The 239938-nt window shown below is 47.9% G+C and overlaps 6 protein-coding genes, 1 long non-coding RNA gene and 1 other non-coding gene across 10 annotated transcripts; 4 read left to right on the plus strand and 4 right to left on the minus strand.

Annotated features, from left to right (window-relative positions):
• The first annotated feature begins 204 nt into the window (after positions 1–204).
• CX3CR1 (C-X3-C motif chemokine receptor 1) lies at positions 205–12752 on the plus strand. Of its 2 annotated transcripts, none has more exons than XM_029048696.2 (2): positions 205–323; positions 11290–12752. In XM_029048696.2, the coding sequence occupies exon 2, from the start codon at positions 11297–11299 to the stop codon at positions 12362–12364; it is 1068 nt and encodes a 355-aa protein (XP_028904529.1). In that variant the 5' UTR covers positions 205–323; positions 11290–11296; the 3' UTR covers positions 12365–12752. The 2 variants fall into 2 exon arrangements, with proteins under 2 accessions (XP_028904529.1, XP_001518678.3); XM_001518628.5 differs by lacking the exon at positions 205–323 and adding an exon at positions 6748–6783.
• Positions 12753–43745: 30993 nt separating this feature from the next.
• CCR4 (C-C motif chemokine receptor 4) lies at positions 43746–50962 on the plus strand. Its single transcript, XM_029048673.2, has 2 exons — positions 43746–44384; positions 48959–50962. Exon 2 carries the CDS (start codon positions 48996–48998, stop codon positions 50079–50081), a length of 1086 nt encoding a protein of 361 aa, XP_028904506.1. The 5' UTR covers positions 43746–44384; positions 48959–48995; the 3' UTR covers positions 50082–50962.
• Positions 50963–69065: 18103 nt separating this feature from the next.
• GLB1 (galactosidase beta 1) lies at positions 69066–151263 on the minus strand. 2 transcript variants are annotated; one of them, XM_029049526.2, is made up of 16 exons: positions 151169–151263; positions 136128–136297; positions 130982–131132; positions 126989–127049; positions 125755–125849; positions 120448–120628; positions 116227–116285; positions 112967–113088; positions 112831–112871; positions 111548–111660; positions 102139–102213; positions 100542–100631; positions 94758–94868; positions 92253–92384; positions 87468–87707; positions 69066–70627 (listed from the first exon to the last, which is right to left on the minus strand). In XM_029049526.2, exons 1-16 carry the CDS (start codon positions 151238–151240, stop codon positions 70361–70363), a joined length of 1980 nt encoding a protein of 659 aa, XP_028905359.1. In that variant the 5' UTR covers positions 151241–151263; the 3' UTR covers positions 69066–70360. The 2 variants fall into 2 exon arrangements, with proteins under 2 accessions (XP_028905359.1, XP_028905360.1); XM_029049527.2 differs by lacking the exon at positions 87468–87707.
• On the plus strand, positions 88739–94526 carry LOC114806161. Its single transcript, XR_003754238.1, has 2 exons — positions 88739–89028; positions 94277–94526. It is a non-coding gene; the product is annotated as an uncharacterized LOC114806161 (long non-coding RNA).
• On the minus strand, positions 144533–151257 carry TMPPE (transmembrane protein with metallophosphoesterase domain). Its single transcript, XM_029049528.1, has 2 exons — positions 151169–151257; positions 144533–147357 (listed from the first exon to the last, which is right to left on the minus strand). The coding sequence occupies exon 2, from the start codon at positions 147245–147247 to the stop codon at positions 145907–145909; it is 1341 nt and encodes a 446-aa protein (XP_028905361.1). The 5' UTR covers positions 147248–147357; positions 151169–151257; the 3' UTR covers positions 144533–145906.
• A 6597-nt stretch (positions 151264–157860) lies between the features above and the next one.
• Positions 157861–176322, plus strand: LOC100092428 (cartilage associated protein). Its single transcript, XM_029049335.1, has 7 exons — positions 157861–158337; positions 161299–161448; positions 162018–162189; positions 164688–164816; positions 166485–166630; positions 169012–169095; positions 175496–176322. Exons 1-7 carry the CDS (start codon positions 157864–157866, stop codon positions 175547–175549), a joined length of 1209 nt encoding a protein of 402 aa, XP_028905168.1. The 5' UTR covers positions 157861–157863; the 3' UTR covers positions 175550–176322.
• An 8869-nt stretch (positions 176323–185191) lies between these two features.
• SUSD5 (sushi domain containing 5) lies at positions 185192–217824 on the minus strand. The gene is made up of 5 exons (XM_029049444.2): positions 217707–217824; positions 207507–207684; positions 201466–201584; positions 193969–194157; positions 185192–187732 (listed from the first exon to the last, which is right to left on the minus strand). The coding sequence occupies exons 1-5, from the start codon at positions 217813–217815 to the stop codon at positions 186492–186494; spliced, it is 1836 nt and encodes a 611-aa protein (XP_028905277.1). The 5' UTR covers positions 217816–217824; the 3' UTR covers positions 185192–186491.
• Positions 217825–234128: 16304 nt separating this feature from the next.
• LOC114806228 lies at positions 234129–234266 on the minus strand. The gene has a single exon (XR_003754264.1). It is a non-coding gene; the product is annotated as a small nucleolar RNA SNORA7 (small nucleolar RNA).
• Between the last annotated feature and the right edge of the window lie 5672 nt (positions 234267–239938).

Here is a 239938-nt window from a genome sequence, read left to right on the forward strand (position 1 = left end):
CAATCTGATTAGTTTGTATCCACCCCAGCAGTAAGTAAGCACGTAGTGAGCATTCAACAAATACCATAAATAATAATAATAGTAATAATAATATCACCAATAGATTCATTTAAACACTACCAGTTTACACACACCGGTGACAACACAAGCCACTCCCACTTGTAGGCTTGGTAGTTACTGCTATCGTAAGTGTGCATAGGAAGTGAGTGCTTTCTCCGGAGGCATCGCTGGCTAACTACAAGATCATGACAGCACCGAGCCTTCAGGAGGAAGGAGAAGTGATCAGCTCTGGGTAGGAGCTCTGACACAAGGAGTCCTGCAAAGTAAGAATAAATCTCTCTCCTTTAAATCGTTTGTGACGGGGGAGGAGAGGGCTAGGAGTCCAGGGAAAGAGGCGAGTTACGGTTTAAAGTCATTCATCGGGATAATGATAACTGTGGTGTCTGTTGAGCGCTTGCTATGTGCCAGACACTGCACTGAGCGCTGGGGTGGATACAAGCAAATCAGATCCCGGCTCTGCCCCTTGTCAGCTGTGTGACTTTGGGCAAGTCACTTCACTTCTCTGTGCCTCAGTTACCTCATCTGTAAAATGGGGATTAACTGTGAGCCTCACGTGGGGCAACCCGATGACCCTGTATCTACCCCAGCGCTTAGAACGGTGCTCTGCACATAGTAAGCGCTTAACAAATGCCAACATTATTATTATCGGACACAGTCCCTTTCTCACGAGGGGCTCACGGTCTCTTCAAGAGACAGAGGGAAAGCTTCATTTAGATTTCCCGAGGATAAAACTTTGATAGACGTGAGAGCTGGCAGGTGGACCGCAGTTCTGGGACTCAGAAGGACCTGGGTTTTAATCCCAGCTCTGCTACTCATCTGCTGTGGGACTTTGGGCGTCTCACTTCACTTTTCTGTACCTCAGTTCTAAGACTAGGACTGTGAGCCCATGTGGGACATGGACTGGGTCCAGACCGATCAGCTTGCACCTACCCCGGCGCTTAGTACCATGCTTGGCACATAGTAAGCTCTTAACGAATACCAAATTATTATTCATCAGGATAATGGGCTCTGGGGGAGACAGAGTAGGGGGAAAGCTCCATTTAGAATTTCTGAGGATAAAATGTCAATAATAATAATAATGTTGGTATCTGTTAAGTGCTTACTATGTGCAGAGCACTGTTCTAAGCCCTGTTCTAAGGGAATCGGGTTGTCCCAAGTGGGGCTCACAGTCTTAATCCCCATTTTACAGGTGAGGTAACTGAGGCACAGAGAAGTGAAGTGACTTGCTCACAGTCACACAGCTGACGAGTGGCAGAGCCGGGATTCAAACCCATGACCTCTGACTCCAAAGTCCGTGGTCTTTCCACTGAGCCACGCTGCTTCTCTATGGCAGCGAAGGGTCCGTCTGCTGCCCCCCAGGGTTCTGGGGGGAGTTTGCCATCCTCACACCTCTGTGGCTAGTGATTCCATCTCTGGGTCCAGGTGGACCAGTAAGCTGAGATGGCTGGACTGTTCTGGAAATGAACCAGCGTCTGCCAGACCCCCTCACCACCCCTTTATTCTCAAGGATCCACTTAATAGAGCGGGGGCCTTGCCCTTTCTGAGAAACCTCACCCCTGCAGGCTCCAGGAGGTTCTCGACCTGTCTCCCCTCATTCCCCGGAGAGAAGTGGTTCCACTCATTCATTCATTCAGTCGTATTGACTGAGCGCTTACTGGGTGCAAAGCACTGGACTAAGCACTCGGGAAAGTCCAATATAGCAACAAGCAGATTCATTTCGGTTCCAGTCGGGTGTCACTTCCGCCAGCCTCTCTGGAAATGTGTTGCTAGGCTCCGGGCAGAGACGCAAACTCCTTGCCGTCGGCTACGAGCTAGACTGTAAGTTTTCTGAGGGCAGGGATCGTGTCTACCGTCCCCACTGCGCTGCACTCTGCTGTACAGTGTTCTGCGCGTCATCAGTGCTTAATAATACCATCGATTGATTGATTGAGCAATTTGGCTTTTCCCCAGCTCCAGCTATTGCTCTTGAGCTTCCCGCTGGAGTACCACCCCCTGGCCAATATTGAGCGCTTACTGTGTACCGAGCACTTTACTAAGCGCTTGGGAGGGAACAATACAGGATAGTTCGTAGATATGTTGTCCCAGACTCCGGCAAGAAGTCGCCTGTGCTGTGGCAGTCCCCTCTCAATCAATCAATTGTATTTACTGAGCGTTTTGTGCGGAGAACTGTAGTAAGTGGTTGGGAGAGGTCGATACAGTTGGTATCGTCTTCAGGGGATGGAGCATCTTTGGTCTAGAAGAAATCGAGCGAAGGGGAGGCTGGACTTGTAAGCTCCTTGTGAGCAGGGGATGTGTCTGCTTATTGTCCTCTCCCAAGCTCTTAGTACAGTGCTCTGCCCACAGTAAGTGCTCAATAAAGACAATTGAATAAATATGATTGAATGAATACTGCAGGCTCAGAGATGCCTGCGTGGTACTGAGGCTTTGAGTGACTCTGATGTGGCCAGTCAAGAGACGGTGCTGAGAACAGAGCCGTCCAGCCCAGAGAAAATGGACAACTCTAACGAACACTATGTTTATCTAGGAGGGTGATGGAAACTGGAGCCTGTCCAGGTTGACAACGCTAGACTGTAAGGGCATTATAGGCAGGGAATATGTCTCTTATATTGTTCTTTCGTACTCTCCCAAGTGCTTAGTACAGTGCTGTGCACACAGTAAGTGCTCAGTAAAGATGATTGAATAACCGATTAGCTGAGTGGGGTAAGGGAGAGGTAGGAGGCTGGGTGGATCGGGGAGCTTGAATTGGAGGGATTTAATAATAATAATAATAATGTCGGTATTTGTTAAGCGCTTACTGTGTGCAGAACTCTGTTCTAAGCACTCGGGGAGATACAGGGTAATCAGGTTGTCCCACGTGAAGCTCACAGTCTTAATCCCCATTTTTCAGATGAGGGAACTGAGACACAGAGAAGTGAAGTGACTTGCCCAGAGTCACACAGCTGACAAGTGGCAGAGCCGGGATTCGAACCCATGACCTCTGACTCCCAAGCCCGGGCTCTTTCCACCGAGCCTCGCTCCTTCCCACAGATATTCCCGTGGAAATGAATTCCCATGATATTCTATGGTCCAGGCACTCAGAGAAGATTTGGGGATCCCCAGAGGTAGGGTCCTGTCATCTCCCCCTAGTCCTTTCCTCCTCTGGAATTTTCATGGATTGGGGAATGTTTTCCAGAACTTCTCACCCTGCTCCTCACCATTTGTCCGTCTCATTGTTTCCAGGAGGGTAGAATCAGACAGGAAGGGTAGGTGTTGGAGGGAGACAAGGGAACAGAGATTCAGCACCCAGTGATTGTGAGGAAGCTGTGATTACCCCCAGCGCCCCATCGGGGTTGATTCCGGGAAGGGAGTAGGACGGGAAACAAAGAAAGAGGAAGGACAGTGAGGAAGAGTTGCTCTCGGCCTCGAAGGAAGGCACAGTTGTGCTGAGAGGGGACTACTGAGGATGTGAGAGATCATTTAAGCTCTAAGTACAGTGCTTTGCACACAGTAAGTGTTCAATAAGTGTGATTGAATGAATGAAAGATCATTTCAGAGAGATTTTGCAGTTCAGTGACAGATCAGAGCCCAGGCGTCCCGTCTCCCAGGACCGCACTGCTTCCAGCCCATCCGGTCCCTTCCCTCTGCTTGAACACGGAAAGTTTTGGATTCCCATTTCTCTCTGTTCCTTTCCTGCCCCTTCTCCCATCCATTCATTCAATCGTATTTATTGAGCCCTTACTGTGTGCAGAGCACTGGACTAAGCGCTTGGAAAGTACAATTCAACAATAAAGAGAGACGATCCCTGCCCACCCCGGCCTTACTCCCATCTTCCCACAACTCTCCTCATCACCATTTCGTCATCCCCAGGGGGACACGGGAACAAACGCTCACTTTGCTTGGCAAAAGCTCTGAGGGGTCAATCAATCCATCAGTCAATCAGTGGTATTTATAGAGTGCTTACTGGGTGCAGAGCACTGTGTTAAGTGCTTGGGAGAGCACAATAGAATAAGTTGACATGATCCTTTCCCTCAAGCTTCTCCCCAAATCTCTATGGGCAGAATCTCTGTGCCTGGGAAGTGGCATTAGATTACGGTGAGCACCAAAGGCTAAGAAGCCAGAGCAATTCACTCTGGGTTTCTCTGGGAGAGCAGCTGATTTCATTTCATTTTTAATTTGAGAAGCAGTATGGCTCAGTGGAAAGAGCCCGGGCTTGGGAGTCAGAGGTCATGGGTTCGAATCCCCGATCTGCCGCTTGTCAGCTGTGTGACTTTGGGCAAGTCACTTCACTTCTGTCCCTCAGTTACCTCATCTTGTAAAATGGGGATTAAGAGTGTGAGCCCCATGTGGGACAATTTGATCACCTTGTTTCCCTCTCAAGCACTTAGAACAGTGCTTTGCACATAGGAAGCGTTTAAATGCCATTATTATTTGTCAATCAATGATATTTATTGAGTGCTTACTGTGTTCAGAGCCCTAAGTAGGCGCTTGGGAGAGTCCAATACAACAGAGTTGGTAGACATGTTCCCTGCCCACAATAAGCTTACAGTCAAGAGGGGAAGACAGACATTAATATAAATAAGTTAATTAAGGGCACGTACATAAGGGCTGAAGGGGGAATAAAAGGAGCAAATCCAAGTGAAAAGGAAATGCAGAAGGAAGGGAGAGAAGAAATGAGGAGTTGGGGAAGACCTCATAGAGGAGATGTGCTTTCAATAAGGCTTTGAAGTGGGGAGAGCGTCCACCTGTCACATATGAAGAGGAGGGCGTTCCAGGCCAGCGGTGGGACGTGGGCGAGAGGTCGGCGGCGAGATAGAGAAATTTGAGGTGCGGTGAGTAGGTTGCCATCAGCGGAGCGAAACGTGCGGGTTGGGTTGTAGTAGGAGAGTAGCCGGGTGACAGCTTCAGAGCTGATGTGAGGAGTTTCTGTTTGATGCGAAGGTGGATGGGCAACCGCTGGAGGTTAGTGACGAGGGGGGAAACGCTGACTGAACGGTTTTTGTAGAAAAGGGCAGCAGATTGAAGTGGGGAGAGATAGAGGGCGGGGAGGTCAGCAATGAGGCTGATGCAGTAATCAAGACAGGAAAGGTTAAGTGCTTGGATTAATGTGGTATTTATTCAGTTCATTCAATCGTATTTAATAAGTGCTTATTGTGTACAGAGCACTGTTCTAAGCCCTTGGGAGAGTACAATATAACAATATAACAGACACATTTCCTGCCTACGGTGAGCTTACAGTCTAGACAGGGAGACAGACATTAATACAGATAAATAAATTATAGATGTATATATAGGCTGGGGTGGGGATAAATAAAGAGAGCAAGTCAGGGTGAAGTAGAAGGGAGCAGGAGAAGAGGAAAGGAGGGCTTAGTCAAGGAAGGCTTCTCGGAGGAAAATTGGGACTGGTGGCCCACGAATGATGCCCCATGAACGTCCTTCATCCCCCTCCCTCCCAGAGAAGCAGCACGGCTCAGTGGAAAGACCCCGGGCTTGGGAGTCAGAGGTCGTGGGTTCTAATCCCAGCTCTGCCACTTGTCTGCTGTGTGACCTTGGGCAAGTCACAACTTCTCTGGGCCTCAGTTACCTCCTCTGTAAAAATGGGGATTAAAAACAAAAAATGTGAGCCCCACATGGGACAATCTGATTCCCCTGTGTCTACCCCAGCTCTTAGAACAGTGCTCTGCACATAGTAAGCGCTTTACAAATACCATAATTATTATTGTTATTACCCCAGTGAAGCATTTGCTCCTAGAATTGAGAGGCATCTGTTTCTAGCTGAACCAGATCTGGGGCTGCAGTTCTGGGCCCCAGCCTTCTCTCGGGTCGTAGGGCTCATCGGCCAATCCATCAGGCATAGTTATTGAGCTCCTAAGGTGCCCAGAGTTTGGGAAAGGACAACAGAATGATAGAAAGGGCATATTCCCTGCCCAAAATGAGGGGGCTCATCAGTCAAACCCAACTGCACTTTCTGCCTCTGTAGTCCACCGAGGCAGTCGAGGTTACCCATCAGGCTTTGCTTGGCCCTGTGCCCAAGTCACTCAAATTAGCCCAAGCCCAGGTGATCTGGGTCAAGAAGAAATCAGAACAAAAGGAAACAGGGTAGGGGAATTAGAAATGTAATCTATTTTCCTTCTCCTTTCTATTTCCTTTAGATTTTCATGGGGTCTGGACTTGAGGGGAGGAGCACTATGTCAATCAATCCATCCATCAATAGTATTTAACACCTACTGGGTGAGGAGCACTGTACTAAGCATTTGGGACAGTAATTAGTAAACATGTTTTCAGCTCAACCTATTTTCTATAAATGGTTGATTTTCCTGTATTCTGTGGGTGGATGGGTGGGGTTCGGTCAATGCTGTGAGCCCTATGTGGGACAGAGACAGTGCCTGACCTAATTATCTTCTATCTCTGTGCAGGGCTTGACAGATAGTAAGTGCTTAACAAGTATTATTAGTTATGGTTCTAAAATTCTCACTGGGGCCCCAGCCCATAACCGTCGGCGCCTAATGAGAAGCACCGTGGCCTAGGGGAAAGAACAAGGCCTGGAGTCAGAGGACATGAGTTCTAATCCCAGCTCTGACACATTTCTGCTGTGTAACCTTGGGCAAGTCGCTTAACTTCTCTGTGCCATCTGAAAAATGGGGTTTAAATCTTACTCCCTCCTACTTAGACTGGAAGTCCCACGCGAGACATTGACTGTGTCCAACCTGTAACTACCCCAGAGCTTAGAAGAGTGTTCGGCCCAGAGTAAGTGCTTAACAAGTACCATTATTATCATTAATAGTAGTAATTTATTTGTATTAATGTCTGCCTCCCCCTCTAAACTATCAGCTCCCTGTAGGCGGGGAATGTGCCTGTTATACTGTTATATTGTACTCTCCCAAGCACTTAGTACAATGCTCTGCACACAGTAAGCACTCAATGAATACTATTGACTGACTAGTAGCAGCACTATTAATGAGGAAACATTCAGTCTTCTGGCACCCTCTGGAACTCACCCTGTTAGGAACCGGTGGCCCAGGAGGTATGGTGTGATGGTAAACCTACCAAATATCGACGCAGAGGATGTCCGCAGCAGTTAGGCATCAGCCAAGGAGTCAGCAGCTGGATTGTGGGTTTCCGTGGCTTCCTCTTATTACAGGTCCCAAGATTTATGTGGGTACTGATTTGACACTTGTAGCTTATCAGTTCCGTGCACAGGAACCTCAGTTGCCCCAGATTTCCAAGGGAGGCGGAGGACAAAGACTACCCGAGCATAAGAAAGGGTAAAAATGGTCACGTCAAATGACAGTGCCGGCCGCTGGAAAGACCACTGACGTGGACTCCTGGCTTCCTGCTGCCTCGGGTCTCCCAGGGCAGAGCATTCTAGATTGGCATCTCCCTCTTGCCTGGCATTTTAGGAAACACCAGAGTAGGAGGGTTGGAAGGGAGGGTGAGGCAACTCTTAAAGTCCCAGGTGAAGCAGCATGCCACGTAGGTATCTCCCAAGTGCTTAGTATAGTGCTCCGCCCACAGTAAGCACTCAATAAATACAATTGATTGATTGATTGATTGATTGAATAGAGAACAGCCCTGGGAATCAGAAGGACCTAGGTTCTAAACCCAGCTCCTCCACTTGTCTGCTGTGTGACCTTAGGCAACTCACTTCATTTCTTTTAAATGGCATTTTCAAGACTGTGAGCCCCAGGTGGGAGGTGGGCTGTGTTCAACCTGGTTAGCTTGCATCTACCCCGACTTTTAGTACAGTGCCTGGCACGTAGTAAGCACTTAACAAATACCATAAAAAAAGAGGCGCCCCTAGGTCCTAGCCTAGAGCTAGAGCACGAGAAGCTGCCTAGCCATCCAGTGGGTCTGCTTCCAGCCCCAAACATGGAGACCTAGGCTAGAGATGCCCCAGAGTGGTCAAGGACCTGGGGCAGATAGGCTCTGTGGAAGAAAACTTCACAGACTCTGCACTGTGTTTAAGCAGGTCCGTCAGACAAGTTTATTTCTACTAGCACTTCTTCTAGCACCAGTAGGGAGTGATGGTTGAAGCGTGGCTCAGTGGAAAGAGCTCGGGCTTGGGAGACAGAGGTCAGGGGTTCGAATCCCGGCTCTGCCACTTGTCAGCTGTGTGACTGTGGGCAGGTCACTTCACTTCTCTGTGCCTCAGTTACCTCATCTGTAAATTGGGGATTAACCGTGAGCTTCACGTGGGACAACCTGATTACCCTGTATCTACCCCAGTGCTTAGAACAGTGCTCTGCACATAGTAAGCGCTTAACAAATACCAACATTATTATTATTATTATTATTAGCTTCTACTAGTCAAGGCCAGCTAAACTTGAACAATAATAATAATAAGATGGCATTTGTTAAATGCTTACTATGCGCCAAGCACTGTTCTAAGCTCTGAGGTAATCAGGTGGTCCCACGTGGAGCTCACGGCCTTAATCCCCAATTTACGGCTGAGGTAACTGAAGCACAGAGAAGTGAAGTGAGTTGCCCAGAGTTACACAGCTGACAAGTGGCAGAGGCGGGATTAGAACCCATGACCCCTGACTCCCAAGCCCGCTGCTTCTGTCTTGAAGCAATACAGAGTTTCTCTACATACAGTCGGTACAGCTTCCCATGCAATTGAAGATCACACTATATTGTATATGCCTTAAGATAAACAGCAGTAAATTCTTCTTGGGGAATAATTATGCTCTGCCTGGTTGTCTCTATTCTAGGGATCTGGTGGGCAAACACAACTGATAAACAGGTCAGGAATCCTGTTCTCAAAATGTTGACAAACAAAATTTTCTGATAAGACGGACAAAATTAAACCAAGGAGAGAGGAGGATGCCCGCTTCGAGTTAATGGTGCTTGGCCAGACAAAATGGAGTCCAAGCCTGCAGGCCCATCATTTTCCATCTGTTGGTATTCTACCATTCCTAGGGACACTAGTCACAGGCATTACTCCTGTTCACTTAAACAAGGAGGTCAGGAGACAGTCCAGCGGGCCTGGAAACAAAACAGCTCGGAGGGAACGGTTGGATGAGAAGGGGCTAATACAGGGCCCAGATCACTGTGCTTCCACAGCTGCTGCAGGTTGGCCAGTCCCGAGGAACAGGGAGCCTATGGAATGGAACTACTTCCTGGCACAAAAGCTCAATTCCTGACACTGCCCATCTGGACTGAACCCGGAAGGCATTTTTCTTGGGACCAGTTCCTGGCCAAGACTCCTCATGCCTCTCACTCTGCATTGGCCCCCAGAGAATAAGGTCCGGGGTAACTGTCCTGATTCGCCCTCCCTAAGACCCAGCCCCACCTGGGTCAGATAAGACCCGGAAGTTGTATCCAGTTCTGAGACACGACCTCCTCTTTCTCTGAGATGTCTTAGACTCTCCAGCCCCCCGGCTTAGCCCACTGAGCCCCGAGACCCATCCCCTCAGGCTTGGCTAGGATACAATCACTCCCTCACTCTCCACGTTGGATGGGGCTCAGCATTCCCCACATTCAAATCTCTCCTAAAAATCCCACCTCCTATGGCAAGCCTTCCCCGATTAATAATAATAATGTTGGTATTTGTTAAGCTCTTACTGTGTGCAGAGCACTGTTCTAAGCACTGGGGTAGATACAGTGCCCATTATTATTACATTATTATTATTATTATTATTACAGGGTAATCAGATTGTCCCACATGAGGCTCACAGTCTTCATCCCCATTTTGCAGTTGAGGGAACTGAGGCACAGAGAAGTGAAGTGACTTGCCCACAGTCACACAGCTAAGTGGCAGATCCGGGATTCGAACCCATGACCTCTTACTCCCAAGCCCGGGCTCTTTCCACTGAGCCACGCTGAGCTATATCATCCCTTAGTTCATCCTGGTACTTGCAAACAACCTCTATAGCACTCTTCAATCAATCAATCAATCAGTCGTATTTTTTGAGCACCTACTCCGTGAAGAGCACTGTACTAATGCAACAGAGTTGGTAGACATGTTCCCTACCCACAGTGAGCTTACATTCTAGAGGAGAATATAGACATTAATATAAATAAATAATTACAAATAGATACATAAGTGCCGTGGGGCTGAGGGAGGGTTGAATAAAGGATGCAAAGCCCAGTGCAAGAGTGAAACGGAAAGGAACGGGAGAAGAGGAAATGAGGGCTTAGTCAGGGAAAGCCTTTGGAGGAGATGGGCCTTCAAGAAGGCTTGGAAGGCGGGGAGAGTGAAGAGGGAGGGTGTTTCAGGCGAGAGGCAGGATGTGGGAAAGGGGTTAGCTTTGAGATAAATGAGATTGGGGTACAGAGAGTAGGTAGGTGCTAGAGGAGTGAAGCGTGCAGGCTGGGTTAGAGTAGGAGAGCAGCCAAGTGAGGTAGGCGGGCCCGAGGCAATCGACTCCTTTAAAGTCTGTGGTGAGGACTTTCTGCTTGATGTGAAAGTGGATGGGCTAATGCTGGAGGTTCTTGAGGAGTGGAGAAACACGGCCTGAACGGTTCTGTAGGAAAATGATCCCAACAGCAGTGTGTAGTCTGGACTGGAGTGGGGAGAGACAGGAGGCAGGGAGGTCAGCAAGGAGACTGATGCAGTAATGAAGGTGGGATATGCGCTTGTATTAAATGTGATAGGAGTTTGGATGTGTGACTTTGGGCAAGTCATTTCACTTCTTGGTGCCTCAGTTACCTCATCTGTAAAATGGAGATTAAGATTGTGAGCCTCACGTGGGACGACCTGATTACCCTACATCTACCCCAGCGCTTAGAACAGTGCTCGGCACACAGTAAGTGCTTAGCAAATACTAACGTTATTATTATTATTATGGAGAGGAAAGGGCAGATTTTAGGCGCTGCGAAGGGCGTTGTGAAGCAACGTGGCTTAGCAGAAAGAGCCCGGGCTTGGGAGTCAGAGGTCATGGGTTCTAAACCCGCCTCTGCTGCTTGTCAGCTCTGTGACTTCGAGGCAGAAGTCACTTCACTTCTCTGAGCCTCAGTTACCTCATCTGTAAAATGGGGATTTTGACTGTGAGCCCCAAGTGGGACAACCCGACGACTTTGTATCTACCCCAGCACTTAGAAGAGCACATAGTAAGTGTTTCACAAATACCATCATTATTAGTACTGATATTATTACTACTATTACTATTATTATCACTATTACTACCGATATTATTACTACTATTCCTACGACTACTTCCACTCCTTCTATTACCACAACGACTGTGACTATTATTATGACTCCGACCCCTCTGACAGAAAATGCTCTTGTTTTCCTCTCCCTCTCCCAAGCTTCATCATGACCGAGAAAACCCTGGAAATGACCACCAGTTATGAATACGATGACCTGGCCGAGATGTGCGAACTGGGAGACATCTTGGACTTCGGGAGAGTCTTCCTGCCGGTCCTCTACGCCCTGGTCTTTGCCTTCGGGCTGGTGGGAAACCTCCTGGTGGTCTTCGCCGTGACCAACGGAGGCAAGAAGAAGAGCATCACGGACGTTTACCTCTTGAACCTGGCTTTCTCCGACCTGCTGTTGGTGATCTCCCTCCCCTTTTGGATCCACTACGTGGTCGGGGAGCAGGTCCTGGGCAACATCTTGTGCAAAAGCGCCTCGGCCCTCTTCTTCATCGGTTTCTTTGGGGGCATGTTCTTCGTCACCGTCATAAGCATCGACCGCTTTCTGGCCATCGTGCAGGCCGCCGGCTCCATCCACAGCAGAACCGTCCAGCACGGCGTCAGCACCAGCTTCAGCGTCTGGACGGTGGCCATCTTGGCAGCGGTCCCCCAGTTCATGTACACCGAGCAGGTGGGGGACGAGTGCGTGGGCAACTACCCCGAGGTCCTCCAGCACATGTGGCCGGTGCTTCGCAACCTGGAGGCCAATCTCTTCGGTTTCCTCTTCCCATTCCTCATCATGAGCTACTGCTACCTGAGGATCCTCAAGACCTTACTCTTCTGTAACAACCGCAAGAAGGTGAGGGCGGCGAAACTGATCTTGATGGTAGTGGCTGTGTTTTTCCTCTTCTGGACCCCTTACAACATCCTGGTCTTCCTGGAAACCCTCAACCACTTCAAATTCTTTCCCAGCTGCACCCTGAAGAGACATCTGAGGTTCGGCCTGAGCGTGACAGAGACGATAGCCTTGATTCACTGCTGCCTCAACCCCTTCATCTACGCGTTCGCCGGCAAGAAATTCAGGAGGTACCTCTACGTCCTCTATGTGAAATGCCGGGCGGTCTTCTGCGGCCTGGACCCCAGACTCAGGATCCCCAAGGAGGAGGTTTCCTTGAGCAAACGGGAGAGTGTGATAAGCAGCAATTTCACCAGCTTCTCCTTTGATCACGAACCCTCCGGCCTTCTCTGAGGGGTTTCCCAGACTCCCCTGCCTGGAGTCGGGCCCGCCTCCTTGGGAGTTTTGCGGACGGAAGGGGTTGAATTGACTGATCTTCGCACCTTGCAAAGTAGAGTGGAATATTTACGGCCTGGCTTTGACCCTCCAGAGGTAGCCCCATCTCCCGGGCTGGATATTTCCAGGTGGACGGGGATTGAACTGAGCCCACAGTGACTTCTGGGGTTGCTTTTCTGCCTCAAGCGAGGACGTTTTTGAAACCAGGTGGTTTGCTCGTGAAATGGTCTGAGAGGTCTCCTGAGAGCCAGTATGGACAGGAGTAGGAACTACTGATGAGAAGCAGCATGACATAATGGAAAGACCACAGGCCTGGGAGTCAGAGGACCCGGATTCTCAACCCATCTCCTCCACTTTTGGTCTGCGGGATGACTCTGGACAAGTCACTTCACTTCTCTGTGCCTCAGTTCCCTTGTCTGTAAAATGGGGATTAAGACTGCAAGCCTTATGTGGGACAAGGTCTGAGTCCAACCCAATTATGGTGTATCTACCCAGTGCTTGGCACGGTGTTTGGCACATTCAATCATATTTACCGAGTGCTTACTGTGTGCAGAGCACTGTACTAAGTGCTTGGGAGAGTACTATATTACAATAAACAGACACATTCCCTGCCTATGACGAACTTAAAGTCTAGAGGGAATATAATAGTAATAATAAGTGTTTACCAAACACCACAGTTATTATTGTTATTATTATCACTGTTACAGGAAAAAATAGCCCTGAAGTATTCAGAAAATAATCCTCTTCCAATATTCTCATTCATTCAGTCATTCAGTCATTCATATTTATTGAGCACTTACTGTGTGCAGAGCACTCTACTAAGTGCTTGGGAGAGTACAGTATAACAATGAACAGACACATTCCCTGCCCACAGTGAGCTTATAGTCTAGAGGAGGAGATAGGCATTAATATAAATAAATTACAGATACATACTTAATTGCTGGCAGCTGCTGACTTCTGAAGCTCATTCCCTTCTTCTTCCATCTCTCACCTCCAATAATTCCACCAACAATGGTCGTGTTGGTTTCTGACCCTTTGCCCTGCCCCAAAACTAACCAAAAAAAAGTTTCATTCCTGATACCCCCACAAACAGTTCCAGTCAGTTGTATTTACTGAGTGCTTTCTATGCGCAGAGCACTGTACTAAGCATTTGGGAGAGTACGATACAACAATATAACATAGGCATTCCCTGACGACGAGTTTACCCATCACCCCTCAAACTTGAGTGGGCCCACACTGTGTCCGACCTGATTAACTTGCATCTACCCCTGTGCTTAGAACAGCGCTTGGCACATAGTAAGTGCTTGACACACACCATAATGAGTATCATAATTATTATTCAGCATCGTCACCGTTATCATCATCTTCATCATTATATGACTACCTTGTATCTACCCCAGTGTTTAGAACAGTGCTTGACACATAGAAGTGATATTATTTTTTATTATTATTGTGAAATTTGTTAAATTTGTTGAGAAGCAGTATAGCCTAGTGGAGAGCACAGGCCTGGGCGTCAGAGGATCTGGCTTCTAATCCCGGCTTCATCATTTGCCTGTTGTGTAAACTTGGGCAAATCACCTCACTTCTCTGTGCCTTAGTTAACTTTTCTGTAAAATGTGGATTAAGATTGTGGGCCCCATGAGGGACAGGGACCCTGTCCAACTTGATTATCTTGAACCTACTGCAGTACTTAGAACAGTGCCTGGCATATAGTAAGTGCTTAACAAATGCTATTGGAAAAAAACGTGCTTTCCATGGTTCAGCATTGTTCTAAACCCTGGGATAAATGCAGGATAATCAGATCATCATCAGCATCCACATTTTTGAGGGTCTCCTGGGTGCAGGCCACTGGAATGGGGACTTGGGAGCATCTAATAAAGTCAAAAAGACATGATCCTTGCTCTTGAGGAGTTTACGTCTAATGGGCAAAACAGGTAGGCACATAGTATACATACCATGGGGAAAAGAGGGGACAGTGCGAATACAACCGGTAACAGTAAAAGTTGAAGAGCAGTGTGCCTAGTGGATAGGCCTAGGAGTGAGGAGGACCTGAGTTCTAATCCCGCCTCTCCCACTTGTCTGCTTCGCGACCTTGGGCAAGACACTTCATTTTGAAGCAGCATGGCGCAGTGGGTGGAGCACGGGCCTGGGAGTCGGAAGATCATATGTTCTAATTCCACCTCTGCCACTTGTCTGCCTGGTGGCCTGGGGCAAATCACTTCATTTTTCTGGGCCTCAATTCCTTCATCTGTAAAATGGGGATTAAGACTATGAGCCCCATGTGGGACAGGGACTGTGTCCAACCTGATTTGCTTGTATCCACCCCAGTGCTTAGAACAGTGCTTGGCACTGTTCACAAATACCATAAAATGTAAGCAAAAAGTGATTAAATGAAGGAGTAAATAAACTGATTTCTTGCTAAACTGCTAAGTGGGTGGGTGGGACAAATGAGGCTAGTCAGGGAGGGCTTCCTGGAGAAGTGAGATTTTAAGGGAAATCCTAAACAGCAGTGTCGCTTAGAGGAAAGAACACGGGCTTGGGAGTCAAAGGACATGGGTTCCAATCCCAGCTCTGACACTTGTCAGCTGTGTGACCTGGAGTAAATCACTTAACTTCTCTGTGACTCAGTTACCTCATCTGGAAAATGGGGATTAAGAATGTGAGCCCCACATGGGACAAGCACATTACCTTGTATCTACCTCACCACCTAGAACAGTGCTTGGCACATAGTAAGCGCTTAGCAAATACCATAATTATAATTATTATTATTATTATTAAGGAAAGCTTGAAAGAAGGAGAGGGGTGTGGTTTAACAGATTTGAGGGAGGAAGAATGTACTCTTCCAAGAGAGATAAGAGATCTGACCTCTTTTTGAATTGCTCAAATCCCATAATCCTAGAACTTCAATAAAGAACACTTGGTCCAGGGCACTTTGAGTTATTTTTCTGTAAACTCCTTGAGGGCAGCAATCATGCCTACTTTCTTATACTTTGCTGAGACCTCACAGTGAGCACTCAGTTAATACCACTGGTTTGATATCCCCTTCCCTCCTACATACACACAAACATACTATTTAGCGCTAGTGGCAAAACTGAGAAGAACGTTTGTGATTCTACCACCCAGTGAATGTGAATCCTCCCTCAAATCTGTTAAACCACATCCCTCCCTTGCTTTCAAGGAGGAATGGTGCAGGGGAAAAAAAATGCACAATATGTCAGAAGTGGGGAAGTCAGCCAGTCAGTCAACTGTATTTATTGAGTGTTTCCAGTGTGTAGAGCACTGTACTAAAACCGCTTGAGAGAGTACAATATATATATATAATTATATGATTTACAATTATATAATTATATAATTATATGATTTATAATTATATAATTATATAATGCACACAGTCCCTTCCCACAACAAGCTTACAGTCTAGAGGAGGAGACAGACATTAATATAAATTTTAAGGACCCAGTCATTTTAGGCTCTGGCCCAGCCCTTTCCAACTCCCTTTGCTTCGATATCAGTCAGTCAATCATATTTACTGAGCACCTACTATGAGCAAAGCACTTGGGAGAGTACACTATAATAATATAACAGACATGGTCCCTGCCCACAGTGACCTTACAGTCTAGAGGGGGAGACAGATATTAGTATAAATAAATAATTTACAGATGTAGACATAAATACTGTGAAGCAAGGACAGAAGATGAATAAAGGGAGAAAGTCAGGGTGATGCCAAAGGGAGTGGGAGAAGAGGAAAGGAGGGCTTAGTCAGAGAAGGCCTCTGGGTGGAAATGTGCCTTTTATAGTAATAATAATAATAATGGTATTTGTTAAGTGCTTACTTTGTGCCAGGCACTGTTCTAAGCACTGGAGTGGATACAAGCAAATCGGGTTGAACACAGTCCCTGTCCCACGTGGGGCTCAGAGTTTCAACCCCCATTTTACAGATGAGGGATCTGAGGCACCGAGAAGTGAAGGTGACTTGCCCAAGGTCACACAGTAGACAAGTGGTAGAGCCGGGATTAGGACCCATAACCTTCTGCCTCCCAGGCTTGTGCTCTATCCCTGGTGTACTCACCATGCTGTTTTTCTAAGGCTTTGAAGGGGGGAGAGTCGTCGTCTGTCTGGTATGAAGAGGGAGGGCCTTTCAGGACAGAATAGGACATCGGTGAGAGGTCGGCAGTGAGATAGATGAGATCAAAATTTAGTAAGAAGGTGGGCATTAGAGGAGTAAAGTGTGAGGGCTGAGTTAGAGTAGGAGTGTAGCAAGGTGAGGTAGGAGAGGGCAAGGTGATTGAGCGCTTTAACGCCAACAGTGAGGAGATTCTGTTGGATGGGCAACCACTGGAGGTTCTTGAGGAGTGGGGAACATGACCTGATCATTTGTGTAGACAAATGATGTGGGGAGCAGAGTAAAGTATGGACTGGAGTGTAGAGAGACAGAAGGAAGGAGGTCAGCAAGGAAGCTGATACAGTAATCAAGGAGGGATGAGTGACTGTACTAATGAGATAGCAGTTTGGATGGAGAGGAAAGGGCAGATTTTAAAGACGATGTGAAGGTCGAATGGATAGGATTTAGTGATGGATTGACTATGTGAGTTGAATGAGAGAGACAGTCAAGGATAACGCCAGGATGATGGGCTTGTGAGACAGGAAGGATGGTGGTGCCGTCTACAGCGGTGGGAAAGTCAGGAGGGAGGACAGGGCTTGAGTGGGAAGATAAGTTCTGTTTTAGGCATGTTAAGTTTGAGGTGACAGGAAGCCATCCAAGAAGAGATGTTTTGAAATTAAGAAGAAATGAGAGACTGCAGGGCGGGAGGGAAATCAGGGCTAGAGTTTTAAATTTGGGTATCATCTGCTTAGAGGTGGTAGTTGAAGCCTTGGGAGCAAATGAGCTCTCCAAGGGAGTGGATGTAGATGGAAAATAGAAGGGGGCTCACATGTGAACCTTGAGGGACCCCCACAGTTAGGGGGTGGGAAGCAGAGAAGAAGCCTGCAAAAGAGACTGAGAATGAGTGGCCAGAGAGATAGGAGAACCAGGAGAGGACCTTGTCAGTGAAGCCGAGGTCGGATAACGTTTCCAGGAGAATGAGGTAGTCGACGGTGTCGAATGCAGCTGAGAAGCCGCGGAGGATTAGGATGAAATAGAGGCCATTGAATTTGACAAGAAAGAGATCATTGGTGACCTTAGAGAGGGCGGTTTCTGTGGAGTGAAGGAGATGGAAGCCAGACTGGAGGGGGTCAAAGAGAGAATTGGAGGAGAGGAACTTGAGACAGAGGGTGTAAACAACTCACTCAGAGAGTTTGGAGAGGAAAGGGAGGAGGGAGATGGGGTGATAACTGGAGGGTAGTAGGGACAACAAGTATTAAGGGAACTGAAGCACAGAGAAGTTTAGTGACTTGCCCACAGTCACATAGGAGACAAGTGGCAGAACTTGGATTAGAATCCAGGGTCTCTGACTCCCAACCCACTAGAGTACGTCGCTTCCTAGCATCTGCTTCCCAAGCACCTGATATTTGACCTTTTGATGTGCTATGGATAAATAGCCTACTGTTAGCATTAATTTCCACCTTATGCAACATATTAGCAATGTAGGGCGGGCGAAGGGAGATAAAAGAAATGAGAAAGAAATTTCTGGAGGGGCGGGGAGAAGTCGCTAACAGAGTTAACACTTTGTGTTGTTTACTATTTTACTGAAGGATTTTTCACAGTCTATTGGTCTCTGGGATGTTATCAGCGCTGGGGCTTCTATTCTCAAGCAGTTCCCATTTGTCGATCGGCTAATTGTACTAGTTCATTTTTAAATGAAATCTTTAAATACAGGTCATTCATTTTCTGCCTCAGGCTGATTCATAGGACTGCAGAACAAAACCCCAGAACACAGTTTTCCAGTTCCCTTTTCATTATCTCTGTCACTGTTGATTAATACACAGCATCTGATACAACTAGAGCACCTCTGTACTTTCCTTGGTGTGTCTGTGTGTTTGCAGTGCGTGTGTGTGTATCTTTTTTTAACGGTATTTGTTAAACCCTTACTATGTGCTAGGTACTGTACTAAGTGCGGGGAAGCAGCGTGGCTTAGTGGAAAGACCATAGGTTTAGGAGTCAGAAGATGTGGGTTCTAATCCCGGCTCTGCCACTTGTCTGCTGTGTGACCTTGGGCAAGGTGGTTAACTTCCCTATGCCTCAGTTACCTCATCTGTAAAATGGGAATTAAAAAACTGTGAGCCTCATGTGGGATAACCTGACTACCTTCTATCTACCCCAGTGCTTAGAAGAGTGCTCGGCACATAATAAGTGCTTAACAAATACCATAATAATAATAGATTCAAGATAGGATTGACACAGTCCCTGTCCCACACAGGGGTGCACGGTCTTAATTTCCATTTTACAGATTAGGAAACCGAGGCCCAGAGAAGTTATGTGACTTGTCCAAGTTCACACAGCAGACAAGTGATGAAGCCAGGATTAAAGCACAGGTCCTATGACTCCCAAACTCGTGCACTTTCCATTCATTCATTCATTCATTCATTCAATCATATTTATTGTCCACTTAATATGTGCAGAACACAGTACTACGCATTTGGGAAAGTACAATACAACAATAAACTAGCATTCCCTGCCTACAAAAAGCTGAGAGTATAAAGGAGGGGAGGCAGACATCCATACAGATAAATAAAATTACAGGGGCTGGAAAGGAGAAAGAGCAAAAATAGCAAGTCTGAGAGACACAGAAGGGAGTGGGAGGTGAGGAAAAGTGGGGCTTAGTCTGGGAAGGTCTCTTGGAGGAGATGTGGCTTCAATAAGCCTTTGAAAGGGAGGAGAGTAATTGTCTGTCAGATATGAGATGGGAGGGTGTTCCAGGCCAGAAACAGGACGTGGGTGAGGGGTAAGCAGTAAGACAGGTGAGATCAAGGCCCAGTGAGAAGGTTAGTGCTAGAGGAGCAAAGTGTTGGGGTTGGCTTGTAGAAAGAGAGAAGCAAGGTGGGGTAGGAGGGGGCAAGGTGATGGACTGCTTGAAAGTCAATGGTGAGAAGCTTTTGCTTGATGCAGAGGTGGATGGGCAACCACTGGAGGTTTTTGAGGAGCAGGGTGACATGTTCTGAATGTTTCTGTAGAAAAATTATCCGGGCAAAAGATTGAAGTATGGACTGGAGTCGGGAGAGACAGGAGGCTGGAAGGTCAGCAAGGAGGCTGATGCAGTAATCCTGGTGAGATAGGATGAGTGATAGTATTAACGTGGTGTGGTAGTTTGGATGGAGAGGAAAGGGAGGATTTTAGTGATGTTGTGAAGGTGGGACCAACAGGATTTAGTGACGGATTGATTATGTGGGTTGAATGAGAGAGAGGAGTCAAAGATAACGCCAAGGTTACAGGCTTGTGACACAGGAAGGATGGTGTTGCCATCCTCAGTGATAGGAAAGTCAGGAAGGGGACTGGGTTTGGGTGGAAAGATAACGAGTTCTGTTTTGGACATGTTAAGCTTGAGCTGATGGGAGGATATCCAAGTGGAGATGACATGAGGTCAGGAGGAGAAGTGAGATCAGGGAGCGGAAGAGAGATCAGGGCTGGATAGGTAGATTTGGGTATCATTCACACAGGGGTGGTAGTCGAAGCCATGGGAGCGAATGACTTCTCCAAAGGAGTGGGTGTAGATGGAAAATAGAAGGGGACCAAGAACTGAACCTTGAGGGACTCCCAAAGTTAGGGGGTGGGAGGCAGAGGAGGAGGCCACGAAGGAGACTGAGAATGAATGTCAAGAGAGATGAGGAGAATCAGGAGAGGACAGTCGGTGAAGCCAATATTGGATAACGTTTCCAGGAGAAGGGGTGATCTATAGTGTCAAAGGCAGCTGAGAGGTCAAGAAGGATTAAAATGGAATAGAGACCATTGAATTTGGCAAGGAGATCATTTGGTGACCTTTGAGAGGGCTGTTTCTGTGCAGTGAAGGGGATGGAAGCTAGACTGAAAGGGGTCAAGGAGAGAATTGGAGGAGAGGAATTTGAGGCAGTTGGTGTACACAACTCAGCCACGCTGCTCTTTTGAATTAGTAGGTCCCTTTTTCATCTTTCCAAAGCACTTTTCAAGGGTTACTGGGCTTTCACAGCTCTCTGAGAGGTAGGGAGAGGCAGACATCATTTCCTCTATTTTTAGATGGAGAAACAGAGGCAAGGAGCATTTCAAGTGATTAGCCTAAGATTTCTCAGCCAGTCAGAGGCAGAGCTGGGACTAGTCTCCCCCGACCACGCTTTCCCTCCCAGTTCACCCTCCTTGAGCCTCGGCCTGTTACCTATTTCTCTCGACCAGTAAATCAATAGTATTTATTTAATCAAGCAGTCAATCAGTGGTATTTATTGAGCGCTTACTATGTGCAGAGCACTGTACTAAGAGTTTGGAAGAGTAAAATATAACAATATAGCGGACACATTCCCTGCCTACGGTGAGCATTGCTATACTGTTACTACTTATTATTGTTACTGCTTTTACAGTCTAGAGGGAGAATGTCTCTTGAATGCCTCTTACCTTCTCTATTTCACTGCCCTGCCTGCCTGCATCGACTCACTCTCCCACCATTCCCCCCCCCCTCGGCCCCCAGACTCCCTGCCTTTGCCCTTAGGGAAAGAAGAGCACCCTACTAATAATAATAATTGTGGTACTTGTTAAGCGCTTACTATGTGTCAAGGACCATTTTAAGAGCTGGAGTAGATGCAAGCTATTCAAGGTCCCTGTCCCACATGGGGTTCACAGTCTTCATCCCCATTTTACAGATGAGCTAACTGAGGCCCAGAGAAGTTATGTGACTTGACCAAGGTCACACAGCAGAAATGTGGTGGAGCCGTGATTAGAACCCAGGTCTTTCTGACTTCCAGGCCCCTGTTAATCTCTGCCACCTCATGTAGGACTCTTCCTCTTTCACACACCCATTCCTGAGGAGAGGGAGAAGTGATCTGACCCAGGATCCGCTCACCGAGGCGGGCAAATTAAGCAGATCGCTCCTCGACTGAGGCAACTGACTACAGGGCAATTGGTCAGGAGTCCTGCTGGGGGGCTCCTGAGATCCCCCTCCCCTCCCCACCATGAGAGTACCGATCACCAGCTCTGCACTCGGGGGTGAGAGAGAAGGAAAGCCAGGCTGGACATTTGCTTCTGGAAGTCCCAAATACCAAAAGCTATTTTCATTCGCCCCGCCTGATCTCTTTGCTGTGGTGAGGCGAGGAGGAAGCTCCGAAACCTGGCAGCTACTTCTTGTTTCGGCTTGTGTAATTGTTTCCCCTTCCCCAAACTTCAAATCCTGTTTTTAACTCTCACTCTGCAGCCTTTAGAATTCCATTCACTGGCTCCTCGGTCCCTAAGAGAATCTACAGCCTTTGTAACAGTGGTATGTTTTAGACCCTTACTATGTGCCAAGCAGTGGGATAGACACAACACAATCAGATCAGATACAATCCCTGTCCCAGGTGGGGCTCACGGTCTAAAGAGGAGGAAGAATAGGTATTCGGTCCTATTTAGCAGAAGAGGTAACTGAGGCACAAAGAAGTTACCTGACTTACTTGCCTAGGAGAAGCATCTTGGCCTACTGGGAAGAATATAGGCCTGGGAGTCAGAAGGACCTGGGTTCTAATTCCGGCTCTGCCACTTCTCTGCCGTGTGATTTTGGGCAAGTCATTCTGCTTCCTCTGTGCTTTAGTTACCCCATCTGTAAAATGGAGATAAACACTGTGAGCCCCATGTGGGACAGGAACTGTGTCCAACCCGATTAGCTTCTATCTACCCCATTTCTTAATACAGTGCTCAGCATCTAGTAAGCGCTTAGCAGATATCATCATTATTGTTCAAGGTAATAGAGTTCGGTAGAGAAGCAGCATGGTGTAATAGATAGAGCAACGCCCTGGGGGTCAGAAGGTCCTGTCTCCTCTATGAGTCTGCTGTGCGTGACCTTGGATAAGTCACCTAACTTCTCTGGGCCTCAGTGACCTCACCCGTAAAATGGGGATTGAGACTGTGAGCCCCACTTGGGACAGGAACTGTGCCCAACCTAATTTGCCTGTTTCCATTCCAGCGCTTAGTACAGTGCCTGGCACATACTAAGAGCTTAACAAATACCGTAATTCTTCTCATTATTATTGTTATTAGACACATTCCTTGTTCACGAGTTTACCATCTCGAGTGGGAAATAAAATATCTTTATATATCAGACTTCCCTCTAGACAGAAGGGTAGTTACTTCACTTCACTTCTTCTTTCTATTTGTAGCGAGGAATCCTGCCCCGTGGGCACGGCAAGGAACGAACGAGCACAGGAAAGTGCAGACTCCGACCCCTAGGTCTGATTCTGACTGCTTGAGGGAGGACGTCACCTGTCTTAACCTCAGTCTCTTCATCTGTAAAATGGAGCTAGTACGACTAAAACTATCCTTCCAGACCGGAAGGTGACCCACCTTTCTTTTGAGGATCTCAAGAAACCATATGCCCCTTCAAAGGTACCCAATCTCTTTCCCCTCTATTGCAGTGTACCCTCCCGAACGTTTAGTACAGTGCACTGCACACACTAAGCGCTCAGTAAATAAGTAATAATTATGGTATTCGTTAAGCACTTCCCATGTGCCAGGCACTGTACTAAGTGCTAGGGTGGATATAAACAAATCGGGCTGAACACAGTCCCTGACCCACATGGGGCTCACAGTCTCGATCCCCATTACACAGATGAGGTTCCTGAGGCACAGAGAAGTAAGGTGACTTGCTCAAGGTCACACAGCAGACAAGTGGCAACTCGGGATTAGAACCCGTGACCTTCTGACTCACAGTCGCAATCCTATGATTAATGGATTGACCACCTAAATAAAGACCCAAACCTCTTCCTCTAATGAACCATCATGGATGGTGAATTTATGCAGTTCATCCAAATGCATCCAAGCTCAGATTCTTGAGGGGCTCCATCATATACAGTTCCCCCCTGGCAGATTGCGCTTTCTCCAACTCCAGGATTAATCAGTTGTTCAAATTTTTCCCTGAATAGTATTTATTGAGCGATTACTATGTGCAGAGCACTGTACTAAGCGCTTAGATTGTACAATTCAGCAACAGATAGAGACAATCTCTGCCCAATGACGGGCTTACAGTCTAAACCTTAGTCTCGTGGCAGAGTGGAAAGAGCAAGTGCCTGGGAGTCAGAGGACGTGGGTTCTAATCCCGGCTCCGCCACTTGTCTGCTGTGTGATCAACTTCTCTGTGCCTCAGTTACCTCATCTGTAAAATGGGGATTAAGACTGTGAGCCTCAGGAGGGATAACCTGATTACCTTGTACTTACCCTAGTGCTTAGAACAGTGCTTGGCACACAGTAAGCGCTTAACAAATACCATAATCATTGTTATGAAGCTTGTCAGAGGCTTCTGAAAAATCCAAATACTGCATTTACTCAGATAATTTCCACTATCCCATGGAGAAGCAGTATCGCCTAGTGGACAAAGCACCCTGGGAGTCAGAGGACCTGGATTCTAATTCCAGCTCTGCCACCTGCTTGCTGTGTGACCTTGGGCAAGTCACTCACCTTCTAGGTAGCTCAGCTCCTCATCTGCAAATGGAATCCAATCTCAGCTCTCCCTACTACTTAGTCTGTGATGAAGTCTTAGTCCCATTTGGGAGCCAGTTATCTTGCATCTATCCCAGTGCTTCGTACAGCAAGCACATAGCACTTAAAAATACTACAATTGTGATTGTCACTGTTACCACACAATTACCCCTCCCAGATTTTGGAGGAATAAATAAAAGATCATTTTTTGTAACATAGTGAAAGCAGCACTCTGAGGAGGAGGAAAGGGAGGAGGAGGGTGAGAAGGTGACAGTGCAGCAAGGAGGGGAAGTGCCTTCAGGCTTGTATCCACCCCAGCGCTGAGTATAGTGCCTGGCATATAGTAAGCGCTTAACAAATAGCACAATTATTATGATTATTATTGAGAGGAGAAGACGAGAGAAGAGTTCAAAATGGGACAATCCAGTAGGGAAGTGGAATTAATTTTCTGAATGCCTAAAGTAATCCCCTAGAGAAAAGGGGTTTAGGTCTAATTCCCACCTATATACTCTTTCTCAGTGCTCAGTGCAGTATTTTGCACCCAATAAGTGCTTAAATAAATGCTATTGCCATTACTGCACGTGGCCCTTGGAAGAATTCATTCAATTGAATTTATTGAGCGCTTACTGTGTGCAGAGCACTGCAATAGAAGTACAAGTTGTAGCTTCAAGACCCTTCTTACCTTCCTCTTTGTTCTTCCCTCCTTTCGTCCTTTTCTCTTCTCCTTTTTCTCCTCTTCCCTATAATATGACTGGCATAACTGTCCCACCCATGTTTTAATATAACAAAAAGCCTACAACCAAGCGAGACCTTTATGTCAGTTAATATGGCATGTTCTGTCCACGGGTTCCCCTCCATCTACTCACACACTTATTGACTCCTCCAGAGAACTCCAAAAGGTAAGTGAAGTGAAATTTTCCCTGACAAACCGTGTCGCCTCTCCTGAACAGGTGTGTCAGAGGGTTTACTGATCCAAAACATAATTGTCCTCCCACTAATTGACCCCATTCATTCATTCATTCATTCATTCATTCAATAGTATTTATTGAGCGCTTACTATGTGCAGAGCACTGTACTAAGTGCTTGGAATGTACACATAGGTAACAGACAGAGACAGTCCCTGCCCTTTGACGGGCTCATGGCCTAATCGGGGGAGACGGACGGACAAGAACAATGGCAATCGATAGAATCGAGGGGAAGAACATCTCATTAAAACAATAGCAAATAAATAGAATCAAGGTGATGTACATCTCATTAACAAAATAAATAGTGTAATGAAGATATATACAGTCGAACGGATGAGTACAGTGCTGAGGGGATGGGATGGGAGAGGGGGAGGAGCAGAGGGAAAGGGGGGAGAAGAGAGTTTAGCTGCAGAGAGGTGGGTGGGGGGTAGAGGGAGCAGAGGGAAAAGGGGAGCTCAGTGTGGGAAGGCCTCTTGGAGGAGGTGAGCTTTAAGTAGGGTTTTGAAGAGGGGAAGAGAATGAGGTTTGGCAGAGGTGAGGAGGGAGGGCGTTCCAGGACCGCAGGAGGACGTGGTCTGGGGATCGACTGCAGGATAGGCAAGAACGGGGGACTGTGAGGAGGTGGGCGGCAGAGGAGCGGAGCGTGCGGGGTGGGCAGTAGAAAGAGAGAAGGGAGGAGAAGTAGGAAGGGGCAAGGTGATGGAGAGCCTCGAAGCCTAGAGTGAGGAGTTTTTGTTTCGTGTGGAGGTTGATAGGCAACCACTGGAGGTTTTTAAGAAGGGGAGTGACATTCCCAGAGCGTTTCTGCAGGAAGATGAGCCGGGCAGCGGAATGAAGAATAGACTGGAGTGGGGATAGAGAGGAGGAAGGGAGATCAGAGAGCGGGCTGACACAGTAATGTAGCAGGGATATTACGGGAGCCCGTAGCAGTAAGATAGCCGTTTGGGTGGAGAGAAAAGGGCGGATCTTGGCGATATTATAAAGGTGCGACCGGCAGGCTTCGGTGACGGATTGTGGGGTGAACGAGAGAGCCGAGTCAAAGATGACACCGAGGTCGCGGGCCTGAGAAATGGGAAGGATGGTCATACCGTCCACGGTGATAGGGAAGTCAGGGAGAGGACCGGGCTTGGGAGGGAAGATGAGGAGCTCAGTCTTGGTCATGTTGAGTTTTAGGTGGCGGGCAGACATCCAGGTAGAGACGTCCCGGAGGCAGGAGGAGATACGAGCCTGAAGGGAGGGGGAGAGGACAGGGGCAGAGATATAGATCTGTGTTTCATCTGCATAGAGATGCTAGTTGAAGCCGTGAGAGCAGATGAGTTCACCGAGGGAGTGAGTGTAAATGGAGAACAGAAAAGGGCTGAGAACTGACCCTTGAGGAACTCCAACAGTTAGAGGATGGGAGGGGGAGGAGGAGCCCGAGAAGGAGACGGAGAATGACCGGCCAGAGAGATAAGAGGAGAACCGGGAGAGGACGGAGTCCATGAAGCCGAGGTGACATAAGTTGTGGAGGAGAAAGGGATGGTCGACAGTGTCAAAGGCAGCTGAGAGGTCAAGGAGGATTAGTATAGAGTAGGAGCCATTGGATTTGGCAAGAAGGAGGTCACGGGTGACCTTAGAGAGGGCAGTCTCGGTAGAGTGGAGGGGATGGAAGCCAGGTTGGAGGGGGTCCAGGAGAGAATGGGAGTTAAAGAAATCCAAGCAGCGAGTGTAGACGACTCCTTCTAGGATCTTGGAAAGGAAGGGTAGAAGGGAGATAGGGCGATATCTGGAAGGGGAAGTGGGGTCGAGAGAGGGTTTTTTTAGGATGAGGGAGACGTGGGCACGTTTGAAGGCAGAGGGGAAGAAGCCATTGGAGAGTGAGTGATTAAAGATAGAAGTTATGGAGGGGAGGAGGGCAGGGGCGATGATTTTTATAGGGTGAGCGGGAATGGGGTCCGAGGCACAGGTGGAGGAGGTGGCACTTGTGAGGAGGGAGGAGATCTCCTCTGAGGATACTGCAGGGAAGGATGGGAGAGGGTTGGGGGCGGGGAGGCAGAGCTGACCAGGTGCACTCTCCAAAATCGGGAAGAGCCACACTGTCTTGTTTAACTTTTCAAAGGAAAACCATTCTGAACTTTTTATCTTTCAAGGGAATTGGGTCTAGGGGCCTCTAAACTTCTTTTCCGGACTGATTATCCTGTATTTACCCCAGTGCTTAGTTTTTTGTTTTGTTTTCTTTTTTTACGGTATTTGTTAAACTCTTACTATGTGCCAGGCACTGTCCTAAGTTAATCAAGCTAATCGAATTGGACACAATCCATGTCCCACATTGGGCTCACAGTCTTAATCCCCATTTTACCAGTGAGGTAACTGAGACCCAGAGAAATCACCCAGCAGACAAGTGCTAAAGTCAAGATTAGAACCCAGATCCTTCTGATTCCCAGGCCTGTGCTCTATCCAGTAGGCCATACAGAACTTGGCACAGAGTAAGTGTTTAACAACTATTATTATTATCCCAACTTTGCCTCTTGTCTACTCCGTGACCTTGAGCAAGTCACTTCACTTCTCTGTACCTCAGTTTCCCTATCTGTAAAATGGGGATTAAGACTTTAAGCCCCATGTGGGACAGGGACTGTGTTCAACCTAATTGCCTTGTTTCTACTGCAGCCCTTAATACAGGGCCTGGCACATAGTAAAACCATTCACCATTCAGTAGTATTTATTGAGCGCTTACTATGTGCAGAGCACTGTCCTAAGCTCTTGGAATGTACAGTTCGGCAACAGATAGAGACAGTCCCTGCCCAATGAAGGGCTCACAGTCTAATTGGGGGAGACAGATGGGCAAAAACAAGACAACACAATCACGATAGAGAGAATCAAGGGGATGTACACCTCATTAACACAAAAAAATAGGGTAATAAAAATATATACAAATGAGCACAGTGCTGAGGGGAGGGGAAGGGAGAGGGGGAGGAGCAGAGGGAAAGGGGGGAAAGGGGACTTAGCTGAGGGGAGGTGAAGGGGTGAAGGGGGAGGGAGCAGAGGGCGGAGTGGGGAGCAGAGAGGAAGCAGAGGGAACAGAGGGAAAAGGGGTAGCTCAGTTTGGGAAGGCCTCTTGGAGGAGGTGAGCTCTCAACACATACCACGGTTATTATTATTATCATTATTATCACTATTAAAATTCTTGTTATTATCATTTGTTCTCTAGCCCCCTGGAGAACAGTCATCTGCCCCTGAGAAATCTATCAAGTTTTTCTGAACTTCAGGCATTTTGCAATGTGAGAAATGCACTGGTCAACCACAAGCACTGTGCTAAACAAAATGTCCGAAGAGCAAGAGCCAGAACTGACGAGATTGCTTGGTTCAGCCATTCTAGTAAGATTTGCCTTATGCAGCAGTTTACGCAGGTTCTCCTTTTTCACTTCCCTGACTCTTCCCAGAATGGAAAATCTATTTCCCTTCCTTCCTGTTTGCACCAATGTTTGTAATGTCTTTTCGGGGGCATCTGCTTTCAGCTAGGGATTTCCTTCTAAGATACCCCCAAATCCTAGGTATTTTAACTTTCCTTACGGTTAGAGATCGGACCTGTCAACATTATTATGCTATACTTTTCCAAGTACTTAGTTCAGTACTCTGTACACAGTAAATGTTCAATAAATACCAGTGATTTCTTGATTCTTACAAAGGGAAATTTTCATATTAAGCTAAAAGCCTAATAGGAATCATTGACGATTGATCGATTAGTCTGAATGCAACCTGCGTGCTGTCTAGAAATGTCCAAGTGCACAGAAATACCTTTACCCTGATCCCAATCCCCGTTAAACAGGTGGGTGGTTTAGTGGAAAGAGCATAGCCCAGGGCAACAGGAGAACTGGGTTCTAGTCCTGGTTCTGGATGTAGCTTGCTGTGTGACCTTGGACAAGTATCTGAGCCTCTCTGTGCCTCAGTTATTTCATCTTTCTAGATTGGGGATAATGAGGTCTGCCTCTCCTTTCTTTCCAAAGAGGTTGTAAGGACAAATTGTGATCATCACTATGGAAAGTCCTTTGGGGGAAAAAAAAGATCTAGATAAAATCTAAGGATTTTTTAATATTATTATTATTAAGTCATTGGGTTAGGGTTGGGTAAGGGTTAGGATAAGACACTGGGAGGAGTTTCCAATTGTGCCAATCCCCCTAATGTCCAGATTTGAAGCATCATATTGATTGAGCACTTAGTGTTTGCAGAGCACTGTACTGAGAGCTTGGCAGAGCTCAATATAACAGAGTTGGTAGACACCTTCCCTGCCCACAACAAGCTTAAGGTCTAGATGGGGAGACAGACAATAATCAGTTTGGCCTAGTGGAAAGAACACTGGCCTTTGAGTCAGAGGACCTGGATTCTAATCCTGACTCTGCCAATTGCTTGCTGTGTGACTTTGGACAAGTCACATAACTTCTCTGGGCGTCAGTTCTCCTATTCTCCTTCCTACTTAGACTGTGAGCCCCATGTGGGGCAGATACTGTGATCAACCCAATTAACTTGTGTCTACCCCAGCGACTAGAACTGTGTTTGACACATAGTAAGCGCTTAACAAATACCATAAACAAAAATACAGATGTAGACATGAATACTATAGTGCTGAAGGAGGGGTGAATAAAGGGTGCAAATCTGAGTGTGAAAGGGTGAAACAGAAGGAATTGAGAGAATAGGAAATGAGGGCCTAGTTGCGGCAGGCCCCTTGGAGGAGATGCACCTTCACTAAGGCTTTGAAGTGGGGAGAGCGAATGTCTCTCAGGTATGAAGGGGGAGGACGTCTCAGACCAGAGGCAGGACGTGGGCGAGAGGTTGACTGAGAGATAGACAAGACTGAGGTGTGTAAAAAGGTCCAGTCATATCTCTGGTCTTTCATCTTTTTAAGTGAGAAGAAGCGAGGCCTAAGAAGTCAGAGGATCTGGGCCATCTGCCTGATGTGTGACAAAGCTCACTTAATTTGTCTGTGACATTGTCTTCCTCGGTAAAATGGGGGGCGGAGGGCTAAATTTCTGTTCTCTCTCCCCCTTAGACTGGAGCCCCATGTGGGCAAGGGATTATGTCCAAAGGCACATCTCCTCCAAGAGGCCTTCCCTGACTTAAGCGCTCTCTTCCTTTTCTTCAATTCCCTTCTGGGTCACTCCTCTAACACTAATTTTCTCACTTCACCTCAGTCTCTTCTAGCTCACTGCTAGCTCTTGCCCACGTCCTGCCTCTGGCCTGCAACGCCCTCGCTCCTCAAAACCGACAGACAATAACTCTCCCCCACTTCAAAGCCTTATTGAAAGCACATTTCTCCAAGAAGCTTTCCATTCATTCATTCGTTCATTCAGTTGTATTTATTGAGCACTTATGGTGCACAGAGCACTGTACTAAGTGCTTGGGAGAGTGTAGTACCACAATAAATAGACACATCCCCTGCCCACGGCAAGTTTAAGTCCTCCTTTCCTCTTCTCCCACTCCTTCTGCACCACCCTGACTTGATTTCATTGTTCATCCCCTCTCCCTGCCCCACAGAATTTATGAATTTATAATATCGCCAAGATCCGCCCTTTCCTCTCCATCCAAATGGCTATCTTACTGGTACAGGCCCTCATAATATCCCGGCTGGTTTACTGTGTCAGCCTTCTCTCTGATCTCCCTTCCTCCCGTCTCTCCCCGTTCCAGTCTATTCTTCACTCTGCTGCCCGGCTCATCTTCCTGCAGAAAGGCTCTGGGCATGTCACTCCCCTCCATAAAATCCTCCAGTGGTTGCCCGTCAACCTTTGCACAAAACAAAAACTTCTCACTCTGGGCTTCGAGGCTCTCCATCCCCTTTCCCCCTCCTACCTCTCCTCCTTTCTCTCTTTCTACCGCCCACCTCCTAGGCTCCGCTCCTCTGCCGCCCACCTCCTCACCGTCCCCCGTTCTCGCCTATGCCACCGTCGACCCCTGGCCCACGTCCTCCCGCTGTCCCGGAATGCCCTCCCTCCTCACCTCCGCCAAACTCCCTCTCTTCCCCTCTTCAAAGCACTACTGACAGCTCATCTCCTCCAGCAGGCCTTCCCAGACTGAGCTTCCCCTTTTCCCTCTGCTCCCTCTGCTGTCTCTCTGCCCCCTCTTCACCTCCCCTCAGCTAAGCCCCCTTTCCCCCTTTCCCTCTGCTCCTCCCTCTCTCCTTTCCCCTACCCTCATCACTGTGCTCATCTGCTCATCTGTATATATTTTTATTTCCCTATTTATTTTGTTAATGAGGTGTACATCCCTTTGATTCTATTTATTGCTATTGTTTTTGTCTGTCTCCCCCGATTAGACTGTAAGCCCATCAATGGGCAGGGATTGTCTCTATCTGTTGCCGAATTGTGCATTCCAAGCGCTTAGTACAGTGTTCTGCACATAGTAAGCGCTCAATAAATACTACTGAATGAATGAACATATTTTTAATTTATGTATTTATTTATATTTTAATTAATATTTACTATATATTAATATCTGTCTCCCCTTTTATACCGTAAGCTCGTTGTGGGCAGTGAACCTATCTGTCATACGGTTGTGTTATAATAGCTCAAGCATTTATTACAGTGCTCTGAACACAGTAAGCCCTCAATAAATACCATTGATGACGTCGATGATGATGATGATGATGAGCCGGGGATTAAAAGAGAGGGAAGAGCCCAGGATAATGTGCAGTTATGAGCTTGAGGCATGGAGAGGTTGATGGTGTCGTCAACTCTGTTGGGAAAGTTAGATGGAAGAAAGGATAAGGGAGGGAAGAGTTCAGTTCTAGGTAGATTGAGTTTGAAGTGTCAGTGTGACCTCCACATAGAGATACCCTGGAGGGAGGAGGCAAGGTGAGATTTTGGAGAAGGAGAGAGGTTAATGAGGTTGGTTTTGGAGTTGGTTGCGGTTGAAGCTGTGAGAGTGAGAAGATAGGGGAAGTGCGAACCTGGAGGGACACCCTAAATTGGGGGATGGGAGGTAGTGAAAGAGATTGAGAAGGATCACCTGGCCAGAAGCAGCTTGGCTTAGTGGATAAAGCACAGGCATGGCTGGGAGTCAGAAGGACCTCGGTTCGAATCCCGGCCCAGCCGCATGTCTGCTGTGTGACCTTAGGCAAGTCACTTCACTTCTCTGGGTCTCAGTTCCCTCATCTGTAAAATGGGGATAAGAGTGTGGGCCCCACATGGGACAGGGACTGCGTCCAATCTGATCTGATTAACTTGTAATTGATTGATCGGATTAACTTGTATCCACCCCAGTGCTTGTCCCACATGGGGCTCCCGTTCTTAATCCTCATTTTACAGATGAGGGAACTGAGGCCAAGAGCTGCTAAGTGACTTGCACAACATCACACAGCAGACCAGGGTTAAGCAGCGTGACTCAGTGGAAAGAGCACGGGCTTGGGAGTCAGAGGTCGTGTGTTCTCATCCCAGCTCTGTCACTTATCAGCTGTGTGACTTTGGGCAAGTCACTTAACTTCTCTGGGCCTCAGTTACCTCATCTGGAAAATGGGGATGAAGACTGTGAGCCCCACGTGAGACAACCTAATTACCTTGTATCTACCCAGCGCTTAGAACAGTTCCTGGTACATAGTAAGTGCTTAACAAATACCCAAATTATTATTAAATTAACTAGAACCCAAGTTCTCTGATTCCCTGGCCTGTGCTCTATCCACTAGGCCACACCACTTCTCATTTATTGAGCAGTGTTTATTTATCTGTGTATTTATTGAGCACTTACCATGTGCAGAGCACTTTTTTAATGTGTCCGGGAGAGCACAATAAAGCGGGCACGATTGTGGTGCAGAAGAGCTGAGAAAGAGCAAAGGGGAAAGGGAATATCTTCCATCAGCTTTGGGGAGGGTCAGAACCATGAGGTTTCATCGGGTGCGAGGCTTAGGGGTGAGATTCAGCGACCTCGCCTGTAGGACATGGGCTGAGCGGCATGTTTTTTATTTCAGTTCTCACCCACCCTGTCCTCCACCCAGAGTGGTGCCCGGCAAAGTCCTGAGTGTGAATACGCCTCACCAACACCTCCCCCACACGTGGGATCGAAATACGAAGAGGAACCTGCCACTTATTTGGGCCTACTGGCAATGTGGCAAGCAGCAGCCCCTGTCTAGTCAATCGCCGTTATGCAAGAGACTCGGGGATCAGGAAATCCAGATAGACAATTGCAAAACAGCCCCGACCCACAGGGGTAAGAATTGCATGTGCTCCCTGAAGCAAAAGTGGCTCTGCCTAGGAGCTGCTGGGCCCCTCAGGCCACTGGATCCCGCCTGCGCTCTGCATCTTCCCAGGAGAAAGGAAGAGAAGATGGCAATGACTTTCACCCCTCTTTCTGTCCCCCTCGAATCTTAGCCTCTCGGGACTCAAAATCTCAGAATCCGTGAGAGGATAACTCAAGACGAAGGCTTAGCGTCTCTGGCTCCCTCGTGGAAGCTCCTCGGTTTCCTTTAGGCAGTGAGCTCGCTGTGGGCAGAGAATGTGTCTGTTTATTGTTATAGTGTACTCGCCCAAGCACTTAGTACAGTGTTTTGCACACAGTAACCACTCGATAAATACGATCGAATGAATTGGGTGGATGGATGGATGGATGGTTGGATGGATGCTTACATGCATGGACAAATGGATGGACAGATGGACGGACCGGTGACCGAGTGGATGGATGAATGTATTGGCAAATGGAAAGGTGATCGGATGGATGGACAGGTGGAGTGGACGGGTGGGTGGTGGATGAATGGATATATGGACAGATGAGCAGGTGGATGGATGGATGGATGGATGGTTGGATGGATGGACAGGTGGCCGGGTGGACAGATGGATGGTGGACAGATGGACAGGTGGATGGATGGATAGATGAAATCCATCTTTTTTCTTAATACTGAAAGAAGAAGCCACTGTTGGACAATGTCACCCAAGGGTGCACGTGTGGTTGAAAAGGTCAGTGCAGCACCCCAGTCTGTGCTAGACTGTGAACACACAACAGCTGTCCCTTGTTGTGCTGTCATGTCCGATGACTGTTTTGCCTGGCACTGTTTTTAGTTTTGCCTCTTTGTCTCTCAGTGCTTATAAGCGTCCGTCCTAAAAGAAGAGCCCCCGTCTCAGTTTCAGCATGATGTAGCATGTAGCTGATGCAGCACTGTCTGAGTCTTTATTTTTCCTTGTCCTTAAAATGCTTCCTCTGCCCTCACTGTTTGCAGCCTCACAATTTTAGCTCACCAGACAGCTGTTTTTTGAGTATCCTGTCACTGACAATTCTCCTCACTTAGCTCACCCAACCACCTGTCCATCTATCCAACCACCCATCAGCCCGTACGTCCATCTGTCCATCCACCCATCTGTCCATCCACCCATCTGTCCATCCACCCATCTGTCCATCCATCTGTCCATCCGTCCACCCATCTGTCCATCCATCCATCCATCCATCCATCCATCCATCCATCCATCCATCCATCCATCCATGGATTCACTCCCATGGCTTCAACTACCACCTTTATGTGGATGATACCCAAATCTACATCTCCAGCCCTGATCTCTCTTCCTCTCTCCAGTCTCACATCTTCTCATATTTGGCTGTCCTCCCATCACCTCAAACTTAACACGTCCAGAACAAAGCTCCTTATCTTCCCATCCAAACCCAGGCCCCTCCCTGACTTTCCCATCACTGAAGATGGCACCACCGTCCTTCCTGTCTACCAAACCCAAAACCTTGACTTTATCCTTGCCTCCTCTCTCTCATTCAACCCACGTAATCAATCCATTACTAAGTCCTGTCGGTCCCACCTTCACAACATCGCTAAAATCCTCCCTTTCCTCTCCATCCAAACTACCACCATGTTAATACAACCACTTATCCTATCTCACCAGGATTACTGCATCAGACTCCTTGCTGACCTTCCAGCCTCCTGTCTCTCCCGACTCCAGTCCATACTTTAATCTGTTACACGGATTATTCTTCTACAAAACGTTCAGGACACGTCACCCTGCTCCTCAAAAACCTCCAGTGGTTGCCCATCCACCTCAGCATCAAACAAAAACTCCTCACCACTGGCTTTATAGCCCCAACTTGCTGCTCTCCTTCTACAACCCAGTTTGCACACTTCACTCCTCTAATGCTAACCTTTCCCCTGTGTCGCCACAGATCCCTTACCCACATTCTGTCTCTGGCCTGGAATGCCCTCCCTTCTCATATCTGACAGAGAATTACTCTTCCCCCCTTTTCAAAGCCTTATTGAAGGCACATCTCCTCCAAGAGGCCTTCCCAGATTAAGCTCCACTTTTCCTCATTACCCACTCCCTTCTGCGTCGCCCTGACTTGCTATATTTGCTCTTCCCCCTTCCCAGCCCCACAGGACTTATGTTCATATCTGCAATTTTATTTGTATGGATATCTGTCTCCCCTCCGCTAGACACTAAGCTCATTTTGGGCAGGAAATGTGACTGTTTAGTGCTGCACTGTACTCTCCCAAGAGCTTAGTACAGTGCTCTGCACACAGTAAGCGCTCAACAAATACAATTGAATGAATGAATGAATTTATTGAGTGCTTACTATGGGCAGAGGACTGGACTAAGCACTTGGGAGAGTATACTAAACGGAGTTAAACAGACACATTCCCCGCTCACAACCAATTTACAGTCTAGAGGATTGTAATGTTCAGGGTATTCACTTGTGTATAGCTCTCCTCAGTGCTCATCTTGATATGTAGATTAAATTGAACATCAGTGGTATTTATTCAGATTCCACTGCTTGAAAGTATTTTTATGTCTCCCAAGGGTTTGGTTCAATGATTAGGAGCATACAGTAAAGATGAAAGACACAGACTTGTCCTCAAGGATTTTACATTGCAAAGAGGAGAGGTTCACCTTACTTTAGTCCTAAATCGGGCCCAAAAGACAGAAGGTGAGTCTCTCTTTGTTTTTATTTTTTGTTGATGTTGTTTTTGTTTTTTAATGGTGTTTGTAAAGCACTATGTGCCAGACACACAACCGAGTCCCTTCAGCCTCTGATTTCAAGCAAGTCAGAGACAGGGGAATGAAACCCTGAAGGAAGTTAGATTGTGACTAACCACTAGGTGACACTGTCTCTATTCCTTGAGCTTGGTGGACCCGTTTAGAACCAGGAGAACCGATTTTTCTCCGCCATCCTTTAAAAGCGATCCAGGCCAAACCATCTGCCAAACTGAAATTTAAGGAAGCCTATCCCTATTGGGATGGGAGAGAAACACATGCATGCACACCCACATGCGTGAATTCAAATAAATTCACGGACTAGCACGCCTGTATCGTTCTCTCTCTTTCCATCTCCCCCTCTGAGGAAGGACCTTCTAGTGGAGGGAAACGTTGCTGTCAAACGGCCTCCCTCAGGATCAACCACATTTCCAGGCAGATTGGGACTGGAGATGAGAGCCAGGATTGAAGGAAGGGAGAGAGCCGGTGAAAGAGCCAAGAGAAACACTGCAGATTAAAAAAAAAAATGGTATTCGTTAAGCGCTTACCATGGGCAAAGCACTGTTCTAAGCGCTGGGGGATATAAGGTGATCAGGTTGTCCCGTGTGGGGCTCACAGTTTTAATCCCCACTTTACAGACGAGGTAACTGAGGCACAGAGAAGTTAAGTGATTTGCCCAAAGTCACACAGCTGGCAAGCGGCGGAGCCGGGATTCGAACCCATGAACACTGACTCCCAAGCCCGGGCTCTTTCCACTGTACCAGGCTACTTCTCTGTAATAATATAATGTAATAAAAATAATAACTGTGGTATATGTTAAGCGCCTACCATGTGCCGGGCGCTGTACTAAGCACCGGGGTAGATACGAGCAAATCGGGTAGGACACAGTCCCTGTCCCACATGGGGCTCCCAGTCTTAATCCCCATTTTACGGACTGGGGTAACTGAAGCCCAGAGAAGTGAAGTAATTTGCCGAAGGTCTCACAGCAAACGAGTGGTGGAGTCAGAATTAGAACTTCGGTCCATCTGACGTCCAGGCCAGCGCTCTATCCCCTAGGCCGTGCTTCTTCTCCACTTTGTTTCTGTCAGCTGAACTCTTCACGACCGCCATGCCGAGAGACGCATCCACCTGCAATCCGGACCCAGTTCAGTGTTTCACTCCTTCGGGAACCTGAGAAGGCTGCATTCTGCATCCTATCTCTGAGTCTGCATCGTCATCCTAACGCCGAGATTCTCCTTCAGGAAGGGGCCTTTCTGAAACAGTTTTTCATCCAGCTCCACGCCGGCCAATTTTCCAAGCCACTTAGGGCCCGAGCGGAGACTGGGCTCAATCAATCAACGGTATTTATTGAGCACTTACTATGGGCAGGGCACGGTACTAAGCACCTGGGGGAGTACAATACAACAGAATTAGCAGACACACAACTACAGATTATTTTTGAAGTTCACCTCAGGAAAATGAAACCCCCACACCACCCCTTTCCTCTCTCCATCTAAAGGACTAAAATCATCCAAAGAACATTATAGAACATTAGAGAAGCGGCGTGGCTTAGTGGCAAGAGCGCAGGCTTGGGAGTCAGAGGTTGTGGGTTCTAATCCCGGCTCTGCCACTTGTCTGCTGTGTGACCTTGGGCAAGGCGCTTAACTTCTCTGGGCCTCAGTTACCTCATCTGTAAAATGGGATTAAGACTGTGAGCCTCAAGTGGGACAACCTGATGACCCTGTATCTACCCCAGCGCTTAGAACAGTGCTCTGCACATAGTAAGCGCTTAACAAATACCAACATTATTATTCTGTACTGCCCTGGTTGTATTGTCCTCTGGCTGCGGGCAGCATTCCATTTGGTGTCACATAGGAAGTCCACTTGGACTCCTGGATCTAGAGCAGTGTGGCCTAGTGGAAAGAGCATACAGCTGGGAAGTCAGAGGAACTGTGTTCTAATCCCGGCTCCGCCACTTGTCTGCTGTGTGACCTTGGATAAGTCATGACTTCTCTGTGCCTCAGTTCCTTCGTCGGCAAAATGGGGATTCAATCCCTGTGCTCCCTCCTACTTAGATTGTGAGCTCCCTGTGGGACCTGATGATTTTGCACTTATCCCAGTGCTCAGTATAGTGCTTGGCACATAATAAATGCTTCCCAATTAGCACAATTATCATGATTATTATTGTTATTATTATTTCAACACTTCTCCAGTGAGGACATCTGACCTCATAATATTATTATTATTAGCAGAGTGGCCTAATGGAAAGTGCCCGGACCTGGGATTTGAGAAGTCCTGGGTTCTAATCGCCGCTCCGCCACTTGCCTGATGAGTGACCTTGCGGCAGTCACTTCACTGCTCTTGGCCTGAATTTCCTCTTCTGTAAAATCAGGGGGTTAAACGCCTGTTTTCCCTCCCCTTGAGACTGTGAAGCTCCTGTGGGACAGGGCCTGTGTCTGACCTGGCTGCCTTGAATCTTCCCCAGAGCTTAGAACAGTGCTTGGCACAGTCAGTCAATCCTGTATATTGAGTGCTTACTGTGGGCAGAGCACTGTACTAAGCGCTTGGGGAACTACAATACAACAATAAACAGACACAGTCTCTGCCCAAAATGAGCTTACAGTCAAGAGACTGGCACAAAATAAGTGCTTGATAACTACTATGAAAAAAAATGTATCTATGTCCCTATTACCTGGGGAGAATTCCTCTGTTTCCCCAGCCAGGCCCTGGGTCCACTAAGCCTCCCATGGACAGGACTTGTCCTTTCTTCGCCACTTCGCCACCTCCAGCTCCTCTTCCCTCCAATCCTGCCACAAACCTGACTTCCAGCTGCTTCCGGGCGAAAGGGATGGGAGGAGAAAAGGGCTCAGCAGTGAGGAGAAACAGTATGGCCTAGTGGAAAGAGCGCATGCCTTGGAAGTCAGAGGACCTGTGTTCGAATCCTGATCAGTCACACGCCTACTGTGTGATCTCGGATAAGTCGCTCAACTCCTCTGGGCTTCAGTTTCCTCAACTGTAAAACGAGGGAAATGTCCCTCTCCCCCTCTAGACCGTAAGCTCGTCGTGGGCGGGAAATGTGTCCGTCCTATTACTACATCACATTGTCCCAAGCACTTAATACAGTGCTCTGCACATGGTAAGCGCTCAGTAGATACGACTGACTGTTCTTCATACTTAGACCGTGAGGCTCAGGGAGGGAAGGGGACCATGCCCGTCCTGATCATCTCGTATCTAACCCAACGATTAGTAGAAAGTAAGCGCATAACAAACGCCGCGGCTATCGTTATCATTATTATTATTAGGACAGCCAGCAGCCTAGGGACCGTCTAAGCCCTACCTGTTGTTTTGAAAGGGCTGAAAGCCGATATTCCCCACACGGTTTGCAAAGTTCGCATCTTCCTGCGATCGCAGCAGATAGCTACCACACCTCCTCTCGCAGAGCGAGAGCTTTGGGCTGGCTGCCCTTCTTTTGGGTTTGGCATTTCGCAAATTCAACCAGCCTTATTGGCTTCCTTCAAGGTACACAGCCCTGTTCTAAGTCTTCGGCTCATCCCTCTAATCTGCAAGTTCGTTGTGGGCAGAGAATGTGTCTGGTACGGTGTGATACTGTACTCTCCCACACGCTCTGCACGTAGTGAGCGCTCAATAAATATGATTGACTGACTGACTGAAGTGTTAAAGCATCAGTCAATACGAGAGCTGTGCACATCCATGTCTGTCTTCCCCTCTAGGCTGTAAGCTCCATGTGGGCAGGGAATCAGTGTACTGGTGCATTGTACTCTCCCAAGCGCTTAATACAGTGCTTTGCACACAGGAGGAGCTTAATAAATATGATTAAATGAATAAATAGAATTGAATGAATGAGTCAATGAATCCAAGGAGGAATTGAGGGCAGGACATGTCAGGACCGGTGCAGGGATTGGATTATCTGGTAGGGGAATGGGGAGACCGGAAGCTCATTATGGGCAAGGAACTGGCTAATTCTCTTGGATTGGACTCTCCCAAGCAATAAGTATAGTGCTCTGCACATATTAAACGCTTAATAAATACAACTGATCGACTGATTTATCAGGGAAGGCTTCTTTTGTTGTGGAGCAGGTACCATCTCTACTGTTCTAGTGGGTGTGATTCTAAGTGATGAGTAATTTGTGCAGGACAGTGTTTGAGCAAGTCTTGTACTCATCATGAAACCCTTTCTCTGCTGTGCTATTTGACGTATGTTTCAGTTGATTTTTAATTCTGAAAGGCTATGGAAAGATAATCAGTGGTCATACTAATTCCCTAAATCTGAACGGCAAGGACATTTTTTATGGCACTTGTTAAGTGCTTACTATGTATCAAGGTCTGTACTGAGCACTGGGGTAGATGCCAGTTAATCAGGTTGGCCCAGGTGGGTCTCACAGACTCAATCTCCATTTTACAGATGAGGTAACTGAGGCACAGAGAAGCGAAGTGACTTGCCCAAGGTCCTACAGCAGACAGGTGGCAGAGCCAGGATTTGATCCCAGGTCCTCTGACTCCCAGGCCTGTGCTCTACCCATTAGGCCAGGCTACTTTGAGGTAAACATTTAAGCATTTCCACAGAAATTCCAGCCTGCAACACAATTCACATCTATTCATGAGGAAATCCAACCATTCTCCAGGTGAGGAGAGAGAGTGGGGGAGTAGGACGATGGAGGAGAAAAATGAAAAGAAACATCGGATCTGTTGGAATGCTTGAAATAATAATAATAATTCAATCAATCAATCATATTTACTGAGACTTTACTGCATGCAGAGCACTAACGCTGTACTAAGCATTTGGGAGAGTACAATAAAACAGAACTGGTAGACACGTTCCCTGAGTTTACAGTTTGGTATATCTTAAGCGCTCTCTATATGCCAAGTACTGTACTAAGCACTGAGGTAGATAGAAGATCATCACTTTGGACCCATGGTCCAAGTGGGAGGGAGAATCTTGAATCTTCATTTTGCAGATGAAGAAACTGAGGCACAGAGAAGTGAAGGGACTTTCCCAAGGTCCCGCTTCAGGATTCCCACTGAGTCTTCACCCCCCCTGGAATGTCCTGGGTGGTTCTCCAGTCCAAAACTTCACCACTGGCATTGACCAGCTGGCCCTCCCCTACTTAATGTGTCTGCTGACTCAGTGGTATTGTACTCTCCCAAGCGCTTAATTTGTGCCCATAGTAAGTGCTCAATAAATACCACTGTTTGATCGATTCCTCTGCACCAAAGAGAGGGTGGTGAGGGCTTTTGGGTGGAAGCGGGAAGGGAGCTTCTAACAATAACGGGACCGAACAGGGCTGGAAGAATTGTTCAATTGTCATTATAGGGGTCAGCTCTGACAAATGTTCATCTCCAAGACCATGACAATCTTTGCAGTAGATGCGCCCTTAGGAGAGAAAAAATCACAGATGTCAGCCTACAGGCAAATTCTTCTGCTGTTTTGTTGAGGTCAAGGATCAGCCTGGACACATCTGGAATTTATTCCTCGAGACTGTAAGCTCATTATGGTCAGGGGATGTGGCCGTTGATTTTACAGCATCGTACTCTCCCAAGTGCTTAGAACAGGGCTCTGCGCATAGTAAGTGCTCAATAAATATCATGGTTTGATTGATTGATTGATTGATTGATATTAATGTTTGTCTCTTCCTCTAGACAGTAAGTTCCTTGTGGGCCGGGAACACGTCTACCCACTCTCCCAAGTCAGTCAGCGTTCATTCTTTTACGGTACTTATTAAGCATTTACTATGTGCGAGGCACTCTACTAAGCACTGGGATAGATACGAGGTAATCTCCATGTCCCACGTGGGGCTCAAAGTCATAATCCCCATTTTACAGATGAGGTCACTAAGGCACAGAGAAATGAAGTGACTCACCCAAGGTCACACAGCAGACACGTGGTGGGACCGGGGTTATTAGCCAAGCCCTTCTGACTCCCAGGCCCGGGGCCTATCCATTATGCCACACTGTTTCTCAATAAATACCACTGACTGATGGCCAAAGCCTTCCAGTTGGTGCAAGGAAACTGATATAATCATTATTATTACTACTATTATCATTATTTCTATTGTATTTATCAAGTACTTACGATGAGTCAAGCACCACTCTATGGACTGATAGATCCATTTCACTGATGGGAAACGGAGAGAACTTGAAAGCCAGCCAGCAGTTGGAAGCTCTAGCCTGGCAGACCAAGTGAGTTCATTAAAATGGGGTGGGTGTCAGCTGTGGAATTTGCTAAGCGCTTACTGTGTGCCAGGTACTGTTCTAAGCGTTGAAAGAGCATGGGCTTGGGAGTCAGAGGTCATGGGTTCGAATCCCTACTCTGCCACTTGTCAGCTGTGTGACTGTGGGCAAGTCACTTCACTTCTCTGGGCCTCAGTTACCTCATCTGTAAAATGGAATGAAGACTGTGAGCCTCACATGGGACAACCTGATTACCCTGTATCTACCCCAGTGCTCAGAACAGTGTTCTGCACATAGTAAGCGCTTAACAAATACCAATATTATTATTATTACAGTATAATCTGGTTGGACACAGTCCCAGTCCCACATAGAGCTTACAGTCATTTTACAGATGAGGGCACTAAAGCCCAGAGAGGTGAAGTGATTTCCCATGGTCACACAGCAGACAAATGGTGGAGTTGGGATTAGAACCCAGGTTCGTGCGTTATCCACTAGGCCATGCTACGTCTTAATGGAAATGGACTGAAGTTCCCATAAAGGAGGATATGGCTAAGGTAAGGATAAATTTTTAACTCTAGCGATCTGCAAAGCGCTGGAACTGCTTGCCAAGGGTACAATCAATCGATCTGTAGGATCACCTGAGCGCTTACTTGCAGACTCTTTACTAAGCGCTTGAGAGAGTACAATGCATCAGAGTTGGCAGGCGTGTTCAGGATCGTTTCTCTTTAGTCGATTTGTACTCTTCCAAAGGTTGAGTACGGTGCACAGCATGCAGTAAGTGTTCAGTAAGTATCACTGATTGACTGAAGAGCCTTAAAGAGTTGGCAAGCAACCGTGGAGGGTTTAGGTTTGGACCTGCCTTTCCGGTTCGGGAGGCACAGGGGAAGCAGCGTGGCCTAACAGACAACGCACAGGCCCGGGAATCAGAGAGCCTGGGTTCTTATCCCCGCTCTGCCCCTTGTTTGTCATGTGACCTTGGTCAAGTCACCTCACTTCTCTGGGCCTCGGTTACCTCATCTGTAAACAGGAACTAAGTCTGTGATCCCTATAGGGGAAGGGACTGTGTCCAACCAGATTATCTGGTACCTACCCCAATACTTAGTAAAGTGCCTGACACCCAGTAAGCATTGAACAACCACCATTTGAAAAAAGCGTCGTGCGGAAAAAGAAGAGAAGAACATCAAAATGCCAAGCCTAACTAAGCTTGGAGATACTGAGTTCCTCTCCCTCTTGTTTAACCCCTATTTCCATCAGAACTATCTTACGAATACTAACGTTATTATTATTACTATTACGTGACTTCCGACTCTGTTGTGTTGTACTCTCCCAAGTGCTTAGTACAGAGCTCTGCACACGGTAAGTGCTCAATAAATATGATAGATTGATTGATCTCAAAGTAAAGGACACTGTTAGCCCCCTGGACTCAGTAACTCCACCCTCCAACTCCAATATGGTGTAGTGGCTACAACACGGACCTGGGAGTCAGTAGGATATGGGTTCAAATCCCCGCTCTGCCACTTGTCTGCTCTGTGTACTTGGGCAAGACACTTCACTTCCCTGGGCCTCATCTGTAAAATGGGGAGTCATGAAAGGGATGTATTGGCAATGTGTGAGTGTGTGTGTACATAGGTGCTTACAGCCCATTATCCTACAGACTTGAAACTCACTGTTGGGGAACGGGTCTCTCGACTCTGTCTTACTGTACTTTCCCAAGCCCTTAGCACAGTGCTCTGCATGTAGTAAGCATGCTCAATAAATACCTGTTGATTGATTTGCCCCACAGGCATCACACAGCTAACTGCAAAACTCTTCCATCCCTCCAACTTTCACAACTAGGCCGGAGTGTCAGGAGCGGGAGGTAATCAGGAAAAGCAGTGACTTTGAAAGCCCCATTCAGCTGAAAAATCTCTGAGAGCTTTCCAAGTAGTTCCATCTTCCATCATACTTCCACCGGGGCTCTGGCTGGGAGCCTCACTGGGGGCAGAGGACAGTGATCTGGGAAAAAGTTCAGGATCTCCCTTCCCCAGGTGTAAAAAATCTAAGAATGATGTCAGTGGAAAACACCGAAGTGCCAATCGACAGCTCTCTTTCCCCTAAATGACAACAAATTTAAATCAACCAGACTCGATTAAACGCCCCCAAGCCTTACCCGGTGCTCCTATCCCAGAAGGAATGAATTGAGTTGCCGCTTAGAAATAAGGGTTCAGCAGATACTTTTTAAGATCACTCATCAGATGATACGCTAACAGACCTCACAGGAAGCAGTCTATCAGTGTTCTTCAGCACAACAGCCTCGAGGACGCGGAACACCCGGCTTTAGAAACCTGAATAAACTTTTCTTCCTGAGCGGCCTTGAAGGAGAAAAGGTAAGTTAAAAAATGATGATTTTTTTTTAATCACGCTTACGGAACCTTTACACAATATATGCATTCAAATACACACAACCACGTTCTCTGCCTTCTCACGTCAGAACAGATACCTCTAGGGCACCCTCACTGTCCTTATGCACAGGCACTTGCAGAAAATACGCTACTCAGAACACGCAGTGAACACAAACACTCTCTTTACATGCATGGATGGCAGAGAGTACATACACAGACACCTAAAGGTTCACGGTGTGAGCTTTTTTCTATAGCTTCTTCCTCTGAAAATCGAAAACCTCTAAACCTCGCCGGTCCCGCTTACCTATGAAGACATAAACCCCAAAGGTGAAGATATACTTACGAATTTCCCCCCCGTCTGCTAGGAATAGTTAACCTCGCTTTTGCCTAATTTTAAAAGCATAAAATGAATAATTTCCTTTGAAGAATTTGATTTTCTGACAGATTTAAATGAACTGGATGGAGGAACTCCACTGCTAACTTGTAAATGTACTCTCAGGATTCAGAGGTACTTTCTTAGAGCCTCTTGGGTTGTTTCCGTGACAGTTGAACGCAACAGATTTTGACAGAATACCCTGATTCCTATTAATAGGTGCTATAACAATTCATAGTTAGCCACAAGTTGTCATTTAACAAAGCTCATGGAAAACATACTTTCCGCTATAAACCAAAGTGTGTTCTCATATGTGACCACCCATCTGTCCGTAGTTACTTACGAGAGATTCTGGAGAGAGGAGATTGTCAGCTAAATGAGGGTAGGGACCGTGTTTTTTATGTCTACTGTAAGTTCTCCCAGGTGCATAGTAGGTGCTTGACCCGATGCTGATGATCCTGTGATGATGATAACTAGAATAAACTCCCCAGATATCTTTCAGTAAATTAAAACTCCCAGGAATTGCTGGAGGAACAAGTGTGTTTATCAGCAGGGCCTGGTAGGTCGGGATAAAAAATCCTGCAAAATGCAGAGAAGCAGCATGGTCTAGTGAATAGAGCATGGGCCTGGGAGTTAGAAGGACCTGGACTCTAATCCCGGCTCTGATGTGTGACCCTGAGCAAGTCACCTCAGTCTTTTATGCCTCAGTTACCTCGTCTGTAAAACAGAGATTAAGACTGTGAGCCCTATATGGTTCACCTTGTATCTACCCCGGTGCTTAGAACATTGCTTGGCACAGCGTAGGTGCTTAACAAATACCAAAGTTATATTTGTGGGCCTGACAGGCCAGGAAAATATCCTGCAAAATGCAGAGCACCAAGCTAATCACCTTTTTCAAGGGCCTGATTCAGTGGCCCTGATTTAGGTCTTCACACGAGCTATAGGGTTGGTTTTTGCTGAATGCTCTTTCGCTTGGCTTCTCTGGGGTAATAGGATTATCTGGCTTTCACTGAGATCAATGAAACTGGGAAAATGGGCAAGGTAGAGGGGGTCTTGACCAAATACCAAAGTAGAAATTGTATTCAATTTGCAAAATTAGGGTCAGGTTCTCCAAAGGAGGCCACAGAGCTGTGAGCGCTGGCCAAATAAGCAAGCGGTAATAATAATACTAATCATGGTATTTGTTAAACTCTTACTATGTGAAAGGCAGTGGGGTGGATACAAGCAAATCAGGTTGCACACAGTCCCTGTCCTACACGAGGCTCACAGTCTCCATCCCCATTTTACAGATGAGGTAACCGAGGCCCATAGAAGTCAAGTGACTTGCCAAGGTCACACAGCGGACGAGTGGTTGAGCTGGGATTAGAACCCGTGCCCTTCTAACCCCCAGGCCTGTATTCTATCCACTATGCCGCAGCATGCACTGGCCTGATAGCGTAGCCTAGCCCTCTGATCGGTTTCACTTCGGTCTGGACCAGAAGGAGCTAGATGGATGTGTCAGAGTCCCAGAAAGCTAGGCTACAAGGGGCAGGCCTAGGGCCGAGCCACAGATGCATAGACTCCTACCCTCTGGAATGCCTGCTCTCACAGATTGAGGAAGACAGAGTTGAATCCTAAGGTGACTCCTAAATCGGTCAGTCAATCGTATCTATTGAGCACTTACCGCAGGCAGTGGACCGTATTAAGCTCTTCGGAGAGTTTTTGAGAAGCATGGCGGCTAGGTGGATAGAGCACGGGCCCGGGAGTCAGGCCTGGGTTCTAACCCCGGCTCCGCCACTTGTTTGCTTTGTTACCTTGGGCAAATCACTTCACGCCTCCAAGCCTCAGTTACCTAATCTGGAAATTGGGGATTAAGACTGGGAGACCTTTGTGGGACAGGGACTGTGTCCAACCCAATTCCCTCATAATAACTCCAGCACTTAGTACACAGAGTAAGTGCTAAACAAATACCACAGTCATTATTATTATTATTACTAGTTGGAAGACTCCTCTAGAGATCATCTGGTCCAAACCCCTGCCCACCCCCGTTTCTCCCCCACCTTTTTCCATCTGTTAGAGCAGCGCGGCCCCTGACACTGCTGACTGAGAGTAGGGCAGAAAAAGTCCGCGTTCCCAGGGGCCGACTGGACTCCGTCAGATCCCCCAAAGGTCAGAACCAACATGGCCTAGTGGAACGAGCACAGGACTGGAAATCAAGAAACCTGGTTTAATCCCAGCTCGGCTATTTGCCCACTGTGAGACCTAGAGCGAGTCAATAATAATAATAATAACGTTGGTATTTGTTAAGCGCTTACCATGTGCAGAGCACTGTTCTAAGCGCTGGGGGAGATACAGGGTGATCGGGTTGTCCCACGTGAGGCTCACAGTTAATCCCCATTTTACAGATGAGGTAACTGAGGCACAGAGAAGTGAAACGACTTGCCCACAGTCACACAGCTGACAAGTGGCAGAGCCGGGATTCGAACCCATGACCTCTGACTTCCAAGCCCGGGCTCTTGCCACTGAGCCACGCTGCTTCTCTAAAACTTTAGCCAATTTACTTCTCTACAGTTCTTGGAGTGTTTCCTCTCATGTGTGTCAGAAGATCTCCATATCAAAAGGCGTCAGTGTTTAAAAAAACTTTTAAAAAGACCTTATGATGATGGTACACTGTTTATTAAGAGCTGACAATGGGCTAATCGCTGGGGTAGATGCAAAATAATCAGGTTGGACTCAATTCCTGTCCCATAGAGTACACGGTCTGTAACAGAAGACATGCTTCTCTATAAAGAGGCAATGTGGCCTAGTGGATAGTGCACAGACCTGGAAGTCAGAAGGAACCAGGTTCTATTAGCAGCTCTGCCACTTGTCTGCTGTGTGACCTTGGGCATGGCACTCTATTCTCTGGGCCTCAGTTCCCTCATCTGTAAAATGGGATTTAAGACTGCGAGCCCCATGTGGGACAGGGATTATGTTCAACCTGATTAATTTGTGTCTACCCCAGTACTTTAGCACAGTGCCTGGCATAGAGTAAGTGCTTAACAAATATCATTAATGACAACAATATAAGAGGGAGGGAGAACAAATAGTTTATCATCTTGTCCTATAGATCCTCACTGTCAGCTGCACTTGGTGACGATTTATGGTGATGGCTCTCAGTCAGTCAATCATATTTACCGAGCACTTACTGTGTGCAAGGCGCTGTACTAAGCACTTGGGAGAGTAGGATACAACAATATAACAGACACATTCCCTGCCCACAACGAGTTTACAGCGTGACTCACGGTTTTGCTCCCTCTTCAGACATACGAAGCCTGTCCCTCGGGAAACCAACTTAGCACGGAGGCATTGAGAGGTGTGAGGATATGACAGTCTGATGACCCTTTGGTGATGAATAACTTGTACCGACCCCAACGCTTAGAACGGTGTTTGACACCTAGTAAGCGCTTAGCAAATACCATACTTGCTTGGAGATCAGCGTGGCCCTGTGGAAAGAGTGAGGACCTGGGAGTCAGGAGACCCGGGTTTTCATCCTAGCTCCGCTACTTCCCTGCTGTGCGACCTCAACTTCTCTGAGCTTCAGGCCCCACATCTGAAAAACCGGGATTTAATTCCCTTTATTTCCCTCCATCTTGGAGGGAAGCTCCAGGCCCACAAGGGGTGGAGACTGTTTCCAATCAATCAATCAAATCAATCAATCGGTATTTATTGAGAGCTTACTGTATGCAGATCACTGAACTAAGAGCTTGAGAGAGTACAATGGAGCGGAGTTGGTAGACACGTTCTCTGCTCACAACAAGCTTACGGTCTAGAGGGGGACTTAAGGTCCGCTATAAGCAGACCGCTTACCTTGAAAGAGCGTGGCGTAGGGGTCATGGGTTCTAATCTCGGAACCGCCACACATCTGCTGTGTGATCTTGGGTGAGTCACTTAACTTCTCAGGGCCTCGGTTCCCTCATCTGTAAAAAGGGGGATTAAGACCGAGAGCCCTACGTGGGACGGGCATCGTGTCTGACCTGATTAACTTGTATCTACTCCAGTGCTTAGAACAGTGCTTGGCACATAGTAAGTGCTCAACCGGTACCATAATTATTATTATTACCCTAGCACTTAGTTCAGAGCCCAACAGATAAAACGAATATCTGGTCGGATTTTTACGCCCAAATGTCTCCCCCCGACCCCCGGTCTCCCCTCCCCGCCGCTGCAGGTGGGTCCACCGAGGCCAGCCCGGGAGCACCCTCGAGATGAGCACCGTTGACCCTATCCTCTCCACGACGGAAGAGGAACCCTACAGCAGCAGTGACTATTCCTATGACAACGCCCCCAGGCCCTGCAGCAAAGGGGGGGTCAAAGCTTTTGGGGGGCTGTTCCTGCCCCCCATCTACTCCCTGGTGTTCCTGCTGGGCCTGCTGGGCAACTCCACCGTCGTCCTGGTCCTGTTCAAGTACAAACGGCTGCGCTCCATGACCGACGTGTACCTCCTGAACCTCGCCATCTCCGACCTGCTCTTCGTCTTCTCCCTCCCGTTCTGGGCTTACTACGCCGCCGACCAATGGATCTTCGGGCTGGGTTTGTGCAAGATCATCTCCTGGATTTATCTGGTTGGGTTTTACAGTGGCATCCTGTTCATCATGCTGATGAGCATTGACCGGTACCTGGCCATCGTCCACGCTGTGTTTTCTCTGAAAGCCAGGACCTTCTCCTATGGGGTCATCGCTAGCTCGGTCATCTGGTTGGTGGCCATCTTAGCCTCCTTCCCCACGCTCCTCTTCAGCGAGTCCTTCTGGGAGGAAGGCCAGATCTCCTGTAAGTCTAAGTTTCCCAACAACTCCACCACCTGGAAGGTTCTCAGCTCCCTGGAGATCAATGTCTTGGGCCTCCTGATCCCCCTGGGGGTTATGCTTTTTTGCTACTCCCTGATCATCAAGACCCTCCAGCACTGTAAAAATGACAAAAAGAACAAGGCGGTGAGGATGATCTTTGTCGTCATGATCGTCTTCCTCGTTTTCTGGATCCCTTACAATGTAGTGCTTTTTCTCGAGGCCCTGGTGGAACTGGAGCTCCTTAAAGACTGCACGTTCGAGAAACACCTCGACTATGCCCTGCAGGCCACAGAGACGCTGGCGTTCGTTCACTGCTGCCTCAATCCGGTCATCTATTTCTTCCTGGGCGAAAAGTTTAGGAAATACATAAAGCAGCTCTTCAAAACCTGCAAGATCCCCTTGGCTCTCTGCAAATACTGTGGCCTACTCCAAGCGTACTACCCGGAGACACCCAGTTCATCCCACACCCAGTCTACTATGGATCACGAAATCAACAACGCCTTGTAGTCCCTTGACTTCCACGAAAGCCAGTGGGGAGACAACATGTTAAGGAATCCATCTCCCCCCATCTGCCCCTTCACCCAAAACCCGCTTCTCGCCTCGCCACAGCACCGTGCGGGGATGAAAACGTCCCTTCTGACCCCCGTCCACCTCAGCTACGAAAACATCACTCACGGCCCATCTCGCCCTCACCCCAAGGGACAAATTGACAGCCGCTCTGCCGACCGATTTATACACCGGAGATGTTCTTGAGCATAAGGAAAGCTTAGCTGGGGTCTTCCTCTCCATTAGAATGAGGGCCTAACTCTCCAGCTGACTTCTCTTTCCTGCAGGATATCTCTGGAAATCTCAGCACATTCACCGGGCGACAGAGGAGGTATCTTTCCCCACGTTTTTCCCCTTTCTTTTCCCCCACCAGACCTGACTCTGGCACCGTGGGCAGTGCTCGGAGCTGGTGGTTTCGGGGCAAAGGGGGCGGGGTCGCTGACCCGCTATGTCCCTTCCCAAAGGGTGGTCCACTGAGGATTCTGGGCAAATTGGACAAGAAATACCAGAAGACCGATGTGAACTCCGAAAAGCTTGTTTAATGAGGACCGGACAGATTTCCTCTAGATTGTAAGCTCGTTATGGGCAGGGAACTTGTTTGCTAATTCCGTTGTACTCTTCCAAGTGCCACGTTCAGTGCTCAGCATATAGTAAGCGCTCAATAAATACCATTGATTCATTTCCCCGAAGAGGATAAATCGCTCGCTGTCAAGTGGCATTAAACCTTCTGTACTAAGGATGTTGCTCACACCAGATGCCTTGAACACGATATTAATGATAATAATGATGGTATTTGTTAATCACTTACTAAGTGCTGAAATAATATATGTACATACATACACAAGGGCTCTGGGGAAGGGAGGGGGGTAGAGCAGAGGGAGGGAGTCGGGGCGATGGGGAGGTCGGTAAGCACTTACTATGTGCCAAGCACTGTTCTAAGCGCTGGGGTAGATACAAGATAATCAGGTTGTTCCACATGGGGCTCACAGTCTTAATCCCCATTTTACAGATGAGGGAACTGAGGCACAGAGAAGTTAAGTGGCTTGCCCAAGGTCACACAGCAGAAAAGGGGCGGAGCCGGGATTAGAACCCACGACCAACTCCCAAGCCCATGCTCTTTCCATTAAACCATGCTGCTTCTCAAATTAATCTTTGGGGAGCATGTCACCCTGCGATTTTTTCTTTCGTCACAGTATTTACCCAATCGACCGATCAAGAGACCGGATTAATCAAACCACAGAGGATCAGGAATCTGCTCTAGGTAGGGGACACAGACATTAAAATGAATTACTGCCGGGAAAATGGATTCAGAAGAGAAGCAGTGTGGGCTAGTAGAAGGAACAGAGGATTAGGAGTCAGGGCATCTGGGTTCCAATGCCGGCTCTATTCCTTGCCTGCTGAGTAGCCTTGACTAAGTCCCTTAACTGCTCTGGACCTCAGTTTCCTCATCTGTAAAAATGGGGATAAGACACCCCCTTAAACTGTGAGCCCCGGGTGGGCCAGAAACTGTCTGATCTGACTGCATTGTATCTACCCCGTTGTTTAGCACCACGTTTGGCCTACAGTAAGTGCTTAAATTATTGCCATTATTTCCGGCCGATCAACACCTGACAGAAGGGCTGTGGAGAGAGCAGATTTCCGGGAGCTTTGGAGGGTGACAGGAGAGACTCAGGTGGGATTTCAGGAAGAGGTTGACCACCTCCAGCCTGGGAACCTCTCCCTCCATGACTCCCTCCACCCCACCTTTCCCTATCCTTTGATAAGGCCTTCCGGGAAGACCCATCAACCAAACCCAAACCTGAGACACGAACTAAGTCTTGGACTGCTTTCAAACCGAGGTGCGGCTGTGCTCAACTCTGGAGACTCCATGTCAAGCACAGGCACCGCCTCTGTAGCGGATCTAGGCTTTGTAAGAAAACTCATCCTTTCCCAAAAGGACTCTCGTTTTGTCGTGAGAACTTTATATCATCTGTTCCTTTAAAAACTAAATAAACTCATCTTTAACTCTACAGAGACTTTTTTTATACGCTTTCTCGGGGTTAGAGCAAGAGGCGCAATATCAACGCCATTTCTTGGACGGCAGCTCTTCCGAGGGCTTGTAGGAGCACTGAAGGGAGCAAGCTGTATTTCCATTTTGAAAGAGGGTGAAGCTACGTTGTGGGGGTAGGGGGTGGGGGCAATTGGGAGGCTTAAAGCCTCTGGGAAAGTTTTCCCAATGAGCAGGAACCTGGATGGGATTAACCTCGAGAGAAAGTTGAAGGAGATTTCTAGGAAGAGCAAAGGCTTGTGGAAAGAAAGGACCACGTGGAGACAGGCTACACCTTGCCTAAGGCACAAAAGAAACCAGAAAGAGTTCTTTAAACTTATCAGGAACAATAGAGAGGGGAAAGGGAACGGGTTGAACCTAAATAGGGGAAAGTAATGTTGGTATTTGTTTTGTTAAGCGCCTACTATGTGCAGAGCACTGTTCTAAGCGCTGGGAGAGATACAGGGTAATCAGGTCGTCCCACGTGAGGCTCACAGTTAATCCCCATTTTACAGGTGAGGTAACTGAGGCACAGAGAAGTTAAGTGACTTGCCCACAGCCACACAGCTGACAAGTGGCAGAGCCGGGAGTCGAACCCATGACCTCTGACTCCGAAGCCCAGGCTCTTTCCACTGAGCCACGCTACCAAAAAGTTATCTTGTTGGAAAACGGGTATGATTAATCATTTCTTAGTGACTCTTTCTTAGGTTGCTGGGTATGAATGGGTAGGAAAGTGTGCTTTTTCAGCCTTATTTTTGGATTCTACATGAAGATGTGAGTAGAGCATTAATGAGGCCTTAGGAGTTCAACTTGAAAAGCTCCCATCATGCTCAACGCTGGAAATAAAGCATGTTTCAGAGCCTTGGGGAGGAGGAATTAGAGAGAGTTCAGAGAAGAGAGAGTTATAAGAAGCAGCGTGGCTTAGTGGAAAGAGCATGGGCTTGGGAGTCAGAGGTCGTGGGTTTGTATCCTAGCTCTACCACTTGTCCTCTGTGTTGACTTTGGGCAAATCACTTAACTTCTCTGTACCTCGGTTACCTCATCTGTAAAATGAGGACTAAGGCTGTGAGCCCCATGAGGGACAACCTGATAGCCTTGCATCTACCCCAGTGCTTAGAATGGTGCTTGGCACATAGGACGTGCTTAACAAATACCATCATTATTATTATATGAAGAAGCATGTGGGCAATCAAAATCCTAGAGAGTAAGACCTATTAACGGTAATAATTATGGCATTTATTAAGCACTTACGATATGTCAAGCACTGTTCTAAGCGCTGGGGTAGATACATGATAATCAGGTCGGACAGAGTCCCTGTCCCACATGAGGCTCACGGTATAAGCAGGAGGAACAGGTATTGAATCCCCATTTTACAGATGAGGAAACTGAAGCACGCAGAAGTGAAGTGACTTGCCTGAAGTCAAACAGCCAGCAAGTGGCAGAGCCAGAATTAGAACCCAGGTCCTCTGACTCCCAGGCCCATGTTTTTTGCGCTAGGTCACGCTTCTTCCCCCGAAAGGAAGGAAAGAATCACTGGAATCATTCAGCAGGAGTAGAGAAGGCTGAAAAATTATTTTAAAATAGTCTGTGATGAAGTTTGCCAAGGAGAAGCAAATCAAATGGTTGCCGGTATATTATATAGTATACGTTTCCTATCCTGTGGTTTTCGGTGTGGGTAGAAAGTCACTCCGCTGCCAAAATTATCCTTAGAATTCCAATTGTCATTTCTAATATATCCCCCTTCATCCCCATCTGATAGGGGAAGAGAATCCGGGCCCCCCACAATCCTGGAACATGTTTGATGTCATGACTCTAGACCGTAAACTCCAGGTGGGCAGAGACGGTGTCTACCAACTCTGTTGCACTGTACTCTCCCAAATGCTTAGCACAGTACTCTGCCCACAGTAAGTGCTCAATAAATACCACTGCTTGACTGGAGACTCTTCAAGCACTGACATGCCATCAAGCGTGAAAGATGGAGGGGCTTAGAACCCCTGAGCACAACTGAGGAATGTGGCCATCTAGGTTTAGAACTACAATTCCCAAAAATATTTGGAGGGGATTCAATCTGACCACTGGAGACCATTTTGAATGACATCTCCCAGAAACCAGAATCAATCAATGCTACTGATTGTTTACTCTGTGCAGACCACTGGACTAAGCTCTTGGGAGACTACAATATAACTGACTGCTGTGTGACCTTGGGGAAGTCACGTTTCTTCTCTGTGCCTCAGTTCCCTCATCTGTAAAATGGGGATTAAGCCTGGAAACCCCATGTGGGGCAGAGGCTGTCCAACCTGATTAGCTTGTTTCGACCCCAGCGCTTAGTACTGTGCCTGGAACATAATAAGCTCTTAATCAATACCATTAAATATAGGAAAAAATGTAGAACACAATTTGTAGACGTGTTTCCCTGAGACGTGGGCCTGGGGATACTCTAGTGCTGGGCTTGTTTCGTCCTTTTCACTTTCCGTCCTACGTCCCCCACAAGTGAGATAGCAGAGAGGGGGGCTTCTCTGCCCTCTGACCTTGCTGAGATTTTTACTCTTTAAAAACAGTTGAGGAGCTGCCAGTATTCCCCCTCGTGAAGACTGATAATGAGGGGGTTAGCAGTGGGACTGCCAAACCCAGGATCATACACACTGGGCGAAGCTTTTTTTAATGGTATTTATTAAGCACTTTCTACGTATCCACTGGGGTAGATACAAGATAATCAGGTTGGACACAGTCCAGGTCCCATATGGGGGTCATAGTATTAACCTCCATTCTACAGATCATATAACTGTGGCACAGAGAATTTAATCAATCATTCAACCGTATTTATTGAGCGCTGGCTGTGTGCAGAGCACTGTACTTACAGTACAACAAGAAACACATTCTCTGCCCACAACGAGCTTACCGTCATGACTTGCCCAAGGTCCTACGGTAGCCAAGTGGAGGAACCAGTCAGTCAGTCGTATTGATCGAGCACTTACTGTGTGCGGAGCACTGTACCAAGCGCTTGGCAGAGTACAATACAGCAATAAACAGACACATTCCCTGCCCACAGCGAGCTCACAATCTAGAGGGAGAGCTCACGGTCAACGGTTTATAATAATAATAATGACAGTATTCGTTAAGCGCTTACTATGTGGCAAGCGCTGTTCTAAGCACTGTCCCCTTTTCCGAGGAGCAGGCCTCAGTAGCAGGGACTCAAGTCTGCTTCTCTACCTGTGTCAGCCCCTTAACCATCAATGAATGCAGTTCTGCAAGACGAGTTCTAAGAACTGACACCGCAGAGAGCTGTGTATAGGAAAGGCTCCATGGAAACAGACAGCAAAGAGCCACAGAGCACTTTTGAGACCTGTGCAGGGAATGTGTGTGTTTATTGTTATGTTATACTCTCCCAAGTGCTTAGTTCCGTGCTCTGCACACACTAAGCGCTCCATAAATACGATTGACTGACTGAATGAGACATTTCAGGGCTGGGAAACTGTCTTCAGAAGCAGCGTGGTCTAGTGGTTAGTGCACGGTCCCGGGAGTCAGGAGGACCTGGGTTCTAATCCCGGCTCTGCCACTTGTCTGCTGTGTGACCTTGGGAAAGTCACTTCACTTCTCTGGGCCTCAGGAACTCATCTGAAAAATGGGGATTAAGACTGTGAGCTCTATGTAGGACATAGACTATGTCCAACCTGATTAATTTGTATCTACCCCAGTGCCTAGCACAAAGTAAGTGCTTAAGAAATACCATAAAATAAACCACCTCCCTCCCAACTTCTCTGGAGGCATCTGCACATAATTTTAATGATGGAGGTTACCAGGTGCTCACTTTGTGCCAAGCTCTGTGCCAAATGCAGAGGTGGATTCAGAAACAACCAGACTGGACACAGTCCACGTCCCATCAGAGGCTCCCAGTTTAAAAGGAGAGAGGACAGATATTTTACCCCCATTTTATAAATGAGGAATCAGAGGCCCAGAGAGGTTAAAGTGACTTCCTCCTCATCTAATTTTCACCATTTCACTCTGGAAGAAGTCTATGTGTGAGACACCCTGAGATTAGCTTTATGACATTTATTTATTCACTTTATGACATGCAAATCCCACCCACTGAAAGCTTGCAGGCAAGTCTGCTGCTCTCTGAACTTTCCAGGCAAGTTCCTTGGAAGTTGACTGTGGGTGTCAGAACTCTCACTGTTGCCCAGATGGGGGAAATACGAGTCTGGGCTGGAGAAAGTCCCTAATTCAACCCTACAAGCTCAACTTTCATTCCCCCCACTTCAGACAAGAAGCCCCCACTCCCACCCTGATGCAACCCTAGCTTCTAATTGTACCGATCGATCGATCCTATTTACCGAATGCTTACTGGGTGTGGAGCACTGCACTAAGCAGTTGGGAGAGTACAGTATAACAGAGTTGGCAGACATGGGCCCGGCCCACAACAAAAATACCCGCAACAAATTACCAGATGAAGATTTTAGCAACCCCTTTCAAATCCACCCGTCACCTCTGTCAGAACAATGTAATCGACCAAGTGGCTCAGGGTGCCATGTGAGAGGCAGCGTATCCATCTGAGTGAGGTGGGGGGTGAATCTCAGTTAATCAATCATATTTACTGAACACTCACTGTGTGCAGAACACTGTACTAAGTGCTTAAGAGAGCACAGTACAATAATAAACAGATACATTTCCTGCCCACAAGGAGCTTACAAACTAGACACACGGCTTTCATCTCACAGGTGAATTTAATCTTTAACTGAACACTTTTTTTTTTAAAAGTACTTGTTAAGTGCTTACTATGTGCCAGCCACTGTACTGAGCCCTGGATTCGATGCAAGATTTTTTTTTTTTAATGGTAGCTGTGAAGCACTTACTATGTGCCAGGTACTGTACTAATCCCTGGGGTAGATTCATGACTTTTTTTTTTTAAATGGTATTTGTTAAGTGCTTACTATGTGCAGTCTACTAAGTGCTGGGATAGATACAAGAGAATTGGGTTGGACACCGTCCCTGTCCCACATAGGGCTCAAAGTCTTAACCCCCATTTTGCAGCTGAGGTAACTGAGGCACAGAGAAGTGAAGTGACTTGCCCAAGGTCACACAGCAAACAGGTGGCAGAGTGGCATTAGAACCCAGGTCCTCTGAGTCCTAGGCCCCTGCTCTTCCCACTAGGCTACACTGCTTCTTTAGCCTTGCAGAGAGAAGCCTGAGGAAATTACCTGGCACACTGGAAACCATCAATTTTTTGAAATGCTCCTTTAGGACAAGTGTTCTTAAATTGCATTTTAATGGACCGTAACAGGATTTCCCCCAGGTGTGGGCTGTGGGGCAGTGAGACTAAAAAACGGAATGTTCCGTCAGCTCCTTGAAGCAATTGGACAGGAATCTCCAAAAGAGTACTCCAAAGTTTAAAAAAAAAACAGGAGAAGAAAGCTTTTGCCCGCTAAATATAATGCTAACGATGGACTCAGAGGGTAGGAGAAAGGGGAAAATACAGAGACACAAAGAAATGGTCTCTGGGCCGATGAAAATTAAAAGGAGGGAGAGGGACAAAGTTCAATATGAGATTAGGAAGCATCCCTGAAAGGTCATTTGGTTCAGCCCTCTGCCTCCAGACAGGATTGTGCTAAATTGGTGTCTCTCTTGTTCTGAAAGAGCTCCAGGGATGGAGATGCGACCATCTAGTACAGTTTTAAGACCCTGTGACACAAAGGGAGTTCTTCCTTGTAGCCAGCTGAAATCTTTCCTGTTTTTGAAGAATCCCATTTCTTTATTGAACACTCAGTGGGCACGGGGAACAGTGGTTCAACATCTTCCTCAGAATAACCTCTTCATAGACTCAAAGACAATAATTAAATTTTCCCTCCGCCTTCTCTTCCTCAGCTAAACAAACCCAATTCCTTTAGTCTTTTCTCACAGGACGCATTTTCTGCCCCTTGGTAAGTCTGCCTCCCGGGGCAGAGAACGTGTCTATTTTTATATCGTACTCTCTCAAGCCCTTAGTATAGTGCTCTGCACACAGTAAGCGTTCAATAAATGTGATCGAATGAATGAATACCTCCCTTCACTCTCTTTAAACTGCTGTGCTCCGAATGAGAACGAGCATTCAAGCCAGGGCTAGACGGATGCAGGATACAGCACAAGCATTTCTTTCCCAAATCTTCTCTAAACCTTAAGCTTGTCGTAGGCAGCGAATGTTTTTACCAATTCTGCTGTACTGCACTCTGTCCCAAGTGCCTAGTACAGTGCTCTGCACATAGAAAATGCTCAGTAAATACCACTGATTGGTTGTCTGGCACCTGCTGCTTCACAATATGATTTTGGCCTTCCCAAAAACCACACCAGACTGATGACTCATATTCAATTTAAGGTCTATCCTGACCTCCAGGTCTGTTTTTAGTGATTGGTCTTTCTCTGTTTTTAAGTGACTGGTCTTTTTTAGAATTTGCATCTGATCGGGCCTGGAATCAAGATAAAATCCATTTTAATTCTCAAAGGCAGAAAGGAAGAAAACAGGCGAGTCTTCATGGAAGGGTGAAACAGCGCTGGGTAAAATAGATTTATTTTCTAAGAAAAATTCAAGTGGATTGGAACTACGAGGAGCAGCGTGGCCTGGAAGAAAGAACACGGGCCTGGGAGTCGGAGGTCCCAGGTTCAAATTCCGTTTCCCCCATTCATCAGCTGTGTGACCCCTGGCAAGTCCATTAACTTCTCTGGGCCTCATTTAACCTCATCTGTAAAATTATGACTGTTAGCCCTATGGAGGACAGGGACTATGGCCTACCCGATTACCTTGTATCTACCTCAGCGCTTGATACAGTGCCTGGCACATTGTAAGCGCTAAACAAATACCATTAAAACAAACAAACAAAAAAACACCAACTTTGGTTTGAAATTGCCCCAATAGGGCTTATGTGTGGGAACTTCCCAGGGCATGAACTTGATGGCAGTGAGTCAGTGATCCAATCAACAGCTTTCACTGACTATCACTTGAGAAAGGAAACAAGATTAGATTTCAGTATTGGGTATTCATTCACACCAGATTCTTAGGGGAAGGAAGGCCACCAATCATTAGCTTTGTTAGGATCCAGGATGTGACGAAGATAGATGAAGTTGGCAGTCAAAATTCCCCAGGGCAACCTTGCCATTACCAGATGGGCTCAATATCAAGATACCCTCTAGATTGTAAGGTTTCTGTGGACAGGGAATATGACTATCAGTTCTGTTGCTACAGTGCTCTATGATCAATTAATCACATTTATGCATTATGCAAGCCCTTGCGCTTGGTAGACACATTTTCTGCCCACAGTGAGCTCACAGTGTAGAGCAGAAGACAGACATTAATACAAATAAATTACAGATAAGTACATAAGTGCTTTATGGGGCTTGGGTTGGGGATGAATAAAGGGAGGAAATCAGGACAACACAGAAGGGAGTGGGAGAAGAGGAAAGGAGGGTTTAGTCAGGGAAGGCCCCTCGGAGGAGATGGGCCTTCATTAAGGCTTTGAAGGTGGGGAGAGGAATTGTCAGTCGGATACGAAGAGGGAGGGCGTTCCAGGCCGGAGGCAGGACATGGGCGAGAGGTCGGCGGTGAGATCGACAAGATGGAGGTACAGTGAGTATGTTGGCATTAGAGGAGTGAAGTTGGAGTTGTAATAGGAGAGCGGTGAGGTAGGAGGGGGCAAGGTGATTGAGTGATTTAATGCCAATGGTGAGGAGTTTCTGTTTGATGAGGACATGGATGAGCCACCGCTGGAGGTCCTAATATTTTCTACGTTTGGCGTTTCCCCCTCAGAGAGGTCATGGGCCTCCAACTGACTGAGAAGAGGAGCAGCACGGCACAGGGGATAGAGCACAGGCCTGGGACTCAGAAGGCCTGCCGCTTGTCTGCTCTGCGGCCTTGGGCGACTCACTCCACTTCTCCGTGCCTCAGTTACCTCATCTGTAAAATGGGGATTGAGACTGTGACTGTGACAGGGATTGTGTCCAATCTGATTTACTTGCATCCCCTCTTGCACTTAGTACAGTAGCTGGCAAATAGCGAGCACTTAATAAATACCACAGTTATTACTATGATTATTATTATTACAAATAAGAGGTTTCTGTTTTTTCCATTTCTGTTGTTCAATGGTGTTTCACACTGCTCTGCAACTTATCTATTTCCCCCCTCATCGCCAAGTATTCCAAATCACCATTTTGCGTTTTCATCTTCCAGCATCAGCGACAAAGGCTCTGTAGAGTTTTAAGCTCCTCTATTGGTGCAGTCGAAAGATCTCTGGTCTGGCTGGGAATGAGGAGTTCTGGAGAAAAGTTTTGGTTGGGGCTGCTGGTGCTATGTCATCACTGAAGCAGACTCCGGACTGGAAAACTGCCTAAGGTGAGAAGCAGTGTGGCCTAGTGGATAAAGCACATACCTGGGAGTCAGAGGACCTGGGTTCTAATTCCGGGCTCCACCTCTTGCCTGCTGTGTGACTGGTCGCTTATCTTCTCTGGGCAAGTCGCTTATCTTCTCTGTGCCTCAGTTTTCTCAACAGCAAACGTTCATGGAAGCAGCGTGGCTCAGTGGAAAGAGCCCGGGCTTGGGAGTCAGAGGTCGTGGGTTCTAATCTCGGCTCCGCCACTTGTCAGCTGTGTGATTTTGGGCAAGCCACTTAACTTCTCTGAGACTCAGTTACCTCATCTGTAAAATGGGGATTAAGACTGTGAGCCCCACATGGGGCAACCTGATTACCTTGTTTCTCTTCCAGCATTTAGAACAGTGCTTGGCACATAGTAAGCACTTAACAAATACCATCATTATTATTATTGTTATTCTCCCTCATAATTAGACTGTGAGCCTCATGTGGAACAGGGACTGTTTCCAGCCTGATCAGTCAATCAATCAATCGTATTTATTGATCACTTACTGTGTACAGAGGACTGTACTAAGCGTTCGGGAGAGTACAATATAGCAGAATTGGTAATCATTTTCCCTGCCCTCAGTGAGCTTACAGACAAGACGGGGGAGCCAACTCTATCCAATTTGTATCTACCACGGCACTTAATGCGGTTCTTGACACACAGTAAGTGCTTAACAAATGCCATTAAATAAAAGAACCCAGAGGTGGGTGGGACCAGAAGAAATCAATCACATCAATTGATGATTTTTACTGAGCACCTACTCTGTTGAGAGCACTCTACTAAGCACTTAGGAGAGTACAGTACCACAGTTTGTAGACAAAGTCCGTGCCCACGAGGAGCTTACAGCCTAGAATGGGAGAAAACTTGCAGAAATGTCCACTGGAATGCTGTATTGAACTCTCCCAAGCACTCAGTACAGTACTTGGCAGACAGTAAGCGCTCAATAAATACCCTGCTGTGGGACTGGGGCGAACATCTAGCGCTTGAGGGATACAGATCCAAATGCCTAAGTGATATAGAAGGGAGAGGAAGCAGAGGAAATGAGGTGTCAGTCAGGGAAGGCCTCTTGCAGGAGATGTAGTATGAATAAGGCTTTGAAAGTGAGGAAATTGAAGGTCAGTTGTATAGAAAGGGGGAGGGAGTTCCAGGCCAGAGGGAGGATGTGGGCAAGAGGATGGTGATGAGATAGACAAGATCGAGATAGAGTAAGTAGATTGGTGTTGGAGTGGTGAAGTGTGAGGGCTGGGAGGTAGTAGGTAATCAGCGAAGTAAAGTAGGAGGGGGTAAGTTGATTGAGTGCCTTAAAGCCGACGGTAAAGAGTTTCTGTTTGATGCAGAGGTAGATGGGCAACCACTGAGGCTCTTCGGGAGAAGGAAGTCATGGACTGAATGGTTTTTCAGAAAAATCATCCAGACAGTGAATGAAAGATGGATCTTAGGACTGGAGAACATTTATTTCTACCTACCTCCAGCAGAGAAGAATAGAAAGACAGATAAGGTTCTCTCGCAATTCTAGAGTAATATGATATGGTATGGTACTTGTCAAGCACTTACTATGTGCCAACCACTGTTGTAAGCGCTGCGGGAGATACAAGCTAATCAGGTTGTCCCACGTGGGGTTCACAGTCTTAATCCCCATTTTACAGGTAGGCTAACTGAGGCACAGAGAAGTTAAGTGGCTTGCCCAAGGACACACAGCAGACGAGTGGCGGAGCCGGGATTAGAATCCATGTGCTCTGACTCCCAAGCCCATGCTCTTGCCACTGAAAAGCCGTAACCAGCCTTCCGAGGGTGATGTAAGAGAAAGACAAGATACGGGAAGGCAGTCAACTAGAGTGAGAAGACCATATTTAAAATGGACTATTTAAAGCACAATGGTAGAATAGCAAATGTGCTATATTTACCTTTAAAGGGGAAGGTGTTGGAATAATGATATTTAAAAGTTTTCTAGAGGAGTCCACCGATTGAGACGAAGCTGAATATGTTAGCAATAGAAGTTGATGGAAAAAGGGTGTATGGAATTTGTTCCCCTAGGAAGCTGCACTGGCTGAAAAAAGGGTTTGGAGAAAAAACCCTGGGGAGAAAGGAGTCTAAAATGGGTCACTAGAGATTTTAAGAGATATCCCATTTGGATTGGATATCATTAACCATGAGGATGGGCATCCAGAAGACCAAATTCTGCCTTATGATTCCTCCAAGTCTCACCTTGCCACCATTGGAGGGCAAACAGCCGGCTGCGTGGACCACTGGTCTGAAACAGAAATGGGATTTCTTATGTTCCTAAGCCAACATGGTCCTGGAATATAATGACAGGAGAATGCCCTGCTCAACTTGCTTCTCTCCCTTCCCCACCAGCCCACTCACTGGTTTCACAGCTGGAAATCCACAATTGCCTTAAACCATCCTGGCTCCTCCTCTTCCGTCTTCATGACTCTCCTGTCGCCCTCATGAAAGAGAAGATGGGATCGGACCATTAATTGGGCTCATTTTGGTCTCAGTTTCTATCATGAAATTCCCGAGATTTAAGCGCACGGCTGGGCCTCCCCTTAAGCGCTTAATACAGTGCTCTGCACCCAGTAAGCGCTCAATACATCAGAGTGAATGAATGAATGAATTGGTCAACCAAAGCTGGACCAGGAAACCAAGACCCCTGGGAACCTTTCTGTCAGTCTCCGGCCAAGGAAGAGAAACATCCAAGCACTTTTAGAAACACACCTGATCTAAGTTTGAATCGTGTTGGTTGGAGGGGCCCACTGCCCCAAGGAAAGCTGGGAGATTTACTCATTCATTCAGTAGTATTTACTGAGCACTTACTATGCACAAAGCACTGTATTAAGCACCTGGAATGTACAATTGGGCAACAAAAGTGGAAAGTGGATACCCATCATAGGAGCAGCCATGCATCACAGACTGTCCTGGAATGACAGACACTCAAGTGGGGCCAAAACTCTACCAATCCTGGGTTCGATTCCCTCTCCCTGGCTCCCATTGGGTGGGAGGGAGAAACTCCGGCATAGGGAGGAGGGGGCGGAGGCTACGAGATCCTTAACAAATGTCACAGAGGTCGCAGAAGTCCCTGAGAGAGCTGATAGTCTGGTGTGGGAACAGATCAAGACTCCTGATTAAGAGCCTCTTGTGCAAATCATGAAATTACCAGTTGGCTCAGGTTAAAAATCCCCGGGGAGTGTGTAGCGTGAGGAAGTGTGGCGTGAAGCAGTCAGAGATTCTGGTTCAATTTTAGGCCAGAGACAAGGGTGTGCGGAGGAGGGACGATGGAGAGGTAGGAAGGGAGGGCCAAACTGGAAAGATCCACCAGGCCACGCTGAGCTGTTAAACGTTACACAATGGGCAAAATGTTACTTGGGGCTCCAAGTTTGAATCTACACTCAACAACCTAAGGGTCAGAGTCAGACAGACAAAACCAGCATGTCAGGTACTCAACCACCACCTGATTAATGGGCAGCATCTTGGGCTATTTCCTCTCACCCAGCTGAGAGCTCAGAGTCTTTTATTTATGGTATTTAAGTACTTACCGTGTGCCAAGCACTGTACTGAGCGCTGGGGAAGATACGAGGTTGGACGCGGTCCATGTCCCACGTGGGGCTCATGCTCTTAATCCCCATTTTAAAGGTGAGGTAACTGAGGGACAGGAAAGCCAAGCGACTTGCACAAGGATACACAACAGACAAGTGGCAAGGCCCATTAGAAACCAGGTCCTTCTGAATCCCAGGCCCGTGCTCTAGCCACTAAGCCACGTTGCATCTCAAGAGTCCAGGGAGAGTAAGGCAGGGGGATGTGAGCCAGAACTTCCTTTACATACCCTAGGGTGTAGTCTCCTCATCTGAATAAAAGACAACCCCAAAGCCCGTCTGCCTCATCTGCACGAGCCCATCTTAGTATTCTCCAAGCCACCAGGCTTAAAAGGAGATCATCTATTTCCCTTTACTCGGGTTGAAGATGTAACTGACAACATGGCGCTCACCGTGAGGAAACTGGAGTATCCACGGACTTGATTAGTTTATCTCACTACTCTCCTACTACAACTCAGCCCACAAACTTCGTTCCTCTAACGCCGACCCACTCCTTGTACCTCGATCTCATCTATCTCGCTGCCAGCCTCTGGCCGGGAACGCCCTCCCTCTTCATATCCGACAGACAATCGCTCTCCCAACCTTCGAAGCCCTACTGCAGGTACATCTCCTCCGAGAGGTCTTCCCTGACGAGGCCCTCATCTCCTCTTCTCCCGCTCCCTTCTGCATCCCCCTTGCGCTTGAATTTCCTCCCTTTTTTCACGCCTCCCTCAGCCCCACAGCCCTTAGGTACGTATCCATAATTTATTCATATTAATGTCTGTCTTCTCCTCTAAACCGTAAGCTCGTCGTGAGCAGGGAATATGTATATCAACCCTGTTGTACTGTACTGTATTTTGAAAAGCAGCATGGCGTAGTGGATAGAGCACAGGCCTGGGAGTCAGAAGGTCATGGATTCTAATGTTGGCTCTGCCACTTGTCTGCTGCGTGACCTTGGGCAAGTCACTTTACTTCTCTGTGCCTTGGTTCCCTCATCTGTAAAATGGGGATTAAAACTGTGACCCCTGTGTGGAACAAAGACTGTGCCCAATTTGACTATCAAGTATCTACCCCAGAGCTTAGAACAGTGCCTGGCACATAGTAAGTGCTTAGCAAATACCATAATTATTATTATTTCTATTATTATTATTACTCTCCCAAGCGACTAGTACTCAGAGGGCTCAGTAAACCCTCAATAAATACGATTGATTGATTGATACCTCTCCCATCAGACCCCAGAACACTGGCTAGATATTAGGCACTGGCACCCGCCCTGTCTAAACAGTTTCCCTGCAATTATCAGAGTGACACTCTAAGAGAAATATGAATCAATCAATTCTATTTATTGAGCGTTTACTGTGTGCAGAGCACTGTACTAAGCACTTGAGAGAGTACAATACACTGGAGTTGGTAGACACATTTCCCGCCCACAAAAGCTTACAGTTTAGAGGAGAAAGATATTAACATAAATAAATTAGAGATATGTAAATAAGAGCTGTGGGGCTGAGGCAGGGGTGAAATGAAGGGTGTAATTCCAAATGCAAGAGTGATGCAGAAGAGAGTGGGAGAAGACGAAATGAGGGCTGAATCAGGGAAGGCCTCTTGGAGGAGATGGGCTTTTAGTAAGGCTAAAAGCAATAGATGAAGGCAGGGGGACGGTGAGATCACGGGACAGTACAGACAGCCAGAGCTTGGCTTCCAAATTAGAATTTTTGAAATGAAAGCTTCGGGTAGCTTCCCCATCTTTCCCTGCAATCTGCGTACCCATCACCTAGGGAGAAAATGATCTGAACCCAAAGCTTGATGGGAGCAGACTGAAAAGGCGACTTTCAGAATAATTCCGAGGGAGACCCATCACCAAGAAGATGCTGGTAACAACAGGAGATGCAAACTTAGAAGCAGGGGAAACGTAACTGGCTTTGGTGCCTAAGCCTTGCCCCATCTCTTCTACCCTGGATTCCTTGCTCCGATTTCCCCCCACTCCCCTCAACTAATAATCAAGCAGCCACTAAGGAGGGAGGCAGAAAGCAACGATGGATTTGAGACAGGTTTGGATCCATCCTGGATAAGAGATGCGTGATGGAAAATTAGAGTTGTTGCTTGCTCTGGCTTCAGAGGATACCTGACAGGGGAAGGTTACATTGCCAGAGATCTCTGAGAGAAGGAGACCGAGAGAGGACGAGTCCTTCGGGCACTCAGGGAGGAATCCCACCCTGCTTAGGATGAATACCTCATCGCCAATGGTATTTATTGAGCATTTCCTGTGTGCAGAGTACTGTACTAAGCACTTGGGAGAGAACAACAATTGTATATCAGGGCTTACCGCATGCAGAGCACTGTTTTATTTCATTTTTATGGTATTTAAGAGCTTACTATGTTCCAGGCACTGTACTAAGCACTGGGAAGATTCCAGCAAATCAGGTTGGACACAGCCCTTGTCCCACATGGGGCTCACGGTCTTTATTCCCATTTTACAGATGAGGGAACTGAGGCCCAGAGAAGTAAAGTGGCTTGCCCAAGGCCACACAGCAGGCAAGTGGCAGAACTGGGACTAGAATCCAGGTCCTTCTGGCTCCCAGGCCATGCTCTATCCACTAGGTCACACTGCTTCTCTATGGCTGAGAGTTTAAGAGATTACAATATAACGGATTGGGAAGACGAGCTCCCCGCCCACAGTGAGTTTACAATCTAGAGGGGAATAGAGAGATGTAAACTACCTTTGCCCACCTTAAGAGAATCAACAGAAAATACAGAAAAGGTGCTCAGTAGATCTGCCACAGTCTGGTGGGGATGGGGACAGGAGAGGGAAATATATCTATATGTGTATTTATATCTGTCATTTATTTATGTATATTAATGTCTGTCTCCATTTCTAGACCGAAAGCTCAGTGTGGACAGGGAACATGTCTATCGTTATACCATACTCTCCCAAGTGCTTAGCACAGTCCTTTGCACACAGTAAGTGCCCAATAAATACGATGGAATGAATGAAAGGAAGTAGAGAGTGGGCAGAGGATTTAAGGACCATCCTTGTTCAATCTCCCTCGTTCAATGAGTCCAACTGACTTTGAACTCCTTGGAGATGTTAGGGGATAAGCTAAATAGAGACTGCTCTATCTTAACAATAGTAATCATGGAATTTGTGAAGCCCTTACTATGTGTCAAGCACTGTAATAATTACAGTATTAAGCGCTTACTATGTGTCAAGCACTGTTCTAAGTGCTAGGGTAAGTAAAAGACAATCAGGTAGGACACAGTCCCCATCCCACATGAGCTCGCATTTTGCAGATGAGGGAACTGAGGCACAGAGAAGTGAAGTGACTTGTCCAAGGTCACATGGCAGAAAAGTGGTAGAGCCGGGATTAGAGCCCAGTCCCATGCTCTTTCCACTTGGCCACGCTGCTTCTGTGGATCTTTTAGAGTCAACTTGCCAATTCAGTGAATAGGGCAATTATGAAAACTGATAATGAAACATGGTTCTTCAGAATTCAACTTGTCAGAAAGACACCCACCACACACAAACACACATACACAACTTTCCCCCAAGGAAATGTTCCATTTCTTCAGTTCACTGACTCCTAGTCGCACTTGACTATTTATATTATTCATTTGGTAAGTTCAACAGAATCACCATTTCTCTGTCTCTCTTTCTCTCTCTCCCACACACACACACAAAACCCAAGCTAAAGCCACAACGTACAACCCTTCATCATTAGGGAATTTGAGTATGAAGGCAAAAAAAACCCCCAAAAGCAAGCTTATTGAGCTAAATTCTTCCAGGGCCAAAGTTATTCCCTGGTCCTTATTATTCATAATAATGTTAATGTTGGTATTTGTTAAGTGCTTACTATGTGCAAGGCACTGTTCTAAGCGCTGGGGGAGATATAGGGTAATCAGGTTGTCTCACGTGAGGCTCACAGTTAATCCCCATTTTACAGATGAGGTAACTGAGGCACAGAGAAGTTAAGTGACTTGCCCACAGTCACACAGCTGACAAGTGGCAGAGCCGGGACTTGAACCCATGACCTCTGATTCCCAAGTCTGGGCTCTTTGCACTGAGCCACGCTGCTTCTATGGGTCTTTTAAAGTCAACTTGCAAATTCAGTGAATAGGGCAAGCTAATTATTAGCTTAACTATTAGCATTAACTCTTTCAGATCATGGGAATGAGGTGCAAAACACAGAGTTTTAGGGGCCCAAAGGAACCTCTGTTTAGCTTAGAGAGCCAAGGCAAGGAGAAAGAAAATGAAAGCTTCAAGGCCCAGGGGATTCTAGGATTTGCATCTTAGTGGTCAAGACTCTGCATGGTTGGGGATAAGCACCCAGTGTTCCTGCTCGTAACCTTATACAGATTCCTCACACTGATTTCAAAACGACTAGACAGAACTAATTTAGATCACTAAATAGCATAACTAATTTGGGGAACTAATTCCAAACGACGTGGACAGAACCCATTTGGTAGCAGCAAGGCTTTGTCAGCACCCTAAAGGCAATTAGTGATTCTTTGGGGTGAGTTAAGATTTCAGTGTAATGATGTAAGTCTAAGGAAGCTTTGCAGTTAAGCCCACATTTCCTGGCTTGCCAGGTTTTTGCTTTTTAAATCGCACTTGTCGAGTGCTCACTACGTGCCAAGTATTACGTGCAAGAATTAAGTGCTACGGTAGATACGTAATTATCAGCGGGGACACAGTTCCGGTCCCACGTGGGGTTCGCAGTCTAACTAGGAGGGAGTGGGATTTAATCCCCATTTACAGATGAGAAAGCTGCCACAGAGAAGTTACGTGACACATCAGACAAGTGGCAGAGAACTCAGGTCCACTGCCTCCCAGGCCCATGCTCTTTCCACTAGGCCACGCTGCTTCAGAGTGTTGTTTCTTTCTAAACTAACCCTTCCCCTACTTACCAGGCCATAGAAATGATACATTCGAGGCAAGTTTGCACTGAGAGTAGAAAGAAATGCCACATAACTAAGGTCTGTATTTTCAACATTTATTAAAAATAACTGATTTTTTCCCCACCCACATGATTTCTCTTTAAACCCAGGACTCAGTGGGGAAAGTCGATCTAAGGGACTGAAGACTTACATAATTCTGCCACTATTTTTTCCCCTTCTCCTCCAAAAACTTGCCTCTTCAGTAGAGGATGCCATTGTTCCCACTTCCTGAAGATCAAAACAAAATGGCGACACTTTTGCGTTTTCTAGCTTGCACTTTGGGGCCTTCAGACAGTCAGCTTTGAAACTGCGGAGATTATTGGGGCAGCATTAATTTAGGCTGGAGTGTTAATGTTTGCCCAGCGGTGACTATGCTACTGTGACCTAATGCCCCTGAACTCCAGCAGACAGAGTCTTCAAGGGTGCTTCCAGGAAATTCACTGAATTCACTATTCAATTTTTTCCATGGACTCTAGCGCAGACATGGTAAATACAGTTTTCCTTCCATCACTTTCCAAAAGGGTTCCTTTGAATCCAAAGGATAACAAAGGAGCCGACCAACCTCCTCCCCTCAAGAGTAGATATGCCATCAAAAGTTGAAATTCCGCTTCGGGCTTAAATGTTGACTGGGATTCTTAAAGTGTGTCCAGAACTGCAGGCCACGTGGCAGAATTTTAGAAAGATTCCACTGGATAATTAGCTCCTAAACTTGGGGATGCTGAAGGGAGAAAGCAACCTTGCTATAAACTTAGTAGGTAAGTTAACCTATATTTTCACAGGGTCACTTGGAGTGTCCTTGATGATACTTTGCAATTTGAGCTGGGCAAGAAGAAACACAGGCTCTCTCCACTACTCATAGGCTACCAAACATTAAAGTTTCGAAGAGAGATACCAGTTTTAAGAAAGAAGGGTCTGGGTTTCGTATCCAAGAAAAAACATTCGACCCCCGATGGTGAACACGTGGTCCAATTTCACCAAAAGGGAACAGAAGACAAAATGGCTTTTTATTTTCATTAATTCCTCCCTAGAGTTTAAAATCAAAACACACCTCAGCTCAAAGCCTCTGGGTGTGTGCTTCATTGATTTTTATCATTACCACCAACCACTTATTGAGCGCCCACAGAGGGAGAGGTAACCATTTAGAAGTTTATGGAGTTCAGGGGTAGTTCCTGTGCTCAAGGAACACATATTGCCCAACGTAGATTTATAAAGAGACAGAACCAGGAGAATTTGAGGATCTGATTTTCTCTAGACTCCAGATCATAAATTGGGAGGGAAACGAACGACCCCTGAAGTTTAAAAAAAAAAAAAGCAGACGCTTCAGTTGGATGCAGCCATTATAAATGGTCCTGCCACGATCCTCTACTAAACATCCTCTCCTGATGACGACTCTCATAGGCGAGGGTTGCGTTGAGAAGTGGCGTGTCCACAAATTCCACGGCGCACTTCTCTGAGGCAGCACACGGAGCCCGCTCCAATTCCAGCACCGTGATGTTGTTTGGCGCCGACGTCACCAGGATGTTTCTCGGGACGAATAACGTCTCCTGGGGACCTCGGACCGGCCAGTAGCGGCCGAGATTGAAGCCGTTGATCCAAACCTGGCCCTGCAAAACACGAAGTGCGCAGCTCAAGAACGGTAAACACCTCTGAGGGGGAGATAGTTTTGCGGCGATAAAAACTCAGGCTTGATCATTGTCTCGATCTTCCTCCCGAACACCCCACTGCACATCCTTTGGGTGCCCAGAGCCCAGCCTGCCTGAAGAGGAAAATACCACATGAAGGAGAGAGTCCCAGCCGAGTGCACAGGTTAAGAACTCAGCCGCGTGCTGTAATCTTGATCGGAGGCATCCTGCTGCAAAAACAGCCCACCCATTCAGTTTCTCTCTTGGATGTGATAAGATGAACTTGGAAAGCTCCCCATTTGCTGAGAAACAACTTTCACAGCCCTCTCTGCCCTCCTGGCCATCCCGCCCCTTGTTTGCCTCAACTTCAGAGAGAGAGGGAGACGGGGGAGAAAAGGGAATCCAGACACTAGGACCTTCTGGAAAGAGCTTAAGACTGGGAGGGAGGAGACCTAATAATAATGGCACTCATTAAACGTTTACTTTGTGCCAAGCACTATTCTAAGCTCTTGGGTGGCTACAAGTTAATCAGGTTGGTCACAGTCCCTGTCCCACAGTTATTATTATTAGGGGCTCAAAGTCCTAACCTCCATTTTACAGATGAGGTAACGGAGGCATAGAGAAGTGAAGTGACTTGCCCAAGGTCACACAGCAGACATGTGGCTGAGCCTGGATTAGAACCCAGGCCCTTCTGACTCCCAGGCCCGTGCTCTATCCACTAGGCCACGTTTAATCTCGGTTCTGCCACCTGCCCGCCGTGTGATCTTGGACAAGTCACTTCCCCTCTCTGCCTCAGTTGCCCATCTGCAAAATGGGGACTAAATACCTGTTCTCTTCTCTCCCTTCAAGTTCAAGCCTCATGTGGAATAGGGACAGTTTCTGATCTGACTACTGCAGCAACTCCAGCACTGAGCACAATCCTTGGCACAGAGCGAGCACTTAAATTCCCCAATTTTTTTATGGTTTTTGTTATGTGCTTACTATGTTTCCAACACTGCTCTAAGCACTGGGGTAGATACAAGTGAATTAGGTTGGACACAGTGCCTGTCCCGCATGGGGCTCACAGTCCAAGTAGGAGGGAGGACAGGAGAACTGAGGCACAGAGAAGCTAAATGATTTGCTCAAGGTCACCCAGCAAGCATTTGGCAGAGACGGGATTAGAATCCAGGTCCTTCTGACTCCCAGGCTCGTGCTCTTTCCACTAGGCCACACTGCTATTTATTTTAGGGACACTGAGCCAGAATTTCTAACTTAGTGAGTTTTGCTTTTCACCCTTTCTCCTTAGCACATGAAGGCCCTCCTCAATTTAGTACCACAGAGGGGAAACCATCTATTCCCACGGCAACCCATCCCCCAAGATGAGAACCAACCAGTGGCACTTCTACAGTGCTTACTCTGTGCAGAGCACTGTACTAAGCGCTTGGGAGAGGACAGTAGAAGAGAATGGGCGGACAGATTCCCTGCCCACAATGACCTGAGGAAAATAGGGATGGGATACCGAAGAAGTCTCGAGAGCCTGCTTGGTCCAGTGAGGGCCTGAGTTCTTACAGAGTTCTGTGAACAGTAAGCGCTCAGGAAATAGGATGGATTGAAATGGCAGAGCCAGGTTTAGAACTCAGGTCTCCTGACTACAGCCCCATGCCCTTTTCACTAGACCACGCTGCTTCTCAACACTTTGGGAAAAGCAGTAAGTCTTGCAAACTCTCGGAGGCCTGTCTAGTGCATTATTTTTTTTTTTAACTATGCTATTTTTCAAGCGCTTACTATGTGCCAAGCACTGTTCTAAGCACCGGATAGGTACAACGTAATCAGGGAAAGCCGAGAAGCAGTGTGTTCTAATCCTGGCTACGCCTGCCGTGTGACCTTGGGCAAGTCCCTTCACTTCTCTGGGCCTCAGTTCTCTCATTTGTAAAATGGGGATTAAGACCGTGAGCCCCACGTGGGACATGGACTGTGTCCTACCTGAGTACTCTGTAACTACTCCAGTGCTTACAACAGTGCTTGGCACATAGTGAGCACTTAAACACCATAAAACAAAACAAACAGGACAGAGAAAACCAGATAAATCAAAGGGAAATGATCTCATCAGGCTGATTTGGTGGCTGAAATTTTTGCCAGCAATGATTCTGGCTTTTCCTAACCAAAGAATTGAACGGTTTATGGACAGTGGGAATGAAACTTTAAAGAGAAAACAACCTAAATTAATGCAAATCCCTTCCTAATAGTATAAGAATGAGTAACTCGCATTTATATGATAATCATTCGTGAGAAGGCGTTGGGTGTAGTCATTTAGAAAATGGAGGGCAATTTCACAGTTTGACACTGTGCACAGCTCAGTTTTGTACAGCAGGGCATGTTAGCTTTATCCAGGGTGAAAAGGCTCTCACCAAGTCACTCCCTCTCTAAAAACCTATCCCTGGTTTGTGCAGATTTGGGAGACTGCAATGCTATAAAAGCAGATGAACACTGGAATTTCTTCCTCAAATAAAATGATGGGTGTTGGGCTTAAGCCTCTGCTGCACAATGAACATTAGTTTATGAAATAATTGCAAAAAAAAGTCATCTGATTCTAGTTTGACACAATAGCCACAAGTTAATTTCTCTTTTCTCAACCTCAAGGAGCAGATAAGATTATTGTCCTTTAGCATATTTCTTGAGCATCCGCTGAGGATAGTACATTCAAGCAAACTATTTGCCGTGGAGATAGTATTCTGATGTTTTCTGGTGCCTGTAATAAAAATAATAATAATAATTGTGGTATTTGTTAAGCAGTTACTATGAGTCAGGCACTGTACTAAGGTAGATACGAGATCATTCATTCATTCAATAGTATTTATTGAGCGCTTACTATGTGCAGAGCACTGTACTAAGCACTTGGAATTAGGTTTGACATAGTCCTTGTCCCACATAAGGCTCACGGTCTCAATCTCCATTTTACAGATGAGGTAACTGAGGCACACAGAAGTCAAGTGACTTGCCCAAGGTCATGAAGCAGAAAGTGGCAGAGCTAAGATTAGAACCCAGGTCCTTCTGACTCCCAGGCCTACGCTCTAGCCACCAGGCCTTGCTGTTTCTCAGCTTTCCCTGCAGTAATACACTAGACGGGCCTCAGAGTTTGCAAGATGTATTGCTCTTCCAAAGTACTGAGAAGCAACACTGGTGAAAAAGTGAGTGGCTTTGATGAGTGAAACACCTCCATGAATAATAATGTTGGTATTTGTTAAGCGCTTACTATGTGCAGAGCACTGTTCTAAGCGCTGGGGTAGATACAGGGTAATCGGGTCGTCCCACGTGAGGCTCACAGTCTTCATCCCCATTTTACAGATGCGGTAACTGAGACAGAGAAGTTAAGTGACTTGCCCACAGTCACACAGCTGACAAGCGGCGGAGCCAGGATTCGAACCCATGAGCTCTGACTCCCAAGCCCGGGCTCATTCCACTGAGCCACGCTGCTTCTTTTAATAGCGTGTACATTTCTCCCCACTCCCCAAAAACCTCCAGTGATTGCCCATCCACCTCAGTATCAGAAAGAATCTCCTTACCATCAGCTTTAAAGCGCTCAATGAGCTGCCCCCTCCTACTTCACCTCACTTCTCTCCCACTACAACCCACTACACACTTTGCTCTGCTCACGCCAATCTTCTTGTTCCACCTCGATCTCTCCTCTTTCACCATCAACCCCCCTCACAACCTCACTCTTCTTTGGAGCTCCTTCCCCCTTCTAGACCACCACTTCCCCCCAACCTCTTAAAAGCCCTACTAGAATCATATTTCCTCCAAGAAGCCTTGGGGTTTGAGAATGAGAGAGAGGTAAACAAGAGACTCGGATTAGAACTGGTGTTGCCAGTGAAGTCCTACTAAGGTCAGAACTGAACCATGATCGGTTGAAGGAAATGTTCCTGATAGAAGCTATATTGAGAGGCGTTTGACCATTAAAAGGATAATTGATTAGACAGCACTCATAGCAGATAAATAAAGCTTGTAGTAAATGGCTGCACAGTGGTTTAGCTCATATCCTTTTCTACACCCACAGATGTGTTTCATAAAGTTGAAGAGGGGGTAGGTGGATGAGACAACGGTTACTTTTTCCCAATGTCTATGCTATATTGTTCTTCAGGCACTCTCCAGTTAGACCATGAGTCCCATGCAGGACGGGACTGTGTCTGATAATTAACTCGTACCTACCCCAACGCTTAGAACGTATTTGACACCTATTAAATGCTGAACAAATGCCATAAAAAATGCACGCAGATCTATGGGAGAGGTGGGAATTCAGTGAAATTTCTCCTCCTTCAGTGGTTACCCATTGGCATGGAGATCTGGACCAAAAAACAGTATCTTCGATTAGACTGTAAGCCCATCAATGGGCAGGGACTGTCTCTATCTGTTGCTGAATTGTACATTCCAAGCGCTTAGAACAGTGCTCTGCACATAGTAAGCGCTCAATAAATACTATTGAATGAATCAAGGCTGAATTTCTTACTGTGCCCTTCCCCTCATTTTCTGTAATAGGATGAGGGAGTCACCAAAATCTTGATGGAATACCCCCAAGGCATCACAGAATCAGAAATGATTGTATATATATATATATAGTATTTATATATAGTATATGATTGTATATACAAATAATTGTATATATATATAGTATAGTATATATATATATATATAGTATATAGTATAGTATACATATAATAGTATTTGAGCACTTACTAAGTGCAGAGCACTGTACTAAGTGCTTGGAATGTACAAATTGGTAACAGATAGAGACAGTCCCTGTCCTTTGACGGGCTTACGGTCTACTCGGGGGAGACGGTCAGACAAGAACAATAGCAATAAATAGAACTGAGGGGATGAACATCTCATTAAAACAATAGCAAATAAATAGAATCAAGGCGATGTACATTTATTTTGTTAATGAAATAGGGTAATGAAAATATATATATATATATATTTTATATAAATATATATCTGTTTAGCGCTTACAGTGTGTCAAGCATTGTTCTTGGTTGGACACAGTCCCGGTCCCACATGGGGCTCAGAGTCAATCCCCATTTTACAGCTGAGGGAACTAGGGCACAGGGAAGTCAAGTGACTTGTCCGAGGTCACCCAGCAGACAAGGAGTGGAGCTGAGAACAGATCCTCTGACTCCCAGGCCCATGCTCTTTGCACCAGACCACTCTGCTGAAAAAGACGATTCAACCCCACTCCTCTGGGCTGCTCGTGTTTAATCACGGAGTCAAATTAGCACTCGCCCACTCACCCGAGACAAGGGACGATTAGCCACAAGGAGTGAAAAATTCGGTAGTCGGTAAAAGCTGCTGAATTTTTCAGGTCCAAAGGCATTATCAACCTGCTACAGTGAGAGGGTGCTTGTATCAAGCAAACGCACAGGAAAAAGTCTGCGTTTGTCTGCGTGTCTCTGGGGAAGTGGGGGGGTGGCGGCTGGGTTTCGGCTGCAAAGACGGTAGTTAGCTGGGATATCGAAAGGGGGAAGGTGATATCTTTAAGGGAGGGCTGCAAGTTTGTCAACTAGCAGGCTTGCAGATTCTGCGGCTTCACCGCAAAGATCATCCTCAAGAAGCAGTGGCCTAGTGGAAAGATCGGGCCTGGGAGCCAGAGGACCTGGGTTCTAAACCTGGCTCTGCCTCTCGCCTGCTGTGAGACCCTGGGAAAATCACTTCACTTCTCAGTTTCCTCAACTGCAAAAAGGGGATTCAATACCTGTTCCCCTACATATTTACGCTGTGAGCCCCATGTGGGACAGGGACTGCATCCTTCCTGATAAACCTGAATCTACCCCAGCACTTATTACAGTGTCTGACACATAGTAAGCGCCTAACGAATGCTATTTAAAAAAGAAATACTCTAAATTGCACCCAATTCCAGCACTCTCCTGCCTCTTTGCAGAAGGACCTGGGTTCTAAATCCAGCTCTGCCATTTGTCTGGTGTGTGACCTTGGGTAAGTCACTTTTCTTCTCTGTGCCTCGGTTACCTCACCTGTAAAATGGGAATTAAGACTGTGAGTCTCACATGGGACATGAACTGAATCCAACCTGATTAGCTTCTATCTGCCTCAGAGCTTCGTACGATGTTTTGGACTTAGTAAGCGCTTAGGAAATATCATATTTTTAAAAAATAATATCAAAGTCCATGAACACCAAGCTATGTGGAGGCTGTATCTGTGAATATATTTGGCCTCGCATTCCATAGGAGTCACAGACAAGGAAAATGGAGGATTTAGGCGCAGGGGGAAGGATGGAGAAGAGAGGGGGAGGGAGGAGGAAGCATATAAAGGCCCAGTCACACTCTCCCGCCATGAGGCCAAATTTTGGGTGCTATTCCACTCGTGCAGAGATGCATGATTAGGGGTGAGGAATACAGGTTAGCCCTCTCTCTGCCACTGCTGACAGGTTTGGGAGTATGGTAGTCACTACTAGGCAAGGCATTGCGGAAAGTTTTACATTAATCAAAGTCACAAAGGAAGGAACTCACAGGCAGACACAAAAGTAGGTAATAGAGTGACGGCCCCTAATCTTTTGAGGGTGTCCATTGATGACACAGCAGTAACATCCTTCTGGCCTTTGCATTAATAATTGTTTGTACGATACTTGTAAAGCGCTTACTATGTGCCAGCCACTGTACTACGCGCTGGCATAGATTCAAGCTAATCGGGTAGCACAGTCCCTGTCCCGCATGGGGCTGACAGTCTTAATCCCCATGAGGTAACGGAGGCATAGAGAAGTGAAGTGGCTTGCCCACGGTCACACAGCAGACAAGTGGCGGAGCCGGGATTAGAACCCAGGCCCTTCTGATTTCCAGGCCCTTGCCCTATCCACTGGGCCTTGCTGCTTCTCAATTGTGGTACCATAATAATTGTGGTATTTGCTATGTGCTTATTATGTGACAAGAACCATTCTAAGCACTGGAGTAGACGGAAGATAATCAGGTCGGAAACACCCAACCATGACTCCCTGTGGCTTGACCTTGAAGGAGATAGTCAGAGAATGTGTCTGTTACACTGTATTCTCCCAAGCGCTTAGAACAGTCCTCAGCACAGAGTAAGCGCTCAATATATACCGCTGATGGATTGATATTCATTCTCAAAGGGAAATCCCCTTTACCGTTCATCATTCCTTTTAAGAAGCCCATAACTCCCTGTACCAAGAACGTGTAAATATCTTGTTTTAGCCTTTGAATTGGAAACAGAATTAACTCAAATTCTAATCTGTCTCTCAAAAGATGCCAATAATGATAACAAGGAGAGCATTTGTTAACTGTTTCCTATGCATCAAGCACTGTTCTGAGTGCTAGAGGAGACACAAGTTAATCAGCCCCTCATTCATTCATCCCCATTTTACAGATGAGGTCACTGAGGCACCGAGAAGTCAAGTGACTTGCCCAAAGGTAACTGTTCAGCATTAACTATGTGCCGGAGTAGATGCAAGCTAATCAGGTTGGAGACACAGTCCATGTCCCACCTGCGGCTCACCGTCTTAATCCCCATTTTACAGACGCGATAACTGAAGCACAGAGAAGTGAAGTGATTCGCCCAGGGCCACATGGCAGACAATTGGCAGAGGCGGAATTAGAACCCTGATCCTCCGACTCCCAGGCCCACGCTCTTTCCACCGGGCCACCCTGCTTCTTGAAAGTACTGGGCTTACCCGCGATCAGCAGCTTCCGAGTGAAGGGATGACCCTGCTCCGCTGAGATGAAAGCAACTATGGCCGCTCAAAGAAGTCAGAGGGCATCTCAAATCCTAGACTCCCCAACTCCAAGGGACCCTGGAAGAAGGGCTGAAGTGAAGCTCCTCCAATTAGTTCTCCACAAATCCAAATATTCCCCACCAGGGTTCACAGATCTCTTTTTTTAATATTTGTTAATAATAATAATAATGTTGGTATTTGTTAAGTGCTTACTATGTGCAGAGCACTGTTCTAAGCACTGGGGTAGATACAGGGTCATCAGGTTGTCCCATGTGAGCCTCACAATCTTAATGCCCATTTTCCAGATGAGGTAACTGAGGCACCGAGAAGTGAAGTGACCTGTCTAAGGTCATACAGCAAGTGGAGAGCAGTGTACTAAGTGCTTGAGAGAGTACAACAGAACTAGCAAACACGTTCCCTGCCCATAACAAGCTTATTCATTCATTCAATACTACTTTTTGAGCACTTACTGTGTACAGAGCACTGTACTAAGCGCTTGAGAGAGTACAATACAACAGAACTAGCAGACATGTTCCCTGCCCATAACGAGCTTACATTCATTCACTCATCTAATCGCATATATTGAGCGCTTAATGTGTGCAGAGCACTGTACTAAGCGCTTAGGAGAGCACAATACAGCAATAAACGGTCAGATTCTCCGCCCACCACAGACCCCTGGCTTAGAGACGGGGAGGCAGACACCGTTACAAGCAAATAAAATGACAGATACGGATATAAGTGCCGTGAAGGGGGGAAGAGCAAAGGGAGCAGGTAGGAGACTAACCTTAATATGAAAAAAATAAGTAATTTATACTGCGTCATTTAAAGGTATGTACATAAATGCCTTGGGACTGGGGCTGGAGGTCGAAGCAGCAACAGTGTCAGAAATGGCAGGAACAGGTAACAAGAAGATGTCTCGCTCGGGGTCCTGAGGCAGGCTTCCGATTCGGTGGCTGCTACAGCTCTCTGCTGAGGTTGGCTTGTGGGAAGTGACAGGCTTAGTCATGAGGTGTGGGGTTTATCACAGTTGGGGAGAGAGCTCAAGTTAAACCAGGAGGTCAAAGGCTTTATCTTTATTTTTAAAAAAAAGTTTTGTATTTGTGTTCAAATTTGTGTTGGTAACGAGAAATGATCCACTGAAAACCAACTTGACCTACTTTTGAGTCATTAAAAGGCAGAAGTAGATTGAGCTGTTGAGAATCTGCAGAGCCTAGGGGACAGAGCAAGGGCCTGGGAGTCAGAGGACCCGGGTTCTAATTCTGGCTCCGACACGTCTGCTGTGGGGCCTTGGGCAAGCCACTTCGTTTCTCTGTGCCTCAGTTCTCTCATCTGCAAAATGGGGATTCAATACCTGTTCTCCCCCCTACTCAGACTGTGAGCCCAATGTGAGACGTGAATATCTTGAATCTACCACAGCACTTAGTACAGTGCTTGGCATATAAGTGCTCTTTTGAAAAACCACAATTATTATTATGGCAAATTTAGAGATAAATGAGATCTTGCTACTGACTATTTTAAAGCTTCAAAATGCAAAGCCTTTTACTACTCTTTATGACTCTTTCTAATGAGAACAATAATTCCCATTCAGTCCAAAATCCCCAAATCCCTAGTACATTGGGAATATTTTGTAGGGAGGAAAAATTATTCTTCAAAAGAAGTGTATCAATTCTTATTTACTGTTATTATACCATATTATACCATGTTAAAACAGTGCATTGGGAAATAACCCTACGCTTTAGCTTTCCTCTCTGACCAGCAGCGGAGGGGGTGAAGGAGGGGTTTGGGGTGACCAAGTGGTCACCTGCATTAATTGTCCCAAAAATGGAACAGAAGCAGCAGCACGGTCTAATGGATAGGGGCTGGAAGTCAGAAGGACCTGGGTTCTAATCCCAGGTCCACCACTTGTCTGCTGTGTGACCTTAGGCAAGACACTTACCTTCTCTGGGCCTCAGTTACCTTAACTGTAAAATGGGGATTAAGATTGTGAGCCCCATGTGGGACAGGGACTGTGTCCCACCCGATCAACCTGTATCTACCCTAGAGCTTAGTACAGACTGTGAGCCCCTGGTTGGGCAGGGATTGTCTCTATTTGTTGCCAAATTGTACTTTCCAAGAGCTTAGTACAGTTTTCTACACACAGTAAGAGTTCAGTAAGTACGCTGAATGAATGGCACATAGTAAGTGCCTAACAAATACTATAAATAAATTTAAAAAAAAGACAGGAGCTACACTGAGTGATTTAGAAGTTCAGGAATTTAAAGTAAGCAAGAGCAGCTGGAAGCGGGTGTAAACTAGGCTGGCCGGCACCATAGTTATTTTTTCGAAAACTGCCTGAAGCGGGCTTCAGAAATCCAAGATCGTGTGTGAAGCTGACACAGGTCAGCTGAGTCCTGAGTTCCCCCTTGATGCGGAAACATTGTTTCCTCAGTTCTACGATTTCTTAAACGTCAAAGCGGAAAAAAAAATGAACGAGTTAAAAAGAAACTATTTGTCTTTTTTTGCAAGCCACAAAGAGAAATCATAAAGCATTTGCAATTGAAAAATGATCATAATCCACCCACTCTACCCTTGTCTTCTTTCCAACCTAAAAAGCGGAAGATAGTTACCTATTTTGGGTTTGGGGAACAAAGAAGCAGCACGGCCTAGTGGAAAGAGACGGGCCTGGGAGTCAGAGGACCTTGGCTCTAATCCCGGCTCCGCCTCGTACCTCACACCTCCGCCTCATACTTCACACCTTGGGCAAGTCACTTAATTTCTTCATGCCTCAGTTCCCTTCTCTACATAAGGGAGACTCAATACTTGTTCTCCCTCCTACTTAGACTGTGAACTTCACGTGGACCTGATGCTCTTGTATCTACTCCAGCACTCAGTACAGTGCTTGGCACATGGTAAGTGCTTAACATATCCTACAAGTTTTATTAATAGAAATACTTTTCTGTATTTGACTTTGTCACGTTCCTTAGACGCTGTTTTTATTTCGTGGCTTGTGAAGTTGTCCTTAATGCCTTTTTCACGTTTCACTGCTCCTTATGTGTCTGTCTACATTCTTCCCCAATTTACGATGTTCACAGATTCCAAGTCCTTTCAGGGACAGGATCCATGTCTAATTCCCACCTGGATATTCCTTCCCAGTGTTCCACACAGAGTGCTTAATAAATATTATTATTACTACGGTATGGACAGTAAGAGAAGACATTGAAAAATAGCATGAACCTGGGAGTCAGAGGATCTGGTTTCTAATCCCAGCTCTGCCACTTGTCTGCTGTGTGCCCTGGGACAAGTCACTTCTCTGTGCCTCAATTTCCTTCTCTGCAAATTGGGTATTAAAGCCAACTCCCTCCTACTTAGAATGTGAGCCCCTTGTGTACAACCTGTCGGTCAGTCACTCGTATTTACTGAGCACTGATTGTGCGCAGAGCACCGTACTAAGTGCTTGGGAGAGTACAATATAACAATAAACAGACATTTCCTGCCCACAGTGAGCTTACGGTCTAGAGGAGGAGACAGACATTAATACGGATAAATTACGGATATGTACATGAGTGCTGTGGGGCTGGGAAGGGGGGATGAATAAAGGGAGGAAATCAGGGTGACGCAGAAGGGAGTGGGAGAAGAGGAAAAGAAGGCTTAGTCGGGGAAGGCCTCTTGGAGGAGGTGTGCCTTCGAGAAGACTTTGAAGGGGAGGAGAATAATTGTCTGTCGGGCATAAGGAGGGAGGGTGTTCAGGCCAGAGGCAGGATGTGGGTGAGAGGTATTCGGTGAGATAGATGAGATTGAGGTACAGTGATAAAGTTGGCATTAGAGGAGCGAAGTGTGCAGGCTGGGTTGAGGTAGGAGAGTAGCAAGGTGAGGTAAGAGGGGGCGAGGTGATTGAGTGCTTTAAAGCCAATGGTGAGGAGTTTCTGTTTGATGAGGAGGTGGATGGGCAACCGCTGGAGGTCCTTGAGGAGTGGGGAGACATGTCCCGAATGTTTTTGTAGAAAAATGATCCGGGCAACGGCGTGAAGTGTGGACTGGAGTGGGGAGAGACAGAAGGCGGGGAGGTCAGCAAGGAGGCTGATACGGTAATCAGGGCAGGATAGGGTAAGTGATTGGATTAACGTGGTAATAATATTAATGTTGGTATTTGTTAAGCGCTTCCTATGTGCAGAGCACCGTTCTAAGCGCTGGGGTAGATACAGGGTCATCAGGTTGTCCCACATGAGGCTCACAGTCTTAATCCTCATTTTACAGACGAGGTAACTGAGGGACAGAGAAGTGAAGTGACTCGCCCACAGTCACACAGCTGACAAGGGGCAGACTCGGAATTCGAACCCATGACCTCTGACTCCCAAGCCCGGGCTCTTTCCACTGAGCCACGCTGTGGTAGCAGTTTGGGACGGAGAGGAAAGGGCAGATTTTAACAACGTCGTGAAGGTCGAACAGACCCGCAACCCAAAAATGTGGGTTAAATGAGAGTTTCCTGATTATAATAATAATAATAATGTTGGTATTTGTTAAGTGCTTACTATGTGCAGAGCACTGTTCTAAGCGCTGGGGTAGACACAGGGGAATCAGGTTGTCCCACGTGGGGCTCACAGTCTTAATCCCCATTTTACAGATGAGGGAACTGAGGCCCAGGGAAGTGAAGTGACTTGCCCAAAGTCACACAGCTGACAAGTGGCCGAGCCGGGATTCGAACCCATGACCTCTGACTCCAAAGCCCGTGCTCTTTCCACTGAGCCATGCTGCTTCTCCTATTATTTTCCAATTATCTTATGGCCACCACAGCACTTAGATTCAATGGTATTTATTGAGTGCTATGTGCAGAGCACTGTACTAAGCACTTGGGAGAGTACAATACAACAGGCAGAAACATTCCCTGCCCTTAAGAGACGTATAGTCTAAAAAAAAATAAAAATAAATTGTGGTATTTGCTAAGCGCTTACTATGTGCAAAGCACTGTTCTAAGCGCTGGGGGATACAAGGTGATCAGGTTATCCCATGTGGGGCTCACAGTTTTTTTAATCCCCATTTGACAGAGGAGGTAACTGAGGCGCAGAGAAGCCAAATGACTTGCCCAAGGTCACACAGCTGACTAGCGGCGGAGCCGGGATTAGAACCCGTGACCTCGGACTCCCAAGCCCGCGCTCTTTCCTCTGAGCCACGCTGCTTCTCTAATTCTGCACACAGTAAGTGCTCAATAAATACGACTGAATGAATCACTAGCTCCTGTAAGCAATGACATCCTGGTTCAATCAGGCCAGTATTCTTTCTCTGCAAATAGAAGCGGAATGCTTGGGGGCAACCATGTGATAGCCGCCTCCTTTACTTCCACGCTCACAGTTATGAATGCACCATCATGGTCTAGTGGATAGAACACAGGCCTGGGAGTCAGAAGGACCTGGGTTCTACTCTTGGCCCCTCTGTGAGTCTGCTGTGTGACCTTGGACAAGTCACTTCACTTCTCTGGGCTTCAGTTCCCTCACCTGTAAAATGGGGATAAAGACAGGGAGCCCCATGTGGGACAGGGACTATGTCAACCCAATGTACTCGTATTCTCCCCATCGCTTACTATAGTGCCTGGCCCATAGTAAGAGCCTATCAAATAGCTTAATTATTATTATTAACTTTCTCAATTAACCACCATGAATATCTTATCCATGAGTTCATGCAAACCTGATATACATCCCAAGATATCCTCTGCCTGAACTATTTCCCAGGCTAACGAACACCAGATGTTTACCATCTCCTAAGTGAAGAAATGAGAAGCAACGTAGTCTAGTGGAGAGAGCACAGGGTTCCAAACCCAGCTCCACAACTTGTCTGCTGTGTGACCTTGGGGCAAGGCACTTCACTCCTCTGGGCCTCAGTTACCTCATCTGTAAAATGGGGATTAAGACTGTGAGCCCCAAGTGGGATATGAACTGTGTCCAACCCCAGCGCCTGTACAGTGTAAGCACATAGTGAGGGCTTAAATATCTTAAAAATGAAGTGCTTCCTTTGGTTGGTTTTGAATCAGCCAGCTTTGAGTTTCCCCTCATAGTCTCACGGGATTTGGTTAGCAATTCTGTGATTGCCTTGTCCCCATGCTTTCCAATCCTGTCTGCTCTCTGACCTCATCTTTCCGGATGCAAGCATCCTAATATTTTTAGCTTTTGTCCCCCAGTCGTATTGTCTGTCCTTCCCTGCATTTTCTCCAGCTCGCAATTTTCCACACAGCACCCGTCTTCTACCTACTTCACATCCGGGTATCTATTCCAGGATGCCTCTCCTCCTCAAGAGAAGCAGCATGGCTTAGTGGAAAGAGGACGGGCTTGGGAGACAGAGGTTGTGGGTTCTAATCCCGTCTCCACCACTTGTCAGCTGTGTCACTTTGGGGAAGTCACTTAACTTCTCTGTGCCTCAGTTACTTCATCTGTAAAATGGGGATCATGACTGTGAGTCCCACGTGGGACAACCTGATAACTTTGTATCTATCCCAGCGCTTAGAACAGTGCTTGGCACATAGTAAGCGCTTAACAAATACCATTAAAAAAAAAGTCCCTCTTCTCCCCTTTGCCCAGCTTCCATTCACAGATAAAAGACAGAAAGCCTCTGCATCCATCCATTCAATCATATTTACTGAGCACGTACTGTGCAAAAAGCACTGTACTAAGTATAAAACAACAACAGACAGACACATTCCCTGCCCACATCGAGCTCACAGTCTAGAGGGGAAGACAGACATTAATATACATAAATACGACTGAAAGACTGAAAGGAGATGAAAAATGACACATGGCCCTTTGCAATCCTGATATGAGGAGAACAGGAATGATCCTTTGGATGGGTAGAAGAGACTTCCTGATTTCCAACCAGGATGACCGAATGTTCTTCCAGACACTAGAACTCCAGGTAGGGTTTCAAAACAGCCTAAAGTCGGGGTGTCTGATCACCACATGATTAATATCACTTCCCAAAGCAGGCCACACGCGGGACACCACAGCTATACCTTGCTGACCTAATCCTTCGACGGGGAAATCATCTCTGCGCCCCCCCCCCCCGCCACCAGCCCAACTCTGAGTTTAAAAATGAGACAGACTCCTGAGGTCTTCTCCAACTAAGTCCTCATTTTCTCTACTCCCTCTCCCTTCCGCACTGCCCTTGCACTTCGATTTGTGCCCTTTATCTCCCCTACCCTCAGCACTTACGTACATATTCATAATTTAATTATTTATATTAATGTCTGTCTCCCCCTCTAAGCTGTAAACTTCTTGAGGGCAGGGAATACGTCTACCAACTCTGCTATATGATACTGTAGAAGCAGCATGGCGTAATGGATAGAGCAGGGGCCTGGGAGTCAGAAGGTCATGGGTTCTAATCCTGGCTCTATTGCTTGCCTGCTGCGTGACCTTGGTCAAGCCACTTCACTTCCCTATGCCTCAGTTATCACACCTGTAAAAACAAGATAGCTCATGGAGCAGGAACTGTAAGCAACCCAATTTGCTTGTAACCTCCCCAACACTTAATATAGTGCCCGGCATGTAGTAAGTGCTTAAATACCATAATTATTATTATTTTACTCCCCTAAGAACTTAGTTCAGTGTTCTGCTCCCAGTAAGTGTTTGATAAATACCATTGATTGATTAAGCCTGCAGTCTTCTATGGATGCGGGGAAAATTGGGGTCTTGGATCCTTTTTTTTTTTTTTTTTTTTTACTTGTCAAGAATTTATTATGTGCCAAGCACTGTACTAAGTGCTAGGGTAGATACAAGTTAACCAGGTTGGACACAGTCCCTGAACCTCATGGGCTCAGCCCCACTGTACAGATAAGGGAACTGAGGCTCAGAGAGTTTCCCAAGGTGACCCAGCAGACAAATGGCGGAGTTGGGATTAGAACCCAGGTCCTTCTAACTCCCTGGCCTGTGCTTTATCCACTAGGTCACTTTGCTTCTCTGCTACTCCACGCTTCTCTGCTGTTCCTTGGGGTGAGCCGTTGCTGGAATTTCCAGCCTCTGGAGAGTCAGTGAACTCCTTCCGCTCTCTTTGCTGATTCTGGGACCGTCGTTGATATTTTTGGGTTTTGGCTGATATAGCAGAATAACTGCTAAACCTGAACAGATGTTCAGACGATCTATGTGCTATCTGCCTAATGAGATCAACGTGATACTCTGTAAATGATCTCATGAGCTCAATTCCTGTGGAAGAGCAGGAGAGCGGTAAGTCTTAGAGCAGGGAGCCTTCAAATGAAGTTTAAAGGGTGAAAATTCTGCTTTTCAGGTAGATTCTGCCCAATCAAAAAAAAAAAATGCAAATACATAAACGTTTAGGCTACTAAAAAGAGAGAAATCAACTGTGACTGGTATATAGGGGAAAGAGATATAGCCACTTTCTTGAGTAGCGTAAACATAGAAGACAAACTATGTATGTTTGAGGGTAAACTAGCATCTTGGCAGAGAACAGGGCTCAGTTTTCTGAAGGAAGCACCTTTTCCCTCCCTTGTTATTTTCCTTAGTAATCCCTCTCCCATTCCATTACCCTGCAGTCAGGAATGATGGCAGATGTGGGTAGGTCCAGACAGAGCAGAAACCCACAGAAACAAGGAATTTGCCATTATCTACAAGTAGAGCTGGCTGCTATTTAGATGTCTGCTTCCCCGCAGACTCTGTAGGAAAATCCCCACCCGAAAAGATTCTTCATCCAGCACACTTCAGGCCTCGAGAAGCAGCATGGCCTTGTGGGAAGAGCACGGTCCTGGGAGTCAGAGGATCTGGGTTCCAATTCCAGTTCTACCACTTGCCTGCTGTGTCAACTTAGGGAAGACAGTTCCCTTCTCTGGGCCTCAGTGCTCTCAAATGTAAAATGGGGATTCAATACCCATTCTCCCTCCTACTTAGACTGTGAGCTTGACATGTGCAGACCAGGCCTGGATGATGCAGGGCATAAGAAAGCCCTGATTGGTCAGGTCATGGGACTGTTGAGGTTGAGAATAAGCCCCAACAAAACAGTCATCATAAAACTTCTCGCCATAACAACTCACAATCCCCTCACTTCAGGGAGCTTCCCATTCCTTACATATTCAGAGCATCCCATACGCTGAGGCAGAAAAAGAAGCTTCGGTCCATCTACCCTCTTTCCAAGAGCCACACGTACCTTGGTCCAACCCGGAAACTTGAGGTAGGTGTCCTGAGGTAAGTCTGGGATTCCGCTGGGAATGGACAACTGCCCAACGTAGAAAGTGGGGACCCCCAGGTCGGCCGACCGGCTCCTGGCCGTCTTCACTCCCGCACCACCGTGGGCGAGGTCCCCCTGTACGGCCTCGTCGATGCCAAGAGGGAAGACCATCCAGTCTGTGAGGACGTCCTGGCCGAGGGTTAGGTTGGACACCAGACCCTAAGGAGGAGAAGGAGCAGAACAGTCTGGTGAACAAGGGAGAAGACCAGCCCCGGGGCCCCATTCTGGGGATGTCACCTCACTTGTAAGGGACGAACACTTGGGTGGGGAAGATCCTCTCCCCACACTGGCCAGGAAAGTCAGGGATTTCCATCTTTGCAGCTTAACAGCTCTCAGCCCAAGGAAACTTCAGGGTTCATTCAAAGGAGCTACCAAGAGAGAAAGTGCAGTGAGAAGCAGTGTGGCCTTGTAGAAAGAGCACAGGCCTGGGAGTCTGAGCAGCTAGTTTTAATTTTGGCTCGGACACTTGCCTGCTATGTGATCTGCTCTGTGCTTCAGCTACCTCATCGGTAAGGCCATAAGCTAGCCATGGTCACAGAACGTGTCTACCAACTCTGTTATATTGTATTCTCCCAAGGGCTTAGGAAAGTGCTATGCAAGCAGTAAGCGCTCAATAAATTTGATTAATTAAAATGGGGATTAAATTTTACTTCCTCCAACTTAGACTGTGACCAACACAATTAACTTGCATCCACCCCAGTACTTAGTAGAGTGCGTGGCACAGAGGAAATGCTTAACAAAGTACCAATATCATCCATCATCATGGGGAAAGGAACTCCCCAGGACAAAAGATGGAGGAGTCCTGCTCCAATGCATTCGTCACCACTGTCACAGAAACTGTAAGATCCATCCTCTAGACTGTAACCTCACTGTGGTCCAGTAACATGTCTGTTATATTGTACTCTTCCAAGAGCTTACTACAATGCTCTGCACAAGCACTCAAATACAATAGAATGAGAGGTAATACTAATAACAACAATTGTGATATTTGTTAAACGCTTACTATGTGCCAGACACTGTGCTAAGTGCTGGGTAGATATAAGCTAATCAGGTGGGATACAGTCCCTGTCCCATATGGGGCTCGCAGTCTTAATCCTGATTTTACAGATGAGGTAACTTAGGCACAGAGAAGTGACTTGCCCAAGGACACCCAGCAGACAAATGGCGGAGCCCGGACTAGAACCCGGAACCTTCTGACACCCAGGCCCGAGATCTATCTGCTAGGCCACGCTGCTTCTCGTTGGCACGATCAACCCGCTGCCGTTACCGCCAAGTAAAGGCTCAGGCCAACGTTATGTTTCAGGTGCAGAGTAAGAAATGGCTTCTGCAACCACAAAGGACCAGTTTCCTCCCACAATTAGAGTCAACCTGAAAACCAAGTAGGCATCTTGCACTCACTTCTCGACTTCCCCGCCAACACCTGAACAAATAAGGAGACAGCTGCCTCACTCTCCAACCCAAAGCAGGCCAAGGTGTAACGGTGAGTCTGCGAACAGCGGGAGGAGAGGGTAGACCACAGGCAGGGCACCCTTCTGCCTTCTGTTCCAATGCCAGGGCCGGGACTGGAAACTAGAAATGGGCCTGAAAGATCGTTTGCTTTGCTGAGCAAAGCAGCGGGGATGGGGAAGGAAATGAAAGTGCCCCAAACGGCAGATAGTGGGGCTGGGAACTTTAGAGTGACTGAACTAAGGGCCTGCAGTTGAGCTAATTATGGTACTTGTTAAGCACTTACTAGGTGCCAAGAACAGTTCTATGTGCTGGGGTAGACAAGTTGATCAGGTTGGACAGACTCAAACTAGGATGGCCCATCTAAATTCTGACTCCTGGGCGTCCAACTCAAATTATGCTAGCTTGTAGAAATTCCCAGAGACACCGCAGTGTCTAGGGGATAAAGGTGTAATTTTAAGAAGGGATTAAGTACCAGGGGCGATGGGTAGATCGGGATGCAGGGCATTTTATCGTTGGGGTAGAATAGGGAGAGGTGTAAGTTTATTTGTAAAAAGAAGCTTGAAGAAAAAGGATTACCTAATCAAGCAATGATATTTACTGAGCACCTATTCTGTGCCCAGCACTGTACTAGGCACTAGAGAGAGTTCAACAGAGTTCATAGGCACAATCTCTGCCCTCAAGGGGTTTATTTGACAAATATACCAAAGACACTGAAATAGTGGTTGGGGCTGCCCAGAAGCTTAGATCACTCCTAGACTGTCAGCTCAATTGTAGGCAGGGACTGTCTCTACCAACTCTCTTGTATTGTACTCTCCCAAATGCTTAGTACAGTGCTCTGCACACAGGAAGCGCTCAATAAATACCAAGGATCTACTGATTGATTGAGGCCACTGCTGGCTCTTTTCTGCACGATGATGGTCAAAGGGTCTCCGGGCAGCCCTATCGCTGATCTTAGAGGAGCAGCTTGGCCTTTGGGAAAGAATACGGGCGTGGGAATTCGGGGACCTGCATTCTAATCCGGACTCCAGCACTTGTCTGCTGGGTGACCTTAGGCGAGTCGCTTCACTTCTCCGGGCCTCAGTTTCATCATCTGCAAAATGGGGATTCAGTTCCCGTTCTCCCTCCCACTTAGATTGTGAGCCCCATGAAGAACCTGATTATCCTGCATTGACTCCAGTGCTTAGTACTGTGCTTGGCACACAGTAAGCGCTTAAATGCCTCAATCGTTACCGACCAATGTCACTAACCAGAATGGCAAACCATCCTGGTTTCTGGGCCTCGGTTACAACAACGGGAGCCAGTGGGCTTGGTTAAGGTTCGACTTCTCTCCTTTCATTTTTTTACAGTATTTTTAGATTATTTTTTATAGTATTTGTTAAGCGCTTACTATGTGCCAGAGACTGTTCTAATACTGGTTTGCACAAGCTAAATTGGACATAGTCCATGTCCCTCATGGGGCTCACAGTCTATCCCCATTTTACAGATGAGGGAATTGAGGCACAGAGAAGTTCATTCATTCATGAACTTTAGAACATTGGAACATCGGCAACAGATAGAGACAATCCCTACCAAACAATGGGCTCACATTCTAGAAGGGGGAGGCAGACAACAAAACAAAACAGAAAGACAGGCATCATTAGCATCAAAAGAGATAAACAGAATTAAAGATATATATATCATTAATAAAATAAATAGAATAATAAATATGTACATACATACAAAAGTGCTATGGGGCAGGGAAGGAGGGTAGACTTGCCCAAAGTCACACAGCAGAGAAGAGGCAGAGTCGGGATTAGGACCCACATCCTTCTGATTCCCAGGCCCAGGCTCTAGCCACTAGGCCATGCTGCTTCTCAGTGTTATCAGGCATCATTCCTCCTCCGGAAAGACTCATCGTCACCACCATTGCTGCTGAGTATGCAGCCCTGTACTAGTTGCTTTAATCCCACAACTGCATTTCAGAGAGCCCAACATATTCCCAGACTACTAAAGGTTTCCCCAGGAAAGCCAAACCAATTTTTACATGCCACTGGTTAGGTTGGAAGAAATCTACTGGAAAAATCTGTTGGGGTCTTTTTTTTTGGTTTTTAATTCATTCAAAATTGCATCCTACCAACCTACTGACCCAAGACTTCAGGGCAGAGGACCTGATCAATGGTAATTACTGAGCACAGAGCTCCGTACTAGGCTCTTGGGAGACTACAAAACAACAGATTTGGCAGATATGACCTGTGACCCCAAGAAGCTTACCCTTTAGAGGACAAATCTGTGGAATGGCCTTATAAATTACTAAAACTAAGATCTGAATTTTAAATGGCCTCAGAACCAGGAGTGGTGTGTGTCTACTGTATACCTGTTATACACTAGCAAGAAACTGGAGTCCATGAAAAGAAAAAAAAAATCACTGAATCTCACCTCTACCATTTCCTGTTTCCATCTAAGCCAGAATACAGCTCCAAAGTACTGCTTGCTTTACTAGCCAGAAATCAGGGAGTGTACAAAGTAAAGAATCTCTCCAATCAAAGACATTTTGTTTTCACATTAACTAGAAACTGTAGAATTTATCCTCTGGGTTGCCTCCATTTCCCCCCTCCTATCTTAAATAACACACACTGAACTTCTCACTAGCTGTAATTAAGTTGTAGCTCACACAACATTTAAAGTATCAGAATTGTACCGATACATGGTTCCCCCTAACCTGGAACTCCCTCCCTCTCCACAGACACAAGCCCACTGCTCTCCCCACCTTCAAAGCATTATTAAGGTCACACCTCCTCCAAAAGGCCCTCCCCGATTAAGCCCTCGGTTCCTTGGTTTCCTCTCCCTTCTGTATCTTCGATGCATTTGGATCTCTGCCCTCTGGCCATTGGGTACGTGGTCCACCTTCAACCCCACAGCACTTATATACATATCTATAAATTATACATCATAATTTCTAGATAATCCCACTCTAGACTGTACGCTCATTGTCAGCAGAGGACATCTCCCGTCTCTTGCACTCTCCCAAATAAATACCACTGATGGGAACGATGAAGATGGTGGCTGACAGTCTCCTCAACAAAAGCTGCAATTGGGAGGCAAAACGCAAGTTTATTTGCTGCATTTGCGGATTCAGAGAGACCCAGTCCCTAGTGGGAGACACTGGACAGTGCTTTGCACACAGTAAGCACTCAATAAATATGATTGAATGAATAAACCTCAGAACTCAGATGATCTTAAAGTTTCCAGGACTTAGAGGTCAGTACTTCAGTTTACCTTAAAGTCATTGTTATATCTCCCAAAGTTCACTCGCCCCATGTTTTCTACCAGAAGGTCCAAATTAGCGCCAGCTTTCCCAGTTACATTTATAGTAATCGACTTGTCTCTCTCAAGGATTCCTTGCAAGACCTGTAAATGCAGGGACAAACAAGAAATGACTCATTACCAAAAAAAATTTAAATTAAATAAAAAGAAGCTCCAAAGGGAAAAATCATCTGATTAAAGATTGCTGACACGAAAGAGGCCTGGGTTTTCCCTGTCTTTGTGTTTGACCCTGCTTCTGGGGAAAGACGGTATGACCTGGTAGGAACATTCAAGTAGATGGGTAAATTTAGCTGGGCCTCTACATCGATAATATGGAATCCTCAGGTCACACCTGTTAACTTCAGAGAAAAACAAATAGAACAGGGTTGGGGGGGGTGAGAAACGCCCAAAGTATCAGAAAGGCCAGCACATGGGAAAGAAAATGAAGAGAGGCCAAAAACTGAGAAGGGTGTGAACTATCCAATTCAAAGTTGTCAAGAAATCAGGCCTCTGGATTCCTCACAGATTCTCTGCAGGTTTCGGTGAGGTGCTTCAGTAATTCAAAGAAGTGAAAAATATGTTTCCTCAAAAAGTGTGGCACAATTGAAACTCAAACCCCATGACTCATTCTGTTCCCCAAAACAATAACATTTCCTCACAGCGCGGAACAAATTTTCAATGCAAAATTTTAAAGAATTTCCTTTACGCTGAAAATACGCTGTGCTGCATTCTAACCCAAAGATCGGGCTTTCAAACTGAAATATTTTTGAATGCCGATTTCCAAAGAAATGGTTCTAGTGAGACATACGCCAAGGGAATTCTCATCCTCCTGTCAGTGTCACTCCATTCAGTCACCAAGACCAACATCCAGAGCTACACTGTTAAAGGTCTCAGGAGCCCAGAACTGCTAGGAGTCTCCTTACTAAATAATACCAAATCATAATGCTTGTGGTTTGTACCATTACAAAACTCCTATTCAAATGAAACCACGTGGTGTAGTGGATACAGAACAGGCCCGGGAGTCAGAAGCACCTGGGTTCTAATCCCAGTTCTGCCACATGTCTGGTGTGTGACCTTGAGCAAGTCACTTCACTTCTCTGAGCCTCCGTTCCCTCATCTATAAAATGGGGAATAAGAACGGGAGTCCAACGTGGGGGCATGGATTGTGTCCAATTGATCTTGTATCTATCCCAGCGCTTAGTACAGTGCCTGCCGTGTGCTTAACATACAGCATTTGGGAGGAAAAAAAAGAAAAAAGTGTAAAGTCATAAAGAGACTTGGGACCAAAAATCAGGATGGGATTTTATTCTTTACATTGGCAACTGGACTTTATTTCAGAGAAATCTATGCCTAGAAGTTTAGACCATGCAGTAGCATACACTCTTTAGTTTTTCCCAGACAATCAGAGGTTCCAGTCAAAGCAATTGGAAGTATTTCAGTATTTCAATGGCGGGGTGGGGTGGGGGGAGGAGTGGAGGCACAGAGAGAGAAAGGTCATAGTTGATAATGCTGACAAAACGCTTAAAAAGTGCTTTGGAACTCTTGTCCTTTTTAAAATTCCCCAAAGGTCAACTTTCTCATGAGAGAAACAGATCCTCTGATCAGCAGTGGGTAAAACTGAAGAACTTACTTGTCACTGAAGTTGCAGACTTTGATGGAAACATATTAAATGGAGTCACTGCTGCAATGTCATAAATAAAATCCCTCCAGCCCTTCCCTCTACACTGTAAACCGTTATGGGCAGGGAACGTGTTTGTTAATTCTCTTGTGCTCTCCCAAGCACTTAGTACAACGTTCTGCAAATAGTTAGCGATCAATAAATACCACTGATCGACTGATTCTAGCTCCTTGAATAAGGACTACCAAGTATTGTCCTAAAGGTACCGGATAATACCACTGATAGATAGATTGATTAAAAAGAACGCTTTAAGATTAGCTGGAGACTACTTACCAAGAAAAGAATATTGCTAAATTTGCAATCCTTTTCATTTACATAGGAAAGAAGTGAATCACTTAAGAAAGTTCAAAGCAACCCTTCTCTGAACTAAAGAAAATCTTGCTACTCTTTACTGGGAAAGAAAATGGAAACGCCAAAAGTCTCAAATTGATGTATCAGATTAGTAAATTCTTTTAAAAGAAAGAAAATAATTATTTCGAGTGTCCTGCACTATTTTAAATGAGTTTTCTAGCTACTCCACTTCAAACCCCAACTTAAACCACTACTATAATAAATGAAAATTATTCACATGTTCCAGCTAAAATTTCTTAAAAAAAAATCTACCGGCATGATGTTTTTTCACACTTACAACCACCAGGAAGGTCAGGCCATAGGTCTTACAAGCCACTGATGTTTAACTTTCCACAACTCAATACCACTGATTTGCGTAGCCCAAGAGAGAAAGAAAAAACACTCTTCTCCTAATGTCAACACAAGAGGTGTAAAAATCTTTACAGGTCAAGGATCTAGCTCTTTCTTACCCCTTCCACAGTCACGTAAGCTCGGTCATGGACTCCATTGAAGGGGGAAGAAAGCGGCACCTGTTCACAGTTTCTAGGCAATGTGGTTCGATATAGTACAAATCCAAAATACTAGAGGAAGAGAAGGAGGAAAATCTCAGTTAGAACACAAACTGCAAAAGTATCAGATCTGCTGGGGTAGAAAACGATGATTGCTTAAAAACTCAGTAAGAGGTGCCATGCTTATTAATGGTCAACTTTTTTTTGTTTGAAAGTGAATTATGAAGTGAGGGTAATTATGAAATGTACTAACTAGCGCTTAGTACAGTAACTGGCACATAGTAAGCACATAAAAACAATTATAAATAAAATTCATTCATTCAATAGTATTTATTGAGCACTTACTATGCAGAGCGCTGTACTAAGCGCTTGGAATGTACAATTCGGCAACAGTTGGAGACAATCCCTGCCCAATAACGAGCTCACAGTCTAAACAGGGGAGACAGACAGCAAAGCAAAACAGAACAAAACCAAACAAGACAACATCATCACGATAAATAGAATCATGGAGAAAAACACCTCATTAACAAAATAAATAGGGGAATGAATAATATATACAAATAAGCACAGTGCTGAGAGGAGGGGAAGGGGGAAGAGCAGAGGGCGGGAAGGGGAGGGAGGGGAGGAGGAGCAGAGGGAAAGGGGGTTCTCAGTCTAGGAAGGCCTCTTGGAGGAGGTGAGCTCTCCGTAGGGCTTTGAAGAGGGGAAGAGAGTGAGTTTGGTGGAGGTGAGGAGGGAGGGCATTCCAGGACAACGGCAGGCCTGGGCCAAGGGTCGACGGCAGGACAGGCGCGAACGGGGTACCGTGAGGAGGTGAGTGGCAGAGGAGCAGAGTGTTCCGGGAGGGCAGTAGAAAGAGAGAAGGGAGGTGAGATAGGAGGGGGCAAAGTGATGGAGAGCTTTGAAGCCAAGAGTGAGTCGGTGACCTCCCTATAGACCGTGAGCTTGCTGTGGGCAGGAACGTGTCTGTCTGTTGTTATACTCTCCCAAGTGCTTAGTACAGTGGTTGATAGGCAACCACTGGAGATCTTGAGGAGGGGAGTGACATGCCCAGAGCGTTTCTGTAGGAAGATGATCCGGGCAGCGGAATGAAGAACAGACTGGAGCGGGGAGAGACAGGAGGAAGGGAGGTCAGAGAGGAGGCTGACACAATGATCCAGTCAGGATATTATGAGAGCTTGTACCAGCACAGTAGCAGTTTGGATGGAGAGGGAAGGGTGGATCTTGGCGATATTGTGAATGTGAGACCCGCAGGCGTTGGTGACGGACTGGATGTGTGGAGTGAATGAAAGAGTAGAGTCAAGGATGACACCAAGGTTGCGGGCCTGTGAAATGGGAAGGATGGTAGTGCCGCCCACAGTGACGGGGAAGTCAGGGAGAGGACAGGGTTTGGGAGGGAAGATAAGGAGCTCAGTTTTAGATCTGAGCTCAGTTTTAGACATGAGCTCAGTTTTAGAAACAAGGATACTTCATAACTCTGCTGACAGTATTGGTATTGTTGTTCCTAATGAAACCAGCAGAAAACCAGGAACCAGAGTGGAAATAGACACTAGACAAATTTAACAGAAACCTTGAAATGGGGCTCGGTTACATAAACTTCTTGATCTACTAAAATGCACACTCCTTAAGGACAGGGATTGTGTTTATTTGCTCTATTGTACTCTCCCAAGTGCTAACTACACGGTACTCTGCAATCAATCCGTGGCATTTGAGCTCTTACTCTGTGCACAACACTGTTTTAAGCACTTTGGGAGAGTGCAGTACAAAAGAGTTGGTAGGCAACATCCCTGCCCTCAAGAAACTAGCAATCTAGTGGGATGGGGAGTAAATGCTCAATAATAATAATATTTGTTAAGCACTTCTATGCCAAGCACAGCGGGAGATACGCGACAATCAGATCAGAAACATTTCCTGTCCCACATGGGGCTAACGGTCCAAGTGTGAGGGAGGACAGGTATCGTCAATCAATAAATATGATTGATACCTTCTAGGTGGGAGCCCTGGGCCCACTGTGGACTGTTCTGAGCCCAATCCAGGGGTCCAAAGGACCAGGAGCTGGCCAAACCCAAAAACATCTTAAAAAGATTCACCCATTCAATGCAGTTCCAGCTAACATTAGCTCAGTGCCCAACAGGGGATCGGTCCACATTCTACATGCACATACACCCCCTCCCCCCCCACCAGAGTCTCTCTTTCTTTGGGAAAATTCTTTCCAACAGGAACACCTGCATTGGGTAGAGTGAGCCTTAATGTATGGAAAATATAGTAGCTCTGAGCCATCCCCCCCTCTAGTCTGCTCTAAACCCTCCTGAGAAGTTTAAGGATTGCCACAGTGGAACTAAAGAGAGCCGGAAGATGCTTTTAAAAAAAAAAACACAAAAAAAGAAAGGAAACCTCCCAAGACTGAACACCACCACCCCCTCCCATGTGGCCCCAAACCTCTCCTCCTCACACACCTTTCCTGTTGCTATTTTCTTTCTTTTACTTGGTGCTAGCAGTGTCCATGTAAAAACACCTAACCAAATTTTTTTTTTTCAAGAATGGGATTAGAGATAGATGAGTCCTTGTCTCATTGTGGGCTAGAAACATGTCTTGGTATGTTATACCCTCCCAAGCCAACAGCTCAGTACTCTGCACACAGTAAGTGCTCAAGAAATACAACTGACTGCCTGACCGCCTAGAAGGGGAAGCCCCTTAACTGCTTGTGGTGAAGCGAAAAGGAACCGACTGCTTAAAGTACAAGTGTTTGAACCCTGTCAAGAACCATTTACACTAGCTGGGGATCTGCACTGTAGTAAAACTCCATGCCTCAGATTTCGGGATTCAGGGCCCATCTCCATCTGGAAAGAGGAAGGCGCTATTTCCACCATGCTTTCTGCTTTTCTGGAACCGGAATTCTGCTTTCCCAGAATGGGATTACATGGTATCTATCGTGTCACCTCTATTAAAAGGACTTTCAAAACTGAAGGATCAGGATGCCTTAAATCAATGCCTCCTCCTCCTATACTCCCTCCAAATCTGGGTGGGCTCGGGCAGTCCCAGGTGCCCCATGTTTACGAATGGTTCGAGTTGGGGGAGGGTCTCCTGCCTGGTGGCTGAAGCCCTCCTGCTGCTCATGGACTGTGAGCTCACTTGTGCTCAGTGACCTTCTTGGCACGTTTAGTCCCTGTCGGTGACCTCCCTATAGACCGTGAGCTTGCTGTGGGCAGGAACGTGTCTGTCTGTTGTTATACTCTCCCAAGTGCTTAGTACAGTAAGTGCTTAATCAATATGATTGAATTAAAGGGGGCTCCTTCATGATCCCTCCCGCCAGGAGGGTAAGTGGTCCCAATTGCCCTCAAATATTGCATTTGGGGGACTCTGCTCAAGAGGGCCAGAAGACGCTCACGAGAGGGGGACCAGATCATCATTTTAGAAACCCACGAGATCCTTCTCCGTCCCCAGTGTGTCCTTCTCCCATGTAGGACAGGGACTGGAATCCTATCGGATTATCTTGTATCCACCCTAGCATTCAGTACAGTGCGTGGTATAGAGTAAGCGCTTAATACCACAATTACTAATATTACGATTGACCACTTACCGCTATGAAGTAATATGGCCTAGTGAAAAAAGCACAGGATAGGGAGACAGAGGGGCTGGATTCTTCTAATCTCAGCTCTGCCACTTGTCTGTCGTGTGACCTTAGGCAAGTCATTTCACTTCTAAGCTCATGGTGGGCAGGGAATGTGTGTTATATTGTACTCTCCCAAGTGCTTAGTACAGTGTTCTGTACACAGTAAGCATTAAATAAATACAATTGATTGACCCCCTGTACCTTAGTTCCCTCATCTACAAAATGGAAATTCATTCATTCATTCAATAGTATTTATTGAGCGTTTACTATGTGCAGAGCACTGTACTAAGCACTTGGAATGTATAATTCGGCAACAGATAGAGACAATCCCTGCCCAATGACGGGCTCATATTCAATACCTGATCCCTGCTTCTACTTGGACTGTGAGCTCCATATGGAACCTGATTATCTTATGTCTACCCCCAGCACTTAGGGCAGTGCTTAGCACATAGTACGTGCTTAGTGAATACCACAGTTATTATTTCAGTACCTAGCATTTCCAGGCTTCCTATGGAGGAATCTACCATGGGATGGAATTTTGGTAAGGAAGAGATCCATATCAACCAGGCCTGCAACAATGACTCGGAAAGATCAGCGGAAAGACACTGAAAAATTCTGGAGGAGCAGAATCCAGATAAAAGGGCTTTCCTTGGAACCCGGCTAAACATCCCCTGGGGCTCAGAATTAGCTAAAGCCAAGGAATTCTTTCTAAATCCCCTGAGACTGCCACTCTCCACTGGGTAGTCCTTCGGACAGAATTAAGTAAGATGGCGACAGGGTTCGTGGATTCCCCCAGGCTCCAGATGCTGGAGAGTCTAGACTGTTAACTCATTATGGTGTGGAAGAATAATTTCCAGTGGCTTATTTCCCCTCAAGATCCAGGCCCGTTTTGTTCGCCAAGTGATAAAATACTGCTGATATGCAAGGCCAGGGGTCCTAACTTGCTAAGAGGGGTAGCTTCATCGTGTCTTCAGGTGATATACTACTCTTCCTGAAGATAGGAGGAGGGTACAAAGGGAAGAGGATATGTGATGTGCTTGTCTTGAGTAGCAGGGCTCAGCAGTACTTGGGTTTCTTGTTATGAGGCATTCAAGCAGGCCCAGTGGTAGTTAAGCAGGCCTAGAGCTGAAACAACTCAGGGCGGGGAAGCAGAGAGAGAGACAGAGACAGAGAGACAGAGAGAGAGACAGAGAGAGAAAGAGAGACGAGGCTAATGCAAGGCTTTCATCATTGTGCTCCCATAATGGGCAAGAAACGTGTCTGCTAATTCTGCCATACGGCACTCTCCCAAATGCTTAGTACGGTGCTCTGCACCTAGAAAGCACTCAAAAAACCCTATTGATTGATTGGAGATCATTCCCCTCATCTCATGTCCTTAAGAATAACGACAATAATAAGAATTGTGGTGCTTTTTAAGCACTGACTCTGTGCCAGGCACTGTTCTAAGCGCTAGAGTATATACAAGATAATTAGGTTGGACACGGTCCCTGTCCCCCATAGGGCTCACAGTCTTAATCCCCATTTCACAGACGAGGGAACTGAGGCCCAGAGAAGCCAAGTAACTTGCCCAAGTCACACAGCAGACAAGTGGCAGAACAGGGATTAGAACCCAGGTCCTTCTGACACCTAGGCCTTTGCACTGTCTCCTAGGCCACCCGCATGCTGGACCAAATTTGCTCCCGAATTTGGGCAAAAGGAAACGTGCGTGACAGAGACAAGATTCTATTTCCTGCTGAATTCCAGCTAGGGTTCAGCATTTCACACTTTAGTATTTAATCACTTGCTTTCAATTTGAATAAGTAAATCCTTCTGGAAGGGAAAGCCCCATGCAATTTGCACAAGCTCAAAGACCTCTTCCAGATCTATGCCCTGCACACCCTGCAGCCTACAGGGTGAGTTTGGAGTTGAAATGAGCATTTTCCATAAAGTCTCCCGTGTGAGACTTAAAAATTAAAAAGATGAAAACAGAAAAATGAATCAGGAAGTATTTTTTCTGAAACAACAACAACAAAAAAACCCATCTAAAGGCTGTAATTAAATGTTACGTGGCTAACCCAACAGGTTCCCACTTTAAATTTCCAAGTTTAGTAAACATTCAACAAGCCAAAAATCAAAATGTTCCAAAGGCCTACCTGTTTCACTTGGACAAATGTCAAGGGATACTTGCTTTTCACTGGCCCAGGAGGACAAAGAACTTCAAGAAGCTCCACCACTGTGTTTAACTGAAAAGAAACCAAGAGATTTCTATTTAGTGCCTACAAAAGAAACTCTTAAATATCTCACCTGATGGAGAAGAAACACACAGAGGTTTCTCTTTTGCAGGGGTCTGGACATATTAGTAGTAAGCATACATCAAAAACAAAAAAAAACCCTCAACCACAAAACTGTACGATTCATGAAAATGCTTATGTGGCTACCGGTTTAACTCCCATCTCTGCTCTCATAAAATAAACAACAATAATCTTGCAAGAATCTGCCAATTTAGCAGGGAAGGCTTAGCCTTAAATAGTCCCAGGACCGTGAAGGAATGAATTTTTAATGGTGCTTTCATTTTAGAGGAGCGGCAGAAAGAGCACGTGCCTGAAGTCACAGGACGAGGGTTCTAATCCTGCCTCCGTCTTGCCTGCGGGGTGTCCTTGGACAAGTCACTTAACTTCTCTGTAACTCAGTTTCCTTATCCTTAAAATGGGGATTCTACCCCTATTTTCCCACTTAGACTGTGAACCACATATGTGACAGGGACCGTGACTAACTTGATTACTACATATCTACCCCAGAGCTTAGACGAGTGCTTGATATATAGTAAGCACTAAATGCCACAATTATTATTAGTAGTATTTCCTTCACCAAAATTATTATTCATCTTGGGTGAGAGGGCAAGTCCCGTCTCCTCTGATTCAGGCTCCCATGTACCGTTCACAGTTATTTTGCTAACTTAGGAGTTTTAAGAAAGTTATTTCAGTTCAGAATTACAGTTCCCCAAAATACAAGGAACATGGCTATCTTCTCCTTTATGCAATATAAAACTACTGATTCCGCAGGAAAATTGTGTCAGCACACGGCCTCTAGCATTCAATAACACAGAGGTAGCCCCGGACTCACGCCACAAAGAAAAAAGCAATCTGTTCAAAAATCGGGGGTTTTTTGGTGGGGGGGAGGGAGGTGAAGAGGGTTAAATCAATGATTCAGATCAGTTTCAGAAGCCACAGACCTTCTAGAATAACATCCATGTCCTGATACGTGCTTCGACATGGAAAATACTGCACATGTTCAAGGCATTCAGAACTCGGTGGCAGCCAGGGCTAGAAAGGTTATGCAATTATAGCATAATTGGTCTTTTGGCGAAGAAAAAAAGAAAAAGTTCGCCAAGGTACTAATTTAAGATTTTGTGATTCTTGTCTAGGTTTCCAATTAGAAGCATTTTTTTTCTATTATCACCTGATTTCTTGTGGGTGATATGGGTGGGAGTTTGGTAGCTGCTTCAGGTTTTTTTCCCCCTACAATGTGTCATATGCCAAAACACAAAAGTACCAATGGAAAAAAGAGTTCCCTTTGTTGGTTTTAGGACTTTAGCTTCTTAAAATTTCCTAAATGCCATCCCCCACAGAAGTGTCAATTTATCAGAAATAGCCTCATCGGTCAACTCTCATACCCTTCAATTTTTTTTTACCTTCTTGAGTGCTAAGTACCCCCCCACACACAAACACGCACACACTCACTGACACTCACCTTCCGCAGGACAACTTTTCCATATGCAAATTTAGGTGTGGTTGGTGGGATGGGATCATCTGGTATGTGCTCATACTGTAAGAGAGAGAAAAAACATATAGTAAACACCCAAACCAAACTGCACAGAAGAAAAAAATACCATTTAACATCAAAGAAGCAACTGGCCTAGCGGATAAAAAGCAAGGGCCTGGGAGTCTGCAGAACCTAGGTTCTAATCCCGGCTCCACCACTTGCCTGCTGTGTGACCTTGGGCAAGTCACTTCACCTCTCCAAGCCTCCGTTACCTCATCTGTAAACTGTGAGCACCATGTGGAACATGGACTGTGTCCAACCTGTTAGCTTCTATCTACTCCAGCGCTTAGTATATTGCCTGGTACATAGTAATGGCTTAACTACCATTTAAAAAAAAAAATGATGACAGGCAAGGGAATTCCCAGCCTGAGGACAAGATATAGGTAAGGGGTCAGTGGCAGGATGGCTGAGATCGAGGTACGTTGGTGTTAGAAGAGTGGAGTGTGCAGGTTGTCGCAGTAAATCAATGAAGTTAAGCAGGAGGGAGAGAGCTGACTGTCTTAAGCAATGGTAAGGTGCTTCTGTCTGATGCGGAGGTGGATGGGCAACCACTGGAGGTTCGTGAGGAGTGGGGAAACATGGACTGAATGATTTTTCAGAAAAATGATCTGGACAGCAGAGTGAAGTATGGACTGGCGAGGGGAGAGACAGGATGCAAGGACATTAACGAGAAAGCCTCTACAGAAATCAAGGTGGGGAATGAGTGTTTGGATCAATGTGGAGGCAGTGTGGATGGAGAGGAAAGATGGATTGTGACAACAGAACAGACAGGATCTCATGACAGAATCAATGTCTAAGTTGAGGAAAGATGTGACTTGAGGATAATGCCAAGATTTTTTCCTTCTTGTTTTTTTGTTTAATGGTACTTATTGAGTACTTACTATAAGCCAAACACTGCTCTGAGCACTAGGATAGATACACGATAATCAGGATGGACACGGTCCCTGTCCCATATGGAGCTCACAGTCTAAGTAAGATTAAGGGCTTGTGAAACATGGAGGATGGTGGTGCTGGCTACAGAGACAGGAAAGCCATGAGAAAGACAGGGTTTGGGTGGGAAGATTAGGTGCTCTGTTTTGGAAATTTCAGGTGTTGGTGGGATATTCAAGTAGAGAGGTCCTGATGGCAGGAGGAAATATGAGACTGCAGAGGTCAGAGGTCGGGGCTGGAGCGGTCCATTTGGGAATCATCTGCGAGGAGACTGTAGTGGAAGCTGTGGGTGAGAATGGGTTCTCCGAGGGAGTGGGTGTAGAAAAAGAATAGAAGGGGGCCCAGAGCTGAGCCTTGTGGGACCCCCATTTTTAGAGGGTGAGAGGTAGAAGGGGGACCCTGCAAAAGGGACTGAGGAGTGGTCGGTCAGAGAGCTAGGAAGAGAAACAGGAGGATGGAAGTGGTGGAAAAAAAGGCCACATGAGGTTTTCAGAAGGAGGTGGTCCACAGTGTCAAAGACAGCAGAAAGGTAGAGGATTAGGATACAGTAGTAGCTCCTGAGCCACTGCAAAGCAGCAGAGGGGTCCAAAATGTTGAGTCTGGAGTTTTAAGAAGTAAGCACTTATGCCTCCCCCGCCTAGACTGTAAGCCCGCTGTGGGCAGGGATTGTCTCTCTTTATTGCTCTACTGTACTTTCCAAGCATTTAGCACAGCACCCTGCTCATAGTAAGCGCTCAATAAATACGATTGAATGAACAAAAGAATGCATTTTTTAAAAAAAACTGTAAAATGGGAATTAAATACCTTTTCTTCCTCGTACTTAGACTCTGAGCCCCATGCAGGACAGGGACTGGGTCCAACCTAATTAACCAGTAACTATCCCAGTGCTTAGAACAGTGGATTACATGCAGTAAGCACTTAAATACCATTAAAAAAAAAACTGTGGCTAAAAACTCCAGCACCCCACAGGAAAAATTAGTAGGGAGAAGTGGGAAAGGGAGAGCAAAGAAAGAAGGGTAGAAAGGGAGAGAAGAAAAGGGGTAATAAGAGGAGGCAGGAACAATCAACTCCCCTAACAATCAGCAAACTTGAGAGGGCAAGCTTTTGGGGGCCACAGTGGTTCACCCTGCTCCTTTGACTGGTCTTCCGCAGGAAGAGCAGGCAAATGATCACCAAATGATAATATAATAGTTACTGTGGTATTCATTAAGCACGTACTATGGGAGAAGCACTGTACTAAGCGCTAGCGTGAATACAAGCAAATCGGGTTGGACACAGTCCCTGTCCCACGTGGGGCTCACGTCTCAATCCCCATTTTACAGATGAGGTATCTGAGGCACAGAGAAGTTGAAGTGGTTTGCCCAAGGCCACAGGGCAGACAAGCGGCTGAGCCGGGATTAGTACCCGTGACCTTCTGACTCCCGGGCCCGTGCTCCATTCACTACGCCATGATGCTTCTCGTCAAAACCACGCAATAAGGTGGTCATATCCCAGCCCCTCAAATTTAATGGCGGCTTCAAAACTCGGGTATACGAACAACTGCCGAGGGGCTCGAAGCTATGTTTTAGAACATGGTTTCCCAATACACAGTCTTGCTACCAAAGTGACCCCTTGAGGAGCCAGCACTTTGAAGGATAACAGCAACGTGGCCCAGTGGCTAGAGCACGTGCCTGGAAGACAGAAGGACCCGCGTTCTAGTACCAGCTCCGCCACTTGGCTGCTGGGCGACCTTGGGCAAGTTGCTTCAATTCAATGGGCCTCAGTTCCCTCCTCTGTAAAATGAGGATTACGACCGAGTTCCACGGTGGACAGGGACTGTGTCCAACCTGATCTTTTATCTACCCCAGCAACTAGTACAGTGCCTGGCATACAGTAAATGTTTACACACATAACATATATATCAGACAATCAGCTGTTTGGAGAGTGGGGGGAGGAAATACCTTCCTGGTTCCCCTCCCGTCTCCTTGGCACCCACCGAAAAGGACAGTTGTCCCATTATGGGAAGGAGGGAAAATAATCTCACGGCTTTTGCTGTTTGTGCAGACAGCCTAAGGCTGGGACTTTTGAAAATTTCAAAAGTCCAACAAGACTGGCATTTTAAAATTTCTACCTTCTATTATAGAAAACAAGAATAGAAATCCTCAAAAATTGGGTTGCAGCAACTTGTATTAAAAAAACCATACCAAAAAAAAAAAAAGAACAAACAAAAAACCCAAGACCCACAGTTGTGAATTTACTAATGTTTCACCCATTCTAAACCATTCTGTTCGGTGACAACGTCAACTTGAAAGGAAACTATCAATTGCCTAATGAAATCAGTTTCAGCCAGCCACCTCAAGGTATATACATTCCTAGACAAAGAAAAAAAATAAAAGAAAAAAAGTGTTAACCAAGTCTGGATGGCTTTTTGCCCACACCAAAGAGTGATCTTTAGGAAGCGCAGATGAAAAAACTCCGCACCATCTCAGAAGTTCATTAGGCAAATGACTGTCTGGAGCCACTCGCTGAAGAGCACGGCTTCCTGGCCTGTCCTACGGGGTGACACTTGCCACCTAGACAAACACGGTGAATCGCTTCATCTGCTCTCCCCAGGGAGTCTGCTTAGCTCTGGACCAGTAACGCGGTCCTCTCTGAATGACCTCGTCGTTATCGACGACGTGGGATGGGCCAAGGGGCCTGGCAGAAGCCACTTCTCGATTCCTGGCGATCAATCTCCCGGACAACTGGAATTTTGGCGATCGACCTCCCGGGAACGATCCCCGTTCTTGTCCATCTAGGGATTGGGACGACCCATCGAAGGAATGGTGGTGACCTATGCTCTGCAGACCTTGGACAATCTCTACACTGTAAGATCGCAGTTACAGGCAATGAGTCTGTTTTTTGTTATATTGTACTCTCCCAAGAGCTTAGCACAGTGCCCTGCGCACAGTAAGCGCTCAATAAATACTAATGAATAACTGGTTAACAATCAACCCCGGCAAGGGTGGAGGGAGGGGAAGAGCATTCCTTTCCACTGTTGTTCCTTGAGGATCTTCTCAAGAGCAGGTTATCCAGGAGGGAGGATACCTGACTAGTTTCTCCCTACCCTACTGCATCACCTACCCGTTGGAGTCCTCAGTCCTTAAGTACTAGGTGCTCACTCAACCCCTCTCCCCACAGCACTTTCCATTTTTTAAAATGGCATATATTAATCATTTACCAAATACCAGGCACCGTACTAAGCGCTGGGGTAGTTACAAGATAATCACACTGGATACCTCAAATGGGGCTCACAGCTTTAATCCCCATTTTACAGATGAGGCAACTGAGGTGCAGAGAAGTGAAATGACTTGCCCAAGGTCACAGAGCAGACAAGCAGGGGAGTGGGGATTAGAACCCAGGTCCGTGCTTTCAACTAGGCCACTCTGCTTCTCACGTACGGATGTTTATCCTTGGTCGCTTCCTCTAAATGTAATTTATCTTTTAGCGTCTTTCTTTCTTGCTAGATTATAAACTCTTTGGGAGCAGCGATCATAGCCTGTAATTTATTTTTTAGTCTCGATCTCCCCTGCTAGGTTGAAAGCTCCTTGCGGTAAAGGACCATGTCCATTTACTCTATTGTACTCTCCTAAGCATTTAGTACAGCGTTCTGCACAGAGTAAGATTACTGAGACCCAAGCAGCAGCTTTTCAAAAAACAAAACCAAAAAATACACACCAGGGAGAGCCACAACCTCTCGCAGACTTCTTGAAGGGAAACTGTGTGGCTTAATGGAATGAGCGTAGCCTGGGAGTCAGTGGGCCTGGATTCTAATCCTGGCTCCATCATTACCTGCTGTGGGACCTGGGGCAAGTCACTTAATTTTTCTGTGTTTCAGTTACCTCCTCTGTAAAATGGGGATAAAGACTGATGACAGCTGAAAAGGGAGGGAGAGTTGTGCTTCTGTGGAATCCAAGTGGAGATTCTCTTCCAAGGCAAAAGCACATACAACAGAAGAGAAGCAGCAAAAAGTCATACCTATTCCTGAAGGGAAGCAGTGAAGCCTAGTGGTTAAAGCTAGGGCCTGGGAGTCAGAGGACCTGGGTTCTGATACCGGCTCCACCACTTATCTACTGTGTGACCTTAGGCAAGTCTGTGCCTCATTTACTTCATCTGTAAAATGGGGGTTAAGACTGTGAGACTGCGGAACAGGGACTGTGTGCAATCTGATTATCTACCCTAGCACTTAGTACGGTGTCTGGCACGTGGCAACCGCTTAACAAGAACCATTTTTAAAAAGAAACACCGAAGTCCTCTGGCTCCCAGGTCCCTTCTTTATCCACTAACAATTACCCAAAAAAGAAGTTCCCTCTATCAACATTATTAAAGTGCTGCTGCTGATAATAATGATAATAATAACCATAATGATAACTGTATTTGTTGTTAAGCACTTATTATTTGCCAAGCACTGTTCTAAGCGCTGGAATAGATACAAGGTCATCAGGTTGTCCCACATGGTGCTCACAGTCTTAATCCCCATTTTACAGATGAGGTAACTGAGGCACAGAGAAGGTAAGTGGCTTGTCCAAGGTCACTCAGCAGATGAGTAGAGGAGCTGGGATTAGAACCCACATCCTCTGACTCCCAAGCCTGTGCTCTTTCCACTAAGATATGCTGCTTCCCCATAATAATGGCGGGAGAAGCAGGACTGGATTCATCCTATGCCTTAGTTTCCCCTCCTGACACTCCCTCCCAAATCTGTGCACTCCGCTCCCCTAAACACAAGTCAAAGTTCCAAGAAAAGAAACAACCCAAGAGAAAAATGTTAATTGGCGATATATTTAACTAAAGGCGACCCCCTGACTTTCTCCCTTGCACCCCCATTCATTCATTCATTCATTCAATCGTTTTTATTGAGCACTTAACCGTGTGCAGAGCACAGTACTAAGCGCTTAGACACCCCACCCTCCTATCATAGTTTTAGTGTGTGTGTTTTACAAATACCACCGTCATCTGGGTTACCCCGCAATGTATTCCACGTAAAGGTAGTGGGAAGTAAATCTAGGTCAACTCTGTTTTACGGACCAAGAGGGGAAATACCAACCCATCCCACGGTAGCTCGTTGCAGTCAGGGAACGTGCCTACCAACTATGTTGGACTGTTCTCTCCCAAGTGCTTACTACTGTACTTTGCACACAGTAAGCGCTCAATAAATACCACTGATTGATCTGAAAAGGTGTACGAAATCCTTGCTCTCCCTCTCTCTTAGATCAGAAGCTCCACGTGGAAAATTAAGGTGTACGAAATCCTTGCTCTCCCTCTCTCTTAGATCAGAAGCTCCACGTGGAAAAAGGACTGCATCCCACCCGGTTGTATCAACGTCAGTGTTTAGCAGAATTCTCAACGTGCAGTAACACCAATAAATTATTTTTTTAAAAATCAGCTTTCAGACAAAATGGGTAGACCCAGTGCTAAAACGAGATCTTTGGGGTTTGCTAAGACGATCTAGGTCCAAAGCCAGGAGGTAGAAACTGGGGTTCTCCCCAATATCTTATCTGAGAAGGCAGTTTGAAAGAAATGGCCGGCACCCTACACGGCAACGAGATCGAAGACACTCGGCTGCTTCCTGAGAATGGCGGAAGATGGTGGTCTCGTTAACGTAAACACGGCAAACCGAGGGCCGGGTTCCAGACCCGCAGAGAGAAATGCAAATCGGAATAAAGAGCCAGTGGAAGGCAACAGATGACTACCAAATACCTTCTAGGTGTTCAAATGAGCTATCTTTTCTATCTCTCCCAACCCCCATCTCCTACTACGTACACCTATGCAAACATCAAATTTGTTTCCTTGTGTTTTGAAACTTTCACTAAGGGTGGAAACACGCACCATTAAATAACACCTTGGAGGTGTCCCCTTGAAAGTATTTTGGACATTAGGGCGTTGCTGCTTCTCATCAAGTTCACCCATGAATGGCTAAACACGTTCATCTCTCAGGGGACTTTTTAAATGGTATTTATTAAGCATTTACTATGTGCCAGGAGCCATAATAAGGACTGGAGAGATACAAAGATAATTAGGTAGGACACAGTCCCTGTCCCACATGGGGCTTAGCCTTAATACCCATTTTGCAATGAGGAAACTGAGGCCCAGAGAAGTGAAGTGACTTGCCCAAGGTCCACAGCAGACAAGTGGTGGAGCAGGGGTTGGTACCCAGGTCCTTCCGACACCCAGGTCCAGGCTCTGACCACTAAGCCACGCTGGTTTCAGCTATCAGCTCTTATCCATGCCTCACCAACCTCCACTGCTCACGTGCTTTACAATCTCACATCTCCTGCTGCATCTGGACATCACCAAAAACAATATTAGAATCAAAATTATGGCCAAAGTTGAACTCGCTGAAACCTTACTTCTCTGTGCCTCACTTTCCTCATCTGTGAAATGGGAATTCAGTCCCTGTTCTCCCTCCTACTTAGCTGCATGTGGGTCAGGGTCCAAACTGATCTTGCTTAGTACAGTGCTGGACACCAAGTAAGCATTTAACAAGTACCATAATTATCAATATCACTCCTCACCCGGTCACCATTTGTTACCTGCTGCCGGGATAACTGCAGACTGGAGGTGAGAGAGGGAGGGAAGCTCAGTTTAGAAAAGGCTTGAGGGACTGAAAGACTCTGTCCGACTGGAGAACGATACGCTTCCACGCGGATCAGAAGTTGTGCTCGAAACGCAGCCTTTAAAAACAACCCTAGCCCCGAGCTGTGTTTGCTTAAAAGTCACTCCGCTGCTAGCCGGAAAGCCTTTGCAGCACAGGTGACTGAGCAGAAAAACTGTGGGTTCTTCTGAAACCCACAGCAGCGGAAGGAAATACCACCTATGGAAAAAAGTGTTTAAAAAGAGGGTGTAGTCGCCACTCGCTTTAAGACCCAAGTAGCCTAGGACACGTTCCAGTCAGCTATCTCCATTAATGATAATAATACTGATGATGATGGCATTTGTTAAACACTTTCTTTGTTCCAGGGCCTCTACTAAGTGCTGGGGTGGATACTAGCAAATCGAGTTGGACGCAGTCCCTGTTCCGTGTGGGGCTCGCAATCTCAATCCCCATTTTCCAGATGAGGTAACTGAGGCACAGAGAAGTGAAGTGACTCGCTCACAGTCACACAGCAGACAAGTGGTAGAGCTGGAATTAGCACCCAGGTACTTCTGACTCCCAAGCCCGTGCTCTATCCACATCCGCTTCTCCCTTAACTCCTAGAAGCCCAGAGATTCCAGCTACAATCAGGTCCCACCACGCCAGGCTGGAGGCAAGAGAGAGGAGAGAAGGAGGGTCACTTGGCGAGGAGGAGGGTCAGTCACAGAGGAAGTCAGAAGATCCTGGGTTCTAGTCCTAGCTCCACCACTTCTCTACTTTCTGACCTTGAGCAAGTCATTCATTTCTTGCTCCCTCTGTTCTTCCCCCTCCCAGGCCCACAATAAAAGTGTGCATATCTGTAATTTTATTTATTTGTATTGCTACCCTGTCTCCCCCACTCTAGACTAGAAGCCCACTGTGGGCAGGGAATGTGACTGTTTATTGTGGTACTGTAATCTCCCAAGCGCTTAGTACGGTGCTCGGCACACAGTAAACGCTCAATAAATATGATTGAATGAATGAAAGAACTTCTCTGTGCCACAGTTACCTCATCTGGAAAATGGGGATTAAGAATATGACCATGTGGAACATGGTCTGTGTCCAAACTGATGAGGTTGTACCTATCCCAGAACTTAGAACACTGCCTGGCACATATTAAGCACTTAAATACCACAATTATTATTATTATTATTATAAACCAGGACTTAGACCCTGACAAGGACTGGGTCCAACCTGATTAATGTGTATGTACCATAGGACTTAGAACAGTATTTGACACATAGTTAGGGTTTAACAAATGTAATTTAAATTATTATTAGAGAAGGAGCATGGCCTAGTGAAAAGAGGCCTAGGAGTCAAAGTCCCTGGGTTCTAAACCCGAATCTGCCACTTGCCTGCTGTGTGAACTTGAGCAAGTCACTTCCCTTCTCTGTGCCTCAGGTCCCTCATCTGCAAAATGGGGATTCAATCTCCTTTCTGTAAGACTCCAAGCCCTGAATGGGACCTGATTATAATAATGTATTTATTAAGCGCTTACTACGTGCAGAGCACTGTTCTAAGCACTGGGGTAGATAAAGGGTAATCAGGTTGTCCCACGTGAGGCTCACAGTTAATTCCCATTTTACAGATGAGGTAACTGAGGCACAGAGAAGTTAAGTGCTTGCCCACAGTCACACAGCTGACAAGTGGCAGAGCCGGGATTCAAACCCATGACCTCTGACTCCCAAGCCCTGGCTCTTTCCACTGAGCCACGCTGATTACCTTAGTACAGTGTCTGACACCCAGTAAGCGCTCACGCAAAATACGATTATCACTCACCATCCCGATTACTTCCCTCACGGCAAAGTATTTCTCGGTCAGATCCCCGGCTTCACTCAACGGCGCGTCGTAATCGTAGCTGGTGGGCTGGGGCATGTAGGGCGTGTTGGCACCTAGGGGACAGAACGCCTCACAATTTCATTCCAGAAGCAATGGGGAGAACAAAATATTATTCCTTGTAAAATACCGCCGAGAAGCCGAGCTACCAAGTGGCGACTTCCAGCGGAAAACAGGCCTGGGAAACATAAGTAGCATAGCTTAGAGGACAGAACCCAGGCCTGGAAGTCAGAAGGTTGTAGGTTCTGATCCCTGCTCCACCAAATGTCTGTTGTGTGACCTTAAGCAGGTCATTTCACTTCTCTGGGCTTCAGTTACCTCATCTCATAAAATGAGGATTGAGGCTATGAGCCCTACATGGGAAAGGGACTGGTCCAACCTGATTTGTTTGTATCCACTCCAGCACTTAGTACAGTGCCTGGCACATAGTAAGCACTTAACACCACAGTTATTAATTATCATAGGAGGATCGGGGACAGGTTAACCAAACAATTTGTGTGCCCAGATGTCTTTGAATGGAGAGGACCACAGCTGCTACTTAGGTCTGAGATCATCTTGCCAAATGGCCAAAGTTATGCCACGGGAAGATCAGTCAATGGTTTTCATTGTGCACTCACCTTGTGCAGAGCACTCCACTAAGCCCTTGGGAGAGTACAATACAACAGAGTTGAGAGACACATTCCCTGTCCACAAGGAGCTTACAACCAAGAGGAATAGAGGAGAAGAATGCAGACACACAGATAAAACAGAACAATATAGTTGTGCACAGTCACGAGCTGACAGGGGAATCTGAGACGACAAGTTCCAAACCAATAAGATTCCCACCAACGATTTAAATGTTAGAAGGATAGGAAAATAATTAAGAAATAGGTGTAAAGAGGCACGAAAGCTAACTCTGAGATCCAAACCAATAAGATTCCCATCGATGAGACAACTTAAATGTTGGGTGGAAAGGAAAGCAATTAAGAAATGGGTGTAAAGAGGTTAGCATAGGAACAAGCACGAAAGCCAACATCTTGCAGACATCACTTGTAAAGACCTGGGCCGAATTCAGATGGAGCAAGCTGTAGTCTCCCAGATGTCATTCAAAATCAAAGAACTCAGTAATTAACATGCATCGAATCACCCTGAGACTTACAAAAACGTAAGGAGAAAAAGAAAATCAGGCAAAAAATCCGTTAGATCACTTATAAAACAGTAATCCTTCTGTTCAAATTCCTTCTTACCATTCCAGTAGCCAAAATTGGTCCCACCTAGAAACATGTACCTAAAAATCAAAGAGAGAACAGATGATGTTTTGTTGAACGCCAACAACTTTCCAAAAGAATGCTCAAGCGATTCCCCTTCCAAGCCAGCACTTACAAGTTCACATTAGCTCCACGAGCGAGCATATCTTGAAGGGATTTCACTATGACTTGGATTCCAACCTGTGAGTGTGGTTGGCCCCAGTGATCCAACCAGCCAGTGTAGAACTCGGAATTCACCTGGCCAGGGGAGAGAGAACATAAAAAACCAGAGTTGAAAAAAGAAGACAAAATGTTCCTTGATGAGCTAACTTCTTCTATGGAGTGGCCTAGACTCAGGCAATTTTCCCATTTGTACCCGTGTTGAGAGGATGTGATTTAAAATGGAGGCCCTTAAGTCTCTGACACTTCTCGTCTGAAGCAAAAGTCATAAGCGGGCTTCTCAAATTTAACTCATTCTCTAGCCTGGCTTAGGTCCCTGAGATGATCGGTTTCTCAGGTTCTCTGGCTAAAAAACAGTATCTGTTCCCTTCAAATACCCCCTAAGTATCTCTTTGAAATCGCTTAAGAATAATAAGCACGAGCATAAGCTCATTCAAAAGTAGTTTATGGAGCAGGCGAGGGATCACTGATGAGGCAGAATGGCCAAGGTTTTATTCTTTGTGGCATTTGATTTACACTTACTATGAGCCAGGCACTGTACTAAGGGCTCGGAAGACTACAACGCAACAGAGTTGGTACACGTATTCCCTGCCTGCAAGGAGCTTACAGTGTAGAGGGCCTATCCGGTGAAACCCATCCCATCACTGGGTCAACCAAACAAGGGCAAGTTCTACTCTCTGACCTTCTTCCCATTTCAACTCTAAAGTCCTATATGAGTAGGCAGCTGAAACTTAACTCTGTCATTGTTGATTCACCCATGTTTGAGCCTCCCTACCTAGAATGACAGACCCAGCCTGGGACCCATGTCCAAGACTGAACTCCTTATCCTCCCTCCCAAATCCTATCGTCTCCCTGACTTTCCCATCACTACGGATGGCACAACCATCCTTCCCGTCTCACAAGCCCGCAAACTTGAGGTCATCCTTGACTCCGCTCTCTCATCCACCCCACAGATCCAATCCTTCACCAAATCCTGCCGGTCTTACCTTCACAACTTCTGCCAAGGTCCGCCCTTTCCTCCCCATCCAAACCGCTACCATGTAAGTACAATCACTCATCATATCCTGACTGGATTACTGCATCGGCCTCCTTTCTAACCTTCCAAACTCTTGCCTCTCCCCATTTCAGGCAATACTTCACTCCACTGCCCGGATTATTCTTCTCCAGAAATGTTCAGGGCATGTCATCCTGCTCCTCAAAAACCTATCAATTTCCATAATCCAACAAAAACTCCTCTCTATTAGCCTCAATGCTCTCCATCACCTTGCCCCTTACCTCACCTCCCTTCTCTCCTTCTACAATCCAGCCCGCACACTCTGCTCCTCTGGTGCTATCCTTCTCACTGTGCCTCCATCTCGTCTATCTCGCCACTGACCCCTGGCACACATCCTACCTCTGGCCTGGAACACCCTCCCCTCCTCAAATACGCCAAACAATCACACTTTCCCCCTTCAAAGCCCTACTGAAGGTGCACCTCCTCCAAGAGTCCTTCCCAGACTAAGCCCCCTTTTCCTCGGCTCCCCTTCCCTTCCATGTCACCTCGACTCGATCCCTTTGCTCTCCCTCCATACCCCACAGCACTTATGTATAAATGTATATATCTATAATTCCATTTATTTACATTGGCATTCCATTTATTGACATTGATGCCTGTTTACTTGTTTAGATGTCTGTCTCCCCGCCTCTAGACTCTAAACCCATTGTGGGCAGGGACTGTCCCTCTTTATTGCTGTACTGCACTTTCAAAGCACTTAGTACGGTGCTCTGCATATAGTAAGCACTCAATAAATACAACTGAATGAATGAACTCAAGACCAAGATTCGAGGGTAACCGATATTGGGTTTTCTAGCTATTCAAGAAGTCGCTGAATCAAGAATAATAATACTACTTAAGTGCTTAATAATAATAATACTTGTTGAGCGCTTACTATGTGCCAAGTATTGTGGGTGGTAGATACATAGTTTGGACATAGTCCCCGTCCCACATGGGGCTCGGATTCTTAATACTCCATTTTACAGATGAAGAAACTGAGGCTCATAGAAGTGACTTGCCCAAGGTGACACAGCAGACAAGTGGCAGAGCTGGGATTAGAACCCAAGTCCTTCTGATTCCAAGCCTGTGCTCTATCCACCAAATCACGCTGCTTCTCTAAATCAAGTCCCTCGACCGTAGGACCCGATGAACCTGTTCATTCAATCGTCTTTATTGAGAGCTTATTGTGTGCAGAGAACTGTACTAAGCACTTGCAATATAAGAGTGCAATAGAACAGTAAACAGACACAATCCCTGCCCACAACAAGCTTAGTCTAGAGGGGGAAACGACATTAATATAAATAATTTACAGATATGTACAAGGGTGCTGTGGGGCTGGGAGGGGGAGATGAATAAAGGGAGCAAATAACAGTGACGCAGGAGGGAAGGGAGAAGAGGAAAGGAGGGCTGAGTTAGGGAAGAGCCTTTTGGAGCCTTCAATAAGGCTTTGAAGTGGGGAAGAATAATTGTCTGATTTGAGGAGGGAGGGCGTTCCAGGACAGAGACAGGACGTGGGTGAGGGGTCGGTGGCGAGATAGACGAGAATGAGGTGCAGTGAGGAGGTTAGTACCAGAGGAGCGAAGTGTGCGGGCTGGGTAACCACAAGTTTCCATCGGCTCTTCTGAGTCTCCGCTAGCTCGAGGACACTTTCTCCTAGCTCGGGCTATGGGTTCTGAAGCCAGTAATCTGCCCTCCCGAAGAGTCGCTGCACCCAAATAAATAACTTACTCCCCCTCACCAGCCTCATCCAGCCACGGACGACAGCGTGTGCCTCCCACTGAGATCCCAGCAAGCTGCCAGCTATAAATGTAAGTCGCCACTGAGGCCCGCCGATAACCAAGTTAGCTGGGAAGCAGCGTGGCCTAGTGAAAAGAGCCCAGGGTTGGAAGTCAGAGGATCTGGGTTCTAATCCCAGCTCTGCCGACTGCTTGCTGAGTGATCTTGGGCAAGTCATTTAACTTCTCTGGTCCTCAGTTTCCTCAACTGTAAAATGGGGACTAAATACCTGTTTTCCCTTCTACTTAGACTGTGAACCCCATGCGGGAGAGGGACTGTGTCCTATCTGTACCTAACATGTACCTACCCCAGTGCTTAGAACAGTGTCTGACTCATAGTAAGCACTTAAATACCATAAAAACAAACTGAATAAGCAAACAGAGGCATCAACTCCTCCTGATATTTACCAAAGGACCCCTGGGCTCACTCTTTCTCTGGGTTTCAAAGGCAGCTGTAATGTTGATACCTGGAAGAAGAAGAAGAAAAAAAGTTAGTGGGAGCTCACAACAGACTTAGAATACTTGACAAAAGGACTTGTGGCCTTCCAGTACATTACTAATACACTGCACAAATAATAATAATAGTGGTATTTATTTAAGCGAGAAGCAGTGTGGTCTAGTGGATAGAGCACGAGCCTGGGAGTCAGAAGGGAGTTCTAATCCCAGCTCAGCCACTTGTCGGCTGTGTGACCTTGGGCAAGACACTTCATTTCTCTGTGCCTCAGTTCCCTCACCTGTAAAATGAGGATTGAGACTCTGAGCCCCAGGTGGGACATAGACCGCGTCCAACCTGATTAGCTTGTTTATACTCCAGCGCTTAAAGTGCCCAGCACATAGAGCTTAACCAATATCATTTTTAAAAAGGTGCTTATTATGCATCAAGCACTCTTCTCAATATTGGGGCAGATGCAAAGATAAAGAGGTCAGAATCACCACCCCGTGATTTGTTTAAAAATCAGTATTTTGACAGAGAAGTCTGGAACTGGGGAGATATCGGAGACATCAACTGAAAAGTAATTTTTGCCATTTGCCTCATTCACTCTGGGTCTGACGGGCCGACGGGAGAGGGAGCGCTGTTCTGAATGAAAACTCTGGGGAAGCTGTTGATATTCCTAGCCCTGCCACTGTTACCCTTGTGAAATCTGCCCAAAAAGCCTACCCTCTCTGTGTATTTCAGAGATCTAACCTTCAAAGTCGACCCGGGGGGCTTCCTGCTACCTGCACTCTCCAGTTGAGCCGAGATAGATGTGCCAGCTCATTACAGTGATTCAGCCAGGAAAGGGTTGCGATACCATGACTAAAAGCATTCCGATCACTCGTTCCAGCATAAAGGCGACGCTACCCTTTTAATTCACAACCCGCTGGAACCTAAGGAGGAAATGATCACGACCACTTCCTCTGGAACCTGGGCCCGGAGACTAGGTGAGCTGACTTCAACTGTGAGACCCGTCGATCCGCCCCGTCCTCCAACACAAAATTCACTTTAAATAGAGTCCTCCGTGTTCAGTGCTCTGCCTAAAAGTTTCTGGGCAACTCAAAGGATTTCTGCTTCTCCCGGAAAAAGGCGACTGTTAAATTTAAAAAGTGCTCGAGGTGGGGTGGAGACCAGACAGATGGCTAGAGGCTCAAATAGGGGGATGACTGCTAATCATTAGAACAGGACAATATCTCTTCAAAACTGAAGATCAGATGTATTTCACCTACATCCCCGATAGTCAGAAGGACCTAGGTTCTAATCCCAGCCCCGCCATCTGTCTGTCGTGTGGCCGTGGGCAAGTCACTTCACTTCTCTGGGCCTCAGTTACCTCATCTGTAAAATGGGGATGAAGACCGTGAACCCTACTTGGGACAGGGACTGTGTCCAACCTGATTAGCTTGGCATGTGCCTGACATGTACTAAGTGCTTAAATACCATAAAAAAAAAGGCACCCAACCTGGATACCCATATGTCACCCAGGTTCCAGCTATGGCTTTCATATCCTCATTGGTCCTTGGGCAGGGTCACGTTAAAGGTAGACTACCATGGGGAAGAGTCTTTGGGGACGAATGGGGGCAGGTCTTCTGCTAAGAGATAGGACCCACCTTGGGAACTAGGGAACTTGACAGGCTCAAGAGCCGAATTATTTTCCCATTTAGATGACACTGCAGGCCCTGAACCTAATACCAAGGCAGGACCCGGTAGTCAATCGTATTTATTAAAGTACTTACTCTGTGCAGAGAACTGTACTGAGTGCTTGAAGTTTGGGGTTACTTTGTTCCTGTAATACCCAGTCTGCTTAAGCAGACCCAGGGTTGTCAGCTTAAAGGGTGGCACCTCCCCTCCCCCTCACCAGCGGGGGAATGGACACCCACACCCCCAAGGGGAGAAAGGTGAGGTGGACGTCCTAGGTAATGTCCACATCTGGAAAGTCGCGATGTTTGTGGCCAATTGGAACGGGACCAGCCTCATATTCAGTCAGTCGATCGTACTTACTGAGCATTTACTGTGTCCTGAGCACTGTACTAAGCACTTGGGAGAGTATAGCACTAAACAAGACACAGTCCTTGCCCAGTGGGGAAGAGCTTCGGGGACTCCCTTCCCCCCCCCGACCACTTTTACAGCTATTTTCAAATGGTTCAAATGAGCGAGTACCTTTGAACTCTGGTTTTGCCTTTTATCTCGTACTCCTTTTTGTTTTGTTTTGTGGAGTGATAGTATTTGTCAAATGCTAACTATGTACAAAGGGCTGGGATAGACCCAAGCTAATCAGGTTGGACACAGTCCCTGTCCTACATGGGGCTCATAGTCTTAAAACCCATTTCACAGGTAACTGGGGCCCAGTGAAGTGACTTGCCCAAGGTCAAAGAGCAGACGAGAAGGGAAACAAGGATTAGAACCCAGATCCTTCTGACTCCCATGCCCGTGCTCTACCCGCTAGGCCATGCTGCTTATCTAGATTTTCTTCTCTTTAGATTGTCACCCCTCGAGGGCCAGGGAATGAACCTTACATAGTTGTTAAACTCTTATAAAAAAAAAAATCTCACTGTGCAGCACTAAGCTGATTTACAAAACCAGGGAAAAATCCCTGGGTGCGCAGATCCAGATTGCCCTGGGACAGTCTTAGGTGAGTCCTAGATGGTGGTTATGGTACTTACTAGGCAGTTACTATGTGCCAAGCACCATACTAAGCGGTGGTTAGAGGCAAACTGTGCAAGAAAACTCCAGGTCAGGAAAGAGCTGGAGAAAGTGCTAAACCACAAAAGCATATTGTGGCCTTCCTAGATTAAGCCCTCATTTCCTCTCCTCCTTCTCCCTTCTGCAACGTCTACGCACTTGGATCTGTGCCCTTTAAACACTTAATATTCCCTCCACCCTCAGCCCCACGGCACTTATGTACACATCCATAATTTCTTTTAATGCCCGGTTCCTCCTCTAGATTGTAAATTCCTTGTGGGCAGGGAACAAGTCCATCAATTCTATTGTAGTATACCCTCCCAAACATTCAGTACCGTCCTCTGGACACAGTAGGTGCTCAATCAGTAATACTAATGGACTGAAGATTCCTGAACCATGTCACAGATAGGATGAAACCAGAGAATTTAAAAGTTGAACAAATGAGGAACAGAAAGGTGACAAAACCTATTCTTCCTCGGGAAGCACATTTTTCAGGTCTATGACCCTAAATACATTTCCCAACATCCTAAAATTTATGATTGAGTGCTTGTTGTACGCAAAGCACCATACTAAGCACTTGGGAGAGACACATTCCCTGCCCACAACGAGTATGTGATTTAATCTGAGACATTAGGTGGCATATGCACACACATCCACACACAAATAGGATTTTGCTGTCAATAGTATGATCTTGAAAAGGAAAGGAAGCTCAGGGAAGCAGTGTGTCCTAGTAGAAAGAGTATGGGCTTGGGAATCAGAAGTATCTGCTTTTTAATTCCAGCCCCACCACTTATCCACTGTGTGATCTTGGGCAAGTCACTTCACTTCTGTGAGCATCAATTACCCCATCTTTAAAATGAGGATTAAGATTCAGAGATCCATGGGGGACAAGGACTGTATTCAACCTGTTTAGCTTGTTTGTAGACCAGCACTTGGTACAGTTCCTGGCACATAATAAATGCTTAATACCATTAAAAAAAACCCTCTCTGCCTATTAGGGACTGTTCATGGTGACTAAAGTTCCCAAAAGGCCCAATGGCCTTATTATTCTAGAAGCTTCCTCAATCTACCAGGCCCAAAGTCTACTGAAGCACACAGACCTTGAGGAGCACCACACTTGAGGAAGTTTTCAAAAAGCTTCCACAATCCACCAGACCCAAAGTCTACCAGAGCATAAATGCCTCTCAGAGCATCATCCTTGAGGAAGTTTTCTAGAAGCTTCTGCAATCCAGCAGGCCCAAGGTCTATCGTAGCATAAAGGCCTTGCGGAGCACCACCCTTGAGGAAGTTTTCTAAAAGTTTCCACAACCCACCATGCCCAAAGTCTACCAAAGCATAAAGGCCTCGCGGAGCACCACACTTGAGGAAGTTTTCGAGACGCTTCCGCGATCCACCCGACTCAAAGTGTAGCGTGGCATAAAGGCCTCGCAGACCACCACACTTGAGGAAGTTTTCTACAAGTCTCCACTACCTACCAGGCCCAAAGTCTACAGTTGCATAAAGGCCTTGCAGAGCACCACACTTGAGGAAGTTTTTGTTAGCTCCATCAGTGGTGAACAGCACCACGTTGTCACCCAGGTGTTGATGGAAGAGCTTTTGGAGAGAGCGTAGGTAGTTGTAGTCACAGGTGAAATAGCTTCCAAATTCATTTTCAACCTACAAATCAGAAGGGAGAAGGAGAGTTAGAGAAGCAGTGCGGCCTAATGGATAGAGCACAGGCCTGGGCGTCAGAAGGACCTGGGGTCTAATCCCGGTTCCACCACTTGTCTACTGGATGACCTTAGGCAAGTTACTTCACTTGTCTGGGCCTCAGTTGCCGCATCTGTAAAATGGGGATTAAGACCGTGAGCCCCATGAGGGACAGGGACTGTGCCCAACCTGACACCAGTATCTACCCCAACGCTTAGTACAATGCTGGGCTCATAGCAAGCACTTAAATACCATCAAAAAAGAGATTTGATTCCAGACAGTCAGATCTGCCAGAGTCACTCACAAGCAACCCAACAATCAATGGTATTTATTGAACGCTTACTCTGTGCAGGGCACCGTACTAAGTTGTATATAATCCGCCCACAAGGAGCTAAAGACAGTCATTAAAATAAATGACCAATAGGGAAAATAGTAGCGTGTAAGGATATGCACACAAGTGCTGATGGGTTGGAGTGATGAACAAGTAGCAGCAATGATTTCCTGACTTCAAGAGACCTTCTCCCGTGGATACATTTCTCCAGAGGTTCCCTTAACCCTCCAAAAGAGAAGGAACCAACTCAGAGCCCCCAAGTGCTACACTGCTGCTGAATTTTATTTTCCAAGCACTTAGTACAGTGCTCTTCACACAGTGAGTGCTCAATAAATACGATTGAATGGATGAATGAATGTGTGGTCAGCTCAGACCTCAGGAAGCAGAGTGGCCTAGTGGGAAGAGCACGGGCCTGGGAGCCAGACGACCAGCGTTCTAATCCTCAATCCACAACTTGCCTGCCGTGTGACCCTGGGCAAGTCACTTCACTTTTCTGTGCCTCAGTGACCTCAACAGCAAAATGGGGATTCAATACCTGCTCTCCCTCAGGCTGCGTGCCCCATGTAGGACAGGGACTGTGATCAATCTGATTATCTTGAACCTCCCTCAGCACTTAAAACAGTATTTAACACATAGTAAGCTGTTAAATAACCAAAATCAAGTGCCTTCTGCCTTCCTCTTCCTTCCTCAACTTCAGTTCTAGGTGTCAAAATGGTCAAACTCCAGTAAACCTCAAATTCTGGGTTCAATACTGCAGTTCAGATCAACCAATCGATAGTACGTGGGTGTTTACGCTGTGCCAAGCACTGTACTAAGCACTTGGAAGAATAAGAGAGTCATTAAACTTGATCCCTGCCCTAGGGGAGTTTACAGTCTAGCAGGGGAAATAGTCACTAAAATAAATTACAGGTAAGGGAAAGCAATGAAATTCAAAGATACATTCCTAAGTGCTATTGGGGGGAGTATCACTGGAAATAATAGTTATGGCATTTGTTAAGTGATTACTATGTGCCAGGAGCTGTACTAAGTGCTGTACTTAGGCCCCTAGAGAGTGGGTGATATGAAAGTGTTGAAGTGGTAATAGGGGATGAAGTCATGAGGATTCATCAGGGAAGGCCTCCTGGTGAAAGTGTGATTTTAGAAGGGCCTTGAAGATGGGGAGAGCAACGACCTGCAGCGGGGCCTAGTGGATAAGAGAACGGGCCTGGAAGTCAGAAGGACCTAGACTCTGATCCCAACTCTGCCACTTGTCTGCTGTGCGACCTTGGGCAAGTCATTTCATTTCTCTGGGTCACAGTTACCTAATCTGTACAGTGGGATGAAGACTCAGACCCATGTGGGACAGCGACTGTGTCCAACCCGATTTGCCTGTATCCACCCCAGAGCTTAGCACTGTGCCTGGTACACAGTAAGTGCTTTAACATCACATTTATTATTATTACTGTTATGTAAAGAGGGAGGGAGTTCTAGGCAGGAGGAAAAATAGCAAGGGAGATAAGAATGAGGCACAGAGAGTAGATTGGCTTGAGAGGAGTGAAATGGGCACACTAGGTTGCTTTAGGAAAGGAACCGAGATACGTGATGAGGGGAGAGCTGATTGAGTGCCTTGGAGCTCTTTTTAAAATCATTATTATATGTGTTTAAAATGCTTACTACGTAGTCAAGCACTCTTCTAAGCGCTGGAGTAGATACGAGTAAAATCACAGTCCCTGTCCCACATGGGGCTCACGATGATCAAGAGTTTCAACAGTTTCAAAAGCACCATTGGTAAAAGCATATACCCTTGAAGGTGTAAGACCCTGATTAATGTAGAAACTACCAAACTTTCACAGAATCTGGTTTGTTTCCAGTCTAATGAGACTATAAAATCTTGCACCTCTAGATGTTGATGTCTGTGATTTCCTTTTTCCCCCAAAAATGCCTGTGAGCTTTTTTCTGTAACTCAAAAGTTTTAGCATTACGTCAGGGCCATGAAGCTGCATTCTACTATGCCTAGAGAATACAAATTTCACATCTAGAAGGTAAAGAAATTTCAAGCTAATCTTGATGCATCAAAATACTGACTCCTTTCCACTCCCCTCTCTACTCCTGGACTTGGGAGAGGGGAAGGGGGGAGATAAACCAATAACTGATCAATCTTGAACCCTGAGGTGGGAGTGCAGGTTGAACAAGAACATGTAAACACATCCTCCACCCGCTGACAACTTGGCAAAGAGAATTCAGTTAACCTTGGTTCACTAAAATACTGACTCCTTTCTAATTCCCTGCTCTACTCCTGGACTTTGGGAGGGAGACATAAACCAATTACTGATCAGTCTTGCACCCTGGCACAGGAGTGCAGGTTGAATTAGAACTCGTAGATTCAATCTAGACTCTAGCTGACAATTTGGTGAAGATAATTCAGTTCAACAGTGGTATTTATTGAGCACTTACTGTGTGCAGAGCACTGTACTACGCACTTGGGAGAGTACGATACTACAGAATTAGCAGACACATTCCCTGCGAGCTTAGAATCCAGTTAACCTTGGGGCGTTAAAATATTATCTCCTTTCCAATTCCCTGCTCTACTTCTGAACCTGGGGGGGGGGGGGGGCAGGGAGAAGGAGGAGGGAAAGTAAAATCAATTACTAATCATTTGCCCCCTGGGTTGGAAGTACAGGTTGAACTAGAACTTGGTAAGGAAAATTCAGTTATCTCTTTAATTCAGTTAAAGAGAAGCAGTGTAGCCTAATGAATAGAACATGGGCCTGAGAGTCAGAAGGACCTTGGATCTAATCCTGACTCTGCTGCTTGTCTGCTGTGTGACCTCAGACAAGTCACTTCACTTCTCTGTACCTTAGTTACCTCATCTGTAAAATGGGGTTTAAGACCGTGAATGCGGAACAGGGATTGTGTTTAATCCAATTTGCTTGTATCTACCCCGGCACTTAGAACAGCGCCTGGCACATAGTAAGCACTTTACAAATACCATAAAATAAATTCTGACTCCTTTCCCTGCTCTACTCCTTTCATTAATTCATTTAATCGCATTTATTGAGCGCTTACTGTGTTCAGAGCACTATACTAAGCGCTCAGAAAGTACAATTCAGCAACAGGGACAATCCCTACCCGACTTGCGTGGCAGGAAGGATGGTGGTGCCGTCTACAGTGATGGGAAAGTCAAGGGGAGGACGGGGTTTGGGTGGGAAGGTAAGGAGCTCTGTTTTAGACAAGTTAAGTTTGAGGTGTCAGCGGGACATCCAGGTAGAGCTGTCCTGAAGGCAGGAGGAAATGTCAGGGTGCTGAACTTTGGGTGCGGAGGGAGGAAGACAAACAAAATTACTGGTTAGTTTTGCACACTGAGATGGGACTGCAGCCTGCACTAGAACTCAGAGATGCCTCCTAGACCCAAGCCGACAACTAAGACACCAGGAAACCCTTCACTGAGCTAATCTTCGCATGACACTTTTGTGGAGTTTCTCAAAATGAGGTGGAGAAGCTGTGGCAGACATTGAAAGTGATTCTGAGAGGAGCGGGGGTGGAAGGAAAAAAAAAATGAAATGAAATTACATTAAAAGAAAGAAGAGCAGAAGGTGAGGCCAGATGCTGAGGGGAGCAGAAAAAATGTTCCCTGCAATTCAATCCAAGGATATTGCAGGAAAAAAACATGTGACGCCAGTGTAATCTGAAGGACAGATCATCGATAGTATTTACTGAGCACTTACTATGTGCAAAGCACTGCATCAGTAGCTTGCGAGAGTACCATACAACAGAATTGGCAATCACATCCTCTGCCCACAACGAGCTTACCGTTTAGAATGATAGCACATAAGGTGAAGAACCAAGATAAACTAAGTGAGAAGCAGAAATGGGGTCAACGCTGGAAGTTTCTTGCATAGAATTTGGAGCAAGGGCCATGGGGAGTTTTTCAGTGTGAGGGTGGAGATGAGAAATCTGGTGAAAATAACCCATCCACAAACCCATTTCATGGAAATTTTAATGGACTCAAACAGTCTTGAAGAGGGGAGAAGGCAAAAGTCAAAACTCACCCTTTTCGGGAAGAGACTGTGCATCAAAGAGCACAGCATAACTGCTATAATAATCATCATCATCATCACTGTCACATTTTTTAGATGCTTACTATTCATTCAATCATGTTTACTGAGTGCTTACTGTGTGCAGAGCACTGTACTAGGTGCTTGGAAAGTACCGTTCGGCAACAGATGGAGACAATCCCTCCCCAACAATAGGCTCACAGTCTTTGTGTTGTACTAAGCGCTGGGGCAAGATACAAGCAAATCAGTGGATACAGTCCCTGTCCCACATGGGGCTCACATTCTTAATCCTCATTTTAAAGAGGAGGTAACTGAGGCACAGAGAAGTTAAGTGACTTGCCCAAATCAATCAGTCAGATTTGAGCACTTACAGAGCACTGTACTAAGCGCAGTATAACATAGCAGATAAATCCCTGCCCACAACAAGCTTACTGCTCAAGATCCCCCAGCAGATGAGTGGCAGAGCCAGGAGTAGAAGCCAGGTCCTTCTGACTCCCAGGCCCGGGGTCTATCCGTTAGGCAACATTGCTGACCCTTTTCAGTGCCCTAAATGGCCACGGTCTGACTGCTACTATGCTTGAGGCCATTAGCAAGTCTCAAATCCTTCACCCTTCTAGACTGTGAGCCCGCTGTGGGCAGGGATTGTCTCTGTACATAATCAGCACTCAATAAACACGACTGAATGAATGAAATCCTCTTTGTTGCTCCGGGTCTCCAGAAGGGGTTACCTGTACTGTGATGATGGGCCCTCCATTTTGATAGAGTAACGGCTTCATCTTGGGCAAAAGGACACCCATCCACTTCTCCACAGCGGCGATGTAATCTGAGAGAGGAAGAATAATAGCTTGGTTGATGAGGAGCTTCCAGAACATCCCCTCCACTGTGGAAGACTCCACAAATGCAAATGTATTCAAATACCCCTTTTCAAATAATGTCGTGAGTCCGATATTTATAAGAAGTCTGATATGCAGGCTGTGAGGCTAGGAAGTAGATTGTAAAAAAAAATGCCTCGTGATACAAATAACTATAATATTAATATAAAAAATAGTGGTGTTTATTAAGCTCTTACAATGCCCCAAGCACAGCCTACCGGAAATAGCTTGGAAATAGAATCCACATCTAATTCCCCCTGGCGCATCCCTTCTCAGCCTTTAGTAAAGTGCTGTATGAACAGAAAGCGCTTCGTAAATACCATTCCTTTTTCTACAATACCATCAGTACAGACTCAGTCCCTGTCCCGCATGGGGTTCACGGACTAAGGGGGAGAGAAGAGAAAGTATTATAAAAAAGGCAGTTTCAAGGAAGACTGAAGGACAGGACGAGACCAAAAACCTACTTCACATAATATTTTGTGACAAAATTCACTTGGACGGATGGTGCAGTTGCTTAAAGTGGATTCTTTCCCCCTATGGTATTTGTTAAGTGCTTACTATGTGCCAGGCATTGTACTAAGCACTGGGGCAGCAACATGATAATCAGAGTCCCTGCCCCACTTGGCGCTCACAGCCTAAGTAGGAGGGAGAACAAGTATTCTATTCCCATTTGAAGACATAGAACCTGAGGCCCAGAGAAGTGACTTGCCCAAGGTCATACAGTAGATAAGTGGCAGAGTTGGGATTAGAACCCAGGTCCTCCAGCTCCCAAGCCCATGCTCTTTCCATTAGGCCATGCTGTTTCAACTACCATCTGTGTTATATTTTCTTCATTCAAAGTTCTCTGTTCACAGTAAGCACTCAATAAATAGGACTGATTGATGGATGACTCTTTGACTATTCCTTTCTTTTGTGGGATTTAGAAACATCTCTCTACCTGGTCCACACAGAGCATTTAGAATTCACCCTCTGAACTCCCAAAGGCCAGAAGAAATGTTAGAGCTATGCTCTTCTCTCTGAAGGAATCCGAAATTGCTGCAAACCTCTGATATTAAAGCAACTAGATTTTTGAACGATCTACTGACCTTACCTGGATCAGAAGAGCGGAGAACTATCGTTTCTTTCTCTAACAGCCAAGCAGGTAGGCCCCCCTAAGGTAGAAAAAAGAGAATTGTTTTCATTTACTCTTTACAATAACAATAGAAACCACTATCTCATAGCCAGGCTTTTAACACAGATGGGAATCCACTGCCACTAAATTCTGATCCAGTGAACTTGTTTTAACCCAAGTCTGATGTTCTGTGCTGCTCTTACTTGTTCTTTCATTCATCCTCCCTCCCATCCACACAGCACATATGTGTATCCCTGCATAGATCTGTAATTTATTTATTTATTTATATTAATGTCTGTCTCCCCCTCTAGACTGTGAGCTCTTTGTGGGCAGGAAAGCATCTGTTTGTTGTTATATTGTACTCTCCCAAGCACTTAGTACAGTGTTTTGCACACAGTAAGTTCTCAATAAATACGATTGAATGAATGAATGTTATGAGGTTATAAGAATGCAGAGGAAACTTTGGCCAAGAAAGTGAAGAGGAGGGTCAGTTGGAAACTCTTGGGACAATTTAACAAATTATTTTAAAATTAATAAGAATTGTTAAGTAGTTACTACTAAGGTAGCTACAGGCACAATGGGCTGGACACAGCCCCTGTCCCACAGAAACCTCACAGTCTTAATCCCCATTTTACAGATGAGGTAACTGAGGCCCAGAGAAGTGAAATGACTTGCCCAGGGTCACACAGTAGACAGGTGGCAGAGCCGGGATTAGAACCTGGGTCCTTCTGACTCCCAGACCCGTGCTCTACCCATTAGACAACACTGCTTTTCCAGTCCCACAGGGGGATCACTGTCTAAGTAAGAGGGAGTACACATATTGAATCCATTCACTCCCTTGATTCTATTTATTGCTATTGTTCTTGTCTGTCCCTCTCCCCCGATTAGACTGTGCGCCCGTCAAAGGTCAGGGACCGTCTCTATCTGTTACCGATTTGTATATTCCAAGCGCTTAGTACAGTGCTCTGCACATAGTAAGTGCTCAGTAAATACTATTGAATGAATGAATGAATTTTGCCGATGAGAGTACTGAGGCCCAGAGAAGTTAAGTGGCTTGCCCAAGACCACACAGCAGGTAGGTGGCAGAGCCGGAAAATCCATATTAAACATAGCAATACTGAAATGTGTGGTTCTCTGACAAAGACCACTTATATAAAGGGCAGCTGCATCCCGACGTTAGCCGCATCCCGGCTGTTCCATCTAGTCGCTGAAAAATATCTCTATGAAATCCCGCAGGAGCGGAGGTCAGTTTAATCCACCTCCTACCCCTTGTTCTCGTCTAGTAGTGCTGATCAATCAATAAATCAATGTATTTATTGAGTGCTTACTATATGCAGAGCACTGTTCTAAGCGTGTGGGAGAGTACGGTACAGCAGAATTAGCAGAAATATTCTGATCCAAGTGCTGATGAGTTGGGAGTCCCTGGGTTAGACTTTTGACCCTCAGGACCCGCCCCAAACCAGGTCCAAAAAGAGACCCAGGAGTTTCCTGTTAGGAGGGGACTCTGGACATCATGACATCACTAAATCAGGATGTCCTGCATACCCAGTTCTCATATTCAAAAGGGAATGGTCCCCTCAGGTTTTAGGCACCCAGGTAAAACCCTTAATGAAGAATACAGTTAGAGTAAAAGATTAGCAAAGCAGGGGGCTTACTGGATAGAGCAGGGGCCTGGGAGCCAGAAGGAGCTGGGTTCTAATCCCCCTCTGCCACTTATCTGCTCTGTGACCTTGGGCAAGTCACTTCTCTACGCCTCAATTACTTCATCTGTAAAATGAGGATTAAGACTGTGAGCCCCAAGTGGGACAGGGACTCTGTCCAACCTGATTTGCTTGTACCTATTCCTGCACTTAGAACAGTGCTTGGAACACAGTAAGTGCTTTACAAATACCTAAAAAAAAAATCATATTTATTGAGCATTTACTGTGGGCAGGGCACTTTACCAAGTGTTTGGGAGAAAGTACACTATAACATGCTTAGTACATATGTTCCCTGTCCAAAACGAGCCTACAGTCTAGAGAGGAGGACAGACATTAATATAAATTTTAAAATTACAGATAAGTACATAAGTACCGATTAGACTGTAAGCCCGTCAAAGGGCAGGGGCTGTCTCTGTTACCGATTTGTACATTCCAAGCACTTAGTACAGTGCTCTGCACATAGTAAGTGCTCAATAAATACTATTGAATGAATAAGTGTTGTGGGACTGAGGGAGGGTTGAATAAAGGGTGCAAAATCCAAGTGTGAGGGTGATACAGAAGGGAGTGGAAGAAGACAAAATGAGAGCCTAGGCAGGGAAGGCTTCTTGGAGGAGATATGCCTTCAGTAAGGCTTTGAAGGCGGGGAAAGTAATTGTCTTTTGGATATGGAGAGAGAGGGCACTCCGGGCCAGAGGCAGGAGATGGGCGAGAGGTCCTCCACAATGAAATTCTTTGCAGGGCTCAGGCCTCCGCCCTTCCTTGCAATACACTCTGTCAGTCAATTGTATTTATTGAGCGCTTACCATGTGCAGATAACTATAATAAGCGCTTGGGAGAGTACAGTATAACAGACACATCCACTTCCCACAACAAGCTTACAGTCCAGAGGGTCCCCCCTATACCTCCGGGGGAAAGGTTTCCAAAAATCCCTAGTTGTCTCTGGTCTCTGATGAGGGAGAGAAAACTCTGGATATCCCTATAAAGAACCACCAGCCAAGATCCCACTGAAGCTACTTTGCCCACAGTTGGCATTAGACCCATCTGAAGGGAGGCAACTCCTGACTGGGCAGAGACCACCGAGATGAGTGAAGGCAGGGCTTCGCCAACCCAACCCACCCTCAGATCCCATCCACGCTGAGCGGCCGGGGTCTGGATCAACCGTGGTCTTTCCTAAACCACGGCAAGCCTACAGATAGCCTCGAACTAATTCGCCTGCCTAAATTAGGATGCAGGGTCAGGCTACCTAATAACAGTAATAGAGCTGTATCTGATATGTTTATCATGCATCTCCCCAGTGCTTGGCACATACTAAGTGTTTAACATGCAACAACAAGAATGATAATAACAATAATAATAATAGAGAAGCAGCTCCTGTGGATAGAGCATGGGTCTGTGAGTCAGAAAGAGCTAGGTTCTAATCCTGACTCCGCCACTTGTCTGCTGGGTGACCTCACGCAAGTCACTTCTCTGGACCTCAGTTACCTCATTTTTAAATGGGGATTAAGACTGTGAGCCCCATGTGGGATATAGACTGTGTGCAATCTGATTACGCTGAATTTATGCCAGCACTTAGTACAGTGCCTGGCACATAATAAGCACTTATCAGATACTATTAAAAAAAAATAACAATCATAATACCCCTCAAATGGGGTACTTCCTGGGCGTTCATTAAAGATAACCACTAAAATTAGATGAAGTCACAAGAAGCCTTGGGAGTAGAGATGCAGGTGTGTGGATATTATCATGGGATTTGTTAACTATTTACTATGTGTCAAACACTGGGGAGATCCACGGCGATTATAGCAAACACAGCACCAGGTGGGGCTTATATTCTAAGGAGGAGGGAGAACAGATATTTACTCTCCATTCTGCAGATGGGGAAACTGCGGCACAGCAGTTAAGTGACCTGCCCAAAGTCACACAGCAGGTAAGGGGCGGTGTCAAATTTAGAACTCAGGTCCTCTGACCTCCCCCAAGGCCTATGCTCTTTTCATCAGGCCATGGTTGCCTAACTTTAAATGTCCTTTTCATGATCTCCCAGTTTCCTGCCCCTACCTAATGAACCGGCACCAACTAAGGAGACGCCACGTTTCCCCCCTTCAGAAGTTTGAGCTTTAATAAAACCCCACATCATAATATTCCCGATCCACACAAGATTCAACGCCCGATTCCACGACGGAGGGCAGGAGGCAAGCGCTTAGTACAGTGCTCCGCACACAGGAAGCGCTCAATAAATACGACTGAATGATTGAACGAAGGCACGCTGACTCACCATGTCCCACTCTCCACAGATGTAAGGGCCGGCCCTCAGGATGACCAACAGCCCCGTCTCATTGGCAAGCCGCAGGAAATACTCTACATCGCGATCCTCTGCGAACTGGTACTGCCCAGGGACAGGCTCGTGGAAATTCCAAGGCACGTATCTGCCAGGAAAGAACACAGTCTCCTCCAGCTAGTGCGAAGCAAAGGAGAGATGACACCCCGTGCTTGCTATTCCATTTATTCAACACATTTATTGAGAGTTTCCTGTGTGTAGAGCACCATATTAAGCGCTTTGGAGAGTACGTCAATAAGCAGACATTCCCTGCCCACAATGAGCTTATGGTCTAGAGGTGGGGAGACAGTCATTAACACAAATAAATACAATAAATTACAAATGGGTGAGTCCTAATGAAGGGATTGGGGATGGCTGAGATGGGGTGATTCACCAAGAATTAATTTCTCTTATGGAGTACTTCCTGGGTGCCCATTAATTTTTTTTTAATGGTATTTGTTAAGCACTTTACTGTTTGCCAGATGCTGTACTAAGCACTGGGGTAGATACAAGCTAATCAGGTTGGACACAGTCCATGTCCCACATGAGCCTCACAGTCTTAATCCCATTCATTCATTCAATCATATTTACTGAGCTCTTACTCTATACAGAGCACTCTACCAAGTGCTTGGGACTCTGAACATTTGATTTCTTCCTTTCACCTTCCTATGGGGCAAATACCAACAGGCCATGCTGTTTTCACTTCTTATCCACGCCTCATCAACCTCGACTTCTCACCCGCTTTACAATCTCACATCTCCTGCTGCACCTGGACATATCCACGGACAGTGTCATGGCAAAAGCTGATCTCGGTAAACTATTTCTCCTAATTTCCATCACAGTCGACACCACCAGCCTCCTCCCTGTCCCGGCAGCTCATAACCTCAGTGTCAACTTTAACTTCTCTGTCTTTCACCTGACAAAATGTGTCTACCAACTCTATGTAGTACTCGCCCAAGCACTTGGTACAGTGTTCTGATCAGTAAGCGCTCAACAAAATCAAATAATGGTACTTACTGAGTGCTTGCTATGTGCAGAACACTGTACTAAGTGGTTGGAAGAGTACAACAGAATTAGCAGAAACGTTCCCTGCCCATAAAAAGAACCACTGATCTAGTCCATTTCCATTTCCAAGTCCTGCTAGCTTTTCCTCCACAATAATTCCCTGATCTGCCTCTTTGACCATCACCCTGGATCAAGCCCTCATCGCTTCATCGCTGGATTACGGCATCAGCCTCCTCTCTGGGTGTTTCGACCTCTAACCTGCACTTAGATCTGTGACTTTTGAACATATGACATTCGACCTCTAACCTGCACTTAGATCTGTGACTTTTGAACATATGACATTCGCACTTCCATCCATAATCTTTAAATTACATATTATAAATTACTTATTTTTTCATATTAATATGTCTGCCCCCTCTAGTCTGTAAACTCATTCTGGGCAGGGAACATGTCTGCTAATTCTGTGGTACTGTATTCTCCCAAGTGCTTAGTACAGTGCTCGGCACATAGCTTTAAAGATTGATAGCCTCTTCCACCTTTCCTACACACAGCTGTTTGGATCGACTTCCAGATCTCATCATTCCCCTTTTAAGAAACCTCCAACTCTTTTTTCTGCATTAAATTCCTCACCGTTGCCTTCAAGCTTCTTCACCCTCTGCCTCTTCCTCACCTGCATGCTCTCTTCTCCTACTGTCCTTCCCAAAGACTTACTATGCATATCATAAGCCTTTCCCCTTTCTAAGGATTTCCTCCCCGTCAAGCTTGCCATCCCACCCTCTGCATCCCCCAAAACCCTCTTTAAAGTCACCTCCTCCATTAGACATTCCCCAACTAATCTCTTCCTCTCTGGACTGTCTACTTGTTTCATTTTGCCGTATGTCTCCCCCTTTTAGACTGTGAGCCCATCGTTGGGCAGGGATTGTCTCTATCTGTTGCCGAACTGTACATTCCAAGCGCCTAGTACAGTGCCCTGCACACAGTAAGCCCTCAATAAATAAGATTAAATGAATAATCTCCTCTAGACCATAAGCTTTTTGTGAGCAGGTAACATCTACCAACTCTGATATAGTGTACTCTCCCCAGTGCTTAGTATAGTGCCCTGCACTCAGTAAGCACTCAATAAATATGATTGGTCACAGGAGTAGTACTCATATCTGTAACTGTCTACTTTTGTTATCATTCTATCTACACTCTTACTCTTGTTTCCACTGTACACTGCCGACGTATGCGAGCTTAGCTTCCCTCATTATACCGAAAAGTCCTTGAAGGCCAAGGACGGTTCCAGAGTGGACTGAACTGCAAACGTTATTAATAATAATAATGCTACTTGTTAAGCACTTATGTGCCAGGCACTGTTCTAAGCACTGGGGTAGATACAAGCTAATCGGGTTGAATACAGTCCCTGTCCCACAAGGGGCTCACAGTCTGAATCCCCATTTTATAGATGAGGGAACTGAGGCCAGAGAAATGAAGCGACTTGCCCAAGGTCACACAGCAGGCAAGTGGCAGAGCCGGGATTAGAACTCAGTTCCTTCTGACCCCCAGGCCTTCGCTCTACCCGTAAGACCATCCTGCTTTCCTACGATAATGAAAGCAAGAAAGAGGAGTGGAGACCTCCGTCATCTGATTAAAAAAATTAAAATCAAAAAATCAAAAATCAAAGCATCTTGCAGGGCATGTGGGAGGGGGCAGGTCCTGGAATCTGACTTAGCCCCACATATCGCAAACCAAATATTATCATCAAACAAACTTCTCAGGTCAGAAAAGGCGCCGAGGAGATGGTGTTACAGGTCATCTTTTACTCATTTCCAAGTTGCCTGGAATTGTTTCCCTCGTCCCTCGGCTTAGACCTTAGCCAGATTGAATACAGTACTAAACCCCGGGTGGTGATGAGGTCATTCAGATACCTGGTAATGCCAGCGACTCATCAGATCGAGTGGTTTCCCAACCTAAATCAGTCGGGGGAATCATCAACATTATAGCACTGCGGGGGTTTTCTTCCCTTATCTCCTAGAGGTTATCTGCTTTATCTATCATGAGGGCCTTAAGAAGCCAAAATGGATTCTTCCCATGTGCTCCCAGGTCTCCTGATTGTGAAGACACACAGTGCCCCAGGTTCTGGCTTCCCCACTGGGAAGGCTGAGAAAAATACCACAGATATCCTCTAAAACTTTCTCTGGACCAATAGGGTGTTGGTAATTCCACCACCATGAGAAACCTCAAAATGATCATCATCAGTACTTAAGCAAATACTGCATGCAGAGCTCAGTACTGGGTATTTAAATCTCATCTTTGGCTCTTTTTTAATTGTTGAGAGTTCAATCTAAATTGCTGTCACATGGCAGATGTTTTGAGGGCAGGCACTTTGCCTTAATTCTTTCTTTTATCAATCATATTTATTGCAACCTTACTATGGGCAGAGCATTGATCTAAGGGTCTAGGAGAGAAGGGTAGAACAAGAGGAGGTAGACACGTTCCCCCGGTAGTGTGCTCTTCAAGTAGTGGGTGCTCCATAGATAGAGGTGATGATGATCACCAAGATCATCTCTGCTGTTCGGCTCTTGCTGAAATAAGCAGTGGGAACAAGGTCTTAGAATTTGGAAGAAGGATGGGAGGGATACATAAATCCTCCCTAAGAATCTGGACTCCAGGCTGTGAGCTTGTTGTGGGCAGGGAATTTGTCTGTTACGTTGCTATACCGTACTCTCCCAAGCGCTCAGTACAGTGCTTTGCACACAGTAAGTGCTCAATAAATACAAATGAATGATTCAGTGGATTATCCATCTGCTTTGACATGTGTATTCCAACTACAACCCAGCCCACACACTTCGCTCCTCCAACGCTAACCTTCTCCCTGTACCTCAATCTGGTTTCTCTCGCCACTGACCTCTCCCCCACATCCTGCCTCTGGCCTGGAAGGCCCAACCTCCTCATATCCATCAAACAATTATTCTCCCCAACTTCAAAGCCTTATTGAAGACCCATCTCCTCCAAAAGGCCTCCTCTGAATAAGCTCTCCTTTCCTCTTCTCTCTTTCCCTTCTGCATTGCCCAGATTTGCTCCCTTTATTCACCCTCCCTCCCAGCCCTATAACAACTACATACATATCTGTAATTTATTTATATCAGTGTCCGTCTCCTCCTCTAGGCCATAAACTCATTCTGGGCTGGGGATGTGTCATTTATATTGTACTCTCCCAAGCCTTTAATACAATGCTCTGCACACAGCAGGCACTCAATAAATACAACTGACTTAACTGAACAGCGAACTTCAGCAGTAGTCATTAGGAGATCAAACACTGGGTAGCTCCATTGAGAAATTATGATTTCCTCTTTAAAACCTGCCTTTCAATCCCAAATCAGAGATTATAATTCATGACAGAGCATGGCCTAATGGAAAGAGCATGGGCCTGTGAGTTAGAAGGACTGGGTTCTAATCCCGGCTCTGCTCCGTGCCTGCTGTGTGACCTTGGGTAAGTCACTTAACTTCCCTGGGCCTCAGTTCCCTCATTTATAAAATGGGGATTCGATATCTGTTCTCCTCCAGACTGTGAGCTCCATGTGGGACAGGACTGTAGCCCACCTTCGGTCTATCCCAGAGCTTAGAACAGTATGTGATAATAATAATAATAATGTTGGTATTTGTTAAGCGCTTACTATGTGCAGAGCACTGTTCTAAGCGCTGGGATAAGTGCTTAACAAATATAGTTATTATTATTAGAAGCAGCGTATTAGTAGAGGAAGGAGTCAGAGGACCTGGGTCTAATCCCAGGTCCACCATGTTCCTGCTGTGGCACCTTGGGCAAATCACTTAACTTCTCTGTGCTTCAGTTTCCTCACTAGCAAAATGGCGATTTAGTATCCATTCTGCCTCTCGCTTAGACTGTATGCCCCTTGCGGGACCTGATTATGTTGTATCTACCCCAGCGTTTAGTACGGTTTACTGTTGTATTGTACTCTTCCAAGTGCTTAGAACAGTGCTCTGCACACAGCAAGCGCTCAATAAATATGACTGACTGGCCGACTGACTCCAGCATTTGGCCCATAGTAAGTGCTTAATAAATACCACGATCATCATAAAGTGTGACTTTTCGACTTACGTTTGAATAGCATTAAGCCCCGCCAGCTTCATCTTCAGAAGACGATCCTTCCAATAGAAGCGGGGCACCCGTGAGTAGTGAACGCTCCCCGAGATGTAGCGAAATGGTTTCCCATCCTTGAGGAAGCAGTCTCTCTTGTAGTCGATGGCAAACGTCCGCTGGGGAGGGTTCTAAGTATCAACGAGACGGCTCCGCGTGAGTCAACGGTGTTAACGTGTCAAAGGCCGCAACCTCTCACGACCTTCTGGATCCCCTCTCCAGCCTGCTGATTTGCAGAACGTCGCCAGAGGCACCCCCCGCCAAACTTCCCAAGGTTTCCAGGGGAAGAGAGGGTGAGGAGGGGGACGAGAGAAGTTTAGCAAAGCGGAGAGATCTTTGGGAAAAGTCACAACACAGCTTTGTTACGATCTCACAGTTCCTGGAATCATCCGCTTCCCGCTCCCCCCTACACCGTGTCCTCCACTGGGGAGATAGCAGGAATGATCCAAAGGTTTTTCACCAGACCAACTCGACTCATAAGAGGAACCCGAAAATGCTCGAACCAGCACATGATGATGGTATTTGTTAAGCGCTTATTAAGTGTCAAGCACTGTTCTGAACACTGCGGTAGATATAACCTAGTCAGGTTGGACACAGTCCCATGTGGGGCTCACAGTCTTAATCCCCATTTTACAGATGAGGAAACAGAGGCATAGAGAAGTGAAGTGTCTTGCCCAAGGTCACCCAGCAGACAAGTGGAGGGGCTGGGATTAGAACCCATGACCTTCTGACTCCCAGGCCTGTGCTCTATTCACTATGCCATGCTGCTTAGAAGAGCATTCTCATCTGAGGTGAGAGATGTGGTGCCATCAACCTTCAGACTCTCAGAGACACTGTAACAGGGATTCATCTTCCCTCCTGCAAGGTTGAGGAAAGTAGACAAAAAAGCAGCATGACCTACTGGAAAGGGCACAGGCCCGGGAGTCAGAGGATCCTGGGTTCTAATCCCAGCTCTGCCACTAGTCTTCTGTGTGACCTCGGGCAAGCCACTTCACTTCTCTGGGCCTCAGTTCCCTCCTCTGTAAAATGGGGATGAAGACCGTGAGCCCCATGTGGGACAAGGACTGTGTCCAACCTGATTAGTTTGTATCTACCCCATCGTTTAGAACATTGCCTGGCACAGAGTAAGTGCTCAAAAATGCCATTTATAAAACCCAGTAGGTTCAAAGGTGAGGTTCAACAGATGGTTTGTTCAAATAGGATCTAAGCCTTCCGGCAGTCCAGAATTCTTAAGCATGGAGCGAGGGGGGACTTTGACGCTTTCAAAATAAATCAGGTTGGGTGGCCAAGGGATGATTCCAAAATATGCGTCCAAGTTAAAGTGTAATTTGTTTTTAGGAAAAGCAACTTTAGAAGGTGGGACTGACAGCCCTCACCCTTTGAAGTAGCCTTCGGGTCTTCCTCTAGTTCTGATGTTACCCTAGGATTTGGTGTCTCTGTCCTCTGACTGTCTCTCTCTCTCACACACACACACACACACGCTTTGCACACAGTAAGCGCCCAATAAATGCGATGGAATGAATGAACCCCCAAAGTGATCATTTCTGTGGATTTTGCCTCCACCCACAAACCAGTCCTCTCAGAGGAGAACAACAGTAGCATAACCCTTCTGCCCCCATGTGGGAAGAGATAGGCCTTCTCAGTTCATAAGTGTAATTATGGTGCCTTCTGGTGCTTAAATCCGAAAATGACAGCCCAGTGTGCTAGCTGGCTGCTATCAAGCTAAATTAAGAGGTCTTTTCTGACACTCTCCCCCTATCACCAAAGGGGTGAATCTGGATGCTATGCAATCTGGCACCGGATAGAGCACGGGCCTGAGAATCAGAAGGGCCTGGGTTCTAATCTCGGCTTCACCGTACGTCTGCTGTGTGACCTTGTGTGACTTTACTTCTCCGTGCTTGTTTACCTCATCTGTAAAATGGGGATAAGAGTGTGAGCCTCATGTGGTGCAGGGACTGTGTCTGACCTGATTAACTTGTATCTACCCCAATGCTTAGAACAGTGCTTGGCTCATAGTAAGCACCTAACGAGTACTATTATTATTATTGGCAGCAGATTAAAAACCCCATCAGAAGTCCCCGAATCAGATATATGGGAAGCACCTGGTATGGAAATACGCTGATGACTGGGGTCTAGCAACACTCCCACAAACCAAAATTCAAGCAACTGAGAATAACCTTCCAGAATCAGCAAACCACTATGGACAAAATTAGCGGCAAGACAGAACTTACTCAATAGCTCTTTGCTGGCAAGAGCTCACCTTTAATTCTTTCCTCTAACCCAGGACCGATATCTACCTTATTTACTCATTCATTCTATGGTATTTATTGAGTGCTTACTTTATGCAGCACACAGTACTAAGCACTTGGAAAGTACAACACAGCAATAGAGAGAGACAATCCCTGCCTATTTACTACTATAATTGCTTCCTCAACTGCCCCTCCCCGATTAAGGGGAGAAAAAAACATCAAAGATTATACGACTGAGTTAATGCACCATAAATTGTAGGCAGTGCCTGCCACGGGCCAGATAGAAGGAGCAGAAAGGTGAGAACTGGTTAACACGGAGGGAAGGGGAAATTTGCTCAGTGAGTGTCTGTCTATTGAATCAACACCTGGGAGAATGAAATGACAGATGCAGGCTCTAGTTGCCTCTTACTTTCCTCTTCCTTCTTTCCTTCTCCCTTCTCTCCTGCTTCCTGTATAGATACACTTAATTCCTTCCAAATCAGCCTGTTTGGGGTTTGCAAAAATTATGTGAATAAAGATGGTTTTTATACACACACACACACACCCCTACCTGCATTTCCCCTATGCACTTAGAAATGTGTGCCCTTTAAGCCCTTGATATTCACCCCATCCCCACAACGCTTATGTATAAATCCTTAAACTTCACCATTTTCCCTATCCATCATTTCTTTTAATGTGTTTCCTCTAAACTGTAAGCTTCTCGTGAGCAGGGACTGTGTCTACCAGCTCTGTTATACTGTACTCTCCCAAATGTTTAGTACAGTTCCCTGCACAGAGTAAGCACTCAATACCAGTGACTGACCAGTTGATTAGAGATCATTTGTGCTACACGCAGATTTTAATTTTCACAAGCTCAATCCTTGCACCGGGATTTCAACGACTCAAGCACACCAAGGATTTCAATAGTTTATTAAGTCTGAAGAGGTCCCCATCCTTTTATGAGCATCACCCTTAATGAACTGGCACATGGATCCCAGAATATTGAAATGTCGTATTTTTATTACACAATCTGACCACAACGCCTCGGTCTGGGGTGAAATCAGTGCACAAATATCGACGCCAGAGATTCCAGAGTGACAGAAACCCATTTCCGCGTGAAGCCTAGTCCCCCAGACCCCCACCATCAGTGCCCCATCCATACACCTCGTGCATTCTGGGAGGTAAAAGATCAATTCGGACAACATGCGCTTTTGAAAAGCTCCCTTTCTGGTTGGTTCTCCCCCCCCACCCCCCGGTGAATCAAGCAGCCCCATAAACAGCAATATGCATACTATCAAAACTCACAAACGGCAGAGAAGCAAAGGGGCCCAGAGCCCGGCTAGCCACACTGCGAGTCACGGTGCGGGCTCCCGTCTGGGCCTCGGCTCTAATTTGGATGGTGAGGGCTTGCCCACCTTCCCGCTGGAAGTTTTAGCTACCGTGGGGCTCGGGCGCCTAGGATCAAGGAGAAGGGGAGAAGCCGCGGAAGCCACTGTGGTAACCGGGATCATCCCCGCCCCGGCAGTTCAAAGAACCAGGAGGGAGTCGGGGCGGGAAAGCTCGGGTCTCCAGACTTGAATCCGACAGACCCACTGGGAGTTCAGGGGAAAGAGGCACACTAGGCCCACCACCACGATAAGGCTAAAGGTGTGAGGGTGGGGGGAAGGCCGAGGAGGAATAGGTACAATGAATAGACTGTAAGCTCCTTGTGGGCAGGGATTGTGTCTGTTAATTGTTGCACTGTACTTTCCCAAGTGCTTAGGACAGTGTTCCCCACACAGCAAGCACTCAAATATGATTGAATGAATATGGAATCTTGAACCCTTTCTTGATCTGAACCAAAAGAGACAACACACACACACACACTTTGGAAAAGCTCCCCTTTTTGCTGGTTCCCCCCAGTGAGTCAAGCAGCCTCGTAAACAGCAATAAGTAAAATATCAAAACTCACAACAGCAGAGAACAATAATAATAATAATTGTGGTATTTGTTTGGCACTTATGTGCCAGGCACTGTACTAAGCACTGGGGTGGACACAAACAAATCGGGTATGACACAGTCCCTGTCCCTCATGGTGCTCACGATCTTAATCCCTATTTTACAGATGAGATAACTGAGGCCCAGAGAAGTGAAGTGACTTCCCCAGGGTCACAGGGCAGAGAGCGGCGGAGCAAGAATTAGAACGCAGGTCCTTCTGATTTCCAGGCCTGTGCTCTATCCGTTAGGCTATGCCGCTTCTCCAGCAATAGGGTCCCGAGCCTGGCTAGCCACACTCCTCGCCACGGTGCACGCATGTGCCCCGGGCTCAAATCTCTCAGACGTTAGGGTCTAGCTCCTGTGGAAGAAGGGGGCCTACATTTTCGAGAATAACCCTCCAGCCAAGAGAACTGGGGTGACGGCGGAGGCAGCAGCAGGGTTAAGAGAAAGGACGCGGTGAATCGACTGGGAGAAAACCTCCTAGCTCCTCAGGTTCACTACAGTAACTCGAAACTCCAAAGCTTGGAGTCCTCAAGAAGCAGAAGGATGTGTCGAAAAGGATGACAAGGTGACATTGAAAAGTAAGGAAAAGAGACTAGAATCAATCGATGGTCTTTGAGAGAACAAATAAAAATATCCCACTCCCCAGGCAGACTGCTCGGTCTTGGCAGGGATTGGCTAGCCAAGAGAAGGCTTATGGGAGCAACTCTTCAAGCTGCGGGGCCTAGCAGATCCAACGCTAGCCTGGGACTCAGAAAGACCTGGTTCTTATTCTGCTGTCGCTCGTCTGATACGTGACGCTGGGTGGGTCACTTCACTTCTCTGTGCCTCTGTTCCCTCACCTACAAAATGGGTATTAAGACTGCGAGCCCCATGTGGAATGGGGACCCTGTTCGACCCGATCAGCTTGTGTCTCCCCCAGCGCTTTGTACGGTGCCTGGTACCTAATAAGCACTTTACGAATACCATATAAAAAATACATTTAAAAATACTATCCTTGGAGATCTTTAAAAATCGGCTTGACAACAATCTGTCTCCGATGCTTTCAGGGTGTTCAACTGCATAGAAGGAGAAGGTGGGCTGCTTAGAGTCCTCCAGCTTTTTAATAATATTAATAATAATAATAGTGGTATTTATTAAGTACTTATCAGCAAGGCACTGTACTAAGTGTTGGGGTGGATACAAACAAATCAGGTTGGACACAGTCCCTTCCCCACATGGGACTTAGAGTCTTTATGAATCACCATTTTACAGAAGAGGTAACTGAGGCACAGAAAAGTGAAGTTCATTCAATAGTATTTATTGAGCGCTTATGTGCAGAGCACTGTACTAAGTGATTGGAATGAAGTGAGTTGCCTGAAGTCACACAGCAGACAAGTGGCCGAGCCGGGATTAAAATCCAGGTCCCTCTGATTCCTAGGCCCATGCCCTTTGGTCCAATTCACTTTAATACGAGGCGGGAGGGAGGGAGGGAGGGAGGGAGGGAGGGAGGGAGGAAGGAAGGAAGGAAGGAAGGAAGGAAGGAAGGAAGGAAGGAAGGAAGGAAGGAAGGAAGGAAGGAAGGAAGGAAGGAAGGAAGGAAGGAAGGAAGGAAGGAAGGAAGGAAGGAAGGAAGGAAAACACGCTTAAGCTAGAGAAGATAGAGCGTCTAGAACCTATTCAAGCAAAAATTAGGAAATATGAGAGTCATAAGTATATTTTATCAGGGTACAGGGAGTATCTCTCTCTCTCAAGCACACATACACACACGTACACCCACACCCCCCAACATACCCTAATCAGTCAGCAACTCCTTCTGACCTAAGAATGAGTTCAAGTGATGAGTGGATACCAAGAAGATCAATCATCAGGGCTGGAAAACCTGTCATGATCAACTCCTGGCAGAAAAATGTACCAAGGCAAATTTCATCGCTTCTCTTCAGGCCCATTTGCAACCCGAAGATTAATAATAGGGGCAGAATTTTTCAGGTCTTATCCAACTTAGTCTAGTTTCTACCTCCTGGTTCATCATTTGTTATTAGGATCAACTACCACCTCCAGTTTTTTTTTTCTTTAAGAGTTTAACTGAAATTTAAATTGGGGGAATTAATAAAAAAAATTACCCCTGCCAAATTGTACTTATTGATTTATGAATCCATTCTAATTCTTTCAGGGTTGATATCAATCTATTTTAATGCATTTGAGTGGAAGATGACAATTATTTCCACTAGTGGCGGGACAATTTTGACAACCACTTGGGAATATATTTGATAGTCTGGAACATTTTCAAAGACATCAGTTTGGAGGAAAAGGGAGAGAATGTTTCCTTCTTCTATAAGGAAGGTGGAGTCTCTGAGGGAACTGGTATTTTTTAACATTCTTCTTGCCCCAAGGTATTAATAATAGCAAAAATAATAATAGTAGTGGTCTTTGTTTAGTGCTTACTATGTACCAGGCACTGTACTAAGTGCTGGTGTGGATACATACAAATTGGGATGGACACAGTTCCTGCCCTGTCCCACATAAACTTCACAGCCTTATTCCCCATTTTACAGATGAGGTAACTGAGGCACAGAGAAGTGAAGTGGCTTGCTCAAGGTGCCCCAGCAGACAAGTGGCAGAGCTGAAATTAGAACCCAGGTCCGTTAGACTCCCAGGCCCGTAGCCCATCCTCTGGCCACAAACCGAGACCGGACTATTGCTGTTTCCATTCTAAGTGGAATAATCCGAGATGCTCATATCAAGCAGGGCTGCCTGAATCCTGGTAAACGTAATTATATGTAGGCAGCCGTGATATTGAGTCTGCATTTTAGCCGTTTAATTCACTGGCAAATGCCCCCAAAATATTATTACCCAAACACTAACCAAGCAGTCGTGTGAAACTAAAACAAAAAGTAGCCCAAAATTTTTGGAATTTGACTTATGAAGATGAAAACTAAAAAGTATTTGAAAATATACCATTTTCAAAATCCAAAGGGGAAAAAAAATCAATAAAGAAGCTTCCATCGACTCCCTTCTTTTATCACTCAACCTTGGGCTCCTATGTTGTTAACTGGCTACACAAACAAGACCAGGGTTTACCGAAGCACTCTATAAAAGCATGAACATGAGCAAGGATCCCGTTTTCTCTAAAGGCTCCCCACTCCACAATGCAAAAGGAACAATTCTGACTCCCTCTCTGACCGTGGTATGCCTGTAGCTGAAATACCAGGTACAGTTCTAGTTGCCCCATCTCAGTCAACATAAAAAAGACCCGAAGAAACTGAAGGGCAACCAAAATGATGGAGATATAGAGAAGGGTCGTAAGGAGGATAAATTCAGAAGATTGACTCAAGTCTAGAAAAGGCGAAGGTTGAGGGGTAGCATGACTGAAGGTGGCAGAATCACAAATGGTTGAGGACGGGGCAAATATTGAATTGTTCTTCCCTGGATCTCACCACTGAAACTCGAAAGTGATTAGGTTTTTTGTTTTGCTTTTATGGTATTTGTAGTCTCCCGAGAGCTTTCGGTTTTCAGTCTATTACGGAACTCAAATTCATGATTTTATCCAAACCCCACTTGAATCTACTGATATTTCTTTGATCTACACAACTTCTAATGGCAATTAGTTCCACAGGCTTTACTACCCACAGTGAATTTTTTTCATATGTTTTGAAGCAGCACGGCCTAATGGATGGAGCATGGGCCAGGGAGTCGGAAGGACCTGGGTTCTAATCCCAGCTCCACCGCTTGTCTGCTGTGTGACCTTGGACAAGTCGCTTCCCTTCTCTGTACCTCGGTGACCACATCTGTAAAATGAGGTATATGACGGTGAGCTCCATGTGGGACCTGGACTGTGTCCAAGCTGATTAGCTTGTATCTAACCCCAGCGTTTAGTACAGTGCCTGGCATATGGTAAAGCGCTTAACAAATATCATTTTAAAAAAATGATTTTCCAATAGACTTCCTAGCCCAGCCACTGACTAGCCATCACAACTAGAGAAAGGAAATGGAAGCAGCAGCAAGCCTGGGCTTGAGAGTTGGAAGGACCCGAGTTCTAATCCGAGGTCCACCGCTTGGCTGCTGTATGACCTTGGGCAAGTCGCTTCACTTCTCTGGGCCTCAATCACTTCAAGTGCAAAATGGGGGTGAAGACTGTGAGCCCTACGTGGGACATGGACTTCATCTAAGCTGATTAGCTCGTATCTACCCCGACGCTCAGTACAGTGCCTGGCACGTAATAAGCACTTAAATATCATTAAAAAAAACTTTTGCCAATAGCAGCTTCTAGCCCAGCTAGTAACTGGCCATCCAATTTTTCACAACTAGAGAGAAGGAACCAGAAGGCCCCTTCCAGGGTGAAACTGGCCTGGCCAGTTAAGAGTCCTTCCCTGGCAGACAGCCAAACCAAGAAAAGTTGGACTCAAACTGTCTGAGGAATAATGTCCACAAAATATCCTCCCTGGAGCACTCCAATCGCTCTGCCCAAGCTCCAAAGAAACTAGATGTAGTTCCTGTGTTTGGCCTGTGACTGACAAATTAAAACTTGGGAGGGCGAGAGAAAGACGTTGTCCTCAAAAAAACGTGCATGTGTGCTTTTTTCCTGTCTTCTCTTTAATCGAAAGAGCCGCCGTTTAACAGTTTAGCCCGGCTGTTCAAAACTGAAGTAAAACGATGGGCGCGTGGGAACGTTGTCAACGTTCTCGGAGGTCCCAAAGGCCCTCGGGGAGCATTCTTGAGGGAAAACGTATAAGGCCCAGTTTTCTCAGGCCAAGGGTTTGGAGAATCTCGCCCTCTCCCGCTTCCCAGTTAGGCTGGCCCCAGGCAGGAGATTTAAAAAGAACAAGGCCGCGCCGGCTAAACTGAGGGGGGGCAACTAGAGAGACAGAAAACAAAGATTCGACCCTTTAAGATGCTCCCCCCTAAACTCACACACGTCTAACCACCTCCCCATGCACACAAGAGATCTGTGCCCCGAACCCAAAATCTTCCCCCAAAATCCTACGCTGATTGGAAACCTGAGGTTTAGTATCAGCCTACGTGAGGCTCAAACCAGGAAAGCGAGAGAAGGACCTGTGAGTGACCCACCCTTACAGGATTTTATCTCTTCACTCTAGATTGCAACAGCAGGGTGGAGGTGACCCCAATGCCCAGCTCCTATCTCCGGGAGCTATCTCCCATAGAAGGATAAGTGGTTTTATGAGCTTGCACAAGAGAACAAAAGGCGCTTGCCCCCCGGCACCCCCTAAATAGCCTTTACAGACATCACAACGTGCTATCCTTGACCTTCCATATAAGTCAAAAAAAAAAAATTTCCAGCCCAAATGGAACCAAGTCACCAGCCTATCCTCTCCAGCCAGAGAGAAAGAAATTCAGCAGGAGTTTGTGTTTTGTTTCTGTTTTTATGCTCCATCCGGGCTTGGGAGCGAGCGTCCATCAGTGAGCAACATGAGGCCACGCTAAGTGCCGTTAGGGGGTGGGTTTGAGGGCTGAAGTGTAGCAGGGGTCGGGGGAGGGGGGTGGAGACGGACAGGCCGCCCACCCTCAGAGGAGACAGACAGTCGCCCGCCCCCGCCCTCAGAGGGCACGCAAGATGATCTCCGTGATCTCGGCCCGGCTGCCCAGCCTCATGGGGATCCCGTAGTAGACGGTACCCGGGCTGACGTAGACGAAGGTGCTCTCCCCGACTCTGTAGAGCCCGGCAAAGAAGGGGTTCAGCAGGTAGGCCCCCACGTTCAGCGGGAAGATCTGCCCGCCGTGCGTGTGGCCCGAGAGGATGAGGTCGATGTCGGGCCGGGCCTGCAGGGCCCACTTGGCGGCCAGGGGCTGGTGGGCCAGCAGGACGGTGGCGTGGTCGGGGCCGCAGTCCCCCAGGGCCTTGCTCAGGTCCATCCCGTGGCCCGAGTAGCGCAAGATGTCCGCCTCGATGTCGTCCACCCCGGCCAGGCAGATCCAGTCCCGGCCGGTGGTGCCCTCGGCCGAGGCCCCGGCGATGGTGACCTTGACGTTCTCGTTGTGGAGGGGCCGGACGCCCAGGGACTCCAGGAGCTCGAACCAGTTGTTGACGTCCGACGTGTAGTACTCGTGATTGCCCGTGACGAAGTAGGTGCCCAGAGGGGACCTCAGACGGCCCAGGGGCTCCACCGCCCGGCGCAGGACCGAGGCCTCCGAGTCCGTCAGGTCCCCGACGATCACGGTGACGTCCGGCTCCAGGTCCTCGACCGTGCGCACGATCAGGTCCATCTTGGTCCTCCCCACGGTGGGGCCCAGGTGGATGTCGGACAGCAGCACCACCTTCAAGCCGTCCATGGACGGGGGCAGCTGACGCAAGGGGACCTCCACCGTCTTCACGGCCGGGGGCCGGGCGGCGTTCAGGAGGCCCACCACGCTGAGCAGGGCCGTCACCGCCACCGCCAGCAGCGGCTTCGCGACCGCCCTCCTCGTCTTGTCGGCCCCGGCCCCGGGCATCCCGCCCCGCCAGGCCAGGAGCCGGTAGCCCTGCTCCATGCAGCCCAGGGTGAAGAGGAAGAAGATCATGATGACGTAGGCCCCGAGGCAGGAGTAGGCCGCCAAGGAAAACAGGTAGGGCTCTTCGGCCACGAGGAAGAGCATGGTGAAGAAGCTGGAGTGGGCCAGGGCCAGGAACGTCCCCACGGCCACCTTCCACGGGCCCAGGCAGGCCGAGCCGGAGAGCGGGGGGCGGCACAGAGAGGTCACGGTGCACCGCCAGATGTACAGGGAGCCGATCAGCATCAGCGCGTTGGCGAACAGGGCCAGCTGCAGGCGGAAGAGCCAGCGCTGGACCCCGGGGCCGACGCTCCCGCCCACGTAGGTCCGGGACAGCATCATGGAGAAGAAGACCACGCCGGCGGCCACGGCGGCCTTAGCCTCCAGGGACAGCTGCCTGAGGACGAGCATCGTGTCTGCTCACCACCGGGGCCCCGGTGGGTCCGTTCGGGCTTCTCCCGGGGACACGAGGAGGCTTAGACAACAGAGGAGCTGTTGGGTGGTTTCCAGATCAACTCTGCCTGCAACCAGGAACCGGCGTCAGCTTTTTTGGGATATTACAAACGGGTTTCTCCCTCCCGCTTCACGACACGAGAAGCCTTCCCAGAGCTCGCTCTCCCCGGCCCCGAACGCGAAAGAGGAAAAAAAAAAAACCCAGGCTGCAGCTTTAATCGAAGCGGGGTGGCCTAGTGGAAAGATCCCGGGGCCTGGGGGACGGAGGAGCTGGGTTCTAATGCCGGCTCTGCGATCGCCTGCTGTGACCGTGGGCAAGTCACTACGCTGCTCTGGTTTCCTCAACTGTAAAATGGGGATTCAATCCCTGTTCTCCCTCCCGCTTTGACTGTGAGCCCCACGCACGTGAGACAGGGCCTGTGTCCGACCTAATTAACTTGTACCTCCCCAGCTCTCAGACCAGCGTTTGACACATAAGAGATACCATTTAAAAAGGAGAGTCAGTTTTTTCTAAGACACCGGGAGCCTCTCAAGAGCACTGCTGCCGGAGAGGCTGGAGTTGGCCGGGACTCCCTCCCCCTACGAATTCCCAACTCCAGACCCGTCACTTTAAAGCGGCCTTGCCTCGGGAGGGAACGGGATCGGGAAATTCTAAAAATGGCAATACTTTAAAACGTGATTTTATCATGGTGCGGGCTACTGTTATGCAACAACTGAAGGCTTAAAAATGTCTCTTCCTACTAGGTAACAACTGCAAAGACCCCAATCGTGCACAGGGAAATGATCAAAATCAAGTCTTCCGCAATCTCCCATCCCCAGAAGAGTCATCAGAAATTTTTTTTTAGCGGTCCGCCAGATGCGATCTGTTAAACTCTGACTATTGAGAACAAGCCGGGTTAAAATTCTCCTCTCCTGGTCCTGAATTACAGAAGTATAGGGTGTTACCTCCTGGTTAGCCACATTTTCTCTCTTTCTCCTTCCCCCTCAAATGCTTACCGCCCCAGCGTAGGCATGCAGCCAACTGCTCAAGCACTTTGTACAGTGTTTTGCATTCAGTAAGTGCTCAATAAATACGATTGAATGAATGAATGCTCAGGATGCCAAGAGGGCAAGTACGCCAAGGTCAGGAACTGGGAAGAGGAGATAAAGAGACGCAGGCCAGTAATCTTGGCTTCCGCCTGTGTCCAGGCTGATTATCCCCTCGCCCCCGCCCAAGGCGGGTCCCGCTGCTCAAGCAGAAGCAAACCAGGAAGGGGATACTTGCTCTAAATCCCACAAGGTCACCTCTCGTACATCCGAAGACTTTTCCGGATGACCCAAGGACTCTGTTTCTACTCTCGACCTACCAGGGGGCTGCTCAACCAGTCAACTGAGTTTACTGAGCACTTACTACATGCAGAGAGCACTGTACTAAGCACTCGGGAGAGTACAACACAACAGAATTAGCAGAAACATTCTCTGCCCATAACAAGCTTACAGGGGGGGGGGGGGACAGACATTAATAAGTGATTTATAATATAAAATTATTTATCACATAATGCTATATATATATATCTACATCTCTCTCTATATATATGAGGTCATGAATCATATCTACAAATTCTATTGTACTGAGTGCTTAGTATAATTTTCTACACAGTAGGAGTTCAATAATCTCTTTGATTGATGGATTAGATTGATTGATTGCAATTACTTTGATTAGACCAGATGATCTTTTGTGCAAATCTACATCTTCCACGATCAGTGATGACATCTTGGAGTTCATTAAGGATAACCAAATAATAAAATTCAAAGCCTGCCCCTTTTTCTCCAAATTACATATTCATTCCTCTTTTTGTATACATATATATAGAAAGATGAAGATAGAGATGGGGTTGTGCATCTTTCTCTCTCTATATATATAGATGTAGACAGAGATTGGAGTGTGAATCTTTCTAGAGAGAGAGAGAGAGAGAGAGAGAGAAATGTAGATAGATGTAGAGAGATGTAGGTTGGAGTGTGTACCTTTCTCTCCATCTATATATAGAGAGATGTACAGAGATGTAGATTGGAGTGTGTGTGAGGGAGACAGATGTAGATTGGAGTGTGTATCTCTCTCTATATAGAAAGACAGAAAGCAAGACAGAACAACAGAAAGAAAGAAGAGGGGAAACAAAGAAAAGAAAGAAAGGATACACACGCCAATCCCCTTTCAAAATGCCCCCGGAGTCCCTAACGTAGCCCGCCGGGGGTCAAGGCCAGCCCGAGGGTCAGTAAAGCAGGAGCAGCAGCCGAGGGGGCCACCTGTGCTCAAGCCTGCTAAGCCACCTGCCCCCAGGGAGAAGAGCTTAGTCCAGTGCTCTGCACATAGTCGGCGCTCAGTAAACACGACTGTGCAAATGAAAAAACCAGCTGCATAGCTGGGCCTCATCTTCCCCTAGGAATGACAGCGGTCCTTTGGACAACGGAAGGGGGGCCGAGGAGGTCAGTCTAGGCCATGTCCCGCAGCAGGCCTGAACACCAGGAAGGATGGGCCCCCAGCCACCCTTTAATAATAAGCAGCAGCGTGGCTCGGTGGGAAGAGCACAGCCTTGGGAGTCAGAAGTCGTGGGTTCTAATCCCGGCTCCGCCACTTGCCAGCTGTGGGACTTTGGGCAAGTCACTTCATTTCTCTGGGCCTCAGTTACCTCATCTGTAAAATGGGGATTAAGACCGTGAGCTCCACGTGGGACACCTGATCACCTTGTAGTCCCCAGGCCCCAGAGCTTAGAACGGTGCTTTGCACATAGTAAGCGCTTAACAAATACCATCGTTATTATTATTTAATGCCCCTCAAAGCCATTCCTGAGCCTTACCCATGGCTCAGTAGCCACCAGAGAGGGCGAGGAGGAAGGGTTAGGAACGGGGGCCTCCGCAAGAGGCCTGTCCAGGGACAGGGACACACACACACACACACACTCATCACACACTAGAGAAACAGCTTGGCCTAGTGGCAAGAGCCGGGGCTTGGGAGTCAGAGGTCGTGGGTTCTAATCCCGCCTCCGCCACTCACCAGCTGGGTGACTTTGGGCCAGCCCCTTCACTGGGCCTCAGTTCCCTCAGCTGTCAAATGGGGATTCATTCAATCGTATTTATGGAGCCCTGACCGTGTGCGGAGCACTGGACTAAATGCTCAGAACGGATAATTCGGCAACAGACGGAGACCACCCGTGCCCAACAGCGGCCTTACAGTCCAGAAAGTGAAGAGCGGGAGCCCCGCGTGGGATGACCTTCTATCTCCCCTCCACCCAGCGCTTAGAACAGGACTTGGCACATAGTAAGCGCTTAGCAGACACCAGCATTATCACAATTAGTAGTAGGATCACCCAATCTCTGGGATGGAAAGTGCAGGATGGCAGAGGGAAGGGGAGAGGGGAGGGCAGGGAGCCAGGGGGCCAGGGGGCCAGGGGGCCAGGGGAAGAGGGCAGGGAACAGGAGACAGGGGGCCAGGGGGCAAGGGAAGAGGGCAGGGAGCAGGGGGCAGGGGGGAAGGGGCAGGGAGGGGGGCAGGAAGGGGGGGAAAGGGGGCAGGGGGAAAAGGGGGCAGGGGGAAAAGGGGGCAGGGGGAAAAGGAGAGAGGGGCCGGGGGAGAAGGGACAGAGGGCCAGGGGGCCAGGGGCAGGGGAAGAGGGCAGGGAGCAGGGGAAGAGGGCAGGGAGCAGGGGAAGAGGGCAGGGAGCAGGGGAAGAGGGCAGGGAGTAGGGGAAGAGGGCAGGGAGCAGGGGAAGAGGGCAGGGAGCAGGGGAAGAGGGCAGGGAGCAGGGGAAGAGGAGCAGGGGGACGAGGACAGGAGGCAGGGGGGAGTGCTATCCGGGACCCTCCGGGGCCGTGCCCTCCCCCCCGGGCCGCCATCGCACCTACCGGATCTCCTCGGCCCTCGCCCACCGCCGGCAGCAGCAGCAGCAGCAGCGCCGCCAGCCCAAAGCTGGGCATGGCTGGGCTGGCTCCGCCACCGAGGCCCGGGGCCGGCCCGCCTCGAGGTCAGCGACGGCCGGGCTCCTCCCGCCCCTGCCCCCGGACCGCCGGATGCCCCGCTCCCGCCCCGCTCCCCGGTCATCTGACCGCCCCGGGCCCGCCCCGCACCCGTCACTCTGCCAGGCCCGCCCCCATCACGGATCATCTGACTGCCCCGGTCCCGCCCCGATCAGGGATCATCTGACCGCTCCGGTCCCTCCCCTCTCACTGGTCATCACGCCGCCCCAGTCCCGCCCCGATCGGTTCTCATCTGACTGCCCCAGTCCCGCCCCTCTCACTGGTCATCAGACTGCCCCAATCCCGCCTCGCTCGGTGGTCATCTGACTGCCCCAGTCCCTCCCCTCTCACCGGTCATCACACTGCCCCAGTCCTGCCTCACTCAGTGTCATCTGACCGCCCCAGGCCCGCCCCGATCACCGGTCATCTGACTGCCCCAGTCCCACCCCCTCACTGGTCATCAGACTGCCCCAGTACTGTCTCGCTCAGTGGTCATCCGACTGCCCCAGTCCTGCCCCGATCACTGGTCCCTTGACTGCCCCAGTCCCACCCCCTCACTGGTCATCAGACTGCCCCAGTCCTGTCTCACTCAGTGGTCATCCGACTGCCCCAGTCCTGCCCCGATCACTGGTCCCTTGACTGCCCCAGTCCTGCCTCGCTCAGTGGCCATCCGACTGCCCCAGGCCTGCCCCGATCACTGGTCCCTTGACCGCCCCAGGCCCGCCCCGCTCAGTGGTCATCTGACTGCCCCAGTCCCGCCCCGATCAGTGATTATCTGACTGCCCCAGGCCCGCCCCACACCCGGACAGTGACTGCCCCAATCCAACCCCGATCAGTGATCATCTGACTGCCCCAGTCCCGCCCTGCTCAGTGGTCACTTGACTGCCCCAGTCCCACCCCGCTCCCGGACACTGACTGCCCCAATCCCACCCCGATCAGTGATCATCTGACTGCCCCAGTCCCACCCAGCTCAGTGGTCACCTGGCTGCCCCAGTTCTGCCCCGCTCAGTGGTCATCTAACTGCCCCACTCCCGCCCCGCTCAGTAGTCACATGACTGCCCATTCCCACTCCACTCAGTGGTCACCAGGCTGCCCCGGACCTGCCCCACTCAGTGGTCACCAGACTGCCCCGCTCAGTGGTCACCAGCCTCTTGCCCCCACCCGAGGACCGAGGGCCGGAAAGCTAGGCCTCTCCGGGCCCGCTGAGCCGGTGCCCTTAGCACGCCCACTCCTATCTTGTTTCCTGCTTCTTGCTTTCCTGCTTCGCGTTTCCGTTGGTTTGTTAACCCCCTCGCAACGGGGTTGTGCAGTTTCTACTACCGTCCCCGACACGGATCTCTGCACACTGTGTGAGCCGGGTAAACGTCACTGGCTCTGACAGATAAAAGCAGATCCATCGATCGATCGTATTTATGGAACGCTGATTGTGTGCAGACCACCGTGCTGTGCACTGGGGAGAGTACAGTACAACAGAGTTGGTAGGTATGTTCCCTGCCCACACTGAGCTTAGAGTCTAGAGGGGGAGACAGACGTTAATATGAATAAATTCATTCAATAGTATTGATTGAGCACTTACTATGTGCAGAGCACTGTACTACGCGCTTGGAATGGACAATTAGGTAACAGATCGAGACAATCCCTGCCCAGTGACGGGCTCACAGTCTAAACGGGGGGACAGACAGCAAAGCGAAACAGAACAAAACAAAAGTCAACACCATCAAGATAAATAGAATCATGGAGATATATACCTCATTAACAAAATAAATAGGGTAATACATACTATATACAAATAAGCACAGTGCTGAGGGGAGGGGAAGGGGGAAGAGCAGAGGGCGAGGAGGGGAAGAGGAGGGAAGGAGGAGCAGAGGGAAAGGGGGGGATCAGTCTGGGAAGGCCTCTCGGAGGAGGTGAGCTCCTAGTAGGGCTTTGAAGAGGGGAAGAGAGTTTGGCGGAGGCGAGGAGGGAGGGCGTTCCGGGACAGCGATAGGACGCGGGTCAGGGGTCGACGGCGGGACAGGCGCGAATGGGGGACGGTGAGGAGGTGAGCGGCAGAGGAGCAGAGCGTGCGGGGTGGGCAGTAGAAAGAGAGATGGGAGGTGAGGTAGGAGGGGCAAGGTGATGGAGAACCTTGAAGCCAAGAGTGAGGAGTTTTTGTTCCGTGCGGAGGTCGATAGGCAACCACCGGAGGTTTTTAAGAAGGGGAGTGACATGCCAAGAGTGTTTCTGCAGGAAGCCGATCCAGGCAGCGGAATGAAGAAGAGACTGGAGTGGGGAGAGACGGGAGGAAGGGAGATCAGAGAGGAGGCTGATACAGTAATCCAGTCGGGATAAGGAATAGAAGATGGGGTTTTGAGACGGGCGGCTTCAAGAACCATGACCTTCAAAGATGGCCTGCCCCCAGGGAAAACCTACATGCCAGGCCCAAATCTGGCAAGCCTTTAGTTTCCTACCCAGAAGAGTGGCTTATTGTTTCCAGACCTCTGACGTCTCTTCTGCCTTCCCAACATCTGGAAGGCATTCACCCGTTGTATTCCGCTGCCATTTTTCTAATCAATAGTGGGTGGGAATGGCACTGCCAGCCCCGACACCCAATTTCCCCAGTCCTGCCAGCCTCCCCATCAACCCCTCAGGCTTGTGCACTTTTTCTTTTAAGATATTCATTAAGCGCTTATTGTGTGTGGAGCACTGAACTAAGGGCTGAGGTGGATACAAGGTAATCGGCCGGACCCCGCCCCACATGGGGTTCACAACCTAAGTAAGTGGGAGAACTGGTATTGAATCCCCGTTTTTGCAGTCGAGGAGACTGAGGCCCAGAGAAGTGAAGTGACTTGCCCCAGGTCACACACACGGCAGACAAGTGGCAGAGCCGGGATTAGAACCCAGGTCCTCTGCCTCCCATGGCCGAGATTTATCCTCTAGGCCCCGCTGCCTCTTCACTTGAGGGCAAACTCAATTTTGAGCTATTGTGCTATTTACAGGATTTATTTTGGTGGTAAAACTGTTGGCTTTTTGCTTTCTTTAATTTTTTTGCAGGGCAATGCGTTCCTAGCAGGACCTCGATGGACTGATTGATTCCCAGTAGGCCCAAAGAAATCATGGACTGAAGCCCAGCCCCTCTAGGTCATCTCAGCCCTGATCTTCACCACAACCGAGTGCCCGGAATTGGCAAGACAAATGATGGTCCTGCTGTTGTAGGGGAAGTTGATATATCAGTGGTACTTACTGAACGCTTACCGTATGCAGAACATAGCAGAAGCATAGAAGCAGCGTGATCCCGGAGCTTAGAACAGTGTCTGACACCTACTAAGCACCTAACAAATACCATTAAAACATAATAGTGAGCAGATCGAACCCAGTCCTTGTCTCACACGGGGCTCATAATCTAAAAGGTAGGGAGAGCAAGCCTGAGAATATTGTTGCGTTGTATTCTCCCCAGCGCTCAGTACAGTGCCCTGCCCAGGGGAAGCACGCAGCAAATGCGACTGATCGACTGAATTGTGGTGTTTAAGGGCTTACCAAGTGCCAAGCACTGTACAAAACGCTGAGGTAGAGCCAGGATAATCAGGTTGGTCACAGCCCCCACCCGGCTCACAGTCTAAGGGGGAGAGAGAACGGGAATTTCATCCCCAACTGTCAGGGAGGAAACTGAAGCACAGAGAAGCAAAGTGACTGGCCCAAGGTCACACAGCAGGCAAGGACTGGAGCTGACACGAGAACTCGGGGCGTGTGATGGCCGGTCCCGTGCTCTGTCCCACTAGGACAAGCTGCAAGCTTCACGGTGACAAGAAAAGGCACAAGGTCTGGACGCGATAACTGGGGAAAACAGTGCTATGCAGAAATCACTATCTTACTCACACACCAGGTGTCCCTTGCCATAATCGCATGAAGAAATCCACTATCTACTGCTAATAAACTAAGTCATTTGACTCTCCAAGTTCCACTGGGACCTCGGGTGTGTTGTGATGGATAACTCAAATTAACCCAACTGCTTTGGGGCGTTGGCTTCTGGGCTAGATCTACATTCCAGGCAGAGCAAACACCTGTGGGTTTTGATATTGTTTTTGTTCGGGTTAGCGTCAAGTCACCTACCCTAGTCATAATGTCAAGATCAATACAGCATTTTTTGCTTTTTGTTTGTCTAGTTGTGTACACTCATAATGGCTGCTTTCTGTCAATATCAACACTGCAGTTTGGTGGGGTTTTTTGTTTGGGTTAGGGTGATGTTGCTTACCTAGTCATAACGACTGTTGACGTTTGTCAATATCGGTACTCCATTTGCTGCCAGACTACCCTGCACTTTGAGAGAAATTTTTGGGGTCAGATCTACACTCCTTTCAACCCCCGTGTTGAGAAGTGTAGTACCTTTGCCGGCTCCCCCGGGCCATCGGTTGGCTGCCATCAGGTCACCCGCCTGGGTCACCCACTGAGTGACCGAGAAGCCGCTCCAGATAATCCCTCCTTTCATGGAACTTGGGAAGAAGCGGTTTTGTGGAGCCAGCTCGGCCCGCCCCGGGTGTCCTCCAAATTCATTCATTCGATCGTATTTCTTGAGCGCTTACTGTGTGCAGGGCACTGTACTAAGCGTTTGGAAAGTACAATTCGGCAACAGATGGAGATAATCCCTACCCAACAACGGGCTCACGGTCTAGAAAGGGGGGAGACAGACAACAAAACAAAACGAGTAGACAGGCATCAATAGCATTAATATAAATAAATAGAATTATAGATATATATATACATCATTAATAAAATGAATAGAATAACACACATGTACATATATACACAAGTGCTGTGGGGCGGGGAGGGGGGTAGAGCAGAGGGAGGGAGAAGGGGCGATGGGGAGGAGCAGAGAAAAAGGGGGGCTCAGTCTGGGAAGGCCTCCTGGAGGAGGTGAGCTTTCCGTAGGGAAGGAAGAATTCATTCATTCATTCAATAGTATTTATTGAGCGCTTACTATGTGCAGAGCACTGTACTAAGCGCTTGGGATGTACAATTCGGCAACAGAGATAGACAATCCCTGCCCAATGACGGGCTTACAGTCTAATCGGGGGGGGGGGGGGGAAGGAAGGAAGGAAGGGAGGGAGGGTGGGAGGAAGAATGAGTCCAACACAAGTAATAATGTTGGTATTTGTTAAGCGCTTACTATGTGTAGAGCACTGTTCTAAGCGCTGGGGGAGACACAGGGTAATCAGGTCGTCCCACGTGAGCTTCACAGTTAATCCCCATTTTAAGATGAGGTAACTGAGGCACAGAGAAGTTAAGTGACTTGCCCACAGTCCCACAGCTGACAAGTGGCAGAGGCGGGAGTCGAACTCATGACCTCTGACTCCGAAGCCCAGGCTCTTTCCACTGAGCCACGCTAAGGTTGCCCAGTGGCTGACAGGTTAGAAAGGTTGCCCAGTGGGTGATTTGCTCCCGTCGGGCCGGAATCTATCTCCTCAAAACAGTTGTACGCTATTGCGGGAGGTCATCACGCCCCGTGGAAAAGCGGTGGAATTGCCATGGCCGTGTCGGAAGGCTGTTTCTGGCAATCAGATTCAGTCAATCGTATTTGTTGAGCGCTTACTGTGCGCAGAGCACTGTACTAAGCACTACGAATCAACCGCCCATCATCAAAGGCTTCGTCTGGGTCCTTAAAAGCGAGTAGATGCTTATTGCAGAGAGTCCCGGAGGGGATGGGGGTGGGGGGGATGGGGCTAGGGACAGGGGAGGGGCAGTTCTTTCCTTCACTCATTCGATCCTATTTATCGAGTGCCTACTCTGTGCAGGGCACTGTACTAAGCGCTTGGCAAAGGACAATAGAGCCGATCAAGAGGGAGTCCCGGAGGGGATGGGGCTAGGGTCGGGGGAGGGGACTTCCTTCCTTCTTTCGCTCCTATTTTTATTGAGCGCCTACTCTGTGCAGGGCACTGTACTAGGAGCTCGGAAAGGACCACAGAGCCAATGGAGAGAGAGTCCCGGAGGGGATAGGCCTGGGGCTAGGGACGGGGAAGGGGGATTCCCTCCTTCCTTCCCTCCTTCGCTCCTATCTCCTGAGCGCCTGCTCTGTGCAGGGCACCGTACTAAGCGCTCGGAAAGGACAATAGAGCCAATGGAGAGAGGGTCCCGGAGGGGATAGGTCTGGGGCTAGGGGGCTAGGGACAGGGGAGGGGGATTCCTTCCTTCCTTCCTTCCTTTCTTCCTTCCTTTCTTCCTTCCTGCCTTCCTTCCTGCCTGCCTTCCCTCCTATTTCCTGAGCGCCTACTCTGTGCAGGGCACTGTACTAGGCGCTCGGAAAGGACCACAGAGCCAATGGAGAGAGAGTCCCGGAGGGGATAGGCCTGGGGCTAGGGGGCTAGGGACGGGGAAGGGGGATTCCCTCCTTCCTTCCTTCGCTCCTATCTCCTGAGCGCCTGCTCTGTGCAGGGCACCGTACTAAGCGCTCGGGGAGGCCAATGGAGCCGACGGAGAGGGAGGCGAGGAGGGGAGGGGGCGTGCCCGGCCCGCCCAGCCCCGTCCCCATCCCGCCCCTTTCCTCCCTCCCTCCCTTCCCCTCCCTCTTCGGGCGACGTGGAGGGCTCCGGGGGTCCCGGGGGCGCTTCGGGATGGTGTGGGGAGGCTGGAGGTTGGGGGTGCGGCTGTGCTGGGGGCTGCTGCTGTGCTGGCCCCCGGGCCGGGCTCAGTACGAGCAGTACAGCTTCCGCAGCTTCCCCCGGGCCGAGCTGATGGCCCTGGAGGCGGCCTACCGCCACGGCCTCGACCAGTACGGCCAGCGCCGCTGGGCCGACAGCCTCCACCACCTGCAGCTCAGCCTCCGCCTGCACCGCCTGCTGCAAGACAGCCGGGCCTTCTGCCACCGAAACTGCAGCCGGGCCGGGGTCCGGCCGGGGGACCCCCCGCCCGCCGCCCCCGGGGCCGACGAGCTGCGCCTCATGGGCGGCCTGGTGGGCCGGGCGCACTGCCTCAAGCGCTGCAAGCAGGGGCTGCCCGCCTTCCGCCAGGCCCAGCCCGGACGCGACCTGCTCCGCGACTTCAGCCTCCGGGAGCCCTACAAGTTCCTCCAGTTCGCCTGGTTCAAGGTGGGCCCCCCCCGCCTCCTCCCCTCTCTCCGTCCCCGACCTCCTCCCCTCTCTCCGCCCTCCGCCTCCTCCCCCATCTCTCCACCCACCGCCTCCTCCCCTCTCTCCATCCCCTCCTTCCCCCCACTGTCCAACCCCCACCTCCTCCCCCATCTCTCCGTCCTCCTCCGGCTGTCCATCCCCCGCCGCCTCCCCTCTCTCCATCGTCCGGTTCCTCCCCTCTCTTCGTCCCCTGCCTCCTCCCCATCTCTCCTTTCTCCACCTCCTCCCCTCTCTCCATCCCCCGCCTCCTCCCCTCTCCCCACCCCCCACCTCCTTCCCCCATCTCTCCATCCCCCGCCCCCTCCCACTGTCCATCCCCCGCCTCCCCCCATCTCTCCATCCTCCACCTCCTCCCGCTGTTCGTTTCCTGCCTCCTCCCCATTCTCCATCGTCCAATTCCTCCTCTGTGTTGATCCCTTGCCTCCTCCCCTCTCTCCGTCCCCCGCCTCCTTCCCTCTCTCCATTCACCGCCTCCTCCCCCCATCTCTCCATCCTCCACCTCCTCCCCCCATCTCTCCATCCTCCACCTCCTCCCACTGTCTATTCCCCGCCTCCTTCCCTCTCTCCGTCATCCAGTTCCTCCCCTCTTCATCCCCCGCCTCCTCCCCCATCTCTCCATCCCCCACCTCCTCCCCTCTCTCCATCCCCCGCCTCCTCCCCTCTCTCCACCCACCGCCTCCTCCCCTCTCTCCTCACCCTCCCTCCCCTCACTGTTCATCCCCAACTTCCTCCCCCATCTCTCCATCGTCCACCTCCTCCCGCTGTCCATTCCCCGCCTCCTCCCCTCTCTCCATCACCCACTTCCTCCCCTGTCTCCATCCCCTGACTCCCTGCACCATCCAGCCCCCGCCCCCCCCCCGCCGTCCGGCTCCTGCTTCCCTCCCCTGTCTCCATCCCCTGACTCCCTGCACCATCCAGCCCCCGCTTCCCCCCGCCGTCCGGCTCCTGCTTCCCTCCCCTGCCCATCCCTCCTCTCCGCAACCATCTGGAAAATGGGGCTTGAGACCGTGAGCCCCATCTGGAACAGGGACTTTGTCCAACCCGATCTGCCTTGTATCCACCCCGGCGCTTAGTACGGTGCCCGTCACACAGTTAAGCACTTAACGGATACCGTAATTATCATTAGTATTATCTCTCTCCGTCCCCTGCCTCCTCCCCCGTCTTTCCGTCCCCTGCCTCCACCCCTCTCTCCATCCCAACTCATCCAGTCGTTCATCCAGTCATATTTATTGAGCGCTTACTGTGTGCAGAGCACTGTACTAGGCACTTGGGAAAGTACAGTACAACAATAAACAGTGACGATCCCTCCCCACATCGAGCTACAGTCTAGAGAGGGAGAGACAGACATCAATACAAACACCGATACAAATAAATAAAATTACAGATGGATACATAAACGCAGTGGGGCAGGGTGAGGAGCAGGGGAGAGAGCAAAGAGAACAAGTCAGGGCGACGCAGAGGGGATTGGGAGATGAGGAAAAGTGGGGCTTAGCCTGGGGAAGCCTCTGGGAGGAGATGGGCCTTCAGTAAGGCCTTGAAAGGGGAGAGAGTAATTGTCTGGCAGATTTGAGGAGAAGGCATTCCGGGCCAGAGGCAGGACGTGGGCCAAGGGTCGGCAGCGAGGCAGGCGAGATGGAGGCGCAGTGAGAAGTTTAGCACCAGAGGAGCTTAAGGTGCTGGCTGAGTTGTACAGGGAGAGAGGCAAGAAGAGGTGGGAGGGGGCGAGGTGATGGAGAGCTTTAAAGCCAATGGGGAGGAGTTTTTGTTCGCTTTGCAGGAGGAGGGGGGTGACGTGTCCCGATTGTTTCTGTAGAGAGATGATCCGGGGAGTGGAGTGAAGTATGGACTGGAGTGGGGAGAAGAAGGAGGTTGGGAGGTCAGCTAGGAGGCTGATGCAGTGATCTGGGCGGGAGAGGATGAACGACTGTATTTACATGGGAGTTTGGGATGAAGAGGAAAGGGCGGATCTTAGCGATGTTCCTTAGTGGGACCGACAGGATTCCCGACGGATTGGCTCTGTGCGTTGAATGAGAGAGAGGAGTCAAGGATAACAGCAAGGTTACGGGCTTGTGAGACGAGGAGGACGGTGGTGCCGTCTACAACCTGATCCGTCATACTCCCGAACACTTGATAACGGTGCTCGGCACAAAGTGCTCAGCTCATTTCGCTGGGGCAGCGAGCCGGCCGTTCCATAGTTCCCGTCAGAGTTTCCGAGTGGGCGGGAAATAGGCCTCTTTTCCTCCTGCACCTGGAAAGCCAGCGGGCCTCGTCCTGCCTCTTACTCATCTCTGCCGACAACATTGATGCCGCATCTGAGCGTGAGAGTTTTGTTGATACCTGAGGGGTGACTTCTCTTTCCATTTCTGGAATGGCTCGACAGTGCTCCCGAAGCAAACTCTCGGTTTTTATCAGTCCTTCCAAAAGACGCGTCAAAAGTGGGGCAGTTGAGGATGTTGGATGATGGGGAAGTGGCATCTTGATCAACTTTTTTGATCCTCCTCCTCCCTGCTTCTAAGCAGCTGTGAATGATGCTCACTTAGACTGTGAGCGACAGGGACTATCTACAACCCGATGAATCATAATAATAATAATTTGGGTAACAATTAACAATTTGGTTTCCCCAAATCTAAAATGAGGGTGTAACTACCTGTTCTCCCTCCTATTTAGATCACGGACCCCGCGTGGAACAACAATTTTGCGATCTGATTCGCTTGTAGATATCCCAGCGCTTAGTACAGTGCCCGGCGCATAGGAAATACCGTTATGATCATTATTATTACTGTTGTTGTTGTTGTTGTTTGGTAGGGGGATGTGAATGTGCAAAGAGAGGGACTGAACAAACATTCAACTAAGCTGTGGTTTCTTTCATTCAAGCCTCCTTCCTAAACAAAAGAACTTTCTCCTCCTCCTCTCTCTCAGGCGAATAACCTCCCAAAGGCCATCGCAGCAGCTCATACGTTTCTCCTCAAGCACCCGGATGATGAAATGATGCAACGAAACATGGCGTACTACAAGAGTATACCTGGGGCGGAGGAGCACATGATAGACTTGGAGACCAAATCTTATGAGGTGGGTTCACGCCTTGCATCCTCCCGATCGGGATCAAACGGAAAGCTGTCGATGGCGTTAAGCGGCCAACGGGTGTAACGGTGAGATGGGATTGCCCGCGTTGGCACTGTGGCGTACGGAAATAATACTGTAGCAGCATGGGAAGAAGAGGAGGGTGGCCCAGTGGAAAGAGCAAGGACTTGAGAGTCAGAAGGACCTGCGTTCTAATCTCCGCTCGGCCACCTGTCTGCGGGTGACTAGGAGAAAGTCGCTTCGCTTCTCTGGGCCTCACTGAGCTCATCTGTAAAATGGGGATTAAGACTGTGAGCCCCATGCGGGATGTGGACCGTGCCCAACCTCACTAGCTTGTATGTACCCCGGTGCCCGGGACAGAGTAATAAAAATAATGATGGTATTTATTAAGTGCTTACTACGCGCCAAGCACTGTTCTTGGCATATAAATGCTTAACACATACCATTAAGAAAAAAAATGGGGGTGTTGGGGCAAAAATCCTGCCAGAATTACCTACAGTCCTCCTGGGAAACCAGTTCCCCTATGGAAAACCGAGCAGTTTCTTCTTGCCTTTCAGAGCTTCTTTATCAGGGCTGTGAGGGCGTACAACGGAGAGAACTGGAGAACATCCATCACTGACATGGAGCTGGCCCTGACCGACTTCTTCAAGACCTTTTACGAGTGTCTCGCCGTCTGCGAGGGGTCCAGGGAGATCAAAGACTTCAAAGATTTTTATCTCTCCATCGCAGGTGGGTTCCGCGAGTTGCGGGGGGCGCCTTCAGCCAGTGAGATGTCTGGGGTTTTCGGCTCGGGTTTGCTGCTCCCAAAGGGGATGAACGTGTGGATCTGTGCCATTTCACGGGTTTGGGAGTCAGAGGTCGTGGGTTCTAATCCCGGCTCCGCCACTTGTCTGCTGTGTGACCCGGGGCAAGTCACTTAATTTCTCTGGGCCTCAGTTACCTCATCCGTAATAAGGGGTTGGAGACCGTGAGCTCTGTGTGGGACAGGGACCGTGTCCAACCTGATTACCTTGCATCCACCCCAGCGCTCGGAACAGAGCTTGACACAAAGTAAGCGCTTAACAAATACCGTAATTATTGTTGTTATTTACTTGAACAGGCAGCTGCAAAGATCTCCGTGACCCACACTGCAGGCTCTTAGTAAATGTCAAAAGTCAAGAAACAGGATGGGGTAGTTAGCCCCAAGGCGGTGAAGGGAGCATCACTTTTAGGGGATGGGCACTGTGCTGATAGCCGGCGGTGGAGCCAAGTTAGCAACTCCATGTCATGCTTTTTCCTCCCTCTGTCTTCCCCGCTACTGCAGGGCTGTAAGACTCTCCCTGCCCCCTCAAACTTCGCCCCAGAATGTTCCCCAGTGTCGAAAACGAAGACGGGAGGAAAGGGTAGTAACAAACAGGATGGACGGAATCCCCCTGTGATTGCTGGATCGATTGAATCTAGATCTTCTGACGCCCAGGCCCTTAATTCTTAGTGCTCTTAACGCTAGGCCTTGCTGATTCTCACCATTTACATAACCCAGCCTCCCCCAGCCCCCTCATCATTATGGTTTCCCTGGTAAGAAAATGGGAAATCACCTAATCACTAGTTTGTTTCCCAATCTGGCCAGTTTAGTTCATCGCCGCCGTGGTAAAACTGAGTGATGGGAGCGAAGGAGGACACCGAAAACCAGGCTGAAAGGACCGCCCGCGTGGCCTATGGTAATAACGATAATAATAATAACTGGTAGTTGCTAAGCGCTTACCGTGTACCGGGCACTAAGCGCTGGGATGGATTCAAGCAAGTCAGGTTGGACACAGTGCCTGGCCCACAGAGGGCTCATAGTCTTAATCCCCGTTTTACAGATGAGGTCTCTGTGGCACAGAGGGAGGGAAGTGACTTGTCCAAGGTCACACGGCAGATACGTGGCGGAGCCGGGAGCAGAACCCAGCTCCTTCTGACTCCCGGCCCGTACGCTATCCGCTACTGGCACGTTGCATGCCCGGCTCAGCTCCTCGTGGCCTAAGGAGATTAACTGGGTTCGGTTCTGGGCCAATCTGCCCCCATTACGGAGCCTTAGCTGGTGTTTCACCCACTGGGGCCACCTCACACCCGCTACCAGGGGCCGTCATCTTTCCCCTCCCAAGAGCTCCATTTGTCAATGCCTCTCCCTTCACGATTCTTGTTTTTTAAGGGTATTTATGAAGCGCTTACTATTTTCCAGGGACTGTATTTAAGCCCTGGGGTAGATTCGAGCTAATCAGGTTGGACACAGAGACTGTGTCCCTGTTGATCAGCTTGGACACAGTCCCTGTCTCACAGAGGGCTCCCAGGCTAATCCCCATTTTACAGATGAGGGGACTGAGGCGCAGGGAAGCAAAGTGACTTGTCCAGGGTCACACAGCACTTAAGATTAAAACCCAGGTGCTCTGATTCCCCGGCTCGGGCTCTTTCCGCTCGGCCACGGCTGCTTCTCTGTGAGGTTTGCCGAACCCAGCCACCTCTCCAAGGAGACTCACTGTCTCCCCAAGGGCCCTGACTCATTTCCTGTAGAATATCTGAATTTCCAGTTGACTCAGGGCAGCGTTTCAGGTACGACTCAAGAGTGAAATCAAAACACTTCATCAAAATCGCCCTTTCAGTCCCAGTTAATCAGTCAGGAATATTTACTGAGCCCTTACTCTACGGAGAGCACCGTACTGAGGGCTTGGGAGAGTACAGTACAATAGAATTAGCAGACATATCCCCTGCCCATAACGAGCTTTCAGTCTAGGGGGAGACAGACGTCAATAGGAATAAATAAGTGATTTATAATACATAATTTAAAGATATGATACGTAAGCGCTGTGGGGTCGGGAACGGGACGGATAGCAAATGTCCAAAAATACGCCCCTCTAGAATGTGAGCTCGCTGTGGGCAAGAAACGTGTTTGCCGACTCTGTCGTATTCTCCCAAGCGCTTAGTACGGTGCTCTACACGCAGTTAGCGCTCAATCAATACCACTGACGATGATGAGTAGTGTGGCCAAGAAGCTGCCGCTCTCTTAATTTATGAACCCTGGGGCCCGGGTTCAATCGGCTGTTAGATTCAGAGACAATAGCAGGTTAGGCCGGGCCTCGGGGCCAGATGGAGGCCCTTGGGATGACAGGCAAACCACAGATATGAATTCAACACCCACGGAATACTTAGCGTTGCCTGGTTCAGAATCAGGTGAGCGAGCCTCGCGTCACACGTTCGTCCCTCTCCTTCAGATCACTACATCGAAGTTCTGGAATGCAAGCTCAAGTGCGAAGAGAGCCTCACCCCGGTGGTAGGAGGCTACGCCGTGGAGAAGTTTGTCGCCACCATGTATCACTACTTGCAGTTCGCGTACTATAAAGGTGAGCCCTTTCGGAAACTGGGCGGAGCCCGGAAGTTCTCTTCCGCCTCCAGGAGAGAGCGTCCCCCGGTTAAATGTTCCAAATTGCACGTGGCCAGGCCTGCCTGTGCCGGTCCCAAATGGGAGTTTCAGGTGGGAGGGAGGATTCTTGGCTGTGTTGGCCAAATGCATGGCCTGCTGCGATCTGGGGGACCGTTTGTTTGGTCAGCGTCTGGGGCGTCTGTCCTCCTTCCAAACGGTGGGCCCTGAAGCCAAAGTCGAAGCAAGAAGGCTAAGCTACAGGTGGGAAGGCGTCAGAGTCAGTCTCTGGCGGTGACTCTACTCTCTGGTTACCCCCACCCTCTCTGCCCGCCTTCTCCTCCCCGAGACTTTCCCTCTCCCCTGGCCTTGTCCTCCTCTCTCAGCCTGCCGCCTATCCTCTCCCAACCTGCTCCTCATCCCCCTCTCCCATCCTGCCCACCCTGGGGTGGATCTTTGGGCGTGGGGAGGCGGGGGCAGAGTTCGGGGGAGTTCACTCCCCCTGCCTCGGTCACCGATTCAACCCCTGGCCTCGCTGTACTTCATCTAACTTCCTAAAGTCCAGCACACTCCATCCATTGACTGGTCTTTTGCTGAACATCTGTTCTCTTGAAGTCAATTAAGTTAGCAGCGCGGCCTAAGGGAAAGAGCACGGGCCTGAGAGTCAGAGGACCTGGGTCCTCATCTCAGCTCTGCCAAGCATCCGCCGGGTGACCTCTGGTGAGTCATTTAACTTTTCTGTGCCTCAGTTTCCTCATCGGTAAAATGGGGATTCAAAAATCTCTTCTCCCTCTACTTAGACCGGAAGCCCCTTGTTCATTCATTCATTCATTCATTCAATTGTATTTATTGAGCACTTACTGTGTGCAGAGCACTGTACTAAGAGTTTGGAAAGTACAATACGGCAATAAAGAGAGACAATCCTTGCCCACAATGGGCTTACAGTCTAGAGGGGAGAGAGATTCATCAAAACAAGTAAACGAGCATCAATATAAATAGATAAAATTATAGATATATGCATATATACATAAGTGCTATAGGGCAGGGAGACGAGGGGAAGGGGGGAGAGCAAAGGGAGAGAGTCATGGTGATGCGAAAGGGAGGAGAAGCTGAGGAAAAGGGGGCTTCGTCTGGGAAGGCCTCTTGGAGGAGGGGAACCTTAGTAGGGCTTTGAATGTGGAACTGGGTCGGAGTCCATCTGCTTAACTTGTACCTACCCCAGCGCTGAAGGCAGTGTTTGGCACCTAGTACGTGGTTGCTTAACAAATACCGTAATTAATTCATTCATTAGGCCCCAGTATGTCCACTTGGGAGGCTGGGTTGTCCCTGCAGGGCCTGTGGCTAGACAATTTTTTTGATGGTATTTGTTGAGCACTTACTATATGTCCGTCACTGTCTTAAACACTGGGGTAGATACAAGCTAGTCAGGTTGGACACAGTCCCTGTCGCAGATGGTACTCACAGCCTCCATCCCCATTTACAGATCAGGTAACTGGGGCGCAGAGAAGTCAAGTGGCTTGCCCCAGGTCACACGGCAGACAAGTGGCAGAGCCAGGATTAGAAGTCTGGTCCTTCTGACTTCCAGGCCCGGGCTGTAGCCGCTAGGTCAGGCTGCCTCAACACTGACCTGCCGTGTTTTCTTCGAATCCAGTGAATGACTTGAAGAACGCCGCCCCTTGCGTGGCTAGCTACATGCTCTTCGATCAGAAAGATGAAGTCATGAAGCAGAATTTGGTGTATTACCAGTACCATAAAGACAAGTGGGAGCTCACCGACGACCACTTCCAACCCAGACCAGTAAGTGCTATGTGTATCCTGTCCTTCCCCTCCCTCTCTATTTCCTACTTCTTGTGAGCTCCATGAGGGCCAGAGACCATCTTCAATTCCCACCCGGGGAATTAGCACAGCGCTCCGCCCACAGAGAGGCATTGTGGCCTGTTGAGAAGCAGTGTGGCCTAGTGGAGAGAGCTGCACTGTCTCCTTCCCTCTCTCTGCCGGGACCTGGGAGTCAGAAGAGCCTGGGTTCTAATCCCAGCTGTGCCATTTGTCTGCTCTGACCTCGGGCAAGTCACTTCTCTGTGCCTCAGTTACCCCATCTGAAAAATGGGGATTAAGACTCCGAGCCCCATGCGGGACAGGGACTATGTCCAACCTGATTACCCTGTATCCACTCAGCGCTTAGTACACAGTCCAGCACATAGTAAGTGCTCAACAGATACCATGATTTTTTTTTTTTAAAAAAAGACCTGGGCTCTAATCCCGGTTCATCCGCTTGTCTGCTGTGTGACCTTTGGCAAGTCTCTTAACTTCTCTGTGCCTCTGTTCCCTCATCTGTTAAAGGGGGCTGTGATCCCCACATGGAACCTGGAATGTGTCCAATCCGATTAGCTTGTGTCTATTCCAGTGTTTAATGCAGTCCCTGGCACACAGTAAGTGCTTAGCGAATACCAATTTAAAAAACCCCACACTAAGCCCTTAATAAATACTATTACTACTTTCCATCTCTAAAGGGGGATGACTTCTTCTCCCTCCCAATCAGTCAGTTGTATTTATTGAGTGCATACTCGTGCTGTGTGCAGAGCACTGTCCTAGGTGCTTGGGAGAGAACAACAGAACAGAGTTGGTGGACACATTCCCTGCCCACAGTGAGCTTACCGTCTCCAACGTTAAGGCCGGGGCTAACCCCTCTGTCGGTCTGGGCACGAGGGGGTTATCTGGGTGGCCCTCTGATTCTGGAGGACCGGGATGATTTTATGTCCAGATCAACCTTCATCACCCTCTGCCACTCTCTGGATCTTCCCCTAAGTCCGGCTGCCCAGGAAGCTCTGGCCGGAGCAGCCACTGTGACTCAGTATCCCGATTTGATTATCTATCCTGCGTCCAACCCGATTATCTTGTATCTACTTAGAACAGTGCCTGGCACCTTTATTTATTTATATATTGATTTTATTTATCCTGGTGCTTACCGCAGTGTGTGGCTCATGGAGAACAACAATAATAATAATAACAATAGCGGTATTGGGGAAGCGGCGTGACGCAGTGGATAGATCCCGGGGCTGGGAGTCAGGAGGCTGTGGGTTCTAATCCTGGCTCCGCCACTTGTCTGTTGCTTGATCTTGGGCAAGTCACTTCACTTCTCAGTGCCCCAGTTACCTCATCTCTAAAATGGGGATTAAAATATGTGAGCCCCATGTGGGACAGGGACTGTGTCCAACTTGATTTGCTTGTATTCTCTCCCAGTGCTTACTACAGTGTCTGGCACACAGTAAGTGTTTAACAAATACCACAATTATCATTATTGTTATTATTATTCTCTGGACATCTGTACAGTAGGGATTGAAACTGTGAGCTTCATGTGGGACTGTACTCGATTTGCTTGTATCCACCCCAGTGCTTACTATAGTGCCTGACATGTAGTAAGCACTTAACAAATACCATTATTATTAATTAATGTGCAATACGTGAAAAACCAGACTCCCAGATGTTGACTCATCTGTAAAATGGGCATTAAGACTGTGAGCCCCACGTGGGACAACCTGATCCCCTTTGTATCCTCCCCAGCGCTTAGAACAGTGCTTGGCACGTAGTAAGTGCTGAACAAGTGCCATCATCATTATTATTATTATTATTGACATAGAAGATTAACTTTCTTAGTTCTTGTCACCACTGCTATTAATTTTGCTCCAACTGAAAATGTGCCTTTGATTCTCCTCCTCCTCCCCCTCTTCTTTCCGAGTTCTGTGTTTGATTCAGAGACACGTGAGCAAAGAATCGCACCTTTTAGTTTACCTTCTCTTTGTTTCTCTTTTATTTGTATTGTCTTCCAATATTTCCAGAACACTTTTGTGGAAATTGGGCCAGCTTTCATTTTGCCGCTGACCAAGCCTCGTGGGAGAAACTGGCAGTGTTAACTCCACTTAAAGAGGAAGGCCCTGAGCCCCCAAGGAGGTCATGACCTGCTCTTGGTCGCGACCTGTGCGAGGTCTTACCCCGTCCAAAGTCGTGACCGGTCCAAGGTCGTGACCTCCCTCAGGTTTAGCATTGACTGCAGAATCTCCATAAATGGTATAGGCCCATAATCCAGCTTCGGGCCACTCTCTTCCTGCCTGAAAACAGTTGTGCACATTTTGGTGTTCTAAAATACTTTTCTCCTTTTCCCCTCATTTCTTTCGCCATAGGAAGCCGTTCAGTACTTCAATGTGACCACACTCCAGAAGGAACTGTATGAATTTGCCAAGGAAAATATAATGGATGATGATGAGGTAAGTTTTCTAGACAGAAGGGTGTGTCTATCCAGTCAACAGGCTTATGGAAATTCAGCATTGTTGTAGCCTGTATAGATCCGGGAAATTCTTTAGTTGGAATAATAATAATAATAATAATAATTATAATGGCATTTGTTAAGTGCTTACTTAGTGCCAGGCACTGTACTAAGCGCTGGGGTAGATACGAGATAATCGGGTTGGACAGAGTCCCTGTCTCACATGGGGCTCACAGTCTTAACCCCCATTTTACAGGTGAGGAAGCTGAGACAGAGATAAGTTAAGTGACTTGCCCAAGGTCACACAGCAGACTAGTGGTGGACCCTTGATTAGAACCCAGGTCCTCTGTTTCCTTTAGGCCACACTGCTTCCAAGAGATCCCAAGAGGTCTTCGGGGTCTTTCCCCTGCTTCCAGGCAGGTGATTTTTTTTTAATGGTCTTTGTTAAATGCTTATTACGTGTCCAGCGCTGGGGTAAATTCAAACTTATCGCAGATTGGACACCGTCCGTTTCCCATGTGGGGCTCACATTCTGGGCTGGTGGGAAGAGGATTTCATATCCATTTAATAGATGAGGTAACTGAGACATAGAGAAGTTAAGTGATATGCTTAAGGTCACACAGCATCCAGTTGACAGAGCTGCGATTTGGACCCAGGTGATTGACCTAGTGCTCAATAAATTCCTTTGAGTGATTTATAAACCCTGGATCCTTGAATTCCCATTCTTTCCTTACTTAAACTATGAGCCGCTTGTGGGACATGGACTGTGTCCGACCTGATTATCTTATATCTAATCCCAGTGCTTCAAACAGTGCTTGGCACATAGGAAGCACTTAACAAGCACCATTTAAAAAACATCCTTAGGGATGGAGTTTTGGGATAGCCTTTTCCAGGATTTTATTACCCAGAGAATAAGAACTGACTTGGGAATAATTGGCCTGAACACATGTATCCTTTTAGAACATTTAGGACCAAGAAAACAAGTGATTTTTAGGAAATTCAGATTTAAGCGATTCCTTCCCTGACGAGCCAGATTTTGTAACAGTATGGGCTTTCGGCACTAGGTGACACCCGAGGAACATACAGAATTAGCGTTCCGGGCAGGTCTTAAAGCAACTGTAAAATCATATTTGCCGCAAAATCATCTGTACAATTAAAATGACTCTGGGCTTTCTTCGCAGTTATTTTTCTCTTTTCATATAACCAGGAGTAGCATTTAATGTGTTGTTATGAGTAATGCCGTGGAGCTTCACTCGTCGAATCAGCCTAATGAATTGCTTGGGGTTCACGATTGGGTGACATCATTGAGATGTTTGATTTTTTTTTTCTTCTTCTTCTTCTACTGAATTGCAAAGATGAAGTCACCCCAGCCCCAAAGAGCACATTTTCGGAGCTAAAGTAGCAAATGTTATAGAACTGCCATCATCGTCAAGAGGGCTGGGAGGGGATACTTCCAGAGAATATTAACAAATGTTTCACGAGACATCAGAAGGAAAAGTCCCGGGGTCTGACATGGGGTAGTTGTAGTCCAAAAGAGAATATGTGTTGCTACTTATCTGTGGTGGCTACCGTTTTTTTTTTTCCTTCAGAGATCAGTTTTGAATTTTAACAGGGGAAGGAGTGAATTCGCTATTTACCTCCAAGACTACCACTCTCCATGTTGCAGGGAAAAGATACATGTGGATTCCTTTTCCTGAATCTCGAAAAGAAAATGACCTTTAAAGTTAGCTCCCAAGTCTATATGAAGAAATTACGGAAGCGTCGTGCTAACTCTGGGAAATATTTTCCTGTTGGGCTCTTGGTGGTGTAGGGAGGAGAAAGTCAGGGAATGAGAAATTTTAATAATAATAATAATGTTGGTATTTGTTAAGCGCTTACTATGTGCCAAGCACTGTTCTAAGCGCTGGGGTAGACATAGGGGAATCAGGTTGTCCCACGTGGGGCTCACAGTCTTAATCCCCATTTTACAGATGAGGGAACTGAGGCACAGAGAAGTGAAGTGACTTGCCCACAGTCCCACAGCTGACAAGTGGCAGAGCTGGGATTCGAACTCATGAGCCCTGACTCCAAAGCCCACGCTCTTTCCACTGAGCCATGCTGCTTCTCCATAGATGAGAAATTTTAGTGTACAAGGCAAGCAGCGTAGCCTAGTGGATTTTAACAGAGGCCTGGGAATCAGAAGGACCTGGGTTTTAATCCCAGGCCTGCCAATTCTGACCTTGGGCAAGTCACTTAATTTCTCTGTGCCTCAGTTTCCTCAGTGGTCAAATGGGGATACCTGTTCTCCCTCCTACATAAACTGTGAGCCCCAGGTGGGACAGAGACTCTGTCTGACCTAATTAACGTGCTCCTCGCCCAGTGCTATTTCTAATTTCTTTTAATGTCTGTCTCCCCTTGTAGACTGTAAGCTCCTATAGACCAGGAAACACGTCTTCCAACTCTACTGCATTGTACTTTCCCAAGCGTTTACTACAGTGCTCTGTACGCAGTAAGCGTTCAGTAGATGCCACTGATTGATTGATTTCATGTCGTGTGATCTTAAGCAAGCTAATTGACTTCTTTATGTTTCAGTTTCCTCATCTGTAAAATAGGGTTCTTTCCCTCTAGACTGGACTCCATGTTGGGAAGGACTGAGTCCAGTGTAATTATCTTGTAGCAACCCACTGCTTAATACAGTGCTTGACACAGAATAAGCATTTAAATACCCACAATTATTATGATCGTTATTATTATTATTTCTTATATATTTGTATCAATTTCTGTTATATCCTCCTGTCAATAATATTTGCAAATCATTTTTCTGTCTTCCCCTTTAGATTTTGAGCTTCTTGAGGGTAAAGAGAGTTGAGTCATGTTTCTCTTATCCTCTCCTAGGCCTTAGTAATAACAGTAATGGAACTAGTTAGGGTCTTATTATGTGCCAAGCACTGTTCTAATCACTGGGGTAGATGCAAGTTAATCAAGTTGGACACAGCCCCTGTCCCACATGGGGCTCGCAGTCTGAGAAGGCGGGAGAAGGATCTGTCTGCTGTGTGACTTGGGCAAGTTGCTTAACTTCTCTATGCCTCAGTTACCTCATCTGTAAAATGGGGATTAAGATTGTGAGCCGGGGATCGGGTCCAACCCGTTTTGCGTGTACCCACCCAGCGCTCAGTACAGTACCTGGTACATAGTAAGCACTTAACAAATACCACAAATATTATTATTATTACTATTACCAATACCATTATTACTAGTATTATTGAATCCCCAGTTTACCGATGAGATAACTGATGCCCAAAGAAGTGAAATGACTTGCTTAAGGTCACTCAGTAGGAAGAGCCGGAATTAGAACCCAGGTCCATTGACTCCAGGCCCAGGCTCTTTCCTCTAGGCCACGCTGATCTGCTTAGTATCCAGTAGGTGCTCAACAAATGCCACCCAGTTATCATAGTTTAAAAAAAAACACTCAGAACTTGTAAAACTTCTAAAAGTGCCAAAAGTGTTGATTTCATGGTCAGCTGGGATGAAATCTCTCCACCCTCCCTCTGTTTTGGTTCAGAACAGATCTGTCGGGGCCCAGTGTCCCTCACTGAGACTCTCTCATCGAAACCAGAATGAGGCTTTCAGGTCTTTTGCCAGCAGAGCCATTTTTACGGCCGTAAAGCTGTAAATACCAGGAAACCTCGGGATAATGTTTTCTAGGGCAGTGAAGATGTTTTTTCTTCCTACATCTTGGTGAGCTGGTTACCTGGAGTTAGTTTGGCTTTCTGAGCCTCTTGGCTGAGACATGTAAGGAAAAATTATAAGGCCGTTCTATGCGGAGTTGTTAAAATATCTAATTGAACAGGAGGACGTTGTAGGGGCGTTTCACCGGCACCTGAGGTGTGGAAGGAAATTGTAAAGCTCTTTGGTTCCTTACGGGTTAGACGTGTTGCAGGGAGCCAGGAGCGAGGAGATGCCCAGCCTCTCCACAAGTCTCCCAGAACTCCTGTCCCCGCCCCGTTTGAAGTTCTGCAGCGTTGAGGATCGAGACGGGGAAGAGGTGATATTTCACCCTGAGATTCCCCCTGTAACTGTAGGAGTCCCTCAAGGCTCAGTTCTGGGTCCCCTTCTATTCTTCATCTACCCCCACTCCCATGGAGAACTCATTCTCTCCCATGACTTCAACTTCCATCTCTACGCAGATGATTCCCAGATCTATATCTGCAGCCCTGATCTCCCTTCTTCTCTGCAGTCTCATATTTCCTCCTGCCTTCGGGACAGTTCTACTTGGATGTCCCTTCGACACCCCAAATTTAATAGGTCCAAAACAGAACTCCTTATCTTATCACCCAAACCCTGCCCTACAAGTGTCCTTGCCCCCCACAGTAGGCAGCTCCACCATCCTCCCTATCTCAAAAGTCCACAACCTTGGCACCATCCTCCTCTACTCATCTCCTTCATTCAGCTCACATATTCAATCCGTCACCAAATTCCGTCAGTTCAACCTTCACGACATCTCTAAAATCCACCCTTTCCTTTCTGTCCAAACGGCCACCACGTGAATCCATGGATTTATCCTATCCTTCCTTGATTACTACATCAGCCTCCTTGCTGACCTCCCTGTCTCCTGTCTCTCCCCGCTCCAGTCCACACTTCACTCTGCTGCCCGAATCATTTTTCTACAAAACACATGCAGTCCATGTCTCCCCACTCCTCAAGAACGTCCAGTGGTTGCCCATCCACCTCCTTACCATTAGCTGTAAAGCACTCAATCACCTTGCCCCCTCTTACCTCATCTCCTTGATTTCCTACTACCACCCGGTCTGCACACTTTGCTCCTCTAATGCCAGTCTACTCGCTCTACCTCGATCTCGTCTGTCTCATCTGTCTCTCCCCTATACTCACTCTGGCCTGCAATGCCCTCCCTCTTTATAGCTGACAGATGATCACTCTCCCCACCTTCAAAGCCTTATTAAAAGCACGTCTCCTCCAAGAAGCCTTCCCTAAGTCCTCATTTCCTCTCCTCCCACTCCCTTCTGTGTCATCTAGCTCTTGGTTTTTCACCCTTTACTGACCCCACCCTAAGTCCCACAGTATGGTTGTCCATATCCGTAATTTATTTATATTAATGTCCGTCTCCCACTGTAGACCGAAAACTCACTGTGGACAGGGAATGTGGGCCCTTCACTAGGCTGCGCTGCTCCTCTTACAGGGCCCGGGCACACGCTCCAGAGTTAAGCTGTCGGGGTGACCCTCCCTGTCTTCCCCTGCCTCACAGAGAGCAGACGTCCTGTTCATTTCAAACATCTAGCTCTTACGGCCTCGACATTCCTAAAGAAGGGGCTTCTCTCACTGGATCTGCACGGAAAATTCAGGTCACCCAGCCAAAGTTATTTTTCCTTAAGTCAATCCAGGTCTCATTAGTCGACTCTATTACGAGGTCTACGAGAGAGTGATATTTGCCTCAACGATGTTTTTGTTCAAATATCTTAGCAACTAGATGAGAACGGTATCTGCTCCGCGGACGCTTCAAGGACGGCTAACGTCGTGTTCTTCCGATCCATCTGTGGACGGATGGTTTGAGGCCTCTTAGAGTTCCCGGGGCCCTGGAGGTCCCTAGTCAAGGTTAGAGCCGATCCCTGCCCTCAGAGGATTTCCCATTGAAGAAGAGAGGTTGGAAGGAATATGGCGGCAGTTGGCCTCCAGGATCTTGTCATATGTTGCCTAGTGGACAGAGCATGGGACTGGGAGTCAGGAGGACATGGGTTCTAATCCTGGGTCTGCTGCTTGTCTGTTGTGTGATCTTGGGCAAGTCATTTCACTTCTCTGCACCCCAGTTCCCTCATTTGTAAAATGGGGATTAAGACTCTGTCATTTGGGAAGGGACTCTGGTCCAACCGGGATTAGTTTGTATCTACCCCAGTGCTTAGTACAGTGCCTGGCACATAGTAAGTGTCTAACAAATAACAACAACAAAAAAGAGTTGGACATTGAGGCTGCAAAACAAGCAGTTCCAGTCAGATTCTACTTTTTCCTCTATGTATCGGTCAGTCGGAAGCACCGTGGCCTGGTGGAAAGACTGCGGGCCTGGGAGTCAGAGGACCTGGGTTCTTGTCCCAAGCCCTACCTCTTATCTGCTGTATGTGACCTTGGGAAAGCCACTTAACTTCTCTCTGCCTCAGTTTCCTCATCTTAAAAATGGGGATTAAGTCCCGCTCCCTCCTCCTTAGACTGTGAGCCCCAAGTAGGACGGGGACAGTGTCCCACCTGATTATCTGGTATCCCAGCACTTAGTGCAATGCTTGGCACATAATAAGTGCTTAACAAATACTATTATTATCATTATTATTATTATTATTAGTTATGCCACCATCCCGGCTAACACCCCCCAGTTTCCTGTTAGGAATTGATCCGTTGTGTGATTTTTGTCACGACAGGGAGAAGTTGTGGAGTACCTGGATGAACTCCTGGAAATGGAGGAGAGTAACTGACCGGAAGAAACCAACAGCGTTGTCCTACTCTGTGGACGGTACATTTTTTTACAAGGAGCAGGAATCTCACCATGTGCCTTCTCACCTCCTTTGACCCCTACAGCTCAGATTAGCAGTTCCTCAGAGCGATCCTTCGTTTCTGAGCACTGATGGAGAAGGCTCAGAAACTCTGCACCGTTCACTGTCAGGGGGAAGATCTGTCATCGTCCCCCCGCCCAGTCCATCCTCCAGGGCCTCTGGCCCTCAGAGGAAAGGAGCCTCCCACAGCTTTCTCTTTCCTGTTTAATATTCCAAAGAGCAGCATCTTTTAGGGGGAAAACAAGCCTTCTGCGTAGTTTCTCTTTTCAGCGTTCTTGGGGATTTCATCGTCTCCTGGTGAGGTTTTCCCAGAAAACACCCCGAGGTTTGAAGAAAACTCAGAGGGACACCTCCAAACTTTGGCCTGACCAGTTTGGGGATGAATCCCCTGTTCAGTCCAGCCAAATTCCCTTAGACTGGTAGCCCCCCGTGGGACAGGGACCGTGTCCGATCCAATTAACTTGTAGCCATCCCAGCGCTTTGAAAAGTGCCTGACACGTTAACAGATAATAATAAAGTGCACCAGGTGTCCACAGAAGGAGGCAGACCTCATTGATTTGGCAGAAAGCCCATTCACCACTGCCTTTTCCCATCCCCCTGGGCTCAGCTGGGGCTCTGGGGAGGGAGTGTGCAGAGGAGCCGGTTCTGTAGCTGAACAGCGTGTTATAAACTTGTCTTATTTCTTTGTTTCTCCATTTGGGACTCTCTGTGTCTGGGTCTCCTTTTCCCTGTCCGTGCATCACTTTGGGTCTGGGTCCCTTCTTCCCCGCATCACTAAATCCCTGTGTCTCTGGGTTCCGGAAGTTGGGCCAGCCTTGGCGATAGCCGTTATAAAGCAGGCTGGATTTATTTATTCACTGGATATAGAAATCCTGATGGTGTTGCTCGAGGGATCTTAGAGGAGGGTGAGGGACAGGATCAATTTTTCTGGGTGGATGCATCTTTCACACTTGTCTGCGAGACGGGATTACGCGGCAGTTTAAACTGACCCAGATCCGTAAGATACAACTGATGACTTTGAGGATCCGCAGCTGCAACCGTGAGTGGGCTGGATGAAAGGCTTCAGGTGGTTGGTTGTTCTCCATGGCCACGGGGTGCCCATCAAAGTCGACGGGAGTCCTGTAGGTGAAGAGGGGGTGAGGCCAGAAGAATAGTCGTTCTTACAGTTGGCATCGTCAGTCTGAGTCACTCACCTCCCAGGGGCCGTTTCCCAACAGGCCGAGCGATGAGTAGAGAAATGGGATTTCTTGCTGAGGGGGTCAGTCTTCTCTCCCACCAGTGCCCTCCCTCAGTGAGGCTGAATTCCCATTTCTCTGTCTCCGCCTGTGGTCCGTCTTCAGCCAGATGTAGGGTCGATGGGGAAATGGGGCTCCAGCCTGGGAGAGCCATAGGTGTTCCTGAAGGCTGTTTGGATCATTCATCTGATAAATATTTATCCAGTTTCCCCTCAAGCTGGGGCAGAAAAAATGAAAGAGACAATTCCCAGCTGAGCGGGAAGCCAGCCACATTCCCTCCACTCCCAGGCAGAAGGAGATCTGCCAGAAAATGTCCAGGACATAGGCTAAGGGGACACTGGGGCCTCCTGAAGAATAGCTTGATTCCTCTCGAGTAGTTCTGGAATGTAACTTTTGACTCCTCTTTCTACAAACGGTCAGATTCCACTGCCCTCTCCTCGCTTCTAAAATTGCGTACCTGGACAGTGTTTGGGTTTGGTTCACATCTCTTTTGGGGGGCAAGCTGGCTCCTTCCCACAAGATCCAAGAGGAACGGTGGCCTTCTCATACTCCCTCATGTGCAATAATATCCTGAATCCAGAGAGATGATGCAGCTTTGGAGAAGCCGTGAGGCCTAGTGGAAAGAGCACAGACCTGGGAGTCAGAGCATGTGGGTTCTAGGCCCAGCTCTGCCACTTGTCTGCTCTGTGACCTTGGAAAGTTACCTAACTTCTCTGTGCCTCTGTCTCCTCTTCTGTAAAATGGGAATTCACCCTCCCTCTTAGGCTGTGAGCCATGGGGGGACATGGACCGTTTCTGACCTGATTTTCTGGTGCCTACCCCAGAGCATAGTACAGTGCTTGGCACATAATAGGCATTTAATAAATACCACAATTATCGTCGTTATTATTGTAATTTTTATTTCAATTACTTCACTAGCAGAAGCTAGTAGCTTTCCCATTCCCAAGTGAAGAGCATGCTACCATCACAGTCATTCATTCAATCATATTTATTGAGCACTTACTCTGTGCAGAGCACTGTACTAAGTGCTTGGAAGGCACGGTTCAGCAATAAATGGTCACTTACCTGAGGTCACTCACCTCAGCAGAATTGACCACCTTCTCTTTACCCTATGATTCCACTAGCCAGTGGTTTTCACCTGGGGAATCAGTTTTCATCAAGATGGAAAATTCTATTTCAGTTTTTTCCAGATCTTCTCAGACCCGTGGACCAACCCCAATCATTTTATAATATGGTCTTTTCAAATCGCAGATTTTTTTTCCGATTCCTTTGGTTATATTGATTTCTTCTCTGTGTGGCACAGCCCAGGGGTTCTTAGCTTAATCGGGTTTAACACTGTGCCCTAGTTCTTTTCTTAAGAAAGCCAGTGCCTCGTCAACACCTGCTTCCTTACAAGACAATGTGGTTCTTTCTAAAGCACTTCCCTGCCCCATTCTTGTTTTTCTTCTTCCTCCTTTTCCCCCTCCTCTTCTTCCTCCTCCTAAAGACAGACCAGGCTGGCCCTGGGGAGGTAGTTTCCGTCGACCAGAGCTCCATCCGTTTGCCAACTTTGGCGGTGTCGACGGGGGAATCAAGAAATGTCCCCCGGGTCCTTTAATGGTATTTGTTAAGCACTTACTATATTACTATGTACTAAGCACTGGGGTAGATATAAAATAGGTTGGATACGGGCCCTGAGACTGACTAGAACCTGGGTCTCCTGGCTGCCAGCTCTGTGCGCTTTACACTAGGCCACACAACCTCCCTAAACTGCTCACTCTTTCGTGTGGTCCCAAATCAATCAATCAATCTTATACGCCTAGCGATGCCTGAAGATGATCAGTGCAGCAGTTTACATAGATGAATGGACGGGGAAGGGGCTGTGGGGAGGGACACCAGGGAGGAGGACTGATGAAGTAGTCTGTGGTACAAGAAGTTGGACCAGGATAGTAGCCATCTGGGTGGAGAGGAAGGGGGCGGATCAAGAAAAATGCATCAGAAGCACTGTTAGGACTTAGCGGTAGATTGCAAACGAGAGCTGAAAGCCAAGTGACAAGTTGACACCAAGATACTAATATAGACCACACACACACACACACACACAAAAAGTTTTAACCTATCTTTGGTCCTTTTGGGCAAGCACTGGAACTCCCTCCCTCAGTTTCCTGCTTGTGAAATGGAGCGGCACCAGCGAATTATCTGTCTCAGATACTGAGCGTAGGTCAGTGTACTAAGCGCTTGGGAAAGTACAATACAGTAGAGGTGGTGGACATGATTCCTGCCCACCAAGAGTTTATAGTCTAGAGGGGGAGAAACAGGAGGAAATTCTGGAAGAAACAGTTTCTTTCCCAGAAACTCCTGAACAAAGACCCTTAAACCTCCTCCCACCTCCTCTATCCACCCCCTACCCCTGCAGCCCATTTCCTCACCTCATAGAGTTTTCCAATCAGGTTCATCTTGTATTATCCCTTCCCATCTGTAATGCACCTTGGATTCTCCTCCCCCTACCCCCACCGCCCACACACACGCTCAGGGTTTTCATTCATTTAAACAGTCATTTATTGACCATTTACTGTGTGTGGAGCACTGTACTAAGCACTCGGAAGGGAGTACAATGCAACACTCAACAGACTCATTCCCTGTCCGCAGTGAGCCTAAAGTCTAGAGGGCTTTGTAAGCAAGTCAGGTAAGGCTATTCTCTATCTGCTCATGCAGTAATTCAGCAGCCTCTACTCAGCAGCACACGGGCTCTGTATCGGACAGATCCGGGCAGAGGCGCACATCACACTTGCCATGGGTCTGGAACCTTGTTTGCAGCCTCAAGCACGTCAGTAAGTCGGTCTTGGTGTACACAGGGTATTTGGTGTCCTGCTGGGTTAGTCACTCTAGCGAATTGGATTTCAGACTACGCTCGGTTGGCACACCGTTGCACCCACCGAAAGATGAGGAACAAAACAACATAGTCTTCGTTTTCCAAAACAACTCCGAGCGGTGTCATCTGCAAATAGACCATAAAAATCCAGTCTGGACCCAGACCTAAAAAACAAGACCAGCTCAAAGAACCCTATTGGTTGTAAATATTTCTTCCAACAATCCTGGAATTGCCTCCGGACTAAGTTCCGAAGGGGGGTAAGCAGTTTCTCCGTGAACGTTTCCGGAAGCTGGACAAGCCCTTTGCTTCATCTCTTGCTTCAAGGAAGGCACCTTCCTCCTTCCTTGGAGTCTAACTGCTCATAAATTGGTTTCCTCAGTTTGATTTCCACGAAGCCCGGCCTATAGGTAGTGTCCATCCTGGACACCAGGAAGCAGCGTGACCTAATGGATAGGGCCTGGGAATCAGGAGGGCCTGGGTTCTAATCCCAGTTCTGCCACATGTCTGCTGTGTGACTTTGGGCAAGTCAGTTAGCTTCTCCGTGCCTCAGTGATCTCATCTGTAAAATGGGGATTAAGATGGTGAGCCCTATGCGGGACAGGGACTGTGTCAAATCTGCTTAGCTTCTATCTTCTACAACACTTAGTATAGTTTTTGGCACATAGCAAGTGCTTAACAAATGCCATAAAAAAAAGACAAAGAAGGTACAGTTTTCAGTTCAGGAGAAAGCCAGGCCCAGGAAGACCAGGGTGTTGATGGAGAAACAAGTAGCCCATTGTGATATCTGGGAATATGGTCAGTTCTGTCGCTGGCTATTTGGAGAAAAAAACAACTGGAAGCAAAATAAGGCAGAGAGGTTTAAAGGCGGTGTGTCGAGACAGGTAGATCAAAACATCTCGCTCCGTAATGCAGCCATTTCAGTAAAATCAGAACGTTTCAGTAAATTTGGACAGTGGCTGAGTTGCGTAATGAAGACAAAAGTAGAGCTTTTTGATGCTATCGTTTGGCCGCCAGCACTATTCGACTTGAAATTTTGGTCGACAGCCCCATCTGAGAGAGAGAAGGGAACCGATAACCTAGAGGATGATATGGAGGTACATGGCCCAAGTCTTATTCTAAGATAGATGTTTCCAACGAAGAAATGAGAAAGTGATAGGTGACATATGTGAATTGGCCACATATTAAGTAAATGAAGATGGTTGAAACAAGGGAAGCAGTGTGGCCTAGTAGATCGAGCATGGGCCTGGGTTCTAATCCCGGCTCCTCCACTTGTCTGTTGGGCAAGTCACTTAAGTTCCCTGGGCCTCCGTTACCTCATCTGTAAAATGGGGATTGAATACTGTGTGCCCCTTGTGGGACAAGGACGGTGACCAAGCCGATTATCTTGTATCTAACCCACCGCTCAGTACAGTGTCTGGCTCAGAGAGTTTAACAAATACCACAATTATTATTAAATAGCAGGAGAGGCCAACTCCTGAACCGTGTTCTGAACACCTGCTCTCACTAGAGTAGCTGTACTAACAACTACATTTTACCGCCCTAAACTCCAAGTTGCAAGTAGAGATTCGTTGAATTGGAAATGGGTGAGTGTTTATTATGGCTGCTGATGGGAATAACCAGTTGCCTGCAAAGCCCGACAGTTATTGAAATATGTTTCTGCAACTAAGTGTGAGCTGTCAACCAAAGCGATGTCAGTTTAAAGAATCAAATCTTTGGGCTGTGGGGAGAAAGAGGGCTGGTGCCAAAGAAAACACTCTCGTTTAATTACTTGAGTGTGGGGCTGGGGTGCAGTTTGTAGCGAGGTATTGAGAAAAATGCACAACAAATCTTTTATTGTGGGTGTCTGGACTCTTGATTGTCCGCGGCTGTTCCTATTCTCTGTGATCGCAGGGCTTGAAGGAGCTGGTGTGGAATATTTAAAACAGTGTGGTCTAGTGGGTAGAGTATAGGCCTGGGAGTCAGGACCATGGGTTCTAATCCCGCCTCTACTACTTGCCTGCCGGGTGACCTTGAGTAAGTCACTTCTCAGTGCCTCAGTTCCCTCACCTGCAAATTGGGGATTGATTGTGATCCTCCTGTGGGTCAGGGACTGTGTCCAACCTAATTAGCTTGTATCTAGCTTGTATCTACCCCAATGCTTAGTAATAATGTTGGTATTTGTTAAGCGCTTACTATGTGCAGAGCACTGTTCTAAGCGCTGGGGCAGATGCAGGGTAATCAGTTTGTCCCACGTGAGGCTCACAGATAATCCCCATTTTACAGATGAGATAACTGAAGCCCAGGGAAAATAAGTGGCTTGCCTATGGTCCCACAGCGGACCAGTGGAAGAGCACAGTTCTGATTCCCAATCTGTAGCTTTTTCCACCGGGGTATGCTGCTTCTTATTTAAGCTAGGAAGCTAAATGATTAGCCTGTGAAGACGGGATGGCCCCAGGCAGTTCAAATTTCTCAAAGTAAAAACCTGAACTTTGAAACAAGGAAGCCCCCATAGCGTACAAATCCCTTGCACAGCCAATGCTGTTTGTAGAGCGGAGGGGAGATGGGGGGAATCAGTCAAAAGATAGTATTTATTGAGTACCTACCATGTGCGGAGCTTGGGACTGTACAATAGAGGTAGAAGTGAAGCCCAAGGACTTGGTTTGATGAATTAGTTAGGAAGGCTGGCAGGACCCCTGAAAATTCAACAACCGGTGGGAGATGAAGGTCACCTTGATGTATCCTTTTGTCTTTCAGATAAACTGCCCCTCTTCTTTCTCCTCTCTCTCTCTCTCTCTCTCTCTCTCTCCATGCTTCTCTCTCTTTCTCCCTCTCGGTGTTTGTTTCCACCTTGGAAAAGTAGATTACTTTGAGGCCTTTGGAAATATGATCTTATTTCATCCACTTTCTGCCAATCAAATAAAATCGCTCCCTGCTGCACAAACTGTCCCCAGGAGCATCCTGTTGCTGGCCATCGGAATGGGCTGCCATTTTGATATCAGCCAAGTCCAAGGGTTGATTCTGACCTTCCCTGGATTACGGTGAAGGTGAAAGTTTTGTGCCCAAGCAGGGTTGCAGATGAAGGGATGTGAGACTGCATGTACATTCCAAGTGCTTAGTACAGTGCTCTGCACATAGTAAGCGCTCAATAAATACTATTGAATGAATGAATGAATGCTAGCTAAATCAGCTGTATTTACTGAGCACTTAACTCTGAGCAGAACACTATATTAAGAAGCTCTTGGAAGAGTACAGTAGTTTTATAGAAATCCTAGCTCTCAAGGAGCTTTCAGAGAAGTCTGGGGAAGCCTTTTCCTCTCTCCCTCCCCCAACCTTCAATCAATCAGTAAATCAATCAGATTTGATGAGGGCCTTCTCTGTGCTGAGCATTGTACCAAGCACTTGGGAGAAGCTGATAGAGTAAATATGCATGCTCTCTGTTCTAAGGCAGGTTATGTTCTGGTCGGGGAGGCAGGCACTAGAATAACTTATAGACAGGAAGAAGGAAACGGGAATATGTACATGTGTTAGTGCTTGAGCGGTGGGTGGTGCTCAATCAACACCACTGATGATGATGATAATCCATTCATTCATTCAATAGTATTAATTGAGCACTTACTGTGAGCAGATAGGTCGTGAATGCAAATACCACAGTTCCACAACAGTGGTCAAGTGGAGCAGAATTGCTTAAGGTGGCAGATGAGGGGTCCTATGTATTGAGTGCCTATTTGGAGCAGGAGTTTCCGATGTCAGCGTAGAACCGCTGCGGAGCCACAAAACCGTTCCCACCATTCAGGGGTCCTACTCTCTGGACCACCCTCTCCCAATGGAGAACCTTTCTCCCGCATCCTACCCCTCCAGGATTGGTTCCCCCAGCTCCCCTCAGATGAGGGCCTTGATTCTATTTAGTTGCCATTGTTTTTATGAGATGTTCTTCCCCTTGACGCTGTTTATTGCCATTGTTCTCGTCTGTCCGTCTCCCCCGATTAGACCGTAAGCCCGTCAAACGGCAGGGACTGTCTCTATCTGTTGCCGACTTGTTCATCCCAAGCGCTTAGTACAGTGCTCTGCACATAGTAAGCGCTCAATAAATACTATTGAATGAATGAATGAATGAGGGGCTTCTTCCTCCAAGTGCTTAACCCCCTCCTCCTTCCTCAGTCCTCCCCTGTGATCCAGGCGGAGGTGGAAGTTTTTTAATCCACTCAATGAACCTTCCCTCAAGAGGTTGGAGGGGCGTCGTTAGGAATGAGCTCTCTACCTCTTCTAGCAAGTTCTGAAATTTCTCCTTCCCGCTTCCCCTATCTGTGAGGGCATCATACCCCCAAATGAGAAGAAAGACCCTCCTTTGGCAGAGGGAATTGGCAGAGGGTCAAGGGGAGGCCTCTTTCTTTTGGGTGAGGGGGGAGAAAAGTGCCTTCTCATTCTAATGAACCGCGAACTGGGCCCCGACTGTTTACCTCTTCTAAATCTCACAGGGCCCAGAGAATGCGTTTGGTGGCCATCAGTCGTATTTTAATCAGTGATATTTATTGAGCGCTTACTGTGTGCAGAGCACCGTGCTAAGCACTTGGGAGACTATAGTATACCAGAGTTGGTAGACACGTTCCCTGCCCACAGTGAGCTTACAGACTAAAGACTGTGATATTACAGACCATCGTCCACTGACCGGCTGGATCGTGGTTCTCTAAGAGACCGGCTCTCTGGCGTAGGGCTCGGAAGCCTGACTCTCCTGACCCCGACTGATCTTCTCCACGGGTGAGTTGCCTCTTGGTCGGGGCTGGAGAATCACAACCACGGTCACTTGGCTTGAGCATGACAAAGTGGAGTCTAGGCAGTGTAAAAGTTGGAGGAGTCTTCTTTTAGAACCCGTCAGCCCTCAGTATCCCGCTAGGCTGGAAGCCCGTTATAGTTAGAGAATGTGACTGCTAATTCTGTTATATCACACTCTCCCAAGCACTTTGTACAGTGCTCTGCACATTATAAGTGCTCAGTAAATACCACTGATGGATTGTTTTTTGTCTTTTCGGAATCCTGTCTTCCCTGTGCTCGTAGCACTCGGGGAGAAGGCAATTTAACTTATTGGAAATGTGCTGATGAACCATAATCAATACTGACCAGAGTAAATTCAATTCGGAAATGTTTCTCTCAGTAAATAGTATTGAATGATCCATCAAAGATATTGGGAGGAACTCTCCCACCTTTACGTTTATGTGAGGTTGCCATACCGGAATAGTCCTTGGCTTTTTTTCCTGACGTTATTTTTTCTTTATTTTAAACATTTCAAGTGTAGTGTGAAACAGCGAATGCCTTCTTATTTTTCCGTGACTCAAACATTTGCGTAGTGATGTTCTATTTGGTTGTTCATTCAGGGCAAAACCCCACATCATATGCTCATTTCCTAAACCTGCCAATATTTTTCGAAATAATCCTGCTCTCGTATTTGTGGGGTGTAAAATATTTAATTTAGCTGTAGCATAAAATCAAATAAAACCTGAAATGCTGATTTGTGGTATTTATTTTCTAGTATATTTCCACAAGGATGACAAACAGTACATGTTTCAGTTTTAAGAGTTAACGTTCTTCACTAAACCAATGGCTGTGGATTCAGTATTTTAGACTACAATGCTGTATCAAAATAGTTCACGACTACGATGCTGTAAGAAAATAGTTTACCGCTGCAATCCTGATGTTGATATCCACTCAAGTGCATCACGTCACTTGGTAGTTTATCCTTCCCCCGCCTTTTTTTCCTACCCCCCGCTTCCCTTTCCTCTCCCTCCCCTCCTGACTCCAAGGGGAACATTTATCATCCAAGACCTAATACCTCTCTTCTACAGTTCACCCCCAACACCAGACACTGAGCAGAGAGCAGTTAGGCCATATATTCCAAAAATTTAAGATTCTCACCCTTAAAGTCACCATTAGTACCGTCCAAACCCCCATGACCCATCTCTGACAGAGGCACCAGGGTGGCTGGAGGAACGGTGTGATGGCATTTGTCGTGGACAATCTTCACGGGCAGAGTCAGTGCTGAGTTCTTTTAAAGTACGAATGGAGCCATCTGGTTGTCTCGTGGCCATGGGTGAGACCGTCCTCCTCCCTCAAAAAACATCAGCCCCATTCACTCTCCAGCTTTGCCATTGTGAGATGGTAATTTCCTAGAGGATAGGGATCATCTCTCCCAACTCACTGCGCTCTCCCAAGTGCTTAGTGCAGTGTTTTCTGCATGGTAAGCGGTCAATGAATACCACTGATCGATCCCTTCCACAATTTCCGTTCCATCGCTCTCCCCCTGGCAGTCTTAGCCACCGAGACGCTGTGGTAGAATCAGCCCCAAGATGCCCCGGGCTCGCTAATGTCACCAACTCGTGTTTTCTCTCTCTTTTTTTGAAAGTGAAGAAGAAGAGAACGGATCCTTAGGCCATAGTCCGAAAGGGAGACTTTCCTCCTGCTTTTTCTTGGTTCGCGTTAGGTCCCGCGAGGCAGGCCTCCATCTCGGGATGGTGTGAGCCCAGCGTGTGGACAAGAAGTAGGTCTCTGCTATCGACCCCGTTGCGTTTCTGAGTTCTCCTGGCAGCCCTCAGCCGGAAACGCTGGGGGCCTTTAAATGAATCCCACAGAGCCAGCCTTGGGGAGGAGTCCCCTCTGTGGCCCCCGAGCCGTCCTTCCCCTTTGTCTCCTCCCCTGCTCCGTTTTTAGCATTGACCAGAAATGTGATATTCCATTTGGTTTGCTGTTCTTTTTACTTCCTCTCAGGCAGCCCCCCGCCCCACCCCGGGGGAACCCACGAGGCCAGCACCTAGACTTTCTGCATTTCGATCTGCTGGTGATAGGGCCGGGCCTGACCCTGGCCTTTCAGCCTGTACACCGAGGTCGTCTGTCGGCGTTTCCGGTAGCACCATCCGGCGGCGACGGCGGCCAGCAGCAGCAACAGGCTCAGGACGATCACGAGGAGGGCGATAGCCGGCCCTTTGCCCGAGCCGACGCAAGGCTCTTCCCCACAGGCCCCCGCAGTAGGGAGGACCATCTCGCCCCTACCTGGGGTCGGGGGTCCTCGCCCCACGGATTCCTTGGAGGATGAGGGGTCGGGAAAGACATTCTGACCACCAGGCCAGGTGGTTTTCACCGGGGGCGTGGAGGTGGTTTCTTCAACCTGGCTGGGAGATGGGAAATGGTTGGGCCAACTCCCTGCGGTCGTTGCTGTGCCCGGGGTGAAGGAGGCCCGGTCGGGAATCTCCGTCACCACGGGAGACTCCTCTGCTCCAAGGTCCCTGGACTGGAGCGTCCAGAAACCGTCTCCGTCCCCCACCCCGGCCCCAGGACTCACGTTCTCGGGGGCGCCGGTGGAGGTCAGGGCGCCCGCTCCATACGCCCAGGTCCTCGTTGGCGGGAGCGATCTCTGGATGATGTCGTCGTCTGGATGGAGGCCGGTGCCGGTGGGCTTCCTGACCTCCACATGATTGGGTCGATCGGTCCAAGACAGAGAGCCTTCTCCCATCCCCACGGACCCATCCGTTTCATCCCCCGTGTCTTCCCCCTCCCCCGGGGACGCCGGGGTCACCGGGAAGCCGTCCAACCAGGCCTCATCCCCCTTGCGGTTGTGAGTCTGCGGGGGAGACTGGACAGAGGATATCTGGGTGCTCGGCTCCAGGAGGTCCCCTTTCGGGCTGAGGCGGTCAGGGGCTTCTGAAAACCAGCTGTCGGTGTGGGCGTCTATCGAGGCCTCCGCCGTAGGTTCCTGGAGGGCCCCATTGACGTACCAAAATGAGCCCTTCTGGCTGAGGAGGAGGTCAGGAAATTCCGCCGGGACTTGGGCAGAGCCCTGGGATTGAGTGTCTCCTCCCCCTACTAAGTCCTCCCTCCCCGAAGGACCGGAAATGGAGACTCCCTGGCGCTGGTCTTCTTTCTCCCCACCATCACCACCCTCTTCCTCCTCTTCCTCCTCCTCCTCCCCACCGGCATCCTCCTTGTGCCCGGCGAGCGGCTCAGATCGCTCTTCGGGGAAGTTCTCCTCATAGTCTATGTGGGCCTCCGTCTTGTCTGCAGAAAGAGGGAGAAGTTTGTCAAAGTTTGGGGGTTTTTTAATGGTCTTCGTTAAGCGCTTATTATGTGACAGGCACTGTTCTAAGCGCTGGGGTAGATACAAGTTAATCAGGTTGGACGCAGTCCCTTTCCCGCGTAGGGTTCACATTCTTATCCCCATGATCTCTTCCCTAGCCAGTTAGAGCCCAGATTCTGGCCCCACGTAGGGCAGGGACATTGTCTAATTAATTGGTCAGGTAGTCATATTTACTGAGTGCTTACTGTGTGTAGAACACTGTACTAAGCGCATGGAGAATACAGTATAACAGAAACGTTCCCTGCTAACAGTGAGCTTACAGTACAGAGGGGGAATTTGTTTAGATCGTGAGCCCCTCAGTGCTGAGCACAATGCTCGGCACATAATAATAATAATGTTGGTATTTGTTAAGCGCTTACTATAGGCAGAGCACTGTTCTAAACGCTGGGGTAGATACAGGGTAATCAGGTTGTCCCACGTGAGGCTCACAGTCTTAATCCCCGTTATACATATGAGGAAACTGAGGCACAGAGAAGTTAAGTGACTTGCCCAGAGTCACAGAGCTGACAAGTGGCATAGCCGGGATTTGAACCCATGACCTCTGACTCCCAAGCCCATGCTCTTTCCACTGAGCCACGCTGCTTCTCTGCAAGCGCCTCACAAATACCACGGTGATCATTATTACTGGGGTGAAAGCAGGTGGAGGAAACATCACCTGTCAAACTGACCTTAGCCCCAACATTCATTCATTCATTCAATCGTATTTATCGAGCGCCTACTATGTGCTTGGAAAGTACAGTTCAGTAACGAAGAGAGACAATCCCTGCCCACGACGGGCTCACAGTCTAAAAGTGGGGAGACAGACAGCAAAACAAGTAAACAGGCATCAACAAAGAAGCAAAGTCAAAGGTAGGCCACCCCAGTTCCGCTTCAGCCTGGCATAAAGAATAAACAAGTCTGGAAGCCCGTCCGACCTCGAGAACGATCACCCAAACGTTGGTCCAGTGCGGACAACAATTTACGCTGCGTGGGTGGACAGACATGGCTGATCTGTTGCTCTTGCAAGGGGAAGGCCAGGTTGGATAAGAAAAAAGTGTGTGGACCAGTAACCTATAGTAATCAGAATAATCATAGTATTTGTTAAATGCTCACTATGTGTCAAACACTGTACTAAGCGCTGGGATAGTTACAAGATATTCAGGTCCCACACGTGTCCAAGGAAGAGAGAGAACAGGTATTTAACCCCAGTTTTACAGATGAGGGGACTGAGACACAGAGAAGTTAATAATAATGGTGATATTAAGCGCTTACTACGTGCCAAACACTGTTCTAAGCGCCGGGGTAGAGATACAAGGTCATCAGGTTGCCCAGCAAGGGGCTCACAGTCTTAATCCCCATTTTACAGATGAGGTAACCGAGGCACAGAGAAGTTAAGAGACTTGCCCGGCAGACCAGTGGCGGAGCCGGCACTAGGACCCGGGTCCTCGACTCCCAGGCCCGTGTTCTTTCCACTAGACCCTGCTGCTTCCCATAAGCGCTTCTTTACATGGTTATCTCAGCCAACGTGGCGTGGATAATCGCCACCAAACGAGACTTTTGACATAACATTGTAGGCCCGGTTAACCAGAGAGGAAATCGGAGCCAAAGCTCTTAACTTTCCTCCTGACAGAAGGAAGAAGAGAAGCAGCATGGCCTAGTGGCTAGAACACGGGCCTGAGACTCAGAAGGACCTGTGTTCTAATCCAGGCTCCGCCACTTTATCTGCTGTGTGACTCTGAGCAAGTCACTTCACTTCTCTGGACCTCAGTTGCCTCTTCAGAAAAATGGGAATGAAGTGTGCGAGCCCCATGCGGGACAGGGACTGTGTCCAACCTGATTAGCTTGTATCTACCCCAGCGCTTAGAATAGTGGCTGGGATATAGTAAGCCCTGAACAAATACCATATAAAAATATGCTTTTCCGTCGAAAACAGAGAGACTGTAGTCATTTCTCACCGGCTCTGGAGGAGATTAGGGGCTTCAAATCAACGGACGTTGGGAGGTTTGGGGGGAAAGACCTGTAAGTCGCTGGATCTGCTAAATTCATCCGCCCAGTTTAGGCCTCTGCTGCATTTACAGCTCACGACTAGAAGTTGTGAGGACCTTCTGTCCCTCAAATCTGCCCTGAATTTCAATATCCCAGCTCGGGTTTTCTTTTGGAAAGCAGTATGTTCTCTCTTCAAAGCAGAAGAAGTAGTCGTAAATTGCAAAAGCATACATTGCCCAGTTCGCTCCCGAAAGCGACTTTGTTTTGGGGCTGAAAGTCTCTATGTTCTCGGTTGGAACACAGAGCCCTTTCATGATGTGCTCGGCAACTCCCCTCAGATCGGAATTATAGGTGATGACCTCATGCGTGTGATGTATGCTGGGGCCTCTCACAGCTAGTTCTTCAATATGATATATTTCTCTGTTGCTCCGGGCGAGTCACAGAGCAGCCAAAAACCAAACCAAGTCGACGGGGATCGTTTCCACCCGGGTGTCTCGGCTCGGTCCGGAACGGGTCCGGTCTGATCTTTAAATCCCCTTATTTATCATTGTCGACTAAATCGTTGTCACTAAATCATTCCCCCTAGACTGTAAGTTCGTTGTGCGCAGGAGACGCGTCTGCCGACTCTGTTCATTCGGTCATTCATCTATTCGTTCGATCGTATTTATTGAGCGCTTGCGATGTGCAGAGCACTGTACTAAGCACTTGGGAGAGTACGATACGACAGTACACAGACGCGTTCCCTGACCACGCCGAGCTAGCTCTAAGCGCTTAGTAGAGTGCTCTGCACAAAGTCAGCGCTCAGTAAATACGACTGATGGATTGATTAACCAACTACGCTGGGCTAAACCAGGGACTTGTCCCAAGTCATTCCATGATCAACAACACGAGATTGTAAGCTCGTTGTGGGCAGGAACTGTGTCTGGTATATTGTTCTATTGTACTCTCCCGAGCGCTTAGTACAGTGCTCGGCATCCAGTAAGCGCTCAATAAATGGGATTGACTGACTGATTGAATATCACACCCCTGCTGCTCTATGGTGGGGTTTTGCCTACATCTTTGCAGTGGGGGCCGTCCGAGGGGGATTGGAGGGTTTGGGGGCAAGAGCAGCTGAACCAGGATGGGAGACCCAGGCCCACTGTTTTGACGCTCCAAGTTATTTGAATCTTTCACCCTCTGACTTCTTGCAAAAGACACCTGGAGGGTTTCTCTTCCACGTGCCGAAGAGCTCCGGTGGCTAAAGTAAAGGCCTGGAAGTCAGAAGGACCTGAATTCTAATCTGGGCTCTGCCACCTGTCCGCTGTGTGATCTTGGACAAGTCACTTCACTTGTCCGTGCCTCAGTTACCTCCTCTATAAAATGAGGATTAAGACCCCGAGCCTCATGTATCCATCCCAGCGACTGGCACGTGATTGAGCACTTACCAAATACCATTAAAAAACAAAACAGGGAAGTCCAGGCTGCCCTCAGTGTTTGCACTGAGAGAAGTAGCGGGGTCTGATCAATCATTGGTATCTCCTGAGCGCTTACTGTATGCAGAGTCCTGTACTAAGCACCTGGGAGTGTACAGTGCAATAGAGCTGGTAGATACAATCCCTGCCCTTAAGGAGCTTACAATCTAGCGCCCAGAAGAAGCAGCGTGGCTTCGTGGAAAGAGCCTGGGCTTAGGAGCCAGAGGTGGTGGGTTCTAATCCTGCTTCTGCCACTTGTCAGCTGTGTGACTCTGGGCAAGTCACTTCACTTCTCCGGATCTCAGTTCCCTCATCTGGAAAATGGGGATGAAGTCGGTGAGCCCTGCTTGGGACACCCTGATTGCCTCGTATCTACCCCAGGGCTTAGAACAGTGCTTTGCACAAAGCAAGCACTTCACAAATGCCATTATTATTATTATTTGCCTGCTTTGTGACTTTGGGCATGTCACTTACCTTCTCTGCGCCTCAGTTTCCTCACCTATAAAAATGGGAATCAGACATCTGTTCCCCTTAAATTGTATGGTAGGACCACTCACAGCTAGTTTTTCACTATGATATATTTATTATTCTTGGTAATCACAAAACGGCTAAAAGCTAAATCCAGCCCCACATGGGACAGGGACTGTGTTTGATCTACTTACCTGCCTTAGTGCTTAATACAGTGCTTGGCACATAGTAAGTACTTGATAAATACTACGATTATTGTTATTTGGAACCCAGCCCATGCTCAGTGGGAATAGGAGACCTCGATTCTCCACCATGGAGAGGAATCTAATTCCCACCTGTACACTCTCTCCCAGCTTATTGTGTCCTGCACACCGTAAGCACTTATTAAATACTATTACCACTACCAGAATATGGAGCAGGATCTTTCCCCCTGCTGTGCGGAGCTGGTCCCACTGGGCTTCATTATAATCATTATCATTATTGTTATTGATATTATTATTATTATTTGTTAAGTACTAATTATGTGTCGAGCATGGTTATAAAGTCTGGGGTAGACAAGTTAATCGGGTCAGACAAACAGTCCCTGGCCCACATGGGGCTCAGAATCTATGTAGGAGGGAGAACAGGGATTGAATTTCCAGTTTACAGATGAGGAAACTGAGGTACAGAGAAGTTGAGGGACTCATCTAAGGTCCCGCAGCAGAAAGGGGCAGAGCGGGGACTAGAACTCAGGTCCTCTGAATCCCAGGCCCATCCTCTTTCCATTAGGCCATGCTGCTCCTCAGGCAAGGATGCAGTGCTGGTCCATATGGCCCTGGGAAGGCTTTGAAGGCGAGGAGAGTGATCATCTGTAGGTTTGGGAGAGGGAGGGCGTTTCAGGCCAGACGGAGGATGTGAGAGAAAGGTCGGCGCTGAGAGAGACGGGATCGAGGTACAGCGGGAAGGTTGGCATTAGAAGAGTGAAGTGTGTGGTCTGGGTTGGAGTAGGAGAGCAGCGAGAGAACGCTGGTTTGTGGCCCCTTGGTGGAGAGATCGCAGTGTCCTCGGGCAAGTCTCTCGACCGGGTGATGTCCGGTGCAGTTGAGGAGCACCGGTCTGGATGCGAGGGGGGGCCTTGGGTTCCAGTCTGAACTCTGCCACTGGCCAGCTGTGTGATTGTGGGCAAGTTACCTAACCTCTCCATGCCTCAGCTCCCTCAGCTGCAGAATGAATAATGATACCTGCCTTTCTACCTACTTCACGGGGTGTTTGTGAGGCAAAAATGAGATAAGTAATTTGAGAGTTCTTTGGGACTAAAAGCCCCAGACAAAAACTAAGGTATCATTTGTAGGCACCCGAGTTAAAACTGGCAGAAGCAGCGTGGCCAAGAGGATAGAGCATGGGCCTTGAAGTCAGGAGGATCTGGGTTCTAATCCCAGCCCTGCCCCTTGTCTGCTGTGTGACCTTGGGCAAGCCCCTTTACTTCTCTGGGCCTCAGGTACCTCATCTGTAAAATGGGAATTCAGATTCTGTGTCCCAGGTGGGACATGGGCTGGGTCCAATCTGATTAGCATGTACATACCCCAGTGCTTAGCACAGTGCCTGGCACATAGTAAAAGTGTAACAAATACCATTATTTTAAAAAAACCCTCAAAGCTCCACTTTCTGACTGACACCAGGTTTTCGGCTGTCGCCATTGAGGCTTACCCAGAAAAGTCAAATCATTCCCGCGGGGCCGATCTGGGCCAAGAATTCCAGAGCCAATCAGGTAGAAGGAAGAGAGATTCAAGCTCACCCTGGATGTGACAAACCCTCCCTGTTGCCATTTCCTGCTTATCTAGCTCTGTGGTTTTTTTCTGGTATTAAGCATTGGGGTAGATACAAGATAATCGGGTTGGATGTAGTCCACATTAGTGCACATAGTAAGTGCTTAACCAATACCACGATCATAATTATACGTCCATAAGCATCCTACGTGGACTGTGTCCAACCTGATTATCTTGTACCTACCCTAGCGCTTAATCAAGTGCCTAGAACATAGACTATAAGCTCACTATGGGCAGGGAATGTGTCTCTTAATTGTTGTTTTGTACTATCCCAAGCGCTAGTAAGCACTTAATTAATGCCACTGGTGATAGTAAGCTCCACAGTTAATGTCGTTGGCCCGTCAGGCCCCTACATGGACCATGTCTGACCTGATTAACTCGAATCTACCCCGGCACCTAACGCAGTGCCTGGCACATAGTAAGTGCTTAATAAATATCATTAACAAAGCACGTGCCAGAGAGACTTACCTTTAACACAGGCCTGCACCTGCCCATACCACTTTCCGCAGCCATCGCAGAGTAAAGTGAACGCAGACTCTTTGCGGCCCATGACGTAACCCTGGGCACAGATGTAGAGGAGCTCATCCCCCATCTCGAAGCCAGTGTGTCCGTGCAGGATGGTGTGAGGGAAGCTCGGAGGGTCTCCACAGGGCTTTTCTGAGGGGAGAGAGAGAGGAAGAGACAGAGAAGTCCAATCTAGTTACGTGAGGGAAACAACCTTCCTCCTCCTTCTCCTCCTCGTTTTCCAGCTTTCCTGTAGCTGTGCCAGCGATGCTTAAATTATAATCCCGGGAGTCAAAAATCTATTGAATTGTTCACCCTGCCAAGGAGTCGCTGACTGGAAAAAAGTGGCAGGCTACCAGACCCAAGTATTTTTGGGACGTGTGGTCCCCAGGTATTTCTGGGACGTGTGCTCCCCAGGAACCCAATCTTACCCTCTGAGCATCCGTTAGACTGTGAGCCCGTCATTGGGCAGGAATTGTCTCTATCTGTTGCCGAACTGTACATTCCAAGTGCTTAGTACAGTGCTCTGCACATAGTAAGCGCTCAATAAATACTACTGAATGAATGAGCATGCTCAGAGTTTGGGTCTCGGGGTGGTCTTGGGAAGCTCATACTCCGTCACACCAAACGGACCCCATTTAGCTCTCCTCCTGGCTTGGGGTTGCGGGGAAAGGAGGGAGGAAGAAACATTTCAGGAACATAAAGAAGCCAGCTCTGCGTGCTGGTCAAGCCTCTCCCTTCAACTCTCAGATAAACCATGCGGTGAGAGTGTCAGATAGAGAAAAGCAATCGACCCCCACGTTAGTGATGGAAAACAGGAATAATACAATTTATTAAGCATTTACTGTGGTTTTTTAGGTGGCATTTGTTAAGTGCTTATGTGCCAGCCACTGTACTAAGCGCTAGAAAAATACAAGCTAAACAGCTTGGTCTGCCTGATGCTATTGTCTCCTGACAGTCCCCTCTTGTCTTCAGGATTTGTGACTGTGCTTCTCTAGGCCTATAAAACACCTGTTCCGCCTCCAGGAATATGTGTGTGCATGTGTTTCCTATTTCAGTTGTGGTATTTGCTAAGTGCTTACTAGGCATCAAGCACTGTACTGAGTGCTGGGATAGATATGAGACAATCAGGTCGGACTGTCCCTGTCCCATAGGGAGCTCACAGCCTGAGCAGGATCGAAACAGGTATTGAATTCCCATTTTGCAGATGAGGAAACTGAAGCACAGAGAAGTTAAGTGATCAGTCCAAGGCCCCACAGCAGGCAAGGGGCAGAACGGGGATTAGAACTCAGGTTCTCTGACTCCCAAGGTTGTGTTCTCTCAACCAGATTATGCTGCTTCTCCATAGAAGAGCTGCTTGTGTACTTTCTTGTGTCTCTTCTCCTCAAATGTCCAACCTGATGGAACTGAATTGTGATGAACGTTGCTTCAGTGTTGGTGGTCTGTCTGTATTCCAGGACTTGGTTGGTGTTGATCCTATCCCGCCATTTGATCTTGAGACTGTCTCATACGAAAAACCAGCGTAGTTAGGGGAAAGAGCATAAGCCCGGGAGTCAGAGAGGATCTGGGTTCTAATCCCAGCTCTACCAACGTAAGTCACTTAACTTTACTGTGCCTCAGATACTTCATCTGTAAAATAAGATTAAATCCTCCTCTTTCCAATTTAGACCGTAAACCCACTGCGGGGCAGGGACTGTATCCAACCTAATTAACTTGTATCTAAACCAGTGCTTAGAACAGTGCATGACACATCGTAAGAGCTCAACAAAAACTATTTCAAAAAAAACCCCCACCGAAACTACTTGGAAAATAATAAGCACTCAATAAATACCACTGATTGATGGACCGATCGATTGATTGACAGTATTCTTCAGTAGCCTGCCCAGAAGGATTCAGGCTAGGACCTGGTGAGCAATAGAGAGCAGAGAGGTGCCCAAAGATTCCAGCCACCTCTCACCCTAGATCCACAAAGAAGGCAATTATTGTGGAGTTTTGGAAGACCTGTGCATTTCCTTAGCATTCTCTATGTGACAGATATAATAATAATTGTAGTATTTGTTCAGCACTTACTATATGCCGGGCACTGTTCTGAGTACTGGTTTAGATTCCAGTTAATTAGGTTGGACACAGTCCCTGCCCTACAAGGGGCTTAGACTTTTAATCCTCATTTTACAGAAGAGGTAAAGACATGCCAGAGAAGTTAGGTGCCTTGAGCAAAGTCACACAGCAGACAAGTGGTAGAGCTGGGACTAGAACTCAGGACCTTCTGACTCCAAGGCCCATGCTCTATCCACTGGGCCGTGCTGCTTCTCTGACAGTAAGTCAATCAATCAGAGGTGTTCATTCAGTCAGTCAGTCATATTTATTGAGCGCTTACTGTGTGCAGTACACTGTACTATGAGCTGGGGAGAGTAAACAGAGTCGGTAGACACCTTTCCTGCCCACAACAAGCTGAGAAGCAGCATGGACTAGGAAACGGAACACGAGCCTTAGAATCAGAAAGATCTGGGTTCAGACCCCGACTCCACCACTTGCCTGTCGTGTGACGTTGGGAAAGTCACTTCACTTGTCTGTGCCTCAGTTACCTCATCTATAAAATGGGATTAAGACTGAGAGCCCCATCAGAGGCAAGTGCTGTCCGACCTGATTATCTCATATCCAGCCCAGTGCTTAGTATAATGCCTGGCACATAGTACGTGCTTAATAAATGCCATTTAAAAAAAAAGATCTCCTTGGGTTTGTAGGTTTCTTCAGGAACACCTGCAGATCCAAGCTCTTTGCCAATTTATTTCACAGATTTGATTGTGGTAATTCCACTCCAAAGATGGAGTTGAGAGCCTTAATCTCAGTGATGGGGCAGGGGAAGCCTGGTTTTTCTCCCTTTGTCCTTCCATGAACATTTACAAGTCCCTCTCCCCTAGTGCTCTCCTCTCTCCCCTCAATATATGGAATAATTTTACCCCAACAGTTACTTCATTTGGAGACTAAGGGATCTCTACTAGGGGGGGTATGGCAGAAACTCTTCATCAACAAGAAGGCTGGGGCAAATGCTTCTCTTGCCCCGTGTAAAAGTGACTCCTCCCGTTTCCACAACCTGGGATTCCCTCCCGACCCCCAATATGGCAGAGTTGTGTCTCCATCTTCAAAGAGTTCCTAAAATTTCACCTCCTCCTGGAAGTCTTCTCCGATTAATTCACAACACTCCAAGATGCTTTAACCCAACAGCCACCCTTAGCATTGAGGTATTTTGTGCCCCTCATCAACACTTACGCCTTAAATGTATAATCAGTCATACGCTCACATATATTCAGTTTATTAATTGACCATGACTGTGACTTGTTTGTTGACTTGTAGACTGTGAGCCCGTTATTGGGAAGGGATTGTCTCTATATCTGTTGCCGAATTGTACTTTCCAAGCACTTAGTACAGTGCTCTGCACTGAGTAAGCGCTTAATAAATACAATTGAATGAATGAATTTATTTATGTTATTCATTTAGTGCTTACTATATGCCGGACACTGTACTAAGTGCTGGGGTACGTATGAGTTAATCAGGTTGGACACAAGTCCATGTCCCACGTGAATGTTGGTATTTGTTAAGCGCTTACTATGTGCCCAGCACTGTTCTAAGCGCTGGGGTAGTTACAAGGTAATTAGGTCGTCCCACATGAGGCTCACAGTCTGCATCCCCACTTGACAGATGAGGGAACTGAGGCACCGAGAAGTGAAGCGACTTGCCCAGAGTCACCCAGCTGAAGAGTGGCGGAGTCGGGATTCGAACCGGCTCGTCGTTTTAATCCCCATTTTCCGGATGAAGGAATTGAGGTCCCGAGATCTTGAGGTCCCGAGATCTGAAGTGACTTGCCCAAAGTCAGACAGCAGACAAGTGGCAGAGCTGGGATTAGAACTCAGGTCCTCTCACGTGCAGTGCCCTGGCATACTAGGCCACGCAGTTGCTCTGAATTATTTGTTCGGTGGTTTCATTCCGATTTTTCTGAACTATTTTTGACCTTCTTCTTTCTCCTAGTCTCCCTATTTCTACGTCATTTTGGGCCGTCTGTCTCCCCTATCAGACTGCAAGCCCCTTGAGGGTTCCGTCCCATTCTTCCAAGCACGCTGAAGAGAGCTGGGCATAGACGCTCAGTGAATGCCACTGATGGATCGGCTGGGTAGTAAATTGTGGTGGAGAGGGGCTGTTCTGGCTATTCTTCCGAAAAGACCTGAAGCCCCAGAGAGATGAAGCGACCCACCCCGAGGTGGGGCTGGGTCCTAGCCTTCTGCCCCAGCCCGTCGATTGCCAAGAGAAGCCAGGCTCCAGGCCTGTGGTGAGGAGGCTTCTCTCAGTCGGTAAGACAGTCGGTCAATCGTCTTTATTGAGCATTTGCTGGGTGCGGAGCACTGTACTAAGCGTTTGGGAGATTCCAATGCAACAATATGACGGACACGTTCCCCGCCCACAACGAGCTTACAGTCTAGAGGGGAGGACAGACATTAATATAAATATATTTCTGTCGTCGGATCACCTCATCTATTATTTTAAGTGAGCTCAGCACAGAGCTGGAGTTTCACCGTCAGTTTAACGTGAAGGTTGGAAGTGTCAAGAGGTTTGTTCATGAAATGGGAGACCCTCTGTGGGTGGCCTGGCCACTTAAAGAAGAGGCCGCATCACTGGTCTTCAGGCCCCCAGGTCATGGAGGGACTTTCCACAGCTTTTACTTCCCTCGGTTGAGACGCCGGTGCTTCGAGACCGCTCTGTGACTCAGGAGAAACCCTCACTCCAATCCGTCTGTCTGCCCAGGCCGCTGGCCTGTCCAATCCATTGGTCTGGAAAAGGTAACTTTTGGGGAACAAACAGAACCGGGAACTTGTGCCAAGCTAAATCCAGCCTGCGTCCACAGAAGTCCTTCTCAGGGTGCTGCTGGTTCCGTTTTTCATAGCTGAAGCAAACGTGTGCTGTAAGGAAGACATTCTTCACTTGCTGCCGGTCTTCAACAGAGGCTCAGGAAGGGCAAAACCCAGTTCTTGAGGAAACCCCTTAACTTCTCTAACGCCAGAAGGAGAGAATGGAATATAGGGAGGGAAAAAAAAGAGCTAGAGAGGGAGAGGAAGACAGAGACAGAAAGAGAAACAAAGACCCAAAGAAAAAGAGACAAAGACAGAGGCAGAGGCAGAAAGACTTGAGTCAAAGACAGACAGAGAGAGAGAGAGAGGTAAAGACTGAGCAAGAGAGTCAAAGACTGAGAGAGAGGGAGGCAAAGCCATAGAAAGAGAAGGACAAAGACAAATACAAAGAGGTGAAGTCTGGGAAAGATGGAGAGAAAAAGACACAACAGAAAGAGAGAAAGGAAAAATCAAGGACAAAGACTGAGAGAGAGAGACAAGGACACAGAGAACGGGAGACATGAGTTCAGGGGCTGGGGGAAAAAGATGGAGGGAGAGAGATAGGAAGAAAAAGAAAGGCAGGGAGGGAGAGGACAAGGAAGAGGCTGAGGAATTGGGCCTTGCCGGGATGATTTCCTTGCCTCAATCATTAAACCGCAAAAGGATTTAGCAGGGATGAGCACCTGCTTAGAAGTCACGCCATTGTGCTCTCTCTGGACAGTAAATACAATAATAATAATTATTGAATTTGTTAAGCGTTTACTATGTGCCAAGCACTGTACTGAACGCTGGGGCAGATACAAGATCAGCAAGTCCCACGTGGGTCTCACGATCACAGCAGGAAGGAGCACAGGTATTGAATCCTCATTTTGCAAATGAGGGAACTGAGGCACAGAGAAGTGAAGTGACTTGCCCAACGTCACAAGGCAGACAGGAGGCAGAGCCGGGATTCGAACCCTGGGCCCTTCTGACTCCCAGGTCCGGGCTCTATCCACTAGACCGTGCTGTTTCTCCAGAAGAGGTGATTTTCACTCTTCCTCCTCACGAAAGCACAGCGAGCCCAGACAGTTGTGTTAATCCAGTCCCCTTTTGTTTTACAGAAGCATTAGTTATCGATATTGGGAGATAAGATGCTTCGCCAGAACCCCGGAGATTTCAGAATTAGCCATTTTTATCCAACCCACTGCCCAGACACTTCCTAGCAGGGCCATGTTTGCAGGCTCCTCTGCCCTGCGGTTGCCCGGTTCTTTCCTGTTTTCCAACCCTGCCCCGTGTTTGTTCATTATCCATTTGCCAGCTGGAAAGTCTTCTCCGTACAGAGTCGTTTCCTGCTGACTTGAAAGGCTCAGAGTTTGGTTCTATTTCATCTTGATTTCCTTCCTAAGCCAATGCTCCCAGTTTATGCTTGCTGAGAATTATGACTTTAACTGATCACTTCAAATTCACATTCGGCACCTTCAACTTTAAAAAGGACGTTACTGGTGGTGAGGCTTATCCATGGATCGTTGGTATTTGTTAAGTACTTACTATGTGCAGAGCACCGTTCTAAGCGCTGGGGGAGATACAGGGTCATCGGGTCGTCCCGCGTGAGGCTCACAGTCTTCACCCCCATTTTACAGATGAGGGAACTGAGGCACAGAGAAGTGAAGTGACTTGCCCACTTCCAGCCGACAAGTGGCGGAGGCGGGATTCGAACCCGTGACCTCTGACTCCCAAACCCGGGCTCTTATCACTGAGCCACGCTGCTTCTCTCTTTTTAAGCCCTTTGGGTGCAGGGAAGCAACGTGGCTTAATGAATAGAGCACGGGCCTGGGAGTCAGAAGGATCTGGATTCTAATCCCAGCTCTGCCATGTATCTGCTGTGTGACCTTGGGCTAGTCATTTCACTTCTCTATGCCTCAGTTACCTCATCTTTATGATGGGGATTGAGACTGTCAGTCCCTGTGGGACAGGGACTGTGTCCAACCTGAATGACTTGCATCTACCCTAGAGCTTAGAACAGTGCCTAGCACATATTCATTCATTTAATCGTATTTATGGAGCATTTACTGTGTGCAGAGTACTGCCCTAATCGCTTGGAAAGTGCAATTCAGCAAGAAATAGAGACAATCCTTGCCCACAACCGGCTCACGTAGTAAATGCTTAACAAGAACCGGAATAATAATAATAGTAATTAATGTATTGCTTATTGTGTGCAGACTGTATCTTTCTTGATTAACTTGTATCTACTCAGCACTTAGTACAGTGCCTGGCACATAGGAGGCACTTAACAAATACCATTTAAAAACAAAAAGTGTACTAAGCCCTGAGAGAGATATACAGGTAGGAATTGGACACAGTCCCTATCCCTCGGGGGATGACTTAAGCTGATCCTAAAGATTTCTGCGGAATTTAAAAGCCTCCACTGACAGAGTCCAATGCTAGAAAGCAGAACTAAATCGGATCAGCAATTTCTAGACACGGGATGCTTTTCCCGACGATATCCCAGGGCCTGACGAATGCCGGATACGGGCTGTCGATCTGCGTTTTCTCCCTCCGCCCCGTGGCGGGACAAAACTCAGTGCGGGAACCCCCCACTGACCTTCCTCCTGGATGCAAAGCGCGTTGTATCTGCGGCTTGGGATGGGATTCCTCTCGATCTGCACGCTTCCGCGGGCCGGGTTCTGCTTCTCGCTACCCTCCGGCCTGCACACGGTGCTCCTAAAGGGGAGAAAGGGGACGGTGGCTCATCCCAGGCCCAGAGGGAGCCCTGTGGCATAGCTTCATCAGCATACGCACCCCACCATCCCACCCCGAAGACGGTCTGCCCTGCTCCGGGGGCTCCCACAGGGAAGATCCCCTTCTACCCGCTGAGCTCTCCCCGTCCCCCCCCCCCGCCCAATCCCCTGTCCCTATCCCCCGCAGCCCATTTCTAATAAAAAGCTCCCAAAGTCAGCATCAATATATAACAATAATTGTAATTCTTCTTCTTCTTTCTCAGATGCCGTCGAGTCCTTTCCGACCCATAGCGACTCCATGGGCACACCCTCTTCACAACATCCCATCGTCTGTCACAAAGTCGTTTTCTTGGTAGATGCCAAAGTGTTTTACCACTGCCTTCTTCCGCGTGTAAAAACTGGACTCTCTGCCACTGTCTTTGATCAATGTTCTGATCACTTAATCTTCCGCCTTTGATTTTTTCCCATGCCGCTGCTGCCCAGAACAGACTGATCGACTTTGTCTGACGCTTCGGCATAGACCATTCCATTATGGGGAGCCCTACGTGGCATAGCTTCATCAGCATATGCAAACTCCTGCCAAAATAATTAGTACTACTGCTAATAATCGTATTTGTTTAAGCACTTACTTTGTACCGAGCAGTGTACGAAGCACTGGGGTAGATACAAGATAATCAGGTCAGACACGGTCCCCGTTCCACCCGGGGCTCACGGTCTAAGTGATAATAGTAATAAAGATAATAATATTTGTTGAGTGCTTACTATGTGCCAAGCACTGTATTAAGCCCTGGGATAGATACAAGGTATTCAGGTCCTACCTGGGGCTCACCGTCTTAGTAGGAGGGAGAACAGGAATTGATTCCCCATTTTGCAGATGAGGGAACTGAGGCACAGAGAAGTTAAATAATAATAACAATGTTGGTATCTGTTAAGCGCTTACTATGTGCCGAGCACTGTTCTAAGCGCTGGGGTAGACACAGGGGAATCAGGTCGTCCCACGTGGGGCTCACAGTCTTAATCCCCATTTTACAGATGAGGTAGCTGAGGCCCAGAGAAGTGAAGCGACTCGCCCGCAGTCACACAGCTGACAAGTGGCAGAGCCGGGATTCGAACCCATGACCTCTGACTCCAAAGCCCGTGCTCTTTCCACTGAGCCACGCTGCTTCTAATGCCAACATACTCACTGTATCTCACTCTACCTCACCCCGACCTCTCTCCCACCCCCTGCCCCGGGGCCGGAGTGCCCTCCCTCTTCATATCCGACAGACGACCGCTCTCCCCTGCTTCGAAGACTTATTGAAGGCACACCGCCTCCAAGAAGCCTTCCTCAACTAAGCCGTCTTTTCCTTTTCTCCCACTCCCTTCTGCGTTGCCCTTCTTTCCTCCCTTCACTCATCCCCACCCCCAGCCCCGTAGCACTCATGTCCATATCTGTAATTTATGTATTTATATTAATGTCCGTCTCCCCCTCTAGACTGTGAGCTCCTCGTAGGCAGGGAACGTGTCTGTTATATTGGTACTCTCTCAAGTGCTTAGTGTAGTGCTCTGCCCACAGTAAGCGTTCAGTAAGTACGACTGATCGACTGATCCACCCCCATCTCAGGGACAGCCCAGCTCTCTTCAAGCTACCGTCTGGCAGCCCGCCCAGAATCCATTCTGGCTCTCCAAATCCAGCAGAGGGGGTGGGGGAATCCACTCCAGGAAGATGGAAGGGAGAGAAATGGAAGTGTCCAGAAGGCCCTTGACCAATTGCCCTGGACTTGGGCCCTTTTGGCAGCGTGGCTCAGCGGAAAGAGCCCGGGCTCGGGAGTCAGAGGTCACGGGTTCGAATCCCAGCTCTGCCACTTGGCAGCTGTGTGACTGTGGGCGAGTCACTTAACTTCTGTGTGGCTCAGCTACCTCATCTGTAAAATGGGGATTAAGACTGTGAGCCTCACGTGGGACAGCCTGATTACCCCGTATGTACCCGGCGCTTAAAACAGTGCCGTGCACATAGGAAGAACTTAACAAATACCAACATCGTTATTATACGGAGGGATATTTAACAGGGGTTACAGGAGCTCTTTTTTGAGTCGTGTCTGATAGCTCAAGATCCATCAACAACGAATGTGGCCTAGTGGACTGTGTCCGACGTGATCGAGAAGCAGCGTGGCTCAGTGGAAAGAGCCCGGGCTTTGGAGTCAGAGGTGATGGGTTCGAATCCCGGCTCTGCCACTCGTCAGCTGTGTGACTTTGGGTGAGTCACTTAACTTCTCTGTGCCTCTGTTACCTCATCTGTAAAATGGGGATTAAGACTGTGAGCCCCACGTGGGACAACCTGATTCCCCTGGGCCTACCCCAGCGCTTAGAACAGTGCTCTGCACATAGTAAGCGCTTAACAAATACCAACATTATGATTATTATTCTTATATGAAGGGATATTTAACAGGGATTACAGGAGCTCTTTTTTGAGTCGTGTCTGATAGCTCAAGATCCATCAACAACAGATGTGGCCTAGTGGACCGTGTCCAACCTGATTAGCTTGTATTTACCCCAGTGCTTAGTACAGCGCAAGTAACAAACACCGTAAAAAAGCACGGGAGAAGAGAGGGGCACAATGGGTGAGGGTGGAGGGGCTCAGTGGGGATATTTTCCCTTAAATCCTGTCTGTATAACAGATGAAAAGTCTCTCTCAGGCAGAGGGGATCACAGCTACGGTTGTTTCCACTGAAACGGAGGCATAGGTTGTCCTGGCTGCGTCTAGACAAAAGTTATCCCCCCGCCTTGTGCTGCCCCGATACTCTGAGGAAATCGCTAACCTCCGCCTACGGGCTAGGAGGCGGAGAAATGGTGGGGGTGCCAAGGGAGACAAGGGGCAGACGAGATCCCAATCAAAATGTCTCTGGGGAGCTGAAGATAGAGGGAGGATTTCAGACCCCATTGGGGCCTAGGGCTGGAGCCATCACTTCAGCTGGGGAAGTCTGCAGATGTGAAAGTTACTCTCCTCGTCTTTTGAAAATGGAGACTATTCTGAACTCAAATCGCACCTTGCCCATAACAGAACAAATGACTTTTGAGTGGATTTATCTGAGGAGAATGGGAAAGTGTGTCTATCGCCTTCATTTTATCCCCAAGCATATCTTGGTGCGGTTTTAACTCATGGCAACGTCCACCGTGTTAAATGAATGAATGAAATCTAGTGTTTCACTGTCTCCTGTCCGTGGTAACAAACGGTGGCTCTTGCTGCTAGGACCAGGACCTTGCTATTGGTTTGCAAAAGTCTAGCATCAGTATTTTTTTAAAACTGCTATTTGGGAAATTTACGTCCTGTGTGTCAAGGTGTCAAGGACAGAGGTGAGAGATTAAGTTTCATTTCAAGGGCGTGTGACATTCAGCATATCGTGAACAGAATTTACAGGCCGTCGGTAGGTGTGTGTCTCCATCTCTTTGGTGATTTTAAAATAGGTGAAGAGACCAGATTCTTATTTATTTCATCTGATCTGACTGAATTGTATCGATGCAGGCATTGAGCACCGTAAACTCTGGACTGTAAGCTCCCTCTAGATGGTAAACTTGTTGTGGGCAGGGAATGTGTCCTTTAACTGTTGTACTGTACTCTCCCAAGGTGCTTAGTTCAGTGCTCTGCACACAATAAGGGCTCAATAAGTACAACTGAATTATTAAGATATCATTTCATGACGGGTTAAGAGCCGAGTAGGAATGTGTCTTCAATGGGGCTTTACTCATTTAAACACATCTTAACTTCAAACCAGCTCCAGCTAGGTAGAGTTCAGCAAGGTCAAAGCTTCCTCCACCTGTTAATACGCCTATCAACTCCATTAGGTTGTATTCTCCCCCACGCTTAGCACAGTGCTCTTCACAAAGTACTCAGTAAAGCAGCAGGGTGGCTCAGTGGAAAGAGCCCGGGCTTGGGAGTCGGGGGTCATGAGTTCGACTCCCGGCTCTGCCACTTGTCAGCTGTGTGACTGTGGGCAAGTCACTTCACTTCTCTATGCCTCAGTTACCGCATCTGTAAAATGGGGGTTAACTGTGAGCCTCACGTGGGACAACCTGATTCCCCTGTATCTCCCCCAGCGCTTAGAACAGTGCTCGGCACATAGTAAGTGCTTAACAAATACCAACATTATTATTATTATTATTAATAAATACCATTGACCGACGGATTGCCTAGCCCCTTGTAATTGTGACCATCTTGGGCCAAAGGAAAGAGAGGAAAAGAGGTATTCCCAGCTCAGATTAATTGCATTCTGAGCAAGTAGAAACTACTGCATCCTGGGAAAAATCCTGCAACCCAAATAATACTCACAACAATAATAATGATAGTGGTATTTGTTAAGCACTTACTATGTGCCAGACACTGTACTAAGTGCTGGGGTGGATACAAGCAAATCCGGTTAGACACAGTCACTGTCTCACATAATAACAATAATAATAATAATGTTGGTATTTGTTAAGCGCTTACTATGTGCAGAGCACTGGGGGAGATACAGGGTCATCAGGTTGTCCCACGTGAGGGTCACAGTTAATCCCCATTTTACAGATGAGGGAACTGAGGCAAGGGAAGTGAAGTGACTTGCCCAAGGTCACGCATCAGACAAGAGGTGGAGCCAGGATTAGAACTCGGGTCCTCTGACTCTCGGGCCTCTGCTTTTTCCACCTGGCCAAGGTGCTTCCCCTAGGATTTATGTAAATATCCTTTTACTCCACTATTTCCTCATCCATAATTTATTTTAATGTCTGTCTCTCCCTGTAGACTCTAATTCCTTGTGGGCAGGGATCATGTCAGTTGTACTGAAGTTTTCCAAGTGTTTTGTACAATGTTCTGCATGCAGAAGTGTTCAATAAATATCACTGATGGATTGAGGTCCTTGTGCGCGGGGAACATACCTACTAACTCAGTTATTGTGCACTCTCCAGAGCACTCAGTACAGGGCCACGCACACAATAAGCGCTCAATAAATACGATCGATACCATGCCTGATCTTTGATGTTGCCATGATCCGTTATTCCGGGCACGGTTCCCAGATTTACATTCCACACCTGCTGCTGACTGAGTAGAGAAGCAGCGTGGCTTAGTGGAAAGAGCACGGGCTCGGGAGTCAGAGGACGTGGGTTCCAGTCCTGGCTCTGCCACTCATCTGCTGTGTGACCTGGGGCAAGTCACTTAATTTCTCTGGGCCTCAGTTACCTCATCTGTAAAATGGGGATTAAGTTTGTGAGCTCTAAGTGGGACAGGGACTGTGTCTGACCTGATTACCTTATATCTACCCCACTGCTTGGAACAGAAAGCAGCGCGGCCTTGTGGATAAAATACAGGCCTGGAAGTCAGAAGGAGCTGGGTTCTAATGCCGGCTCGGCCACTTGCTCGCCGTGTGACCTTGGGCAAGCCACTTCATGCCCTTGTGCCTCAGTTCCCTCATCTGTAAAATGGGGATTAAGACTGTGAGCGTGGGTCAGGGGCTGTGTTCAACCCGATTATCTTGAATCTACCCCAGCACTTAGAGCAGTTCCCGGCACATAGTGAGTGCTTAATAAATATCATTATTATTATTATTTTGCTATCAGTGCTTGGCACATACATAGTAAACACTTAAATACCACAATTATTATCATCATCCCAGTCGAATGGCTAACTGACTGATGGTTGTGGGGACTCGTATCTAAATGTGGGGCTCAGATCTGGTCGGTATCATGGAGGTGGGAGGCAGGGGAAGGGCTGGGCAGTGACTTGCCCTGGAACCGCCTGGTTTGCCTGACCCATAGCAAGCATTTAACTGATAACACTATTGTTATCATTAGTAACGGTAGTAATACGCGCTCACTATATGCCAAGCACCATGCCAAGCTCTGGGGTAGATTCAACATATATCCGTGCAGATCGGACACGGTCTGTCCTACCCCTTACCCGATGGTGCCGTCCGCCAGCCAGCCTCCGGAACACGAGGTGAAGGCGCAGTGGAGCACGGCTCTCCTCAGTTCCTCCGCGGTGGCCAGGCGAGCCCCGACGCTGCCGCACGAGGCCCGGGCAGCGGGAAGGTCCAGTCCCTGCGAGCCGTTCCCGGGCTCCAGCGTGAAGAGCTTTCCTGTGGGGTCGGACGCGCGCTGGTGAGGAGGAGGGAGGTCCCTCGGGTGTCACGACCGGCCAGGCCCACTCCCCCCGAGGGTCAGGAACCAAGAACCAGGCCCTCCCGGAGAATTCCCTAATGACCGAATTCTCATCTCATGGGATCCTAAAGCTCCTGGCATTCCTTAGCCAACTCCGCCCCTATCATCCCTTCCAATTTTCCCCAGGGGCAAATCCAGGGGCAACCAGGGTCTTGGTATAATAACTATAACTGTGGTATTTGTTAAGCACTTACTATGTGCCAGGCCCCATTCTCAGCACTGGGGTAGACACAAGGTAAGCAGGCTGGACCAAGTCCCTGCCCCACATGGGGCTGACAGTCTTCATCCCCATTTTATAATAATAATAATAATGATCATCATTATCGTATCTGTTAAGCACTTATGTGCCAAGCACTGTTCTAAGTGCTGGGGTGGGTACAAAGTAATCACGTCGTCCCATGTGGGGCTCACAGTCTCAATCCCCATTTTACGGATGAGGCAACTGAGGCACAGAGAAGATAAATGTCTTGACCAGGGCCACCTAGCAGACAAGTGGCAGAGCAGGGATTAGAACCTGTGACCCCTGATTCCCAAGCCCACGCTCTTGCCGCTAGGCTATTTATGGATGAGGGACCTGAGTCGCAGAGAAGTGAAGTGACTCGCCCATGGTCACACAACAGACATGTGGTGGAGCTGGGATTGGAACCCAGATCCTCTGACTCCCAAGCTGTGCTGTTGTCACTAGGCCAGCTCCTTGGGTGTCTGGAATTAAAGTCACCTGTTTTCTTAGCTGGTGATTTAAAAAATATGGTGAAGCAGGTACTTATCCATTGCTAAGATTTTTTTCTAAATACCCTCACTCGAGAAATCGCTGAACCGTAAGTTTCTCGAATGTAAACACGATTATAAAATCTCTAGCTCTTCTTAGGACAGTTCCACTTATATAGCCCGCTCAAATAAGGTCTCTACATATTTTCTTCAGACTGTCTATATTTTTCCATTAATATACCTGCATGTGACTTCAAAATTTAGTTTTTGGTAGTTTTAATTCTGGATTTACTGAACTCCAGTAATGCGGTAAGACATGGGGCATAAATGCATCAGAGAACTGGTACAAGGTCAGCAGTATTTCTCTCCTTTTTCCTTCTTCTGGACCCTTGGCAAATCTGAGTCAAACAGGAATACACTGAAATGAAAACACTAAATCACCTAAAATGTCCGATCCTCAAGAAGGACTAGATGGTGTTCAATTAAGACTACCCAACAGGGTCAGGACTTTCCTTTTTAATCACATTTGGAACCATATCCCCATCATCGATTTAAGCCCCTGAAAGGCGGGGTAAACTTTTGCTATTTTCACATATTCTCCAGCTCTTAGCACAGTGTGCTGCATAAATGGGCACCCAGTAGAGTACTCCCCAGAGATGACAGATATTGTCATTTCCATTATAAATGATGTTAACGATAAATTCTTTCTGAGCCAGAATTTCCAAGTCCTTGCAGAATCAAGCACTGCAGGCAACAACGGGGAGCGAGGCAGACTACGATACGTCCCAGAAGAAAACCCCCTTAAACTAACGAGTGGTGAATTCTAGCCTAAAGGGGCAGACCTTTCACAGACACATATGCCTTGTAGAGTTAATTGGGATTCGAGGCCACCTGGAGCCTGAATTCAGCCGCCGATCTGGAAAGAAGGAAGTGGGCAGGAAGAGGGAGGGCAGGCCGGTAGGTTGGGAATAGACGTGCATTCTAAATGTGGAGCCGAGAAACTCTAGCTGTTGAATTTTCGGGCACGAGGAGTGCATTTAGTCCACGGCTCCTTTTTCATTCGGTTCAGAAGGGTCCGTGTTTTCGCTCAAGCAACGGACGCAATCTGGGATAGCCTTGCACCGCTGACCATGCCTCTGCCCGCCTTCCTTTACCGTCAGCCTGGTTTTCTCTCCTCGTATTGCTCGGGCAAACCCATTTGACAGTCACAGAGCCACGGTGAGCTCTCAGGAGTGTGATGTTGAGAGGGCGGTTAATGGCTGCTTTCTTCCCGCTCCTTCCCCTTACGGTCGAACAGGGTCACGGCCCCGGGTGCTAGAATTATTCTCGGTTCCAGTTTTCCATTTCCTTAATGTAATTTTCTTTCCTTCATAAGCTTTTCCCTTTCCTTTGGGTTTCTCTCAGTGCTTCCCCCTTCCACATCTGCTCTAACTCAGCTGGCTCAACTGTAAATTTATCAGTCATCATCAATGGTATTTACTGAGCACTTAGCCTGTGCAGAGCACCATACCAAACGCTTGAGAAAGTAAAAGAGAGTCCCTGCCCGCAAAAAGCTTACGATCTAGAGAGACGGACATTTACTTTAACATCTGTCTCTCCCCCTAGACCGTAAGCTCCTTGAGGGCAGGGATCCCGTCATCATCACCATCATCATCGATGTTATTTATTGAGCGCTTGCTATGTGCAGAGCACTGCACTAAGTGCTTGGGAGAGTACAATTCAACAGTGTCTGCCAACTGCAGATATGCCCCAATGCTTAGTGCGTAAGGACTCCCTAATCACCACTCATTAATCGAGCGATTCATTAGTTCAGATCTCTGCCGAGGAAGCCTCGCAAGGAATAAACCCTCAGCCTTCAAATGCTTACAGGTTACTGACGGACAGAGAGAAGAAAGGAACCGAAATGTGGGACATGGGGGTAATGTGAATGACGGAGAGATTTCTGACGGATAGGAAGGTGGTCTAACGGGTGGATGGGACTGTAGCGTGATTGACCACCGGTCCACCCTCCCCAGAGCGACGCTCATCACATCGCACCTCGTTGGGCGAGGCACAGGAGGAAAGTGGACATAAGTCGGACAGCCAAACGGCTGCTGGGCGGTCAGCTGAATTAGGAAAGCTGTAAACAGGGTGAACAGAAGAAAATATTCGAGCAGCCAAATCCCAGGTGAGGTGGCATAGCCATAGAAAAGCGAGAGAGAGCACCTGAAGATAGACGAGCCCGGTGAGCAGCAATCAGGAAACCAGGTTTTCGTGGAGGAAAAAGATAGGTCCCGGATTCTGTATGACACACATGTTTTATGAAGCCTTATTGAAAGCACTTCTCCTCCAAGAGGCCTTCCCTGACTAAGCCCTCATTTCCACTTCTCCCACTCCCTTCTGCGTCCTCCTTGCACTTAGATTCGTACCCTTTATTCACCTCGCCCTTTAGTCCCACGGCACTTCTACACATAGCCATAATTCATTTATATTAATGTCTGTCTCCTCCTTTGTGGAGTGCAGGGAACGTATCTACCAATTCTGTTATATTTTAGTCTCCCAAGCTCTCAGCACAGTGCTCTGCACCCAATAAGTGCTCATAAATACAGTTGATCGGTTGACCCATCTCTCCCCATGACCAAGAGTGCACTTCCCAACGGTCTCTTTTCTTCCTGGGAAAAACTACCAGATTCAAAATTGAAAAACATATCAGATCTTGAGACCTTTTCCAACTAAATCCTTGACGTACACACATGCTTTTTAAGAATGAACTGCCTCAACGATAATCTATTCTGACATCCTATTTGTCAGAGGCTCTTAAACTTGTGCAAATCCTAACTGAACTAGACAGCTACTTTGGCAATCAGGAAGAAAGGCATCAGAGAACAGGAGTGTGAAGCCCAGGCAACCTTTGTCACACTCATTGTGATGCGGATTAAAACCATTTGACAAGTTCCCAAATGGAAAAAAAAACAAACCAACGTTATTGCCTCATTTTGATTTTCAGGGAATTATCCTGCTGGGAATAATATCTCGGAAATGCCTTCTCCAGGATGGATTGCCAGGGAGAAATGCTGCTATATCCGTGCCCTCATCTGGGATTTTCCTTTGACCCAGCAGTTGGAGATAGACAGATAGATGATGTATTATAAACTATTTATTAATATTAATGTCTGTCTCCCCCTCTAGACTCTGTGGCCAGGGAACGCGCTATCGGTGATATTGAAGCGTACTCTCACAAGCGCTTAGTTCGGTGCTTTGCCCAGAATAAGCACCCAATAAATACCACTGATAACTGATGATGATACGTGGTAGGTAGATTAATAGATGGATGGATGTACAGATGGATGGACGGATGGGTAGGTACGTAGGGAGAGAGATCGAGAAAGGGATGGAGAGGTGGTTAAATAGGTAGATATAGATCGATAGAAAGAGAAAGTAGAACGAGATTGAAGTGTAATTATACAACCAGATGGATTCAGGGAGAGAAGTTGGTAGAGGTGGAGGTGTTCAAAACAGCATTCCCTAGTGGATAGATCATGGGCCTGGGAATCAGAAGGATCTGGGTTCAAATCCCAGCTCTGCCACTGGTCCGCTGTGTGACCTTCGCTTCGCTTCTCTGGGCCTCGGTTACCTCACCTGTCAAATGGGGATTAAGATTGTGCGTTCCATGGAGGACAGGGACTGTATCCAACCTGATTAGCTTGTATCCGCTCCAAGTCTTAGAACAGTCCCTGGCACATAGTAAATGCTTAACAGATACCGTTAAAAGAAAAAAAAACTTACAATAGTCTGGTGACTGTGGATGGAATTCTACCGAGGCCAGGAAGCTCCGTAATAATAATAATAACGATGAAATTTGTTAAGCGCGGACTATATGCCAGGCACTGTTCTAAGCACTGGGGTAGAAACAAAGTAATCAGGTTGTCCCACCTGGTGCTCACAGTCTTAATCCCCATTTTACAGATGCGGTAACTGAGGCACAGAGAAGTGAAGTGACTTGCCCAAAGTTACACACCTGAGAAGTGGCAGAGCCGGGATTAGAACCCATGACATCTGACTCCCAAGCCTGTGCTCTTTCCACTAAGCTACGCTGCTTCTCTTTGCTAGCAGCATCTTTGAGCAGGGGTGACGCTTTCTTAGCACCCATCAGTCAGTAGTATTTATTGAACACTTACTGCGTGCAGAGCTCTGAACCAAGGCTTTGGGAATCAATCGATCAGTCAGCTGCATTTATTAAGCACTTAATGTATGCAGAGCACTGTACTAAACGCTTGGGAAAGCACGGTATAACAGAGCCGGTAGGCATTTTCCCTGACCACAGTGAACTTACGGTATAGAGAGGGAGATAGACATGAATATAAATAAATAAATTATGGAGAGGTACATAAGAGCTGTGGGACGACAATACGGTAGCGATAATACGGATGAACCCTGCCCATAAGGGTCTTAAAATCAAGCCTGGAAGATAAAGCAGCGAGGCTCAGTGGAAAGAGCCCGGGCTTGGGAGTCAGGGGTCGTGGGTTCGAATCCCCGCTCTGCCACTTGGCAACTGTGAGACCGTGGGCAAGTCACTTAACTTCTCTGTGCCTCAGTTACCTCATCTGGAAAATGGAGATTAACTGTGAGCCTCACGTGGGACAACCCGATTACCCTGTATCTATCCCAGCGCTTAGAACAGTGCTCTGCACATAGTAAGCGCTTACCATATACCAACATTATTATTATTATTATCATTATAAAGAGTGGCATAATTTACATATAAGAGGAACAGGAAGAAGTAGACATCTCTAATGCACAACTATTTGTGAAATGTAAAGTCCCTTTCCCACCTCCCCAAGAGAAAGACACCTGATTTAAAAAATATCCTAGACTAATAAATGTTGTTATTTATTTGAAAGACTGAAGAAGTAACATTCTTATATCCCTATCCATAGCTATCCTTAGTTGTCTATCTTGGTATAGATAAATATCACCTGATCAAAGATCGTCTTTGTTCGGTACACGTACATGTGCTTACGTTCCACACTCGATCTATGTTTATTTAACCCCCTTTCCTCCTCCTTGTAGGCTATGTAGGCTGAATTTTGTAAAAATAAATACAATTAGCATTCCTTTCTTCTGGCCAGCCCCGGACATATGAGTAGAATTAGCCACAGATCTCTGGTACCGTCTCCTTGGTCAGAAAAGCCGCTGGGGTTTTCCTCTGCTTCTCAGTGTCCACAGAAGCCTGTCCGAATAAGCCTCAAGGTAACTGAGGCAGTGGGGTGTTTATACGTATAATGAATGGGGACGCAAAAGAGAATCTTTGAGCACCGTGGTGAGAGTATATTGTACTGTGTCTTTCCGATACATCCTCACCCAGGGTAGATTTCACTGTCACTCAGTGACAATACCGGTACCTAACCCCCATCCAAGGCCTTTCCGATTTCCTTCGACATCAGGAGGCTCCACATCATTATCTGAATGTTTGTAGGTGTTATTCAAGGATAAAGACGATCTTTCCGGTCTTCCCAACTGACTGATTCCAACAGCGATCGATTCCAATGCAACCTCCCGAATTGGGGGTGGGGATGGGGGGATCGTGCTGGATTGTATCCCCCTCTAGACATCAGCTCGTTGTGGGCAGGGGACGTGTCTGACACTTCGGTTGTGTTATACTCTCCCAAGCTCTTTGTACGGTGCTCTGCGCAAAGTAAGCACTCAATAAATACCAGTGACTGAATGGTTGACTGATACACCGCAAGCTCACTGTGGGCAGGGAACGGGTCTACCGGCTCTGTTGGACTGTACCTTCCCAAGTGTTTCGTCCAGTGCTCTGCATGCAGTAAGCGCTCAATAAATAGCATTGATGGATCGATTATTAGGGCTGGCAGCCAGAAAAGGAGCCAGAGGAAAGAGCTGAGTGCGGGTTCGGCAAAGTAGACAGGCATTGTTCCGAGCGATCCCTGGCAGAGTGGAGGGGGAGAGATCTGGGTGGGTGGGAGCAGACAGGATGGGGGGAGCCGGTGGCCCCGGGGAGTTGGGTCGGGGGAGAGGAGTCACAAGGGGCACGAAGGGGCAGGGCCCTGCTTGAGGTTGGTTGGATTTAACATCCAGCGACAAGACCGGGAAGGGAAGCTATCAATCAATCAATCAATCGGTCGTGTTTACCGAGCGCTTACTTTGCGTACAGCACTGTGGTAAGGGTTTGGGAGAGGTACAATATAAACAGAATCGGTAGGCACATCCCCTGCCCATAACGAGCTTAGCGTCTAAAGGGGGAGACGGATATTAATATAGATAAATACATCACACATATGTACGTAAGTACTGCGGGGCTGAGGGATGGGTGACTAAAGTAAGGAAATTCAAGGGCAAGGGAGATGCAGAAGGAGTGGAGAAGAGGAAATGAGGACTTAGGGAGGAGATGCGCCTTCAATAAATCTTTGAAATGGGGGAGAGTGGTCATCTTTCGGAAGAGAGAGGGCGTTTTAGTCCAGAGGCAGGACGTGGGTGAGAGGTTGGTGGTGAAATAGAAAAGATCGAAGTACAGCGAGTAGGTTGGCATTAGAGGAGAGAAGGGTGAGGGCTGGGTTGTAGTAGGAGAGCAGCGAGGTGAGGTAGGAGGGGGCAAGGGGATTGAGCACTTCAAAGCCGATGGTAAGGAGTTTCTGTTCGATGTGGAGACGGATGGGCAAACACTGGAGGTTCTTGAGGAGTGGGGAAGCATGGACGGAACTTTTCTGTAGAAAAATGACCTGAGTAGCAGAGCGAAGTATGGGCTGGATCGGAGAGAGACGGGAGGCTGGGAGGTCAGCAAGGAGGCTGATGCAGTAATCAAGGCAGAGACGCGCCTCCCGAAAGCCCGTCTGCTCAGTTTGGGCAGGGAGGGGCAGGGGTGGGACAGGGGAAGAGAGGGCGCAGAGGGGATCGGGCAAATCCAGCCCCGATGCCCAACCCTTGACACCTGTCCTCGTGATCTGGATCGTGTGTGGCGGTGCTGGTCCGAAGTGCTGAGCGTCCAGAAAGATGGGGACGGGGAACGTGTCCGCCTAGCACTTAGTACAGTGATCTGCACACAGTAAGTGCTTAACAAATACCCTTGATTGAACCTTTCGTTGGGGGAGCTCGATAAGTACCAATGAAGAACTGATTGATCAGTTGGCCCCTGGGGTGTGGGATGGGAAAAGAGAGCAGCGACAGTTCTTGTCTCTAATTGGACTCTAGACCGCAGGTTCGTTATGGGTCGGGAATGGGTCTGCTAATTCTGTCGGACCGTTCTCCTCCGAGCTCTGCACACAGTAAGCGCCCAATAAATACCATTGATCAATCGACCGATTGACTCAGGTCCTCAGGTGGGGAAAGTAGCAGGTCGAACGGACATCCCCTGAACGATGGCATCCCCGCCCTCTGCCCCTCCCTTTCCCAGTTCGGGGCTGGCGCGAGCCAGGAGTGATCCGGTATCCACCCTGGGCAACCCAGGTCTGACCGGGGCCAAGTCCGGGCAACTCACATTCGACCCTCCCACCCAATTATCTGCCCGTGCGACTCAGATTATCATCATATTTATTATAGCATGTGTTAAGCGCTTATTATGGGCCAAGCACAGTTCTAAGCACTAGAGCAGATACAAGGTAATCAGGTTGTCCCACGTGGGGCTCATAGTCTCAATTCCCATTTTACAGAAGAGGTACCTGAGGCACAGAGAAGTTAAGCAGCTTGCTCGAGGTCACACAGTTGGCGGAGCCGGGATTAGAACCCAGGTCCCCCGACTCCCAAGAGCTAAGTGCCCTTTCCACTAAGCCACGCCGCCCGCGCATCCTCGACTGGCCGCGGACACGTCCTGGCAAGCTCATTCATTCACTCAATTGTATTTGTCGAGCGCTTGCTGTGTGCCAAGCACTGTACTAGGCGCTTGGGACAGGACACTATAACAACAAACAGACACATTCCTGCCCACAAGGACTTTACAGCCCGGAGACGAGCCCACAGTCTAGAAACGAGTTCCCAGTCTAGAGTCCGACCCGGTACACTTCCTTCCCTCCCAGGGCTGACCCGTCACACATCTGGGCATTCATTCATTACTCACTCATTCGTGAAAATCATATTTATCGAGCACTTACTGGTGCAGAACACTGTCCCAAGTGCTTGGAAAGTACAGTTCGGCAACAAATAGGGACCAGCCCACAAAGGGCTCACAGTCTAGAAGAATAATGGTATTTGCTAAGCGCTCACTACGGGCCAAGCACCGTTCTGAGCGCTGGGGAAGATACAAGGAAATGAGCTTGTCCCACTTGGGGTTCACAGGCCCAATCCCCACCCTACAGATGAGGCACAGAGAAGTCGCCCAAGATCACACAGCCATCCCAGGGCGGGCTCAGCACACCTCTCTGCGTCCCCAGGTTCGACCCGGTACACCTCCCTGCATCCCAGGACCGACTCGATACGTGCCCCCGCATCCCCACTTTCAACCAAGTAAAAATAACCATGATAACGTCGGTATTCGTTAAGCGTTTACTATGTGCCAAACCCTGGTCTAGGCGCTGGCGGGGGGGGGGGGGGGGCGGGGATACAAGGTAATCAGGTTGTCCCACGTGGGGCTCCCAGACTTAATCCCCATTTTACAGATGAGCTGACCGAGGCACGGAGAAGTTAGGTGACTTGCCCACAGTCACCCGGCTGACGGGCGGCGGAGCGGGGATTGGAACCCACGACCGCCGACTCCCGAGCCCCTGCTCTTTCCGCTAAGCCACGTACACACCCTTGCATCCCAGGCCCGATCCGGTACACGTTTCAGCATCCCGGGACCGGCTCGGTACGTGTCCAAGCAAACCGGTCCCATCGGGGGCACGTGATAACGACGGTATTCGTTGAGCGCTTCCCGTGTGCCAAGCCCTGTTCTAAGCGCTGGAGTAGACGGAAGGTGATGAGATCGGACACGGTCCCCGTACTCTAAGGGGCTCACGCCCCCAGTCGACCGAGAAGGACCCGGTACCCATCCTTGCATCCCGGGGCCCGCTTAATGATGCGCATCCGTGGCGAATTCGATTGATTTCGACCGATGTATTTGACGCCTCTCTGCTTGGTCTGCCGTCCGTCCGCCCCCTTCTAGACTGTGAGCCCGTCGGGGGGGGCGGGGGGGGGGCAGGGATGGTCTCTCTCCGTTGCCGAATCGTGCTGTCCCGAGCGCTTAGTAGAGGGCCCAGTAGGCGCTCAGAAGATAGGGTCGAAGGAACGAATGAGGAGAGGTCCGCGCGAAAGGGGTACTCACCGGCCGCCTGGCCCAGGAGGGAGAGCAGCAGCGGCAGCAGCAGCGGCAGCAGAGGGTCCCGCGGGGAGCAGGACCCCTGGGTCCCCGGGCCCACTCCCACCGCGCCCATGGCCCCGGGGGCAGGCGGGGCGGGGGGGCCGGACGGGGGGGGGGCAGCCACCCACCGGGCCGCCGGGCCTGCCCAGGGAGGAGGGAGGGCCTGGAGAGGGTGGGGAGGGGGCCGGGGCTGGGGGGCCGCTGATCCCCCCCGAGCCCCCAGGCAGCCGGGGAGAGACCGTCACCGCCCAGCCAGAGCTCACAGCTCCGGGCTCGGCTGGGAGGGAGATGGGGGGCGGGAGGAGTTCAAGGAGGAGGAGGGGAAAGAGGAGGAGGAGGAGGAGGAGGGATTCGGAGATGAGGAGTTAAAAGAGGAGGAGGAGAAGGAGGGAGAGGAGGAGGTATTGGAAGATGAGTTCAAAGAGGAGGAGAAAAAGGAGGAGGAAAAAGAAGAGGAGGAGGAGGAGGAAGGTATCTGAAGATGAGTTAAAAGAGGAGGAGAAAAGGAGGAGAAAAAAAGGAGGAGAAGGAGGTATTCGGAGAGGAGTTAAAAGAGGAGGAGGAGAAGGAGGAGGAGGAGGAGGAGAAGGAGGAAGAGGAGGAGGTCTTTGAAGATGAGTTAAAAGAGGAGGAGAAAAGGAGGAGAAAAAAAGGAGGAGAAGGAGGTATTCGGAGAGGAGTTAAAAGAGGAGGAGGAGAAGGAGGAGGAGGAGGAGAAGGAGGAAGAGGAGGAGGCCTCTGAAGATGAGTTAAAAGAGGAGGAGAAAAGGAGGAGAAAAAAAGGAGGAGAAGGAGGTATTCGGAGAGGAGTTAAAAGAGGAGGAGAAGGAGGGAGAGGAGGAGGCCTCTGAAGATGAGTTAAAAGAGGAGGAGAAAAGGAGGAGAAAAAAAGGAGGAGAAGGAGGTATTCGGAGATGCGTTAAAAGAGGTGGAGGAGGAGGAGGAGGAGAAGGAGGAGAAGGAGGAAGAGGAGGAGGCCTCTGAAGATGAGTTAAAAGAGGAGGAGAAAAGGAGGAGAAAAAAAGGAGGAGAAGGAGGTATTCAGAGAGGAGTTAAAAGAGGAGGAGAAGGAGGGAGAGGAGGAGGCATTGGAAGATGAGTTAAAAGAGGAGGAGGGGGAGGGGGAGCAGAAGGAGGAGGAAAGAGAAGAGGAGAAGGAGGAGGAGGAGAAAAGAAGAAGGAAAAAGAAGAGGAGGAGGAGGAGGTGTTCAAAGATGAGCTAGAGGAGGAGGAGGAGGAAAAGGAGGAGGAAAAGGAGGAGGAGGAGGTATTCAAAGACGAATGAGTTAAAAGAGGAGGAGGTGGAGGCGGAGGAGAAAAGGAGGAGGAAAAAAGGAGGAGGAGGTATTCAAAGTTGAGTTAAAAGAGGAGGAGGAGGGAAAAGAAAAGGAGGAGGAGGAGGTATTCAAAGATGAGTTAAAAGAGGAGGAGGTGGAGGAGGAGGAGGAAGACAAGGAGGAGGAAAAGGAGGAGGAAAAGGAGGAGGAAAAAAGAAAAGGAGGAGGAGGTATTCAAAAATGAGTTAAGAGGAGGAGGTGGAGGAGAAGAAGGAGGAGGAGAAAAAGGAGGAGGAAGAAAAAAGTAAAGAAGGAGGAGGAGGAGAAAGATGAGGAGGAGGAAGAGAAGAGGAGTTGGAAGACAAGGAGGAGAAGGAGGAGAAGGAGGAGAAGGAGGAAGAGGAGGAGGGGGTAGAGGAGGAGGTATTGGAAGATGAGGAGTTAAAAGAGGAGAAGGTGAAGGAGGTGGAGGAGGAAGGAAGGAAGGAAGGGAGAGAGAGAGAGAGAGGAAAGAAAGAAAGAAAGAAAGGAAGGAAGAAAGGAAGGAAGAAAGGAAGGAAGAAAGAAAGAAAGAAAGAAAAAGAAATGTTCTGTGTATTTTTAAAATGGTATTTATTAAGCATGTAGTATTTGCCAAGTACTGTACTAAGCACTGTGCTGGATACAAGATAATTGAGTTGAACACAGTCTCTGTCCCACATTGATCTCACCATCTAAGCAGTAGGGAGTAGTATGTAATCCCTATTATTATTATTATTACTGATAATAATAGCGGTACCTGTTAAACACTTACTCTGTGCCAAGCGGTGTACTAAACTCCGGGGTAAATACAAGATAATCAGGTCCCGCATAGGGCTCCCAGTTTAAGTCGGAGGGAGAACAGGTATTGAATGAGTTCGAATCCCGGCTCGGCCACTTGCCAGCTGTGTGACTGTGGGCGAGTCACTTCACTTCTCGGTGCCTCAGTCACCTCATCTGTAAAATGGGGATGAAGACTGGGAGCCCCACGTGGGACAACCTGATTCCCCTGTGTCTACCCCAGCGCTTAGAACAGTGCTCGGCACATAGTAAGCGCTTAACAAATACCGACATTATTAATCCCCATTTTTGCGGATGAGGGAACTGAGGCACAGAGAAGCTAAGTGATTTGCCCGAGGTCACACAGCAGACAAGCAGGGATTCGAACCCGGTTCCTCTGACTCCCAGGCCTAGGTTCTTTCCATTAGGCCAAGCTGCTCCCTGTTTCGAGTCTAAGGTAAGGGTTTATTTAAACCCCGAGGCACCAACCTGCAGGAAAACACTTCTCACCTCCGGATTTCCAAATCTAAACAAGAATGTCCCTGAGCAAAGGACCCCCAAAAAGAAACCTCTTCTTTTCTTCCTTAAAACAGCATTTTCATTGCACCAGACTGTGAAAACCTAAGGCCACTGGCGTTTCAGAACTTATTCATTAAAAGAATGAGAAAAGTGAATCATCAGCATCGATGATATTTATTGGGTGTTTATTGTGTGCAGAGCACTGTCCTAAACACTCTCTAGACTGTACACTTGTTGTGACGACGCATATAGTGAACTCTCCCAAACGCTTAGTACAGTGCTCTTGCACAATAAGTGCTCAATAAATTTGATTGATTAGTTTGATTTTCTTAGCTTCTCCATTTCTCTCCCAGCCAATTCACCCAGCCTGGGATTTCCAGACTCATGTCAGATTAGGTGGTGCCAGGCACATGCCGATGAGAAGCAGTGTGGCCTAGTGGATAGAGCGCGGGCCTAGGAGTCAGAAGGACCTGGGTTCTAATCCCGACTTGTCTGCTGCGCCGCCTCGGGCAAGTCACTTCTCTATGCCTCGGGCCTCTCATCTGTAAAATGGGGATTGAGAAGGTGAGCCCCACGGGGGACGGGAACCGTGTCCAACGTGATTTGCTTTTACAGTACTATTAAGCGCTTAAGTGCTATCCACCCCAGTGCTTACTACCGTGCCTGGCACGTAGTGAGAGCTTAACAGATACTAGTTATTACCAGGAACTAAAAGTAGACGGGTGCCGGGAAAAAAAGAGTACATATCCCGTGGATGACACGTACTGGAGGTGTACGTCCGCGAAGCGCACACCATCCCGCTTCGCATGAAGTCCTCTCCATCGCAAGAGTCCGTATATCCCTGGCCTAGCCGAAGAGGTCAGACGCAGAGTCCTGACATTCACACCGCCCCGGGCGGGACACTAGCTTTGTCTGAGCGATGCATCCATCTCCAGTCCAGTCCTATAACATCCACATCTAGAAGACCGGAGGCAAGTCTTGAAAGACGCAAATTAGGCCGTTGAATCTCCCCCCAGTGTTTAGGACACTGCTTGGAACACGACGAGCACCTAGCAAATGCTACGGTTATTATTATTTTTATCACTGTTATCACGCTCCCCTTATTCATCCCCCCGGCCCAGCCGTACAGCACGCAAGTACCCACTGTAATTTATTTTTTATTAACGTCTCTCCCCCCCTTTAGACTGTAAGCTCGTTGTGGGCAGGGAATGTGTCTGTTTACTGTTGTAGCGTTCTCTCCCAAGCGCTTAATACAGTGCTGTGCGCCCAGTCAGCGCTCGGTGAATGTGATCGATCGGTTATTGTTATTAATAAACAGAACAGGCGAAGGGCAAAATTCAAGAAGCATCACCTGACTGTATCAATCAATCGATCAATCAAAGGTATATATTGAGCGCTTACTGGGTGCACAGCACTGCACGTGAGCCGTTGGAAAAGTGTCACTGAAAGTGTGACTAAGATCAGGAAGATCAGAGGGCTCTAACAGGACACTTTTTCCATTTTAATGGCTTTTGTTAAGTGCTTACTATGTGCCAAGCACTGTACTGAGTGTTGGGGTAGATACAAGTTAATCGGGTTGGAAACAGTCCACGTTCATATGGGAGTCACAATCTTCACCCCCATTTTACAGATGAGGTCATTGAGGCCCACAGAAGTTCATTCATTCATTTATTCAATCATATCTATTGAGTGTTTACCAGGTGCAGGGCACTGTACTACGCGTTCGGGAGAGTACACTATAACGGTAAACATTCCCTGCCTACGACGAGCCTACAGAAGCGAATTGCCCGAGGTCACAGAACAGATAAGGGGAATTGGAACCCAGGTCCTTCTGACTCCCAGGCTCGTGCTCTCCCCACTAGGCCACGCTGCTTCTCGGTGTTGATTTCTTTTGTTTCCAACTCTGCCGAAATGGACTGCAGATAGCTTCTCGTCACACCGTACTGAGGCCCAAGGGCCTAGAACTGACCAAAAAATCCAAGAGAGCAGCCGGAGAGGAGAGGAAGACCCCCTTCGAAATTTAATTAAAGAGCTTCCTATACGAGACGCACCCTTTACTCTTTAGGAATCCGTAAATATTCAGTCTTGGGCCAGGATCAGATTTCAGCGGAGCTCCACGGGCATACGGAACAAATGAGCTAAAATCAACCCTTTCGGCTAATTGGATCTTTCGCCTCATAAATCAAATCCCTACAACCCAAACGGAGGCAAGGAGCTTGGTTTCTTCGAGCTCCTTGCGGAGTCCACTTAACTTAGGACCTTCGAGTTAAACGTCTCCATGGAACCGCTGGGAAGGACAACCGATCGGACCCGGAAAGATTTCCAGATCTCCGACATTCGGAAATCCGAAGGTTACGGAAAGTAACCCAGACCGCTCCGCCCACCTAAGTTATCGGTCCGAGGTACTATGGGGTTCACGTCGCTTCGCGCCTAAGCTGGAGAGCGATTACAGGAGCAAATTGCTCTGGATATATTTTCTGCAAGCCTTAACTCGGGTGGATTTGAGGGGATTGGAAAAGGATACCGGAACCGTGAAGATCAGGGTAGGTTGCCCGACGGATTCTTCTCCGTTGGCAGGACACCTCATCTTTCCCGACATTGGAGAATTCATACTGGGTCTTCTCCGTACATTCCGAGAAGCACTGAGCCCTTATCGGCCACCTTGGACACACTGACCTCGTAGGCCGTAGACTCGGGGAAACCTCGGGGACCGTGTCCATCCTGATTAACTTGTATCTACGCCGGTGTTTAGAACAGGGCTTGTACTTAACGAGTCCCGGAGTTATTAACCAATCAATTATTGATATTTATTGAGCACCTAACGGAGGGCAAAAGCACTGTTCCAAGCGATTGGGAGAGCAGGGGTGCTTAATGTCTAAGGACGAGTAGACGTCTGGAAGGGCAGCCATCCCATGTTTTCTTCGGTCATCCTGGGGAGATGTGAGAGCCCAAATGCCACGCTAAATGGACTAATAATAATAATGATGTTGGTATTTGTTAAGCGCTTACTATGTGCAGAGCACTGTTCTAAGCGCTGGGGGAGATACAGGGTGATCAGGTTGTCCCACGTGGGGCTCACAGTTTTATTCCCCATTTTACAGATGAGGTAACTGAGGCACAGAGACGTGAAGTGACTTGCCCACAGTCACCCAGCCGACAAGTGGCAGAGCCGGGATTTGAACCCACGACCTCTGACTCCCAAGCCCGGGCTCTTTCCGCTGAGCCACGCTGACTGTTGGTTTGACCCACTAGAAGCAGCGGGGCCCAGTGGATAGAGCATGGACCTAGGAGTCAGAAGGACCTGGGTTCTGATTCCGGCCCCGCCCCTCGTCCGCTGCGTGATCTTGGGTCAGTCACTTCACTTCTCTGTGCCTCAGTTACGGCGCTGGGAAAATGGGGATTGAGAATGTGAAGCTCATGTGGGACACGGACCGTCCAACCTGATTAGCTCTACCTACCCCAGCGCTTAGTACGGCGCCCGGCATACAGTATGACCCGGTGGATACGGCACGGACCTAAGAGTCAGAAGGACCTGGGTTCTAATTCCGCCTCCGCCACTTGGCTGCGCGATCTTCTCTTCTCACGTCTCTGTGCCTCAGTTACCGCATCGGTAAAATGGTGATTGAGAAGGTGAACCCCATGCGGGATAGGGACTGTGTCCAACCTGATTAGCTTGTGTCTACCCCAGCGCTTAGTACAGTGCCTGGCATATAGTAAGCGCTTAACAAATACAATTAAAAAACCCAACAAAAACAGTCAACGGCATTACTGATGATTTTATGTTCTTACGAAATGGCAGGGCTTCTTTCAGTGGATGAAGTCACTGTCTCCCTCAGAAGGACCTCTCATTAATCAAGTACAGTGCTTCGCACACAGTACGTGCTCGATAAATCCGTCAGAATGAAGTGAATGAATTAATCAATCAATGATATTTATCCAACTCTTACTTTGGGCAGAGCACTGTCCTGAAGAGACTCCAGATCAGACGCTTGAAGGGATACTAATAATAACTGTGGTATTTGTTGTGACTGTGGGCGAGTCACTTAACTTCTCTGTGCCTCAGTTCCCTCATCCGTAAAATGGGGATTAAGACTGTGTGCCGCGCAGGACACAACCTGATTCCCCTGTATCTCCCCCAGCGCTTAGAACAGTGCTCTGCACATAGTAATCGCTTAACAAATACCAACATTATTATTAAGCGTTTGCTGTGCGCCAGGCACTGTACTAAGCGCTGGGGTGGATACAGGCAAATGGGGTTGGGCACTGTCCCCGTCCCACCATGGGGCTCACGGTTTCAATCCCCTTTTTACAGAGGAGGTAACTGAGATGCAGAGAAGTGAAGTGACTTGCCTAAGGTCACGCAGCAGGTGAGCGGCGGAGCCGGAATTAGATCGCACGACCTTCTGAGTCCCAGGCCCGCGCTCTACCCACTACGGAGGGATGGGAGGATAGAGAAAAATCTGACCCCCTCCACAACCTCCCAGCCTACGGAAATAGGGAAGCAGCATGGCCTAGAACAAGAAACACGGGCCTGGGAGTCAGAAGGACCTGGGTTCTAATCACTTGAGAGGCCGTGTCACCTCAGGCAAGTCACTTCACTCCTCTGGGTCTCAGTCACCTCCCGTTAAATGGGTTTGAAGACTGCGAGCCCCATGTGGGACAGGGACTGGCCCAACCCGAATAGCTCGTATCCACCCCAGCGCTTAGAACAGCGTTTAACAAATACCACCGCCGTCGTCATCATCGTAATTCAGTTTCGCAGCTGTGGCGAAGGACGGGCGCTCCCGCGATTGATCTCCGAGTCTCGCTCTCTCAGTTTACAATGGCCAAAACATTTGTTTCGTCAAACACGGAGAAAGAAGACGAAACTCGCCGTGGAGGCTTTGAAAGGGTCCTTCATTATTCATTCCCGAAGGTTCCCCAGATGGGAGGGCCAGGTCAAAGGATCCGCTCACGGCCGCCCACACTGGCCCTATTCATCCGCTCTCGGGCCGTGAATGGCCCTCCCTAAAACCGACTTGAAAAACCGTCTCACTGGGGCCTCTATAGTAGCATTTAGTAAATATTTATTTATTTAGCAGAACACGATATTATCAATTATGCCCGCGTGCTCTCTCCGTCCTAGTTCCTGACACCTGGGTGTTGGGTAGAGTGAAATCAGTGGCTTAGTAGGAGCGGTCTTTCAGCAGCTGGCAACAGCTCAATGGCTCTGCTATTTGAAGAAAACCTCGGGTCAATCCACGCTGGCACTTGGAGATGGTGAAATCGGTGATTTTCTGCTTCCGGTCTCCAGAGGGGTTATTTTGGGAATTGAGGACGCTCCGTAGGTGAAGCGTCTCGCGGCGGCGTGGCCTGGTGGCTAGAGCACGGATCTGGGAGTCAGAAGGACCCGGCTTCTAACCCCAGCTCCGCCACTTGTCCTCCGTGTGACCCTGGACAAGTCACTTCACTCCTCTGGGCCTCATCTGTAAAATGGGGATTAAAACTGGGACCGCGTCCAACCTGATTAACTTGTATCTACAGTGCCCGGTACACAGTAAGCGCTTAACGAATACCATATGAAAAATTTGAACATCACCCATTCTGCCTTATTATTATTATTGAATCTGTTAAGCACTTACTGTGTGCCAAGCCCCGTATCAATGCTAGGGTTGATTCAAGATAATCAGTCCCTGTCCCACACGGGGCTTGCCGTCTGAAAGGGAGGGAGAACAGATATAGAATCCCCATTTTACAGCTGAAGAAACTGAGGCACAGAGAAGCGAGGCGACTTGCTCAAGGGCACACGGCAGGCAAGCGGAGGAGCCGGCCTTTGGACGTATTCGAACCCAGATCCCCAGACCCGTGCTCTTACCCCATTTCCTCCTGTGGATGCTGAGGGAGACTCCAAACACATTTTCTTTCTCTGGGGGGCTATAATCCCCTTTGCCCCCACACTGTAGATTCTGCTCCATGATCGGCACGGGTTTAATTCAGCCTATGGATGAAAAGTGAAGAGACAACTCTCTCTCTACCCGTCCCCTAACCTCCTCTTATTCTGCGGCCTGAGTTCGTCCGCCTGGTGAAATCAGGGCCTGGATATTTTTATAGCAATAATCCGATTTAAATAAACTCCGATGACGTGCACCTGAACTGGGCAAAGAACCCAAATCACAGTGTAATAACAGTAATGATCACGTTATTTGTCAGGCGCTTACTATGTGCCGGCAACAGTACTGAGGACTGGGGTGGATACAAAAATATCAGGTTGGACACAGTCCCTGTCCCACATGGGGCTCACGGTCTCAATCCCCGTTTTACAGATGAGGTGAGAGCAAGAGAAGAGAGGTGACTTACCCCAGGTCACAGGGCAGACGAGTGGCAGAGCCGGGATTAGAACCCACGTCCTTCTGCCTCCCGGGCCCGAGTTCTACCCACTGGGCCACCTCCTCGATTCTCGCTTCACGGTAAACGGACTTGGGAATCTGCGGGGACTTTAGAGGTCTGAGATCTTAGAGCGAAAACCATACGCGGGCTCGTGAGGTGTACAAAGAGCCGAGTTACAGTTGCTGTGGGAACCACGGTTTAACTTTTCGGCTTTCGTGAACACGAATCCTCCACGGCAATGTCATAGTGAAATACCTCCACGGCGAGTTTCGTCTTCTTTCTCCGTGTTTAACGAAACAGATGTCTGGGCCATTTATATCGTATTAAAAATATGATATTATATTAAAATACCTCTCCCTGTCTGTGTTTTAAATGATGCAGTCCTTGAGGGAAGCGCTGATGAATGGGAACCAGAAAATATGGGGACAAGCAGCTCAGATCGATGGCACTTTGAGTGTTTTATCGGACAACGCCCTGTTCATTTCTCAGTTTGCCACCTAGGGAGGAGGGACCTCTACCTAAACAGAGAAATCTACCTGCAGCAGTCGGAGGATTTGGGTTTTTTTGTGGTATTTGTTAAGAGTGGGACATGGACTGGATCCAATCTGATTAGCTTGCATTTATTCAATCATTCAATAGTATTTATTGAGCGCTCACTATGTGCAGAGCACTGTACGAAGCGCTTGGAATGTACAGATCGGTAACAGATAGAGACGGTCCCTGCCCTTTGACAGTCTAATCGGGGGAGACGGACAGACATCTACCCCATTAACACACGGTAAGCGCTGAACAAATATAACATTTTTTTAAAAAAAATCAATCATTCGTATTTATTGAGGACTTACTGTGTACAGAGCACTGTACTAAGCTCTTGGGAGAGTACGATGTAACGGATACATTTCCAGCCCACGGTGAGATTTACAGTCTAGAGGGGGAGGCGGTCATTATTAGAAAGAAAGAAATTACGGTTATGTATGTAAGTGCTGTGGGGCTGAGGGGGTGGTGAAAAGGGAGAAAATCAAGGTGGTAAACCAATAAGAATAATTACGGTTTTTTGTTAAGCGCTTACTACGTGCCAGGCACTGTGCCAATACAAGCGAATCGGGATGGACACAGTCCCTGTCCCATGCGGGGCTCGCCGCCTCAATCGCCATTCTACAGATGAGGTGACTGAGGCACGGAGAAGCGAAATGACTTCCCCAAGGTCACGCGGCGGACGAGTGGCGGAGCTGGGATTAGAACCCATGACCTCTGACCTCCAGGCCCCTGCTCTAACCACTGTGCCATAAATGCTGGCCCTGCCTCGTCGCATTCAGTCTGGTCAATCAGTGGGGGAATTTGAGCGTTTCTCCTTAAACCTTGAAGGATCTTGACCGCTATGAGTTCTGAAGCTGCACTGAGCGTTGCTTAGAGGAGCGTGTCAAAAATAAGTTGGGGCGAAAACCTTTGCACAGTGCTCTGCACGTAGAGCTCAATAAATACCGCTGATTGAGTGATTTTCCTGCCAGTCAGTGGTATTTGAGAAGCGGTGTGGCTCAGTGGAAAGAACATGGGCTTTGGAGTCAGAGGTCATGAGTTCGAATCCCAGCTCTGCCACTCGTCAGCTGTGGGACCGTGGGCAAGTCACTTCACTTCTCTGGGCCTCAGTTCCCTCATCTGTAAAATGGGGATGAAGACTGTGAGCCCCACGTGGGACGACCCGATTCCCCTATGTCTACCCCAGCGCTTAGAACAGTGCTCTGCACATAGTAAGCGCTTAACAGATACCAACTTTATTATTATTATTTATTGAGCACTTACTGAGTGCAGAGCACTGTACTAAGCAGTTGGGAGAGTACAATATAACAGGCAAAGGGGAATGTCCGACAGCCAGGAAAGAGGTTCTGGGTTTTAGCCTCTAAAGCCCTGACGCTAATCGAGCCCTACCCAAGAAATGAGAGGAATGCAATTTACAGACATTTCACAGCATTTCTAGAAATACTGTATCTTTTACTTCTTCACTCTGCTCCCCCGACTTCCTCTCGCCTGTAAACTCGCCGTGGCGGGGAACGTGTCCGCTTATTGCTACTTGGTACTTTCCCAAGCGCTTGGTCCAGTGCTCTGCGCACGGTAAGTGGTCCATAAATACGAGTGAACGGCTGAATGAGCGATTAGTACAGTACTCAGACAGCGTGGCCCAGTGGAAAGAGCCCGGGCTTGGGAGTCCGAGGTCATGGGTTTGAATCCCGGCTCTGCCGCTTGTCAGCTGTGTGACTGTGGGCAGGTCACTTAACTTCTCTGGGCCTCAGTTCCCTCATCTGGAAAATGGGGATTAAGACTGTGAGCCTCACGTGGGACGACCTGATTACCCTATATTCATTCATTCAATTCAATAGTATTTATTGAGCGCTTTCTATGTGCAGAGCACTGTACTAAGCGCTTGGAATGAACAAGTCGGCAACAGATAGAGACGGTCCCTGCCGTCTGACGGGCTTACGGTCTAATCCCAGTGCTTAGAATGGTGCTCTGCACGTAGTAAGCGCTTAACAAATACCAACATTATCATTACTCTCTGCACACAGTAGAGACCCAGTAAAGTGCTCTGCACACAAAGGATACTCAGTAAGGTCTTCTGCACATAGTAGGTGCCTAGCACAGGGCTCTGCAAACTATAGATACCCAGGTGATGATGATGATGATGTTGGTATTTGTTAAGCGCTTACTATGTGCCGAGCACTGTCCTAAGCGCTGGGGGAGATACAGGGTAATTAGGTTGTCCCACGTGAGGCTCACGGTCTTCATCCCCATTTTCCAGATGAGGGAACCGAGGCCCAGAGAAGTCAAGTGACTTGCCCACGGTCACGCAGCTGACAAATGGTAGAGCGGGGATTCGAACCCGTGACCTCTGACTCCAAAGCCCGCGCTCTTTCCACTGAGCCATGCGGCTTCTCAGTTGGGTATTCTACACCCAGTAGGCACTCAGTACAGTTCTCCAGCACCATAAACGCCTAGTACAGTGTTCTGCACACAGTAGGTATCCGGAATGGCGCACAGAGAGGATTTGGAACTTTCCCCTTCCCCGCCCCAAAGCACTTAGGTACGTATCTGTCATTTTCTTTCTCTGTACTTCTGTCGGTCTCCCCGCCTCATTGTGGGGGGATTGTCACTGTTTATTGTCGTTCCCCAGCGCTTAGTACAGTGTTCTGCACACAGTAGGTGCTCCACTCATTCATTCATTCACTCAATCGGATTTAGTGAGGGCTTGCCGTGTGCACAGCACTGTACTAAGCGCTTGGAATGCGATCCCTGCCCAACCACGGGCTCCCGGTGGGAAAGGAAAACAAAACAAGTAGTCAGGCGTCAATACCATCAAAACAGATCCACAGACTCACCGATATATATATATATATATATATACGTTATGAATAAAATCGAGTAATAAATAATATATACAAATCTGCACAAGTGCTGTGGGGAGGGGAAGGAGGTAGAGCAGAGGGAGGGAGGAGGGGCAGAGGGAAAGGGAGGGCTCAGGCTGGGAAGGCCTTCTGGAGGAGGTGAGCTCTCGGGAGGGTTTTGAAGAGGGGAAGAGAGTCAGTTTGGCAGAGGTGAGGAGGGAGGGCGTTCCGGGACCGCGGGAGGACGTGGCCCCGGGGGTTGATGGCGGGACGGGCGAGAACGAATAAATCATAAACAAATAAGTCAATAGATATGACAGTGAATGAATGAATGAACAGTGGTCGGCAATGCGGTTGGTACCCACTGCAGCGCTCCGAACCCAGGAGGTGCCCAGTACACTGTTAGAGAAGCAGCGTGGCTCCGTGGAAAGAGAGTGGCTTGGGAGTCCGAGGTCATGGGTTCGAATCCCGGCTCTGCCGCTTGTCAGCCGTGTGACTGTGGGCAAGTCACTTCGCTTCTCTGGGCCTCAGTTCCCTCACCTGGAAAACGGGGGTGACGACTGAGGGCCTCATGTGGGACAACCTGATTCCCCTGTATCTACCATAGCGCTTAGAACAGTGCTCTGCACATAGTAAGCGCTTAACGAATGCCAACATTATTACCAGCACTTAGTACGGTGCTTCAGCTCTCTGCACAGTTCCTGGCACATAGTAAGCGCTTAATGAATACCATCATCGTCATTATTATTATGACAAACAGTTCCTACTTAGTACAGGGCTCAGCAAACGGCAGATGTTCGATCAACCCTCTTTCCGATCAGTGCCAATAAACCGCTCAGAATGCCAGCATTTTCCACCAACCTTTTCCCTCTTTTACGCACATCTTCGAATAGAGATTTTTGGAGCCGTGGGACACACGGAAAGCTGAATTTTGGGGGGCTTCTCCTCCGGCTCTCTGTAGCCGTATTAACCCTGGCTTCTTCCGAGGTAAAGTTGGGTTTGAGTTGGATTTCTCCCTAGGGAACCTTTATTGGGCTTTACACAGATTTTTCAGTCTTAAATATGACCCGAAGCCTTAAGACTCTTAGGTAACTTGCTGAATCTGGAACGGGGATGTATTTTGGAATGGAATCAACAAACCGAATTGGTTCCATTTTCCTTTCTCGACGGATAACGATTTGACCAGCTCAAGCACCCTCCACCGGCGGCTTTCTGGAGTCCCTTTTGATTTATTTTATCGCCGCATTAGGATGCGGCTGATATTTTCTTCTTTCCCGTTCTGAATTGGTTAAAGGAAAATCTAAAGCACGCCGATGGCTCTTTTGTCCACGATTTTACTAAGGAACGGCTCAGCCATCACGGCTACTGTGAAAACAATAATCAAATAGCGTAATAAGCCAGAACAAGTCAGGGATCCTGCTGGGGGTGAGAGAGACACGCTTTTGTGTGAGAGATGCCAGCGGCCAGAAAAGTGCACGGCTGTTGTTCCATGGTTTTGGGGGTTTTTTTAAATGTACGAGAAGCAGTGTAGCCTAGTGGAAAGAGCATGGGCCTGGGAGGCAGGGGACCTGGGTTCTAATCCCGCCTCCTCCACTTACCTGCTGTGGCCTTGGGCGAGTCACCTGACTCCCCTGTACCTCAGTTCTCTCATCCGCAAAATGGGGAGTCAATAACATTTACTCCTTTGTAATTGGATCGTGATCCCCGTGTGGGACCTGATGATCCTAAGCCCATTAACCCTGTTATACTCTTCCAAGCACTTAGTACGATATTAATAATAACGGTATTTGTTCAGCGCTCGCTGTGTGCCCAGCACTGTTCTAAGCACCGGGCTAGATACAAGGTAATGAGGTTGTCCCTCGTGGGGCTCACAGTCTTAATCCCCATTTTACAGATGAGGGAACTGAGGCGCAGAGAAGTGAAATGTCACACAGCTGGCAAGCGGCGGAGGCGGGATTAGAACCCACGTCCTCTGACTCCCGAGCCCGCGCTCTTGCCACTGAGCCACGCTGCTTCTCTATTTCTCCGTTTCTATCACTTCGCTTAACTTCTCTGGGCTTCAGTTCCCTCATCTGTAAAATGGGGATGAAGACCGTGAGCCCCACGTGGGCCCACCTGATGACCCCGTATCTCCCCCGGCGCTTAGAACAGTGCTCTGCACATAGTAAGTGCTTAACAAATACCAACGTCATTATCATTATTATCATTTCTATCAGTCAATCATAGCGCAAGTCTGGAATTCAGAAGTTCATCGTTTCTAATCCCAGCTCGGCCGCTTGCCTGCCACGTGGCCTTGGGCAAGTCACTTCATTTCTCTGGGCCTCAGTTCCCTCATCTGGAAAATGGGGGTTGAGACCGTGAGTCCCTCCTGGGACATGAACTGTGTCCAACCCAATTTGCTTGTTTCCACCCCAGCGCTTAGTACAGTGCTCGGCACATACTAAGTGCTTAACAAATGCCATTAACATTATTATTCGCTGAATCATTTCATCTAATTTATTGAGCACCTACCACGTGCAAAGCGATGTACTGAGCGCTTGGGAGCGTACCATACAATTAGAGAAGCAGCGTGGCTCCGTGGAAAGAGCCCGGGCTTGGGAGTCAGAGATCATGAGTTCGAATCCCGGCTTTGTCAGCTGTGTGACTGTGGGCAAGTCACTTCACTTCTCTGTGCCTCAGTGACCTCATCTGTAAAAGGGGGATTAACTGTGAGCCTCACGTGGGACAACCTGATGACCCTGTATCTACCCCAGCGCTTAGAACCGTGCTCGGCACATAGTAAGCACTTAACAAATACCAACATCATTATTATTAGATAATAAAACATCCAAGGATGTTTCGATGACAATACTCGGAACATATTTTTCTCTTGCTTTAGAATGAGTAGAGAAGCGGCGTGGCCTATTAGATAGAGCCTGGGCCTTGGGGTCAGAAAAACCTGAGTTCTAAACCCACTTGTCTGCCGTGTGACCTTGGGCAAATCACTTAACTTCTCTGTGCCTCAGTTACCTCATCTGTAAAATGGGGATTAAGACATGGATTGTGTCTAAACAGATTAGCTTGTATCCACCCCAGTGCTTAGTACAGTGCCTGACACATAACATGCGCTTAACGAACGCCATTTTTTTTAAAGCACATGCTAATTTTTCGTGAAAAAAATAGTTTCTTTTTTCTGGGTTCAGATCGTTGTCCGTAAGGGGAATATTTTTCTAATTCCACATCAGGAATTCTTCCTTTTGTTTATTGTGAATATATTTCTATTTTTAATTATTTCTTTCCTTACCTCATGAACGTGAAAAAATAAAGAATCTTAGGTGCAGGCAAGCGGCTTGTAACACCATCTGTAACAATAATTGCAAATATAATTGCATATTCATATTTACTTGTATTTATCGTTTGAATGAACTAATGCATTTATAGTTTTAAATTTCAGAGTCTAAACGGTACAATTATTGTGTAAATTATAAACACTGTGTTCCATATTCTTAGAGCCATTAAATACGTTTGGGTCCAGAGAAAAAGACGTATTTCCCCTCTCGGGTTTTTTTCCGTCAGTTTTTGTTCCATTACTTCAAGGTTTATGGAAATTGTTCATCTATCTAAGTCTGACCCAGGAATCTTTATCTCACCATGTCCCACTGATGGACAGATTTCAGATTTCTGCACCTTCCTCTCACTCCCCGACCTCCAATCCCTGTCGCTTCACCCACTGCCATCTTGGTTGACTTCTGGAAAGTTAAGGAAGTCAAGATGGCCCCGCGGCATGAAATAATCAAGCAATAGGTCGAGCACTTACTCGGGGCAGAAGATTCTACTAAATACTTGCGACATAGTCTTGTCTTCTGCCGTCGAGTCGTCTCTGACCATAAGCGATGCCACGGACGCATCTCTCCCAGAGCGCCTCACCTCCATCTGCGGTCGTTCCGGTAGTGGATCCAGAGAGTTTTCTCGGTAAAAATCCGGAAATGGTTTACCTTCCGCGCAGTCGACTCGAGTCTCCACCCTCGACTCCCTCCCACGCCGCTGCTGCCCAGCACGGGTGAGTTTTGACTAGTAGCAGGTGGCCTTCCACTGGCTAGCCACTGGCCAAGCTAGGAATGGAATGGACAGGCCTCTGCTTGACTCTCCCTCCCATTGCTGAGACTGGTAGACTACTGGAAACTCTCCAGGTGCGACCCTGAGAGGGGTGCAGTCTAGTTGGCATACGCGATCCCTGCCCTGGACCAGTTTACCATCTAGCGAGGAACTCTCACGCCTGCAATTTAAGGCGGGATAACGCGATCGTTAACGTCCCCGGTCGTCTGCCGGAAGCTGTGTGCGTTCTCAGGCCCAAGTCCAAACCGGCTTGGCTGTTGGGTTCCTCCTCACCTCTCTCTTTAGAGGATTTTGTGCAGTGAACTAAAATTGTACTGTACCCTCCCAAATTCTCAGCTCAGCTTAGGCGCCCAGTAGACTCTATCAGTAACTCTGGGAAATATTTTCCGGATGAGCGTCTGGCGGTGTAAGGAGGAGAATGTCAGGAAATGGGAAAGTTTAGTGCCACTTACCAGAACAGTAAGCACTTAAATACCACCGACTGATTTGACCCACAATTAAACTCAATACAGATCGCTGTGTCCACAAGGTCCCGCCCCGGTAGAACTTTGCTTTTGAACCTAATCTCCGAAAGTGTGACCTCGACTACGCCGTAGCGTTATTTTATAGCCACAGCCAATTTTCTCTTGACCCAAGAGGTCATTTTCTTGGCACCGAATCCCCCGGTTTTCCCTTCATCTAATAGTGTAATTCAATTAAAGTTTTGAATGAGCCCAAGTTCAGTGGTTCTTATATTCAAATTAGTACCCAAGTCATCCACCTAATGAAAATTGGAATCTCACGCGGAGACCTAGTTTTCCCAACTGTGAAGCTCGCTACGTTCAGCTCTTGGATATTACGCAGGTAGTATCATGGACCCTCGGACCCGATCTCAACTCCAGGTGTCTGCTGTAATAAGCACCTTCTCCCTCTAAAGGGTCAAGACGTAGCCTCTGATCATCGGAGCTTCCTTCGATTGCCAGAACCAGCCTCCGAACGCGGCTACGCAAATCCACATGACGTAGTGGATAGGGCACGGGTCTGCGAATCAGAAGGTCGTGGGTTCTAATCCCAGCTCCGCCACTTGTCTGCCTTGGGCAAGTCACTTAGCTCCTCTGTGCCTCAGTTACCTCATCTATAAAATGAGGATCGAGACTGTGAGCCCCACGTGGGACGGGGACTGTGTCCAACCCAATTAGCTGGTGCTCACCCCAGTGCTTAGTACTGTTCCTAGCACACATTAAGCGCTCAACAAATACTAGAATCACTATTATTATTATTATTCAATGGGAGCACGATGATCTGCTGAAATGGCATACGACTGTTTTGAGGGGACAGGTCCCTGGCCGATGAGAGTAAATCAGCCACTGGACAACCTTTCTACCTGTCAGCCCCTGGGCAACCTTTCTACTTGCGTTGGACTCCACTTCCTTCATTTGGAGGACACCGCGGGAGGGCCAAGCTGGCACCAGAAAACCTCTTCTTCCCAAGTTCCGACGAACGGAGGGATTTGTTTGGAGCTCCTTCTCGGTCACGCAATGGGTCACCCAGGCGGGTGACCGGATGGCAGCCAACTGATGGCCCGATGAACCTGGCAAGGTAATAATAATAATTTGTATTTGTTAAGCACTTACTATGTGCCAAACCCTGTTCTAAGTGCTGGGGTAGTTATGAGGTAACCAGGTTGTCCCACATGGGGCTCAGAATCGTAATCCCCATTTTACAGATGAGGGAACTGAGGCGTGGAGAAGTGAAGTGACTTGCCCAAAGTCGCACAGCTGATAAAAAAAAATGGCGGTATTTGTTAAGCACTTAATGTGTAAAGCACTGTTGGATACAAGGTGATCAGGTTGTCCCACGTGGGGCTCACAGTTTTCATCCCCATTTTACAGATGAGGTAACTGAGGCACGGAGATGTTAAGTGACTTGCCCAAAGTCACACAGCGGGCAAGCGCCGGAGGCTGGATTCGAACCCATGACCTCTGACTCCCAAGCCCGGCCTCTTTCCAGTGAGCCACGCTGCTTTTCCAGGCATCACCTCTCCCAATATATGGGTTGAAAGGAATGTAAACCGGACCCAAAGAATTGCTCAATGGAGTCTGGCAGTTAAAGGAGTGTTACTATTGACAAATGTCAACAGTCATTATGACACCTACACTCCGTACGCAGCTTTACACTAACTCCAAGAAAAAACAAAATGCAGCATTGATATTGACAAATACCACCAGTCGTTATCAGTAATGTAAACAGCCTGACCTAACACAAACAGAAACGACAAAATGTATTGCCATTGACAAATATCAACAGTCATTATGACTGGTGTACACAACTTTACCCAAGACAAACAAAAAAACAAACCGCACTAATGATATTGACAAATGCAAACCATCATTACGACCAGTGCAGGTAACCTGAGCTTAACTCAAACAAAATCGACAATCCCCAAAACCACAGATGTTTACTCTGCCTAGATAGCAGATCTGGCCTCAAAGTTAAGGCCCCCCAAAGCGGTTGGGTTCATTTGAATTATCTATCAAATCACGGTGGCTCCGAGGAAAGAAGCCCGGGCTTGGCAATCAGAGGTCATGGGTTCGAATCCCGCCTCCGCCCCTTGGCAGCTGTGTGACCCTGGTCAAGTCACTTGACTTCTCTGGGCCTCAGTGACCTCATCTGTTAAATGGGGATGAAGACTGGGAGCCTCACGGGGGACGACCTGATTACCCCGTATCTACCCCAGCGCTTAGAACGGTGCGCCGCACGTAGTAAGCGCGTAACACATACCAACATTATTATTAAGTGGGGAAACAAAAGACTTATTAGTAGTAGATGATAGATTCCTTCTTATATTTTATTGAAACCATAGCATTATCCACAGGGCCTCCTCATTTTTTTGCAGCCTTGCGAGATATGGCCTGCCCCTCAAAGAAGTACAATTTATTTCAGATCTAAGAGCACGTTAGGAAGATCGGTGGCTTCCGAGCATATTCCGTCTCCGGTGTGAAAGCTATTAATGCTAATGCTAATTATGGTACTCGTTAATAGCCTTGATAGCTTATTATTTACCAAGCACTCACTGCATTAAGAGCTGGGGTAGGTAGAATAATAATAACAATAACGATAAAGCGGGTCGGTATCTGTTAAGCACTTACTAGGTGCAGAGCACCGTTCTAAGCGCTGGGGGAGATACGGGGTAATCGGGTTGTCCCACGTGAGGCTCACAGTCTTCAACCCCATTTTGCAGATGAGGTCACCGAGGCCCAAAGTGAAATGACTCGCCCAAAGTCACATCGCTGGCAAGCGGCTCCTTCAGACCCGTTCCCTTGTCCGACCTGGGGGTTCGCGGTCTAAGTAGAAGAGAGTAGGGTTTAAAGTCCATTTTACAGATGAGGAAACTGCGGTTCAAAAGTTAAATGACTCGTCCAAGGTGACACAGCAGGCGAGCGGCAGAACCGGGATGAGAACCCACGCCCTGTGACTTCCAGGTCCGGGCTCTTTCCACTAGGGCAGGCTGCTTAAGCCACTTCAGGAAATACAAAATTGGAGAGACAATTCCGTAGAAAGGGGACTCGATCGGAAGGTCGTGGGTTCTAATGCTGACCCCCTTCACTTGTCTGCTGTGTGGCCTTGGGCAAGTCACTTCACTTCTCCGTGCTTCAGGCACCTCATCTGTAAAATGGGTATTGAGACTGTGAACCCTACGTGGGACGGGGCGACTGTGTCCAACCCAGTTTGCTTAGCCCAGCCCTTAGTACGGTGACTGACACATAGGAGAGGCTGCATGGACACAGCCCGGGCCTGGGAGTCAGAAGGTCGCGGGTTCTAATCCTGACCCCTTCACTTGTCTGCTGTGTGGCCTCGGGTAAGTCATTTCACTTCTCTGAGCCTCGGTGACCTCATCTGTAAAATGGGGAGTGAGACTGTGAGCCCCACGTGGGACAGGGATCGGGGCTGACCTGATGCATAGCACATAGTAAGTCCTTAACAAATCCACAATTATTATTAGTAGTAGTAAGTGCTTAAAACAGATGCCACAATTACTATTATTAAGGGCTTAACAAATACAGTGATTATTATAGGGGGAAGAGTCGTTAACATGACTAAATCGATGACGGCAAGAGCCCGGGCTTGGGAATCAGAGGTGGTGGGTTCTAATCCCCTCTCTGCCCCTGATCTGCTGGGTGACCTGGGGCAAGCCCCTTCACCTCTCTGGGCCTCAGTTCCCTCACCTGTAAATAACGATGGTATTTGTTAAGCGCTTACTATGTGCGAAGCACTGTTCTAAGCGCTGGGGGGGGGCAGATACAAGGTGATGAGGTTGTCCCACGTGGGGCTCACAGTCTTCATCCCCATTTGACAGATGAGGGGACTGAGGCCAAGTGAAGTGACTTGCCCAAAGTCACCCAGCTGACACCCCGTTGTTGGGCAGGGATGGTCTCCCTCTGTTGCCGAATTGTCCGTTCCAAGCGCTTAGTCCAGCGTTCCGCACATAGTAAGTGCTCAAAAATATGAATGAATGACAAGTGGCAGAGCCGGGATTAGAACCCACGACCTCTGACTCCCAAGCCCGGCCTCTTTCCACTGAGAAATGGGGGGGGGGGTGTGAAGACTGTGAGCCCCACGTGGGGCGACCCGATGACCCCGCAGCTACAGAAGCAACTTGACTCCGTGGAAAAGAGCCCGGGCTTGGGAGTCAGAGGTCGTGGGTTCAAATCCTGTCCCTCCCGCTTGTCAGCTTGGGTGACTTTGGGCGAGTCGCTTCCCTTCTCGGGACCTCAGTGACCTCAGCTGGAAAACGGGGATGAAGCCCGGGAGCCCCACGTGGGACAACCCTTCCCTTCTCTGGGCCTCAGTGACCTCATCTGGAAAATGGGGATGAAGACTGGGAGCCCCACGTGGGACAACACGCAACGGGATGACAAGCAAATTCGTGAAGCGTTCCGTATTTTTCCACTTCAAAGCCCTCCTGAGCTCACCTCCTCCAGGAGGCCTTCCCAGGCTGAGCTTCCCCTTTTCCCTCTGCTCCTCCCCCCTCCCTTCCGCTCGGCCCTCTGCTCATTTGTCTATCTTTTTATTCCCCTATTTATTTTGTTAATGAGGTGTCCATCCCCTTCATTCTATTTCTCGTGATGAAGTTGGCTTGTTTTTGTCCGTCCGTCTCCCCCGATTAGACCGTGAGCCCGTCGATGGGCAGGGATCGGTCTCTATCCGTGGCCTCATTGTACATTCCAGGCGCTTAGTACATTGCTCTGCACATAGTAAGCGCTCAGTAAATACTATTGAATGAATGACAACCTGATCGCCTCGTGCCCTCCCCCGTGCTTAGAACAATGCTTGGCACACTGTAAGCGCCTAACAGATACCATCATCATCATTATTATCACGGTGATGATGATGATGATCACCCCCTCCCAGCGCTTAGAACAGTGCTTGGCACCTAGTAAGCGCCTAACAAATACCATCATCATCATCATCATCATTATCATGATGATGATGATGATGATCACCCCCTCCCAGCGCTTAGAACAGTGCTTGTCACCTAATAAGCGCCTAACCAATACCATCATCATCATTCTTCTTATCATCATCATGATGATGATGATCCCCTCCCAGCGCTTAGAACAGTGCTTGTCACCTAATAAGCACCTAACCAATACCATCATCATCATTATTCTTATCATGATGATGATGATGATCACCCCCTCCCAGCGCTTAGGACAGTGCTTGGCACCTAGTAAGCGCCTAACCAATACCATCATCATCATTATTCTTATCATGATGATGATGA

This window comes from Ornithorhynchus anatinus, chromosome 21, assembly GCF_004115215.2.
Source record: "Ornithorhynchus anatinus isolate Pmale09 chromosome 21, mOrnAna1.pri.v4, whole genome shotgun sequence".
Classification (NCBI taxonomy): Eukaryota; Metazoa; Chordata; class Mammalia; order Monotremata; family Ornithorhynchidae; genus Ornithorhynchus; species Ornithorhynchus anatinus.

Bases quoted from the DNA above. Each gene is read 5' to 3' on its own strand.
- TMPPE (XM_029049528.1), bottom strand. From the start codon at position 147,247: ATGCTCGTCCTCAGGCAGCTGTCCCTGGAGGCTAAGGCCGCCGTGGCC.
- CX3CR1 (XM_029048696.2), top strand. From the start codon at position 11,297: ATGACCGAGAAAACCCTGGAAATGACCACCAGTTATGAATACGATGAC.
- LOC100092428 (XM_029049335.1), top strand. From the start codon at position 157,864: ATGGTGTGGGGAGGCTGGAGGTTGGGGGTGCGGCTGTGCTGGGGGCTG. The intron at 161,449-162,017 runs GTGGGTTCACGC...CTTGCCTTTCAG, and splicing joins TGGAGACCAAATCTTATGAG to AGCTTCTTTATCAGGGCTGT. The intron at 166,631-169,011 runs GTAAGTGCTATG...CTTTCGCCATAG, and splicing joins ACCACTTCCAACCCAGACCA to GAAGCCGTTCAGTACTTCAA.
- SUSD5 (XM_029049444.2), bottom strand. From the start codon at position 217,815: ATGGGCGCGGTGGGAGTGGGCCCGGGGACCCAGGGGTCCTGCTCCCCG. The intron at 201,585-207,506 runs GTAAGGGGTAGG...TCTCCCCTTTAG, and splicing joins CTGGCGGACGGCACCATCGG to GAGCACCGTGTGCAGGCCGG. The intron at 194,158-201,465 runs GTCAGTGGGGGG...CTCTCCCCTCAG, and splicing joins GCTTTGCATCCAGGAGGAAG to AAAAGCCCTGTGGAGACCCT.
- CCR4 (XM_029048673.2), top strand. From the start codon at position 48,996: ATGAGCACCGTTGACCCTATCCTCTCCACGACGGAAGAGGAACCCTAC.
- GLB1 (XM_029049526.2), bottom strand. From the start codon at position 151,240: ATGCCCAGCTTTGGGCTGGCGGCGCTGCTGCTGCTGCTGCTGCCGGCG. The intron at 136,298-151,168 runs GTAGGTGCGATG...GTTGATACTTAG, and splicing joins GCGAGGGCCGAGGAGATCCG to AACCCTCCCCAGCGGACGTT. The intron at 131,133-136,127 runs GTAAGTCGAAAA...CTTTCCTGGCAG, and splicing joins GGGCTTAATGCTATTCAAAC to ATACGTGCCTTGGAATTTCC.